This window comes from Chrysemys picta, chromosome 7 (genome assembly GCF_011386835.1).
Source record: "Chrysemys picta bellii isolate R12L10 chromosome 7, ASM1138683v2, whole genome shotgun sequence".
Lineage (NCBI taxonomy): Eukaryota > Metazoa > Chordata > Testudines > Emydidae > Chrysemys > Chrysemys picta.
The window spans coordinates 101,793,528-102,050,898 of record NC_088797.1 but is presented as its reverse complement, the minus strand read 5'-3'; the positions used below and the strand labels follow the sequence as shown (position 1 = coordinate 102,050,898).

Genomic DNA, 257,371 nt, shown 5'->3' with positions numbered 1-257,371 from the left:
GAAAACTTCCATTGGGAGTGGTGGGAGCGAGATTTCTATTGTCTGTTTTCTAGGGAGGTTGTTATACTGCACCCAGCACCATGGTATCTTAAGTACTTAAGGAGACAGAATTATAGTATGATTTCAAGTGGGAAGTATAAACAGGAGAAATATTGTTAGCATTAGATATGTGTAGCACTGGACGGATTATTTATCAGTAAAAGCTGATAAATGTTGATTTCATTGTGTACACCCAAACTGATTTTTAAAATATTTCAATGATAGACATTTACAGATGGGTAAAGTTAGAAAAATGCTCCTTGAGAACTTTAGAGGGTTTTTTAAGGCTATTTACTTAGTGTGTGTTAACAATTTTAACTTAACTTTTTGAATTTCAGTATGTGCTGTCAGAAATAGTTTGAGACACACACCCCCAGTTGCGAAAATTTAAATTGATAAATTGAAAAAATACTTACAAATACATCAATAAAATCGGTCGATTTTTTTTAATTGAATTCTTCAAGCCTAGATATGTTGTCTACAAATATTGCAAGAGAAATTAAGTCCCAAGCTCTCATCTTGGAAGGTAAAAATGTTCAGTTTAGGAAATAAGGATCCTTATTTCATGCAAACATTTCTGAGGAGGAGGATAAATCTTTAGGAGGGAGTAATTTTCAATTATGTGAGGAAATGAGAAGTGTAACTCCTGAATCTTTGTATCAGAATTTACAGATATGTCAAAATTTCCCTTTTTGATCTATCCTTTGATACTTTTCTTTCCGATATAATGTATTGATGTTTAAGTGCACCAAGCATATCCAAGAGGATCCTCCCTTTAGAACATTTTAAGATTAGTATGCTGTAATCAGTTGTATAAAATTCCATTTGATAAGGGAAGGCAATGTTGTCTAGTGGCTAGAGCACTGGATTCAGGAGATATAGGTTCTATTCCTGACTCAGCTTGCTGGGTGACCTTAACAAGTTATTTCACCCTCTGTGCCTCAGTCTTCCCATCTGTAAAACAGGAATAAAGTGCTTTTGAGAGCTATAGATGAAATGGAAAATTTCTTACTACTGATTTTCTTTCAGATTGCAGTGTCTTCTACAGTTCTGGACATCTGGGGTTACTCTGCTCTGTCTGCAGCTCACAGAGGCACATCAATATGGTGCCATACAGTCTGGCTACACCTTCTCAATTCATCTGGCAGCAAGCAGGAGCAATTTCCAAGCTGTAAAGCTTGTATAACATAATTTATCAGAAAATTTCTGCTCTGCAACCCAGAGTTTTTACAATTCTGTATGTGGGAAGTTATTAAATGAAAATTCAATAGGAAAGAAGTACTATCTACTGTGCCCCTCCACCCCCACCACTTTGTGAGCTCACTTAGAAGTCAGTATTATTTCTGGGCCACTGCCTGCATTACCTTCCTGCCAAAGGAGGGCTTTGCAGAAGATAGAACGCCCACGCTATAGTGCTTAATGAAGCTGGAGACCAAGTGGCCACTGCAAATTTCCAGGTGGATGCATTTGTTCATTCCGCCCATGAGGTTGCTAAAGATTTCATGGAGTGCACCACGATCCCTTCTGGGTCAGGAACCTCTGATTTTATAGGCTTGCATGCTACATAATGTAATTCACCTAGAAATGGGGGACTTGAAAGCTCTGAGTCCCTGGCATTTCAGGTGGAAGGACACAAATATGGAGTCCAATCTTCACATAGATTCTGTATGCATGAGAGATTTTCAGCACTCTTATGACGTGTGCCACACCTTTTCAGTTGGATGTTGTGGTTTTGGAAGGAGAAACAACCTCTTGGGAAGCATGGAAGGTCAGTCTACCTTAGGAAGAAAGGATTCTTGTGCCAAAAGCACCACCTTGTCCTCATGGAACACACGGTAAGGCTCCTGCTTAGATAAGGCTGCCAGCTCCAATGCCCATCTGGCAGATGTGACAGTTACTTAGAATCAAGTCATAATGGCTAAATAAAAGGCTGACTTTGAAGTCAGAGGTTTGAAGGAGAAGGCTTGTCAGAGCGCTCAAAACTAGCAGCAGGTCCCATTTTGAGAAGAGCTGCCTGACCCCTGGTCTGGCTAATCAGACTGAAGGAATCTGGCTCCCTGTGGATTGTCAGGGAGCCAGAGAATCCTGTGAATAGCACACAACTAAGAGCAGACACAATGGTTCTGGGCTGGAAGCCTCTGTCTGCCTTCTTGGAGAAAATCCCAGAATGTTTGGGATTTCTGGAATTCACGTTCTCTTGGCAACAGTTGCTGAATCTGGCCCAGATAGGAGTGTGTTTTTAGTCTGGATACTCTCCTAGAAAAAAGTGATGTCTTAACACTGGAGGACAGACTGAGACTGTCTAGTGCTTCTTCCTCACTAGCCAGGCTGTTAGTTGCTGCCACTTTAGATCTGAATAAAAGGAGGACCTTGAGAGAAGAATGTCTGGTCTCCAAGGATGCTAGAGTGGGGGGCTCCAGTTTCAGCTCTATCAGGTCTGAGAACCAGGGTTGCCTCGGCCATTGAGGAATAACCAGTATTACCATCACCTATTCTCATTTTATTTTCTGAACCACCTTCCCCAGTATTTGAAAGGGTGGAAAAGTATAAAGTATGCCCTGTGGCCAACTGTGATAAGGCATTTGTACCCATGGATCTCGAGGTGATGATCAGGGTCCAGACCCCGCGATGGGAGATCAGGGGTCTGAACCCCAAAAAATAAGCAATTAAATCAGCAGGTTGTACACAATGTTACTATGTATAAAAATGTAAAGAAAGGTCTTTCATGAAAACTTTTAATGTTCTGAACTGGATGGTCATTAATGTTCATACATCAATAACCATAACATGTACACTTGTGTGTATACATATGTAGAAAATTGTGATTGTAAACTGGTGCAACTTCATCACCTTAGAACAGTGAAGTAGTTAGGCAGGAAGGGGAGCACCTAGTGTTGTACAACCCACAAAAAGCCCTTAGAGTTAATGGGAAAACACTGAGACATCCCAGCTAGAATTCCCCACTGTAACCATGAGTGTCCATGCCAGGAGGGGGGAGAGAGGTTTTTTAAAAAAAACCCACACCTTTTAAAGGAGACTTAAAATAGAAGTCTTCATCCAGAAAGTGAAGGGCAGCCTCTCTCTGCTATGAAACTGTTCAGGGGGAATAGGTAACTTTTATATTAGAAAAGTGAATGTCAGATATAGAAGTGTAAAGTCTGAAATAGCATCTTTGTTTTTTTGTGTAACTTGTATGTGTTTGCTATACCTTATTATTTCATCTTTGAATCTGTGATTTTTCTGTTTGCTCTTTTTATTTTTACCCAAAACAGGTCTCTTGCATGCAAACCATGGAGTGTGTGCGCCAGTGGGAGCTGTTTTCACACGTTCAGGGGTGATGAACCAGAGGGAAAAGTCTTGAGAGGCTGGTAGCTAAGAACTCTGGATAGACAGAGTTGGGGAGACCTGTGACTGAAAGGGCTGTTGGGATCACCTTGCAAGAAGTAACTAGGCTGGTGGAAGCCAAGGTGAAATCTTTGCTTGTGGGCTGGCTACTGGTGTCAGGATTCTGAGCCATGGCAGTACAGCATTAAGGCACCCAGAGTTACAGTGACAGAACCCCTCATTGGTCTGAGTGATCCCCAAAACCTCACAGTTTGGCCTCTGCATTTTTATGATTTGCAAACAGTTTGGTGGGAGGGAGGCCAAACATCTGAACGATGAGATCAAAAACCTCCTGATTCAGGCTCCACTTGGTGTTTTTGCCCCTCCACCTGCTGAGCCACTCTGCCTTTTGATTCAGGTCCTCTTTGATGTGGATAGCTCTGAGGGAAAGGAGGAACTGCTCTGCCCACCTCATTATTTCTATTGCTTCCGTGTGTAGTGCTGGACTCCTTGTTCTCCCTTGGTGATTTAAGTCATATTGTCTTATTGAAATAGGATGTAGTTTCTCCTTAGGATGGGTGGGAATCTTTACTGTGCTAGCTTGACTACTCTCAGCTATACAGGGTTTATGCTGTGGCTCCACAGACCTTGGGCTGTTAAGGTCCCCAAGTGAGCTCCCCAGCCCTCTAGGCTGGCATTGATTGCAGGGACTAAAGGATCTGGCCTTGTGGTCATTGTCATGGGTGGACCACCACTGTAAGGAGCTGAACACCTGCATTCAAACCTGTACTTAAATGTCATGTGTTCCGTGCAGTGATCCCACACCTTTAATGTGACTTGAAGACTTCTGATATGTGATTGTGCCCATGGAGTGATGCATGACACCAGGTGTCCTGACAGTTGGAGGCATACTGTAGTGCTATGGTAGGCCTTGCGTGGCTCTGAAGCAAGAAAATAACTTCCTGTATTGAACAGGAGAGCTTTTCTTGGCTTTGATGAAGCTGTGCACCTGGAGAAGATTCCAATGTCCAAGACATGGCCCTTTGCGCTGCTGATTGTGATGGAGCTCTGATCACGATGTCATTCCGAAAGGGGTACATAGGAGTTCCCTGCAACCGGAGTCTGGCCGTTATCACCACCACCATGTTTCTAAAATCTTCCAGAGCCAAGGATAGGCTGAATTGGATTGTTCGGTACTGGATATTTGCTGCCAGGGTGAACTTCAGAAGTCTGTGGGAGGGAACCAGGAGAAGACTTTCTTCTGTGGGAACACTCTGATTCCTATATCTAGAAGATGACTTATTTTGTTCTGAATCAAGTTCAATGGGGTCATCGGAGCTGTGTGACTGGATGAAGAACAGGTGAGGTGGAGCCCCCAGCTCAAGGGAGTATCCCTGGCTCACTGTCTCACTGACCTTCTTGTCTGTGGTGGATGAAAACCATTCCTTTAGGAAATGGGAAATCCTGCCTCCTAGTTTCAGTTCTGGGTGGAGGCCTCTGCGGTCTTTGTCATGAAATGAATTTGGGGGGGGAGTGGGGAGGGACTGAGGTCCTTCTGGAGACTTCCCCTCGACCCTGGCCCTTGATTCTTCTGTTTTCCTTTGGGGAATCTGCTGATACCTCTGTGCTGATGAGTGAAAGAAGCACTTCTCTTTGAAGGCCAATCTATATTCTCTCCACGGGGCTTTTAGTGGGGAAGGCAAGGCTGTTAGGATTTTTCTATATTTTTTGCCACCACCTTATCCTGCTTTTCTCCAAAAACAAAGGAGCCAAGCACAGGACTTGCTTAGAGTGAATATCCACCTTCCAGGGTTGAAGCCATAGGTGACGCCTGGCCACTAAGTTGGAAGCCATGGCTTGGGCTGAGGACCTCATTGCATCCATTGAGGTGTCAGCTACAAACTCTGTTGCTATGGAGACTTTCTTCTTCGAGTGCTTGCTCATATCCATTCCATTAGGTGTGTGCGCGCCGCGTGCACGATCGTCGGAAGATTTTTACCCTAGCAACACCGGCGGGTCGGCTGTGGAGCCCCCTAGAGTGGCGCCTTCATGGCGCTGAATATATACCCCAGCCGACCCGGCGCCCCCTCAGTTCCTTCTTACCGCCCCTGACGGTCGTTGGAACTGTGGAGCGCGGCATAGCTGTCCTCCACTCTCCCTAGCTTATTTTGTTGTATCATAGTTATAGTTATAGTTATAGTTATAGTGTTTGTAGTAAATTAGTTAAATAGTTTTAAAGTTGTTCTAAGTAGTCCAGGGGATTAAGGGGGTCGTCTCCCCCCTTTCTCCCCCGGCCGCGGGGCCGGGCTCATGCCCAACGCTCCCGGCTTCAAGCTGTGCGCCTCCTGCGCTAAGCCTATGCCCACGAGCGACCCGCACGACTCCTGTCTGAAGTGCCTGGGAGAGTCCCACCAAACAGATAAGTGCAAGATCTGTAAGGCCTTCCGACCAAGGACCAAGAAGGAGCGGGACTTTCGGCTCAGGCAACTCCTGATGGAGGCGGCACTTAGCCCGGACACTCCTTCTACGGGCCAGGCCCCGGCGCCTAGCACCTCGGTGCGCAGTGCCCCGGCGGCACCGGCTATGACGACCACGCGAGTGGCGTCAGACAAGCCTCCCCGGCACCGGACCTCGTCGGCACCGCAAGCACAACAAGTGCCTCGGCGCCGGTCATTATCCCCGGGGCATAAAAAAGCCCATAAGACGGGGACATCCGTGCCGAAGACGCCGGCTCCCCCAGTGCCGGGGGTAGAGCCGCGTCCGCCGGTGGAGCAACGAAAACAGGTGCCTCCAGCACCGTCGACTCCGGCGCCGAGGCCGTTGAGTCCGGTGCAAATAGCGTCTCCACCGAGGCCGGCGGTGATACAGTGTCTCCCGTCGACTCCAGAGACCTTTGCGGTGGCGAGAGACTTAATAGCTCTCATGGAGCCGGCACCGCCTCAACCACCGGCACCGACTGCACCGTTGACTCGCCCGGTCCAGTCGAGGGGGAAACCTGCCTTGATGCGCCCGCCATCACAAGGGCTGGAACCTCGGCACCGATCCAGGTCCCGAAGCAGGTCCCCACGCCGCTCGCAGTCCCGGCACCGAATATCGTCTCGGCACCGGTCGTACTCGCGGCCAAGATCTTCTTCGCGGCACCGCTCTTCGTCTCGACACCGATATGATCGTCGGCACCGATCAACGTCGAGACGTAGCTCTCGGCACCGCTACGGTCGACGCTCGACGTCGAGGGGCCGCTCCCGGCACCGGGCATACTCCAGGTCCTCGTCGAGGTCCAGATCCGACTCCCGGCACCGACGAGGTCATCGGCACCGGTCGCGGTCCCGGCACCGATCGCCGGCACCGCGCAGAGATAGATCATCTCCGGACCGGCACCGTGCGGCACCGCAGCCCACGGGGATCGTTTCATCTCTCTCGGCACCGCCATGGCCGTCAAGATCGGTGTCTCGCTCCTCGGAGGACCTGTCGAGATCGGCATACCCCCCTCAAGGGCAAGCCGAGGAACGAAACTTCGGCCATTGGCAGGAGATGGCAGAGGACCACTCTCATGGACCATCTCACTGGTCGTTTTGGACCCCGTGGGCGTACCACCAGGAGCAAGGGGCTCCAATACCATCGACCTCTCGCTCGGGTCACTCGGTCAGAAGGGCCCCAGAATCCACCATCTCTCGGCCTCCGCCAGGAGGCATGGAGGCTTCCGTGTCCACGCCACCCGACACCATGGACCCAAGTGCAGGTGATGCTCCGGCCCAAGAGCAGGGGGATCAGGACCCCCCATTGGATCCAGTACCACCGGAGGCATCCTCTTCCTCCTCTCCGGATGAGGCAGTGGCGGGCACTTCATGTACGGGTCCCCCTCCGATAGATCTTCGGGCTCACCAGGATCTCCTGCGTAGGATGGCCCGTAATATGGACCTGCAGGCGGAGGAGATAGTGGAGGTGCACGACCCGATCGTGAATATCCTTGGAGCGGATGCCCCATCGAGGGTGGCGTTACCCCTGATCCGCACGATCCAAACGAATGCGGATACGATATGGCAAACTCCTGCCTCTATTCCACCCACAGCGAGAGGGGTGGAAAGGAAATACTTTGTCCCGTCTAAGGACTATGGGTACTTGTATACCCACCCCCAACCGTGTTCACTGGTGGTGGAATCAGTGAATGCACGAGAGCGCCACGGCCAGCAGGCTGCGGCGCCTAAATCAAAAGAGGCTAAGCGGCTCGATCTCTTTGGCCGTAAGGTTTACTCAGCCGGAGGGCTACAACTTAGAGCGGCGAACCAACAGGCGCTACTGAGCCGCTACAATTTCAACTCCTGGAACTCTATGGGGAAGTTTAAGGAGTTGATTCCCCAAGAGTCCAGGGAAGAGTTTGGAGCCATGGTAGAGGAGGGCAAGAAGGTGGCTCGGACCTCCTTGCAGGCCTCCTTGGACATTGCAGACTCAGCTGCGAGGACCCTGGCTTCGGGTATCGCTATGCGCAGGATCTCCTGGCTTCAGGTTTCGGGTTTGCCTCCGGAGCTGCAGCAAACCCTACAAGATCTGCCCTTTGAGGGTCATGGATTGTTCTCAGATAAGACGGACTCTCGCCTGCAGAGCCTCAAGGACTCGAGAACAATCATGCGCTCCCTGGGGATGCATGTTGTGGGCCCTCAGCGCAGGCCATTTAGGCCGCAGCCTCAGCGCTTCTACCCCCCCCCCCCGCCTCGTCAGAGACAGGACTCGGCCCGGAGGCGAGGGCGAGGTGGTAGAAGAAGGTGGACCGGCCCTCAACCCGGCCAGAACCAGGGGCCACCTAGACCACCTTCAGGCCCCAGGCAGAACTTTTGAAGGTGCGGTCGAGGACGGCGCCCCAGTCATCCCCCAGGATCCAGCCCCCTCCTTTCGGGATCGCCTCTCCCACTTCCACCGTGCTTGGTCCCTTATAACTTCGGACCGTTGGGTCCTCCGCACGGTGGAGAGGGGATACGCTATCCAGTTTTCTTCAATTCCCCCCTCCTCCCCCCCTTCCCCGTCCCTCTTCAGGGACCCTTCTCACGAGCAACTTCTTATACAGGAAGTTTCTACGCTCCTCGCTATGGGGGCCATAGAGGAGGTTCCAGTGGAATTAAGGGGTAGGGGATTCTATTCCCGCTACTTCCTCATTCCCAAGTCCAAAGGAGGTCTGCGACCCATCTTGGACTTGCGCGGACTCAACAAATTCGTAGTAAAGTTGAAGTTCCGCATGGTCTCTCTGGGGGCCATTATCCCTTCCCTCGATCCTGGAGACTGGTTCGCCGCCCTCGACATGAAAGACGCATACTTTCACATTGCTATTTACCCGCCTCACAGACGCTTCCTGCGATTCGTGGTAAACAGGGTGCACTACCAATTTGCAGTCCTTCCCTTCGGCCTATCCTCGGCCCCACGGGTGTTCACGAAATGTATGGCTGTCGTGGCAGCGTACCTTCGTCGGCAAGGGATACAGGTGTTCCCGTACCTAGACGACTGGCTGGTACGCGGTCGCACCAAAGAACAAGTTCGCGATCACGTCCACATAATAGTGCACACATTCAACAAGTTGGGTATCCTACTCAACAAGGACAAATCCACTCTAGAACCTACCCAGAGAATAGAATTCATCGGTGCGGTTCTAGACTCCAGACGCGCACAAGCCATCCTGCCAGACAATCGCTTTTGCACCATCACGAGCCTCATTCAAGGTCTCAAGGCCTTCCCAACTACCACGGTGAGGTCGTGCCTTACCCTGCTGGGTCACATGGCTTCCTGCACGTACGTAACCAGGCATGCCAGACTTCGGCTTCGCCCACTCCAGACCTGGGTGTCATCAATATACCGCCCACATCGGGACAGCCTGAATATGGTGGTCACAATCCCGAACTCGGTCCTGACCTCCCTCACATGGTGGCTAGATCACAATGTGGTTTGCGAAGGGATGCCGTTTCACGCCCCACAACCCTCTCTGCACCTGGTCACAGACGCTTCTTCTCTGGGTTGGGGCGCCCATCTCAACGAGCACCATACCCAGGGCCTGTGGACTGCATCCCAGCTAGCCCTGCACATCAATGTTCGGGAACTGATGGCGGTGCGCCTGGCGTGCCAGGCATTTCTCAACCTCCTACGTGGTCGCTGTGTGTTAGTTCTCATCGACAACACCACGGCCATGTTTTACATCAACAAGCAGGGAGGAGCACGTTCGTCAATTCTATGCCAGGAGGCCATTCGCCTGTGGGACTTCTGCATCGCCCACTCAATCCTTCTCACGGCATCGTTCCTCCCTGGAGTCCAGAACACTCTGGCGGACCGACTCAGCAGGTCCTTTCAAACACACGAGTGGTCTATCCGTCCGGACATCATACATTCCGTTTTCCAGAAGTGGGGGTTTCCCCAGATAGACCTGTTTGCATCTCGAGACAACAGGAAGTGCCACGTGTTCTGCTCCCTGCAAGGTCGAGCCCCGGGCTCCCTCTCGGATGCGTTTCTCCCTCCCTGGAAGGACCACCTGTTTTATGCCTTCCCTCCGTTTCCTCTGGTCCACAAGGTACTGCTCAAATTGCGCAGAGACCAGGCACAGGTGATTCTGATCGCCCCAGCGTGGCCGAGACAACATTGGTACACCACGCTGTTGGAACTCTCGGTTCGGACACCGATCCCGCTTCCATTATGCCCGGATCTCATCTCTCAGGACCACGGTCGCCTGCGTCACCCCGACCTGCAATCACTCCACCTCACGGCGTGGCTGCTCCATGGTTCACCCAGGCAGAGCAACAGTGCTCACACTCTGTCCAACAGATTCTGCTGAGCAGTAGGAAGCCCTCAACACGGACCACATACTTGGCCAAGTGGAAGCGATTCTCCTGTTGGTGCGAACAACGAGCCACGTCCCCGTTGCACGCACCTATTCCTCTCATTTTGGAATATCTCCTCTCCCTAAAACAGCAAGGGTTGGCGATATCTTCAATTAGAGTTCACCTGGCCGCTATATCGGCCTTTCATCCAGGGGAACTCGCGTCCTCGGTATTCTCTAACCCGATGGTCGTTAGATTCCTCAAGGGCTTAGACCGGATGTACCCACAACAACGTCAGCCCGTTCCGACGTGGGACCTCAACCTGGTTCTTTCCAAGCTCACAGGTCATCCATTCGAGCCACTGGCCACCTGTTCACTTCTGTACCTATCCTGGAAGACAGCCTTCCTCGTAGCCATCACCTCAGCAAGGCGTGTTTCTGAACTCAGGGCGCTTACATCCGAGCCCCCTTACACAGTTTTTCATAAGGATAAAGTGCAGCTCCGCCCACATCCTGCCTTTCTCCCTAAGGTGGTTTCTCCATTTCATATCAACCAGGATATATTTCTCCCGGTCTTTCACCCTAAACCACATGCTACTCGCCAGGATCAACGTTTGCATTCTCTGGACGTACGCAGGGCCCTGGCCTTCTATATTGACCGCACAAGGCACTTTAGAAAGACGACGCAACTCTTCGTTGCAGTGGCCGACCGAATGAAAGGCTCACCGGTCTCCTCACAACGCCTATCCTCCTGGATTACGTCTTGCATCCGGACTTGCTACGACCTGGCAGGTGTCTCAGCACCACACCTCACCGCTCACTCCACGAGGGCCCAAGCTTCCTCGACGGCTTTCCTGGCGCAAGTTCCGATCCAGGACATTTGTAGAGCTGCGGTTTGGTCGTCAGTCCACACGTTTACAGAACACTATGCACTAGTGCAGCAGTCCAGGGACGATGCTGCCTTCGGATCAGCGGTTTTGCACACAGCAATGTCTCACTCCGACCCCACCACCTAAGTTGGGCTTGGGAGTCACCTAATGGAATGGATATGAGCAAGCACTCGAAGAAGAAAAGACGGTTACTCACCGTTGTAACTGTTGTTCTTCGAGATGTGTTGCTCATATCCATTCCAAACCCGCCCCCCGTCCCCACTGTCGGAGTAGCCGGCAAGAAGGAACTGAGGGGGCGCCGGGTCGGCTGGGGTATATATTCAGCGCCATGAAGGCGCCACTCTAGGGGGCTCCACAGCCGACCCGCCGGTGTTGCTAGGGTAAAAATCTTCCGACGATCGTGCACGCGGCGCGCACACACCTAATGGAATGGATATGAGCAACACATCTCGAAGAACAACAGTTACAACGGTGAGTAACCGTCTTTTCTTTAAAGTGGAGCTAAAGTCAGGGTGATCTCTGTCTTTAAGAGCTTTGAGATCTTCCAGTCAGGAAGGAGATGCTCCTGCAATGCAGGTAGCTACAAGGGACGCCGAGAGGGTGGTGGAGGAGGCTTTAAATCCCTTCTTGAGTGGTTTCCATCTTTCTATCCATGGGTTCTTTAGGGGGAAGAACTCCTCCTTCGTTATCAGCAATAGAGTCCTTAGTTCTTGGATGTAGTAGAGCCTGAGATTGCTCTTGTTAATATACTTCCCATTATCAGTCTTGTTCCATTTATCCCTAATCACTTCCTCGAAGGAGGAGTGAAGGGGGTATGGCAGCCTCGGGAGGATTTTGAGAAGAGAAGTTTACTCTGAGGTTTACTCGCAGGAGCCTGCTTAAGTTTGAGAACCAGACAGCTCACCTTCCTCACAGAAGGAGTCATCGTCAGAGAACTCATATCTCCTGGACTTTTATGCTTTTTCTTTCCCTTTTTGACCCTTTTAGATTTTTTTTTAACCTTTATTGCTTTAGGAACATAGAATTTCTGCTGCAATTTTGGTGAGTTCTGTTGCAGCTTGCCTTCCTTACAGCCTGCAGCCCTCTCGAGACAGCTGCCTCAGAATCTTCCCACTGGGTCCCATTCCCTCTGGGAGGGGAGAAACTCATTTTCAGAGCCCTCCTGGTTGGCTGATTTGAAGCCCTGCTTCTCCAGGGTGCTATGGACCTACTTTGACATGAGCGGGGGGGACTTGTAGCCCCATAAGCCTCCCCTCTTTGTTATTCAGCTGTCCCCTGGAAGTTGCCCCCTGAGTTCATTGGTCAGGGTTCTCCTCGCTTTTGGAGCTTCTCTCTACTCTGCACTGGTGTTTCTGGTCTATTCTTCCCCTCTTGGAGTCATGGCTGCCTCAGTGGATAGGGGACTCCATATGCCTGTCCAACTCGCAGACCCAGAATCTACCGCAGTTTGGGACAGAAGGCTTGGGTGGAGCTGGGAAAAACTCACCATTTGAAAAGCCCACAAAAAGGGGGAAAAGGTAAAATAGGAGGAAGGGTGGCAGCAAAAAAAACTGTCACTGTCTGCTGCTGCAGTGGTAGAGAAACTGGCAGCAAGTAGGAGCAGAGGGGTCATGGCTGGACTGTGTAGCGCCAAAATGCTGACCTGACTCCTTGACTTACAAGAGGGGAGAGCAGTTCCAAACATTCAGAATTGTGGGAGATGCTGGACCGCAGAAAGCACTGTATGAACAGATATTTATTGTGTGGCTCAAGAATGTGTATGCAGTGCTTAAATTTTCAAGTGATTTTTGTATGCTTAAATTGAGGGCCTGATTTTCAGAAGGCTGCTGTTCAGCACTGAATGAAAAGCAGCCCCCTTGAAGTGGTCTCAAGTTGGTCACCTAAAAACTGAAACAACTAAAATCTTTAGACCCTTTAAAAAAAAAATAGACCATAGTCTTCAGTTTGGGAGTGTGGTTGGAAGAATAAAAAGGACAGAGAGAAGGAGTTGGGTTTAGTCACAACCCTTTTTAATCACTACATGGAGAGAATCCAGCTACAAGCCGAAGAGTTGGTAGATAAGTTAATGGTGGAAAAAAAATCAATGGAAAACCTATGGAGCTGAGCACGAGAGTAAGCTTGAGAATTAAAATCAATGAATTTGCTTTTGTATCTTTCTCCCGTAAGTCTAAGTAATGTATATAACAGGGAATGCTTCACTTGGTTGAAGATGCAGAGAGTATGAGTCCTTGAAACATAAAGGTCATGCTCATGCAGTGTGCATTTTAAACTTCTAAAAATAGATACATTTTCAGATAGGTGATATTGAGTAAAGAGTCAGATCTTAGACTGATTGGTAGTATTGGTACTTTCTATTGCTAGGGCAGACACAGAGAGACTAATATCACATTTTTATATAACTTGCAAAATGTGAAATTACAGTGTGCTGAAGTCATCTAGGAATCCTTAAAGCTAGATTGATAAAATATAGTATGAAGAGAGGATGAAGACGCTCGTGCTAAAAAGTATATTCATGGTATTGACTGTGGAATTCTGAAATATTTAATTTCATGGCTTAATTTAAATAACTTATTTAAATACAAATTATACATGATGCAATTATGCAGCTTTTCTGTGCTTCTCCATGAAGATATCCATAATTCAAACTGTATGAGATGTGCCTAACTTTTTCTCTACTAGACCATGTGATTTCTTAACTTCCTCTTAGCATTTCTATAAAAGTGTGAAAAGTGAAAATATAAATTTTCTGTTGCCTAGCTTCTCTCCTCATCCATCACTAATAAGGAATTTGGATGTGGTCCAGCATTGCTGGAGGTTCTAGGACTCAGCTCAAGTCACCAGATTTTCTGGGTCCAGCAGTGGAAGAAGTTAGGAGTTCAGTTTTTCCAGACTGTTTGTTTTTATTTTATAACTTAATTTTTTATTCATTTTCGTGGAATATTAATTTATCTCAGCTGATAACTCCTCTCTCTCTCTCTCTCCTGAGGTTAGGAATTACCAGAATATTGATGCTCTAACCATCTGGCTTCTCTGGTACTGCACCTATTGAGTGGGCTCCCTTTGCCTTCCACCACTGCAGAAAGGAAGCTTTAGAAGCCTTGAGCTAAGTCCAAGAGGTGCCGTAGGCAGCTTTTCAGGAGCATCAGAAGCCGAGCTGTGTCCTGTTCACAAGCCATCCACCCTCACTTTGCCAGGGAATGGGGATTTGAGCTGGACAGGTGCATAGGCCTCAACTCCACCTGAAGCTGACTCCCATAGGAGTTAACCAAGAACAGAGGATTCCCATGGAGAGGGGAATCCTCCACAGCTGGCTCCTGGGTAAGTCTTGCAAACTCAAGCAAGCACCCCCTTGCAAAGGTCCATAGCTCATATTGTTAATGAGCATTGTTAAATCGGTTTAAACCCCTTCTTCTCCCTTGAGAGTCTCTTTGCTGGGGCTTTTCTCTTCAAAGAGGCTATCACAGTGTTCAGGGACAGGCTCACTACCTTTCCTTCACCTGCAGCATATCTGGGCCTGCAGAGAAGCCTGTCATTCCTGTGAAGCTCTGTCATAGACTGCAGTGTAATGGGATATACTGGTCTGGTTTTCAGTCTGTGGCCCCTCTCTTTGCCAGGGAAAGGGGCTCTGAGTCTGACCGGTGGGAAGGGGGAGTCTCTCTTTGCCCTTCCCCCTCTCCACAGGATGGCTCCACACTTAAGCATTGTTAGCACTTCAGGCAGTCTGTGACCAGAACAGAGACAGGTGAGGACTCCATTCCTCACACGGCTGCAGCATCACTTAAGGGAGGTAAGTGAAAAATCCCTTCCTCCTTTCATGAATCCTGTTTTTAATGGGTAAAGCCCAGAGAGGTGTCCCCTACAGTACTTACGGGTGTTCTAGGATCCTGGGGGAGCAGACAGGCATCCTTCCAGGCTCCTGGGGCCATCACGTAGGTATGGCCTCACAGTCAAGGTATTTGTACCATACCCTTTCTTGGCTGAATGGGTCCCCAGACCAGGATGAGCAGTGTGCTATCTCCCTCCTGTAAACAGCAACCCAATGTGGGTAAAGCAGCTACCCACCAGTGAAAGACACAAGTCACAACTTCAGCAGAGGACTTCCTTCCAAAAGACCCTATAGAAAATAAGATCAAGGATACACTACACAGAAATTTTAATACTCAACTGTAGCCATTCAAACCAAAAATTTGTCCTGTACTTGATAAGGAAAACCAATTGGGTGAAAAGCAAGTGGGTTTATCAACTAGAGCTATAATCTTTGCCTGGATGAGAAGTCTCTGGGTTCTGTTCGGGTCAGATCCTGGCTATGACTTGTGATGATTTATTGCTCCTAACTTAGTGCACTATACGTTACTGTAAGGTAAGTAACCATTTGCTTTTTGTTTATTTTTTAATTCCCAGGATGTAATGAGTTCTATACCCATAGTATATACACTAGCTGTCCACTAGTTATACTTGTATATTTGTAGTATATTCTGAACTCTCTAGGCTTGTATAAATGATCTGGTAGTTGAAGTAGGAAATCCATGTAGGAACTGCATATATGAAAAGCAATTAATAATTTGACCACAAGATAGAGCTAGTCTAGTACTTTATACAGTAACATACAGTATATACCATATAATATTGTTAAATGCTCGGTATAGTAATAATAGTGCTAGATTAATACTGCTGTGATAATATGGTTACAATTATCCATCAATTTTGCCTTTTTTTCAACCGTGTGAAAAGGTCAGAGGGTTAACTCTTTTTTTTTTTTTTTTTTCTGTGTAGTCTAGTGACTCTTTACTTGGTCAACTTGATCTTCATTTTTCATTAATACAACATATTTCAGGTGCAGTATGAATGACCTCACTACAATCTCTGATCTTCTGCCAGCTAAGGATTTTATCTAGCAGAATGGCTGTGGTGCAGACTTCAGAAGGCTATGGGGTGCTCTTTGTGCAGCTGGCAAACTTAACGCTCTGATACGACTACAAATTGAGAGTCTGGGGTGAGCCTGAAATCCTGGTCCTACAATCACTTGTCTATAACACTAGAAGTTGCCTGTAAGATGTCTTTTAAAATGACCTCCAAGGTCACTTTTTGTAAAATGAGTAAAGTGTTTTTTCTTCAGAATACTTTTCATGATTTGTATAGCATGTCAGAACAGTGAATACAAGTTTACTGAGTGAGGATCCTGGAACTGGGGGAAAACAGAAGTAGTAGCATCTCTCATTTGATACTTAAAAGTAATAAGTAATATAAGGATCTCCAATTATTTTGAATACTTTATTATCATGGTTTTTGCTCCTTGCCAAAGATGGTTGAATTGGTGGCCTAGTCTCCTGGATTAGCTACAAATAAAAATATATTTAAGTTTAATTATGCAGTTTATTTTTTTTTCTGTTGGCTTATTAGCTAGATATATTTGGACCTCTTCTCTGTGGTGACACTTGATTTTATTTTAATGAACCCACTAGTCTTGGCACATAGAATCATAGATTATAGGACTGGAAGGGACCTTGAGAGGTCATCGAGTCCAGTCCCCTGCCCGCATGGCAGGACCAAATACTGTCTAGACCATCCCTGATAGACATTTATCTAACCTACTCTTAAATATCTCCAGAGACGGAGATTCCACAACCTCCCTAGGCAATTTGTTCCAGTGTTTAACCACCCTGACAGTTAGGAACTTTTTCCTAATGTCCAACCTAGACCTCCCTTGCTGCAGTTTAAACCCATTGTTTCTGGTTCTATCCTTAGAGGCTAAGGTGAACAAGTTCTCTCCCTCCTCCTTATGACACCCTTTTAGATACCTGAAAACTGCTATCATGTCCCCTCTCAGTCTTCTCTTCTCCAAACTAAACAAACCCAGTTCTTTCAGCCTTCCTTCATAGGTCATGTTCTCAAGACCTTTAATCATTCTTGTTGCTCTTCTTTGGACCCTTTCCAATTTCTCACATCTTTTTTAAAATGCGGCGCCCAAAACTGGACACAATACTCCAGCTGAGGCCTAACCAGAGCAGAGTAGAGCGGAAGAATGACTTCTCGTGTCTTGCTCACAACACCTGTTAATGCATCCCAGAATCATGTTTGCTTTTTTTGCAACAGCATCACACTGTTGACTCATATTTAGCTTGTGGTCCACTATAACCCCTAGATCCCTTTCTGCCGTACTCCTTTCTAGACAGTCTTTTCCCATTCTGTATGTGTGAAATTGATTTTTCCTTCCTAAGTGGAGCACTTTGCATTTGTCTTTGTTAAACTTCATCCTGTTTAACTCAGACCATTTCTCCAATTTGTCCAGATCATTTTGAATTATGACCCTGTCCTCCAAAGTAGTTGCAATCCCTCCCAGTTTGGTATCATCCGCAAACTTAATAAGCGTACTTTCTATGCCAATATCTAAGTCGTTGAAGATATTGAACAGAGCCGGTCCCAAAACAGACCCCTGCGGAACCCCACTCGTTACGCCTTTCCAGCAGGATTGGGAACCATTAATAACAACTCTCTGAGTACGGTTATCCAGCCAGTTATGCACCCACCTTATAGTAGCCCCATCTAATTTGTATTTGCCTAGTTTATCGATAAGAATATCATGCGAGACCGTATCAAATGCCTTACTAAAGTCTAGGTATACCACATCCACCGCTTCACCCTTATCCACAAGGCTCGTTATTCTATCAAAGAAAGCTATCAGATTGGTTTGACATGATTTGTTCTTCACAAATCCATGCTGGCTGTTCCCTATCACCTTACCACCTTCCAAGTGTTTGCAGATGATTTCCTTAATTACTTGCTCCATTATCTTCCCTGGCACAGAAGTTAAACTAACTGGTCTGTAGTTACCTGGGTTGTTTTTATTTCCCTTTTTATAGATGGGCACTATATTTGCCCTTTTCCAGTCTTCTGGAATCTCTCCCGTCTCCCATGACTTTCCAAAGATAATAGCTAGAGGCTCAGATACCTCCTCTATTAGCTCCTTGAGTATTCTAGGATGCATTTCATCAGGCCCGGGTGACTTGCAGGCATCTAACTTTTCTAAGTGATTTTTAACTTGTTCTTTTTTTATTTTATCCGCTAAACCTACCCCCTTCCCATTAGCATTCACTATGTTAGGCATTGCTTCAGACTTCTCGGTGAAGACTGAAACAAAGAAGTCATTAAGCATCTCTGCCATTTCCAAGTTTCCTGTTACTGTTTCTCCCTCTTCACTAAGCAGTGGGCCTACCCTGTCTTTGGTCTTCCTCTTGCTTCTAATGTATTGATAAAAAGTCTTCTTGTTTCCTTTTATTCCCGTAGCTAGTTTGAGCTCATTTTGTGCCTTTGCCTTTCTAATCTTGCCCCTGCATTCCTGTGTTGTTTGCCTATATTCATCCTTTGTAATCTGTCCTAGTTTCCGTTTTTTATATGACTCCTTTTTATTTTTTAGATCGTGCAAGATCTCGTGGTTAAGCCAAGGTGGTCTTTTGCCACATTTTCTATCTTTCCTAACCAGCGGAATAGCTTGCTTTTGGGCCCTTAATAGTGTCCCTTTGAAAAACTGCCAACTCTCCTCAGTTGTTTTTCCCCTTGTACATATAGAGTACAACTTTCTATTAATATTAGAGATGGAAATTATTTATACCCTACTCCTCTGCTGGCACAGGATTTGTTCCAGAGTGTATTCTCATGCTTTGCTCAATGTAGTTTGAAAAGCTGCAATCAATGGCGTTTCCATGACTTTTTTCTTCGAGAAAAATATTCTACATTGTACTAGATCTCAGCCAAGGTAGGCCCCAACTCTGCAAAATGCTCCATGTGGATGGATTCACATTGAGGTAAATCGGGCTCTGAGCTGGTGCAGAAAGAAGGCAGGTGTTGAGTACCTGCAACTCCCATGAGAATCAGTCACCTTTATTTTTGTGCTAGAACAGGAGCCATGCTGGAGTTTGAATTTTCCCAGTGAGTTATATTACCCATGCACAGCACTGTCAGGATGTGTCAAGTATCAGAGGGGTAGCCGTGTTAGTCTGAATCTGTAAAAAGCAACAGAGGGTCCTGTGGCACCTTTGAGACTAACAGAAGTACTGGGAGCATAAGCTTTCGTGGGTAAGAACCTCACTTCTTCAGATGCAATGATGTGTCAAGTTTATCTGAGAAATGGAACCTGAAAGCTAAATGCTGCCTTTGAATCACTTGTTCTTTCTGAAAGTATCAGAATGGATTGACTGACTACTATTCTGTACTGCTCTTCAGGGATTGAACCCTACCTTTCAAGATGACTTGAAGAGGGAGAAGATGAGTTTATACGCTTTGTATTTCTTTTTGAAATTGAAAAGTTCTGCTTTATTTTTGACTTAGGGCTTGTCTGCACACAAGCTAGAACCAAAATGACAATTGGTTTTAATTCATGCCTTTAGTTCTTTCTGTTCAGTTTGCATGTAGAGAGAGCCTTCCAATCATAGAGCCTTCCAATCGTAGAGACCGTCGAATTGTGGAAGTCAACGAATGGCTACGCAGGTGGTGTCGGAGAGAAGGCTTTGGATTCTTTGACCATGGGATGGTGTTCCAAGAAGGAGGAGTGCTAGGCAGAGACGGGCTCCACCTAACTAAGAGAGGGAAGAGCATCTTCGCCAGCAGGCTGGCTAACCTAGTGAGGAGGGCTTTAAACTAGGTTCACCGGGGGAAGGAGACCAAAGCCCTGAGGTAAGTGGGGAAATGGGATCCTGGGAGGAAGCACAAGCAGGAGAGTGGAAGAGGGGAGGACTCCTGTCTCATGCTGAGAAAGAGGGACGATCGATGAGTTATCTTAAGTGCCTATACACAAATGCAAGAAGCCTGGGAAACAAGCAGGGAGAACTGGAAGTCCTGGCACAGTCAGGGAACTATGATGTGACTGGAATAACAGAGACTTGGTGGGATAACTCACATGACTGGAGTACTGTCATGGATGGATATAAACTGTTCAGGAAGGACAGGCAGGGCAGAAAAGGTGGGGGAGTTGCGTTGTATGTAAGAGAGGAGTATGACTGCTCAGAGCTCCGGTATGAAACTGCAGAAAAACCTGAGAGTCTCTGGATAAAGTTGAGAAGTGTGAGCAACAAGGGTGATGTCGTGGTTGGAGTCTGCTATAGACCACCAGACCAGGGGGATGAGGTGGACGAGGCTTTCTTCTGGCAACTAGCAGAAGTTGCTAGATCACAGGCCCTGGTTCTCATGGGAGACTTTAATCACCCTGATATCTGCTGGGAGAGCAATACAGCGGTGCACAGGCAATCCAGGAAATTTTTGGATAGTGTAGGGGACAATTTCCTGGTGCAAGTGCTGGAGGAACCAACTAGGGGCAAAGCTTTTCTTGACCTGCTACTCACAAACAGAGAAGAACTAGTAGGGGAAGCAAAAGTGGATGGGAACCTGGGAGGCAGTGACCATGAGATGGTCGAGTTCAGGATCCTGACACAAGGAAGAAAGGAGAGCAGCAGAATACGGACCCTGGACTTCAGAAAAGCAGACTTTGACTCCCTCAGGGAACAGATGGGCAGGATCCCCTGGGAGAATAACATGAAGGGCAAAGGGGTCCAGGAGAGCTGGCTGTATTTTAAAGAATCCTTATTGAGGTTGCAGGAACAAACCATCCCGATGTGTAGAAAGAATAGTAAATATGGCAGGCGACCAGCTTGGCTAAACAGTGAAATCCTTGCTGATCTTAAACGCAAAAAAGAAGCTTACAAGAAGTGGAAGATTGGACAAATGACCAGGGAGGAGTATAAAAATATTGCTCAGGCGTGCAGGAGTGAAATCAGGAAGGCCAAATCACACTTGGAGTTGCAGTTAGCAAGAGATGTTAAGAGTAACAAGAAGGGTTTCTTCAGGTATGTTAGCAACAAGAAGAAAATCAAGGAAAGTGTGGGCCCCTTACTGAATGAGGGAGGCAACCTAGTGACCGAGGATGTGGAAAAAGCTAATGTACTCAATGATTTTTTTGCCTCTGTCTTCACGAACAAGGTCAGCTCCCAGACTGCTGCACTGGGCAGTACAGCATGGGGAGAAGGTGACCAACCCTCTGTGGAGAAAGAAGTGGTTCGGGACTATTTAGAAAAACTGGACGTGCACAAGTCCATGGGGCTGGATGCGCTGCATCCGAGGGTGCTAAAGGAGTTGGCGGGTGAGATTGCAGAGCCATTAGCCATTATTTTTGAAAACTCATGGCGATCGGGGGAGGTCCCAGATGACTGGAAAAAGGCTAATGTAGTGCCCATCTTTAAAAAAGGGAAGAAGGAGGATCCGGGGAACTACAGGCCAGTCAGCCTCACCTCAGTCCCTGGAAAAATCATGGAGCAGGTCCTCAAGGAATCAATTATGAAACATTTAGAGGAGAGGAAAGTGATCAGGAACAGTCAGCATGGATTCACGAAGGGGAAGTCGTGCCTGACTAACCTAATTGCCTTCTATGATGAGATAACTGGCTCTGTGGATGAGGGGAAAGCAGTGGATGTGTTATTCCTTGACTTTAGCAAAGCTTTTGATACGGTCTCCCACAGTATTCTTGCCGCCAAGTTAAAGAAGTATGGGCTGGATGAATGGATTGTAAGGTGGATAGAAAGCTGGCTAGATCGTCGGGCTCAACGGGTAGTGATCAATGGCTCCATGTCTAGTTGGCAGCCGGTTTCAAGCGGAGTGCCCCAAGGGTCGGTCCTGGGGCCAGTTTTGTTTAATATCTTTATTAATGATCTGGAGGATGGTGTGGACTGCACTCTCAGCAAGTTTGCAGATGACACTAAACTAGGAGGCGTGGTAGATACACTAGAGGGTAGGGATCGGATACAGAGGGACCTAGACAAATTAGAAGATTGGGCCGAAAAAAACCTGATGAGGTTCAACAAGGACAAGTGCAGAGTCCTGCACTTAGGACGGAAGAATCCCATGCACTGCTACAGACTAGGGACCGAATGGCTAGGTAGCAGTTCTGCAGAAAAGGACCTAGGGGTCACAGTGGACGAGAAGCTGGATATGAGTCAACAGTGTGCTCTTGTTGCCAAGAAGGCTAACGGCATTTTGGGCTGTATAAGTAGGGGCATTGCCAGCAGATCGAGGGACGTGATCGTTCCCCTTTATTCAACATTGGTGAGGCCTCATCTGGAATACTGTGTCCAGTTTTGGGCCCCACACTACAAGAAGGATGTGGAAAAATTGGAAAGAGTCCAGCGGAGGGCAACAAAAATGATTAGGGGTCTGGAGCACATGACTTATGAGGAGAGGCTGAGGGAACTGGGATTGTTTAGTCTCCAGAAGAGAAGAATGAGGGGGGATTTGATAGCAGCCTTCAACTACCTGAAGGGGGGTTCCAAAGAGGATGGAGCTCGGCTGTTCTCAGTGGTGGCAGACGACAGAACAAGGAGCAATGGTCTCAAGTTGCAGTGGGGGAGGTCCAGGTTGGATATCAGGAAAAACTATTTCACTAGGAGGGTGGTGAAACACTGGAATGCGTTACCTAGGGAGGTGGTGGAGTCTCCTTCCTTGGAGGTTTTTAAGGCCCGGCTTGACAAAGCCCTGGCTGGGATGATTTAGCTGGGAATTGGTCCTGCTTTGAGCAGGGGGTTGGACTAGATGACCTCTTGAGGTCCCTTCCAACTCTGATATTCTATGATTCTATGATAAGGAATGTCAAGTCTCTCCTCCTCTGTTTTGCTGGACCTTTTGGGGGAGGATGGTGGCACTGATCTAGATTGAGAGCATGCTTCATCTTTCATTGAAGGGGGAGAAGTGTTGAACCATTGACAAACGTGCTTTCCTTGCAACTGTCTGTTAGCCGTCGCACTGTACATTTATTTAACTCAAATGCCTAAGTTCAGTGATGTTGGGAATAGCTGATATTAGGTATATAAAATCAAAACGCTCCTAATGTTGATTTGAAACCATCAAGTTTTGCAGATAGCTGGCCAATGTAATTAGGTGATCTGTTACCTCTTGCTTGCAGTGTTTAGGAATGCACATTTGTAGCATCATGCTTCAGTTTAGGCCCCAGTCCTATAAGCAGCTCTGTAAAGATTGGACCCTTGCATCTGCTGGGAGCCCCCACTGCAATCAGTGAAACTCTGATGCACCCAGCAGGAGCTCCACTCTACATCAGGGCCCAATACTGTAAGCCTTTATAGAGCCTAGCACAATAGGGTCCTGATCATAATATGGAGGATACTGGGGCTAGTGCAAAACAATAATATATGATACACACAAATATATCTGGCACCTTTCACAACCACTGAGAAAGCATATGTAATTTACATTGCAGGTACTTAGTGATACTTGCTTGAAAAGTGATTTTTATTTAGACTGATGAAAAAGCTATTGTTTGTTAACTTATTATTTGTCACCTATGTATAAGGATTCAGTTAGGAGCAAAGATATTAATCCAGTCATAAGGGATGATCTAAATGAGAGGTATTTGCAACTCAAATTGTTTTGAGAAAAATTATACTGGAAATGGAACAATAGAAAAGAAAATGGTAGTGCAGTCAATGAAGCTGAATAGGTTTTAGAGACTTGTGATATGCAAACAGCATTGTGGCACAGATTCTTATGCAGCCTTGAAGCTCTATAGCTTGGACTCAACAGGGTGACACACTTGGGCTAAAAAGGTTTTAAACCACACTTAATCAGCTCTAAGTCGGTGTCCACAGAGCTACATTCCCCAGCATCCTTCCCACAAGCAGGAAACCACACTGGTAACTCTCTTTCCCTGTGTTAGGTTTCTTTACTTCTGTTGTTAATATAAGAAAATGAAGCAAAACATATTTCCTTCCTTTATTAATGGTTAGTATTTTTCTTACAAGTGATATGTCACAATCTACTATGGTAATGTTAACTAAGTATTACTTCAATAGTACCAGGAAGTCTCTCTAAAATGCATTTCACAGCTTCTGTTAAGTTTCTTAAAAATATTGCTCTAATTATATCAGAATATATTTAAAAACAAGGAACTTCCAATGCACTACGTTTTTAACAAGAAATATCAATCTAACACAATTGAAAAAGGGCAGTTCTACAAGCTTGTTACATAAAAATGTAATACATACGTGCACACACTGATTATAGGGGAAAAAAGCCACTCCTGCAATTTAAAGAATATAAACTTATTTGATATTTACTACTAAAAATTAAAACAAACCCTATTGGTGCTCACTTCTGTTTTTAAAAATTACAAAAAATAATTGGTGTTAAGTCTTTACACTAAAATGTATATTTTCTGTTATACTTGATCTGACAGCCACTCAAACATCGAAATAATGGTCTATAATATTTGCCTGGGAGAAAGATGTTGAATAAAAAACATCAGTTATAACTCCTCATGACTCTGGCTCCCAATCATGGAATGAACTCTGCATGGGTGCAGTCGTCAGACGACACAAAGCTCATCTGGGGCTATATAGAATAAAATTGTGTTTTTTAGGCTTCAAACAGAATCTATTTTCAAATGCTTACAGTTTGATGGGAAAGATTATTCAGAAAATAAAGAAATCCTAGAAATCCACAGTTGAAAAATTTAAAAAACAAATAAATACAGTACAAAACAGGTCTTGATCCTGCACATACTTAACTTCATACACATGTAGAATCTCACTGATCCCCAAAGGACTACTCATGTGTAAAGATAAACATGTGTAACTATCTGCAAGATCAGGGGCTAGGTGATGAGTACCACTTCCTGCCTTTGCAGCAGCAAACTATCCCCACAACTGTGATGACATTGTTGGTGATGGGGCATAAACATAGCGAGGTTTCACAGGGGCCCACTGTGTATAGTCATGGAGCTGCTGTAAACAGCCATGTTAATTTCAGTTCCATTCCAAGAACAAAAGATAAAAGTCTGTTTGCCAAATGATAAGGAGAAAATCAATGCTCAAAGCAAATTTATTTTTAAACAATGATGTTATCACAAAGCAAAAGTCAAATGTGTGTGTGTGAAATGAAAGACCGTGCCTTTCAATTGTTTCTACTTGAGAATTTCTTTTAATCAGTTAATAGTTCAGAGTTACTCATATCTAAGGATGAATCATGAAATCATTTTAAGTAAACCTTTCTTTGCTATTTGTGATAAGACAGATGAATTAGGTATGAAAACCAGTGAAATGTTCCAAAAGAGAGCACTTACCTTTTAAACAGCTTTCAGAAATTGGTTTTAAACATTTTTTTAAAAAGCGGAAACAACTGTGAATCCACAAGTTTTATTAAAAAATACGGAAGACCTCCTATGAATTTGGAAAAAAACAAAAACAAACAAAAAAAAAAACCTTTTTCCTTATTACAGTAAGATGAAAATTCCTGAATCAAAATGAGTTCCATTAGTATACATAAATAAGCAAGTTATGCTGTTCCTTCAGATTTATAAGGGAAATAAGTAGGCCAATTTAGGATGGAAATGTACTTTTTTTTAATCATCAATTCAAAAAATACTTAGTTTTAAAGCTATATTTTGCAAGAATATAAAAGAAGAGGAAGTTTAATTAACCGACAAACAAAGAGCACGGCAAAAGGAAATAATTTGTTAGGCACTGAAGTCCAAATTTGAATTGAGGCTCTTGTAGACCAAATTCTGAGCTGCTGTAAGTCAGCACAGTTCCACTGTGAGCATCAAGAAAGGGTGTGAGCATCTAGAAAGGGTATGAGCTGAGCATCTAGAAAGGGTCTTAAGATTTCGTGTCACCCCCATGCAAAATTGCTAATCAAAATCTTAAAATGTTGAGTCACCTCAAATCAAGTCACAGGTTTCTCTAATAGCATTTATAAGGCCACACTTCAATCAATAATGACAATATTCACTTTTTCAGAAATATAAAGAAATAATGGTTTAGATTAATTCCTAGCTGCATCACAACCAGTACATGAAAGCAAAGAGTTTATTTTTTAACACTGAGGGTTTTTTAATGCTACCAAGCATTACAGCAGATATTAATCAATCTGAAACATGCTTTATAAATTGATCTAAAAAATTATTCATGATAGCTTGGCTTTAGTATTTCTTGTCCCCCATCTACTACTAAAGTAGGAACACATTTACAGAATAAACAGCAAGGACATGTAGCTATCACAAGCTCAGAAGTTCCTGCCATTCACCATTTGTATTCCCAGATGGATATTCTCATTGCTTTGAGCCTGACCGAATTTTATTCTCCCTTTAAAAGGTGCTGGTTGTAGTTGTGGTTGTCAGACGTCTTCCGATATAAATCCTTGGGGAAGAGAATACATGTGAATAAGCATTTCGTTTTAAAAAGATTGCAAAAGAGTTTGTTATAAACACCTGCTTTCAGTTGTTCGCGATTTTGTGTGTACTCTTGCCCCATAATTCACACCAGATTAAGAAGCAAAATAATGTGCTCAGTGTTAGCTGAGCTGTTACACACCCACTCAGTTACTTGACTTAGTGTTTATCCATCACTTTTATTTGTTTGTTCCTTATTTTTCACCTCAGTATGATTTCACTATTGTTCTATGTTTTCCTGTATTTGTTTGCTTTTCTCAGATGAAAGAAATGACCACTATGAAAATTAACCATTGTGACCACATTTAAAGGTAGCACTTCCTGAAGGTGTTACAAGTTGTGATCTTGTGCTACTGTATCCATAAGTCAGCTAGAATGTTGCAAGGTCAGAGAAATTCTGGAGAGTCATTAATGAAGTACATATAATGTTACAGTATTCTTGTTTGTACTTCAAAGGAAAACTTCAGTGTATTTCTATAAAATCTTGAACAGTTTTTTTGTTTTATTTCTATTTATATAATCAACTTTGTAGACTTATTGTAAGTGAGTTTAAACATCTATTTAAGATTTTTGGGGGAAAGTAAAGATTGATTTGTTTAAAATCACTTATTTTATTAGGTGGTTGGGGTCTGGGATTTGTATATGCAGATAGCTAATCTGTGCCCTCACACACCTAGGAGTGTGTGCCTTTCAGATAGTTCTCCCTTATCTGCAGTCTGACCCAAACCAATTGGATTGGGTGTGTGAACAGAGAGGAAATAAGGGACTCTCCATCAGGGAAGGAACACTGAAAACAAGCCTATGACATAATTGTAAAAAGCACTGGCAAGTTATTAAGCCTGATTCTTATCTCCTGTTCAATAGTTTTACAATGGTCGAACCCCTTGGATCTACTGCTGATTTATGCCGGTATGAGACCACAACAAGTCATGCTGCCCTGTGGAATGAGCAAGCTTCACCTTGTTTGTTTATAATACAGTGGCTCTGCAACATATGGCAAACCTTCCCCTGCCCCCCTGGAACTTCCAGAGGCCTCTTCAGAGGTCCAGGATCTACACAGGTGAGAGGGCAGAGGACTGGGCAGATCAGGGAGAAAGGAAGAGTGGGGGTGGTGGGGGAAGCAGATCATCCCCCTTTAATCTCAGAGATTCCTAGGAAAAAATATGACAATCCAGAATTCTTTATCCTTTCCACAAAGCTCACTCCTCTAGGGTTGTGGGAAGTCCCTAGTAAACCTCAATGGGGCCTTGATGTGGATGGGCCTGGCCTCCCACAGATTCCCTAACATCTGTGGGGATACCTAGGGATCTTCTGGGTTTAGGGATGGGCTCTGAAGCACCCTCTACACGTAGGGAAACCCCAGCCTCTGAATGGATAGAGTTGAGGGATTGATCTCTTCCCCACGTCCCTTTCCTACAGGTGCGATTGAAGGTCAGTTTGATCTGGCCCAATGCTAATTTGAAAAATACCCCTCCCATTGTTTTTATAGATGCTCATGTTTCAGAAATATGCAGAATAAAACCCACTGACTTTTTCTCCTTTAAAGTTAAAATCCACTCATCACAACAGAACTGAATAGTATGTCTGTATGTATAATTCCTAACTTCAGCTCTTGATAGATTTTCTAGGTAAATCCTCAAGTAGTGAGAAAAACACTGAGGAAAATTGACCCATGCAGCAATGCCACAAGCAACAGGTAGGATACTTGCGAAACAAGATTACTAGTCAGGTCTGGCCATGTTTTGCTTTGCTTCTGTGGTAAAATAGCTTCAAAGTAGTGGATACTAGTTAGTGAATAACTGGTCAGTGTGGCAAAATAGTTGTACCATTTAAATTGTAGGCATAGGAATAACTACAGGTTGGAATGACACTATTCAGATAATAGATGGGAGAAAGCTACAGTAGAAAGACTTTTTTTTTTTTAAATAAAGAACTTACCCTAGCCCTATGGCAAGCAAATGAGAGAGAAGCAGAGATGGAAGAAAAACCTTTAAAAATTCTGCTGAGAATATGCCCCCTTTCTTCATCATGCTTGTGTTTCTCATGCTGAGAGAGGCAGTACGCTTAGGGTGTTTAAAGAGAAATTCCCTAGTTTAGGAGAGGAAAACAAACATGTTAGCAAATACACATTTACCACCCATAAAAATAAAAGCGCCAGCAGGAGGACTGAAGCATGCTGAGGACACTCACTTTGGTGGGATGTTCTCAGGCCTACTGGACCAATCCCATATCCAGTCTGAATTTTTCTGCAAGAGCCTTTCTATTTCTTTTCTTCTTTCAAGAAAATCTTCTTCAGACTAAAACAAAGAGTCTTCATCAAACAGTGCACTGGACAGTTATCACTACACAAACAACCACCACCACCATTCTTATAGAAACTGGACTGACTTACAGAACTTGACACTCTCTCTGACTTTGCCCAACGTAAGGCCCTTTTGGGTTGTACTGCCACAATGCAGCCCTCTCATCTGTCCCCCATGCTAATTCTCAAGTTCACTTGCAGTATCCACATGTTCCCGCAACCCAGTATTCAATGCCTTCCCTCTATGCAGGGTGTTTACCTCAGGCTGCTTTTTTTTATTTTATTATTTTATTATTTTTTTAAATTTCAGCCAAAATGGTTCAATCACTTCCAAGAACAGCGCTAGGGAATAAATGTGTTGTTTTGCCCATGACAAACAATGTGAAAAGCTCTCCTGTCTCCATGCTTTCTGTATCAGGGATGTGGCTTTTGCCATCCCTGTGAAAATGGGCATTGAGAAACCTGAGGAACAGAGACTGGAACTGAGATGTGGAGCCAGGGATGGGGAAGAGACAGGACTATGACAGAGACAGACTGGCTGGAGGTAGATGGTTTAGAAGGTGTCAGACTTGGGGGGAACAGCAGAAGTGTCCATGAGCACCAGAGTACACTCCGCTCCAGAGGGAACCCAAGATTCTCAGTCTCACCATTCCACAGCTGTCAGCAAATAACTGAAACCCCGGGCAAAATCTCTCATCCTCCTCTAGTGATACTCCATATAGAGGATGACAACCTGCTATCAGTTACTCCCTTAGCTCAATTGGCAGAAGGCTGCGAGCTGGATCTAAAGGTTCCAAGCCTGTTGATGACCCATGTGGGTTTCAATATGATGCCACATAATGGAAGGCTTGTGTTTTCAGTGCGCTTTTTTAAAAACGTAAGAAGCCACACACAAACACCCACACCACTATGTTAAAAAACACCACCACATTATTAAGGTTACAAAATCAAGCACTCAAAAGTTAGGAAATACCTGTTTACTTCCTAACTTTTGAGTGCTCAGAAACTTAAAACTTAAAAAGAAGAACAGGAGTACTTGTGGCACCTTAGAGACTAACAAATTTATTAGAGCATAAGCTTTCGTGGACTACAGCCCACTTCTTCGGATGCATATATAGCATTCTATATGCATCCGAAGAAGTGGGCTGTAGTCCACGAAAGCTTATGCTCTAATAAATTTGTTGGAGTACTTGTGGCACCTTAGAGACTAACAAATTTATTAGAGCATAAGCTTTCGTGGACTACAGCCCACTTCTTCGGATGCATATAGAATGCTATATATGCATCCGAAGAAGTGGGCTGTAGTCCACGAAAGCTTATGCTCTAATAAATTTGTTAGTCTCTAAGGTGCCACAAGTACTCCTGTTCTTCTTTTTGCGGATACATACTAACACGGCTGCTACTCTGAAACCTGTCTTAAAACTTAAAGGTTGCCTCTGAAATCTTAATTTGGTCCCCTTGTGCACATGCATTATGATACAGCCTTTTAATTACATGTCCCATACAAATTTTTCCATAGGATCCCCACTTCATTCAGTGCATAGGGTGGACTTGCTTTGAAGATTAATCAGGGCTGAATAGAGAAGGTGGCTATTGTCTGTAGGATCCCTGCCTCATATGTTGCAGAAGTTGGAAGGTATGTAGTAAATGAGGCAGGGGACTGCACGAAAAAGGAAGGATGGTTTCATGGTTAAGGTAGTTGAATGGTGACCTGGGGAACTGGATTCTATTTCTGCATCTGCTTCAGAATGCCTATGTAATACTGGGCAAATCACCTTAAACCAAACTTTTCACACATGGTCACTAATTGTTTGAAATAGTTTTAAGATTCAGTTTAAATTTCTGAGCATGATTATACAATACAGGGTTGCCTGTGATGGCAGGTAACTGGACTTGATGACCCAGGAGGTCCCTGCCAGTCCTATATCCCTATATTCCTTGTTTTCTCAGTGCCTAACTTGAGACCCTTGCATCTGATTTGCAGAAGTGAGCATTCACAGCTGCAACTGAAGTCAATGGGAGCTGTGCTTTGAACATAAAATGAACTATGTAATGCTAAATTCTTGAAAAAAATAAGGTCCTAGGCATCTCAAACTGGACACCAAAATTTGTGGATACTTTTGACCTTACTCTCTCTCTGCCTCAATTTCCCATCTGTGAAATGGGGATAATACTACACCCTCACCTCAAAAGGGTGTTGTGAAAATAAGTTCATTAATGTTTGTGAAGAGTTCAGGTACTACAGTGATGAGCACTATAGAAAAGCCCATGGGGAAATTAATAGTTTTGTCTTCAGAGCAGCATTTGAATAATATACAGTAAATAAGGCCTGGGGCCACACGTTGAACAATGAGGAGAAAACAAAATATTGAATAGCTGCTCATTAAGTGTGCACTAAATGAGGCAGGGGTCCTGGGGGGGAAAAAAGAGTATGTGATCATACAAGTTAAGACTATGATAATGTGTACACACAGGGAAGCAAGTTAAGGTCATACAGAACTTTAATTCTGGCATATCATAACTTCTGAGTGCTTGAGTTTGCAATCTCATACTTTTCTTTTTAATAAAGGTTTGTTTTTGTGTGTAATATATATCAACAGTTCACTCATATATACACCTCTACCCCAATATAACGCGACCTGATATAACATGAATTCAAATATAACGCGGTAAAGCAGTGCTCCGGGGTGGGGGGGGGGGGGGACTGCGCACTCCAGCGGATCAAAGCAAGTTCGATATAATGTGGTTTCACCTATAATGCGGTAAGATTTTTTGGCTCCCAAGGTCAGCGTTATATGGGGGTAGAGGGGTGTGTGTGTGTGTATATGTATGTATGTGTGAGAGAGAGAATATGAATGAATATTACCTACATTGATAATTTAGTCCGGTAGTTTCTTGTAAGTGCTGTAGAGAAAGTGGGTCTTTGGAAAAGACTTAAATGAGGAGAGGGTAGTGGCTTTAGAGACCACCTCAGAAGATAGAGATCAATGCATTCGATCCTTGATTTACTGAGGTGGAGTAAAAGGAGAGAAAGGATAGAGGAAATGCACATTACTTTTCTATTTATTAAAGGCAATTATAGTGGCATTCTTTTTCAGATTTAGAGGAAATATAGCATGTGAGGGCATGAGGAATTGTTATGCTGGTATTCTCAAATAATTTAGCATATGTTGTTGTTTATCCTTTGTACTATGGTAGTTATTAGAGGTCTCAATTGAAATCATAGCCCCGCTGTGCTAAGTGTTGTATGAACAGCTCCACCCCTAAAGACATTACAATCTGACGGAGGAAAAGAGAAATGGAATAGTAGTATCTTTGGCCTTGTCTACACTAAAGGGAAAAGTCCATCTAAGCTATGCAATTTGAGTTACATGAATAGCGTAACTCAAATTGATGTAGCTTAGATTTACTTACCGCGAGGTCCACACTACGCGATGTCGACGGGAGAGCGTCTCCCGTCGACTCCCCTTACTCTTCTCGATCAGGTGGAGTACAGGAGTCGATGGGAGAGTGATCGGCGGTCGATTTAGCAGGACCCACTAAATCGACTGCTGATGCATTGATTGCCGCAGAATCCGATCCTCCGGTAAGTATAGACAAAGCCCTCACTTTACAGATGGAAATCTGAGGCACAGGAAGAGTGAATTGCCCAAGGTCACACAGGAAATCTGGCAGAAATGGAAAATGACCCCAGATCTCCTGAGTCCTTTATCACAAGGCCAACCTTCTTCTCAGTGATATGTGTATATTTACACTGTCATGGTGAAAGCTGTTATGTCATGCAGGTTACGAGTCATGCATATGTAAATACTCAGGATGATGCTCTCGCTGCATCCAGACACGTGATTATTTGGGTTAAAGCATGCTCTGGATAGGCAGCTCATCCTTTTCTGAGGTTCTTCTGTATGTTAAAATGTGATAAGTAATTCAGTTAATCTACAAAAGAGTTTTTAGATGGAAAAAATGAAAGCTTAATAGCAAGTATCTAATAAGAGGGTTGTGTGGACCTGTGCTTCTAGCCTTGTTTCAGCAATGTGAAAATACACAGTAGATAAAATGTGACTCTGCTTCCAGTAAATATCCTTTTTTTTAAAACCTGATTAACCAGCTGTATTGGTTGCCAGCAGTCTTCACAAGTATTTAAAAAGTAATGTATAAAAATGTTTTAATATATTTAACATACAGATAATTTACCCTTAATATTTTAAGTAACATGTAGAAATATACCTGCTCAATCCCAGTTATTAAGGTGAATAGGGATCATATGGCTAAATGCCAGATCATTGCTTTTAAAATTTACCTTTGAAGCTATAAATTCTAACAGACAAAAGGAAGGTTTTGTTAGGCCTGAAGTTACTACTTTTAAATTCATGATGTGCTCAATGCAGCACATTATTATTTAAAAATAAAACCAACAACACAACATACGAACAGAAGAATGGCTGTACTGGGTCAGACCAAAGGTCCATCTAGCCCAGTATCCTGGCTTCCGACAGTGGCCAATGTCAGGTACCCCGAGGGAATGAAGAGAACCGGTTATCATCAAGTGATCCATCCCCTGTCACCCATTCACAGCTTCTGGAAAACAGAGGCTAGGGATACTCTCTCTGTCCATCCTGGCTAAAAGCCATTGATGGACCTATCCTTCATGGATTTATCTAGTTATTTTTTTGGCCTTCACAACATCTTCTGGCAAGAAGTTCCACAGGCTGACTGGGCGCTGTGTGAAGAAATACTTCCCTTTGCTTGTTTTAAACCTGCTGCCTATTATTTTCATTTGATGACCCCTAGCTCTTATGTTATGAGAAGGAGTAAATAACACTTCCTTATTTACTTTCTCCTCCTTATCCCTCCTTAGTTGTCTCTTTTCCAAGCTGAAAAGTCCCAGTCTTATTAATCTCTGCTCATATGGAAGCTGTTCCATACCCCTAACCATTTTTGAACCTTTTCCAATTCCAATGTATCTTTTTTGAGATGGGGCGATCACATCTGCACGCAGTATTCAAGATGTAGGCGTACCATGGATTTATATAGGGGCAATATATTTTTTGTCTTCTCTATCCCTTTCTTAATGATTCCCAACAAACACCTGCTGGTGTAAGCCTGAGCAATGCAAAGGGGTGACAGTCATGTCAGGAGGAGGAAATTTCGGCCTTGCAGATCTTTGACATTAGGGAATATCAATAATATTTGTATATCTACAGACCCTATTATTGTAATATCTGAGTACCTCACAATCTTTAATGGCTTTTATTCTCCTAAAACTCCTGTGAGGTAGGACAGTATTACCCATTTTACAGATGGCAATAGAGACCACGAGTAAATTGTATGACCTTGGGCAAGGTCACAAATGATGTAGGTGGCTGTGCTGGGAATCAAACCCAGGTCTCCTGAGTCCCAAGTAGCCTATTTACTGAACCATCCTTCCTAATCACTACTGTAAATTCAGATGATGAACATTTTGACCTATAGGTATGGGATTTTCAAAGAGGCCTAAGGGAGTCAGGCACTAAACTGCCATTAAAATATAATCGAGCACCTGACTCCCTTAGGGCCCTTTTAAAGTCTCAGCTCATATGTTTTCAAAAAAAGTGACTCTGCAACTCAGTGGCTTAGAACTGTCCATACAATGGGGCCTGATCCTGCAAAGACTTAGGGTAATACTTAGGGTAATACACTGCAATAAAACACCTGCAGCTGGCTCAGAATGCAGAGCTATAAAATTGCTGCGAGTTAGCCGATACTGGCCATCTGTGGGTGTTTTATGCGTAGGCATACCCTTAAACAAGCAGCTTGACTCCAGAGAGAAATCTCTTTTACTCTCAGGATTAAAGTTACTCAGTTGTTTAATCTTTGCAGGATCAGTCTCATCTTTTCTAATGTATGTTTTCTTAGGCTGGTCTTGGAACTGTGATAGTCACAAACACGTTCTCAAAGGAGGGGTGATGTAGCTTTTACCTGCGAGCTATTCTTTTCTCCACTGCTTTGAGTCTCCACTTCAGAAGCTCTGTTAATGTCCTGAGGTGTCTGGGAACGAGGAGGGCTTTGTAAACAGAAGCAAAAGGAGGGAAAAGTCTCATTAAATTCTTTATGCTGATATTCTCTATACAGGGAACTAAAAGTTTGTTTGCAAACTTTGTTGGAGCATGGGCAGCAAGAGCACAGGCTCCTCCACTGCATCCCCGACCTAATGGAATTACCTCTAGGGTTGCAGCATAACCCATCCTCCATGCTCATTTGACTACATCTGCCAAGAAGGAAGCCAGTTTAATGCATGGTATAACCTTTTGCAGATGTGGACATCTGTCTACAGGGTTACTGGACTTGTCCCCACAACTTAGTTCATAAATATCACTGAAGAACAGCGGATAGATGATAATGGCTTTTGGCCTGTATTCAAACCAGCCACCTAGAAATGGGAGCTCCCACATCCCCTTGCCCATTCCATAAGCCTTCCAGTTCCTTTAATCAAATTAAACTTTATAGTTCAGATCCTCCACTGGTGTAAATTGTCACAGCCCCAATGAAATCAGTCAATTTACAAGAGCTGCCCCTTATGGAAATTGTTTTTAATGCTGCTATTAGAAAGCTCTATTGTCCGTAAATTGGATATAAGCTAAAATATCATTTTAGCAATTACCTAAGGTCACAAGCACACATTTTGTTTTTATCATCCCTTTTTTATTACTTTTCCATAAAGCTAATAAAGTAACACCTTACACCCTAAGAATGGCATTGGCATTGTTTCCGCACAGACTGATCGTACAGTCTTAGGATGGCAGCCACCATGTGCAAGCCCAGGTTGTGAAAACATCAGATTTTCTTTTATTAGAGCAGGAATGTTGCCAGTGATTTAGCAGTGTATCTGTGCAAAGTGCAGCTGATGCTGATACACTTCCCCTGCAAAGTCACAGCATGTCCAAAACTTTGAGAAGACCCATTTACAATGTGTGATTAAAATTTTCCATGGCTTTTTCCCTTATAATTTCTTTATGGTTTCAGGATGGGGTGTTTCAGAAACAGTGTTCCTATTTTTAGCTATGTATTAAAAAAAAATGTTGTAAATTTATATACAGATATAAATATGTGTTTATATAAATAATCACACACACATTGATTGTGTGTGTGTGTATATATATATATTTTATATATAAATATATATATATACACACACACCAGGAAAATTGCACTATTGTAAGCACTTCTGTGTTTGTAATAATGTATTTATAGCTACCTATCACAGCGTGAGCTCTCTCTTGAACTGCTTCTTCCGGATTCATGCTGGGCATCTAGTAGTATTTTCTCCATGTCACCATTGTGAATAGAAATAGAGTTTGGTACTTGCTCTTGGCTTGTTGGCTGGACGGGGTTACCATTGCCATTGCTGCTGAAGTGCAGTTCCACCCAGGAACCTGCTTGGCATAATTTTAAAAACAAAACAGGAAAAAGCCACAAAGACAAATATTGAAAGTTGAAAAACAGACTAACACCCACCTAACATTTTCAAGTTGGGTCTGATAACCTCACTCCTGCTTTCTACAACATAACTACACCTGGTACGCACGGGTTATTGCTGGTAAAACACTATTCTAACAAACCTTTCAAAGGGGTAAAGTTGTAACCCTTTCAATTACTTCCAAAATAGTTGTCTGAAGACTTTCTTCCCCCAGGGTAAATATACTGATACTGTTCATATTGTTTGTTCTTTTTATGCCACTTTCTTGTCTGTTAAGGGCCCGATCTAAACCCCATTAAAGTCAATAGGAGTCTCTGAATTGAGTTTAATGGGGTTTAGATCAGCCCTCCCCCCACCCCCAACATTTGTGTAATATAGTTTGTTTTATAGCAACTGCACACTTGTGGACAAGCAGCTCTGTGTAAAAGGAGCTGCAAGAGCTAGAATGTCAGACCTCCACCACGGGTGACTTTTCAGTGTGATGTAAAATGTACCAGAAAGTACTGGCTCGATACCTATTGCAGCTAATGAACTGGGGAAGAATGGCTATCAAAATGCTTAGATGCTTTTCTTAGAAAGCTAATATGTCATGCAGTTCTGATTCACAGGAAAAACATGAAAGTACAAAGTGTCTGTATCCATACTCAGTTACAGAAGCTTTCATTTTAATTCAGTGGGATAGGCCACTGTATACATCTTCATGGCTCAATGCAGTTGAAAAATATGGATTCGAATCTCAAGGATTGACTTCCTCTGCCAGCGTTCTCACTGTTAATTTATTCAATGTTGTAGGATCATCACTCCATAAAAACAGTGCTTGTTGTTTAACTTCTTCGTTAAGCACATTTTAAAGCATCACTGTTGGGCAATATAGGATGTTTGGCAATTGCTAGATCAGCTAGTGCTACCTAAAATATATGTAAGATCAGCTGACAGTGACATGTTTATTTGTCTTAGCAAAATGTATTCAGTAACAACTAACTTCTATGTTAAAAGCACGACCGGTATTTCAAAGGACCTAGAGTTGGTTCTTCATTTATAAAATCAGCTAAGTGGATAACACTTAAATAATTACATATATACACACATCAATGGAGCTTATTTATATAAAATGATGTACACAAAGCTTTACAGTAGTAAATATTGACATAATACTGTCCCTACCCTGAACAGTTTATAATCTAAAGCAGAGGTTCTCAAACTGGTCCCTGCAAACTCCATTCAGATGGTTTGTGGATAGTTCCCTCTAAGGTGCTCACCTGGGTGGCCGCACACAAGAGAATAAAGGGCCACCCCCCCTAATTAGTGGAGCTGCGCAGGCATGACTCCACTAATTAGGTGCCTGGACACTGGAGAAAACACACATACAAGGTTAGGTGGTGGCCTTGGGGGGAATAGAGGATAGGTGGGAGGAGGTAGTGGGGTGAGAAGAGGGGGTTGGGGAAAGTTGGGATGTGCAGCTGCCAGAGAAAGAGGCAACTTTCCCCAGCTCCAGGGCTGCGGCAAGACGGCCATCCTTCCCTGTCCCAGCTCTCGGGGGCTGCTGCAGCGGGAGAGAGAGGGCACCTTCATTGCATTAGAAAGGTAAGACTACTGATATTAAAATATGAATTGTGTGCTTTTATTTGTAAAACAAAAAAAAGTTAAGGTTTTTTTTATATAGCACTTTTATCTAAAGCGCTTTACAATAGTTGGCTAACGGTACAAACAACATTTGGAAAGATTATTAAGTGGTCCGCCGAGACCCTCGGCAATTTTCAAGTGGTCCGCGGAAAAAAAAACTTGAGAACCACTGACCTAAAGGCATTCTAGGCACAGTACAATTAGGTAAAAGATGACCGTATTTGCATTTTGGTGAAGATAATAGGTGCGACTTTTAATGAGAGAATGTGGAAAGGGGAGGGTACTGGCATGTATTAACTGGAGGGACTATTCTTACAAGCGATTTAAAAGAAGCCAATAAATCAGGACTAGGAAAAGGAACAGGAGAGAGGCTTGAGAAGAGTGTACAGAGCATGGCATACCACAAAGAAATGAAATACAAATAAATAAAGCAGCAGCTTTAATAGAATGCAGAAAGAATGGAGTCAATACAGAGATTTGTGAAGTGTGAAACATCATCAGAGCAGCAGGACAGAGAGGATTCTTGCTGGCTATGCTCTGAGTGGACAGAATGTTCAAGAGATAAGAACAGGAATCCAATCAAGCCAATCTGTGTTGACTAAATGGACAATTTAATAACATTCCTCTAAGATTTGAACTTCATATAATCCTTTGCATGAAAATAACTTGGGATAACAAAGTTGGGGAAAAACACTTTACTTCACCAACCACCTGTTGCCTTCCTACCTTTTCATCTGTCTGATTGTCTATATAAAACTTTTCTTCGTCCTTCTGTTGTGGAGGAAATCCTGAACAGGCTCAGAAGAGTCATCAGTGTGGATGTTTAAGTAGATGTGGCCTGACTGTGGCCCTGGCTTTTGCACCTTCAGCAGTTTTGAGCCTACCATCTGGCTCCCATCCTGCCCTGCCTTGCTCCAAATGCCTCTTTCCAGCCCTCGCTCGCCTTTTGCTCCTCCATTTACTAGGTGTAGGATATGAAAGAAATGAAATTGAAACTATGCCTATCTGTTGTATACACCTTTACAGGAAAAAAATTAGCTTGTCACTGGATGGTGCGCTGGTGATATCACATAACTCAGCCAACTGTCATACAGTACAGACTACTTGCATACTGCAATCCTGTTGGTGAAAGTACCATAAGTTGACTTTTAAATAATTATAAGCCAAATATTTGATTTTTGCTAGCATGCCAGAAACATATGAATCAAAAAACCCTTGTCTAAACCACACTAGAAATATAGAGGTAGCTTTTGTACATACATGCAGTGTACTGATTACTACGGTACCTTACATGCTGTCAGCTTTGTACCAAAATAATTTAACATGCTTTACTATTGTGAATCTGGACATGATCTTTTTATAGAATTATTATTTTTGATTATTTAAATAATGTTTAAAGTGCTCTGAATTTGAAAAATGTTATCTCAATGCTAGGTTAATGTCTGAACAGGTAACCTTTTTAATCACAGTAATTACTCAGCATTTTATCTCTGATTGCAAATGGCTACTCATTCTCTGAGTTCTAGCAATGTCAAAATACTTATTCAAATTAAAGACAAGATAAACAGTGATAATTAAGTGCTCTCACGACTGATTTTAGATTTTAAAATATTCTGTATTCCTGCAATTATTAGAATTCACAATAATATCTGATTAGAGTAAATGGTTATATTAGGCCATCTTAAACAAGTGGAAATTACAAGTAATACTCTGTTTGCTCTATTAGCATGCTATGTTGCACCTAAGAGCTGTTTTATTTCTGCAGCCTTTAAGGGCCCATCTACACTACAGATGCAAGTGTCAGGAGCCCCCAATTGCAACTGAGTTAAAATCACAGTTCCATCTTTTACTCTTCGAAAAGGCTCAAACTATGTCTCATATGATGCAAGAGATCTGGACCTGATTTGTATGTGCTGTACAGAGAGAACCTCTGATAATGGCTAGTGCTGGTAATAGTGTTAAAATTGTCAAAATCCCAGTTCTCAAACCCATTATTAATGATCATTTCCTATTTAAACAGTTCCACAGACATTCAAAACTGCTTCACACAGCAAACTAAAGACAGTCTCTGACTTAACACATAATGCAGACATAACGCAGCAGTGTATGAGAGAATATAGAGAAGACAAGATTGACTTTAAAAGATCATGAGCTAAACACATGTTACATATACATTGTGGGGTTTTTTTTATATTGTATATTCTGGTGAGTGGGGGTATAGCTAGATTACTATAAATCAGCTGTTGAAATAGTGATTAGATACTGAAGGCTTATGTTTTTTATAGAGAACAGGAACAAACAGATAAGAGGGTGGGGGGCTGGAAGGCAACCTGAATGGAATGAGTCATGGGGAGGGATCTGAAGGAAAAAAATAAGGTTAACTGGTGCACTGGAACCAGGCAGGATTATGCAAAAATAGGGACCAGCATGAGAAAAGGCATGGATGGAGTAACTGGTGGGATATTATTGGATTTGTGAATATCTTTAGTACAATACAGTACTTTCAAAATTAGTCAGTGCCACAGAACATTTGCACAAAATTCTGATGTCCGAAATGACAAATTGCTCAGAGAGCAGGCAAAATTCAATTTATACAGAGTAGAAGTCTCTCTGTATATCACAAATATATCAGTGAAAACCCCATTTGAAACAACTGTCTTTCACATGCCTTAATGCTCAATCACAGTCTTACTCCCCACCAAATTCCTTTGCACTTCCAACATAACATATATACAAGGAAGATGTGTAATAACACTAGAGCACATTTGAATGCACAATCTCTTAACTCTGATTCAGTACTTTTTGGTTTGCAAATAACACATTCTATACTTTACCAGGGAGCACATGTCTCTTGAGAATCTATCCTTGGCGGTGAGGCTGTGTGATTGAGATTTCAGTGCTTTCTGAATGTGTTTCATTCTTTCATGCTATTCAGAATTTCTTTCATCTTTATTGTCACATAGACATTGAGCCAACCTTGACTTTCCTGGTGGAGAAACAGCTCTCTCTCTTCATGAGCTTTCTGAGAATCTCCTGCCAGAACTGCTATAAAATTACAACTCACGATACATAAAATGGCAACTTATTTCCCAAGAAAACCTGTTATTTATATCCCAGATGTAAGCATGAGTTTATCAGGTTTATCTTAGTGTCCCATTCCAGATTTGGCACCCATATAAATGTTTGCATATAGTGTTTAACATCATTACCTTTCCAACCACAGAAAGGATAAGAGAGATACCAGGCAAAGTCCTTTTATGCAATGTGTGTTCTATCTGCATGTATCAGTGATAGAGAAATAAGACCACCGGAGTCTCTTTAAAAAACCCCACAACAACAACAACAAAACTTTCCAAGGCCCTGAGAGTTATGAAAACACTCTCTTGTGGTTTTGCTACATGCGACGCTCCTAAACTGGCATGTGCACCTTGGCAATCAAGAAAACCAAATTGTTCTGTCACATTGGCACAAAGGGAAATCCAAGAGAAGAGTGGGAATGTAAGCTAGATTTCTTTTATCTTTATTTCCAAAACTCCCATATATACAGGAAATTCCCACTTTCTCCAATTTGAGGTGAATAAGGGAGGATTTATTTCATATTTTCTGCAAACTGATTTCCATATTTTTTAAGTATGGCAAATACATGCCCTGATTTCACTTCCTTTTTCACGCTCAGTAAAACATGCATATCTATTATAATCCTAACTCACTTTGTTCCATTTCCATGCTGCCATGTACTTTGAAACAAATGTATATTCAGTCAAAGTATTATAGTTTGCTGCAAGGGGTGGAGATGTCAAAATTAGAATAGGTAAATTTGAATTTAAAAAACGTTAAATGATAGATCATTATTATTTATTTCCAGTAGAAAATCAGTGTGTTAGGTACTTCCAAATAGACTCAAAGCCACCTTACCTGCCCCATGGATTCTCAATCTAAGGAACGTGAATTGTATCAGGGAGCTGGCAAGAAGGTGTTTTTCTTTCTTAAACACACAGCTAGCCATACATGCAGTCATAACTGTACCTGCCATGTTACCATAACTGGATTGCTGCTAATGGCAGCCTCACTGCTGGGGATGTCGGGGGGAAGGCGGTGCGTGTAACGAGATCCCCCACAGACTGTGTGATTTTTAAATTGTTCACATTAACCCTGTATCTAGGCAAGATACAATAAGCCCGCACACAATCACGCACGCATTTGTGGAGTTAAGGACAGCCCTGTATATTCCCTGCGCATGCAGTACTGATCACAACCTATTTGCAAGTGCTGACATTTCCCCCTTGCTTGTCAAGTTTCATGTTTACTGCAGGATTATTATTGAGCGTAACAGCAGACCTTGGCTTGGGAAGACGTCACATGCGAAACAAAGGGAACCCGAGTCTAAACCAGCCCTGGTTCTGGGCAGCAAGTCCTTAGGTGCGAGCAGGCTGATGGGGCTTTCCCTATCAAGGCCTGCAAACTAGGGGGCCCAGGCACTGCTAGTAAAGGGGGGAAGGGCTGGCTCTTACCATGCAAATTCTCCTCTTGTAGGCTGAGTCCCTCGCCCTGCGACATTGTCTCTGGTTTCTTCTAGGCAGGAGCGTTTCTATTTTCAGCCTGCCCTCGCTGCCTGCTCTCTCCCGACGCTGCTGGCGGGAGCAGCTGCTGCTGACTGCGGCCACGTACGCACAGCCGACTGACCAGCAGCTGACACAGTCTGTTATTGTTATTGCCGCTGCTGCAGGTTCTGGGGTTTGTTTGTGATTATGACGTCTCGAGGGAACGGGCCACCCTGATTGGTTGGCATTACATTTCTCCCCCTTTGCTCCGGTAACGCTGGCTGGTGCACTGGCAGCCCGGCGGGCTCGGGAGCTGCTGGGAACAAACACAAAACCTGGATGCCACGAGCAAGCAACAGCAGCTGCAAGTATTGCTTGATTCGAGCAGTTACTGTCCTCTGGGTCCTAGGGGCGCCCGATCTTTCATTGCAATCCGGGGCAACGCTGTTACGAAGCAGTTATGTAGCACGATCCTTTGGCACATTACAGAGTTTAAACCCCGCCCCCCCTTGCCTCCGCTCCTGATTGGCTAAAAAGATGGCAAACAATGACTAGTTTGACTTTGCATTGGACACTTTAGTGTAGCTGGCCTCATTTCAGATTGGATGGGAAATGGGGACGGTCAAAATGCTCGGTTCCTAGCACACTAATGTGCATTGATTTCTATGCATACATGCATGACCTCATGTTCTAGCACTAATGTCTGGATCACTTATTCATTCCTCCACTTGCTATGTGTAAGCGGGAGAATGGTCCCGCTACTGTAGGGAACTTTCCTGGCTTATACACTACCCCGGTGAAGTGGGCTAGCGAAAGGATCTGAGTCCTCGCTCCCACTCCCTTTACCCAGAAGCCTTCCTGACCTTGAGGGCTCCCCTGCCACTCTCCTGTCTGGCAGAGTCCTCGTAACCTCAACAAGGCTGGGCCCAGGATTCCTGGGAGCTTGACCCCCACCCTTGTCGTGGTCACTTAGGACAGGGGCTAGGGTGTCCCCACTTCGGGGTGCTCTCTCCGCACTGGACACTTCCCTGATCCACTGATCATTACATAGGGTTACCATACATCCAGTTTTTCCCTGACATGTCCGGCTTTTTGATACTCAAATCCCCATCCGGGAGGAATTGCCAAAAAGCCGAACATGTCCAGGAAAATACTCTCTCCCCCCTCCCCCCCTCCCAGTCCCCTGGTTACCTTTGGCAGGCTGTGAGCTGCAGGAAGAATCCCCTGCGGCGGCAGCGGCTGCTGCTGCTCCCCCCAGACACCTCAGCTTTGTGCAGCTGAAGAATCGAGCTGCCCCAGCACTACCAGCTTCACAGTTTGCCAGGCAGCCCCCAGATCTCCAGACCCTGCACCCCCGGGTGGGCGCTTCCCCAGCGCAGCCAGAGCCCGGGAGGGGAAGCGCCCGGCTGGGGGCGTAGGGTCTGGAGGTGTTATATCCACCAAGCAAAGTATTAACAACTTCAACAGAACTTTATTTACAGTGGAAGTCTCTTTTCCAAGCTGTAGCTGCACACTCTGTAACTCTCCCAGCCTCCTCAACTCCTCCCCCCTCCTTCCTGTTTCCTGTCCTTTCAGACTCCCAACAGCCAGTGCTCCCAGTTCTAATAATCACATGCAGCATCTAAACACCACATTCCCTCCTCTCTTAAGAAACTTTCCAAATTAAAATAAACATTGTTGCTCTAACCACAGGAACAAATATGAAACAAGACACTATACTGTTGGCAGGAATATTACACTGAAAACACTGTAGATACTACATAACATAGTCTTTAGTCCAGGCAGGTGGTCATCTGAGTCTGACAGGCCGTCTCTCAAGCCCCGGTTCCAGTGCAATGTCTTGTTGTCTTGGTTCTACAGTGAAGTCATTCAATGCAGACTGGGTGTTGGCATAATCTCCTCTTGGTGCACAGGCAGGTGCAAGGATAAGAAGCATTCCATACCTGCCCATCAGAAAGTCGATAGGTGTAAGGTCCCTTCTTCTCTGATTTTAAGAGGAGCTGTGAATTTATGGTCCCCTTTGCGTAAGAGTCCAGGTTTTCGTATTCTAACAAAGGAATCACACTCAAACTTTGGTTCCTTAGCACCCCGCCATTTGTCTGTGAAAGCCTTAGACTTTGCTTGGTTCTGTTCAACTGTCTTTCTCACATCATCCTTGTGTGGGGCATCAGGTCGTGCCTTTAACAATCCAGCAATGTTCAGTTTAGTAGTTATCTGTTTCCCATGAAGTAACTCTGCGGGTGATCTTTGCATTGTGGCATGTCGTGTAGCCTGGTATGCTTGCAAGAAATCAGTAGTGAAGGGTATCCACAATCGCCCTTCCAGTTTAGCTGTTTGCAAACCCTCTTTCAAACTTCTGTTAAACCGTTCGATTTCCCCATTGGCTTGAGGGTAATATAGGGATGACCTCCTGTGTAAAATGTTCCTCTCTGCTAGAAAAGTTTCAAACTCCAGGGAAGTAAATTGACTACCATTATCTGAAACCAGTTCTTTGGGGTTACCTTCCCGGCTAAAAACTGAAGAGAGGAACTTAATTACTGTAGTGGAAGAAATTTGTGATGTAAACGCCACCTTAGGCCATTTGCTGAAATTGCCATCACTTTAATAGACTTAATGACAGTCAAGTGGAGCAGTATCAAAGGGTCCAACAATGTCAATCGCCACTTTTTCCCATGCAGATTCAGGAAGAGGAACAGGCTGTAATGGGGTACATGTCACTGCTGTCTTATCATGCATTTGGCAAGTGACACAGGGTTTTATGAGTGCTTCAGTTTGAGAGTCCATCCCTGGCCACCAATACAGATCCCGTAGTCGTTGTTTGGTTCTGACAATTCCTTGATGAGTATCGTGTGCCAGGTGTATGAGTTTTGACTGTAATTCTTCTGGCACAAGTAGCCGGTGTGTACCTCATAGCACACAGCCATCGAGCAAAGAAAGTTCATCCCGAACTCTAAAATAAGGCAGCAAAACTGGGTCAAGGTTTTTAGGGTTACTAGGCCATCTCTTTGTCAGAAATTCCCGTAATTTTTGTTGAATTGGACACGCTGAACAAGCAGCTTGAAATTGTTCACTTGTAACTGCAGTAAGAGTGCTTGTAATAAGCACAACTACTACATCCTCATCCTCCGGTGGACCATCTGGTGATGGCAAAGGCAGGCGAGAAAGGCAATCAGCTACCACATTTTTGTTTCCAGGCTTATATTCCAGTTCATAATGAAAGAGAGTAGTCTTGCAGACCATCTAGCAATATGAGATCCTGCTCTTCCCAGTCCTTTCGTGGTGAGCAACGTTGTCAAAGGGCTGTGGTCTGTGCGCAACTTGAATGTGCGGCCCCACAGGTAAGTTCTCCATTTTTCAGTAGCCCAGACACAAGCAAGTGCTTCTTTTTCAACTGTAGAATATTTTCTCTCAGCATTACTTAGTGTCCTTGAAGCAAATGCAACATTCCTCTCTGTGTTGTCCTCATGAAGTTGTGTGAGGACAGCTCCAAGTCCATAATCAGAAGCATCAGTAGTTACAATTGTGGGCAATGCGGGACTGAATAATGCAAATACTGGACTATGTACAATCAAGTCTTTCACCCTTTCGAAACTAACTTGTGCATCTGTTGTCCACACTAAGGTGGAACTTCTCCGTAGTAATTCTTGTAACGGTTCAATGACAGAAGCATAATTGGGAATAAATTTTGCATACCAGGAGGTAAGACCCAAGAAGGAACGTAAGGTTTGCAAATCTGTTGGAGGAGGAGCATTTGAAATTGCCAGGATATGATTTGGATCAGGTTTTAGTCCAGCCTGTGAAACTGTATGCCCCAGAAAGGAGAGCTCAGTTTGTCTAAATTTGCATTTGGACCTATTGAGCTTGAGGCCTGCTTTGCTGATGCAGTTTAGTACAGACTGCAGGTTATTGTCATACTCCTCAGTAGTATTTCCAAACACAATAATATCATCCAAATAGCACTGAACTCCATGTTGATTCTTCAGAATCAATGATATCATTTTTTGAAAGGCACTTGGGGCTGATACGAGACCGTGTGGAACACGTTTAAAACGAAATAGTCCTTCATGTGTAATAAATGCTGTGAGGTCTCTGCTATCTTCATGCAACATAACCTGGTGGTATGCGCTCTGCAAATCAAGAGTAGAAAACAGCTTTGCTCCATGGAGTTCTGTAAATACTTCCTCTGTGAGGAAGAGGATGGCTGTCAATCACAATAGCTTTATTTGGCTCCCTTAAGTCCACACAAAGGCGAATGTCTCCACCCTTCTTCTGCGTCACTACTACAGGTGAAACCCATTCCGAGGAGTTAATCTCTTCAATAATGCCCTTTTGAACAAGTTTTCTAAGTTCCTCTGAAACAGCTTCCCTGACTGAAAATGGTAAACGCCGTAATTTCTGTCGTACAGGTAACACATTATTCCGCATTTTAACTTTATGCAGAAACCCATAAGCACAGCCGAGTTTCTCCTCAACCTGGAGTTGGGTCCCAGCTGAAACTGGTGTGTGTACCACAAGAGTGCTTTGCTGAGGAAGATCAATTCGTCCATTAACTACCCTGAGATTTAAAGCAGCTAATAAATCTCTGCCAAGGATAGCAGTGCCTTTGTGGACAATGTAGAACTCCGCAGTTACACAGCAATCACCAAAAGTAACTATTGCTGGCAGGCAGCCATGTACTGGAATATGGTTTTTCAAATAGCATACCAAGTGAAGTTTGGGTTCAGTAAGAGGCACATCTTTAAAGTAACGCAAATAGATGGAATCAGGTAGTATAGATACTGCTGAGCCAGTGTCCAACATTAGCTGAATAGAGTGTGATTTGCCTGAGGGTATGGCAGAAACATTTACAGTGCACTTTATCTGTTCTGGAATATGTGCAGTAGTGATTTTGTCTACACTCAGCACAGTAACATCTGGTATTGTAACTGCATGCACCTGTTGATTGAACTGGCTACTGCGACATACTTTAGCAAAATGCCCAATCTTTTTGCAATGATTGCACTGAGCTACTTTTGCTGGACATCCTGTGTAGCTCGCAAGATGTTGTGGGGATCCACAGCGAAAGCATGCTTTTACTGTACTTTGCATTTGCTGATTCAGTGGCTTTTCATTGGTTTTCCTTTTGCAATTGTTTGTCTGCAGTGACAGTGAACATTTCTGCAAAGGAGTCACAGCCTGGACTGGGCCTCCTGTACCCTGGCTCATTATTTTGGCTTCAGCTGTAGCTGACTCAATCTGAGTAGCAATGGTTACTGCTTTTTCTAGTGTAAGTTGTGGTTCTAGAAGTAAGCGTTCTCTTACATGAAGCATTGTTTTTTTTCTCAATGAGCTGGTCTCTAATCATCTCATCTGCCATATTCCCAAAGTCACAAGTTACAATCAGACTCCTCAGGGAAGCTATATACTGCATTATAGTCTCCCCTGGTTTCTGCTCACGCTGGCGAAATCTGTAGCCATTAGCTACTACATTCACTTTTGACACAAAAAAGTTCTTTAATGCAGTGAGTGCAGTCTCATATTTATCATCTGCAAGGGAAAAGTGTAAAATATACACTGCCCTTCTGCTCCAAGGCAGTGGATTAGCAGAGCATGCTTTCTTACTTCAGAAATCTCTGTAGCATTGATTGCAAGCAGATAAGTCTCAAACATACAGATCCAGGCAGTAAAAGCAATTGGAGACTCACCTGGGCTTTGCAGAAAGGGTGCAGGTGGGTTCAGAGGCAGAAGATCCATCCTTGTCGCCAAAATGTTATATTCACCAAGCAAAGTATTAACAACTTTAACAGAACTTTATTTACAGTGGAAGTCTCTTTTCCAAGCTGTTGCTGCACACTCTGTAACTCTCCCAGCCTCTTCAACTCCTCCCCCCTCCTTCCTGTTTCCTGTCCTTTCAGACTCCCAACAGCCAGTGCTCCCAGTTCTAATAATCACATGCAGCATCTAAACACCACAGGAGGTCTGGGGGCTGCCCGGCAAACCGTGAAGCCAGTAGCGCTCGGGCAGCTCGGCTCTTTAGCTGCACAGAGCTGAGGTGTCTGGGGGGAGCAGCAGCAGCCGTCGCTGCCGGGGGAATCCACCTGCATCTCCCCCCAGACACCTCAGCTCTGTGCAGCTGAAGAGTGGAGCTGCCCGAGCGCTACTGGCTTCACGGTTTGCCGGGCAGCCCCCAGATCTCCAGACTCTGCACCCCCAGCCGGGCCCTTCCCCTCCCGGGCTCCGGTTGCATAGGGTTACCATATTTTGTGCCTCCAAAAGGAGGACACTCCACGGGGCCCCGGCCCCGCCCCCAGCCCTGCCCACGCCCCCACACCCCAACTCCGCCCCTTCCCCAAAGTCTCCGCCCCCTCCCCTGCTTGATTCGCGTGATTCGTGAACATTTGATTTGCGGGAAGCCTGAAGCAGGTAAGGGTGGTGTGGGGGGAGGAGGCACGGCCCAGTCTGGCCCCCCCGGCGTCTCCAGCCTGGGTCGGCTCGGGACCTGGGGTGCCGGCCCCGGGCCCAGCCGAGCACCCCTGGCCCCCGGCACCGCCCCGCCGGTCCCCGGCACCGCCCCGCCAGCTCGGCACCGCACCGCTGTCCCGTCCCCTGAGCCCCCGGCCCGGCCCCGGAGCCCCCGGCACCGCTCCGCCGGCCCGGCCCCCGACCCGGCCCAGCCCGAGCCCCCGGCCCAGCCCGGCACCGCTCCGCCGGCCCGGCACCGCACCGCCGGCCCGGCCCCCGAGCACCCGCACCGCCGGCCCTGCATGTCCCGATTTTCCCAGACATGTCCGGCTTTTTGGGATTTCCCCCCAGACGGGGATTTGGAGCCCAAAAAGCCGGACATGTCCGGGAAAATCCGGACGTATGGTAACCCTACTGGGGAAGCACCCGGCCGGGGGCATAGGGTCTGGAAATCTGGGGACTGCCCGGCAAACCGTGAAGCTGGTAGTGCTCAGGCAGCTTCGCGTGGCTGGGAGGGAGGAGGGGGAATGCGGGGCGCTCAGGGGAGGGGGTGGAGTTGGGGCGGGGACTTTGAGGAAGGGGCGGAGTTGGGGCCGGGGGCAGGGCCAGGGCCTCGTGGAGTGTCCTCCTTTTTTAAGGTTTAAATATGGTAACCCTATCATTACATACAGTTAAAATCAAACACAATTTATTAAACAGCTATCAATTAAAAAAAATAAGGAAAACATGGGAAAAGTTAAAGGAAAACGCATAACCCTGCTCTGTGGCACGGGGACATCACAACCAGCGTCTCTGGAATGTAAGGGAAGTTCAGTGTGTTCCTCACAAGTTCTAGGCCTCCTTTCTCAGGCCCTGGCTGTGTTGCAGGGATGCTGCGGGTCGGACACTTGCTCTGGCGGTGGCCACACGCTCTCAGGCTCTAGGTGACAGGACCCTTTTTCCCAGCGTCGCCCCCGCCCTGTCAGGGTTACAATCCCCCTCCAAGTCTGGCCTGCAAGGCCTCTTGGCTGGGGGCGTCTCCCTGCACTGGGCCTGCTGCCCAGGGTCCCCCTCACTCTCCCCAGCTGCTTACCACACCTGGCTCCAGACGGCTTCAGTTCCACTCCCCTCTGCCTCAACACTGCTGCTGCTGCTGCTCTGCCTCCAGCTCTCTGGCCTGCTTTTCTGGCTCCTCTGTCTCTGTGGCTGCAGCTCTCCTCCCAGCACAGGTCTACTCCCTGGGCTGCTGCTGTGGCTCTGCTCCCAGCACTGACCTGCTCCCTGGGCTGCTTCTCTGGTGTTTGTTGCTGTGACTTTGTTCCCCAGCTCAGCTTGGGCTCCTGCTCTCTCCTTAGCTTGGCCCCACTCTGTCTCAGGCAATTCCAGCTCACTTGGAGGACGGGAACCGCTCCCCTGACTCCCTGATTAGCCTGCCTGCCCTATCAATCAGGCTGACCTGGATCATTGGCCTCTCCCCGTTGTTCCTGGAGACTGTCAGTCTCAGCATCCTGATTTCCCATCAACTCTTCCCCTTTCTTTTGGTACTGGGAGCTAGCCAACCAAACCCCCTCCAGCCCCCCCACTGAGTTTTAGTCCCTTTACATATGCAACTTGTTACTGACCTTTGTGCCTAGAAGTATTACCTTTCCCCAGGGCCGGCTCCAGGCACCCGCTTACCAAGCAGGTGCTGGGGCGGCCACTTCAGAGAGGGGCGGCAAGTCCAGCTGTTCCGCGGCAATTCAGCGCACGGTCCCTCACTCCTGCTCGGAGCGAAGGACCTCCCGCCGAATTGCCGCCGCAGATCGCGATCGCGGCTCTTTTTTTGTTTGTTTGGCTGCTTGGGGCAGCCAAACCTCTGGAGCCGGCCCTGCCTTTCCCTACTTTAGTAATTGTAGTGGCCCTTAGCCACTGTGGGGCCTGGTTTACACCTAAAACTTGGGTCAACCTAGCTATCTCACTCAGTGTTGTGAAAAATTTCACACCTTGTGTGATATAGTTAGGTCAACCTAACACACATTATACACACTGCTAGGTCAAAAGAAAAATTATTCTGTCAACCTAGCTATTTCCTCTCAAGGAGGTGGATTTACTACAGTGATGGGGGAAAAAAACCCTTCTGTTGCTACAAGAAATCTCTACACTACTACAGTGCTACAGACATTTCTGATCAGAAGGGCCACAGTCAAATTTCAGTTTGTTGTTGTAAATTGCTTTTGAACCATCTTTGGTAAATAAAATTCTATATTGATTTTTTTAAACTTTTTCTTTCAACACATTCTTGTTTTATTGGTGGCAAAAAGGGTTCATAATTATATGCAGTTACAACACCCTGTGAGCACACATTTAATAAATACAATGTAATAAGAACTAGACCACTGCATATCTGTGAAAACGCTGGTGTGTTGCATAGAAAATTAGAAACATAGGTACACCTCTGACTTCAAGGCTTCTCCATGCACTTTTCTGGTACCAACATCTGAAACTCTTTTCAGAAATTCCAGGACCAGTTGAAAATAAAAATGATTTTAAAATTAAGGGTCTGACCTGAAACTACTGCTCTTAACAAGCTCTTCTATTTTAACATAGATTTTAGCTATAAAATTGATAAAATAAAAAGGTTAACCCTTTGCAAAAGTTCTATTGAGTCGAATAGGGATTAAACCAATAGTGTTCTGTAGAAATTATTCCAAAATCTTATAAAGTGTAATAGGTTTTTTTCTTACCATCCTATCAAATTCTTTAGCAAGGATATATTTCATTATTAAAGAAATGGGCATTCAAAAACCTATAGAAAGATTATCATTTTCTCTTAAATTCCATATAATCTTTCCCAGAGAAAACAGGAACTGTCTTGACTCATGTTTTATCACTTTTATTTAGGGCCTTTTGAGCTGATGCAATATAAATTGAGTGGTTACAATGCATTCCCTAATGACATAAGGAGCAATTCATGATGTTCACTTGCTCACTTTTAAAAGAGACAACACCCTATTTTTTGGGACACTTTAATTAGTAAATCATAGGATTACATCCCCTGCTATTCTATGAATGACATTAACAATAATGGCTTTATACAATTTCTGAATCAGGTAATTAGACTCCACCTTTTTCAATCTAGTTTAAACGTGTCAAACAGTGAAGCTTCTCCCACTTTATTTAGCATACTTTTCTGCAGGCTAATAGATCTTAGTGCCAGGAAATTTCCCCTCAACCTTAACTTTACTTTCAACCCATTATTCTTACGTATATATCCATTTACTATGCCAAGTAAATTCTCTCTGTCACCCAAAGACCTCTTGATGTCAATTGGCAAATGGCAAATTTCTTGTGAGTTAAATTTAGGCTCTAGAAAGCATATTATGATGTTTTTATATTTTCCCAATATTCTGACTTACCATCATTTGAATCTCTATTCTTTGATGATAAAGTTATTCTTGTTTTCACTGTACATATACTTAAGTTCTCTGTGTTAAATGGAGTGGTGATCCTGAGTAAAAACTAGTTCATTGGTGCATACTATCCCTTTGGGAGTAGCAAATCTGAGAATTGTGTGAGTTTTCAGTGGAACAGTGGCTAAGCAGGGATGCTCAGAGGACTTGGGTTGGTGTGTGCCTCTTGCTAACCTGCAGAGAGAAGATGAGAGCTGCGGACGCCTAGAAGAGAGTGCTTGTGGTGCCACAGGCTGGTGGAGTCAGAGAGCTAATCCACAACAGGCATAGACAATGCTTCCTCACATTAAGGGCAGGTGGTAGCGAGGTGCCTCACAACCCTGGGTACCCTGGCATGTGTCATGCTCTCCTTCCTTGCAAATGTTGCAGTGTGTTTATGTTCCCCTGCATATAGACAAATTATTTCCATGAAATCCCGACTCCATTGACATCAATGGCAAAAGACCCATTGACTTCAATAGGGCCAGGATTTCACCCTTACGTATTTAACTCATATATAGTGCTGGTTGGGAATTTTTCGACAAAATGTTTGATCAGAAAATGCCAATTTGTCAAAAACAAAACTTTTTGTGATAACATATCATTTCTGGTCGAAGTGTGGGTGTGTGTCCTGGGCTATCCCTGTGGTTAGGACACTCACCTGCCTGGTGAGTGACCCAGCTTCAAGTCACTCACCTGCATGTGAGAGACACAAGGACTTGAACCTGGGCCCAGGGCCGGCTTTAGGGCGATTCAGTCGATTCCCCGGAATTGGACCAAGCGCCCCTAAGAGGGCCCCGCAACGTCTCGAAGGAGCTGCCGCCGAAGTCCTGCCACTGTCTTCTCAATAGCTCAATAGTCCTGCCAGCTCTCAATAGCTGCCGCAGAGGAAGGTCACTCCGCTGAAGTGCCGCCGAAGGCACCGGCAGCTGATTGAGCTGCTGCCGAAGTCCCGGCACTGTCGTCATCATCAGCTCAATTGTTGCCCAACCTTTTTCGTCTGGCGGGCGCCAGATGACGAGCCTTGCAGGACCGCGGCGGTGGACGAGCATCCGCCGAAATGCTGCCGACAAGCGGCGGCATTTCGGCGGCGACGTCTCTGGATAACGCTGCTTCTCGGCGGCATTTCGGCGGATGCTCGGCCGCTGGCCAGTACGCGGGCACACTTAGAGGCCCCGGCGGGCACCATGGCACCATGTGCCATGAGATGTGCAGAGAACAACGCCTCAGTCAAAACAAACACTGTTTTCTCCATAGTGGATAAATCTCCATCCAATTTAGACATGACTGTGGGTATCTCACAGGAAACTTTATAAAACAAAAGAATCTGAAAAATAACCCAGACTCTTGTCCGATCACTATCTATTAATCTGTGTTAGTCAATTGACATGTATTCCCAAACTGCATGCCACTATCCCACAGGTACAGCTGTTTATTGATGCAATCAACTCCAATATTGATGCTTTCAGATGAGCCATTTGCACAGGAGACATGACTCAGGGTGTGTGTTGAGGCCTTGAAGGCTTTCGTAAGAGGCTTTTTAACTGGTTACTCAAACAACTAAAAAAGGGGAAGGGGAAGGAAAACCCTTGACAGATTTAGATCTAGAAGCCGAACTGTTTCACTATTATTCCTTGGAAACAGAAGAAGCAACCTGCATGACTACAAGAGAATTGGACGGACTTTGTTAATGTTAAGAGCTAAATCAGACCGCTTATATCTCAATGGGATAATAGACATGGGGACAAAGCAAGCTTCCAATTAATATGAATCATAAATAAACTCCCTATTAGCTTGGCTCATATTAGCAAGCCTCATTAGATTGTAAACTGTCTGAGGCAAGGATTAGGTCTTTCTTTGTGTTTCTACGTGTCCTAGCACAATGAGACACCAATCCTAATTTGGGACCTGTGAGCATTAGTGCAACATAAATTATTATTAATAACAATAGACTGCTCCTCCATGAAATTAATAGACTGGATCCCAAGCCCATGGAATTTTTCCATCAACTTTAGGCTTTGGATCAGGCCCTAATACCTCATGCTAGTGACACACAGGGACAATGCTTTTTCATAGATTGAAAGATTAACAAAATATTTGTCACTATAACTCAGGTGCATACACTTTTGAATAAATATAGAATTAGGAAGCCATAAGTAAAACTTGCTTATTGTGCTACACTGTTTGGTCAGTAAGCAATTAGAGTAATTCACAGTGCAACAATCTGTGATCTAACTGGCGTGTTTGCTTTGGAAACAAGGCACTAGGATCTGATACATTTCCCATGGTTCCCCCTTGTATTTAAAAAAATTGCAACCAAATGATCCCCTTTACTGTTGGCAATGTACAGGGAATGTTTTGATAGGAACAAACCACCAAACTTCATGAACAAGGCTATGATCTCAGTAATAGTAAAGCCAAATCAAGATCCACTACAGTTTTCATTTTATTGACCAGTATCATTCCTAAATGATAAATTTAAGATAATTTCTAAATCATTAGCCAAAAGGAAAGAGTACCCTTATTTGGGTTAAGATACAGAGATTAATCAGGTTTAGTGAAGTCACCTTCAGTGCATTTGAATCTGAGAAGTTGGTGACCTATAGATAGTGGCCTCACTTAAAATGGAAAGCATCTTTGACTACATTGACTGTGGGCTTCCTAAACAGGATCAGATGAGTTTTAGTAACAGTTTTAGAGAATGTATTTCCACATTATATAGTGAAACTTCAGCCTGATTAATACAATTTGGTGATGGCTGGTTGAGACCTTCTTGTTTTCTAAGGGGGTTGAAGAGGACACAACATTACTATCCTTTTTTCTGAAAAATTTTGTACTTTGACTGGGTGGTAGCAATAATGGGAACACTGGTGTAGAGAAGGCACCAAGACCTGCTGACATTTTTACTAGCATATTGTGTAAGCCTGCATTGGCCACACTAGTGTTAGCAAAACTGGAAAATCTTTCAGAAAAAAGGCTAGGGTAGACAGTCTAAGAGCCACAAGTGTGTTATCTACTATAATTAAAGTTGAACTGGAAGACCCCACCAATGATGCAATTCACTTAGCTTTTATAATCTGATGCAAGTTCTTTAAATTCTGCAAGGTAACCCAGGGCAAAGCCTCATTCCAGTCACTGGTTTATAACTCCATAGAGTGTTGCAAGTTTGCTGGGTATCTGTGAAGGGGAAGCTCATATGTTTTCTGAGAAGCCCACAGGGAGTTAGCATATCCCTAAATCACAGCTGTGCAGAGATATATTCTGCAATTTAAGCACTACATAAGGCATTAACCAACCCCAGACCAGATTCATGTAAAGCAGAATAGTCCTATTGAAATCAGTGGAACTATGCCACTTTGCACCAGCTCAGGATCTGGCCTGTATTTAATCTGCAGGACTACCAGCTGTTGGTTGTGTGTCCTTCAAATGTTGCTTATCAATTTTGCCAGATGAACACTAGGGAAGCCCAAGTAAGAAGGAGCTATAGGAATTAAATATTCCAATGATGAATTAGTAAATGTGCTGTGTGTGTGATTAGATCAGAAATAAGTCTATAAACTCCTGGCACAGATTGGTGTATCTACCTCTGTTAAACATAACTAATCTACATCAGCTGAGGATTTGGCCCGGAGCATACCTAAATCCTCGATAGAGGCATAAAATAAATTATATCATTGATATTGATGACAAATGTATATAGGCGTAAGATGTTGGCAATCTGGCATATCATTTGACATTGTTGGGCTGAGGAAATGATGAAGATTCTAGGTGTCCAAGAATTCTATCAGCTATAAGCATACCTCACAAGTGTCCTGCACTCAGGGCCGGCTCCAGGCACCAGCTTAACAAGCAGGTGCTTGGGGCTGCCAAGGGAGAGGGACGGCACCTGCGGCAATTCGGGGGCAGCAGGTCCCTCACTCCCTCTAGGAGCGAAGGACCTGCCGCCAAACTGCCACTGCCGATCGTGGCTTTTTTTCCCCCCCAATTGCCACTGCCGGTTGCGATTGTGATCGCGGCTTTTTTTTTTTTTTTTTGCTTGGGGCGGCAGAAATGCTGGAGCCGGCCCTGCCTGCACTGTGCAGGACATCCTGCATCTGACTCCAGTTTCTAAAGTTGTCCCTCCATCCTACATTGCCATAGCAAATTTCTGATTCGGCTGCCCCAGTGCAGGTCATCATGGCTGCAGAGTGAGCTCTGACCCGCATGAATAGAGCCCTACCAAATTCACAGCCATGAAAAATGTGTCACGGACTGTGAAATCTGGTCTTTTGTGGGCTTTTACCCTATACTATACAGATTTCATGGGGGAGACCAGCATTTCTCAAATTAGGGGTCCTGACCCAAAAGGGAGTTGGGGGGGGGGGGGTCGCAAGATTATTTTATGGGGGGCTACGGTATTGGCACCCTTACTTCTGCGCTGCCTTCAGAGCTGGGTGGCTGGAGAGCGGTGGCTGTTGGCTGGGCACCCAGTTCTGAAGGTGGTGCCCCTCCAGCAGCAGCGCAGAAGTAAGGGTGGCAATACCATACCATGCCACCCTTACTTCTTCGCTGCTGCCTTCAGAGCTGGGCGGCCAGAGAGTGGCGGCTGCTGACTGAGGGCCCAGCTCTGCAGGCAGCAGCGCAGAAATAAGGATAGCAGTACTGCAACCCCCCTAAAATAACCTTGCAACCCCCCCCCCCGCATAACTCCTTTTGGGGTCAGGACCCCTAAAATTGCAACACTGTGTAATTTCAGATTTAAATAGCTGAAATCATGACATTTAAATTTTTAAAAATCCTAGTACTGTGAAATTCACCAAAATGGACTGTGAATTTGGTAGGGTCCCATGCATGAAGCAGTACCTGTTCTGAAGTGTGTTCCAGCACTGCACCTCAGGAAGTCTGCCAGAAAGGCCAGGAGCACCAATGCCTATGGTAAGGTGAGCTGCTGCTGCAGAAGGAAGAGGGGCAGACTCCAGCTCCTCTAAACCTGCTCCCAAAGTTGGTCTGGATGCCCCCTGTGGACACCTCTCAAGCTACCCTTCCTGCCAGCCCAACCTCCCTGCCCCGCACCTGCCAGGCTCAGAGGAACCGCATCACATTCCTGCCATCTTCAGGGATCCTTCTGCCAATCCCAAGGACCCTTGTTGCATCCTTGCCAGATATATTCAGTAAAACAATTAATGTCCCTCATTTGGAGGGTCACTGCCCTCATTTCAGAGTCTGGGGTTGACAGGTATGGCTGCAAGTCTGAGTTCTTAATGGTTTCCCTCAAGCTGAATAGAAGAAATATAACAACAGGTTATGGTGTTTGAATGTTTCTTGGTTTGTTTTTTCAATCACAGCTAAGAACTGTTTCATGCAGCACTAGAGATGTGAAATGGACTAATGGGATCAATAGATCCCTGCCACTTGTAAGGTTAGTTATAGGCCAGCATGTGAATTGGCCTAATTCAAAACTGGGGAGAGCCTGTTCTAACTCTGCAGAATGGAAAGAGCCACTTGTGGATGGGATTCCTTGCTTTCAGACAAAACATACCTCCCGTTACTCCTGCCACAGCCCACATTTGCTTGCTTGGTGTTATTTGCTGCTCTGTACTTCAAACTCTCGTTTGATCATATTGCTCATGTAAAGGTCTTAATGTTTTATGGAAGCCAATAACAATCCTCTAAAAAAAAAAAACGATTATGCACAGCTAGTAGGAAGGTTGTGCTTTAATTTCAAAAGATATTGCACATCTGAATGCAAAAACACAAGCTCTGGCCTTGAGACCAATCCACAGCAACCCTGAGATGAACTGCCATGGAAAGCCTTAACATTGTCAGACAATGTTATCTCTTTCAAATATTGACGGAGGGTTTAATGCCATCAGTCTAGAAAATGAGTGGTCTCCAAAGATAGATCACTAATTAAAAAGGAGTGTTGCCATCTGACAGCAGGTAACAGGTTACTGCAGTAAATTCATCCAGCTAAGAAGAACAAATGAAGTATCTTCTGTGGGAGCGGGAGAAGGGCGATTATATTTTGCTTCTTTTAAACAATCTGAGGATGCCGACTCTAATTCACTCTAGGTGAAAATCTTCATTTCAGATCTACAGCACAGCCAAATTTTCACTGAAATGCTCTGCTGGGAGTGGAAGACCAATCTGTGGCCTTCCTTTCTGCTTAAAGCCCTTAAGCCCTGATCCTGCCCAGACAAAGCCCTGCACTGATGCAGAGCCCCAGTGAATTGTGCTCCTGGAGGGTACAAGATTAGGACTTTATTAGTTATATTGTATTCAGAGTACACCACAAAGATTACAACACAAGTATTTATCTCAAGTATCAGATGTTGGTTATTGCCAGAAACAGGCTATTGAACTCACAGTTGTGCTGAGTTAGTGCTGAGTTTACCCTCTGAGCCATCTTTCCACTTTCCCAATCCTGGGCCTGTGGCACGGACTAACATGGGGTGTTATAGTAGAAGGTGGTTGCATCTTTAACTATGAAGAGGCTATTGTCTCTCCATAATATGTTACGTCTGATGTGAATACCCAACAGGTGAGCTTAAAATTCAATTTAAATGAACATTCATGTGAGAAAAACTCATTCATTTTAATATTTAAAAATAAGGAAAGGGAACACATAAGGGATACAATCTTTTTTTTTTTTTTTCAAGCAAATACCACAAAAACGTTGTTGTGTTATTTGCCCAGATCCTCACAGACTGAAGACATTTCATGTTCCTTCATGCTGATAGACTCTGGTACAGCTACAGTGCTAAAGAGAAATACCAAAATAAATAGTAATGTACCATAAAGCAAAGATGCTTGGGATCTATATATATATAAGTGTTAATCATTAGCACTCATTATGTAATGATCAAATTACTCTTAAATTATGCTGGTTTGTAATAAAAGTAGGTTAATTCATCGTCTTGATTTATGCCTTCGTTTAAATGAAGAATCAGTATGCATATCTTTACAATGTTGCAGATACGTCAGGTTACAAAACACTGATTATTCAGCTCTTTTTTAACAGATGTCTGGCAGATGTTGCTATAAAAGTGGCACATTTGATGCAACACTTTCCCCTATGCTGGAATCACCACCTCCACTCTGAAAATTATCTTCTCTGGCTCCAACCCTGGATGCTGTTCCCCACAGGTGTATCCCGGGGCCCCTGTGGAGCCCCATTGATGTCAAGTGGTGAGAAAATCAGGTGTCTTGAGCTGGGTACCCAAACACTGAGGCCCAAACACTGGGTACCCAAACACCTTAAATCACTTTGAAAAGCTTTCCATAGAAACTAAATTGTCCTCTCATTGTCTCCAGATCACAGATGTGGCACAGAGGTGGTTAGTGATGTGTGGAGAAACTTGTATTGGGGCTGACAATCTTCTGCATGTCAGTGGGTAAACAGAAGATGTTAGTCTCCAGGACGTATTAATCTAGCTCCAGCACTAATTCATTAAAAAATAGAGGGGAAAAGTATTAAGTTAGTTTTCCAGTGGGGAAAATGGAATCAAAGATATGGACCTGCAAATACCATGGTGACAAGAGAAGCAAAAACTCCTAGATAGAACAAATGGAAGCTTTTATAATTTAACTTTTTAAGAAACACTCTTATCATTATTATATATCCGTGTGCTAGTCACAATAGTGATTGAGATATTTTCTTCCTAAGAACTGAATATGCACGTAGCCCTGAACATGATAGTATTCTAAGGGTTAATGTACTGTACTCTGTGATTTACTGTATTGAGCCTATAGCTCTCCATTGCCCTCTACTGTCCATTAAGTCTGATACTAGCATCTATATGGGAAAATATCCTCAGGAAATCTAAGATAAAGCGCACAGCACTGATATGAAAAATATGTTTAAAAACATTCAAAATAGCAGAAATGTGTTAGTCCTGCCTAGCTGCATATTATGTATTGACATGACTCTGAATGAATGTGCCAATGTTTCAAGAACCAAAGGTTAAATATGATAGCATGGAGGACGTGCTCTGACTGATTCATTTGACTGGGGGGAAAAGAAGGACCATTAATTCTTTGTTTCACCTTTTCAATCCCCATGCCTACCAATGACTCTATGGGGGAGAGGACATTAGCTCTCATCTGTTTATTCACATCAACAGCCAATAACTGCACTGTGCTCACCCTGCAATCTTAATTCTGGGAACAAGCAATAATGTACTTCATGCTGTAGATGAACATGGAAAAATCAAACAGAAATGGGCACTTAAGCTTTTTAAAATCTGTCTTCTAATAAGAAAATCTGATAAATGTTTTTCACTTCAGAGCTAGTGAAACACCAAGCATATTCTGTATAAAACACAGTGCAGTCAGAATGTATTTCCTGTCTCACTAGCACATATATTACATTGCTTTAGAGCTGACTTTTTATGTTATCAGTGTTTAATCCCCTATGGAAGAAGAGCTAGAACAAGGAAATCTATGTGAGATTTTCTTGTGGAACTCCTTTGTTATTCCAGTGGAGGGGAAAGGAAGCAGGGTGTTGCCCTTACCTGGCAGAATAGGACATGGAGCATGCTTCATAATTTGGCAGCAGCTCTCAAGGGATCTAAGCAGAAGCCTTGCGCTCTGGTGCCAGTGAGGCTCTTCTTCCCCAGCCCCCTGGCAGCATGGTATCATTGGATACTTCTGTTGTCCTAGGATGCTGGGTGTGGAAAGGTTTCTCAGCACAAAAGATAATACAGACCTATGTTCTATTATCTTTTCCAGAGCATCTCCACGGAGCTAGGAGGATAATCTGTGTCCTGCCTAGTGCTTCCCCTAACTCACTCTGTTCCCTCCCTTAACCCAGACCTGTAGAAGCCCTTCAAAGGAGAGGAGTGGGGGAATGGTGCTACAGGGTATGTCTACACTACGGGATTAATCCAAATTTATATAATTCAAATTTTGGAAACAGATTGTATAAAGTTGAATGTATGCGGCCACACTAAGCACGTTAATTTGGCGGTGTGCGTCCATGTTCCGGGGCTAGCGTCGATTTCCGGAGCGTTGCACTGTGGGTAGCTATCCCATAGTTCCCGCAGTCTCCTCCGCCCATTGGAATTCTGGGTTGAGATCCCAATGCCTGATGGGACCAAAAACATTGTCGCGTGTGGTTCTGGGTATATCCTCCCCACTCTCCAGGGAAGCAATGGCAGACAACCGTTTCGCGCCTTTTTTCTGGGTGAACAGTGCAGATGCCATACCACGGCAAGCATGGAGCCCGCTCAGCTCAAGACAGCAGTCATAAACATTGTAAACACCTCGCGCGTTATCGTGCGGTTTATGCTGAACCAGAACCTGCAAAACCAGGCAGTGAGGAGTAGGCTACGGCAGCGCGGCGGCGAGAGTGATGAGGACATGGACATGGAATTCTATCAAACCGCGGGTCCCGGTGCTTTGGAGATCATGCAGTTAATGGGGCAGGTTATAGCCGTGGAACACCAATTCTGGGCCCGGGAAACAAGCACAGACTGGTGGGACCGCATAGTGTTGCAGGTGTGGGACGATTCCCAGTGGCTGCAAAACTTTCTCATGCGTAAGGGCACTTTCATGGAACTTTGTGACTTGCTTTCCCCTGCCCGGAAGTGCCAGAATACCAAGATGAGAGCAGCCCTCACAGTTGAGAAGCGAGTGGCGATAGCCCAGTGGAAGCTTGCAACGCCAGACAGCTACCGGTCAGTCGGGAATCAATTTGGAGTGGGCAAATCTACTGTGGGGGCTGCTGTGATGTAAGTAGCCAAAGCAATCATTGAGCTGCTGCTATGAAAGGTAGTGACTCTGGGAAATGTGCAGGTCATAGTGGATGGCTTTGCTGCAATGGGATTCCCTAACTGTGATGGGGCGATAGATGGAACCCATATCCCTATCTTGGCACCGGAGCACCAGGGTACCCAGTACATAAATCGCAAGGGGTACTTTTCAATGGTGCTGCAAGCACTTGTGGATCACAAGGGACGTTTCACCAACATCAACGTGGCCTGGCTGGGAAGGGTTCATGACGCTCGCGTCTTCAGGAACACTACTCTGTTTAAACGGCTGCAGCAAGGGACTTACTTCCCGGACCAGAAAATAACCGTTGGGGATGTTGAAATGCCTATAGTTATCCTTGGGGACCCAGCCTACCCCTTAATGCCATGGCTCATAAAGCCATACACAGGCAGCCTGGACAGGACTCAGGAGCTGTTCAACTACAGGCTGAGCAAGTGCAGAATGGTGGTAAAATGTGCATTTGGCCATTTAAAAGGTCGCTGGTGCTCATTACTGACTCGGTCAGACCTCAGCCAAACCAATATCCCCATTGTTATTGCTGCTTGCTGTGTGCTCCACAATCTCTGTGAGAGTAAGGGGGGAACCTTTATGGCGTGGTGGGAGGCTGAGGCAAATCGCCTGGCTGCTGATTATGCGCAGCCAGACACCAGGGTGATTAGAAGATCACCCCAGGAAGCGCTGCGCATCAGAGAAGCTTTGAAAACCAGTTTCATGATTGGCCAGGCTACGGTGTGAAAGTTCTGTTTGTTGAAAACCCGCCCCCTTTATTGACTCATTCCCTGTAAGCAAACCACCCTCCCCCCATAAATCACAGCTTGCTTTTAAAGGAAATAAAGTCACTATCTTTTAAAAATCATGTATTCTTTATTAATTGATTATAAACTTAGGGAGAGAACCGACAAGGTAACCCGGGTGAGGTTTGGGAGGAGGATAGGAGGGAAGTAAAAGGCCACTGAAAAAATTCAATATAATGACAGCCTTTTGGTTGGGCTGTCCACTGGGGTGGAGTGGGAGGGTGCATAGAGCCTCCCCCCCGAATTCTTACACGTCTGGGTGAGGAGGCTATGGAACATGGTGAGGGGGGAGGGAGGTTATACAGTGGCTGCAGTGGCACTCTGTTATCCTGCTGCCGTTCCTGAAGCTCCACCAGACATCGGAGCATGTCCGTTTGATCACGCAGCAGCCCCAGCATTGCAGCCTGCCACCTCTCATCTTGAGCGTCCCTCATGACCTCATGTTCACTGGCATCTTTCCTGTACTTAGATACCGTGTCCTTCCACTCATTCAAATGAGCTCTTTCATTGCTGGTGCATTCCATTATTTCCGAGAACATCTCGTCTCGCGTCCTCTTTCTCCGCCGCCTTATCTGAGATAGACTTCGGGACGGAGGAGGGAGGCTTGAAAAATTTGCAGCTGCTGGAGGGATGGAAAAAAGGAAAGAAGTTTTTAAAAAGATACATTTTACAGAACAATGCTTATACTCTTTCACGGTGAACAACACTATTCACATTACATAGCACATGTGATTTCAGTACAAGGTCGCATTTTCCATCTTAATATTGAGTGCCTGTGGCTTTGGTGTTAGAGATCATAGATGCAGGTCCGGGCAACAGAATTCGGCTTGCATGCGGCCATGGTAAGCCATTGTCTTTCGGCTTCTGCGCCCTCCTTTCCCACATACCAAGCAAAGCCCGTTGACTGCTGCGGTTTTCCTGTTAACCTTCAGCAGCAGAAAACAAACTAAACCCCACCCACCATCCAATTCTCTGGGATGATCGCTTTATCCCTCCCCCCACCATATGGCTGGTATCAGGGAAGATCCCTGCAGAAACCAAACTAACCCCCTGCCCCCTCCCCCGCCATGAATTATCTGGGATGATCGCTGTACCCCTCCCCCCACCGCGTGGCTGGTATCAGGGAAGATCCCTGCTAGCCAAAGGTGAAAATCTCAGCGCCAATTCACACCCCCACCTCCCGTGCTTGGCCAACTGCAGGGAAGGATTTCTTTTCAGCCACAGGCAAACAGCCCAGTAGGAACGGCCACCTCTGTCCCCTTAATTAAATTCCCCTATTTCAACCAGGTTACCATGAGCGATATCACTCTCCTGAGGATTACACAGCAAGATAAAGAACGGATGTTGCTTGAATGCCAGCAAACACCTGGACCATTCGCTGCCAGGCTTTGTCATGCAATGATACCAGATTACTTGCTATTAGCATGACGAGGTCAAGTGTCCTACCATGGAGGACGGAATAAGGCTGCACTGCCCAGAAACCTTCTGCAAAGGCTTTTGGAGTACCTCCAGGAGAGCTTAATGGAGATGTCCCTGGAGGATTTCCGCTCCATCCCCAGACACATTAACAGACTTTTCCAGTAGCTGTACTGGCCGCGAATGCATCCCAAGTCCTCAGGGCAAATTAATCATTAAAAAATGCTTGCTTTTAAACCATATTTTATATTTTAAAAGGTAAACTCACCTGAGGTCCCTTCCATGGGGTCATGGTCTTGGGTAGAGGCTTGGGAGGGTACTTCAGTCAGGCTGAGAAAAAGATCCTGGCTGTTGGGGGGAATGGAGTGCTGTGTGCTCTCCGCAAGCTCGTCCTCCTCCTCCTCCTCCTCTTCCCCGTCCGCAGAATCCTCAGGTGTAGCTGATGAGATTATCCCCGCCTCGGAATCCACGGTCAGAGGTGGGGTAGTGGTGGCGGCCCCCCCTAGAATTGCATGCAGCTCAGCGTAGAAGCGGCATGTCTGCGGCTCTGACCCGGAGCGACCGTTTGCCTCCTTTGTTTTTTGATAGGCTTGTCTGAGCTCCTTGACTTTCACGTGGCACTGATCTGAGTCCCTATTGTGGCCTCTCTCTATCATGTCCTTGGAGATTTTTTCAAAAGTTTTGTTATTTTGTCTTTTCGAACCAAGTTCTGCTAGCACTGAATCCTCTCCCCATATAGCGATCAGATCCAGTACTTCCCATATGGTCCATGCTGGTGCTCTTTTTCGATTATCGGCCCGCATGGTTATCTGGGCTGATGAGCTCTCTGTGCTCACCTATGCTCTCCTGTGCTGGGCAAACAGGAAATTAAATTCAAATGTTCGCGGGGCTTTTCCTGTCTACCTGGCCAATGCATCCGAGTTCAGATTGCTGTCCAGAGCGGTCACAATGGTGCACTGTGGGATAGCTCCCGGAGGCCAATACCATCGAATTGCGGCCACACTAACCCTAATTCGAAATGACAATATCGATTTTGGCACTACTCCGCTCATCAGGGAGGAGTACAGAAATCGATTTTAAGAGCCCTTTATTTCGAAATAAATGGCTTCGTTGTGTGGACGGGTGCAGGGTTAATTTGATTTAACGCTGCTAAATTCGAATTAAACTCATAGTGTAGACCAGGCCACAGAAATGTCTGAATATCTGTTCCATTCACCTGTGAGCAAATCTGAATTGGATGCTCCAGGCCAATACAATTACAGAGAATTGTCCAAACATGCCCAGCCACTGTCACTCTCACACACTGCCTCTTGCCCGCTCCCTCTTTTCTACATAGGCTCTTCCATCCATTTTATTCTACAGCAAAACTTTTTACTATGCAGCTTTTATATTTCTTGTCCACACTTTTAGATAAGATCAAGTTGAGTATCAGATTAATATCTGATATGACTTTGGTGGTGGTGATGGGGGGGGATATTTTCCATCTTTAAATTCTATTATCACTCTGTCCATTTGGTGCAAACAAAACATTTAATGTTGATCCGAAATTCATGTAGCTCACATGGTATGCTTAACTTTAAAATACAGTATAAAGAACTAAAATGTTAGACAAGGAAAGCAAAGGGAAATTACTCTGAAAAATCAAATTCTGAAAAAGGAAACTTAGTCCTTTCAGCTGAAAACAGGGACTGGCTGGTGTGGCCATAATTCTAATTTTACATAAATTCCAGTTGAGACCAAACTCCGTGGCAGCTATGGCTGTGTTATAAACTGTGACCTATGATGCAGAGGGGTTTTATTTATACAGGTTTATATACATTTTGAAATGAGACTGCATAGTCCACTGTCTTCTAATGTAGGGATTTAATGTATCCATTCTTTCTAGTTGCAGTATGAACAAAGTTAAATATTTACACATATACTTGAGAATTTGTCATAGTCTGTCTTCTTATTACATAGCTGCATAAGAGAACAGGGATACGTGTACATGTTTAGTGGCTTAATATGCCTTCCTACAGGAAATGATTTTGCAACCTTACACTGTGACTGAAAATACTATTTGATCATTAATTTGAATTCAAACATGATTCAATCATATGGAGAAAAAAATCACAAATTGCCACAAATGGGATTTTATGTGTAATAAACTTTTAAAGGTTAAAACTAAATGCCTCTTCCTCATTAGTGTAAATTGCCAAAGTGAGCCAAGACATCCAGGAAAGGTTATAATTTAGCTGTCAAAATTTCCCTCAGTTTGAAAGGTAATTTGTTTTGCAACCCATTGGCCAAATTCTGCTCTGACTTGTGCCCTATGTAACTTACTGATTTTAAAATGATGGGGCAAATTCACTACTGTAGTAACAGCAGGCATAATTACTTTCGTAGGTGCAGTGGTGCCTAAAATGTGGCATGAATACTCAAGAGATATAGCAGAGACATTCAGTGATAGCACAAGGTGAGTTTCACCATTTCTAGGCTATGGAGGTGGAAGAAAGCATGTCAGGCAGTGAAGACAGACATGTATCCACCAGTAGGGCAAGTAATCACAAGTGTGATTAAGGTGGGTATAAACTGATGCAGCTTGCTTGCCTCCTCCCATCTTCCACATGGTGTACAACTGACCTAAAATCCAGCAAGCAGCTGACAGCAGCAGGACAACTCTCACCCACCAACCTCTCTCTCCTTCCACTTGTGAAAAGTGTTGTTACACCCCACTGCTCAGACTGCTCACCATCAGTAGGATAGAGTGGAGTGTGATGGGCTGCAGGCACTGGGGTTCAGAAACCACTCCCGGTGGGTGTCAGTGGTGGTGGGTATTGGTAAAGGAACTTAGTTAATGACTGGATGGTGAACCTGTGTGAATGCAATCCATCAGCCTGTCCTTGGAAGGGAAGATATTAAAAAGGCAAGTTGCAAAATCCCTAGAACAGTGGTTCTCACCCAGAAGTATGTGTGCCCCTCTGGGTACTCAGTGTTGCATCAACTCATCTAGATATTTGCCCAGTTTTACAACAGGCTACATTAAAAGAATTAGTGGAGTCAGTACAAACTAAAATTTCATAGACAATGACTTGTTTATACTGCTCTGTATACTACACACTGAAATGTAAGTACAATATTTATATTCCAATTGATTTATTTTATAATTATGTGGTAAAAATGAGAACATAAACAATTTTTCAGTAATAGTGTGCTGTGACACTGTTGTATTTTTATGTCTGATTTTGTAAGTTTTAAGTGAGGTGAAACTTGGGTTACGCAAGACAAATCAAACTCTTGAAAGGGATACAGTTGTCTGAAAAGGTTGAGAGCCACTGCCCTAGAAAATAAGCAGCAATGGGTCCATTATGTCACTATGGGTCCACTATGCCAAGCGACAGTTGTGCTTGCCATTGCTCTGCAGTTACGCAGTGGCAAGTAGTAGCTCTGTGTAACACCCAAATAGATATGTGCCACTGTGCCAGGCAGAGGGCCAGATATTTAGTTGGTGTAAAGAGATATCTTCATTATCTTCAGCCTACTGTGCTGGTTTACACCAGCTGAAGATCTGACTCATAAAATTGCTGCTTTTTCATTTGTGAAATCCACTTTCCTTTTCCATCCTGTTCATCTCCTACTTGGGATGTGAAGATGTAATTTACACATTTCTTTGTAACATGGCCTAACAACTGAGTTCCAGAGTTGCATGGGAGGAGAGAAGAGAATCTAAGTCAGGGTATAGTCCTGAATGGCAGAAGTCTTTGAAATGGGCAGAATAGAAGTTCTTTTGATGGCCAAACATTAATTCAGGAAATAGATTATAAAATGGCCTTTCTCAGTTGGTCTTAAGACTGATTTAAATAAAAACATGTCAAATTAATTTTCACATGCACTAGGAAATGTCACAGTATTGATATGTGAGAGGTTGCTTGTCTCTGGAGCCTTTTGTTAGCAATTGGTAGTCTGTATTTATTTTCATGTAAATCTTCATGGTTAATGCCCACAAGATAATGACACAGAAGCACCTTGCTGTTATCTCTCCCAATTGTACATTATATTGGACTAAATCATTTATAAGCCTATTTATCTGTTAACCTGTGATCCTGCCTCATGCTGTAATCCATTAAAAATTCTTTACTTGCATGTCAACACAAAAACCATGTGTTGGTTATTTCCATTTAAATCTGAGACACTGACCCACCTCCTCCAGTTAGACCAACTAGATAAAAGGTGCAACATTTCAAATATTTTAAAGCCACAATTTTTGTTTCAGAGTCACTTTATATGGTATTTAGTTTAAAGCACATTTTTATTTTTGTTTTATTACAGGAGCACCTATGGGGCTCTGATCAGAGATCCTTCATGCTGTGCACTGTACAAAGACTGTTTATAGTCTAAGATTTAGATACAATGGAATGAGTGAATAAATAAACCAGTGGGAGAGGGAGGGAGGACAATGTTATAGCATAAACATGACCAAATACTCAACACAGTGGTCTTAGGAGTCACAACATGGGGGGGGGGAGGGAAGGGGGAAACAGGACGGGGAGGAAGCCTGGTCACGTCGACTGGTCTCCTTTGGAATTGTGCAGCTCAGACACTGCCCACTTGGTTAAAAGATGGTCCCTGAATGGGTCTGAAATCTTCCATTCTCCCTCTGTTTCGTATACCACGTAAGTTGGCTCCATTATTAAGCTTTTTGTTCTTGTCAAACACTTACCTTGCCTCGCTAAATCAAATCAGTATAATTACTGGGTACTTCCATGACTGCAGTTCACAGAACAGTGTTCACACATTAACTGTCAAAATTGACATTGATTGTGGTTCCTTTGAGTTATTCATTGCTGAAAAGATCATGCATGTCTCTTACACATCTTATCTAGACAGTTGGGTTGTTCATAAGACATGTAATAGACATGCACAATCTATTGTTGTTTGTCTCCTTTATATCTGCAAATTAAAAACCAAAACAGCACTGCCACAGTAGGGTTAATGGTCTGATTTTACACCTACTCTGCAGAAATAAGGAAATGAAGGGGTCTGGTCTATACACAAAAATTGTACTTGTGAAACTAAATTTGTTTCTAAATTGATTTAGTTATATTGGTGCAGCCTCCTTGGTTTAATAGTGATTAATATTGATTTAGCTTATTTGGTTTGCTACTGCTTTAAGTCATTATCAGTAATTTACACCCACCTTGAGGTCCCATTACACTGCCAGAACAGTGTACCAGGGTCTTGGCGTAAATGACAATCAGACCCTTAGAATTCAAATCATATTAATAAAAAAATAAATAACACCTCTTCGCACCAACCAGATGTGTGCCAAACACAAGGAAACCAATTCGCATATAGTTCTGTTTCGGTGATTTTGGTTTAGTCTCTTGTACTCCTGGAAGCCCCATGTTAAAATTTTGCTACCACATTGAATGGGGATTCAGGATGATCTCCATAACTCAGAGAGTCAGCTCCTCTCTGGATATTAAATCATCCTGACAGAGATGATTTATCTCTGGGCCTCATAAATGTACTTCAGAAGGGCTATGTATTTATTTATTTACATTTGTGCTCACTAGAATGCACGAAGTCTCACGTATTTACCAGGAATGTACCTGGGGAGGATCCACTTGCACAGTTTTCACAAACACTTAATTGAGCAATGTGCATAAACATACATTCATAGGGAATAGTCCTGAATATACTTGTTTGCCCAGTATACTATTGGCTGTGATCATGTTTTTAATTAAATGGAAAAACAAACGAACAGATTTGTCAGGCCTTGACTCTTCCTCTTTGCATAGCACTCTGTGCACTTGGTGTTTAATACAGACAGAGAAAGTAGGGGGTTTTGTGGGAACTCCCCAGACAATAATGTAGCACAAGCTTCCCCACTCTCCTTTGCCTATATTAGAGCTGGTCAGAAAATGTCCACATTATCCCCACCAACCCCGATGGAAAATATTGACAAAAATAGGGAAATATTTTTGTTGAAAATTTTCCACTGAAATGTTCAGTTTTTTTCCAAGAAAAGAACAGGAGTACTTGTGGCACCTTAGGCCTGGTCCACACTAACCCCCCACTTCGGACTAAGGTACGCAAATTCAGCTACGTTAATAACGTAGCTGAATTCGAAGTACCTTAGTCAGAACTTACCGTGGGTCCAGACGCGGCAGGGAGGCTCCCCTGTCGATGCCGCGTACTCCTCTCGCCGAGCTGGAGTACCGGCGTCGACGGCGAGCACTTCCCGGATCAATCCCAGAACATCGATTGCCTGCCGCCGGACCTGGAGGTAAGTGTTGACGTACCCTTAGAGACTAACAAATTTATTAGAGCATAAGCTTTCGTGGGCTACAACCCACTTCTTCGGATGCATATAGAGTGAAACATATATTGAGGAGATATATATACACACATACAGAGAGCATGAACAGGTGGGAGTTGTCTTACCAACTCTGAGAGGCCAAACGGTCTGTACTGAGCTATCTTGATTATCACTTCAAAAGTTTTTTTTCTCCTACTTAATTGGCCTCTCAGAGTTGGTAAGAGGAATGGAATGGAAAACCTGTCGTATGAAAAGAGACTAGAGGAGCTCGGGTTGTTTAGCCTGACCAAACGAAGGCTGAGGGGGGATATGATTGCTCTCTTTAAATATATCAGAGGGATAAATACCAGGGAGGGAGAGGAATTATTCCAGCTCAGTACTAATGTGGACACGAGAACGAATGGATATAAACTGGCCGTGGGGAAGTTTAGGCTTGAAATCAGACGAAGGTTTCTGACCGTCAGAGGGGTGAAATATTGGAACAGCCTTCCGAGGGAAACGGTGGGGGTGAAGGACCTGTCTGGTTTTAAGATTAAGCTAGATAAGTTTATGGAGGGAATGGTTTAATGGGATAACATGATTTTAGTCAAAGGAACACGGTGCCTTGGCAGGTAAATAGTATAATGGCTAATGAGGGTCAGGCTGGAGAATCTTGCCTACATGCTCGGGGTTTCACTGATCGCCATATTTGGGGTTGGGAAGGAATTTTCCTCCAGGATAGATTGGCAGAGGTCCTGGAGGTTTTTCGCCTTCCTCCGCAGCATGGGGCAGGGATCGCTAGCAGGAGGATTCTCTGCTAATTGAAGTCTCTAAGCCACAGGATTTGGGGACTTCAACAGCAAAGTCAAGGGAAAGGGTAGGGACGGCTTTGTGGCCTGCATCATGCGGGAGGTCAGACCAGATGATCATAATGGTCCCTTCTGACCTTAAAGTCTATGAGTCTATGAGTCTATGAGATGTGGTAGAGTTAGCAACACAAACAGGGTGGGCAAGGGCAGTTCAATAGTCAAAACAGACCAAAAGGCATGATATACCGTCTTTGTTTTTTAACTCATTTGGGGGGAGGGCAGTTCTGAGTCATAAGTTTTGTACTTTTGGGGTTGGCAAAACTGGAAACCTAAATCCCCAAAACTTTCAGCTGAAAACTGTAGGTTTCCAAAAGGAAAATTGAAATGAAATACTTGGTTTTGTATCTGGTTGACCTGAATTGGACCCTTGGTTTCTCAAACCCCATTGAAATGTTTTGGTTTTGGGTCACTTGGACATTAAAATGATGCCTGCATACACTTCTGTGGTGCCTCAAGGGAGTTGTAGTTTGGATGCCTCATGCCCCCTGTTCTCTCTATTGGCTGGGCTCCCTGGCTGGATTACATATCCCATGGTGCACCATGCTCTCCCCTTTTACAGACCTGCTGTGGTATAAAATGGGAGTCATGTGGCTATGGTGTATCATGGGAGATATAGTCCAAGTTCACCCTACGGGCTCAGAAACTGGAAGGCTAATAATATAAATAACCCCGAATAGTCTCATGATTTTTAAGCCAAAATGATTTTGGGGGGCCTGACTTTGAATGTTTGGGGTTGCCAATACTGCAGACTGAAGAGTAGGCATATGTGAGGCAAAAGGGAGGGAAAACACAGGGGACATGAGAATTTAGGGGTAGATTGGAGATGTGACTGAGCAGCTATCCTGTCTAATTAGGGAGAAGGATACAGAGAAGGAGAATGGCAGCTCTCCACACCCCAAGGGATAGTAGAGAGCAAGGAACATCTCCTTTGATCAGTGAACTGGGAAGCTTGCATTTGTGCATATGTATTTAAGGTTGAATTTTGAGATAATCTCACATCAGTTGGAGGGGGCTTCTGTTTAAAAGTGAAATAAAATCAAAAGGCGGATAGAAAAACAACATGGTTTATTATATTTAAGCCAATCTCATATGTTTTTAGATTCTATCTCATGATTCTTGAATGTTTGTGGTTATCAGTACTGTAATATCAACACTGAGTGTGGGTGTTTGCCTTTATGGGGGTGTTATTTTTTGATTGCATCAATTTTTGGAGGTCTTGTGATGACAATCTGGTGACTATCATCATTTATTCCTAAACCACCATAGGTGTGCATTGCACCCTACAGAAGAGCAAGGCAACATGGCTCATCAACTCTAATTAAGAATAAATTGTTTTAAAGATAAGATAATCTATTTTAAAGGATACAATATCTCAAGAGCTCCAAAGCAATGACAGCCAGAAATCTCTACTCATCTCCTTACTGGCAAGAAAGTATATATATTTCAAAATGCAGAAGAGAGCGTATCTGAAATACAAATAAAGGAAAACTCCTTTAGGACTACATCCTATTAACTTCTTATAGCCTCCAGGTGTTGTGATAGTGTTCCCTGGAAAGATGTGCAACAGAGTCTATCTCTGGCAGAAAAAACCTGTAAAAATAATAGCCATTAACTGTTCCCACTTTTTTTTTGTTCTCCTCAACAGAGGACTTTTATCACTGTTCCGAAAAGTTATATTGAGGCTTATACCACTCTACTACAAAGTGTCATATCACAGCAATATTCTCTTGGCCAAGGGGTCTAGATTTAACTCACCTTGGGGAGAGAAAAAGCTGCTCCTCGCTTGGCCACAGTAGTTCTGGCACAGTAATATGGGGTGCTCCTTCCTATGGATTGTTTGTGCTACCTTTACAAGGATCCGAGCCCTTACTGGACAAGAGACCAGGAAAAGTGTTTATATCCAGGGACAGCAGAATGCTAGCCACACAGCCACCAGCATGGCTTTCTGGTCTTCATCAAGGCTATATACTAAATTGTGAAATAGTATAGAGAGAAGGGGTTAAAGATCATAACTTTTAAAAAAATAACAACAATTTTTTGTCCAATATTTGAAAAATTTTGACCAGTTCTAGGGTTTATCAAAAACATGGAAAAATACTATGGAAGTTTCATCAGCTTCCCTTTTCCCCAATATATTTTAAAATTTTCATTCAGCTCTAATAGTAAGATTTCTGGTATGCTCGCTAAAGCTTATGCAGAGTTGAAGTATAGATTGTGAGCCTTGTCGCCAACTAGAAAAGCATGGCTGGAGTTCACTAAGTAACATGAATTGCCCAAATAAAGTTTTTCAGTGCAGTTAGCCAGTTGACAGGCCTAGAGTGATGCTTTCTGAGTGATGTAAACTTATGATGGCTTCTTCCTTTACACCAGTTTAAACAACTTCCCTCGTGTACATCTCTGCATTTATCCCACTTTTCCCTATAGATTTTTCTGCGGGTCATCAGGTGAGGAGTTTTTCTCAATATATTCCTCTTCTGATAGATAAAATGTAAAAGTGTTTGGATTGCATCTGAAAAGTTGGCAATATACCTCTAACTTCATGGAGGGGCTTGTCTCATGTCACCAAATCCTGTAGTCGCATCTCAGATTTCTGTATAAGTAATTTCCATTATGTTTTGCTCGCTCACTTGTGATGTTCTGAGGTAGTTAAGGGTATTATCAAGACATATGTCAGAGGTGGAAAAACACCACCTGCATTTATGGTTACTGTAATCACGTCATTAACTGGCTCTCCAAACCCCCTCCAGGAATCTACCTCATGTTCCTGAGTGCTGGATTGTGTTGAACATGGTTAACATACTGGAGACCAAAATCAAGCTTCTGAGGAGGCTTAAGCATATATTGTTTCTTCCAAAGTCAATCTTACTTATGCTCATTAAAATGAGTCCCAATCTTCTTAAGAAACTAGCCCCCCTTTGTGCAACTACAGAGTCAGACAATATGCGAACAGGAAGAACTGCACTTTTTGGAGAATAGCAGAATATCCATGGATTGTAAATTGAGCAAAGGGGTTGCTGTCAATCCTTCTAACGTGCACAATATTTAGCCTTTACTAACTACATGACAGATCATATTGGCACTAATGGATCAGATATTACAGCCTGAATTTCACAAAGTCCTCAAAGATTTATTTACATAAGCTTATTTAAAGTGATTTCAGTGCTAGGGAAATATGCTGGTTTGCCATCCCTCCATACTAAAGGTCACCTTACTGCTATACCAGTGTTCCCCAGATCTTTTCTGAAGGATTCTAGTTTAGGAATTCTCAGTGTGGGAGTCATGACAGTTGTCAGAAGTCACAACCAACCTATCCTTCACATACTGACAGATCGGAGGAGGGTCCATGTCTAGACCGGATAGGTGTAGGAGAGTGTGTGGGCAGGGGTGGCTCCAGGCACCAGCACACCAAGCGCGTGCCTGGGGCGGTAAGCCGCGGGGAGCAGCAGTCAGGGAGCCTTCGGCAGCATGCCTGCGGGAGGTCCGCCGGTCCCGCAGCTTTGGCGGCAATTCGGCGGCGGGTATGCTGAAGCCACGTGACCGGCGGCCCTCCCGCAGGCATGCCACTGAATCCGCATTACCAGCCGGACCTCCCACAGGCGCGCCACCAAAAGCCGCCTGACTGCCGTGCTTGGGGCGGCAAAATACATAGAGCCGCCCCTGTGTGTGGGGCAGGGCAGTATGGGAAAAGTTGAGCTGTACTGTTGAGGAAGGATGAGCCACATTAAGATATATTTGCATGATGAAGTGTAGGAAGAGCTGGGCAAAGAATCTAGATTTTTTGTATATAAAATCCTTTTTTTTGCCAAATCTAAAAAACTGTAGAATTTTCTGAAGTTTGCAATACTTTTTTTCTGCTCTCAATATTATATGTAGCAGCTTTAGTGTGTGAGTTTAAGGCACTGTTCCTACAATATGCTTCTTTTTGTATCCCACATGAGACCCATTGACTTCAATGTGATTCTGAACAGAGAGTCAATTTGCATAGAACTCCTTGCTGGATTGGGGCTTATGACAAAACACTGCTTTCTTTGTGGTAGAACAGTGAGTGAGCAAGAGGTTAGGTCCTCCAGTTAGTTGGATGGTCCTCACTTAACTACTGTATGCAGTGCACAAAGGAATGGGGGGAATAGCTTCCAAAGGGTATCATAGCTTCAGTCAGGCTTTTTCATTAGCAAAGAGTGAAGCCTAAGTGCAGCGTAAGTTGAACAAATGGAACTTTATTAAACCCTGTGGCCTGCTCTGTCCAGGTGGCTGAGTTGCTTCCAACCTAAGTCCACCCATCCCCTGTTCCTCTGGTTTCCCCTTAATAAGAGACCCTCCAGTTCCACTGATCATAATACAAGGTTCAAGATCTTAGCCATCTTCTGTATATTTTCTGGAAGCTTTAATTTGGTCTTTCATTTGGTCTCAGCTGGCTCTCGTCTGATCTTTCATTTATTCATGGCTGTCCTCTTTTTTTCATTAAAGTTGGCTTTAATTTGTTTTGTTTTGTGATATAAATCTAATCCTTACTGGATTTAATTCTGGCTACTTTTTGCTTCCAATCTAAGAAGAGGCTTGACAAAACTGAGAAAGAGGTAGAGTCATGAGAGAAAAATAATTAAAGTAATACCTTCTTCTGGGAACAGGTTGTCTGGCCATTAATCATGCAAACCTTGTCCCCAAAAACCTGGTAGATGTGGATGGAGAATGGGTAGGGCACAAAGCCATATGAGCTGGTAGTTCATCATTAGACTTGCATGTAGTTTGGCTATAGTGAGATTGGTTTATGGTATGCTCTGATTTTATGTGTAGTTTGGTTGTGGTGTGGCTGCCTTATCCATTTTGGTGTAGTTGACTTGATACCCGTGTGGTTGGTCTGTTTTTATAGTGTTTCTCTTGGGCAGGCAACAGGAATCTTTAAAGCTTTGGGGGCTGTGATGCTTTGGGATTCAATCAGGCCACTAACGGCTTTAGTCAACATCTGCCTTGCAACTCTGGCTCACAGCCTTGACACCAGCAGTAAGCACAAAAGCAAGAAGGTTTCACCTTGGCTTCCGCTGCTCAGTTACTCTTTGCAGGAGGACTTTAGCAACTCTTCCAGCCCCAAGTTTTCCCCAAGAATGTTTTTCTTGACTGAAACTCTCACAAAACCTTATCAAATTTGTTGCTCCTTTTAAAGAGACAGTACACAGCAGCCAGTTCCCTTAACTGGGGTTAACACACTCGCTACTTCAATATACAGCACTGAGCTGGTTTATTGTAAGAGTAAAACAAGTTTATTAAAAATAGAACACAGATTTAAGTGATACCAAGTGGAAGAAATAGGAGTAGAAATGGCTACAAACAAAAGTAAAAATATATTTTTTAGTATTCTAATAAAAAAATCTAACTTAAACTAGCCTTTTATTCAGAGAAGTTTTCTCATCACAGTTATTTTTCCAGCATGTCTGGACAGCCTTTGGCCAGGATTCATCACAGAGCTCAAATCACTTGGCTTCTCTATCTCCTCAGGTGAAGGAGACCAAAATGGCTTTCTGTTTCTGCTTATATCTCCCCAAGTTCATTGACCATGTTGCAAGAGTCAGGAAGGCTTCCTGCTGTTCTTCTCTTCTTGTTGACTTCCCATCCCCTTGCTGATTTTTATGTGTATAAGGCTTCCATTGTTTTGTTTCCATAATGTTAATTTACATTGGAGACAGGTAGATAGCTGCCTTTGCTCCTGAGAGAAAACTTGTTTCTCCCTTTATTTGGTCACAGACTTTAAAGTCTAATACACTGGTCTACAATTTTTGAGAAGTCGTCAGCTTCAGAGATAAAATGTGCTATTTATTATGTATTTTGATGTGCTGAATTCAAATATGACAATTAAAACAACTGATTGGCTACTGTTTCTAAGATATTTAAGTTTTTACATTTTATGTCTATGTATATTGTGTAGACAGTAGAGTTTTAATCATAAATTGTAAACTTAGGTCTTTTCATGTGTTTATGGTTGCTTTACATGATAATATTGCACCTGTCCTGTTTATGTAACACTTTAAAAATCAGCAAAAGGGTTATGTAAATAAAATTTATTATGAAACAAAAGGCAAAAAACTATTATGTTAGGGTTACCATATGTCCGGTTTTTCCCGGACATGTCCGGCTTTTCGGCAATCAAACCCCCGTCCGGGGGGAATTTCCAAAAAGCCGAACATGCCCGGGAAAATGCCGGCCGGGCACTTCCCCTCCCGCGGCTGCTTTTCTCCTCCCCTGACTCTTCGGCTCTGTTTAAGAGCCGAGCTGCCCGAGCGCTATGGGCTTCAGGCAGCCCCCTTGCCTCCGGACCCCAGCAGCCGGCCAGGCACTTCCCCTCCCGGGCTCCGGCGGCGCAGGGTCCAGAGGCATGGGGGCTGCCCGAAGCCGGTAGCACTCGGACAGCTCGGCTCTTAAACAGAGCCGAAGAGTCAGGGGAGGAGCAGAGCCTCCAGCCGCGGAGGCTCTGCTCCTCCCCGACTCTTCGGCTCTGTTTAAGAGCCGAGTGCTACGGGCTTTGGGCAGCCCCCAGACCTCCGGACCCTGCGCCGCCGGAGCCCGGGAGGGGAAGTGCCCGGCCGGGGGCGCAGGGTCTGGAGGCATGGGGGCTGCCCGAAGCCCGAGCGCTACCGGCTTCACGGTTTGCCGGGCAGCCTCCAGACCCTGCGCCCCCGGCTGGGCGCTTCCCCTTCCGGGCTCCAGCTGCACTGGGGAAGCGCCGGCCGGGGGCGCAGGGTCTGGGGGCTGCCCGGCAAACCGTGAAGCCGGTAGTGCTCGGGCAGCCCTTTTCGCGTGGCTGGGAGTGGGAGGGAGGAGGGGGCGGAGTTAGGGCGGGGTTGGGGCGGGAAAGGGGCAGAGTTGGGGCGGGGCTGGGGCTGGGAAATGGGCGGGGCCAGGGCCCTGTGGAGGGTCCTCTTTTTTTATTTGTTAAATATGGTAACCCTAATTATGTACATAGTTTAGTCCTATTCAGTGTCTACTCGGCGCTTCTTGGCTTGTCTCTTGTATTCATTAAATGGAGCATCTCTTGTCACTGTCCAGCAATAGTCTGCAAGCATTGATGGGCTCCATTTGCCCTGATAGCGTTTCTCCATTGTTGCAATGTCCTGGTGAAATCGCTTGCCATGCTCGTCGCTCACTGCTCCGCAGTTCTGTGGAAAAAAATCTAGACGAGAGTGCAAAAAATGTATCTTTAGTGACATGTTGCAACCAAGGCTTTTGTATGCCTTGAGGAGGTTTTCCACCAACAACCTGTAGTTGTCTGCCTTGTTGTTTCTGAGAAAATTTATTGCCACTAACTGGAAGGCTTTCCATGCCGTCTTTTCCTTGTCACGCAGTACATGGTCAAATGCATCATCTCGAAGAAGTTCACGAATCTGAAGACCAACAAAGACACCTTCCTTTATCTTAGCTTCACTTAACCTTGGAAATTTTCCACGGAGGTACTTGAAAGCTGCTTGTGTTTTGTCAATGGCCTTGACAAAGTTCTTCATCAGACCCAGCTTGATTTGCAAGGGTGGTAACAAAATCTTCCTTATTCAACAAGTGGTGGATTGCATCATCCATGACTTCTAGGAATAACATGATGCAATTCATATCATGTATGACGCAATACCAGTTTCAGATTGCATCATTCACTGTTTTGCCTAAAAAGCAAGTACTGTCCAAACCCAGTCATAGATTTATTCATAGATCCAGTCAAGGATGTATTTTAGTCATTTCTGGTTTAAATTGAGATCCCTTCCCTTTATAACTCACTTATCCTCCGCCATTCCCAAGTCAAGGGTCGTATATACTGACCCAATAGCATATCTTGAAAACTAGAGCCAATCAACAATTTTAAGCATCATTTTTGTTCTCAGTGACCCAGAATTAGTAAAGTTTGACTACATTTATTTCAGAAGCATTTTGGCTGTAGAGCAGTGATATCAGTGAGTATTCATAATTTAACATATAGTGTTAATATCTACATTTCACAATGGTATTAATCACCAGTGGGTCACTGGCTTTCATAAGAGACCTCACTCAATACACTTTTATAGTACAGTAATATTGTATATAATTGGTCAATCCAATTGTTTATTCTTTTGAGATTTAGGCATCATGTTCTTCCTCGGGGTGTTTGGGCCCTGATTGTCAGAGGGACACTATGGGATTCTGGTGGGAAACAGGACGGCTTACCTTCTGCCATACCAAATGAATAATACAATTGTATCTTCCACCTTTAATCTGCTTCATTTGCCTTGGCTCCTCCCCAAATTTTGGATTAAATCCAGAGTCTTCCTCAACTGGCTCCTCTCATGATTTCCTGTTGCACCCGCAAGGACTGGAGGAAAGAGGGAAAGAGGAACTCACAGTGACAGGGCTACAGGGGGATTCTGTTGATGGTGATGAAGCAGAAATGGTGCCCTCATTGTCTGACTCCATTCTCATGGTCACACCAGCCTCCTGCATCGCCACCTGTTTGCACAGTGGCGGAATGACCAGGGGTGAACAGTTGGCCTCTAAATTAATAGTATTTTGCAGTTATGTAGCATTTTTCATCTTCAGAGCAGTTTACAAGCTAACCAATCCTAACAATGTTTCTTTGCAGAATGTAATATTATACACCATTTTCAGACAGGGAAATGGAGATCAAGAGTTTATGTGATTTGGCCAACGTTGCAAATGGTCAGTGTCAGAGCAGGCATTAAACCATGGGATTTCCTGGCTCCCAGTCCTGTATTCAGTCCACTAAGCCCTGCCTCTATATGATATGGAATCTTTGCTTAAGTAAGGGTTTTTACTTGGAATGTTCAATCTAAAAAACCCTGTAACATTTTTAATCAATTTATGACCAGGGATTGAATAATTGTCAGAAAGAAAAAGTGTATCTTAAATCTTTCAAAGTTCTGGTGCGGATCAAAATGTCTTGTGACCAAATCCACCTTTCCTAAGAGAGATTGAAACCTAAAAGGCACCCAAAGTACAATTCATGCCACTCATTTGCCCACTTGTCTTTGTTTGTTTGTTAGAATAGAAATAATGGGGGGAATGTTAGCATTGTGAGTGTGATTGCTGAAAATGCTCAGATAGCAAGAGGCAGTAAATAAGGGGTTAATGACAGGTTTTTACTGTCTGCAGTGCTTTAATTCTCAAATAATACCTTACAGGAGCTCAAGAAATCACCTGCCTTTTTCCAGTAAATTTCCATTTTCACATAATTGCAGAATGAAGAAATACTCAGTAATGACATTCTTATCGAAGATAAGTTGCTAATACCTGGCCCTGCACGGGGGTGTGTGAGGATTTCTGTTTAACATTATGCACTTGAAATGTCCCCTTTGCTATGATCAAGTGCAAAGGCTACCAGTTATAGTTAAATGTGACTATCCTTTAAATCATATGTATCCTGTTCAAAAACACAACCCTTGCAAGAGGAAGAGTTAAATCCAGATTCACACTGTACAGAATGCAAACTGTAGGCTTAATAAAAACAACAACAAAACAGGCGAGCCTTTATGATTGCCTTCTCTTTTCTAGGGACTTTTGATTGTGCTAGTTGTGAGGTGCTCTAATATTACATCCCCGTTTGTGTGTTTGACTTAGATTTCTAAAAGGGAGGGTTTTCGGTTTTATAAGTGAGCTCCTGTGATGACGTTCCTGCACTCAGCTGCTAGCTGCAGTGACACTGCAATGGCTGAAGGGCGGCTGTTGGATGTTCGCAATGAGCTCATTCTCCCAGGAGGGAGCAGGGCTTACAGTGCTTCACCCGGCAACTGCAGCCTTCCTGTGAAATTCATCTTTAGCTTCTCCTCAGTTAGGCTGGTCTGATTCTTCACTTTGGGGGTGTGAACATGGTGAGCAGATTTTACTGTATGGTTGATTCCTTTCCCCCACCCTTCTTCTAAATGCTTCCCTGGACTGATTGATGAATCATTCCTCATCTGGTCCCACTATTCAGAGGATAGAAATGGAAAATGTAATCTCATGCAGCAGGGATGGATTTTTTAAAAAAAGTCTTTTGCAATATGAATCGTGAAAAAATTCTTTAAAATCTGTCTGCTAGGAACAGCCCACAGTTTTTAGAATGAAGTGCACTGCATACAAGGAATGGTACTATCCTCAGGTAAAGCAGACAAGCAGTGTGCATCATGATGGAGCGTGCCTGTAAGGTTAGTTTCTCTACATGTTTGTCAATATATATGTATGTAATAAATATACGGCTTCATATGTACAGTTACATAAGAATGATCTATTTATATATTTTGTCTAATCCATTTTCAGACATCCTTTTTGCATGCTGTTTTTGGCATAATTTTTCTAAATATCTAACATCTTTGGTATGATTAATAAATGCAGCTATGATTCCCAGCAGCTTTCACTTAGGAAGCATGTAGGCCTTCCTAATGTAATGCCATTATATTTTATTAGATAAGTAGCTGCACCTTCTTGCTGTAGCTACTAATTCATAGAGTCTTCATAGAGTCTGAATCAAATGTGGTTGAACAGAAATACCAGAAACTATGTTTGTAAATACAGATCCCTTCTGCATTTGTGCATGTAGATGTTGCATTATTTTCAGGGCCTTGCAAGTTATGGATTATTGTAGCAGGGTACTTCTTATGTTCACTAAATTAATGATTTTGACATTTCCTATTTTCTAAACTCTGATAGGTGCACATACTGCATGTAATGAGAACCATTTCCCATTCTGTGATGTTTAACCTGTTAGATTAAAAGGGAAGCTGCCTTTTTCCAAATGTCTCTTCCTTTTTGGCTATAAATGTTGTTTATTCCCATTAAGCTTCTTTTCCTTTCAATAAACGTGTCTACCTCTGCCTGGACACTGTTTAAAATGCAGACAGAATCTATACAGCAAAAACAATAGATCTGAGTCCGATTGGTTTATTCTCTTGTTTCTCACATCAGGATACTTTCAGAGAATCCATATACTATACAACAAAGTCTACATTTATGGCATTATTCCTGTGCACCAGTCATTCACTTGAAAGATATAGCTGCATACTGCTACCAGCAGTTTGGACTCAGTTCTCTTGGTTTACCTACAGTGGGTAATACGTTGTCATAAATGCTGGGCTTTGTTTTTCAGTGTAGGACTGTGAGTGTATTACAGGTGTTTGAAGTACACAGTACAGGAGAATTTGGGATGGGAGTTGTCTTAGTACTTTATTCTCAGAGTTTAAATTCTGCTTATTTCATATTAGTTCTATTAGCCTTCTGGATTGGAAACTGATGACTATTCTCTGGAGTAAAATATCAATTGCAAGATGATACAAGAATTAATGCTGAACAGGTCTTGAATTAAAAAAATATGTTAACAATTCTACCAAGATAGGGACAGGCACATTCTTGGAACAGGAGAAACCTGCATTTCTAACTAAGACCCTGATTCAGGAAAGCATCCCTATTCAGGACAGCTCTTTAGCATGAGCTTAATTTTAAGCACATGCTTAAGTCCCACTAACTGTTCTGAATAGGAAACAGACTTAAACATGTTTCCTGAATCCAGATCTATCCCTGTTTCTTATTAAATATTTAGAAAATGATAGTTGCTAACATCTCGTGCACTGTAAAACTTTCTAAAAAGTTTCTACATGTATTATCCATTTACATGAGCAAGAGCACAATTTGGCTTTGCTCTTCTCAACATATAATTTTTAAACATTGCCTTGTACTGCAGTGGGTCCAGATTCAAAACTAATTGGCAAATTAGTACTTACAGATGAATGCTTGTCTCAATAACAGAATGCTTTTGAATAATGATTCCTTCATTTTAACACCTTCCTTCAAAACATCAGTGTTTAGCCTTTTGAAGGAAGGTGGCAAACATCTCAAAAGTTTGTTGGTGTGAATCTTATTTTACTATATAAGTAATTAACCACCCTGGTTCAAGATTTCCTTTCATGGATGGCGAAAAAAAGAAACGCTCAGAAAGTCTTGCACAAGCTAATTGACTTGAATCTGGGATTTGAACACATCTTGATTCAATAAAGTAGCCAAAATCAGTCTGTCAAATAGTCATAACATAGTTGGATTTTAACAGGACTGGATAACTTTATGACAAATAGTAACATTTGTAGTCATGGATCTTGTGATAAGAGTAAGCCAGATATAAGCTAATCGCTGTAAAGGACATGAGAGAAACAGTTTTGCCTTTGACCCTCATCTCCATCTCTGTAGAACTGGCTAGGAACATAATACGTGGTGAGTGTTGAAAGGAAAGGGGAGTTCACCTTCTTCTGAAGCATCAAGTGTTGGCCATCACTGGAGGCAGGATACTGAACCTGATAAATCAATGGTCTATCCTGGAATGGCAAATCTTATTTTCCTATGTTGTCTCCTATGGTAAAGTCCCATAGGAGTGGATAGAGACAAACCAAAAGTCAAAAGAAATTAGATAAGGTTCTATAGAAATTACTCTTTAATAGGAATGGCATCCTTCCTTTTGAACCATTCTATCCAATTCTAGAGCAGGGTCATAATTTTCTATTATGTTCTATAGATGGTCAAAAAATCACATTATCTTTCACTCTTAATTTGTCCAGGACCATTTCATAAGGGGTTCCTTATTAACTGATGACACTGAAGAAAGGCAACAGGTTCAGTAGAGTCCAGCAATTATCCAGCAATTCAATTATTCCAGCAATACTCTTTAGTCTCCAAATGCAACTCTCACTTTTGTACTCTGTACAAAAAGTATTAATAATTGAAGTGAAAAGGGTTAATTAAAACATGAGAAATAGTTTGGGGGCAAATCATATTTCTTAAAATAAGTGCTCATGCTTTTTTTTGGGGGGGAAGTATGTTGGCGTACTTTAAAACAACACAGATGGATGTTCTTTTATATTGTAATTGCCACATTGTCCCACCAACCCCAAGATCAAGGGACCTTGACCAAGGGAATATGCAAAAAAGGGGAATTATCTTTCATAGGAACTGACTCAAGATAATAGGTCAGCTTAAATTGGGAAATGTATGGATATTATTAACTTGTTTTTTTCTGAATTCCCATTTTCTCCTTTTCTAGGTCCCACCCAAAATACTCATATTGTAATACCAACTATAAAGGCTGAATTGCTTTACTGATGAGACTGCTGGTTATTTGACAGCCTGTAAACTTGGGGTAACTTGGAGGTGCTCCAGAACAATGCCCTCTGTGATTCTCCTAGGCTTTCCCAGGCTAAGTTGCGAGTGTCCTGAGATTTAATTCAAATATGGGTCACCCATGTAAAGCTAGTAACCAAGTTACATCTGTTGTTTCATGAGGATTATTTTATCATAAGTCATGGCTAGAATGTGTTTCATGTATTGCTGAGGTTGCTATGGAAGTAATCTAAAATTAATTGAACAGCAGACTATTAGCTACGCAAACCTGATATGCTATTCAGTGATATTCTGACCTGCCATCTGTCCATGATAGCCCTGACTTCTATTTCAACCCTTTGTGCAAATCTGTATAAATGTAATTAGCTGATGGAACTGGTACTTTGGATGCACAAAAACTTCTCTTATTTTTGCTGATGCTGCTCTCTTTTGCCTCGCCTGTCCCTTGGTTTCATAATGGATGTGTCCCTTGGCACATGCCAGAAATAAAGAGGAGCACTAATGAACTCAAAATGGTATTACTGTACATTACTAGGATGTAAATCTGAATGAGATTCCACATTAATGGTACTTAATTTTCTTTTAATAATTAAGCTTGAATGGCCTGATCTACCTACTCCCATTTGAGCCAATGGCAAAACTTCTATTAACTTCAAAGGGAACACGATTGAACCCTAAAGGTGAGATTTTTTCCCCCCCTCCAAAATGCCTAAGGCATTTATGAGCACAAGACTCACTGACTTTAAATGGGACTTGTGATCCTAAATCCCTCTGTCACTTTTAGAAATCTCCCTCTAATTTAACATTAAACTTATTTTATCCCCATGGTCTTATTAGTTCCTGATGAATAATACTAAATAGTTTGAAAAGATATTATTTTTTTTCCTTTCACTTGGATAGTGTCTTAAAAAGAAACTTTTACATTTAGAAAATAATGTTTCATATTTATTATTATTACCTATATTAGTGTTTGTTTGGAAGGGTAATTAAGATGGTAAAAGATGCAAAGATAAAGATATTCCCTCTCCCAAAGAGTGTACGATGCAAGCCCTGATACTGCAAGGTGTGCAAGACAGACAGATCCCTGCGCCCATGCAGAGCCCTGTTGATTCCATCCACATAGCGTTAGGGCTAGGGAAGTGCTTTTTCTTAGGTCCATGAAATTTCATTTCATTTTTGCTGAGATGTAAGTTATTAAAATTTGCTATTTTCTTTCTCTTGCTTGTGTTCCTCAGGAAAATTTTGCTTATGCCATTTCCAAAGCACCACCACCAGCAGACACAGTACTGAGAACTCCAGTGAGCTGCCAGACCATTTGTAGTAGAAGAGGGCAGGGGGAGGACAGCTGCACTCACCCGGGCCCCAGGATCATTGCACAAGGGGGCAGAATCAAGGTTGCATGGGGAACTGTAAATCTGGTATTTCCCAACTTTCACGTGCTTGATTTTGCAACCTAAATGGTATTTTTAATGTCCTTTTTTGGTATGTATTCTACAGATGTAGCTAGCATTTCAACTGTACAAAGGCAATCTGTAAGAGGACTTAGGCACCTAAGTCAAACATTTAGGGGCCTCTGAGATCCTCAAAACCCCTACTCAGCTGCCACCTAACTCTTGAGGTGCCAAAGTTTCTGCCACTGGGCATGTGCACAGCCACTTTAGTCCCGACTCTCACGCTAGTCTCATGCTGAAACCCCTGCAGAATTCTCACACTAGGAGTACTCACCGCACACCGAACTCCTCACAAAATGGGAACTGGAGGCAACCACCCTTATAATCTTTAGCCAAGTGGTTATAGTACCCACCAGGGATATGGGAAACCCAGGTTCAATCTCCCACCTTCTGCCTGACATGGATGGGACTTGACCTGGGGTTCCCCCTCCCCCGGGACTTGACCCCGCAGATGAATGCCCTAACCACTGGGCTATGGATATCCTGGTGTGGGTCTTTCTCAGTCTCTGCTGTTGAAGCTGTTCCACTGAGAATAAATAATTAAATATGTGTTGGGCCAGAGAGAGAATGAAAATGACTCTATAGTCTGGTGGTTAGGTATAGAGTACTTAACCACTGGGTAAAGATTACGGGAGTCCGCTGTTTTGTGGGGAGTTAGGTGTGCTCTACTGCCTTTCTTGCAAGAAATGGCTTCTGCACCTGACTTCATGAGAGGGGTCTGGATGTGAATCCCAAGGGGAGATAGGGCCCTCCCTTCAGCCCAAATTAACTAGGAGAAACATTATCTGCTCCCGCAATGGGTGTATTTATGCTTTGCATCAGGATGAAAGTCCCTCTTTTCTTTTTATGATTACTATAGCATTTAGAGGCCCTAACTGTGTTTAGGACCTCATTGTGCAAGGCACTGTGCAAAAACTGAGAGAGCGTCCCTGTCCTGAAGATCTGCCGTCTAATTAGACAACAGATAGGGTGGAAGGGAAAGCAGATGCATGGCAGGGCCAACTCTAACTTTTTTGCTGCCCCAAGCAAAAAACAAAAAAAAGCGCCCCGTCGTAACAACCCTCCCCCCAGTGCCACCCTGCCGAACCAAAAACAACAACAAAAAAAACCCTGAGTGCCGCCCCGCCAAACCAAAAAAAAAAAAAAAAATACCCCCGAGCACCACCCTGCCGAAACTAAACAAACAAACAAACAAAAACCTGAGCGCCGCCCCGCCACCCCAAGATTGGCCGCCCCTTACAAGGTGTCGCCCCAAGCACGTGCTTGCTCGGCTGGTGCCTGGAGCCAGCCCTGATGCACGGAGAGAAGAAGTGACTTGCCCAACTGAGAATAGGATCTAAATCTGCTGGCTCCCTGTCCACACTCCATCCCCAGACCATGCTGCCCCTCCACTTTCTAAAGCTATTTAGTTGTATATCTGTGGAAAAAAACATTGAAAAATATCTTGAGGCTATATTCTTCTATAGTAAGTGGACACATTCCTTAAAGAACAAAACAACAAATGGATGTGAGATTTAAAAGGGAGAAAACGATATAGGGATGAATGATATAACCGTACTTAAAGCATGGGGACTGTGGCTTAAAGGTTGTAACTTGTCACTCTGTATAGATCACATTTTAAATAATTAACTCATAAATTACTGGCCAGGATGGGATATTATTTTCTATGCAATATTAACAGGAGTAAAGATATTTTTAAATTACATTTTCCAGTATGTCACAGCAATAGATTAAAGCAATCCTCTTGTCAAATACTGCCATAAAAATAAAGTATCAATATTAAAAGCTAATTTCAGTTGTTGGGTTCAGTGTGCGGTGCTGGCTGGTATTGGTGACCTGTTGGTGAGGTCAGACTAGATGATCTGGTGATTCCTTCTTGCCTTAAACTCTATAATTGAATGAAAAGCCTAATATTTTTTATATAGAAACCTACATAAGTTGGTTCACTTAAGGATGAGCATTTTACTAGCCCATTTGTTTATTTTTCATTGCTTATTAAATGTTTTCTCTTTCATAGAACTAGACAAAATAGCTCAAATTAAATAGAACATTTGGATGTTTTCTCACATTTTCTAATTTAGCAGAGAACATTTCTGAGAATTTTGAAAGCATATTTCAGGGGTCTAATCTCACTGGACAAAGCTGTAATGAAAGCGGTATTAGGGCTCAAGCAATTTTATTACTTTCATAACTGACGTGGCAAGCCCAGAGATGCCAGGGCTATGAACTGCCAACCCTAGCGGTGTCAGGGCTCAGCCCTGGCAAGCCCTGGCACAAATTAAGCACTGTCTTAGAGGCTAGGTTTCAAGTATCACTTGAGTTGGAAATGAGATTGTTTGTTTTAGTTTAAACGGGTCCTCATAAGCAGTTGATCAATCCACATACTGTGCGCTTCAACATACAGTCATTTTTTGTAAACTAGTAGCCTCTGACAACTGTGTGAAGAATTGGGATGATTGATTGACAATAACTTGGATATACTGACTCTAGATATGAATTTGGTCCTAAATTCACTCTTGCCACCACCAAGTAAGAAGGGCCAACCTGAGAATAAGTGATCTAGTCCTAGGACAAGGGAAGCTATTACTAAGCACTGTAGGAAATGTCCTTTAGCTCAAGGGGTAGAGGCATGTGCTTTCTGGAGTTGAAGGACTAGGGCTCTATCCTTGGCTCCACAGTGGTGGAGGTGATTTATTATTTATGTTGTTTGAAGACAGATTAATTACAGTAGGGTTTAATTATTATTGTCTTTTGCATCCTCAGTATTTTACATGAGGCGCTAGAAAATAGAAATATTGTTCCACCCTTTTCCATTCTCTGGCATTATCCTGCTCATCTACATACAGGAAGCACATATTTTGGGGGTTTGGTACCTTGTTCAGTGGGTTAGTCCACCTCTCTCCTGTTTATTTATTTGCTTTTTTCTTACCATCCAGTATACTTTAAGTGCGTTTATTCCTTGATATTGGTTGCCAGCTGAAATAAGTGTATTCTGAATATAGAGAAAGATGAGCTGACTTAAAACTTCCAGATAATCAGTAAGGAACATTCTCATTCCCACTTGTGAGATTGCAGAGTTAGAAGATTCTAGCTGTGTAGTTCCAATTCTACAGAAGATTCTGAAATAGCTCTACTTAGCTCTGTATTTTGCGAGTGTAGTAAATGTGCATGAGTGGAACCTGCATTTGCAGATGCATACTGAGCAATTAGTTATCTGATTATATGAACTATGCATGCAGATGCCTATTTGTATGTGTAAATAAATACAAGCACCGTGTTCATGTGTTCTCAAGACAGAGGCCTGCTGAAGATCTATCCCCAAAAGTTTGTTTGACAGGGTATCTGCCAGCCCATTAGGGATCAGGGGGAGACCCAGCTGCCTCAAAATGTCATTGCATGGAAATCTCATTATCCTTAACCACTCCTGTGATACATTCAGGTTCAGCAGGGGATAGTTGGGTTTGCTGCCAGGTGTTCCTCATTATGCTGTCAATTAACCCAGCAGGCTGAAACCTGCTGACCTCTTCTTAGGCAGGGGTCTCACATAATCACACCAGAGAACCTGCAGAAAGGATTCTTCCAAAAATGGGTTGCTTGGTCTGTCTTGTAGATTTTTCACAAAAAGATCTGAATGCGCTTAAGATCTGGCCAATGGTTTTAGCCCCAGGATGTTTACAATCCTGATTGAGAGAGAAAAATATAGCAGATGGGAAAGCAATCTAGAAAAATAGCAAATGAAATCATCATTGGAAGACTTCATTAAATAAGTAGATTTTAAAGAGGAATTAAAAGGAGGAAAGTGCTTGAAAACACAAGAGATTTTTCTCAGAAGAAGGGTGGTAGGAAAAGGGGGTTTGAAGCTGAGAGTAAAGGGAGACAACTAGAGCAGAAAGGAGCGGGGGCCAAATGAGAGTGCAGATGTAGGTGTGGACAAGATTATTATATATTCAGATTCAGGCTGCTTGCCCTCTTTATTAGACAAAATACATAGTTATAAGGATAAATACATTAAAGCTTCTGAAGGTCTTTGAGATCTACTGATGACAAGCACTTTATAGGTATTATCATTATCATTATTTCATTATCATCTTGCATCTGATGAAGTGGGCATTCACCCATGAAAGCTTATGCTCCAATACTTCTGTTAGTCTTAAAGGTGCCACAGGACCCTCTGTTGCTTTTTACATTATTTTATTAACATCATCAAGAGGCCAAGGAGCCGGAACCCAGATGAATACATGTGCTCCTCTCTCCTCCTCTGTTTTTGAGATTATTTGTGAAAAGGAGAAAATATGTAAACAGAAAAGAAACTTTGCTAATGTGTGTGAAACTACTTTCTTCAGAGCTGTCTTGCAATCAGTAAGATCATTTCAGATGGGTGAGATGGAATTTGGGATTGGGACAGAGAACGCATCCAAAGCAACAAAAGAGAGTAAATAAAAGAAAGAGAGGGTATTTTTCAGACCTAAAATCTTCAAAATATATATGTTGACTTGATTTCTCTTGCTTTACACTGAAACATTTGAATGGAAGATTTACAACACTTTGTGGGCAGAGTACTTGTATCAGATTATTTTTTCCTACTTTCTATGAAAAAAAATCATCAAAATAACATAAAAAATCAAGTTATAGCTGAAAAAATGGGAATATATCTTATTTTAGAGAATGTTGGCTTGAAACTGGACTCTTGCACTGTAATAAATGTAGGGCACAAGAATATATATGTATTTTTACTTTTGTATGCACGTGCATTTATTAAAAAAATCTACATAGATCTGATTCAGATCTCCAGAGCTGGAGACTTTTCCAAGATGAGGCTTTAAGACTAACTGTAGCATGGGCTGGGAATCTTCCAGTTCCTGTTTCAGAAAACCAACCACAGCAGTAGACATCAACTGGCAGCCTCTCATCATGGTCAATGGATATGAGAGCAAATTATCATATTTTTTCATAAATGGGGGCCCACTGCATCTGTCCACACTATAATCTCTTTTGTAAAAAAGCAGTGATGCCAACTGGATATTTTTCAGATGCACTAAACTCACTCGGAAGAGAGAGAGAGAGATTATCACATCTCATTTACTAACAGTTCCAATAATAATTTCTTCCATTTGCCATTAAATATGTGATTTTCAAAAGCGCTGAGCAGACTACAACAGGAACAGATTTAGACCAAAGCTGAGCGTTTTTGAAAACCCTCCCTAACGAGAGGAAAAAGATGCCCACTAACTTAGGACATTGAAAAACATGCAACAAAAGCAAATTAAGTATCATTAGTAAACAAACTAGACCAACACTGGTATCCCTTAAAAACAGGCCACTGAAAGGCTGCATTTGACATTTCGAAACAAAAATGTCAGAAATGTGCTTCTTTCTTTCCAAATCATGAGTGAAAGATGGAAGTAACAAACAAAAGGATTTGCTAAAACAGGCATCTTTAAAACAGAATTCAGAGGAAAATCTCTCCATGTTAATGCATTAACACATATCAGCACTATACAGAAATCCAATCACTCAACCACTAATGGAAACTGGCCTGGAAATTCTGAAATGTACTGCTATTGCTCCCAGCCAAACCCAGTTGTTCAAAGCCTCATCTTTTCATTGCATTTTAGCATTCGTTGTTGTTGTTTTTTATCACTGTCTCTGGGAATGTGACCCATAAGCGTAGCCTGTGATTTGTCAACATTTAAGGATGTCTTCAGGTCTCTCCAATTCAGTTTCTAGTCATTTAAAGCCCCCTTTGAGTGTCACCACCTCAGGTCCACCTAGGTCTATGCCTCCTAGTATGGACAAATTCACTATGATCAATTAACTGACATTTCTCATTATAATCAATGGACATGGCAGTCCTAAAGCCATATAGGTGTTCTTTAACAGCACTCCTTTTGATAGCTGTCCTTGGCATACAAGAGATGCAGGTTTGAATCTCTGCTCTGGAGCAGGGATTGGAACTCAGGTTTTTCCCCTCTAAGGAGAATGCTTTAATCACTGGGCTATGGGGTGGGTCTCTCTCAATCTCTCCTGTTGAAGCTGTTCCATCCTGTGTGAATAATTAAATAATCATTAGGCTAGAGACAGAGATTGAGAATGACTCTATAGCCTAAGGGTTTGGGCACTCAGGGACCTGCATTCCAGTCTCTGCTCCAATAACTGTCTAATTAGTTATACAAAGTAGAACAGCTTCAACAGGGAAGACTGAGAGAGATGACCCCCTCTACCCAGAATAGCCTATAGTTGGTAGTGAGGTACGCTCATGGGAGAGTGGAGACCTGAGTTCCAGTCTCTGCTCCAAAGAGAGGGATTCAGACGTCTCTGGTGAGTGCCCTAATCACTGGGCTAAAGTTATAAGCAGGGCTCCACCTCGTCCTCCAATGTGTAAAATCAGAATGAGACATTTGTTAATGTGGACATGGTTTGTTTCAACATTTCCGGGTTTTTTTTGTTTTGTTTTAACTGAAAATATTCACCAAAATCAACACAAATTCAGAAATGTTTCAGTTGACCTAAATCTGCATTTTTCAGCAGCAAAAAGTTTCAGTGGAAAAATTTAATTCAGCCCAACTGCTTAGAGTTTAGAAGAAGGGTTAAAGTAAAGGGACTAGAGGAAACCACAGCTTTCCTTCTACTGCTAATAGCATAGGAAGACCTCCCATCTACTCTCCATGAACATAAAAGCAGCTCTCCTCCTCTTCCTTGACTGGCACTGTGAGAGCTGTCACTCCTGTTTCAATGTACCATATCTGCTGAGTTAGAACATATGATTGGTTGTTACTCCTGGCCATGCCACTAACTTCCCATGTGCCTTAGGCCAGTTACTTAACACTTTGAACGTTGGGTTATTAAAGTGTATAACAGAAATAACTCCTACTGTTGCTACTTGAAGGGGTTGTTGTGGTTTCATTAATTGCCTGTAAAGTGATTCGTGATCATCGGATGAAAGTTACTATCTAAACGCAAAGTGTGGTTGTTAATGATTTTTACTTAGCATTCTCTCCCTGTCTCTGATATTCTCTAGGACATCAGTGCTGTGCATGTCTACACTTAAAATCTTACAGCGGCACAACTGGACTACTTCAGTGTAATCACTCACTATGGCAGTGAGAGGGGTTTTCCCATTACTTCGTTAATCCACCTCTCCTACAGGTAGTAGCTAGGTCAACAGAAGAATTATTCCATTAGCCTAATGCTGTCTACCATAGGCCGACTTCTGCTCGCACCGGTGGGTGCTCGACCCCCACCCCTGCCCCCAGCCCCACCCCAACTCCGCCCCTGCCCCAATCCCATTCCAACCCCTTCCCCAAAGTCCCCCCAACTCTACCCCCTTCTTGCCCCTATTCCGACTCCTTCTCCAAATCACCGCCCCGGCCCTGCCTCCTCCCCTGAGCGCGCCGTGTTCCTGCTCCTCTCCCCACCCTCCTGGAGCTTGCTACACTGCCAAACAGCTGTTTGGTGGTGGGCAAGCTTTGGGAGGTAGGCGGAGGAGTGGGGATGCGGCACACTCAGGGGAAGAGGCAGAGGAGGAGGTGAGGTGAGGGGGGGAGAGGAACTTGCCTGCTGGTGGGTGCAGAGCACCCACTAATTTGCTGTCTACACCAGGGTTTAGGTCAGCATAGCTGCATCTCTCAGGGGTGTGGATTTTTCACACATCTGAGAGATGTACTATGCCAGTGTAAATTCCCAGGGTAGACTAGCCTTCAGATACTGATCTTCCTCAATTCCTATTGCATCTAGTGAGAGTTGAGAGCCCTCAGCACCTCATGGAATCACGTTGCATAGTTGCCTACAGCCCCTTGGGATCATTTTTTCACACAGGGAAGCCTATACCATGACTGAGTTTCTGAACTGCTTGCCACCATGGAAGGATTCCCCATTCATGCTTAATCAGTGAATTATACACAGCAATGTTTATGTGCTTTGGATGCCTTCCTCTAACTCTCCCCACAGTCCTCTGAGGTTCTAGTGTATGTGGAACTTATCCTTCTAACAAAAAATTACGTATTCATCTAACAAAAAATTTAATATTTAACAATACAGTACAAAAAATCAGACTAATATACAGTCATGGCTTGCTATAAAACATATACCAAGATTTTCTAAAATAAAGCACAACACATCACAGCAAAGGACACTTCTGTATATGTGGTCCATGTTACCTAGCAACTGCAGCCATTTAGATGAAGAAAGCTTTAAATATTCAGCAATTTTATTTTTTAAGCCACTGCAAGTTCTCTGTAGATTTGTTTAAAAATCTTTGGTTCCAAGCCCTTTTGGGTGAACTTCTTTTTAAAAAGTAAATGGGCTGCAAATACACTAATCATACTGAAGAATGTGTTGTCATCTTTAAATCCAGGCAGCAACAAGTACCAGGTCAGTCCAAACAGTCTGAATACAGCTAATTCATCCCTTGCAAATAGTATTGTCTGGGTCTTGTCTTTAAATAAATGAATTAGCAAAGAACACAATACTGCTTTGTTTTATTGTAGTTGAGAAGAATGTGGGGCTGTTGACATTTTTAGCTCTGAAGTGTGAAGTGGAGAGGGATGGAATAGGCATTCTAAACCAGGGCTAATCCACGAACACTGGTGTTTTCAGCAGCCTGTGATTAAGTCAATTACTGGGACAACCTGAGTGCTTGATTCATATCACTTCAAATATTTTTAAATCCCTTCTCCCCACAATATGTATACAGGCAGAGAACAACTGGGTATAATTTTAAAAACGGGAGCAATCACTGATATGAAGTCTAAAGGATCAGAGGGGTAGCCGTGTTAGTCTGGATCTGTAAAAAGCGACAAAGAGTCCTGTGGCACCTTATAGACTAACAGACATATTGGCGCACAAGCTTTCGTGGGTGAATACACACTTCGTCAGATGCATGTCACCCACGAAAGCTTATGCTCCAATATGTCTGTTAGTATAAGGTGCCACAGGACTCTTTGTCGCTTTTTACAAGTCTAAAGGAAGCATCCTACTGGTACTCCCTATATAAATTTAAGTACTTTAGTATTCTGCAGTAGTAGTCCAAAGGATTGCTACGGACAGTAGTGATATTTTCGGGTTTCAAACTATTGCTGTATTTCTTGATTAAAGGTTTCTAAATGCATTTCATAAGGCATGAAATAGTCTGATATTCTATTGCAGTGTTTTCTTATAAAATAATTCATGTTCAAATTGTTCTTAAACCATACTGGTCCTGTTCTTTTTCTTTCATTAGCACCAATTACTCCACAAATTTCAACAGATTTATCTCTGATTTACACCAGTATAAGGGAGAAGGGAATCAGGGATTTGCATAAAGCCCTCAAACTATATGTAATTGTAAAATTCTGCAGTAGAATCAGTGATTTACATTTGAAATAGGCAGGTGTTGGAACACTCTAGATATCAGCTGTCAGCAGGTGTTCTCTCTTCCCGTCCAAACCTGGCCTACACATATATACACTGGGCCACATGAGATGCAATGTTATGTTACCTCTAACAGACAGACATTAGTATATGTAATAAGGCTGTTATGGGCACGTCTTCTCTTTTCCTTATTGTCAGTTGATCACTAAACCAGTGGTCCCCAAAGTTTGTATCTTGTCTCCCCTTAACCCTGTAACCTCCCCCGCTACATGGAGCCAGGAGCGGAACAGCAGCTCCGGGAGGCGGGGACACAGACAGGGGTAAGGGGGCTGAGGCTGGGGCCATGGCTGAGGGTGGGAATGGACCCTCAGCTGCAGGCCGAGATCTATAGCCATGGCTGGGTGCGTAGCCCAGGGGTGGGGTGGGCAGCCGGGGCTGAGGCCAGGAGCGGAGTTGGGCAATGCTTTCTCCCCGCCTCCTGTAGTGGCAGGTCTAGGCCTCAGCTGCACCCCTCCAAATGTTACTCTGTGCCCCCCTGGGTACACCCCACAGAATGAAGACCTCTGCACTAGACTAATAAACATTTGAGCTTGGCGGTGTGTAGTGTATGTCAGTTAACCTAGAATTTGAATATGTCTGCTTCTGGCAATATGAAAGGAGTGTTCCATTACTCTGTTGCCATGTTAATCTACTGGCTGACAAGCTGCTCCTCCTATCTGACAGTGAGAGTCTTTGTCAGGTGCTGTGAAAAGCATCCAGTATTCTCTCTCCTGATCCTTCTTCCTCTTGTTCATTTTAGCTGACCAGATCAAACCTTTTTGACGTCTCTTCCCAAAGGGAGGGTTAAATGGCCTTTGTTTGATAGACCTCTGGCCACCTTGTTGCATTACACTTAATCTATTTTTTCAGAGGCCGCCTATCACTGCCCTGGTCTGTCTGCAATGCCTGGTGACACTGAGTTGTCATCTCCACAAGTAATAGCTGATGTGGGTGATTGAGAGGAAGTGCTGACTTTGAAAATGCTAAGTCCCTGTAGTGGGAGATGGGCAGCAGGAGGAGGCTTTTGAAATCCATGGAGTTCTGTGGGGTTGTGTCCACTCTCCACCATGTGCTTTCTGCTGTGCATTCAGGGGACAAGGTCCTTTCTAAGAACCATTATTGAAGTTCACACTGGCAGACATCTTCTTGCCAGGTCACTGTTGATGATCTTAAATACTGTAATGATTATTTTTAAAATATGTAATATGTGGTTATAGGAGTCACATAGGCATCTATTATAGTGGTGTTATAATGACTCTGTGATGGGTTTGGTCACAGAGACCCCTGTGGGACTATTACCTGATGTGCTGAGACTACCTCTGAGCCCATTTTCTCTGCCAGTTTGGGCCTCCAGAACCCTGCCTTGTTGAGCCAGACACTCCAATCTGCTCCAACCCAGACTCAGGATCTGAACCACGTGCCTCAAAGCTGCAGCCTTAATTGAAAATGGCCTAGCAAGTGCTCTTGTCTCTAGCACCCAGACACCCAGCTCCCAATGGGATCCAAATCCCAAATAAATCTGTTTTACTCTGTATAAAGCTTATACAGGGTAAACTCATAAATTGTCCACCCTCTATAACACTGATAGAGAGAGAGATATGCATAGCTGTTTGCTCCCCAGGTATTAATTTCTTACTCTGGGTTAATTAATAAGCAAATGTGATTTTATTAAGTATAAAAAGTAGGATTTAAGTGGTTCCAAGTAATAACAGACAGAACAAAGTAAGTTACCAAGCAAAATAAAACAAAACACGCAAGTCTAAGCCTAATACATTTAAGAAACTGAATACATGTAAATCTCACCCTCAGAGATGTTCCAATAAGCTTCTTTCACAGACTAGACTCCTTTCTAGTCTGGGTCCAACAATCACTCATACCCCCATAGTTACTGTGCTTTGTTCCAGTTTCTTTCAGGCATCTCTTTGGGGTGGAGAGGCCATCTCTTAAGCCAGCTGAAGATAAAATGGAGTGGCATCCAGGGCCTTTTATATTCTCTCTCTTGTGGGTGGAAACCCCTCTGTTCTTCTGTACAAAGTCACAGCAACAAGATGGAGTTTGTAACATGTCCATGAATGATTCAGTGTTTTGCAAGCTGATGCCATTTTTTATATGTTAGTTTGAACGTTCCTGGGAAAGCTCAGATGTGGATTGGCATCTCCCAAAGTCCATTGTCAGTTAAATGTTTCTTGATTGGGCGCTTACTGAGAATAGTCCTTTCTCAAGAAGCTGACCAAATGCTTCACTGAGGCTATTTAGAATCAAACACATTGAGATACAAGTACATAGCCAATATTTATAACTTCAAATACAAAAATGATACACACATACAGACAGCATAATCATAACCAGCAAATTACAACCTTTCCATAAACACCCCACTTGTCCTCCTCTGTACAACACCTGGTGCAACCATAGTACCCTGGTTGCAACAATGATCTATACGGTCACAGTTCATGTCAGTAACACCACAGACTCATCATTGCATCTGTAGGATTCAGGCATCCTTGATTTCCTTGCATCTTAAAACATGCAGGCTTTAGCTTTAGCAATACAAATAAATAGATGAGACAAGACTAGACTTGTAACCTGTGGGACTATATTAAAACCGCCGTGGCTTCCAATGTGCAAAAAATAAGGCAGTTATAACAATGATGCACCTCAGCAAAAGTTAGAGAGGGAACATGTATTGATGCAACTAGCCAGGAGAACAGGCACAACAAGGTCTTTACATCATAGGGACAGGTTTCAGAGTAACAGCCGTGTTAGTCTGTATCCGCAAAAAGAACGGGAGTACTTGTGGCACCTTAGAGACTAACAATTTTATTTGAGCATAAGCTTTTGTGGGCTACAGCCTACTTCATCAGATGCATGTAGTGGAAAATACAGTAGGAAGATGTATATATACACAGAGAACATGAAACAATGAGTGTATTTTCCTACTGTATTTTCCACTACATGCATCTGATGAAGTAGGCTGTAGCCCACGAAAGTTTATGCTCAAATAAAATTGTTAGTCTCTAAGGTGCCACAAGTATTCCCGTTCTTTTATCATAGGGACAGTATTTTTTAAGTTAATCCTAAAACTGAGGAGGGAAATTATTTAAAAGAATATATAATACCCCAACATGGCCAGCATGTTTGCTATCGTGCCACCAGCAGAGTTCTGGCACATTCTGGATCTGGGCCTTTCAGCCACCTTCCCCATAGTCTGAGTTTATGGACAGTAATAGTGATTTGTTATATTTTCATCAGTCTTCATGATGGCATGTTTCCTCATTCACTGGTTTACATGTGAACTGGAAATCTATAACTGACCTTGCAAGGTGCAGAGCAATTCCTAAGTGCAGACCTCCATAGGCTCTCATTGACTTCTACTCCAATGGAGGATTGGGACCTTTGCAAAATCATGTTAGTGGTTACTGTAATATTAAACAGCATAAAAGAGTGAACATAGTTTATTTCAGGGTTCCATTTGGACAGCTAAGATTTCTTCATTTCTAATCATTCATTGTAGATGAGGTCTGATTTGAAATCCTGATTTCAAATGTTTTATTTATTTATTTATTTTGAGACACAGATTTACATTGCTGGCTTGATTTTATGTTGGTTTTAATAAGCTAGTCAAATATTAGCCTAGACTTCCTTCTGTCCTTCAAGGCACCTACGTGATATTGAAAGTTAAAGGGGACAAAACTGCTTCATTTCAGAATCAAGCGTAAGTATGATATTTAATCTCACTTTATTAATAAGTTAAAAAATGACAGTGAGCAAAGGGCTACAAAGTAGTAAGGAGGTTGTGGGGATGGCACGGGAAAGCTAGATTAGAGACTGCTCTTCTGGCAACAGGGAAGAGTGTTCTTTATGTAGCTGCTCTTTGTATTTTATGGTACTGTGAATTTCAGCATAATGTTTACATCAAATCAAGTTCTCACTTCACTAGGAAAATAAACAAAGAAAGGAAAGGTTATATTTCATGGGTCATCAAGTCCATGTAGCTTATCTGTGGTTATTGGAGCTCAGACTTTCGCTTTGTTATTCAGTTGGTTGACACAGATACAAACTTGCAAATTATCCTAATTTAAACTGAAGGCAACTGCAGCTAGGAAAATACCAAGTTTGATTAATAATTAAGCCTCTTTCATGTTTTTAAAATACTAAGGGGCAAATCCTAGGTTGGTGGAAATTGACACAGCTCCAATTTAAACCAGCTGAGGATCTGGCTGTACATTCTGAAATGTCTGAGTAAACTATTGGCAGAGTAAAAAGAACAATAGGACTCAATATAGTAGGGTTGGATTTTGAGAGCTCCTGAGCACCCATTGTTTCCACTGACTTGAAGTTGTGGAGTCTTGACACCTCTGAAAATCAGGCCTCTAGTATCTAAATACAGTATTGCCAGCCCCGGGGGTTCATGATTCAGTACCCAAAATATCATGACATTGCCTTAAATAGTAAGAGATTTTTTTAAAAACCAATACGTTTTAGGTTCTCTTTCTTTGCCTTCAGGTTTCTGAGCCTTTAAGTCACATTTTCAAACTCTTCTCCACAATCACAAGGGCTAAAAACTTATTTGTTTTAAGTGAACGCTGAGATTCATATGCAATCTCTGGGGCATTAAGAAAAACACCAAATACCACAAGACTCTCAATAAATTTCAAGTGTTTTTCTTCACATGGATTCAGATGAATATAAAAATAATAATGTGACATCAAGGTGTGCAGCAGTTTAATTCAAGAAACAACAAACAAAAGAATGTGTATTGAAGTTTTCCTCCCTTCATTAACTTTCATATTATTTTTCCTTCTTAAATAAAAATGTTTGGTGCCATCAAAAGGATCCTCATTAGAAATATTGATCTGACATTTGTTTAGCAGTAACAAGCTAATTTTGCTGATGATAAAATTATGTAAAATATAGACATGTTTATAACACACCGTGAGGGTCGGATGAGGAGGAGGAGTTAAGATTTTACAAAATAATGAAAAGTTCCAGGGCCAGATTCTTTTCCTGATTGTCCTCTTTGCGTTGCCCTGGCAGGACAAAGGGGCCGGAAATCAGCTAGATTTGTGGCTAAGAATCCCCTTGGCATGGGGAAGTTCTCAGCTGGAGTACCCAGCCCCTGTGCCACTCCACTTCCAGCCTTGTTGGTGGGGGTGGGGGTGGTCGGAGTGTGGTGTGATTTGGCAATCACCAGCTGGAATAGATCCCCTTAGGGAAATTTTTCAGCAGGAGCAGATAAGGCCAGTGCCAGGAGCAGAGCCAGCTAACTGGGTCTCTAACTACATCATGCCTCTTCCCCATGCTTTGAGAGTATCTTGGTGCAAGAGAGAATTTAGGCCACTATTTTTATTTGGCTTTAACTGTATCACAAACACTCACAAATCCAGAGCTGTCTGAATTTGCAGCATAACTCCTCTTAGACTCCCTTGGAGTTATAAGACTCTACCTTTTCTTTAGATGCAGTGCAGATACATGTTAGAAAAATATTATTTCTCAGACAATACTCTTTCCAAACAGGCTTACATTTTATTTTTCTGAAATAAACTCTTCCCAGTTGTCATAATGTAACTGGATTGGGAGGGTTTAGTGAAGATGTCTCAGAGGACAGCAGAGAAATGGATCGTGGAAAGAGATCCTCCCCTTGATATAGTGACAGTTTGGTAAGTTCCATCTGAAAAATAAAAGCTGATCTCTTTGCTGAGTCATAGACCCTTCGGAGCTGAAGTGCAATAGCTGGAGTTTAGACAAGAAAGGAAATACTAATGTTCTTAAATTAAAGCAAAGGTGAGGAAAGCTTTATTCTGTAATTTTTTTATAGGTTAGCTTACTTTTGTCTTAATAAGATTTTCTTTAAAACCTTATTGTCAAACTGGTTGTCAAATAATATTATAAGGCTAATTCAGTCTGTATAGCTTCACATTGATTTTCATGTATAACAGAGCTTTGGAATGCATAGCTCTTCTAGGGCAAATATAGAAGGAATATTTGAATCATGATAGCTGGCTTCTAGGGTATGTCTATACTGCAATTAAAAACCTGTTGCTAGCCTGTGCCAGCTGACTTGGGCTTGCGGGGCTCGGGCTATGGTGCTGTTTAATTGCAGTGGAGATGACCAGGCTCTGGCTCGAGCCTGGGCTGTAGGCCTTGCAAGATGGCAGGATCCCAGAGCTTGGGCTGCAGCTGCTGGAACATCTACACCACAATTAAACAGCCCCGCAGCCTGAGCCCCACGAGCCCAAGTCATAGAATCATAGAATATCAGGGTTGGAAGGGACCTCAGGAGGTCATCTAGCCAACTCCTGCTCAAAGCAGGACCAACCCCAACTAAATCATCCCAGCCAGGGCTTTGTCAAGCCAGGCATTAAAAACCTCTAAGGATGAAGATTCCACCACTTCCCTAATTAACCCATTCCAGTCAGCTGGCATGGGCCAGCTGTGATGTCTAAATGCAGTATAAACATATCTATGGACTTCATCCCTCTGCTAAGGCGGAATATAGTGCTTCAACTGGAAATATCAAAAATTAAATTGCTACTAAACCTGATCCTGGGTACATTGAACACTGTTTTATTTGTGCTTATTTTATACTGTACCGTTCTAGCCATTGAGTGATATATAAGTTAGAGACTTGGTACAGAATAATATGGTTCCTAAAGATGGAAAAGCTATCTAAGAGGCAGCTGCAGATGGAAAATGGGTACTTTGCCAACTGGGCAGACTGGATAATTAGAGGAACTGATCAGAACATTTCCTTCAAAACAAAAATTTTGACAGAAGACATAGTTAATGGAAAAATGTTTTTTTGTTTTCTTACCAGATCTAGTAACCAGACTGAAGGGTCAGGTGGATAGTTTCCCCAGTGGTGGAATTTGCTAGTACCAGAGGAACTGTCTATTCTATGCCTGTGTTTTGCTTTTGATTTACAATCGACTTCCTCAGTGTTCTGTGATCTCTCCATGCCTTCCTTAACTCTACAAGTGTCTGTTTCAATCTAGTTGTCCTAGGGGTTTCTCCAGCCTTTGGAGCAGGTTTTCAGGATCTGCAGGTACAGTAGCTATATTTGTGCTTGAAGTTATGCTGTAGCAGTTCAGATAAGCATTTGACCTGTCTTATCTGAAGCTTGTCCATCTCCTTAAGCTTACAGAATGGGGTTTGAAATCCAAAGAACAGGCTTGTTAACAGTATTTTTGGATCCATTTGAGTAATAAATTCAGGAACCAAACATTCAACCAGCGGAGTATAAAGATGGAAGGAGGGAGTTAAATTACTCGGTAGAGGACATGTTTAAGCTACTTACTGTAAGGAAATTGTACACATTCAGAGTATGTCTACACAAGGATAAAAGCCCTGTGGCACTGCTGTAGCTGGCCCAGGTCAGCTGACTCAGGCTTGTGAGGCTTGGGCTGTGGAGCTAAAAATCGCTGTGTAGACATCTGAGCATGGGTGGAGCCTAAGCTCTGGGACCCTTCACCCTTGCAAGGTCCCAGAGCGCAGACTCCAGCCTGAGTTCAAACATCTACACAATGATTTTTCAGCCTCGGAGCCTGAGCTCCATGAACCTAAGTCAGCTGACCAGAGCCAGACGCGGGTTTTTTATTCCCATCTAAACATATCCATAATTTACAAGCACCTCTTGATCACAATTAAAATGTGACAGTTACCATTTGAAATTTAACTAGCATTTTTGTCGATCTGTAGCTCTACCCTATGCTATATATAGAGAAAAAACATTTGTCATGGTGAATACTTTCAAAAGAAAAATGCCAACCTTTTAAATGGTGATCACTTGTCTTTTGCAACCTTAATAATGTTCAAACTTTGTTAAAAGAACATTATTAAGGTTGCAAAAGACAAATATGCAAAAGTTAGGAAATGCCAGAATTAAGATTGCACAGTAGGTTTCTCTGGGGGTTTTTTGGTGTGTAATTTCTTGAAGTTTTGAAAAAGCAAACCGCATTAACAGACAATTCCCTCAGGTGTTGTCATGCTGACATTCAGATGGGTCATCAGCAGGGTTGGAACCTTTAGATCCTCTACATATACCTCTGTTACTTGAGATAACAGAACCACTGTTAGTAATAGATTGTCATCCTCAGTGTGGACCTGCACTGGAGGGAAATGAGGGACTTATTTTGAGATTGAGTTTCATAGCTATTTGCTGACAGCAGAGGAGTATGTCTCAGGACTCTTGGGTGCCTTTCCATGCTCTGGAGGGGAGTGTGATCTAGTGGACATAGACTCTTCTGACCATTTCCCCCAAGCTTGAGCCATTCTGCCTTGGCCTCTCCAGCCTGTCTCCATAGCATGTCTCTTTCCCACTCCTAGCTCCTTATCCCGGTTCCCTTCTTGTCTACTCGGTCCCGGTCTCCATTCCTGAGGCTCTCATCCCAGTCCCAATCTCCTTGCCCAGCTAGTCCTAGTCTACCCCTCTGGCTCACTGTCTAGTCCCAATCTTCCCCTTCCCACTGCCAGTCTCTCCTCTCCCCACACCCAGTCCTAGTCTCCTTGCCAGTACTCCCAGTTCCCTCCTCTCAGCTCCTCATGTGACCTATCTCTCTTCCTTCCCAGTCCTACTCTCCCTCCCCAGTCTCAGTCTCCCACACCCCTCCAAAGCTCTTTATCCCAGTATCTTTGCCCAGGCAGTCCCAGTTCTCCCTCCATACAAAGCTCCTTGTCAAACCTCTCTCTCTCCTCCTTGTCCCTGTTTCCCCCATATTGTTCCTAATCCCAGTCTCCTCCCTTGTGTGATCTCATATCTGGCCAACTGGATCCCTCCCCTGCTCCACCCACTGGCAACCTGATCCCCTTCTGCCCAGTGCCAGTTTCCCTTCCCCCCAACTGTTCTGATTTCCTTGCCCAGCCAGTCCCAGTTTCTCTCTCGCCCTCCAGTTCTAGTATCATTAGACTTCTTGTCCCAATTTACTGCTTTCGCTCTCCTTTGGTCTGGCTTTTGTCTCCTCTTCATTCAAATCAGATGGCTTTCTCCTCTTTACCGCCAGCAAAGGGCGGGCGGAGGGGTGTCATTGAGAGCACAGGAGAGGCAGGATCCCTGTTTTCAGTTCTAGTGCCTGGCCCCACTCTGGCCTGGAGCAGCCATTACAGTGAAGGTCTGGCTTGGCCCCTATAGCCTGGGGCTGGAGCATATTCAGTTACTCTGTGGAAATCATGTATGCACAATCCAGTCAGCTTGAAAGCTGTGAGGGGATGAAGCATGCTCAGTAAGGAATTGAATCTTCAGAGATTTTAGTTGCTAAAATCAAAGAAGTCTCTCCTGAGCATGTGTGAACTGTAATTGTTTTCAAATTGGCCAAATCTGGGTGGATTTTCACAGGAATAACAGAAGGCACATTCCTGTTACAAAGGCTAACTCTGCCAAATTTGAAGTCCTGCTCCAAATCATGAGGATGCTAGAATTGTTCAAATAAAAGTTTATCAGAATTTTTAACATGGGCAAAGCAACATATTTTTCTCTACCCTTGTTCTTAGAAATGGCTGAACTGTTTAGACTGGAATTTTTAAAAAGATTCAATTCGTGGCAGACTCCCAGCGTGGAAGGAATTCAGCCCAAACTGTTAACATTTGGCAAAGTTATAAGCAACTGAAAACAGATCTTATGATGGGAAGTATCGGGCAACCTTAATAATAGGCAGCACTGCCAGCCCCGCCTATACTGTGTTGGATGTGCATTAATTAAGTCTTAGGGGGATAAGATGAACTCAGAAAGTCATTAAGGTTGCAATGGTAATGTTAATTCAGTGTAGTTTATTCAATATGTGTTGCATATTCTATGCATTTTATGATATACACTTAAGTCAATAGGAGTTTTGTCATTGACTCAAATAGAAGCAGAATCAAGCCCTTAATGAAAACCATAGTAATATGTGAACTGACAGTTTCTAAAGAAAACAGGAATAGGAAATACTGCATACCTGCAAAGTGGCTAAGTTAACATTGTCATTCAAACCTCTTGCATATCCTGGCTTTTGTGATTTATATCACTGTGTAACATTAATGTTGCATGAACACAGGGATTTTTTACATTTAATTTCTTAGATATTTAAAGAATAAAAAGGAGAAGCCATGAACAACAGAACAGAGAAATAACCATTTAAAATAAAAGGGAGGGGGGTGAAACTGCACTAACTTTGCTTTAAACAAAGGTGACTTCATTGACTAGTGATGCTATGAAAAACAAGTCATGCTGCCTGTAATGCCAAAGAGAGGAAGGGACTGGACTTGGACCCAAGATATCTAGGTCAATTCCTGGCTCTGCCACAGAATTTCTCTGTCACTCTGTGCTTCAAAGCCCCATTTTACAAATGGGGATAATATTTCCTTTCTCTCACCCTGGACTCGGATTCAGGGAAACACTTAAGTACATGCTTGGGCCACTACAAGTGTTTTACATCAGTCTGTTTATGTAAAAGGGCTTTAATGTTAGTGGAAATTACATTTGAATTCATGTGTAAGCATGATCTGAATGAATGCTTCCCTGACAGCTAGCTGGGAGCGGGAGAGACTTGGGGTGTGTTTATGTAAATACAGTTTGCTCCTGCCCTGCTTAGATAGTTAGCAGATAGAATGGTGTCGAAGTAATCAACTTTGACTGGTGTTGGGTTACAAATCACTTAAGTACTGAATGCAAGGGTAGTGAAATACAGTTACCAATGCTGTAATTAATACAGGAAAGCAGGACTGCGTGTAACCTGTCCCAAATAAGGGGGTCACCCTCAGTTGAAAGAACCTCTTTAAGCTGGGCAAATGCCAAAGCCCTGTGAAAGTAAGAGAGGTGGGGCCAGATGTCCTATCCAGGAGGCTGTAATCCTTCCTCAAGGGTCCTCCCTGGACTGGTTAAACCTGTTCCTCCCCACTGATCAAAGAAAGAGCTAAATAAGCTTCCTTAGGAGCCTCTTTGTTATTTTAAATGCTCAATCCAAGCTGAAACTATGTTGTAGTAGGACTGTGTTTCTGCCCTGCCTGCTAAGAGCTAAAAATCACTGAAATCACTTGAGATGGGGCTGTGTTTCTGCACAGCTTGCAAAGAACTGAAAATTACCAAGAGACTGATGTGCAGAGGTTACAGCAGAGAGGCAGGTAGCAGCAGAAGGTGACTGACAGTTGGCTCGTGAGGCAGAGAGGCGCACCATGCGGCCAGCAGGGCGGCTGGCGGAGAGGGGCGGAGAGGGGCGGTGAACGAGTGCTCAAGAAGCAGAGCAAGTAAGGTGCCTCTTTACTGTCCCCTCCACCCAGGGTGGGAGGTGAACTCTGCAGATGCACCTCTGAACTCTGGGTCTGCACTGACCAAGGACAGCAACTGTGAGCGGGGTGCAGATAAGGATCAGGCACGGGAAAGGGACGTTTGGGTTGCTGGACTTAAGAACCTCAGGGGAAAAGGACACTGCCCAACTTACTTCGGGATGGGTCTTTTGCTCATGGTTTATGTTTATGAACCCTGTTTGCGGTGTTTTACCAAATTAATGTCCAGTTACTTCCCTCCTTTTATTAAAAGTTTCTTTCCTACACTCAGAGTCTGTGCTTGCGAGTGGGGAAGTATTGCCTCTCAGAGGCGCCCAAGGGTAATGTGTAATTTTCCCAGGTTACTGGGTGGGGGCTTGAGATGGTTTTGTGTTGTATCGATGGAAAGGAACCTCTAGATATTGAACCCGGCCCTGGTTGCTGCTGGGTCCACCTGGCAGAAGGGTTACACATGTTAATGCCACTTTGCACTGCCAAAGTGATGGAAAACACTTATTGTGTAAATGAGAATCAGGCCCACTTAAGACCATCCCTTTTCAACACAACACTTAAAAACTCAATTATATCAAGGGACCTTAAGTCTAAATTTAAAGATAAGCACATGCTTAAATGCTGTCCTGAATAGGGATTCTGTCCTGAATTTGAGCCTTAGATTGTAAACTCTTCAATGTAGGGATTGTTCTTACTATGTGTTTAAAAAGTGTGTAGCACAATGAGGCCTCAATCTCAGTTGGGATTTAAGGGGCTACTGTGATACAGTTTAATAATAATATGTAGGCAGACACTCCAATGAATCTTAAAAATATATGATTTTGCTATTGGATAATCTATAGTGGCATGTTAGCTCTAGACCCTACTGTTTAAATGATACAAGTCTGGGGTGGATGTGAGACATCAGTAGAGGTAAGGACCGTCACAGAAATTCCTTTTCATTTTAGTGTGGGTGGACTCCAGAATACTATTATAGAACATATTATAGTTGAATATTACCTAGCAGCAGGCCCACAGACTAATATTAACTTGAGATGGAAAGGGCCAATTATCTGTACCCATGCATGCTGGGAAGTCTGTGGTTAATGTTCAGTGAAGAGTGGAAGTAGGAGTAAAAAAAAGCAAACAATGATAGTCCTGATAGAGAAGGAAAGTGAATACCTAGCTATGTCGCCTGGGTGAACCTAACATTCTGATTTATTTCCTTGTAGGAGAGTGCTATGTTTTAAGAAAAATCTGTGACTAATGATAGTGGAGAAATCAGGGTTCAACCTGACAGTTGAGATGGGGCCTTCCAAATTATTATTGTGAAAAAAATGATCTTGCAAGTTCTGCAACTATTTTCTTGGTAAATGTCACTGAGGAAATTATGAACTACAAAGACACAGATTCTGTGACAGAAACCATGGCTGGTGGGTATCATAGGCACAGGAAGGCTTTGCCTTCTCAAACAGCCTGCCACCCCCCCTGCCCATGCTCCACCCCTAGGCCCCATCCTGTCTGCTGTTTCCTTTGTGCCAGAGGCTGGGGCAGGCAGGCTGGGGGCCGCGGTGCATTCCCAGGGCCACACCACGCCAGCTGTCCTCTTGGCCCTGGGGCTGCTCCGGCCACGTTGCCTGCCCAGCGCTGGGGCTTCTCTGGCCAGAGAGCGCCTTCAGGGGCAGGGCAGATGGGGGTCAGGACAGGCAGCGTAGCCCAGGGAGGCTGGGGCCGTGCTGCCCGTCTCTCTGGCGCTCCAGGGCCGGGGGCGGGAGGGTGCTGGGGCCACGCTGCCTGGCTCTCCGGGGCCGCAGAGGGCGCTAGCCTGGGGCAGGAGTTAACGGTCACAGTGGTGGGGGAGCTGGGGGCACTGGGCAGGGGCCAGAGGCACAGTGGGGGCTGGGTTCCAGTGGGTGTGGAAGGAGATAGGACCTCGGGTGGAAGGGGCAGGGCTGGGGGACTAGCCTCCCAAAGCCAGGGATTCACCCATGACAGAAACACAAACAACAAACCTTTCTGCAGGTTCGGCCAATTGTGGCTTCCACTGGCCGCGGTTCGCCGCTCCAAGCCAATGGGGGCTTCACAGGAAGCAGTGCGGACCAAGGGATGTGCTGGCTGCTGCTTCCTGCAGCCCCCATTGGCCAGGAACGGCGAGCCGTGATCGGCCTAACCTGCGGATGCAGCAGTTAAACAAACTAGCCTGGCCCGCCAGAGGGCTTACCCTGGCAGGCTGCGGGCCAAAGGTTGCTGATCCCTGCTGTAGAGGTTTCTTAAAATGCTGAATGAAGACTAATAGTTGTAGGAAATATATTTTTAAAAAGCTGATTTAAAAGTTAAACAAACCAGAAGTCAAAATGTAAGTGGTGGCCACAGATTTGTAGAATGTTTTCCCCACAGCCTGGTGTAGCCAGTTGGCTTGTCAATTTCAGTGTTTTGTTAAAACAAAATTAGGAACATTAAACAGGTGATTCAGACTCATGGCACTGATCTCTAGAGCTTCATAGCTGTGATTTCAGTGCACAGAACTGCACATCAGGAAGGGTTTTGCTGGAGTTGTTAGGGTTCTAATCTATTCTTGGAGTAAATATGTTGAGCCAAATTCTTCCCCCATGTCATAGCAGCAGGAGGAGGATGATAGGAAAAACTATAAAGAATGAAGTGGATGCGTGAAGAGGAAATAAACATCAGCAAAGGGGAAAATGAGCAACAATTATATGTATTGGAAGAGGAAGTAGATCTGGAAAGGCACAATCACATGCACATGATCCTTCTTTCCCTCTTTTCCTGTTCACTTCTCTCTTGGTTGATTGGAAGTGGCATGTATTTTATCAGCAAAAAGAATATCACCTGCTGCTAGGGTGACCAGACAGCAAAGGTGAAAAATCGGGACAGGGGGTGGGGAGTAATAGGAGCCGATATAAGAAAAAGACCCAAATATCAGGACTGTCCCTATAAAATCAGGACATCTGGTCACCCTACCTGCTGCACAAACTGCCATACGAAATCAGACCATCTACAATGGTCTAACTAATCTAGCATATATTCTCTCAAAGCAGCAAATGCTGCATAGGGAGGAGGAAAACATCAGTAATGCATCTTGTTGTGAAATACTCTCCCAGATTATTTATTTTGTGGGAAGAGAGAGAGAGCGGGAAAGGGTGAAGAAAGGATTTAATTCTAGCCAGCTGTTAGTGATTAGCTTATACCCTAAAGCACAAGGATTGATATCTCTAGGTTAATTATGCATTTCATTTTAAATTTTCTTTTCTCTTTTTAAAATGTGTTGTCTTTTAGAGTCATTAGATTGCGTCTTGGTCTTGTAAATGGGAACGTTCTGTTGACCTGTAATCACTTATTAATTTATATACCTCTGTCATCCATCTTTTTTTATCTTCTTTATTACATCCCCTAATTTTTTTCCACCCCATTGTTCTATTTATAATATAGTTCTTTCAGAAGCATGCAATATTAATATTGAGTATATAACATTTATTTTACTGTCGTATTATAATGTTTTTCTTCTCATTTCCTATCCCCTGCTCAATACAGCTTAACATCTTATTCACCTGTTAGGCTGCATATCCAACAGATGTTCACAATGATGACTTGCTCTTTTCTCTACAAGTTTACAGATACCTACACATAAAGGTTTTGGACTATGTCAAATTGTGTCTTCTAATGCATATTATCTTGTACTAGTCAATACAGAATTACATATTGCCTAATTACTTTCTTTTGCTAGTGTTTGTTTGACACTCCTACCTAGTCCTGACTGGCCTACATAATTTTATGTTCCCAGCAAATTTTGACACCTTACTATTCATTCTCTCTTCCAGGTGACCAATAAATAGTTCATACACCGCCACTCTTACTGCTGAGCCTTGAAGTTCTCTGTTATTAATTTCTTTGCACACAAATTGGCCATTTATTCCTACTGTTTGCTTCCTACTCTTCCTTTAATAACCAATGAGTTATAACTTGAGTGTCACTGCTAAATGCAAGTTTGAACAGATGGTTTAGAATGAGTATTTAATAACCAATTAAGTACATATGCACCCAACCTGTGAAATTCAGACCTGAATGAGAATTTCACAGCATCATGGTTTAGGATTATTTGGGTCTGCGAGTTGGTTTAAGATTATCTCTGTTAGTGATGAACTCCACCCAAGGACCACAATGTGACCTCCTTACACCCATTAGTGAGCAGGTATTCGTATAAGCTAGTCCTAGTGACATCACTGGATTAACTTGTGAATGTAGATGTCACCAGTGGGAGAGGAGATTCACAGTACTTTACCTGTTTTAGAAATGTATTGTGAATGGTTTTCTGAACTATTGCATCTTTTACTGGTAAAAAAAATAAAAAAGAGGCTTAGCCGTGGTATAATTCTTAAAACCATTTAAAAGGTGGACACAGCGTTCATTATTCTCCACTACAGATGCTGGTTTTCATTATTAAAAACATATTTGTTAAGGTGCTTAAATATTAACTGGCAAAGCAGCTTTAAAATTGGCCTTTGCAGATTGGAGCCATTCCAGTACAAAGCAACCAGAAAAGTAATATATAAATGAACTATCCTCCAAGATATTCATGTGTATTTAATGTTTACTGATAGAGTAATCAGTCAAGGAAATAAGAAGATGGGATGGAGATTTCCTTATGAGCCATACAATAGACGGATCACTTCTCCAATCTGTAATGAATGCAACTAATTTGCAATTACACATAGATAAGAAGATTTTCTATTGTAAAAACTCTATAGAAACCTACAATTGGGCAGTCAAGACTGCTTGGAATTTTTGGCCAGGCATTTTTAATGATACAGTTCCACATCCCTTTTTCACGTAAGTAGTAATAAATCTAGGGATGGGTCTTACTGTGTTTATGTCTGTGGCTTTAAAATAATGGAGTATGCCCTGTGCCTAAGGCTAATATACTATTCTTGATCTACCCATGAACCTATTATTAATGTAACTGCAAATTCCATGCATAGTTGTAGGATAGTAGGGGGCCCTAAATGTGTTGGTATGTTAGCAAGACTGAAATATAGGCAGGGCTGCCCAGAGGGGGGGGCAAGTGGGGCAAATTGCCCTGGGCCCCGCAGGGGCCCCCACAAGAATGTTGGAGGCTCCCTCCCGCCTCCGCCTTCCCCCCTCCCCTGGCGCCTCAGCGTGACGCATCCAGGAGCGGCCCTGGGCAGCGCTGCAGCAGTGTGGCTTGGGCGGGGCCTGAGCTCCTCCTGCTCAGAGCCGCGTGGTAAGGGGGCGGGGCTACGAGCTGCAGCTGAGCGGCGGGAGCTCAGGCCCCGCTGGAGCCACGTAGCTGTAGCACTGTCCAGGGCCGCTCCTAGACGTGGCGCGCTGAGGCTCCGGAAGAGGGGGGAGGCGGGGGACAGTGGCATGGTAAGGGGGCTGGGGCCGGGGGGGTTGGATAAGGGGCAGGGAGTCCTGGGGACAGTCAGGGCACAGGGAGGGGGCAGAGGTTCTGGGGGGGGCGGTCAGGGGACAGTGAACAGGGGGTTGGATCGTGGGCATTCCGGGGGTCTGTCAGGACTCGTCGTGGAGTGCATAGGGGTCAGGGCAGTCAGGGGACAGGGAACAAGGGGGTTCGTGGGGGGTGGGGTCCCGGGTTGGTGGTTGGGGAGGTCTCGGGGGGGGGCTGTCAGGCGACAAGGAGCAGGATGGGTCGGGGATTCTGAGGGGGGCAGTCAGGGGGCAGGAAGTGGGTGGGGGTCAGATAGGGGGCAGGGCCAGGCTGTTTGGGGGGGCACAGCCTTCCCTACCCTAAAGCTCATTCAGCAGTTTGAGGCTTGCACACAGCTATTTAACACAAAGAGCCAAGCTGTTATCTTTTCTCTTAGGGTTACCATCCCTTTCACTTCTCAAATGCCAAATTATAGTCTACATTTAATTTCAGTGCCATAGGGAGATTCATGTCAGGAGAGGGTAGCTTCGTTTAAAATTAGCCACTTTAGATTAACAGTGATAGAGCCAAGAGAGCCATGGGGGAGGGATCACATGAGAACAGCAATATCCTACGCCACCTACCTCCTTCCCAACCCTACCAAGGGAGACCCTCCCCTCCCCTGCATTCCCCGAGGCTCCAGAGGGGTTAATTCAGTGGTTCTCAAACTTTTGTACTGGTGACCCCTTTCACACAGCAAACCTCTGAGTGCGACCCCCCCTTATAAATTAAAACACTTTTTTATATATTTAACACTATTATAAATGCTGGAGGCAAAGCGGGGTTTGAGGTGGAGGCTGACAGTAATAACCTCGTGACCCCCTGAGGGGTCCCGACCCCCAGTTTGAGACCCCCTGGGTTAATTTAATTTTAGCACCCTGTGTCCATTCACATGCATGTGCTATGGGCTCATCCCAGATTCTGGAACAAGCTCAAATGCTCAGTTCATGGAGTATGTACATAAGCTATACTAAAGACAAACCCACAGTAACCGTCTCCAGTTTGTGAGGGACCCTATGGAGCCAGTCTCTAGGAAACAGCTAAATTCATGGAGGTTAAGTCCATTAATGGCTATTAGCCAGGATAGGTAAGGAATGGTGTCCCTAGCCTCTGTTTGTCAGAGGGTGGAGATGGATGGCAGGAGAGAGATCACTTGATCATTACCTGTTAGGTTCACTCCCTCTGGAGCACTTGGCATTGGCCACTGTCGGTAGACAGGATACTGGGCTGGATGGACCTTTGGTCTGACCCAGTATGGCCATTCTTATGTTCTAATCTAAATGAACCCAAAGTTATGGAGACAGATATGAGTCAAGGAAGCCAGCAGAGTATCAGAAACCTGGAAAAATCTCTGACTGGATGGTCTCAGGCGTTTGGTCACAAGCTGAGGTGGTTCAAAAATTTTGGATTTTTTTTAAGCAGAAATTTTTTATTGTTTCTTTAAACAATCAAACACAGCAAACAGCAAATATTTGGCCACGCACTTCTGAAACCCCAAACCATGTTCAGGTTTTGGCAGACTAATTTCAACTTTTCAATTTAAAAAACCACAACAAATTTTGAAGGAAAGCAGACATTGTCTGTGATTTTTTCCCTGCTTTTTAGAAACCCCCTAGTTTTCGATCCAAAAAAAGTTTTGACGGAAAACATTTGTCCAACCCTTTTAATGAGCTTTAGTGCCTTTTAGCACTAGCTGATGCTGAGAACCAGTGATATCTTGTAAAGGTGACTTGAAAAGAAGTTTTATCAAAACTGGGTTTGTGCCGAGATGCAGAAGGTTTTTAAATGTTTATTTTTCCCAGGGCCGCCCGGGGCAGGGAGTGGGGGGAAGTGGGGCAATTTGTCCCGGGGCCCAGGGGCCCCCACAAGAATATAGTATTCCATAGTATTGCAACTTTTTTTTATGGAAGGGGCCCCTGAAATTGCTTTGCCCCAGGTCCCCTGAATCCTCTGGGCGGCCCTGAATATAGGTTGGAAACGTTTCAATTGGTTATCTTATTCAGAAGAGATAATGGGTCAAATACAACATGTGTAAGTGGGTGAAGCTCTTTTGAAGCTAATAGAGTTGCAGCTCCTAACATGGGGGCAGGATTTGGCTCAATATATTCACTCCAAGAATCAATTAGAACACTAACAACTTCAGCAAATTCTTCTGGATATGCAGTAATGCTTTTGTGCACCGAAATCAAGCCAGACTTTGCTTTCAGAATTTAGTGTCCACTCCTTCAAGATGGACTACTGCCTGCTGTTCAGAGGAACGAATGAATGATTGCGGGTGAAAATAATGAACCAATCTGATATGTGCTCTCAGTTAAAGAGAAGACTGGCACACAATGATGCACATGAAAGACAGGGTAGTCTAGAGCAGGGGTGGCCAACCTGTGGTTAATATGCGGCTCCTTGTATAGGCACCGACTCCGGGGCTGGAGATACAGATGCCAACTTTCCAATGTGCCGGGGGGTGCTCACTGCTCAACCCCTGGCTCTGCCCCTACTTCACCCCTTCCCTGAGCCTGCCATGCCCTCGCTCCTCCCCTACCCCCAGAGCCTCCTGCACGTCACAAAACAGCTGATTGAGAGGGAGGGGGAGACGCTGATTGGCAGTTCTGCCGGTGGGTGGAAGGTGCTGGGAGCAGTGCAGGGGCGGGGGAGCTGATGAGGGGCTGCTGACGTATTACTGTGGTTCTTTGGCAATGTACATTGGCAAATTCTGGCTCCTTCTCAGGCTCAAGTTGGCCACCCCTGGTCTAGAGGAATTGGTATCAGATTAAGGACCAAGAAATAGATGTTCTAATCCCAAACTTGCCAATTACTTGTTGTGAGACTTTGGGCAAGGAACAGCAGCTCCTTTGTGACTGTTTCCAGTCTGTAAAATGGAGATAATACTTACCTGGCTCACAGATGCTTATGAGAATTAGTTAATGTGTGTACAGTGATTTGTGAAGTGCAACATGCCATCTAAAGGGGATCTACTGTTACAAGAGTTATGCACCTACCTCATAATAGCTCCATGTAGGTTGTATTTCCCTAGTTTTATTATGAGAAGGTCATGCGCAACAGTATCAAAAGCCTTACTAAAGTCAAGATATACCACATCTACTACTTCCCCCCTATCCGCAAGGTTTGTTACCCTGTCAAAAGAAGCTATTAGTTTGGTTTGATATGATTTGTTTGTGACAAATCCATGCTGATTGTTTCTTATCACCTTATTATTTTCCAGGTGTTTGCATATTGATTGCTTAATTATTTGCTCCATTATCTTTCTGGGTACTGAAGTTAAGGTGACTGGTTTGCAATTCCCTGGGTTGAGCTTATTTCCCTTTTTATAGATGGGCACTATATTTTCCCTTTTCCAGTCCTCTGGAATCTCTCCTGTCTTCCATTATAATTGCTAATGGCTCAGATGTCTCCTCAGTCAGATCCTTGAGTATTCTAGGATGTATTTCATCAGATCCTGGTGACTTAGACATCTCACTAGTTTTAGTAATTTTTAACTTGTTCTTTCCCTATTTTAGTCTCTGATCCTACCTCATTTTCACTGGCATTCACTATGTTAGACGTACAATCGTGACTAACCTTTTTGGTGAAAACTGAAACAAAAAAGTCATTTAACACTTCTGCCATTTCCACATTTTTTGTTATTGTTTTTGCCCCCCTCATTGAGTAATGAGCCTACCCTGTCCTTGATCTTCCTCTTGCTTCTGATGTTCTTGATCAATATCTTCATCAATGATTTCTTGTTACCCTTTATGTCTCTAGCTAGCTTAATGTTTTGTGCCTCGGCCTTTTTAATTTTGTCCCTACAGACTTGTGTTATTTGTTTATATTCATCCTTTGTAATTTGACCTAATATCCACTTTTTGTAGGACTCATTTCTGATTTTCAGATCATTGAAGATCTCCTGGGTAAGCCAGGGTGGTCTCTTTCCATACTTCCTGTCTTTCCTATGCTGTGGGATAGTTGCTCTTGTGCCTTTAATAATGTCTCTGAAAAACTGCCAACTCTCTTGAACTGTTTTTCCCCTTAGACTTGCTTCCCATGGGATCTTACCTACCAACTCCATGAGTTTTCTAAAGTCTGCCTTCTTAATCCATTATCTTTATTGTGTTGTATTCCCTCCTACCATTCCTTAGAATCATGAGCTCTACCATTTCATGATCACTTTCACCTCAGCTGTCTTCCACTTTCAAATTCTCAACCAGTTCCTCCCTATTTGTCAAAATCAAATCTAGAACAGCCTCCCCCCAAGTAGTTTTCTTCACCTTCTGAACTAAAAAATGGTCTCCAATACATTCCAAGAACTTGTTGGGTAATCTGTGCCCTGCTGTGTTATTTTCCCAACAGATGTCTGGGCAGTTGAAGTCTCCCCCCCCCGTGCTTTGGGTGATTTTGTTAGTTGTTTTTAAAAAAGCCTCATCCACTTCTTCTTCCTAGTTAATCTTCTGTGTGATAGTTCTGGACAGCAATCTGTAGTGGTCTAGTTTGTTGTTTTTTATTTGTTCTTCCCCTTGACTCTTATATTGTTGCTTAAGGTGAAAATCTAGCAACTCTGGGTTTGGTTTGTTTGCTCCACTTCCCAGATGGTTAGAGCTGTTGAGCCTGGGGAGTGGTGAGCCTGTTTTCATTTGGAAACTCAACCTTCAACACCCAATCCTGTCTCTTGCTAGTCCTTGGCTTAGTGAAAGCATTAAACAGAGCTCACGCCTCACACAGATCATTGCATTAGGAAATTTGTGAGACCACAATGTTAAAGATGAGTTACAATTGCCCTGAGACAGTCTTTTTGTTCCTTTTGAAAACCTAGAATGTTTTAACCACAGATTTTTAGACTGGTTTCTGTGTTATGGACAGGAAGTGTTAAACCTGCTTATTGCTCTGCTGCATGAAATTGCACAGAAGTTGGTAACTGAATATCAGCAAATTGACTAGAAAGGATGAAGCAGCCTCCAAAATCAGATCAGCTTTTAAAAAAATCAGATTATAGCTTTGAAATGTTCAGCTCTCTAGGTCTGGATATTGCACAGCCACCTACACAGAATAAAAATTACCCTGACAAGGTCAGCAGTGACAAAACAATGCATCTGCATATCCCCAGCCTAACAATAACTTCAGTTATATGCTTCAGACATAGGAAGGCTCTATTTCATACCTCACTGAGCATTTCTTGTTCTTCCTTTTTACTTGCTTTGAGCATTTTTCTCATTTTTTGTTGAAGCTTTCCACTACTGGCAATATCAGCTCCATCACAGCAAGAGACATCAGTCTCTCCGCTTTGTGTCTCGGAGGAGGTTTATCATCTACCTTTAAAAAAAAAATCTTTTCTTTATGGGTAAAAACACACATTAAGAAACCTAACCAAATGAAAGGGGCAGGGCATTCATATTTTATGCAAATATTGAGATTTTGGCGTGAAATAAGGGAGCAGTAAATATGGGCAATTACTTATTCAATTTATATAATACGATATCATAGGAAGGATGGGCTCAAAATCCCAGTGGAATCAATAAGAGTTTTTCTGTTGGCTACATTGGGCTTTGGATCAGTCCCTTTGTTTGCAGGACTATGCATTCCTTCTTTTAAACAATTCCTCAGTTATGCTCTGTGACTGAATATTATTAATCCAAACAAATGTTTTAAATGAGCAGCTACTTATTGTCATATGGCCGAGTATTGGCCAAACATGGATTAGTGTGTATATTTAAACTACTATCACAATACACAACCTGCAACCCTGTAAGAAAACTTCAGATCTTCTGGAAAAAGCACATCTTAAATGATCTTCTTTAGCATAATAAATACTTAGCCCTTTCATAGTGCTTTATATTTTTCAAAGCACAGTAACCATTTATATACAATGTCTGGCTCTCTAAATAAGAAACAGAGATAAATTTTAGCCTTCACAGCCCTTGTGCAGAAGGCTAATGCATGTTTGGTGATAATGGAAAGTGTTTTTGTGTACTCTGGAAATCCTAAGGAAAATATTTACCGTTGAAATGCAATCAACGTTAGTAGACGCATAACTGATTTGCTGCATAAGCGATTTGTGTAAACTGTCGCAGGCAGTGGATTAGCCCAGTTTGATCACACTGTTTTTTCAGAACAAGTTCATACTTCAATGTTCACATCCATGCTACCAAGCTCTGTCCCAAATTCCTCTCTTTTTTGTTTTGTTCATTTTATTTCTAGAATTTTAGAATAAATTTTACATATGAATGACATATAATAAAGAATCAAGATGAGTGAGGTAGTATCTTTTATTGGACCAACTTCTGTTGGTGAGAGAGACAAACTTTCAAGCTTACGCATAGATCTTCTTTAGGTCTGGGAAACTTGAGTGTCACTGCTAAATACAAGTTTGAACAGATGGTTTAGAATGAGTATTTAACACATTTCAAGGAACCACTTAAGGTGAAGTGGCCCTTTAACACCCCTCCACTCATAGGGAGGAATGGAAGTGAGGGGGGAGGAAAAGCAGCTGGGGGGGCATTGTTAGTGAGTTACAGCCATAAATCCCTGAGTGAGAACAAGGTGGGTGGCAGGCACCAGTATGTACTACTAGCAGCACTGAACTCCAACAGGGGCACATCTGGGAAGGTTGTAGTCACAGCTGTGTTCCCACCTCTACTCCTGCATACTAGCAAAATCCTTGGGAGCCATTCTTCTGCTCTATGCAGGCATAATACCTCCAGCCACTGGCACTCAGGCAGTGAACCTCCTTTTCCTTTCCCTTCCCCCAGTGCAGCTCTGGTTGCAAGGGCAGGTCTACACTACAGCAGGGATGACGCTCTGAGACTGATTCACTGGCGGTCGATTTAGCGGATGTAGTAAAGACCCGCCAGATCGACTGCAGATCGCTCTCCAGTCGACCCCTGTTACTCTACCCCCGACAAGAAGAGTAAGCTAAGTCCCGTTGACCCCCCGCGGTACATCGACTCCAGCTACGTGAATAACGTAGCTGGAGTTGTGTAGCACAGGTTGACTTACTGAGGTAGTGTAGACATAGCCTGAGAGCCTTAATGGAGCCCAATATATCCCAGTACACAAAAGCACTGGTATTAGCTTATACTTTTACAGCTCTAAATACATTCTGTTTTTGAAGAAGCAAACTTTGGCTATTCAGCTAAGGCTCCTGAGGAATTTTCCTTTTGGCTTACTAATAGACATATTAATGGCCTGATCCAGATCCTATTATACTCAAAAGTCTGCCATTGACTTGGATGGAAGTTGACTCAGGCCTTAAGGCATAAGTGGCTAATTCAAAGCCCCTGAAGTTAGGGGAAAGATGAGGACCTCAATGAGCTTTGAATCAGACTGCAAAGGAACACTGCGGTTCAAAGTCACATCACTGCCTCCAACTAATTCACCCCCCTAATTCTTGCACAAATGGACCATTCTCTGAACATATGCATTAGTGGTGGTTAAATTAGGTGTTGTATGGTTAAACTATGTGTTGCAACAAAGCTTGCTCATTTCCCCCCCATTCCCAGATTGTTTGCAGATTCTGGTTTCTATAGAGTATTCACTATTTAAAGGTTTCAGAGTAGCAGCCGTGTTAGTCTGTATCCACAAAAAGAAGAACAGAGTACTTGTGGCACCTTAGAGACTAACAAATGTATTAGAGCATAAGCTTTCGTGGACTACAGCCCACTTCTTTGGATACATAGAATGGAACATATATTGAGGAGATATATATACACACATACAAAGGGTTTTACTAAATAGTTTATGCAGACAAATTTCAGCCTGGTTGTGAGCTGTTTGCTCTGCTTGTGTCTACTTCTGTTCAATTTTTATTATTCATGATGTGTGATTGGTTACCTAAGAATATCACCTCCATGAATAACAGTGGAGCAAATTCAGCAGCTTTTCCCACACGCACACACCCACAGAAAGAAAGAAAATCAGGACAACTCTAATATGTATTATTAAATAAACATTCAGTACGCCACAGTTGTAGTGTATAACGTTGCATTTGATTCCTATATTAGCCATCCTGAATGGAGTCCAGGAAGTTGTAAAAAGTATTTTCTGTTGTATGATACTAAAAAGAATGCCTTCAAGTTTCTATTAAATCTTTGTCATAATGTGAAATATGATATTATATATTTACCCAGGTGTAGGTGTTCTATGTATCTGTAACCTTTCCAGTGAAAATGTAGTAGCAAATTGTAATAGAAAACTTCATCAATAGTTAGTTTATATCCTTAGTATGGTTTATAAGTATTCAAAAAATAACAGTTTATCTGGGATATCATTGCTTGTGATATGCAGTTTAGTCTCAGCTGTAAATATTGGCAATGATTCTTTTTTCTATGGCTGCTCTTTTCTGTTAGAGACGAGAACATATAATACTATAATGCTCCCCTTTCTGTGTCTAGTTTGGGATTTGTACACAACACCTTGATGAAATGCAGAGGCATTACTCTCAGGAAGAAGTATTGTCTTGTGAGTACAGAACTGGGAGCCAGACAATCTGGGTTATATTTCTGGCTCTGTCACAGGCTACCTGTGTGACCTTGGGTGAGGTACTTAGCCACTCGGTGCCTCAGTTCATTGTCAATGGGACTTAGGCTCCTAAGTCATTTAAGTGCTATTAAAAAATTTATCTAATGTGTTTAGCCACAGCGAGCCAAAGGTTTTAATGAGGTTTGTTCGGTCAGACCCTTGTATGCTATCATGAAAACATATATGTAAGTGTTCAGAAAATCCGTGTCATTCATTGTTTAATTATTAGCCCAGTTATAAAACAGAAGTAACTACCTGTAGGTATAATTCATAAATGGAATATGTGAAACCTTGATGGAGAGTTAATCAATTAATGTAGTGAGCCAATCTTGAACTCTGAGAGACCAAGACAGAAATCAAGCTCAGCAATCTATGTGCCAATGACTTGAAAGCCACGGCTTATTTCCGACCTATTCTCATTTTGGTGTGTTAATCTCTAGGCCAGGAACTGGTCTGATATCAGTAGCTAGTCACCTCAATTAGCAATTAAACATAGTGACATATCAGAATCTCTGCATACCTGAACCTATAATGTAGAGATCTTTCAGTATCTCTGCAAAAACTATGGGATTTATACCAGTCGCATCTCATGTGGCTTTGCTCCTGATCTGTCTATCCACTTGAAAAGCATCTTAATCCTTCATCTTCATTTCCTAGGGTAATAATAACTTAACTTTTTACTCACATGTAATTTCTATAATAGTGCCTTATGATAACTAACCTTGTTCATATAAAATGTAATAAATATAAGTTTTACTGTTGATTTCTGCTCAGTACCATTGACGATGCTGGTAGATCCTAAGGCACATGGTGCTCAGGAGAAGTTGTTGATATAACTTTGAATTGCTTAATTTTAGTGTACATAAACCTGAAATGGCCATCGTAGCTTATTCTTGGCTTCTGAAACTGTTGACAATAATAACATGCTTATTTTTGTCTATTGTGGTGACTATATGTTGTATACTATCATTCATCTTTCCTTGCGCAGGTATTTTCTCTCCAGGCTTTATTTCCTTTGAAATGACAAAACCTTTTAAGTTGTTCATTGTGCCCCTGTCATCACCTTCCCAGTTTGTTTTGGAAGAATAGTATGAGTAGCTCATGGATCCGACCTAGTGATAGTAAGAATTGCTGTTACTGAACTGTGTGCATCTCTGTTATTCCTTTTGACATTTCATCCCCAGCTTCCTGGTAAGGTTTTATGGACAAGTTATTAACCCCACAAACATGTATATGAAAACTGCAGGTTGTTTACTTCTGCCTGTTGTAAAGCTGCTGTTTGACTGAAAGTCTGAATATAGTACTCTGTAACAGTATGTATAAATGAGCCTCTTGATATAGTCTATTGTGCTTCTGCTATCTAACATCTAGTTTTCTGTCAAATGTTCCAGATTCTGTTGGTTTATGATCTATTTTTCCAGGCTTTTTAAAGTCGTGATATGTTTTTTTAAAAAAATATTTAGAGTGTCTGAGATCTTTGAATGACAGAGGAAAGATTCATAGATTTTAAGGCCAGATGGGATCATTAGGATCATCAAGTCTGATCTCCTGCATAGCACAGGCCACAGAAGTTCACCTAGTGATTCCTGCTTCATTTCCATGTTCATTAACCTCACTGATGATGGACTGGGCTCATTATTAACTTCCTATACCAAAAATCAGTTGTATTTTGTTAACTGTAGGTCAACTATTGATATACTGGCTCTAAGCAAATATTATTTATGAGGTAGAGTTGATTAGAGGGCAGATGAAATCATCTGAAGTTAGTTTGGGTCTTGATATGTCCATCTGCCTAACCACCTTTTTCTCATCCAGTTTAAAATTCATCCCAAACTCTACTCCCTCAGTTTTATCACATTATAAAGTGGAATTACATGCACAACGGAGACACATCAGCAAAGCGCTTTGCTGGAGTACAGTTAAATGCAGATATTTAATCTTGATTTATGAGCTCCCAGTTGCTATATTGTGTGAGCTGGTGCCATTCCCTGATCGCAATACATTTTCTGATTGTTATAAATGGGGCTCAAGGTAGAATTGCAGTGCTTATAAAGTGTGCTTAGTTGGAAGGGTGATGTCAAGCACAACTATGCTGGAATAATTGAAGACCATTAAATTATTTTTTACAGGGAAATACAGTATAGTTCTACTGGTTTTGTTTTGTTTCTGCCTCTCACTTTAAAATAAAAAAACAAAGTAATTGCAAACTCTTAACAAAGGTACTAATATTTTCATAACACTTCCATTTACATGTTCATGAGAAATTGCAGAAGTTTGAATGTTGACCATTGAAAGAAATCATGAGCTTGGTAAATGAACAACTATAGTATGAGTCTTGACTCTGAACTAAGCACTAAAGATAAAAAAGAACCTGGTGTTGGTATTGTGGAGGGATGTAAAGTTGATTTTGTACATTACGCAATAATACAAGGCTTGAAAAAAATTTAAGATGGTATTTATCAAACTTTTCACACTCACTCAAAGTAGCAGATTAATAGCGCTGGAATTTGTAATCCTTTAAATCCAAAGCAGGTGTATTTTGTTGCACAGGCTGGAGCAATGTAGGCATCCTCATATTGTCCCATCAATGTGCTTCATTCCTGAATTGGAAAGGTAATTGGAACAGAGGAGAAGGGTCCTCTTGTTTTCCCAGCCTTTTAGCAGTTGCTGGAACCCTGCTAGGAGCAGCAGGAAGATTACTGCTGTCTGACTGGGACAGATGTGGTTCATTAGACTCCACATTGATAGAGAGGACATGAGAATAACCATGTAGAGAAAAGAGCTAGGGTTTTGGATAGTCAGAGCTAGAGAGAAGAAGGCCATAGATGATGATTTAGGTAGGGGACTATTTAGATGCATGGCCTGTTACTTTGGAATAAGATTTTCATTACTAAACCAAGCCCCAAAGGGAAGAGTTTTTGCCTGAGTGTGTAGTTTTTCATTCACAGGTGGGTGAAGACTTTAGCAATTTATATCTACTTTGGGGATTGGGAGGTTAGTTCACTCTCTATGTCCATTCAAATTCTTGGCCTTTCTTCTGAGACTTTCAAGAGTGAAAACAGTGATGCTAGTTTATAAATGTGGGTATTTGTCTACTAAGAAGTGGACTGAGCATACCCCAAAATCTGTCAAACAGCAATGGCTTTCACTCACTCCCAATTTCAGCAAAAAATTTATTGCCAGTAACACTCCCCTGAGCCACCCAGTTCTTCAATGTCCAGTTTTCAGGATGAGTCATTTGGGAAAGTATTATTATTATTGAATAGATCTAAAAGCAAATGCTTTTTAGCCACACTAAGGAGATCATTATTTATAAGCTCTTTCATAAATTGAATAAATCCAAAGTACTGAAATTCTGTAGACAATGTTCAGCTAAATCCTGTCTTCAGTGTTCTGAAATCCAGCTGTGTTGTGTGTTCAGCTGAAAGGGGCTGGGGAGGTAAATTTAAATAGTTATTTAGGCCTGTTAATAACATGCTTAAGAACAATTTCATAAAGAGCTTTTGGATCATCTAATGCCATCTGTGTTAAAGTTGATTATAGTTAATTATACAGGCATGAATTCCACAGTAAAATGGATGTCGTTGCTAGAACAGTTTGTTTGTGTTCAAGACAACAGGCTGACATAAAGTGAAACAGATGGAATTAGAGTCGGAGACACAGTCTGCTCTGAATTAATCTAATGTAAATGAAAGAATCAATTGCATTTCCTTCCTTTTTACTGTTCCGAGGGAGGGGCATATTGAAACTGCTGAAAAGTTTAAGTAATGTTATATTTTCAATCTCAGAATCTCAGATTTTCTGTACATTATTCAAATGTGGCAATAACCACCACATCTTCCACTTGCATTTAAATTATTTGTATAGTATATGCAAAATTCTATTAATATTTCCATTTTCTTGATTCTGTATTGATTAGAATGAGTAACTATGTAAGCCACATGTGTCAAACTCAAGGCCCGCGGGCCACATCCGGCCCGCCATACAATTATATCCGGCCCGCGAAATTGTTTTATATATCTGTTTTTAATGGCCCTGTGATATGATGCCCCAATAACACACACTACAAATCCCATGATGCAGTGCAATTGCCGCCAACGGCAAGCCGCGGTTCAAGTTCGCGGTCTGTTGATGTATACAACGCTAATATCAAATCAAAGCTAGACCCCAACAATGGCCAAGAGAAAAATTGATTCTGAAAACCGAGGCTTTCAAAGCCGGTGGGAGAATGAGTATATGTTTACTGAAATTGCAGGTAAACCAGTGTGTCTCCTTTGCGGGAGTAATATCGCTGTAATGAAGGAGTATAACCTAAGACGGCACTACGAGACGAAACATGAGAACAAATTCAAAAACCTGAGCGCAGGACAGAAGCTACAAAAGGTAGAGGAGTTGAAGAAGAATTTGACATCCCAGCAGACGTTTTTCACCAAAGCAAAATCACAAAGTGAAGCTGCTGTGAAAGCAAGTTTCATTGTGGCCGAAGAGATCGCCAAATCAGGACGGCCGTTTACCGAGGGGGAATTCGTAAAGAATTGTATGATGAAAGTGTGCGACGTCCTTTGTCCAGATAAAACGCGAGCGTTTGCAAATGTAAGCCTCAGCAGAAACACTGTTGCTAATCGGGTTTGTGAGATGGCGACTGATTTGAAAACACAGTTGACTGAAAGAGCAAAAGATTTTGTTGCATACTCCCTTGCCGTGGATGAAACTACTGACGCGACTGACACTGCACAGCTGGCGATATTTATCCGTGGTGTGGATTCCAATTTGTGCGTAACAGAGGAAATACTGGACATTAAATCTATGCACGGGACAACGAAAGGAGAAGACATCTTTGGAAATGTATTTCAAAGTGTAACCGACATGAAACTGCCGTGGGAAAAAAATCGTTGGACTTACAACAGATGGCGCACCTGCTATGTGTGGTGAAAAAAATGGACTGGTGGGAAGGATGCGCTCAAAGATGCGGGAGGAGAACTGTGCCGGTGAGTTGACAGTGTATCACTGCATCATACACCAGGAATCGCTGAGTGCTAAAGTCCTAAAAATGGATCATGTGATGAACACTGTAACACAAACCGTCAACTTTATCAGAGCCCACGGTTTAAATCACCGCCAATTCCAGTCTTTTCTGCGGGAAATAGATAGCGAGTTTGGCGATATGCCATATCATACGGAGGTCCGGTGGCTAAGTCGGGGAAAAGTTCTCAAAAGACACTTTGAGCTGCGAGAGGAAATCTGCCAGTTCATGGACAGTAAGGGGAAAGACTGCACAGTTCTGCGGGATGAAAAGTGGAAATGTGAGTTGGCGTTCCTGGCTGACATAACGTCGCATCTTAGCGCTTTAAACCTTCAACTCCAGGGACGGGAGCACATAATAACCGATATGCATGATGCAGTGAAGGCATTTCAAGTGAAGTTGCGCTTATGGGAGACACAAATGCACCAATGCAACTTGTCTCACTTTCCCTGTTGCCAAGTAATACGGAACCAAGAAAGTGCCACAGTTTTCCCAAATGCCACCTTTGCTGAAAAACTCAGCGCGCTGCGCACTGAGTTCGCACGGCGCTTCAGTGACTTTGAGGCACAGAAAAGTAACTTCGAGCTGCTTCGCAACCCATTTGCAGTCGATGTGGAAACCGCACCTGTAGAAATGCAGATGGAGCTGATAGAACTGCAATGTAACGGGACACTGAAGGCAAAGTACGACACTGCGGGGCCAGCACAGTTCACTTGCTTCATTCCTGAAGCGATGCCGCAGCTCCGCCAACATGCGGCTCGAATCCTGTCCATGTTTGGCAGCACATATCTGTGCGAGCAGCTGTTCTCTGTGATGAAAATTAACAAAACGTCACACAGGAGTCGCCTCACTGATGAACACCTGCAATCGATCCTGAGAATCTTCACAACAGAGAACCTAACCCCAAACATAAACGAACTTGTTGCAAAGAAAAGACTCCAAGTATCAGGCTCTGACTAAATAGGACAAGAAAATGGAATGTTATGATTTGTTATGATTATACTTTTGCTTTAAATTCAATTTTTTATTTATATTTTCAGATTTTTTAATATTCCAGCATGTACAGATTTTGAATGTATTGTATTGACAGGATATTTTTTTATGAAGAGCAAAATATTTTAAGTTGAAATGTATTTATTTTGGAATGATATCCTGTATTTTGGTTCATATTAATGGTTAAAAAACATAAATATTTAGTCTGTTAAATAAATGGTTATACTGTTCGGCCCGCGAGTTTTGAGTTTTGGCCCCCTGTGCAATTGAGTTTGACACCCCTGATGTAAGCTATACCTCCATTTGAGTTACATAAAAAGCAACATTTGTTCTATGTTGGAAACTCATGCTCTTGTATAAAATGCAGAATAAATATATAAAGAATTTTTTTATAAGAATTAAAATTATGCTCATGATTTAATGAACAGTCTGACCAGGAAGGGTTAATCTGAACTATCTCTGGAGGATTAATCTTTTGAGTAAAATCCAGGTCATCCAGGATTGAGCGTGTCTCTGTTCAAGCTGTTGCTGAAATTGTACTAATCCTACACAAAAACTTTGGCTAGACTTTCATCAGAGGAAAATTATTACCATGTATCATTATGTTAACAATGCTGATGCAGATCTACCCAGGAAATGGGCATGGCAAATGTATTTCCTTTCTCTTCCATCCCCAGTTAAAACTTTCGGGGGGTTGGGGGGGCGTTACATACTTAATGTTGCCCTGATTAGGCCATTTCCATCTGATCTTCATCTACTAATATCTCTTAGGTATTTCCAAAAAACCTAGAGCTAATATCATTTCCCTAATACAACTCCACTGTGCGCATCTCTCCATGGTCCAGGTATTTTTTTAAGGCACAGGGGGTTCTCGTGACATATGAAATCACATTTATTCATGAACAGAAGGTGCTTATTAAAGAAAACAACTATAAACTACAGACACTCAAATGGACTTCCATACTTCTTGCCTCCTGGAGGAATACTGATGTGACAAGTGCCGAATATTTTTGTTCAGCAATGTTTTGAGTAATCGGTGAAGGGAGAAGAAGTTAGACATCATTTGAGCTATGAAATAAAGTCTTTTTTTGTTTTTACTCTTCCATAACTCAGAGAGGGTCAAAGGATTTTCCTCAAATATGGAAAGCTTCAGCCTAAAGGAGAATTTTTGAGAAATTTCAGAGCATTTTAAAATGGAAGACTATAACAGCATGGATAGCTCAACCTAAAAGCAATAATAAGGTGTATATCTAGTGTATCTCTCCAGGTAAAAATAGCCAACCAAACTTTCACTTATCAATGAATTAATCTGATCCTAACATAGCTCAACAAAATGCAGTCAAACATTAGGATAAAGTTTCATGAATCTCTTTGTCACACACACACACACACACACACACACACACACACACACACACACACTTACTCACATTCACTCCTGGAAAAAAATAAACTTCTTTTTTCTTCCAAGCATACTGGACTTGGAGCCATCTCCACCCCAAAATAGCTTTCATTGCGGCACTATTCTCAGCAGACCATCTCAATGATAGCACTGGTCATGTCTGCTAAGAAGGTCATTGTGCCGTTCTAGTGTTTTGCACAAGCTCATACAGAATTTGTTCTCAACCTGAATGTTGTCTCCTGTAACTTAGCTGTCCTCTTATGCTTTAAATGGGTTGGATTAATAACACTGGTCTACAATTTTTGAGAAGTCGTCTGCTTCAGAGATAAAATATGCTATTTATTATGTATTTTGATGTGCTGAATTCAAATATGACAATTAAAACAACTGATTGGCTACTGTTTCTAAGATATTTAAGTTTTTACATTTTATGTCTATGTATATTGTGTAGATAGTAGAGTTTTAATCATAAATTGTAAACCTAGGTCTTTTCATGTGTTTATGGTTGCTTTACATGATAATATTTCACCTGTCCTATTTATGTAACACTTTAAAAATCAGCAAAAGGGTTATATAAATAAAATTTATTATGAAACAAAAGGCAAAAAACTATTATGTACATAGTTTAGTCCTATTCAGTGTCTACTGGGTGCTTCTTGGCTTGTCTCTTGTATTCATTAAATGGAGCATCTCTTGTCACTGTCCAGCAATAGTCGGCAAGCATTGATGGGCTCCATTTGCCCTGATAGCGTTTCTCCATTGTTGCAATGTCCTGGTGAAATCGCTCGCCGTGCTCGTCGCTCACTGCTCCGCAGTTCGGCGGAAAAAAATCTAGATGAGAGTGCAAAAAATGTATCTTTAGTGACATGTTGCAACCAAGGCTTTTGTATGCCTTGAGGAGGTTTTCCACCAACAACCTGTAGTTGTCTGCCTTGTTGTTTCCGAGAAAATTTATTGCCACTAACTGGAAGGCTTTCTATGCCATCTTTTCCTTGCCACGCAGTGCATGGTCAAATGCATCATCTCGAAGAAGTTCACGAATCTGAGGACCAACAAAGACACCTTCCTTTATCTTAGCTTCACTTAACCTTGGAAATTTTTCACTGAGGTACTTGAAAGCTGCTTGTGTTTTGTCAATGGCCTTGACAAAGTTCTTCATCAGACCCAGCTTGATGTAACAAAATCTTCCTTGATTCAACAAGTGGTGGATGCTGAACACTTTTCCTCCCAAGCTCCAATGACTGTAGGAGTGGCCAGTCTTTCTTGATGTAGTGGGAATCTCTTGCACGACTATCCCATTTGCAGAGAAAACAGCAGTACTTAGTGTATCCAGTCTGCAGACCAAGCAAGAGAGCAACAACCTTCAAATCGCCACAAAGCTGCCATTGATGTTGGTCATAGTTTATGCACTTCAAAAGTTGTTTCATGTTGTCATAGATTTCCTTCATATGGACTGCATGACCAACTGGAATTGATGGCAAAACATTGCCATTATGCAGTAAAACAGCTTTAAGACTCGTCTTCGATGAATCAGTGAACAGTCTCCACTCATCTGGATCGTGAACGATGTTGAGGGCTGCCATCACACCATCGATGTTGTTGCAGGCTACAAGATCACCTTCCATGAAGAAGAATGGGACAAGATCCTTTTGACGGTTACGGAACATGGAAACCCTAACATCACCTGCCAGGAGATTCCACTGCTGTAGTCTGGAGCCCAACAGCTCTGCCTTACTCTTGAGTAGTTCCAAATCCCTGACAAGGTCATTCAGTTCACCTTGTGTTATGAGGTGTGGTTCAGAGGAGGAGGATGGGAGAAAATGTGGGTCCTGTGACATTGATGGTTCAGGACCAGAAGTTTCATCCTCTTCCTCTTCCTCGTCTGACTCAAGTGAGAATGATTCTGGTGCATCAGGAACCAGCAGTCCTTCTCCGTGAGGTACTGGGCATATAGCTGATGGAATGTTTGGATAATGCACAGTCCACTTTTTCTTCTTTGACACACCTTTCCCAACTGGAGGCACCATGCAGAAGTAACAGTTGCTGGTATGATCTGTTGGCTCTCTCCAAATCATTGGCACTGCAAAAGGCATAGATTTCCTTTTCCTGTTCAACCGCTGGCGAAGATTTGTTGCGCAAGTGTTGCAGCATATGTGTGGGGCCCACCTCTTGTCCTGATCTCCAATTTTGCAGCCAAAATAAAGGTGATAGGCTTTCTTAACCATAGTGGTTATACTGCACTTTTGTGATGCAAAAGTCACTTCACCACAAACATAGCAGAAGTTATCTGCACTGTTCACACAAGTACGAGGCATCTCTGCTCACTTTGGCTAAACAGAAATGTGTCCCTTTGCAAAATCAAACACTGACAAATAAGAGAGCATGACACTGGATGATTTCTAGAGCTGATATAGGGCAATTTGTTCAGCAGAATGATGTTACCTTCCTTATGATTGCATCATCCATGACGTCTAGGAATAACATGATGTAATTCATATCATGTATCACGCAATACCAGCTTCAGATTGCATCATTCATTGTTTTGCCTAAAAAGCAAGTACTGTCCAAACCCAGTCATAGATTTATTCATAGATCCAGTCAAAGATGTATTTTAGTCATTTCTGGTTTAAATTGAGATCCCTTCCCTTTATAACTCACTTATCCTCTGCCATTCCCAAGTCAAGGGTCGTATATACTGACCCAATAGCATATCTTGAAAACTAGAGCCAATCAACAATTTTAAGCATCATTTTCATTCTCAGTGACCCAGAATTAGTAAAATATGACTACATTTATTTCAGAAGCATTTTGGCTGTAGAGCAGTGTAACAGGTGTAGAAAGGTTTGGACACTTTTGTTTGCCAGAGTTCACGTCCCAAGTGAGCAGCTCATTTGAACTACAGTTATGCCAGCTTTCTCATGTCAGAGTCCATTAACCAAATTTGTATTGATTTTAGTTCAGTTGGAGCCAGATAAACTAATTTACAATTCAAATTCTAAGAGTTGCACAGTAAGGTATTTTCTCTGAGAAATATATGCACAAAAATAGCACACGATATGATTACATTAGCAGAACCTTTGGTCTAATGTAAAACATACCCCCATAAGAAAACTCATTTTCTTGTGCTGGGATGTGCAGACTCTACAGCAATCTTAAATGAAGAATTGAGATTACTCAAGAAGAAATTGCCCATGTGTAGCATCCTGGAAGTGAGGACTCAGCCATCGGCAATGCTGCCAGTCAGTTTTTCATGCAAAAGACAAAAATTTATGAGTAAACCTAAAATTATAAACAGATTCTTCAGTAAAGAGAATGGAGGAAAAAATATCTCACAATCCTTTGTCATGGTATTTGAAATTGCTAAACATTAATGGCGTGGGGTTTCTGAGACATATTTGTACTGTAGACACTTTTTTTTTTTTAAGTAATGTTGGAGTATTGATTTCAGACACTTCAATCTCAAAAACACATTTTCCAATGAAGCTTGATCTTGAATAACAAGTCAGGAGGCAAAATGAGTGATGAGTCTGACTAAAGATTGCCTTTGGTGCATTATTAATGCCATCTTTAACATAATACATGCCAAGCATCGTATGCATAATATATTCTCCCAGTATCAGAAATATGAAGCGTTTACTATTCTATTTAGATGAGGTAAGCTGACTTGCCCCATTCAACTTGCATAATTCATTCTTATTGCAATAAAATAGGAAATATAATGGCAGAAAAAAGCCATTTAAAATAAAGGCTATTAATGGACTGCCTCAGATAATGTCCCCCAGACTGCCCATGTCTATGTACATGCGCTGTTCTGCTATGTTTTATTGTCATTCCGCAAAGAATTTCTTCTGAAAGGCTATTTCCAAGACTGGCAAGTGAGCACCAGCTACTATAACCAGAATATTGGGGCAAATTATGAATTACTTTGACTTCTTGCACGCAAGTGCGTCTTGTGGCTGAGTTCTGTACTGACCAGAGTTCTGCCTGTTAGGGACTTTTCAGAAAGTGATACAGACTTCCATAAAGACTGTTCTTGCCACAGAGTACTCTACAAAGTGTACATTACAGTGGAGGATACATTATTCCCTTTACAGTACTCACACATACAACCAAATTCTTTCTACTCTGATCTTTATTAATGGTTTCTTTGTCTAGGAAGTTGCCTAAATGATAATGTTTTACCTGAAATGATAACTGCAGTGTTGCACATCTATATTATTCTATTTTGTTGGCAAACAGAAAAGTCTGGCCTGTGAGTCCTTTTTGCTGGGAGCAGTCAGTCCTCTCTGAGTAGCTGACACACTCTTCTTAGTTTGTTTAATCGTTTCTGTAGCCATTATGGCATAAGTATGAGATATCTGCAGATAAAATAATGCATTCTCAAGATTTCTACAGTGCTGTACCTCAGAGGACACTGAGTAGGTCCCATTGAATCAGATAAGAGATTTATAGCCTCTCATCTCATTAAGCATTACTGCTGTTGTTGTGTTCATTAACTAAGGCCTTGGCTACACTTACCCGCTAGTTCGACGGCTGGAAATCGAACTTCTGGGTTCGACTTATCGCGTCTAGTCTGGACGCGATAAGTCGAACCCGGAAGTGCTCGCCGTCGACTGCGGTACTCCAGCTCGGCGAGAGGAGTACCGCGGAGTCGACGGGGGAGCCTGCCTGCCGAGTGTGGACCAAGGTAAGTTCGAACTAATTCGAACTAAGGTACTTCGAACTTCAGCTACGTTATTCACGTAGCTGAAGTTGCGTACCTTAGTTCGAATTAGGGGGGTAGTGTAGACCAAGCCTAAGAGAAAATCCTAACTTTAAAGCATCTGAAATATCTAAATGAACCTTTCCCAGCATAAGGGGAACAATTCCCCCCCAAACCATTCCCTCCATGGTAAACCACAAAATATTTGTACAAGGGCATATCTAATAAGTAAAGGTTTAAAATAACACTTAATTTGACTCAAAATATTGCAGGTATGTGATACAGCCATGTTTTCCTGGCTTTAATCTCCCAGCTAAGACTGATTGGAACTCACAGATGCTCCTGTATAAAACCACTCAGCAGCTCCCCTTCAGCTTTGACTGGTTCATCTCCTGTGCTGAGACGGTGCAAGACTTGCAAAACTGCCTGACACTTCCTCTTCTAGATTTTTGTGGTCACTTGTAGCTGTGCTGTCTACTCTGCTTTGTACATGTACAAAGAGAAAAACCACGCAAATTATTCAAGGGCTGGAAAAAATCCTTTACAGTAAGAGACTTAATGAGCTCAATTTGATTAACTTATCAAAAAGACCAATAGGTGATGTGTTTGTGGTATACCTTCACAGGAGAAAATACCAAGTAAGAAAGGGCTCTTAAACCTAGAAGAGAAATTCATAACAATTGCTGGAAGTTAAAGTCAGACAAATTCAAATTAGAATAAGGGAAATGTTTTAGCAATGAAGGTGATTAACCATTGGTACAAACTAGCAAGGGCAGCAGCGAATTCCAAATCTCTTGATGGCTTCAGATCAAAACTAGATGCCTTTCTGAAAGATGTGCTGTAGTGAAACACAAGTTATTGATCTTAATACAGGGATAACTTATGAAATTCCATGGCCTGTGTTATACAGGAGGTTAGATTAGGTGACCTATTGGTCCCTTCTGGCTTTAAGATTTGTGAACAAATCCATTGCTCTCCCTTTGTCAGGCCATAGCGGAAGACAGACAGAAGGCAATTAGGCCACAACTTTATTCACTCAAATATCTGGCGACAAATTGTACAGTGTCGGTCATTATCCCTTCCTTAATCTTTTCCACATAATCCCCAGCCAGGAGGGGCCTGCTCTGCTGCTGAAAGCCCATCACCCTTCCTTCCTGTGAGGTGAAAGGGGGGCTATAAAAGGAGAGGGTCAGCTCCCTGCTGTTCCAAACTTAGGACCCTCAAACCCTCGTCCTCAGCTCCCTTAATGGATTCATTCCTTTAAATCCTGTTCCAATCCATGTCATCTGATAACTGTATCCCTTACATATTGAGTACTTGCACTAGCCATCAACCACAAGGAGGCACCAGCAAAATGCCTGGCTGCCTCCTCTCTTCCCCATTCCACCAGTTCCCAGATATTCACTGATTCTTCCCTTTTTATTTTAATTGAAGTGAACCATATTTGCATCTAGTGTCCACTCCCAAGCTGCCAGAGAGTGTAAGAGGGGCATCAGCTAGTTCTTCCATGCCAATTCAGGATCTAGGCAGAGATGTGAGCTGCCCAATGACCTGGAAACCCCACCTGTGTGCCTAGCATATAATCCTGAGCCTGCAAGTCCATACCACTGCTCGCTTGGCCCATTTGCATGATCCTAAAAGTGGAAATACAAGAAAATTAGTTCTGATTCTCTACCTGATGACTGATGTATATCCTGTGTGTACTTGAATGCTATCATCCAATTGCCTGAATCACTGTGGCCCTAGCCCTATCTGTGTGACAGCTGTTGTAATCCCGTATGGAAAGAATTGGAATCACATTCTTGCACCAGTAGCTCCAACTTTTTAAGCCCTTTTTTGAAAATAGTAACAAAATGGTATGTTGAGGGGTTTTCTATCACCGTAAATAAAGAGGGGCCCCTCTCCAATGGGTGTCATTGCTGTATAAGTCCTCAATGCCCTTTCTAGGCAAATCCTAGCGTCCCCCTCCCTCCCGTAGCATTATGGATTCACCTCTCCATCCCACTTCCCACCCTCCAGATTGATTTTTGAGATCCTGAATTACAATGACCAATAGCTCTTTCCATTGTAAATCTCTCCACTCCAAAGTCCTTCTCAAAGCCCACCAACCCAGGCACTAGTTTGCTGACTCCAAATAACACTAACAGCCTTCAACAAGGCCACCTCCTGTCAGCTTCTGCATATTTGACTAAGAATTTGCACCAAATCTCTAAGCATTTAAACAGTAATGGGATTAAATGGATCCTCTCTAGGGCCCATTTCCTGAGACCACTCAATGAAAAACCTCTGGACTAAGAACTCACTACTGGCAAACACTACTGGCAAACATAAGGCCTGATAGGTGACTGGAGATCAGAGATGATGCCAGCCCATGGGTTGCCAGAGAAACCCTGTATTGTAATATCCCATTTTCCAGAAAGGGCAATATCATCGACAGGCCCTCCCTCCTCTGAAATGGCCCAAAATTATTAAAACTCCTGTCATAGGCCCTAAATGTTCATGCACTTCCAATCTCTGTACTACCTCAAGAGCTATCATACATCAAGGTTCCAGAGTGCTAGCGGCATCCATTTGGGTTCCTTGTTGGCTTCCCAGTGCCAGGTCCTGACATTTGTCCATCTTGAAATCAAAAGAATGCATCAGCTATGCCATTATCAATCCCAGGCATATGCTTGGCAGAAAAACATATATTAGCGTTTAAACATTATAGTATAAATGCCCTCACCAAACTCATAGTGCTGGGTGATCTGAAGGACTGGTAACTGATTATATTTATTACTGCCATGTTGTCACTCCCCAAAGGCATGCTTTTGTTTGCAAAATCTGTTCCCTAAATAGTTTCTGCTACCAAAATGGAAAGAATTCCAGGAATGTTATTTTCTTTATACCTTTTATATTCAATCTGGATATTTCTGGGCACTCCATCTAACTTGGTAAAATACTTGAAAAACCTATTTCTCCTGATGTATCTGAATGAAACTGCCTTTATCATCCATTCCTCCCTCCAAAACCACTCTCTTAAATTGATTCAGAAATTGTTCTCAAATCCTCCTCCATCTCTTTATTATCCTTTATAAAATGGCTGGGCTTTCCTATTCCTGTGGTGGCAGCTGACAGTCTGGTGCAAAAAGCCTGCCCCAAGGCCATCACTCAGCATACAAAGTTAAGATGCCCTATAATAAGTGCTCCCATTGCGTAATCTTCTTTGAAAGAGGGCATCTCTGGGGCTGCATTGGATATAAAGACCCCCTGACTCTCCAGTCAGCATGAACTGGCAGTGCAGTGATCTTCTCCTGACCTATCCCCGACTGTTTCCTGTCCTTCCTGTTCATCCATGTAAACTTTTTTCCTCCTCCCACACATTGTAAGGGAGCCCTTAAGTGGCAATGCCCGTTTTATCCAGCTTGTCAGACAAAGACCCCCTTGTCTGGAAGGTTGCTGTGAGCGAAATCTATGGCCCTTACAAAAAAATCGCATTAAAAAGGAGGTGGGATTTGCTACATCATATGAAGTGCATTATTTGTAGGAGTGACACAGAGAAACTTGCTGCTACTTACCTCAGTCAGCAAAGTATGAGACATGGAGCATAAGTAGCAACATATTTGCTCCATCTTTGGGTCACTGACTTCTCCTAGGCTAGAAGGTCCCACATTTTGGACAGATACCCAGCCCTCCTGGCATGGAAGCATTTGCTTTGATCCTGATTATAGCCTTTTTTGGAGGAGGTGGTTCCTGTGTTATTTTGTAGTAAGAGTACCTGTGTTCCAGCTGCCATCCATAGGGGCATGAGCCTGTTATCTGCTGTCACATTTTATACATGTAGCAATATTGATTAGGATAGACATTATAGTGCAGAGGTGGACAAAGTGTGGCTAGTGAGTCAAATGCAGCTCTTTTACCATTAAAGTGTGGCTCGTGGAGTCGTCCCCCCCACTCCCTCCATTCTCCACCAACCAGACTGGGGTGGGGGAGCTCGGGACCTCTGCCTTGCAGTGGGGTGGTGGGGTAGGGGAGGGGACTCTTGGAGCTTCAGCCCCACAGAGAACACTGGCTGGGGCTCGGGGCTTCAGCAGGAGCGGGGCAGAAGCCCTGAGCCCTCTCAGGTACCTCACACGGGGCTGAAACTCCAAGCCCTAAAGATTGCTGTATGTGGCTCGGAGATCAGTTAGTTTGGCCATCCCTGTTATAGTGGAAAGGGAGTTTATTTGGGAGTTTTATAAAGAAATATCAATACACAATGTTCTAATAAAATGCTACCAAGTTACTGAAGCTACAAAATTGACAATAATGCTAAATGTAGCAATGAAAATAAAACAAAAGCATTGAAACAAAAATAGTTTTTATAAATTGCTGAAATATATAAGGAGCAAGCATGTTCATTACATTTGTTAGATAACAGATATGTCTTTGGGTTTTATTAACTTTTTGGTCACCTTCTTGTTGCTTTTGTGGCAACGATTTTTTGATCTCAGCAAAGTTTTACCAGGTGTATAGTAACCCTCACTAGGGGAAGTGTGAGTCTTTGGCCCCCTCTAGTGTCTGGTTCACATAAAATAAGAGAGTACTACAGCTACCAGCTAGTGGAATTTTTCCTTTTGCTCAAGTAGATATCTCATACGTTTCAGTGCTGAAGATCCCGGGTTCAAACCCTGACGACAGCAAAAGAGGGCTTGTTATAAACAGGTTTAAATATGGCCGGCTCCATGGGAAGTGGTAGTTTGAAAATGGAGGCCCAGATTCTGAGCGGCACGGTATGACTTTGCATCTCACCATTGGTGCGAACGCTTCACAATAGCTGGTCCTGGAAATATCTCCCTCAAAGTAAGGGGCTCTTCTGATGATGTAGAGAGCTCCTATAGCATCACCGTGTGGATAGTGTATAGAGGCTGTGGCAGGGGCAAGGGGGAATGCCTGGGGCATCACTATGTCCTGCTGATTCCCAGCTGCCAGATGTCTTTGGGGGCATTGGCAGCTGGCGCATTCTAGAGCATTAAAACAGAACCTGCCTGGTGCACAACCAATTCAGGATTGAGGGAGCAAAAAGGTGGTTTAAAGCTGAGGTGCACTGTGCACTCCTGAGCTGCAGTTCAGCAGCAGGATCTGAATTCCCACTAGTTAAATCAGTATGTTGCATTGAAAACCTTTCCATACACTTACATCAAAGCTGATTAATAGCCAGACTTCTAGTGACGTTTGAGGATCATAAAGGGAACAGCTATGTTTGTTTAGTGAATGATGTGAGGAGGGATAAGAAGAAAGGGACTGGAGGGGGTAAGATTGGCCTGGCAAGAGTAAAAAAGAGTGAAAGGATGGGAATGGAGCAGAGGGGCTGGGAATGAAATAGAATGCAAGAGAGCAAAGAGTAAGAAAGACTTGGGAAAGGGATGGCTCCCCAAGACTATGTCTCAAATGTGAATTTTAGTGGATTTTTTTCCCACAGAGGATAATTCAGTAAAGACCATGCTGCAGAATATAAGAATTATGTCTTTAAAACAATAAAAATAAATAAAAGTGTATGTCTGTCAGCCTGGGGCACTCTAGGAGCTTTAAAAGGGAGAATAGGATTTAAGGACTGTAGATTAAGGAACGCATCACAAATGATCAATGATATAAATTCTAGGATTGCATTCTTGTTCTTTGCTAAAACGACATCATTATCAAAGCAAATTATAGTTGTATTGCTCCAGCCTGCCATTGATGGCTTCATTCAAATGAGGAGCTGGCAAACGAGCTGCTCTCCATGCAAACTCTGTGATACTTGTATCAGAATTTTGTTCTATGGAGCTGAGCAATATGTTTCTGGAGTTTGATCATGGCAGGTCCTACCCTCTGGTGTTTGGAAGCAATATTCTTTTAAGACTGGTATTTATCTACCAATCCCCAGATGGTTTTAATTAATCATCTGTGTGCACAGACATGCACCAATAGACAACACTCTCTTTCTTCGTGTATTACAAAGCTATGACTTTTTAATACAAAACCCAACAATTCTTTCATGATTTCCAACAGCAATGCTTTTCCTAGTACATACAAAGAATGTCACGGACATCACTAGAAAGCTGCCTTAATCTAGCCAGTATAACTTCCCGTTATTATCCCTAGAAATAACAGTCTAGTGCACACCAGATGGACCCGTTTCTGAGCAGTCTGGTGATGCATTTTGGTGCATCCTCTCTGTATCAGCATCTCCCAATACCTAAAACTACTTAATATGGATCTCCTCCTTGTTCGTTGTATTATATGCTGTATACTGATCTAGCCAGCTAGACAGTTTTGGTTAGGGTCCTGAACTCTGGAATTCACTTCCTCATATAATCCACCAGAACCCAAGTTTAGCCATTTTTAGTCAGCAATGCAAGACACGTTGTCTACTTTGACTTATTTTTGTCATTTAGACCTGCAGCCAAAGGCTATTACACCTCTACCTCGATATAACACTGTCCTAGGGAGCCGAAAAATCTTACCGCGTTATAGGTGAAACTGCATTATATTAAACTTGCTTTGATCCACCGGAATGCGCAGCCCCGCCCCCCCTGGAGCGCTGCTTTACCGTGTTATATCCGAATTCGTGTTATATCGGGTTGTGTTATATCGAGGTAGCCGTGTATTTCCATTTGGTTTGTGGAGGAATAGAGCTGGGATTGTATTGGGCCGTGTCTCCATTTTGAGCTAGTAGTTGTCAATATTTTACCTTTTATTCTTGGTAACATACCCAGATGCCCCAGAGAGAGAGGTGCCATGAAAGGGCTAGCTTGTCACAGCCCTCACTTGGTCGGACAATGGTAGAAGGGGAAGTAAGGCTCCACTTATTCTCCTACTTGGTCCTGCTCAGATTGTGACTCTGGCTGCAGAGTTGGCAATGTGGCTGCCTGCTATGAACACGTGGAAGGGGAGGGGCAAAGTAGGAGGATAATTGGTTCAGTCCCTCCCCATTTGTTGATCAGAGTAGCGGAATGGGGCATGAGGGAAGGAGTAAGCTGCTCTATGAAAAGAGGTGAAATGATTTACTCCCCCCACTTGAGCAAGGGAGGAATTTAGACTCTGAATTACAGTTCATTCTCTGATTTGCTCCTGAGACAGAGGAGCTATGTACTGTCCCTTACTCTAGGCAGATTGTAAAGTTAAAATCTATCCCTAATTAAATAAATAATTGTATTACGTAAAGATGTTTTTCTTTCATGTATTTATTATTTCTGCAGCTTCTTAACTCAGTATCCCTAAATGTTTTACAAACATCTGTAAGATGCAATATCAAATGCTTATTGCTGCTTCTTTATTGTTTCTGATATAAACTCACTGATGGTTTTCAGCTAAACCCTGTTGGAGTCACTTGAAACAATGTCTTCTGATGCTTCTATTTAGCTCCCAAAATATATTCTTGCAGATGAACATCAACTGATTATATTTCTTGAATCGTCAGGAAAAAATAAACGTATTCCATAGAAGTGCACATTTTACAAAAGCCACTGTTAAGCTTTTCAGCTTTCAAAATTCTCAGCTAGATCCTCCGTTAGTGTAAATTGGTGGAGCATCATTGAAGTCAATGGAGCTACATCAGTTTATATCAGCTAAGGATCTGGCCCTCTCCCTTGAATCTTCACATCACCCAGTCAATTTACAAAGAATAAGGTAAACTCAGAGCCAGGATTTAGTAATTGTGCAACTTTGAGTCCTCAAACCCAGGTGCTTTTTTCCATAACAGTGCATAACTAACTGCTTTGAAAGAAGGCTGATATGGCAAGGAAATTGCAATTAGTGCTCTTTGAAAATCCCAGTTCCCAAAGTTTTGATTCATATGATAGAATTATAAAACCACTGCAACCTATAGTTCAACCTGTGACTCCAGTATAGCATACTGACTCACTAATTATCCTTTGTAGTTCTTCAGAATTTGCTCCATTATAATGGAGCCTGTTTATTCCCACAGGAGTTTCAACATGGTAAACCTGTTTTTAAAGGTTTATACATCAGCTGTAAAAAAATCACTCATTATTATTATATTAGAGGGGAAGAAAAGTTTGAGATTAAAATAGTCCTATATGGTCAAAGGCTAATTGAACCATATGTGATATATTTTTGCTATGCAGGAGTCCACCGTTTTTGCTGATTTCATAAAATGTTTACCAGCGCTATCCGAATGCCATAAAAATAAACAAATTACTGTGCAAAGTACTACACTTAGAAGGAAAAATCAAATACTCAAATACAAAATGGGGAATAACTAGCTATGCAGTAGTACTGCAGAGAAGGATCTAGGGGTTATAGTGGATCTCTAACTGAATGTGAGCCAACAATGTGATGCAGTTGTGAAAAAGGCTAATATTATTCTGGGGTTTATTAACAGGGGTGTCATATGTAAGACACAGGAAGTAATTGTTCTGTTCTAATTGGTACTGGTGAGGCCTCAGCTGGAGTTTTGTGTGCCACACTTTAAGAAAGTTGTGAACAAATTGGAGAGAGACCACAGGATAGCAACAAAAGTGATAGAAGTTTTAGAAGGCATGACCTATGAGGAAAGGTTAAAACAACTGAGCGTGTTTATTCTGGACACATGAAGATTTAGGGGTGATATGTTTTCAAATATGTTAAGATCTGTTATAAAGAGGACCGTGATCAATTGTTCTCCATGTCCACGGGAGATAGGACAAGAAGTCATCAGCTTAATATGCAGCAAGGGAGATTTAGATTAGATATTTGGGAAAACTTTCTATTATTAGGATAGTTAAGCTCAGGAATAGGTCACGAAGGGAGGTTGTGGAATCCGCATCACTGGAAGTTCTTAAGAACGAATTAGATAAACAGGAATGGTGTAGGTATACTTGGTCCTGCCTTGGTACAGGGGGGATGGACTGTATGAATTCTCAAGGTCCCTTCCACCTCAACAGTTCTATGAAATTAATCAAATCCCAACTAACTCAGTATGGAATGTCTTCTACTCAGCAGGATGCTGGCCATGCTCACTGATGTGAACCCCTCCCCACCAGACATGCAAACCTTCCTCTTCACTTTCTCCACCCACTTTCCTGATAATTTGAGAACCTGAAATTGTAATTCTAGAGCCAGTTTCACTCCCTCTGTTGCAGGGAGGTACAGCTTGCATCAACACGTGCCCCTGGAGGGAGCCACACCCATGGGAGGGCAAGCATTGTTTCCATACCTGCCCTTCTGCTCCCAAGCTTTCTATCTCATGTGAGACATATTAGTTTTAAATGCTGCTAAGGTTACTATAGACTCCCTCATCAGCAGAGGCTTCTATGGGTATGTGCTTAGATTCAGTGCATCTCATGGCTGACCTAGCCATGGGCCAATACTCCCCACTTTTTGGTCAGTGCTAGTTTCTTGCAGATGTGTTTCTTGCAGATGTGTTGAAGCACTGCCACAGCCTCCTCCCCAATACATTTTTCCCCATTGGAGGACCAGCTCCAGATTCTATGCCAGTGGACGTGCAAGTTGATGTGGCCTATTCCCCAAAGGCCCTATATGCTGTCTCAGTATTATCTGGACAATCTTCACCTGAGGCTCTAGGTTCACAACACACTTGCTTGAGTGCCAAAAGGTGGGGTAAGTTGGTTTTCTGTTACTTTACAGGTTTGCCTGGCACTAAAAAAAATTAGAGTAGATTTGTGACCCTTACAGACTCTGTTTAAATTCCTGTTCATTTTGATCATCTTAATCCTCAAATATCATTAGTGACTACATTCAAGTGTTCTCATTATGTCTCTTTCACTTCTAATTAAATGGCTCTAAGATAATCTTTATGTAACTCTTTTTGTACCAAGTCTGTTATTTGAGGGGTGTCAGGAGGAGACAGTTGCCCTTTGGGAAAATTTCATTACTCTGTTAACATGCTGCTCAGCCTGACATTGCGCTTCTCCTGATAGTACATGTGTGTATGAACCAGTAGGAGCTGAAAACTTATTTTAACTTCCCCTCCATTTTAAACAGTCTCAAATGTATAAGCTCAAAGTGATACCCTGGTTATTCTCTGACAATAATATTGTCATCTGCAGCTCTAAACATATTTTTATATTCTCAATACAATACAAAATTATAAGACTTCTTTTGTACTCTCTCTTTTTCTCTCTCTCTAGGGGATGTGCCCATCCTGTGCACTGAGTGAGGTAGTAGGTCCAGCTGGCGAAAAAATAGTAATCAAAAGTGATCATGTGTATTTAAAGAGTGCATCAGTGTATCAGACTGTATCATATGCACACAGGGGCAGAATTAAGGCCTCCGAATTAAGGCTTGCAGGGAGGTGTGTATTGGCGGGGGGGAGGGGAATGCAGGAGTCTGCCCATGTGGAGCAATTGCAGGATCAGGATTTAAGGTTGCACAGGCTGCTTTAATTCTGCCATTTCCTAAATTTCAAGGACTTGACTCGACGTCTCTATTAGCATTCTTTTATCGTGTGTGTGTGTGTGTGTGTATATATATATAGAGAGAGAGAGAGAGAGAGAGAGAGAGAGAGAGAGAGAGAGAGAGAAAAAACCACAGAAAAAACCTGTTAAAAGAACAGCTCTTGAACTTGTCTCCTCTACATTTGAATCAGGCAGCTTTCTCCTCCATGCTGCCATGGCCCAGCAGGGACATCATTGCCTTCGCAGAGAGATAGGCTCCCTGCTCTCAGTTCTGATGCTGGGTCCTGGCCGCAGCAGAACAGAGCTGCAATTTCAGGGAAAGTCTTGTTTGGCCACAGGCTGGAGCATGCCCAGTACAGACAAAATCTTTGGGGGATAGCTGTGAAATTCAGCAAGGCTCTACGGTGCATGTTGGAACTGCAATTTTTTACAAAGGCTTAGAACTGGACAGATTTGTCATGATGATGGCAAAAGGCACATCTCTGACACGAAAGACCACCCCCTGACAAATTTCTAGTCCCTGCTCCAAACAATGGGGGCACTAGAGCTATCCAAAGAAAATGTCACCAGAATTTAACATGGGCAAAACAACATGTTTTCCCTTAGCCTCATTCCCCGAAACAGCTGAACTATTTTGGCTGCTATTTAAATAAACAAATCAGCCTGAGACAGACATGTACTATGGAAATTTTCAGCCCAAATGGGTTAACTTTTGGCGAAATTATAAGCAACCGAAAAAAGGTCTTATAATGAGACGTATCAGACAGTCTTAACAATAGGGGGTGCTACCATATATTCGGTTACAAAAAAACGATGTTTATTTAAGAATCATTAGCTCTCTTTTGCACAGGAGATAGTCTGGAATTTGAAAGCCTGTACAGGGATGTACTCCCCTGTGTGACATGAAGCCCAACTTCACAGGGGCTCCCTTTCAACACTTAGCAGCAGCTCTTGGGGTTCAAAACTGACAGGGGTTTGTGAGATGGGGCTGGTAGCTGTGCTGCTACTTAGATTAACTATTCATTCCGATGTACTGATTGTAGAATGGGTTTGGCTACATAGCCCCCATCATCACCTACAGTATCCCACAGCTGTTAGGTTAGGCCGTAGTGCTCCTAGTAACATACAGTTTACAGTACTTTTATGTTTAGCTCATTGTATCAATTATTTGATTTTGTATCCAGTTCCCAATTTAAAAAAATTGAGTCTTTCACAGTCTGTCAGAAAAATAAACCCAGCTGAATAAAACTCATCTCGTAAATACCAGTTTTCTTCAGATTGTTACGTATCTGATATTCAAATTTAAACTGCTATAAGGTTGTTTTATATGCCTCTAATCTGCTCAGGATCTAAAACAACCCTTGACCACACCTACTGTGTCCATCTTTGCAACATATGGCTTAAGAAAATAACAGTAATATGCATGAATATTTTGTTATTACAGTAGAATTCAGTGCCTGTGGCTATAGACTGTTCCAGTTTTGGTCTATATGAACTGAAGTTTTTCATAGTGAAAATCCTCTGACGTATGACAATCACTACAGTAATAGATCTCATTAATGAAAGAAGCAAAAATTTTGAATACTAAAGAAGGCTAAGTTTATCGAATTGTAGAATTTGCTTATAATATCAGCAGCTTTTGTTTGCTTTTTCTGTAAATTGTATTCAACAAAAAAATATATTAAAAGAACTTTAAGGTTGCAGAGTCAAGTACTCAAAAGTTAGGAAATGCCATAATTAAGGTTGCTCGTACAATCTTAATTCAGCTCTCTAGTGCATATGCAGTCTTTAATTACATGATCACATGCTATTTTTTCCCACAGTCTTCCACATCTCCCTCCAAGTTCCAGTCTCTCTCTCCAGTCAGTCCCAGTCTGTATACACACCATTCTTTGTCCAAGCTATTTTCCACTGCTTCCAGTAGCTCCCAGTTCTGCCCCCAAGCCTTTTCTGCTCTCACAATCTCCTAAACCCAGTCTCCTTGCCAGTCCTATTAACCCATGTGCCATGAGTTGAAAGATCCTGCAAACAATTACATGTGATTAACTTTAAGCAGATGAGTTGTTCCATTCAAGTCAGTTGGACTACTCACGTGTTTAAAGTTAAGTACATATAATTATTTGCAGGAGTGGGGCCCTAAAGCTGAACTACAAACAAAACAAAAGCAGTCTTTGTTTCTGCCCTTTATTGTGACTTTATGATGTATAAAGAACTCCCCAGAAAGCTTTTCAAAAAATCTGTTTGTGTTTTCCCCATAGAAATATTGGAAATAATGGAACATTGTAACTGAAAAGTCCTTGCCTTCCAAAAGAGTTGAGAGAGAATGTTGAATCTTTCTTCTACATCCCAGGTAGAAGTCTGGACCAGCTGCAGCTCAGGTTTCAGCCTGGAAACAAGATGTCATTATTCAGATTTCTAAGATTTTTTGAAGTCCTTCAGGGGAAAATAAGGAAATCGGGAAATAAAATTACTGATATTTCTATTATAAAGAAGAAAAACAATTTAAAGAAATCTTTGTCATCTTTATGTATAAAGGAGCAGTAAAGGTAGATGACGGTTGTTGCTTTGTGTATGTGTTGTGGTTCACCTTTAAAGAAAGAAGGAAATGGGCTTCCTCACCTATAGTCCAAAGAGAGTGCAGGAAGGAGCATCCATTTCTTCTCTTTAACACGCTATCTTGATCTCTTTGTCATTAACATTCCCCCATAGAGATCAAGTTGAACCACTAACACTCAGTAATAAATTGCTTGCTGCCAGGTTGTTGACATTCTGCTGCAAACCTATCTGTAGGGCCCTACCAAATTCATGGTCTATTTTGGTCAATTTCACAGGCATAGGATTTTTAAAATCATAAATTTCATGATTTCCGCTATTTAAATCTGAAATTTCACAGTGTTGTAATTGTAGGCATCCTCAACCAAAAAGGAAATGTGGGAGGTGGGATCGCAAGGAAATGTTGGGGGGGGGGGGTTTGCAGTACTGCTACCTGTATTTCTGTGCCGCTGCTGGTGGTGGCGCTGCCTTCAGAGATGGGCAGCTGAAGAGCTACTGCTGCTGGCCAGGAGCCCAGCTCTCAAGGCAGAGCTGCTGCTAGCAGCAGCACAGAAGTAAGGATGGCATGGTATGGTATTACCCCTCTTATTTCTGCGCTGCTGCCTGCAGAGCTGGGCCTTCAGTCAGCAACCGCCACATTCCAGCCACCCAGCTCTGAAGCAGGGCCGGTGCAACCATTTATGTGATGTAGGCAGTCGCCTAGGGCGCTAGGATTTGGGGGGTGTCATTTTCTGTGGCAGCGCCCGTGGCGGCCGGATCTTCCCGGTCGCTGCGGCATTTAGGCGGAGGGAGCTGGGGCAGTGGAGCGCAGGGAGGGCCGCCTGCAGCAAGTGGGGGGGCGGCACGCGGGGGAACTCCCTGCCCCAGCTCACCCCTGCCCCACCTCCTCCCCGAGCACGCCGTGGCTACTTCACTTCTCCTGCCTCCCAAGCTTGCGGCGCCTAAACATCCTTCCACCGGCCCTGCTCTGAAGGCAGCACAGAAATAAGGGTGACAATACCGCAACCCCCCTAAAATAACTTGGTGACCCCCCTGGAACTCCCTTTTGGGTCAGGATCCCTGTGAAATCTGTATAGTATATAGTAAAAGCACACAAAAGACCAGATTTCATGGGGGGGGGACCAGATTTCACAGTCTGTGATGCATTTTTCATGGCCAAGAATTTGGTAGGGCCCAACCTATCAGCTATTACAGTGGGCCTCACGTTCTTCAGGGCAGGACTTTCTAACCCAGCCCCACCCATTCTGGGGTGTGGGGTCCTCTGACCTTGTCCTAATGAGACTGAAAGTTACAGCCATATAATATCTGTTGTTGTTGCTGACCAGGCTGCTAGAGAAAACAACTTTTCATTGTGAAATTTTAATTAATTTATACCAAAAAAGGGTTACATTTTGAAAGGTCAGAATCCAAATACAGTGTTTTGAATTTATCAAACATTTTGCCTGACCTGCTCCAAAATGTTTATTCTCTTCTGATTTTCATTTTGTGGGAATATTTGAGATTTTTTACTTTTTGTTCTGTTTCAAGATGAAAAAACATTTTTGAATCTCAAAAACTCTCCTGGGATGAAAACAAATGATTCCTGCCCAGCTTTATTAAAGTGGCGAGAGACATGAAGTCCAATGGGGATTTGGCAATATTCAGACATGATTCTCACATCTAAGCGGCAGAGTGAAAGAGGAATAAAAGGAAACCTTGGCAGCAGTCAGGATAATTAGGAATCTTTAGTTCGCACATAAATGTGGAATCACTATAGTGTTTTAACAAGATACTTTTGTTATAAAAACAGCAGCTTCGGAAAATTTTACCTTGAGTGAAAGAAGAAATAGACAAACAGGGGCATTGACTTATAAGATCACACAATGTGTCCACATCCTCCTGACCTAGTAAAAGACCATGAGTGGATTGAGTTTAACATTCTGAATAGTCTTTCCTGACAACTTTTTGTTGTTATGAAATGACATATGCTCAATCTACTGAAAAATAGTACTGTAATTGTAGATCATGGGGAAGAAATGAGGCACTTTGAGTGACTTGTTGATAACTTGTGTAGCACAGAGTTTTGTTCCCATGGCCAGGGCCGGCTCCAGGCACCAGCCTGGCAAGCAGATGCTTGGGGCGCCCGCTCCGGAGAGGGGCGGCAGGTCCAGCTATTCAGCGGCAATTCGGCGGACGGTCCCTCAATCCCGCTCAGAGCGAAGGACCTCCTGCCGAATTGCCGCCGCAGATTGCAATCACGATCGCGGCTTTTTTTGTTTGTTTGTTTTTGATTTTTTTTTGGCTGCTTGGGGCGGCCAAAACCCTGGAGCCGGCCCTACCCATGGCTAGACAAATAATTTTCATGGACTGTCTGTAAACTAAGAGTTGTGTGAAATTGGATCACATACAGACAAATCCTAATAACTGCTCTCCTTGGGTAAAATTTGCCTTCGTACAGAAAGCACAAGGCTTATTCATCATGTAAGCTTGACGTCAGCCCCCAAACGAGGGTATTGTAGATAGGCTTTATGCTGTACCTTTCTGCACAGGGTGAATTTCATCCAGTTTGACAAATATGTTTATTTTAGCTTTATTTTTCTTTGCCAGGAACATAGAAAAGAAATAATCCTACCAAACCTCTGATACGCAGAATGCGTTCAACATCCAAAAATAAAAAAAAAGAAGTGGGTGGTAACTGTTATTCTCAATAACTCTACTGACCTTACCTCAAGAGTATTGACTTATAAGATCTTTTATTTTCATTGATAATTTGGCATCCTAATTTCTGCACATACTCTATTGTACATTCTGTGTATACTTAATTATGCTTTCCCCAATTTAGAAGTTTTATTATGGAACAATCTTGTGCCACACTACTGCCAGTGGGTGACATTAAAGTAGTGGAGAGACAAGGTGGGTGAGGTAATATCTTTTAGTGGACAAACTTCTGTTGATGAGAGAGAGACAAGCTTTCGAGCTTACAGAGAGCTTGTCTTCAGGTCTCTTCTTCTATAGTTTAACATACAGTCCATATTACCTTTAAGGGGACTCTCCAAGGCACTGCCTGTCTTTATAATATCATTGTTGTAGTCTGTTATTTGAAACTTAATTCATCCTTATAAATATATGAAAATTAAAAATTTTGTTGGCAGTTGTTTATCATAATCTTACTGAGCTGTGTAAGTTGATGCACTAGGGGAAAACTGCAGGCCATTAGTCACTGTGACAGATTTTATTACTCTGAATTAACTTCTCGTGAACTGCTTTGAAATCTTGTCTGAAGTCACTACAATGAATCTTGCATTAGTCTTATTTGCTAATTGTGGAGCCCGCTAAACTCTGGCACTTTCACGGCAGTTGTGATTTCCCTCTTTCTAGGTGAATAAGAAAATGTAGTGGACAGAAGCAAGGAAGAGAAACCTCAAGTGGTGGAACGGAGGGTTCTCTCTGCTTGGGATTTCACCCTCCCTGTCACGCTGCCTCACAATGTCAAAGAAGAGTGCTAGCAGCCGAGCTAAGGGAGAAAAACCTGATGCCTTAGCTGCCTTACAAGCTGCCAATGAAGAGCTCAGGACAAAACTCACGGACATTCAAATAGAGCTCCAACAAGAAAAGAGTAAGGTGTGCATCTTTTTTTCCATTAATTAAAGAAAAGAATATCTTTTATTTTCTAAACGCCCCTCCTTCCCAGCCCTACACAATGGCGGGTGAAGTACAGTGCTATTTGATAGCCACTGTATCGCATTTTTTCATACACAGGGTCAGAACTAGCCATGTACTGCTGTGTTTAGTTGGTGTGTATTGTGTGTGTTCATAATCTCGGAAAAGTTCATAATCTGAGTAAATTAGATTCAAGTTTTGCAATAAATCTCAATAAAATAATGTTGAGCATTTTTGTTAGAAGGTTGCTCATGAAATAGTACAGTAAATTTTACATGGGGTTCCTTTAATTTTTACTTTTGGTATGAAACCTGCAAGTTATGTTTGCACTATATTTTTGCACAAATCAATGTCTTGATGAATTATTTAGTAGCCTCTCTAATTGGCCCCTCTGGTGGCGGAAGAAGCTATTATCAGCAGGTACTATACATCAGAAAAAGAAGGGAGGATACCATCATTAATTTGTTAAAGATACACATCAAACAAGCAGGCATGGTAATTTATGCTCAGGACAATTTGTTCTTTAATTCTGAGCTATGGTAGCAAATTAGACTAAATGGTTGTGTATTCAGAAGCATGAAGCTTGGATTTGCTTTTAGAATAGTTTACTGAAAACTATTAGTGACCTTTTTTAGGAGTGGTAAATATATTTTGTGCCTTATATGGCAAAAATCTGAAAGAGATTCTGCATGTAGCAAATTGTTAGAATATATGTAATTTACCAATTTTACTAACATTCCGTGCAAGGCAAACAGAGAAGATCATGATTTTAAAAACTGCATCAGTTGTATTTCAAGGTGTGATATGAGCTAAAAGACTTTATTCCCTACACATGTTACAATCCATCAGTTCATCATATTCATCTAGTACTTTCAGGGTTACAGCCTTTTGGTGGAAAAGCAAAGGAGTATAAATATCAAATTCCTTAGCAACCAGTGTCTCAGATGCATACTGAATGCTTGATAGAGAAGGAAATGAAATTGCAAAACAGTATAGCTAAATGCCAGCAAAAAGTACAGGAAAATAAGCATCTATCCCAAACCAGACAGATGGCATGTTCGTAGCAGTAGGCTCAATGCTGTCCAAATCTTTTGTCTCTCTCATGAATACTTTTCCACTAAATGTTTACCTTTTTTATTTTCCTTGCAGACAATTTGCATGATACAGGGATTATTCTCATCCTTTACTTTTTCACAATATAGCAATTGTGTTTGGGTTTTCTGCTAACAACCCATCAAGCTGGATGCACGTTACTATTCTAGATCAAGCTCCAAGATTTCCAATCCCCAGTCCCAAAACCAAGCCACAGATTTGATTTACCCCTTTATAGCCCAACAAGCCGTGAAGTCTGGATCTGAACTTCAAGATATAAGGGTGTTTTGGAGCCAGGATTTGGCCAATCTGTTAACTATGGTTTGATGAATTTGCTACAACTAAGTTGCACCATCTCAATTATTGAGTGTTAGTATTTACAAAGAATTTAATTTTTCATAAGAGCTAAGATACAATGTAAAGTACACCTACTTCAGCAGGAACAGATACACACTGTGCATTATACCATAATTTGGATCATTACTTGGCACTGTCGAATACAAACCTTATTCTCAAGGTGGTTTTCAAGATTATACATTGATTTAAAAAACACACCTATTCATCATTCTGTTGTGGACAGGAAAGCTCAGATCATTCAAACTGAGTACGGCTTTGTCTGCTTTCACTGTTTAATACATCGCTTTCAGCTAGGAGATCTGGTGAGTTCATACTGCATTTTTGAACTGAAATTTGGCTCTGTTTAGGCTCTTGCGTGCTCACGGTATTCAAAAGCATTTTCCAATAATGAATTACATATTACAGTGACTGACTGTGTAGGATAGCATGACAGTTATGTGTTCAACAGTTGTACACGTACACACACACACACACACACACACTCCCCTGTATTACTGAGAGAATAAACGCACTGTTGGACAGAAGATCTGGATTATCCCCTGTGATTTTTGAAATGTGCCATGACATCTTTGATTTCAGCTGGACATCCACAAAAGATGGGCAGAAAGGGCTTTAGTTTAACCACCAATAAACTGGCTAATTCCTAAATGTTTAACACCTTGAACACTAGTTAATTTCTAAGGATTAAGAGGTAGTCACTATGAGCTCTGAGGAGAGAGGGAGTGTTTCTTGTGTTGAGGCCAGTTTTGGAATCTTATCTTCATTAAGTCCTGACTAGTCCTGGCCCCATCTGCTAGAAACATCTTCTTCCAGTCCTGGCCTACTGTCCTGTGTGCCTCACTTCCCTTCCCCTGCAGCCAGTTTGTGTCCCTTCAATTTGAGAATAAGCAGGAAGAGTTGGAATCATTTCAGAGTCAAATCAGGCATCTGGAGAGCACAAGTTCTTTTCATTTAGACACACCTCCATTTTCCAGTGTCATGACTTATTTTCATCTACTGTACTAGGACTCAGAGTAGCAGCCGTGTTAGTCTGTATCCGCAAAAAGAAGAACAGGAGGACTTGTGGCACCTTAGAGACTAACAAATTTATTAGAGCATAAGCTTTCGTGGACTATAGCCCACTTCTTGGCTATAGTCCACGAAAGCTTATGCTCTAATAAATTTGTTAGTCTCTAAGGTGCCACAAGTCCTCCTGTTCTTCTTTGTACTAGGACTGTGTGTATCCTTTGTTCTATTCCTATTGCCCTCTGCTGTGTACATGGCCAACAATCTTGTCGAGCATGGCCAACAGTCTTTTCTTTGTAGCACATGCCTCAAAATGGATGGGACAACTGAGGCCAAAATTTTCTGAAACACTTTAGAAATTATGTTTTCACTGGCACTTAAGTTTGAGGCAACAGAATAGTAGTTTGAAGGTTGGGATGGGAACAGAGAGAGGAAAATGGTTTGAGAATGACAGTAGATATGACTTGGAAGAGAGATGGAGAGGGAGAGAATACGCTGAGAGAGTGTTTGTAGGGGCCAGACCTCTGAGCTCTTGAGCTTTCTTCCTGTAACCCATGGTGTAATGGAGCCAGAGTTTGTTGACTTTCAAGCATGGTGAAAAGCCTATTTGTTTATCCAATAATTTTTCAGAGAGAAAGGGTTGATTAGGAGATTTTCAGGTTAGAAAGAAAGATCTTATATTTTAGAATAAGAACAATGTTGTTGTTGCAATGGGTAAACTATATAGATGTACTGTGTGAGTATAATGTAAATCGTTGACACTCAGAGCATTGGATAAGTATATTTTATGAAATAATCTGGTGGAAGTGTGTCCTTGGGAAGTCACTTAACCTCAATGTTCTTCAGTGTACCTGTCTATTCAATGTGGATGATAATACTTACCTATATACTTACATTGTATTAATTAATGTTTATAAGGCACTTAGAGATCTGTGGATGAAAGGTTCCTAGAATTGCAAATAATTATTATTTGTTTGATTGATTGTGCTAAAATCAAGACAAAATCAGGATGTTGTCTTTCAGGTTTTTATCTTCATTACTGATCATTTACAAAGGGCTGTTAATTTTGTTTCTGTTTTTCCAAGCCTAATTATGTTTCCTGTTGTGTTGACCTTTAGAGATGTTTGGTCTTTTCCTTTGGCTTATTGGTGTCCTTTCTCTTATTTTCATAAATTACCTTCTCCGCTGAGGAATTATCCTATTTATAATACCACATGGCTATTTCTCGAGAGAGATTTACACGTTATCCTATCTGTAATACTACCTGGCTGTTTCTCAAGAGAGATTTATACATCTGTCTTATGCAAATCTGCTATCTTCAGAGTTCCCCCCTTTATGAACTAGTTTTATGATCAACACAGTTACAACAACACTGTGAAGTATAGCAATGTTTTCTCTATTGCTTTGGGGAGAATCTAGATCCTAAGAATCTAGTCTAGATTACTTTGGAGAAGGGTAGATTCGGAGTGCAGACAAAGGCTAATATATATGCTTTGGGTAATGTGGACATATGTCACAAATGCTGTTGGATGGTCTTGTTTCATAGCCTTCAGGCTATTGGTGGGAACTTTCTAATAGGAACAGTGTAGTTTTTGAGTTTGAGTTTAAACATTCAGTACAATTATATTTATGGGCGCTGCTGAAGGAAATTTGTTTTTTTGTAAAAATGAAAGATGCGAGTTTCCTTAGCACCAAACAGCTCCTGGAGTCTGATCCAGCTCCCATTGAAACAAATAGGAGTCTATTGATTTCAATAAGAGTTGGATCAGGCCCTCGTTGAGAAATTGTAAAGATTGTTCTGAACGATTAAATGGCTTACTCATATCACAAGGACACTTGCAGAAGCATGTCAGTTGGATTTAAACACCTACATAAGTGTTATCCTAGATAGGAATCCTTTTTTGAACCAGAGCTATGGAGAGGTGGTTGGAGTAATTGAACTCCCCTAATTTCATGTATATTTTAGTCTCCTGTTTCTTCATTCAGGCTCTTCTGTTAAAAAATAAAAAGCTCTTCCATCACTGTGCTGATGCCTCTGGCATTCTACAGTTATTGTGGAGATGTGTGCCTCAGCTATGTATGATAACTGCAGTACCTATGCCTTAGAGGTACTGCAGTTGTCACAAATTACTGTAGCTGTGAAGTTGTGTAAAATTAATTTCAAAATGAATGTCAAAACCAATTTAAATCAAATTTGATTTTTTTTAGATGTGTGCCCAGGTTAACTGTGTGTGGGAAACTGCAGCTCAGGGTAATTTTTCATGCTATGTTATAATACTGAAAGTCATGATTTACAGCAGTGGTTCTCAACCTTTTTGGGCTCAGGACCCATTTGTAAATGTTTATGGCCTGTCGTGATCAGTAAATAGTCTGGGGGTGGAAGCCCTGGGGTGGTTTCAGTCAGACCCTCCACCCCCCCCCCCCCGGCACTCACCCCACAGTGGCAGTCCCTGCAGCTCCTGTGCTGTGGGGCTGGCTGGGCTTGGCTCTCCGCTCTGGCCGTTGCAACCTCTGGGGCTGCAGCGCCTCTCAGGTTGGCCCCGGCTCTTCTGACTGGACCAAATTTGTGTGAGTGGAGTTGTAACCTGGCTCTTGGGGTTGCAGTGCCACTCACTCTAATTTGGCCTACCCAGAGTCCCATCATCATGATGGCTGGGCTAAACCTGAGTGGTGCTGGGACCCCAGAGACTGCAATGCCTGGAGCAGGGAGGTGAGCTCCGCCAGCCTTATGGGACTGGAGTGCACCCCACCATTGGCATATCCCCGCATAGCTGGGCGTTGTGTTGCAGGTTCTTTCTCCATCTGGCATCCTGTGGCAGTCTCTTTTCCTGTAAGAGAGACAATGTGGGTGAGGTAATATCTTTTATGGACCAACTTCTGTTGGTGAGAGAAACAAGCTTTTGAGCCGCACAAAGCTCTTCTTCAGGTCTGGGAAAAGTACTCCAACCTGAAGAAGAACTCTGGGTGGCTTGAAAGATTGTCTCTCTCAACAACAGAAGTTGGTCCAATAAAAGATATTACCTCACCTTCCTTGTCTCTCTAATATTCTGTGACCAACATGGCTACAACTACACTCTTTCCTGTAACTGAGCCCTCTAGCCTGGTCATATTTAAATCCATCCCATTGTCCTTACAAAAATGTCTTTGGCCCTACCCCTAAGCCCTATGCTCCTCATGCCCTTCTCTCAGGGTTCTCCGTCATCCTTGTTCTCTTCTCCTGCCTCATGGCACTTTACCAGTGGCTGGGAGAAGAACCCTGATCCTCCCAATATACCGAGTTCAAGCCCAGGGACCCTATAACCAGCAGTAAGGGTCTGATCTGCATAACTCCTTGCTGCTATCTCCCTGGACTGCTTTCAGTCTAGTCTTTCTCAGGTCTCCTCCCCCACAATGTTTCTAGCTTCACCCTTCTTTTAGGGGTGGGACTCTCACAGGACCCTCCCATGGAATCACCCAGCAAACTCCAAAACATAAACATAAACTCACTTCTGCCCTCCTTGGGCTTGTCTTTACATCCATCTTTGCTTTCCCCTGCTCTGTTCCCCAGCTGAGTGCATCCCAGATATGACATGACCTGATGGTAATGTAGTCTACACAGGGTTATTAGAGATGCATTATGGTTTCTCATTGACTTGCAGGAAGATTTCTTCTCAATATGTAATAAATCAATAAAGAATAATGAACCAGGATTTTTCAGTTATTACTCATGCTAATCTTTAGAAAGCTTTTAAGATGTGGAAAAATAGGGAACCCCATCCACAGTTTAGTTTTGAAAAATGTAGTAATATTAATCTAAAATTAATAATGAAATAATATCAAAACCCCAGCATAAATATGCAAAAGAGAAGAAATTCATAGTTACCTTTCTAATCTTCAGTGGAAGGTGCATACACAGCAGAAAACTGAGGGGTAGCTGTGGGAACAACTGGCAGCAGTTGGTCACCCTAATTCTGCATGTTCTGGAAATTTGTATTGACACCATTACATAGGTCTTCCATGACTGACAAAACAGACAGCTGATAGAAGTATGTTGGGGATGGTCATGAGCATGGTCTAATGTATATGTGCACACGTGCAACTGTTTGGACTAAGGCAGGAGCCTATTAACACTGCTTCACTGCCTCTATGGCATTCCAGTTCATGGAAAGTGGTGTAGGCCATCTTCCTCACATTAGCCAGAACTTCATAATATCTAGTTGCAGTCCTAGAAGAGAAAGAGACTCCTGTTAGGTGGCATTGTAGTGCTATTAGGATATCATTGGTTTTGAAGGCATAGATTTACTTTTGTACACACTTCACATGAAATCACTGCTCTAAGCATAAGTAAATGAGCTAAGTGCAGGGAATTCCATGGAAGTTTAGGGAAATAGAATTCACCCTTCTCCACCTGGGAGCAGGCTACATGCCATTCTGTGCACTAGAATAGTGGCCACTGCTTCTCCACTCTTGTTACAGCATCTTGTTGGGCTGCTGGATTTGAAGAATCCATGGATTGACTTCCCCCTCCATAGCTCATGGAGCATATGGAGGCCTCTCTGCTCTATATATCCCTGGGGCTTAGGTAGCATGGAAGTAATTGCACAGGCCCTGCACACTAATCATGTTTCCCCTCTATGAATATAATGTAAGCACTGAACCAGTGCAGTAAGGGTAATATGGTGAAGCTGCAGCATTAACACCTCTTTTGCCTAGATCAACAAAGAAAACTCTTGTTTACAGAATTCCTTCTTATTAAGAGTGGCCAGAGTGATTTGATTGCCCCTGAGAGGAGAATTGCTTATTCGCCTTAAATATGGCTAATTCATTTTGCTCAAGAACTGCCTTGAAGTTACTAAAATAGACTTCATTTCAATCTGTGTTTGCGGAATAAACTTCAGAAATAAGAAGCAGTTTTTAATTGAGAGAGAATTTTCAAGTACTTTATTTTTGCTCTGTAAACATTTCTCATTTTGATGTGTTTCTTAATGCTACTTATGTGTGCTGCAGTGATAGTCCATTGGCATTTAAAAAACTCTTGGTATCTCAAAATCTAAAACACTGTGAGCTAAAGGTTTTTTTTTTTTCTTTAAATGGAAAAAAGAACAACTTCTGAAGTGAGATGTTAAACCTGAGCTATTTTAAAAGGTTAGGATCTGTTCCTCAGCTGACGTCAATCAGAGTAGCTCCTTTGAGGTCAATGGAGCTATGCTGATTTACACCAGCTCAGGATTTAACCCACGGATCGGCAACCTTTGGCACGCAGCCCATCAGGGAAATCCACTGGCAGGCCAGCACATCCCTCGGCCCACGCCGCTTCCCACAGCCCCTATTGGCCTGGAACGGCGAACCGCGGCCAGTGGGAGCTGCGATCAGCCAAACCTGCGGATGCTGCAGGTAAACAAACCGTCCTGGCTTGCCAGCGGATTTCCCTGACGGGCCACCTGCCAAAGGTTGCCAATCCCTGATCTAGCCTAACAAGCTAATGCTTCAGTCATTGGAGAAGGTATGTGATCACATATCTGGAGCAATGAACTAACAGAGCTCTTTAAATAGTTAGGAAATTGGTAACTGTGTGCTAAACTAGTGTACTAGACTATATATCCTCCCTGTAGTTTTTAAGTGTAAGTTTATTTTCTAAATCATAACTGATCTGACAACCCAGCAGTACAAAGCATATTTATATTTATCCTCTTCCTCTTTGCAGCCTTTACAAGCCCTCATAGCAATGTGTTTCCAGTCCTCCCTAATGAATATCCATTGTGTCATTGCAGGTGGTATTTATTGGACATTTCTTCTTCCTTCCATGATAACACCAGTCGTGACAAGATAAACAATGCATCTTTTCTTAACGGTTGAAATATACACATATGCAAGGCAACAAATCCAGTAATCACTAATTAAAAAATAAGAAAGATTTTTGGCAGATGTAAGTGATATAAATAAAAGATGTCTGCTATGGATGAGCAATTATATTCCAGAGTTTTGAATAGACAGCATATTTGTAATTCATTGCCATTTAAAATACATGTAGCCTATATTTAATGCTTGCTCCAATATTCTCTAGCAAATTAGGTGTTCAACCAGTTCAACATTATTGCAGCATTGAATTATTTATGTAACACAACAGCATTCCTGGAATGACATTATTAAAACCAAACTATTTGTGTGTTGTGTTAGGAAGTGTTTAAGTGCTAGGTACTGTAGAACAGTGCTTCTACCTTCAATAATTTCATACCGGATGAATCCCCAAAACAGACAGCCAGATAGTCAGTAAAATGGCCTACATTTATTTTAATTTAACTGTTATTTTATTATTGTAATTTTAACTATTTTTTTAGCCTAGAGAATCTTTATTTTCTTGCAGCTAGTTTGTTAGTGTATGTGAATTGATGTCCTCAATGACCTGGTTCTTTGTTAGAAGTGTTGTGGTGTATTTCATAGCATCATAGAAGATTAGAGTTGGAAGAGACCTCAGGAGGTCATCTAGTCCAACCCCCTGCTCAAAGCAGGACCAACCTCAACTAAATCAAAACTTTTTAAAAGTGTGTTAAAATTTTAGGCTGTCATTTTAAATTTCAGTTTTTTGTTTTTTTTTCTAAACCTGTTTGCAGGCGAGAGGGCTCTGTAGGGAAGTGTGTGATCTGGACCTAGCAACAGTCAGTTAAGTTTGCAGCCAGCCAGCCTGCCTAGAGTAAGGTTAGGGTTACCATCTGTCCGGGTTTCCCCGGACATGTCCGGATTTCCCCGGACATGTCCGGATTTTTAAGCTTTAAATGGCCGTCCGGGGGGGATTTCTAATAAAATAGAAATGTCCGGGATTTCCCCCTTCCCCTCATGCAGAGTGCGGCACGGCTGATTGGACGGCTGGGCCTGATTGAAAGCTGCTTGCAGCCACTGGGGCCTCTAGCAGCCAGAGTCCCTTCCCCTCCCCCGCAGAGCAGCGCCAGTGTTTGGCTGCACGTGGAGCCCGCAGCTCTCCCTCGGCCTGGTGGGGGGGCAGGCAAGGAACAGGGAACGGGGGGTTAGATTGGTCGGGGGTTTTTGGGGGGGCTGTCAGGAGAAGGGGGTGTAGAGAGCGGTTGGGGCAGGCAAGGGACAGGGAACGAGGGGTTAGATTGGTCGGGGGTTCTGGGGGGGCTGTCAGGAGAAGGGGGTGTAGAGAGTGGTTGGGGCAGGCAAGGGACAGGGAGCAGGGAGCCTTAGATAGGGGGTGGTGTCCTGGGGGCAGTTAGGGTGGGGGGTGTCTCAGGAGAGGGCAGTCAGGGAACAGGTAGGGGGTAGGGGAATTCTGAGGGGGGCGGGAAGTGGGAGGGGGCGGGGCGAGGACGGCACCCTGTGTCCTCTTTTTTGATTGTTGAAATATGGTAACCCTAAGTAAGGTGGAATGAGTTGTTCCTCACTGCTTTAGGGAGAAGCCTATTTTGTCTCCCTCTGTTTTGGGTAGGGTTGCCAGGCGTCCAGTTTTTGACCGGAATGCCCAGTCGAAAAGGGATCCTGGCGGCTCTGGTCAGCACTGCAGACTGGGCTATTAAAAGTCCGGTTGGTGTAGCAGCGGGGCTAAGGCAGGCTCCCTGCCTGCCCTGGCTCTGCGCATCTCCTGGAAGTGGCTGGCATGTCTCTGCAGGCCCTAGATGGGGGGCAATCAGGGAAGCTCCACGCGCAGCCCCTGCCCTCAGCGCTGGCTCCACAGCTCCCATTGGCCGAGAACCGCGGCCAATGGGAGCCGTGGAGACAGCGCTTGCAGGCCCAGGCAGCATGTAGAGCCCCCTGGCCCCTCCACCTACGGGCCACAGGGACATGGCAGCTGCTTCCGAGCCTGTCGTAGCCCTGCTGCACTGCCGACCGGGAGCTGCCTGAGGTAAGCACCAGCCAGCTGGAGTCCACGCCCTGATCCCCCCTCCTGCACCCCAACCCCTGCCCCAGGTCAGAACCCCCTCCCGCACTCCAAACCCCAGCCCAGAACCCCTCCTCACACCTCAACCTCCTGCCCCAGCCCTGCACCCCAACTCCCTCTCAGAGCCTGCACCCCTGCCCCAGCCCTGAGCCCCCTCCTTCACCCCAAACCCATCATCTCTGGCCCCACCCCAGAGCCCTCACCCCCTCCTGCATCCCAACCAACTGCCTCAGACCAGAGCCTCCTTCTGCATGCTGAACTCCTCATTTCTGACGCCATCCTGGAGCCTGCACCCCCAGCCAGAGCCCTCACCCTCTCCCACACCCCAACCACCTGCCCCAGCCCAGTGAAAGTGAGTGAGGGTGGGGGAGAGTGAGCAATGGTGGGAGGGGGGATGGAATGGGGGGGTGGGACACGGTGTTCAGTTTTGTGTGACTGGAAAGTTGGCAACCCTAGTTTTGGGGCTCATGTGTGTTATCACTGTGAATTCTAAGAAATAAAAGTACTGTTATGCTGCAACCTTCCAGCAAGAGTATTTTACGTTTTTATTTAATTTCTCTATTTGTATGCTATGCGGTGAAACTTAACAGGTGCAGTAAATATCCAATACAGATACAATATCATTATTATTTGTATTACAGTAGTGGTTGGTAGCCCCACTCATATATCAGGGCTCTTTTATGATAGGCAGTGTATCAACAAATAACAAAGAAGTCCCTGCCCCAGAGCTCCCTCAATCTGCATGTCAGATAGGACCAGGTGGAGGATGAAGGGAACAGAGTCAGAGTGGATTAGGAGGGTAAAATAACCACTTATCTAACTAATGCCAGACAGGTTAGATTGGTAGGTATTGCAGCGTTTTGAGGAGAGATTTAAAGAGGCTAAGGTGGTAGCTTGATATATGTTGTTATTGCAATACATATTATTTTATGTATAGGCATTTGGCAAAATGGGGCTTACATTCAACTTCCTGAAAGTACACATAGACAAGAGGAAAACATTCTACACATGAAACACATGCACAATATATGAACTGCTCTAGATGAGAACTTTTGGTCATTTTATAACATGTATTAATATACTTCCATTTAACATGTGTTAATTAACATGATTATTATACATGCTAATGTAGACACTTCAGAAACATTTGTTCCTGGAAACTTACATTTTTTCCTAGTTATGGTTTATCCCTGTAATACTCAGCCTGTCTACTAGAAGGGAGCACAGTCAGGATACCTCTATGCTACACCAACCTTAAGCTTTGTTTTTTGGCTCCCGGTGGTCATTACCAGGGCCGGCTCCAGGCACCAGCGCAGCAAGCAGGTGCTTGGGGCGGCCAACGGAAAGGGGCGGCACATCCAGCTCTTCAGCAGCAATTTGGCAGCTGGTCCCTCGGTCCCTCTCAGAGGGAAGGACCTGCCGCCAAATTGCTGCCAAAGAATGAAGTGGTGGCGGTAGAGCTGCTGCTGAAGTGCCGCCGATCGCGGCTTTTTTTTTTTTCCCCGCCGCTTGGGGCAGCAAAAACCCTGGAGCTGGCCCTGGCCATTATCCACCAACAGAATTTATAGTAGCCCTCAGACTGTTCTAACACAACATCTAGTGCAGGGGTAGGCAACCTAAGGCATTCATGCCGAAGGCGGCACACGAGCTGATTTTCAGTGGCACTCACACTGCCCGGGCCCTGGCCACCGGTCCGGGGGGCTCTGCATTTTAATTTAATTTTAAATGATGCTTCTTAAACATTTTAAAAACCTTATTTACTTTACATACAACAATAGTTTAGTTATATATTATAGACTTATAGAAAGAGACCTTCTAAAGACATTAAAATGTATGACTGGCACGCGAAAGCTTAAATCAGAGTGAATAAATGTAGAGCACACCACTTCTGAAAGGTTGCCGACCCCGATCTAGTGGAAGAAATGCAGAAAGCAGCACTAGGATCAGTATAGTGCTTTATGCCACCTCCACACCCCACCCTGAGCTGTATGTGTTTCCGGAGCTCTAGAGAATCTGGCCTATTATTTAATGGAGGGCTTGTCTCCATGGTTCTGCAATGTAGACTCCAGGGGTGTGAGTTGCAGCGTGCAACTGCCCTATTTGGATTCTGCTAGCACAAGCTAAAAGGTTCCTAGTTAGTTTTAACATTGTTCCATTTCTGTTAACGGTAACTACAGGGCCGGCGCAACCCATTAGGTGACCTAGGCGGTCGCCTAGGGCACTAACATTTGGGGGGTGGTGACCTCAGCGGCCGGATCTTCGGCTGCCCCGGTCGTTGTTGGTATTTCGGGGGGCGGGACCTTCCGCCGCTTCTGTCAGGGGTGGCATTTCGGGGGCGGGACCTTCCGCCATCTAGGGCGGCAAAAAAGCTGGTGGCGCTCCTGGGTAACTAGATACATTTTAGTTTGCATTTGCAGATTCTACACAGGGCAGTTGCAGTGCAATGGTTTAGTCCACGCTGCAACTCATACCCCCATAGTCTGCACTGCAGTGCCATGTAGGCAACATTAGATATTAATACATTTTATCTAAGATACATCCTGCTACATTAGACGTGTGGCTATCCCCTGGATTTATGGGCATTTTGCCTTTAATTACCCAAGAAATGTATTCAGGTATCCAGTATTGTAGCTACACTATTTAATAAGTAGACTGCTTATAATATAAATGAACACATCAACAGTACTACACAGGGCCTTGAGAGGATTTAGACACTTTTCTTTCTCCTTGAGTTCCCCTGCCAGAAGACACAATTGATTATAGGCTGGATTAATGACATACTACTAATAACTTGCACTGTTTTCAAGTTGCAGTAAGCCAAAATCCCCGATTTTAAATGGCACAATTAGTACCTATACAGGAGTTGAGAAAATCTCTTTACTTTTTAGATCATTAATTGTAACTTATAGCTGAATAAACGCAACCACCATACATTGGGCTCAGTTATTATTTACAATGAATTGTACCTTGTTTATATATATTTTACCAAAAATATTTTATAATTAGTTTGGTGGGGGAGAGAGGGGGCATAGTGAAGCAACAAGCTGAATATTCTAGGTATCTTAATTTATTCCAGCAATTTTCTTAAGTGCTGCTGGTGGACCAAATACTGTGATTCATGCTGTAGTTAACAAATATGTCAAATATGTCAAAGTCAGATTAATTACAAAGTAAGATTAAAAGGCTGACACAAAATAAAAAAAATGCATGGTAGGAAATTCAGACATATAGCTTGTCCTCTGCTGAGGTCCCTTTGTGCTGCTGGAATGGAGTTAAAGCAGCCCTATGCGACTGTTGAGAATCCCCTTAGCATAGCTGGCTTAACACTGCATTGGCTCAGTAGTTAGTATTCAACAGTTTTGAATCCAAACTTTTTAATCCAACCAGCTTCGTTGCTTGCTAACTCTGACAGTGTTTTCTAATGCTGTGGAGCAATAGCAGTTTCCCTTTCTAGGTCCAAGCATGGATTTAAGTGCTTTATTGAGTGAGATCCCTAGGTTGCAGATGTAGTGCTTCTTCAGTGATCCAGACTCAATATGCTTGACCTTGTTCTGTTACTGTTTCACCCAAGCTAATGACAGTTCTGAGGAAAGTAGGTATGTACGTGTAGGGAAAACAAATTAAAGCCTGATTCAAAGCCCACTGAAGTCAACAAGAATCTTCCCATTAGCCTTAGTGGGTTTTGGATCCAACCCATACTAATCAGCAGTGTAAAATGCCTTTGCAACCAAATCCTGGTAGCTTCCAGTGGAAATACTTATGCGAGAGAGGCCAGTGGGATTTGGTCTTTGATCTTATATATAGCAAAGGGTTTGCCTAAAGCACTGGTAATTCTCAACATGGAAGTATTTATCTACTGATTTATCTATAGATATCTGACCCAGATGACTTTTTAATACTTTCTTCACAGAGTGAAAAATACTTTTCAAATGTGTTTCTTTATCATTTGATAACATATAATGTTTAATTAGCCTCCATGCTAAATCTAAACTTTTTAATTGCCTTACTTAGACTTTAGTGTTTCTTTGACAAGCATCTTCATTTATTTTTTAACCACCACCCACTTTCTAAAATGTCACAAGGCTGGTTTCTGATGCAATTCCTCCTAGTAGGATGTTGAACTTAATTAGATTGTGATCACTACTACCTGCACTCTTGTTAATTTTGAAACTAACTCCGGTGTGTTACCTAGCCCTAAGGGTTTGTCTCTATAGAGATCTTGCATTGTTTTAACTAAAGGTGTGATATTAAACCAATTTAGTTAAATCCAAGCAATTTCTGTATGTAGGCCAAGCCTAAACTGAGAATAGCCTCTGCTCTTTTTTGCTCTACAACTAGATGTGCCAAGAAGCACTCATTTAAGGTAAGAAATTGCTTCTCTACAATTTGTTGTACTTGTCAATTTATATGCAGGTAGCTTGCTCTGTATGTTTGAGAACAAGCTAACTGAACATTCTTGTAGGATAATTTGATCAAAGTAAGACACTAAGGTTAGGTAAACAATGTTGAATCCAGTTTGTTTGCAGGTGAGTACTGAGGCAGTATTTAAAAGCAGTAATTGTAATTTCAGAATGTTGTTTATGGGGATCTGTTAAGGGTAGCCTGCTGTCAATTCAAATTACTACAAACTGATTTCACAAGCTTTTTATTACAGCCTGCACTATGCCTACCAATGGGAGCACTGCAGAAAAAATACAAGCCACAAACAGTTTTATTTTTACTATTTTTTAAATGGATTGCTAACATTTAAAAAATCCTAGCTTTTAGTTAATTAATATTTTACCCACAGTGTGCTGTTTGGTCACCAGCCTTATATTTTTTTGTCCAGATAATGAGCCATAACGTACATGCTCACGTAATAATAATGTATTAATAAAAATAATCAATACTTCATTTTAATGCCTTGTCATTAAACTTTTGCATTCAGTGGAGTGTGAATCATGTAACGGTTTAATGGATCATAACAAATTTATGTCATTTATGTATAGTCTACTTCTCTAAAATTGTATTGTAATGTACCATTTATTAATATATGGAAATCAAGGGCAATAGCTGACAATTAATAGATAATTATTACCAGTACAGTTCTAATTCTGTTGGTACTTCCTTGTATTAACTTAATCATTAGTATTAATCATTAAATTACCCACAAAGGCAGGTTAATAGAGTAACCTTTTATTTTTATTATTGTGATTTGTTTTAGTCATTTTCTGCTGGGATTCTTTCCTCTATTTCTACCTATGGAAAAAAATGACACAGAGACTTGAGTTAATAATTGCTGTAAAATATTCTGATCCCTGTTCCTCAAAGCTATATTAGTAAATATTATTTATTATTATTATTATTATTTATTTCTTTATGTTTGAATGTAGAGACCCAACACTTTGCTTGTGTGTTGTCTGTCTATCACTGTTTGTCTTGCCCATTTAGGGCCTGATTCAAACCCCATGTAAGGTAATGGAAGTCTTTCAATAGATTTCAATGGTGTTTGGTATTGAGACTGTAAGGTTTTCAGTCAGAAACCATCTAATAGTCTGTGTTTTCACCCTGGGCTACAATCCATTGAGATCTCTTAAACTAAGCCTAATTACTATGTGATAGGAATCCTTCTAGGAACCTCCTTTCTTCCTTAGCAACTCTTTGCTAGGAGAAGACTCTCGTTTGTTTGCTAGGAAACTGCTAGTATTAAAGATTCTGGGATGCTCCCAGGCCCCTTAGTTACTAAGTTGATAACAGCAAGTCTGTTTCCTGACCTTATGTAATTTTAGACAGGGCATAAACAGGCCTATATGAAAAATATTTTCAACTTCTAAGCTGGGAAATTTTAAAATGATGATAAACTCTGGAGTGATGCCTCGCTTTTGTGGGTATTATCTATTACTTATTACCCACAACCATTATTTTTTAACCCTGAAGCATGTCTGGTTACTGGTTTTAACAAAAATGACTACATGAACTGTAGTCCCTCTTCCAATCACTCTCTTGTGACCTCCAGTAAAATAGGATTGAACTCAGCAGGTCTAAAAAGGTGAAAGGTTTGGTTCAGATAAACACTTATCAGTTTGGGCTGTTATCTGAATTTTATCTCTTTGGGCTACGAAACTGGGCTGGAAATCTGGTTAGAATATGCTTTCTTGTGCAATCTCCAGCGCTTCCGCCTAGAAACCAGAAATGCAGTGATATGCAATCTTGAAAACAGCAGGGAAAAAGAGAACAACCTTTTTGGTTAACCTCAAAATTGGTTGGGTCATGTTCTGGGTGGAAAGACTGTGCTTGAAATGGAGAAGTGAGGTTGCAGAAGTTTATGCCATGTCTGCATTTCTCACTGCTGATAGTTGGGAAAGTTGTTGATTCAGATCACCATGCTTGCAGGTACGTGGGGGTAATGCCATAACTCTTTGTTCAGTTTGATCACTGGCACCTGGGAAGCAAGCGGATTTGTTATTTCGTGTGATGCAGTTTGTCCATTTCTACTCATAACAGAGTTTGTCGGTATCCCTGCAAACTTTTTAATAACAGGGCATTACAATTTTAACAATAGGTAGGAAAAATTGCACTCTTAGAGTAAATATAGTTTTCCCTTTTATCAGCAGTTTATCACTTACAATCTGCATCAGTTTATCATATTTTAGTAGGCTGAGGGGAGTGGAATACAAAGAGAGACTGAGAGCTTTTACAGTTTCCTTTCATACTTCTAAGGATGAAATATTGCTCTTTAAAATTTTTGAATTAGCATGAAGACCCCAGCAAATCTTTAACATCATAATGTGCATCGGATATAATTTCTGTTCCGTTGCAGCAAATTGGAATGCATTTTCTAAGGAATTAAGATATGATTATGACATTTCCTCTTTTTTTTTTTTTATGTATTTTTGGGTACACTTATAGCCACTGACATCCCAGCTGAAAAACAAACAAAAAAAACCCATTAGAATAGTTGTGGAGAAATTCACAGTACAAGAAGCTAGTGTTGGTTTTGTTGGGCTCTTTCTCCTTGTAAAAGTGTCACAATATAGAGGATGATAATAATACTTTGCTCTTCTACAAATCCTATTATTTAAAGAGTTTAACAAATACTAACATGTCTGTGTCACAGTTCAGGGCAACTTCCCCTGTGTTTGCTCTAAGTGGTCCAGCAAGGGCACGCACTCTCAGGCTTTCAGCTGCCCAGCTATTGCCTTTCTTGAGAAGAGACCTAGGCCTCGCTCCCTTCTGCCCGGGCTATTTCCAGACCGTACAGTTCCTTGCCTTCAGTGTGTTATTCCCAGCAGAGAGTGGCTGCCCAGCACACCTGCTTGTTTCCTCTTCAGAGATGGGAGGCTTGTCTATGGGAGCTTACAGCAGCACAGCTGTACCAATGCATCTGCGTTGCTGTAAGATCTCTCTTGTAGCCACTCTATGCCAACGGGAGAAAGCTCACTCATTGACATAATAAAACCACCTCCACGAGTGGCGGTAGCTATGTAGGCGGAAGAAGCTCTCCCGCCAACATAGCGCTGTCTACACTGGCCCTTCTGTCGGTGTAACTTATGTCGCTTGGGGGTATGTGTTTTTTCACACCCCTGAGTGACATAAGTTATACCGACAAAAGTGGTAGTGTAGACAAGCCCTAACAGAGTGATTGTCAACAGGTATAAGTTATTCAAACAGCACAGCATAGAACCTACATACGTGCTATGAAACTTACCAGACAGCATCCCAACTCTAAGGTGGGCTCTGGCAGGAGCAGTCCTTCAGCACCCACCCATGGGCTTTCCTTTGTGGTCACAAGTTCATCACAGGTTCGGCTTAGAACAAGCACACTCATAACACATTTAGTCCATTCTTTATACAGTTCAGGGGTCTTTGATCTGGAGTTTCTAGGAGCAGGTAATTAGTAGACAATGGATTTTTTCTCTCCAGGGCATAGCTTCAAAAGGGTGGATTCAAAGGGGTCATTTGCATTTCCCTCATTCCCAAGGTATTTCCTTTATATGCATTGTCCCTAAAAAGTCAATTGAAGTTCCTAACATTTACATTGGTCAAGTCCCTAGAAAAGTTACATACAATCCTACAATAACACACACACAATTACATGTTCAGTGCAATGGATCCCAGAGGCACCAAACCCAATTCAACATGGTTTAACTTTATAGAATTAAATGTATCTTAATTCCATAAGGTTTGTTCAGGATATAGCAGGATACCGTCAGTCTGTCACAGTCAGCAACTAGTGAAAGGGAGCTATATCTCAAATGGAATACTGAGCTGTTCAATAGTCCATTACAAGACTACACAACATGTTAGGACTGGAGGTGAAAAATACTGTATCCAAACTATGAAGGAAACGTAGATAGTATTTTAATTATATTAAGTTTGAATTTCGCTCCAACACCAAGTTTAGCATCCCCCACCCCACACACATTAATGATATTTGAAAATGTCCATGAAAATTGTTTGACAGAATATTGGGTTTTTGATCAAATGAATTTTTCTGGCTAAAAGTGTTTTGTTTCTGAGAAAATTTAGACATTTTGATGAAAAACCAAACACCCAAAACCCAAAAAGTTTTCAGTTTTTGGCTGCAAATTTTTGGCCAGAACCACAAACTTTTCAGTTCAGGAATGTTGACATGTTTTGACATTTCTGAATTAAGGTTTTGCTTTAAGTCTGTTCAACAGTAAACTATTCTCCTAAGCTTCTGGGAGAGCGTCATGGGATTTGTAGTTCAGATGTCTCATGTCTCTATTCTCCTCTATAGGCCTGGCTCCCCACTCATACTACATCTCACATGATGCACTACAGCCATGTGACTCCCACAATGCACTGTGACAGGTCAGCAAGAGAGAGGCTGTGGTGTGTCATAGGGGATGTTGACAAGCCAAGAAGCACAGCCCATAGGGGAGAATTGGGAGTCAAAGATCCTGGAGAGCACCCCCTCCTGGTCACCCACTAGGACTGCTGTGAGTGGGATCCATGCCTCTGAGCTAAGGATCCCCTGGGGTATGTTAAGCTTCTAGGGCTTCAGCCCTGCTGCTTTCCCTTGGCCTCTCTAGCACATTTCCTGGGCATTGAATCCCAGTTTGCTACTTCTTCTATAAAATGGGGCTCCTCAGCCCACCTGGCCTAGGCCCAGGACCTATACTGACTTCTGAGATACCTCAATTACTTAAACACACCGCTTTCCCAGAAATTTACCACAAAGGTGTGAAACTTCTGGTTTAGTTTTAACTCTATCAAGGGCACGCGGCACTTGTGAAGCAGTTAACATACAGAGAAACACTTTGCTCAGAGTCTAACCCCTTTATGCTCTTCATTACTTTATCGTGTAAAGCACAGGAGAGTACAGATCATACAAAATAATAAACATTTGAAATCCCAATGTCTTTTATTTTCTATCTCACCCTTTTCTTGGGAGCCCTTGGGGAACTATCTGGGTCTGGGAAGGCAGGCAGGTGAGATGTCCCCTCCTCACTCAGACTGTTGCATGATAGCTGGTCTCTCTCCCTCCTGGAGCCCCTTCCCAGCTTCTGTGACTTTGTGTTCTCCTGACCCAGGCTTCCTTTTTCTGTTTGTTCCCCTATACCAGTGTGTTTCTTTATTTTAAACCCATCCTGGTTACCTGGCCTCTTTTGTTCTCCCGGTAACTTTCCACTGCTTCCACCTTCCCCACTCCCTCAGGGGAATCAGCTAAAGTATTTTTTCTAAGGATGCAAGTCATCCATTGTCCCAAATGTTTGAACCTGAATATGTTCAACAAGTCCCAAGCACCTTCTGTTGAATCTGTCGGGGCATACACGCTACAGAACTTGTCAGCAGTAGTGGACTACATACATATAGACACTCATGACACAGCAGTTTTTCATAATACAACTTCATAATATCAATCAGAATGCATAAGTTTTACAGACATAGCCCCAGTTTCATCACAAGGGGCACAAACTAAAATTCCCGTGAGGCACCTCAGCAGTGTAGGTGAACACAGTTTAATGTCAAACTGACCCAAATTGAAATGTTTTGATTCAGTTTCATATACTGAAATATTTTGACTTGGGTCAGCCTGACCTGAAATAACATGTTTCATTTAGATTTTCCTGATGGAAACTTTCCGTTTTCATCCAAACTCATCAGTTTTCAGGTTTTTTACAAAAAGTAAAAATTTTCCGCTGGGGGGAAAAAAGAAGTGTTTTCCAATCAGCTTAAGTCACACCTGTCAAAAATTTTAAATGAGCAAAAGTAGTCAGCAGCTTGGAGTTTTCGTATGATTGAAAATAGTGGGTGCCCTTTCAAAGATTTGTGGTTAATTTTAACTGTGGAGCTTCCATTGACTTTCACCAAGGGTAAGATTAGGGATGGTTGAGTTCATGAATCAGAACCATTCCAAATATTCACCCAAAACTTGAACAGAAACCAAATTTAACTTAGTTTTTAAAGAAATGGGCTATTTTTTAGACATATATTTGTTTTTCTGTTCTTAGTTCCAGCTGGAACCAGTAGTGAAAATGCCAAGATCATACAAGAAAGATTGTTTGCATGTTTCCAGCCCAATTTTGGAGACTAAAGATGTTTGGATAATTTAAATGAGAATCAGATTTTTAGATTCCTTATCTAAATTGAACCTCTAAACCATGAGGTTCACCCATCGGTAGTGTTTGTGCATACAGGAACGTGTGCACACACTCACACAACTCAATAGCACATTTGCATAAACTTAAGAGAAGGGGGGAAGAATGAAAGGAAGGAGGTTTTTAGCCAGTGCTTACTTTCAGTGTAACGACCAACCTCATTAGAAAGTACTGGTCATGCTTTTAGGGGCCATATTCCTTATCACAACTGATTGCGGTGATGATTTTAGCTGAATATATAGGAATTACAAAGCAGACATGACACTTGTCTGGGCTTCTGGATCATCTGCATGAGACAATGGGTCTATGTGGTACTAAGACTAGAAGTGTTCACAAAGAAGTGTTTATGTTGCAAATAGAATTGACTATTATTAGCTGAGAGTCCCACCGACTAAGTCATCTATCTGAATTTCAAAACTAGGACTGGTTGTAATAAGCTCTTAAAACTCCTTAAAAGGATCAGCTATATTTTTAACCAAAGATTATGACACCAAAATAAAACATTTTCCTAAAATTCTGAAAAAGCCTTTTCCTCCCCAGGAAAATATTGTAGTGTAGATTTTGTTTAGCTTTATGAACAATTAGCTTGTGTCTAACGATTCTAAATATATTGTATTCCCTCATTTTAAGGCTATTTCTTGCATAAAGGTGTTTGGTGCAGTGAAGTCTATAGTAAACCAGTGGATATTTCTTCTGGACATCAAAGGAGTTAAGTACCTGAGTTCAGTAATCTGATTTTCATCTGAAACCATTGGAGAAAGGAACATTCACCACATAATAGAGCGATGGATCATAAAATATGAAACAAATACCAAATAAAGTCTAATTCTATGTATGATATAGCACACTGCAGTAGGTTTGTGTTTTGAGCTAATAAACAATTATATAACTCTAAATTACAAAATTATGAAATGACAACTCCCATTATATGTTCCCCACATTAGAATACAGAGACTCCCACTAAAAGAATTATTTTGTTTGCAAAAACCTGTATCTTTTTTTTAATTCTCTTTTTAGATCAGCAAGTTGGAAAGAGAGAAAAACCAAGAAGTTAAACAGATCAAAGAGCACGAACAGCATAAAAACACAGTCTTGGTAACGGAACTTAAGGCCAAACTTCATGAAGAGAAAATGAAGGAACTCCAAGCTGTTCGAGAAGCACTTTTGAGACAGCATGAATCTGAGCTTCTTAGAGTCATAAAGATTAAAGATAATGAAAACCAGAGATTACAGGGCCTTCTTAATGCTGTACGAGATGGGGCTCCTGATAAGGTTAAAACAGTGCTTTTCACAGAAGCAAAAGAGGAGGCCAAGAAAGGGTTTGAATCTGAGAAAATAAAAATGCAGCAAGAAATTTCAGAACTTAAGGGGGCTAAGAGACAAGTGGAGGAAGCCTTAACTTTGGTCATTCAAGCTGACAAAATTAAAGCAGCAGAGATAAGGAGTGTGTATCACTTACACCAAGAGGAAATCAGCAGGATCAAGAGAGAGTGTGAAAGAGAAATTCGCAGACTGGTATGTGTTGATGTAAATATATATGCTTTTTGGTTTTGTTTGTTTTTGGTTTTTTGGCCGTTAAAAAAGAGCTCTGGGCTGGAGTAATGGTTCAGATGCACATGATTGGGCATCCAAACTTTTGGGTACTTATTCAAGCAGGATCTGACTTTTTTGAGGTTCACCCATCACAATGACAATGTCTAAAATGAGGTTTTCTAAATACATAGGCTAAATTTTTAACATGTTTTTACAGCATTCTTTCTGCCACTAAGGTGAGTGCTGCACAAAGTTTGTCAAATGCTTGGAACAAACATTCTGTTAATACAGATAAGGAAAATCCTGCAAGATGATTGTTTCTCAGCTCTCAGAAATTTAGTTCAAGGCTTTTCCTTGTTGTGCTGCAGCATCATGTGTTTAAATTATAATTTCTGTTCCAGAAGGATAGCTGCTACATATCACGGGTGAGCAATATGGTGGCTTTGAAACCAGTAAGTTTCACAAAGCTGTGAACAGAAATGGGCTGAAATCCTAATACCATCTGTCTAAATTCACCCTTGTTATCTTTCAGTTTGGTGTAGATTTAACTACTCCGTGCCTGCAGAATGGATAATGGGTACATAAAAGAAAAGGGAAAAGTGTTATGCAAATTTCCCTGCACCAATCCACATTGCAAATCTTATCCACAATGTGGTTCTCTTATCTACTGAGTAAATTTCTGTTCTATTGAATAGTCTGCACTTCTTCCTCTTATGAAAGTCCCACTTACGTGAATGGGAGTTCTGTGCATGGAACAGAGGTTGTTATTTATTATTATTATTTATTATTATGAGTATTAGCACTTAGCCTCTAGAGCCTCCAGTATAGATGGAGGCCCCATTTTGCTAAACACTGTGTAGACATATGCAGTATCCACTGTGCAGGTTAAAGATGCGATTGTTTTCAGAAGCAAACACATTTGCATTAATTATTTTGTACTCTGTGATTCTTTTAACCACTTTTCCTCAGAAAAGCTCTTTTTGAGTCCCTTTATTATGTGATTGGCACTGGGTGGAATAAAGTAATTGCAGTTGATCAACTCATGGTATAGAAGCTCAGAATATTTCAGTGGGTAAAAATATTAATCCCAGGTAGCAAAGTATGTATCTTTCTTCTCAAACTGTTGGAAGCACGTCTCTAAAATACCTGTTTAGTACAGCTGCAAAATGTGTTACTTTCCCCTGAAGAAAATCAGAGTTGAAGCCAAGTTGACCTCCAAAGGAGTTGGTGGAAAGAGAATGCTAACAACTAAGGAAAAGTATAGGACCATTGCAATTATAGACAGATAACTATGAATTTATAAATTGCTAATAGCCAATGAGTGATATGGTAGAAAAATAAGAATTTCCTACTCCTTTTGAAGTACTGGTAGTTATCCCACTAAACTTCAAATTGGGTTGAAAAATAAAGCACAGTCAGAGTAGTTTCAATAGAGGGCCGCCCAGAGGATTCAGGGGGCCTGGGGCAAAGCAATTTCAGGGGCCCCTTCCATTTAAAAAAAAAGTTGCAATACTATAGAATACTATATTCTCATGGGGGGCTCCTGCGGGGCCCAGGGCCTGGGGCAAATTACCCCACTTGCCCCTCCCCCTCTGGGCGGCCCTCTTTCAATACAAGGGTTTTAGTGTCAATCCTTCTGAGGATCTCTTCATGTCAGTAGAGACACAGCATGGTAATAGCAGACCATTTCTCCATCTTGTGTAACATAGAGTTTAAGTAGCTTGTTATGCATTATCAAATTTGTGCCAAGTTTCTTACATTGTCTGTGTCATTGTAGAGTACCTAAACACTATACCCATATGTTAAGTTAGTACTGTATTAACCAGGATCCTTTGAAACACCTACTTATGTGCCAGGTAACTCAGATTTGCCATCTGAGCCCATCTCAATGAATTGTGACACATCTAAAACTCATTTTTAATAATGAGTGTTGTATTGATAGACTGTTCAATTATTGATCATGAAAGCATGAGACTAAGGATATTAAAATGCTTTTCCACTTTTAAAATGTGGTGGATAGGCCAGATCTGACTTAGATGGGCAATTCATTGGATTTTTTCAGTCTTTTAAAATTAGAAATTTTGAAATGAAGGTCAAATATAATGAAAATCAAATATTTTCATGTAATTAATGAATTTCACCTAACTTGTTAGTGTGCCCTCAGAGTTAGTGTGCATTCAGACTCAATCTTGTATTTTTATTTATTTGCTATAATGTTGATAATGAACCCGAGTCAGCAAAGCAATTAACAGTGGGGTTAGATTGAGCATCTGGTTTAGTCCCATTGAAGTCAATTCTTAAATTGAAACATAAAACTAGTGTTTTGCTGCATTGGAACCAATATTCTTAGCATTGTATAAGGCACAAAAAAGGCATAGTCTTTGCCCTGACAAGCTCATAGTAAGATGTTAATGGGACTTTGAATGGAATTGTCATTCCTTAAGTACCTGCTCAATACTGGAACAGAGATTTTTCCATGAAGTCTACTTTCTCTGCTGTTCCTTGTGTCATGTGTCTAGATTACCCCATTGTTAGAAGGACACCTTTCATGTGCTCCAAATACGGATTCCACAACAACAAAACCTCAAAACTCTCTAAAGGAAACAAAATCCCAATTCATCTTGTGCCATTCATCTCTATGTCTGATTGTATGTTTGTACTATTGCCAGGGCCGGCTCTAACTTTTTTGCCGCCCCAAGCAGCAAAAAAAGCGCCGCCCTGCAGTAACACCCCCCCCCTCGGAGTGCCACGCCACCAAAACCCCCTCCCCCTCGGAGTGCCGCGCCGCCAAAACCCCCTCCCCCTCGGAGTGCCGCGCCTCCGTCGAACCCCTCCCCGCGGAGCGCTGCGCCACCGAACACCCTCCGCCGAGCTGCCGGAACCCCCCTTCCCACCGAGCGCCGCGCTGCACTGCCCCCCGCCACCCCAAGATTGGCCTCCCTTTACCAGGTGCTGCCCCAAGCACGTGCTTGGTTGCCTAGTGCCTGGAGCCGGCCCTGACTATTGCTGATCAGCAGTGTATGTCACATGCCAGCTTCCTCGTTTGTGGTCAACTGGAAAGGAGGGAGGGTGGGGGGTTGAGGGAAAGTAAACAAATTTAGAAACATTTTGTCAGACAAAGTAGAAAATATTTGCAGTAAAAATGATGGAGAGAGGTAAATAACGGGGTCCCCCAAGGATCTGTACTTGATATATATATTTACATTTAGCCAGATTAAAATGCAAGTGCTCTGTGTCAATGACCTATCCTCGGGGTGAAAGTAACTTAAATGACTTACCTGTACGCAGGGCGGCTGGGGTCCTGGGCAAGGTGCAGAGGGTGGCTCTGGGTCCCCGGAAGGCGCGGGGCCTTGGGCGGAACGGGCGGGGCTGGGGCCAAAGTCCCCCAGCCAGCCCTTCAGCGCTGCCTGGCCCATGTCACCTGGGGCTTTGGCAGCGATTTAAAGGTCCTGGGGCTCCTGCCGCAGGCACGGTGGCAGCCAGGAACCCCGGGCCTTTTAAATCACTGGGCCCCGGGGCAGCTGCACCTTTTGCCTCCCCCTTACCCCCCACATCAGCGACCCTGCCGGTACGGTCGACTGTGTACTGGTGGCCACTTTCTTACCAGTACGCTGGACCAGACCAGACCGACTTACTTTCACCTCTGCCTATCCTCTTAATCATTTACCTTCTCCCAATTTTTTTCTCGTTTCTCTAAGTTTATCAATGATGATTTTATGTTTTCTTCCAAGTCATTGGTAAAAATGTTAAATAGTGTAGGACAAAGAACGAATCCTTGTGGGACCCCACTAGAAAAACCATACCCATTTGATAATGATTCCCTGGTACAATTACATTTTGAGACCTATTGGTTAGCTAGCTTTTAATCCATTTAACGTATGCCATTTTAATTCTGTATCTTTCTATCTTTTTTTAAATCAGACTGTTGTGTGGTCAAGTCAAATGCTTTACCAAAGTCTAATGATATCACATCAGCAGTATTACCATTATAAATCAAAATTGTAATCTCATCAAAAAAGTTATCGAGCCAGTTTAACAGGATCTATTTTCTATACACCCATGTTGACTGGCATTAATTACATTACCCTCCTTTTAATTTTTTATTAATATACTCCCTTATCAGCTGCTCCATTATCTTGTCCAGGATCAACATCTGACTGACAGGCCTGCAGTTACTCAGGTCATTCCATTTACATATTTTAAATATTGGCAAAACATTAACTTTCTTTCTGTCTTCTGGAAGTTCCCTAGTATTTCAAGACTTATTGAAAATCAACATTAATGGTCCAGAGAGCTCCTCGACCAGCTCTTTTAAAACTCTTGGATACAAGTTATCCAGATCTGCTTATTTAAAACTGTCTAACTTTAGTAGCTGCTGTTTAACATCTTCCTGAAATACTAGTAGACTGTTCTCATATGATATGAATATATCTGTTTTTCCCCAAATGAAGAACAGAAATATTTATTAAACACTTCTGCCTTTTCTGTATTATCATTGATAATTCTACCATATCTAATAGCATTTTTAGGACTCTGTTTGTTCCTAATATACTTAACCACTCCTTCTTATTGTCCTTAACTCTGCTGGCCATAGATTCTGCCCTTTTGCTTCCCTTATCAATTTTCCACAATTTCTATCTTCTGATTAATATTCATTACCATCAACTTATCCTATCTTCTATTTGGTGTTTGTGTGTATATATATACTTTTTATAGCTCCCTTCACTTTTCCTCTAACATAGGTTGTTTTTTAAATCAAGTCAGCCTTCTTCCTTGACTGTGGCTTTTGGGGCATCTAATAAAGAGTTTTTAAACAAGTTTCTGATTAAATTTGACCTCCCAGCTGACATGGCTCACAATTATTTTCAGCTTTGTAAAACTGTCCCCTTTAAAGCGCCAAGTGTATGTACCACTGGTCTGGACTTCATTCTGTTTTTACATTATTAATATGGTCAAGTCATGATCACTTGTACCTAAGTTACCATTAATTTGTAGTTCTCCAATCAGTTCCTCTTTATCTGTCAAGACAAGGTCAGATATAGAATTCCCCTATGTTGGATGCTACACTTTTTGAGTTAGGAAATTGTCATCTATAGTATTTAGAAATTCCAAGATAGGATCTCTGCCTTTGCAATTACTGTATATAAATGTTTTCATTTATTAAACCAGTTGCAAAGAAAAAAAAAAGTATAATGCAAGTCCTAGAAGTGATTGTGCATACCAAAAATCATGAAACAATATGTTTTTCACTTCATAAATTAAATATTGTTAATAGTAACATAGACATTGTATAGTATATTATGAGCTGGATCTTTCGCTGCTGTAAGTCAACACAGGTCTAGAGATTTCTGTGGAGCTATGCCATTTTACACCTGCTGAGGATCTGGGCCTATAAGTTTCGAGATTTAAAAACTAATATGCATTTGTTCTGAAGGGTCTCCTATGGTGCAGGAAGCTATTGGTAGTTTGCTGTGATAGCATATATTGCTTTACTGAAATAAGCCATGGATCATATTTAGGTACGGTTTCAATTAACCAAAGTATACATTTGTTTTCTAACGCAATTCCTAGGTGATATTTTTCAGTTGTTTTTAAGGGCTTGGTCCTGTTTAGTACTGACCAACCACAACACTCCCTGAAGTCAGTGTGCCATATTAAATTCTCAGCCTCTAAATTGTGATTTTAAAATAGATCAGTGTGTCAAAACAAGACTCCAGGGAAAGTATAACTTGAGAAGCACTCAGAAGTGAAAGAATAGCATTCCCGTAAGTCATGAAGGGTGATGCTAAATGAGCATGCCATATTCTCTCAGCATTTCTTCCTCCAAGGATTATATCCTGATTTTTTTTTTCAGAGGCACCACATACTAATCATTCCTGTCAATGTGAGATGAAGGCAATTGGACTTCAGAAAATTATGTAATTAGTGTATTAACAATATAAGTGGCTAAGAAAATGAGAGTGTGAAGGCAGAATGTAGGTAGTTGTGGGGGTTAGAGGTACCAGGCAAATATTATTTATGATTTTGAAGCACTTGGAGGGGAGGAAGGTGACCTGGAACAGTCAACATGGATTCACCAAGGGCAAGTCATGCCTGACTAACCTGATTGCCTTCTGTGATGAGAAAACTGGCTCTGTGGATATGGGGAAAGCAGTGGACGTGGTATATCTTGATTTTAGGAAAGCTTTTGATACAGTCTCCCACAGTATTCTTGCCAGCAAGCTAAAAAAGTATGGCTTGGATGAATGGACTATAAGGTGGATAGATTGTCAGGCTCAATGGGTAGCGATCAACAACTCAATGTCTGGTTGGCAGCCCGTATCAAACTGAGTGCCCCAGAGGTTGGTCCTGGGGCTGGTTTTGTTCAACATCTTCATTAATGATCTGGATGATGGGATGGATTGCACCCTCAGCAAGTTTGTGGATAACACTAAACTGGGGGGAGAGGTAGATAAGATGGAGGGTAGGGTTAGGGTCCAGAGTGACTTAGACAAATTGGAGGATTGGGCCAAAAGAAATCTGATGATGTTCAACAAGGGCAAGTGCAGAGTCCTGCACTTAGGACGGAAGAATCCCATGCACTGCTACAGGCTGGGGACCAACTGGCTAAGCAGCAGTTCTGCAGAAAAGGACCTGGGGATTACAGTGGACGAGAAGCTGGATATGAGTCAACCGTGTGCCCTTGTTACCAAGAAGGCTAATGGCATATTGGGCTGCATTAGTAGGAGCATTGCCAGCAGATAGAGGGAAGTGATTATTCCCCTCTATTCAGCACTGGTGAGGCCACATCTGGAGTATTGCATCCAGTTTTGGGCTCCCCACTACAGAAAGCATGTGGACAAATTGGAGACAGTCCAGCGGAGGGCAGTGAAAATGACTGGGGGGCTGGGGCACACGACTTATGAGGAGAGGCTGAGGGAATTGGGCTTATTTAGTCTGCAGAAAAGAAGAGTGAGGGGGGATTTGATAGCAGCCTTCAACTATCTGGAGGGGTGTTCCAAAGAGAATAGAGCTTGGCTGTTCTCAGTGGTGGCAGAGTGGATTATTCCTTTTTTCACATATTGGATTATCTAGTTACACTTGCTCCAAATGTCTGTTTGATTTAGCACTGAGTATATTCAGAAAATTTAGAACTAGCAGATAACAGTCCCACAGTCCAGAGCAGCCCCTAGCTGTTGGAAGGAGCAGACAGGATCATAGGATGCTCCATTGACACATATAATGTGTGCTTTTGTGTATGTGTGTATGAGTATGTCTACACTACAATACAACACCTGCAGCTGGCCCAAGTCACCTGACCCTGGCTCATAGGGGCTTAGGCTGCAGGGCTGTGAAGTTGCTGTGTAGGCATTCGGTCTCAGTCTTGTTTTTAATATGTTTTTTTCTGTAATGCTTTTTTACCTTCAGAATAAAGTAGGCTTGCATATGAAGAGCTGTGTGGTAATTTATAACTGTAGCAGTTATAACTGTTAGCCGTCTCTGAAGAGAAAACAAACAAATGTCCTTGGGCACCCGTCTGTGCTGGGAAATACAGTGAGGGCAGGGAACTGTGTATCCTGGCAATACCCTGATCAGAAGGGAGAGAAACACATGTTCTACCCAAGAGAGGCAACAGCTAGGGAGCTGGAAGACTCAGAGTGGGTTCCCTTGCTGGACCACTGAGGGGAGATATAGGTGCTGCAGTTGCCCTGAACTGTGACAACTGTGTAAATGTGTGTATTGTAAAAGGCATGACCCTGTTGGAAGGGAGATGTACTCATACTGGCAGAGAGGAGACTAACGAGCTCCTCTGGGCCCGTTCAATACTAACGAGGTGCTCTGCCAGGTTTTTTTTCTGACTGGAATTTCAAAGAGAGAACCGGCCGCAGCAAATGGTGGTGAGCAGGAAGAGGGTTGCCCCGCCTCAGACAGCAGAGACAGACCTGCCGAGAGGGAGACAGCATCAGGCCTCGCCGCTTCCAAAGCTGCATGACCTAGCCTCAAGCAGTATCCCCCAGAGGAGGGGCTGGAGGTAGACCCCCCCCCCTTTTTAAACGAAGCCCAAAGGACTAATCCAGGAAGACTATCTGATATCCAGGTCACCCTTCCCTCTCTTCCCTCATGAGAGAGGAGAGTCTGTAGGAAAACGAAGAAAGAGGCATGAGAACTTTTGTTTGTTTTGAAGAACCTCCCTCCCTCCTTGGGTATCCACTGACGGGGGTTGTGGAGGAAGAGGGAGGGAGGAAGACATTATAAAGGAATAGAAGTGGGGTCTGGAGAGGACTTGAGGGAGCCCTTGCCCCCCACCCAGTTTGCATTTACTATGCACCCTTCTCTAACTGTACCCCTCCCACACCTCCAGCAACAAGTTGGGTTCAAAAGACACTTAAGTTGTACCCTCTTGTCCCGTGTACCTCCACAGTGAATTAGTTTCCAATGTATAAGTATTTGTCATATAGCAAAAGGGGTGTATTTACTGGAGCTCATTTAGAAGTTATGAGAAAGTTTAGAAGGCTATTCAAAAATCCATTGTACCTGTGACTGTTCCTGGTGTTACAAATTAGCTATTCTAAATGATGCTGAGTTGGGGAAGTCCTCCAGCTGTCTGACTTGTGTGAAACTAGCACTGATTTTGTAAGCTAACATATTTTGCTTCGGGCAAGTCATAGCTAAGTCTCAGGCTGGATATCTGCACAATGTTCCTGCTGATCTTCTTCCCAAATAGAATATAAGTGGTTTCTCTGACCTCCATTGATTTATACCAGCTGGGGATCTGGCCCATAATTCATAAACATTGCTTTGCTCTTCACTGCAGTGCAAATGCCCTGTTGCACATTTAGGGACTACATGTTTTTGTAAAGGGCATGGCAGACATCCAGTTCTACATTGTTAATGGAATCATGACAGGACATTAAAAGCTCCTCGGTTTATATGCAATTCATTATTTAGTAATTTTAACAAAGGCGGTGTGATAAGCCACACCAACAAACAACTATTTCACCCTTTGAAAAAATACTGTTTTTTGTAAGTGTGGACGAGAATAGGTTCTATCCACAGATCAGTCAATAATTTTGCAATGAGATTAAGCCTTTTTAAATAAAAACCCTTTGAAGCTATTTATTGCTGAGATGTACACTTTTTAATTTCTAAGTCAAATTATTCATCTTTACAATTACTCACAGAAGACATCCTGTGTCTTGGCAGGCTTAGCTGCAGAATGGAAAATAGATCCATACATAATCAGCTACAATTTGCTTTAAAAAGGTAATTTTGTATTGTTCCTATATTCTCTTTTCAAATTAAGATTGATGTTGTTTTCCTTTTTCATTATATGTAGATCTGATATAGAAGATGATCACATCTCACGTTAGACCTGCAGAAAAATATAAAATAACCTTTTAAGCAATAAATATTATATTGCAACCTCAAATTGAATAAATAATATATGACTAATTCAGTAGTTTTAAACTGTGAGCTGCAGGGTAAGCACTAGTTAATCAACCAAAGAGCAGCATTATGTGAAAGGGGAATCTCTAGAGGTTCAACTTAACCCTGAGGGGATGGGAATTAATTCTGGTCATGATCCAGTAAAGCATTTCGCTGTGTGCTTAACTTTAAGCCCCAGGAATACACCACTCTTGTGTAATTTCATACCATAGGTGCTTAAATATTACATAGTCCTGCAAATGATAGAAGCGAATGGAACAAAGAGTCTCTGATCTCATAAATTTCACAGTTAATATTTACCACATGGGAGTTCCAACCTATTACAGAGTGCAGCAGGTTACTTACCAAGTGACGGGGGGACATTTATATGTTAATACCAGTGATCCATGAAATCATAAGCTTTGGAGTCATTTGGATTCATCTGCCTTCATCTATGAACATTGCGGGAAAGAAAATTTTGGATTGAAAATGGGTATAGTTGTCTTCTAACAGTGTATGTAAAAACATTCCACTTAATAGACTTCTCAGGCATTTTATATGAAAGAGTCAGGAAGTTATGACTTTTATCTCTGGTATTTGAGCACTTCTAATTAGATCAGATGTTAATAACTCAGTGCTGATTACCTGCAGGCAAATTGTGCCCATCAGACAATATTGCTAGAATATAATGTATACGTTACTTTGCACACAGAGTCAAAATGTTTCTTAAACATTTAATTTCAGATTTTTATACTAGTAACATGTAATGTCATAATTTTATTTTTCAGAAGCCAGTAGCAACTAGAGATGGATCAGACCTAGCAGCCATCTTTTCTATCCCCATGTGATGGATTTTCAAATAGGCATTTTCTGATCTACTATTAAATGTCCTAAGTGAGCAGTCTTTTACTGCCTCTTTTGGGAGATTATTACAATTTCTACAACATAACCATACTGTTAGAAATTTTTCCTTTACTCAACAACATCCCATTACTCTTACTTATACTTTCTTGAACCATGCTAAAAATGATCTTCTCTTCTGTTTACTTCTTTGATATTTGTATATGCCCATGGTTATCACATCACGTTTAATCATTGCTTTGCCAAGCGACACCTGATTCATAGATTAATATCCTTTATGGCCAGAAAGGACCATCATGATTAAGGCTGCGAGTTTGTCATGGAGGTCACGAAAGTCACAGATTCCATAACGTTCTGGGACTTCTGCAGCGGCCAATGAGGCTGGCCCAGGGGCCACCTGAGCAGCTGGTGAGGCATGGGAGGGAGTAGGGCTCTGGGTGGTGCTTACCTTGGTGGGGGGCTCCCCAGACATGGCAACATCGCCCTCCTTCAGCTCCTAGCAGCTGGTTCTGCGCACCACCTCCACCCACAGGCACCACCCCGCAGCTCCCATTGGCCATGGTTCCCAGCCAATGGGAGCTGCAGAGCTGGCACTCGGGGCAGAGGCAGCACACACAGCCAGGTATGGAGCCCGCCAACCCCTCCCTCCAGCACCTGCAGGGTTCCTGGGCCACGCGCCGTCCCTCTCCCCCAACACCCGTGGGGTTCCTGGGCCGCATGCCGCCCCCCCATCACTAGCGGGCCACTGCCTACCACCCCCACAAGGACCCCTGGCACCCCTGGTCTGCTCCCGCCACAAGCACCCCCCCCCTGCACCCGCGGCACCCTGGGCCACTCCTCCCCTCCAAGATTTCGTCAGGTGTATATAGTAAAGTCATGGACAGGTCATGGGCAGAAAACAAAAATTCATGGCCCATGACCTGTCCATGAATTTTACTAAAAATACCCGTGACTAAAACGTAGCCTTAATCATGATCATCTACTCTAACCTCTTGCCTTGGGTCTTAGAACATCACTTTGTAATTCGAGCATCAAGCTGACCTTCCTTTGCAATCTAACCCTGATTCACCTGGTGTGCTACTTTCTACTCCTACAAAGAGTACAATTAGGCCCATATGGTTAGGAACAATTAAATGTGTCTAGTATATAGCCTAAAATTGCACTGGCTATTTTCGCCCCTTATCACTATATAAGTAATGGATTTTTCATGGAGGACCGAAACCACGGATTTACCAGCTTTTTTTAGCTTGTAAGACTAAATGAGATCACAGCCTTGATGGTATGGCTGCAGACGTACATAAATCCAATATAAATTCCATGGTCACATAAAAGAGATTCCATTTACAGCTGAAATAAGATTGAGCTCACAAGTGCATTTCAACATCAAAGGGCAAACACTGACTGGAAAATAAAATTTTATTTGTAAGTGTTGAACTTAAATTGAGTATTTTAGAAGAAAAGCATTTGCTGGAGGCGGAAGTCTTCAGAGAGCAGATGATGACATTGACTCCATTTCTTGTGTCAAGGAAGTTCTAATGCACAGGGCTTATTATTTTTAAAATGTGACATCTGTTTTGAAAATAATACAAAATGTGATTTTGTAAAACTGGGATTTTACATATGGTTTTACAAATCATCACTCAGTAACTTCTCTTTCCCGCTGGATACAACAGAATTTAAAGCAGCTTTTATCACCCCAACTTAGCATCTGGTATGTGATCTCTGATCACACTTCTAGTTTCTGTGATTTTTCATGTCTGTCATAATGCATTTCATCAAAGTCCTCTTCCACTGCTATTGTCTGTCCTTATGAAAAATGTTAAAAGAATGTGTCCCACATTTAAAGAAATGGGAAGAGGTTTTGGTCACATAGAACATTATTTTATCTGTTTAATCGAGTGAAAATTGTAGCTCCTAAACCCATGATATTTTTTTTTCTTTTTGAACATATGGCATGAGCTATTTATGTCTGGAAGGTTTGTATGTGATGATCTCCAGAGAAGCACAACTTTAGCACAGTCAAGCTGTCCCGGGTTCACTAGCTTAAGTACAGTTATGAAAGTTGAAAATCACATGTCATATTGTAACAAGTAGGCATATGAACAATGTCCTCTTAAAGAACTTGTAATTATTTAATAAACTTGATTTTTATTTTTTAATTTGTGGCTCTCTAAATATCATAAAATACTACCAAGGTGGCTTCAATTACATTCTTAGGGTCTAGTCTCCCTCCAGTACATGCACATTTTCTGTTAACATTAATGGGAGTTATACATGCATGATGCATATCAAGGAAAAATGGGCCCATTAGTTATGTTAACATTATCAGATTAGTTGGATTGCAGTTTATGCACAGTAGGGACTAAAATCCAAGATAATGTAATGTCAGTGTAGGTTTCATATGAGATGTATGTTGGTCAGAAAAGATAAGTGATAAATAACAGGATAGACTGTTTAAAGGGGACTATACTATGGACCAGATTTTTAAAAATTACTGTTGTTGACAGTTTTTTTTTCTCTTACTTAATTGGCCTCTCAGAGTTGGTAAGACAACTCCCTCCTGTTCATGCTCTCTGTATGTGTGTATATATATCTCCTCAATATATGTTCCATTCTATATGCATCCGAAGAAGTGGGCTGTAGTCCACGAAAGCTTATGCTCTAATAAATTTGTTAGTCTCTTTTTGCGGATACAGACTAATACGGCTGCTACTCTGAAACCTGTTGTTGACAGTGACCATTTAAAAGATGAATAGCCCACCAGTGTAGGATCATGCAGTGTTCCAAATATCCCTGCTTCTTATAGAGATGCTCTAGCAACATAGGCAAAAAAGGCAAAAATCTTGTTGCTTACCAAGCACTACATGTTTACAGACACATGCGTCTGACACTTCTCACTTTCCCTAGGAAGCGATAACATATTGAAGAAATGTGGGCGTTAAAGCAAAGTGTCAGGTGAGTAGAGTAGGAAGCAAAAATCCTTCAATTGCCCATTTTACTGTTGATTGACTCAGTCCCTTATTTGTAAGTAAGAAAAGAATGGAAGACATGCTGGTTTAAAAATTCCCATGTGCAGTAGTAAAGGTGATTTCTCGGTTTAATGACATCTCCATCAGGCTTCTTATAGTCAGAGCTGGTCAAATTATTAATTATGAATAATATTAATTGAAAATATAGCTCATTTTTCCTGTTTGCAGTTTGATCCATATTTCTATTAATGTATTTGTTATTCACATCTATCCATTTGATAGATCAGATGAACAATTATCAGCTTAGGGTTTGTTCTCAAACTAAGTTTTGGCCATTCATTATTTCAGTGTGATGGTCACTTAAATCAAATGGTAAATAATAATAGGATAACTTCAACATTGTAAAATTCAAATGATGAGTAGTGAATAACAAATAGTGATACCAGTCCATATATATATGTGTGTGTGTGTGTGTGTGTGTGTGTGTATAAATGTGAACATTGTTGTTTGCTTGTAGATTTTTTCCCATCATTCAAACAGATAAACCCCTTTCATGTGGGTGTTCCCAAATAGTGAATTACAAAGGAACAAAACATGATCCAATTGAATAGGAGTTTCAACAAGTGGTCACAAACACTGTTTTGTAATATTTACCTAGCTCTGATAGTTAAGAATCTGTTGGCATCAATACTGGGCCAGATCCTGGCCCCTGCTACATTCCCTTTCCATCATTTTGGCAACAGAAAGGGAATGGAAAGCTGCCCTGTCATAAGTTTTGCATAAGGGAATCTCTGGATGGCATAGAAAACTACCTGCTTCTGCTCACACCTTGTGTAGTGATTGCGAAAGGAATGCTTTATGAAAGATACACACACACACACACACACACACACAAATAATTAATACATAAGATGACCGTATGTAGCACTCAGAAATCTACAACAGTGTTCCTAGGTTTTGTAGGCTAATAAAGCCTCTGCTGGTTGTGCATGGCAAATGGCTTCTTGTGTGCAGCTCTTTACATGAAACTCTTAACAGTGGTCATTTCAGAGGTATAGGAAAGCGCAGAAGTGGGAACTTCTGGAGTATGCTATGTGACGGACTGACAATTTCCTGCAATATCCTGAATGAACTTTACTGAATTAAGTTAAATTTTAGTAAATTAAGTTAATAGTTTGGGGGCAAATTGTAGTAAAATGCAATTGTGTATATCGTATTGTAGAATTGTATGTATTTCTATGCAAAAGGTAAATAGAAGAACAGTAAGGGGTGATTGGCAATGCTGCAACTTGAATGAATTTGCCTAAAGAAGCCACCCCCGTGGAAAGATATGCATAACTAGTTCAAACTGGATTCCCCAGAGATCAACAGACAAAGAGAAGACTTTTGGATAAAAAGCCCGAGTTTAGACAGACTCAGGGCCTTCTTCCTGATCCAGCAAATGGAGGGCCCCAATCCTTAGGGTAGGGTTGGAAGGACTGGGCCTGCCAGAATCCATGTTTGGGAAGCTTATTAGCATGTGTGTAGGTTTTTTCTATTTTTAATATGTTTTTGCTGTATTGCTTTTACCTTCAGAATAAAGTAGGGCTTGCTTAGAAAGAAAGTACCTTATATCTGTAGCAATCACTAGTTTCTGAAGAGAAATCAGACAGGTCTGTTTAGACAAACTCTGTTTTCTGGGAAATACACGGAGAAGGCAGGGTACTGTGCAGCCTGGACATATCCTGACCAGGGAGAGAGAAGCAGATCTCCACCCATGAGCGGGAACAGCTAGAAACCTGTGAGTGGGTGCCCTTGCTGGACCATTGAGGGGAAATACAGGTGCATTTGCCCTGATTTGTAACATACTGTGCTCCAGCTCTTCTGGGCCAGTGGATTCTTCTAATAGGAAGACTGCGTTCCAGCCAATTCTAGTTAGAACCGACCAAAGGCTGCCCCTAACTTGTCCCTGAGAGTGAACCATCATTTACTGTGATATGCCACAAATATTGTAGAAAAACTGTTTTTACAAATGTTTCAGACAGTTTTAAGAACAATGTTATTAAAGTTTTATTTTTCATATCCCTCCTCCTGTAAAGCCAGCCTTAGCTACAATGAGTCAACTGCACAGGGTTCCTAAATCCCATAAAACTTCTAAAACTGGTCTAATGTTCCTTTTCTGCATATAAAAATATCACTGTGTTACAGTCTATTACCTTTAGACCATATAGGGCTAGCGCTGGCTCCCATTGGAAGATGAGTATCTCTTCGTGGCAATGATGAAAACTCCCATTTCTAGAGCTGCAGGCTGTGTGATAATTGCAAGTTGTGACATGTATATGCACAGAAAAGCTGTTACTGGTGTAGGACTCCATTCTGCCGGGTACAGGTGGAAAAAATTACATTTAGGAAGCAAAGGTTGATGAAAAAATACTGGCTGCTGGTTGAAGCTGCTCTGGGGTTCAGAATGTTAGAACAAGCCATGGAGGTGGATTAGTGAGCAGACTATTGGTGAAGTGGTCAAAGGCACATGATAAATTCACTTATCACAGTGCTCTGGAGTTTATCACCTAGCAAGCACCTTCACATATGTGATATACAACATCAGAGATCGGCAACCTTTGGCACGCGGCTCGCCAGGGTAAGCCCCCTGGCGGGCAGGGCCAGTTTGTTTACCTGCCGCATCCGCAGGTTCAGCGGATTGCAGCTCCCAGTGGCCGCGGTTCGCCGCTCCAGGCCAATGGGGGCTGCGGGAAGTGGTGGCCAGTATATCCCACAGCCCACGCTGCTTCCCGCAGCCCCCATTGGCCTGGAGCGGCGAACTGCAGCCAGTGGGAGCTGTGATTGGCCGAACCTGCGGACACGGCAGGTAAACAAACCGGCGGGCCACATGCCAAAGGTTGCCGATCTCTGTACTACATGTATAAAAATATTCCCCAAGGACCCAAATACATAAGGCAATCTTTTTTTTTTCCCTTCTCTTTCTGAATAAGAGTTAAATTCTGCTTTACAAAATTATTTTTCTGTAAATACATTGTTATATTTTAAAAAGTAAAATCTTACAGTTGATTTTATTACAAATTCAAACTAAACTTTAGCATTTAGGGCCACATGTTCAAAGTGGGCTTTATCTTGCCCTCTTCATCAGTGCCTGTAATTCTGCACACAGAAGGCCATATCCTCAAATGGTGTAAATTGGACTCATCTTCATTAGATTCATCGAAGCTATGTCAATTCAGTTTTGAGAATCTGGCCCACAGATTTTTGTGCATACAAAAGAAAAACTATCCCTTGTATTTATGTATGCAAATGGGCTTTCCACATGTGCATGGACAAATGTAGGGTTTTAGGCATGAAAGATTCTCCACCCCCAAGCTTGCCTTTATTGCAGTTGAAGTATGCCACATTTAACAGGTTGTGGGAGAGCCGGCTGTCATTGCTCTCCCCAGGGTCATGGAGAGCCTGGCTTCAGGCAGACAGGTGGCCTTTCATTTTTCTGCTATCTGTGCTGACTGCAGCATGGAGCCTTCAGGGAGCAAGAGGAGGTGGCGATGGCTGGTAGGGAAATGAGGGGGAGACTGAGGGACAGGCTTGGAGTAGGGGCAGAGAGGAATAGAATGGGGGAGCAGGGATTGGAAAGGGACAAAATTTCAGAGGCCAATAGGCATAGGGGCAGAATAAGAGGCTGCCCATGGCTCTCCCAACAATCATAGTATGCTTCTGTTTCTGTGATGGTAACACCAAGAGGCCCCTGCTGTGATCAGAGACCCATTGTGCTATGTACTATATAAACATTGGAAGAACAGTTCCAGCCCTGAAGAGCTTACAATCAAAATCGATGAGAGAGAATGGAGGGATTATTATCCCCATTTTACAGGGAACTGAGACACCAAGAAAGTTGGCCCAGTGCTCACAGAACTAGCAGAACTGGGAACCCAGATCACCCAAGTCCCAGTCCAGTGCCTTAATCATTACTACCTTGGTCATCCCTGGTTTCCCCAGCATACGTGTCTGCCCCTTGTTCTCTCCACCTCCCCCTGGCTTCTGAAGTCTGCAGGCAATATGCTCCTGCCTGCCCCAAGCCTGCTGCTATTGATAGGGGCACCTGGGAGGGAAATCTGACATTTTTCACTGTTGAGAAATGTCACATACGAAGATGTACAAAACTTAGCAGCTGTGAATTGCAGGCACAAATGTAGCCTGTTTTATAAAGTGTAACCTATGATGTTTGAGTGCTTTTGCTCACATTCCCCAGATGTGCACTTCGGGGATAGTAGGCAGAGTGTTTCTGGTAAACTTTCACTAGAAGTTTACTCACCTTGAGAGTGAACTTTGTCCATTTGGCATTTGCTTGCCCATGGACCAGTTCTGAGTTACATATGATTGGTTAGGCAGTCGAGGAAGGGGTGCTGTTCATCCAGCACCAGTTTGATTTAATTCAATTTTGCATTAACATATGGATTGTGTGCAGATGCTACATGGATGGATGCCAGGCAAAATAAATACATATGAAAAATGAAATCAGTAAACAGACACTATAGTTTTTGTTGTTGTTGTTGTATTGGATCTGGAGTGTGAATTTTTCAAGCTATTTAGGAAGATGGAAGGATATTTCATCATCAACAACATAATCACCCTTTCACTGCTTGTCTCCCACTGCATCTGCTGTGTTGCGATCATCTATTCATAAGTGAATGGACTGAATGACTGAAATCAATGTTGGGTTGATACAGCACATATGCTCGGCTTAGATGTGCTTCGAATATTTAGCAGGAGTTAATTAACATTTTGGACTTCGACTAGTTGACAGTGTCCCTTCACTGGGAGACTGTCACACCCAATCAATTTATAAAATATAAAACATAGTATACAAGTGTGTAATACTGGTACAATGTTCTGATTTATTCCCTCCAGTGCAATTAGTTTGACAAGGACATAAAGTGGTTAGCTACTCCTCTGTAGTGACAAACATTAGAAAAGATCCAAAGAGGCAAATATATTAATGTATTTCAAAACACTGAGAAAATCTTCATGTTGAAAGAAGGAATATGAAGGAAAATTGAATGACGGTAAGTGCTATTGCATAGAGAGATGTTCCCTGGGTCTCTCCTTCTGTCAGAGTGCAAGTGTGCATCCCCAAAAGGTCAGAGAGACTGACTTGAGAAGAGATCCCCTTTCTTTTAGTTACTGTTCCACTAATAAATGATTGACAGCTCATTCACCAGAACTTCGGAAACTGATCGCTAATGCAGATTATTTTAAACATTCTAATTGCTTGCTCTGACATGCTGCCTATGGGGAAATGTTTGTCATGTAACAGCCTCTTCTTTGGCAAGGATTTTCTCATTTGCATTTAAAACCTTTTTCTGGGAATAGCTTTGGCTTTTTGAGCATAGACATACGAAGCTTCAAAAGCAGACTTCTGCTGTTTACAGTCATGTTAATGATGCTTATGGAGACTGCAGAGCTATAAATGCCCTGTGAACATTACAAGAGGAAATTTCGACAGCATTGAAGCTTACATATTGATTTTTATATTGCCCTAGAGATCAGGTCATAGGGTTTGAAATCAGTTTGATGAAAAATAATATTAGAAATTTTATTTGCTAGCACAAGGGATGGTGGGACCCAACTTTTCATGCCTTTACATTTGCATAATTGGCAGTAGCTATGCGCACTGGCTGTTTATTAATTAGCACTTCGGCATAAAAATTCATTCTAGGTGGAGACAGCCTGCTAAAAATAAAGTGGGAATATCCACACTGGTAAGCAAGACATTCTCCTTTAGACGATTGGATACTGTGCTCATATATATTCATTGACATTGTTTCACAAGTAGTCCTCTTATCTAAAGCAACCAGATACAAATATAAGGAAGGTAGCCACATTAATCGAAGGCACTTCATTGTTTCTATGTAGAGTAATGAAACAACTGTGTGCAATAGCTTTGTTTTGGACACACACCTGGAAATTCACAAAGATCTTTCAGTGAGTGGCAAATAATTTTCTTTTTTAACAGCACCTTAATGTTATTAATGCTGTGAAGAAAAAAACCCTGTAAAATAATCTTTTAAAAATGCTTTCTTCATTTATTCAATACATTTTGCTGCTATAAAATTATATGAATATATTTATGTTTAACAATGAACTGTAAATATAAGAACATTGTATTTAATCCATAACTATGAACTTAAACAGATAGGAGAGATGTGAATATTAATGTTCTCTTATTTCTTCACTAAGCTAAGATTTAGTCCTTTTTTTTTTTTTTGCAAAAATCAAAAGCTTACTAGAATATAATTATTTTGTTGAATCTTTTGTAATTTCATGTTTTTCTTAATTGAAAATGTCTGTGTTACAGAATTTCTTTGTGTTCACATAGGTGAGAGTTTGGCTATATAGATATTTTTCATTTAAAGTCTCTTAGTTTACTGTTTGATAGTGCATGCCATGGGAAGAGTTCATCAGACATCTCTTTGTTATGAGGCAAACTTTAGTAGATTGCTGCATTCCTAGGAATTCACTATTTTAAAGCATCTTTAATAAAGTAGTACACAAAATGTATTTTATTTCCTCAGTTTTCAAAGGAGACTAACTTTTGCATAGAAAAATATCATACATGCACGTATTTAATTTTTACATGTCCTTTTCACAAAGGTAGTTTACAAACAATACTTGTTTTTCTTCAATTAGACTCTGTATTTACTTCCTATAATAGTGTAGATCCCACTTATGGGTTTATTGTTTTTATTTTAGGATGTGCAAAGCCGGTGAGGAATTGTGAATACTTTAGATAGAGCACATATCCCTCCATTGTTACTGCAGGTGCTGCTAGTACTTTCAGATAATGAAAATTGAGTGTTGTGTACTTTGCTGCTCTTATCCCAGAGTCTGCACAATAGGAGACTGTATTTTGAAAATAATCAGTGGACAAGATGATTGCCATTGCAAGACTAATAGATATATATTCCTCTCCTTCTCATCATAGATACCTTAACTGGGGCTTCTGAGGAAGGAGAGCAGCTAGGGGATGGATTGTGCTCAGCTTCCCAACTGAATTTTCAAATACTGGACTGAGGTTCTGAAACACATAGGGTGAAATCCTGACTCCACTGAAGTCATTGGCAAAACTTCAGTGGGGCCATAATTTCACATGTAGCATCTTTAGCCCCAGGCTCAATGCAAGTAGATTTGCAGTTTTGTGTACATATTACACACAGCTCTGCTAAACAATAACCAGACAGTAGATATTCCCTACACAGTATGAAAAGTCTGGAAGTAGGAGTTAGGTGCATAAATACCTTTAAAAATCTAGCCTTTAGGTCATAGTGTGATCTTAGGTACTAGGGATGGTGTGCCATATGTGGTGTTATGTATTGCATCAGCTACAGTATTTAGGCACAACAGGATTGCTATGGAGGGAATGCCAGCCTTGACTCTGAATTTCCTTATTTGCATCAATCTGCTTCACAATCTTAAATGTCTGATATTATCTTTGTGTGGATACTGGTGCTAAGGATTGTAAAACTGAGTCCAGTACTAATCATTCTTATGAACAAGAATCACTTTGAAACAGATATAACTTAAGAAAAACTGTTTTTTGTTTTTTTTGTCTTAGTCCTGTGTTTGACCATGATATTAATCATTTAAAGCAAATTAATTCAATGAAATATTCGGCTAATTAATTCCTCCATTTTTATCTGTGTTTGGGAACAATCCTATAAAAAACAAAACAAAAACAGTAGACTGCCCAGTTCTTACTGTCTGTCCCATTAAGGGGAAGGCATTCTGTCTATGAACAGCTCACTGTTAAAAAAGCTGCTTGTTTCATTTAAATGTGTAGCGTTTCAGGAGTATTTAAAGTACTACAAAGATTATACACACACACACACATATATAATATGGTGTCTGAACTTAGGAACAATATGGTTGCTTTAGGAAGTTGACGTGATTAATTTTTTTCCACACTGATTCATTATCTACAAGTATATTTGACAACCATGTAACTTGTGAATGTAGTATCTTGTATTTCCACATGTACTGGATGTTGGTGCAATCTAACTGGTGAAGATGCTGTAGTTCTATTACAGTAGTGTATATTATCACAATCACAAAAAGACTATTTAGGCTGCTCTTGGAGAATTATTATTTATTAAGCAATGCATGGTTGGTCTTCTGCACAAAGGTAAAATTCAGATCCTTAAAGTAAATAAGACTGTAACTGTCAAAATTCCAAATTTTGGGGTTTTAATCTTTTGGCCTTCCTCCAATCCCAAAATTTGGTTGTTTCATGTCCAGGGTCAGCCCAGCATTCAGGTAGGGTCCAGCTCTTGAATTAGCAACCAGATATAAATTCCAAACCATTTGCTCTGCAAAGTTTGGGTGGGTTTTTGAGCATTGATTTGGACCATCTCTAATTCAAAGCACCTGGGACCTGATACTAATAATTCAATAACAATAAATAGATACAGTAGCTGAGAAACTCTTGGTGCAAAATGATCATTTCTGCTGGATGGCTCCCAAAGTAGTTAAAAGTATAGAAATAATTACTGAAGCTATTAAGCAATTCTGTTCATATGGCCATTGTCGAACACTCATTGCTATTTTATTTTCCAAAGGGTGTTGTTTTTTGTGTTAAGGAATGTCAAATCTGTGAAACTGACTGTGATATGGTTGCCATTGGGTACAGTCCAAGATGCTGTGCTAGTGTGATGCTGCCAGTTTCCATGGTAACCAGAGACCTGTAACATGCATGCTTGTGTGATTGTATTTTGTTCTCCTTGTAGATGGAGGAGATAAAATTTAAAGACAGAGCAGTCTACGTGCTGGAAAGAGAGTTAGGGGTTCAAGCCGGGCATGCTCAGAGACTTCAGCTCCAAAAGGAGGCTTTAGATGAACAACTTTCCCAGATCAAAGAGTCTGATCGGCATCTGAGCAGCCCCAAACGGGAACTTCCTTATGCAAGTGGTGCAGGAGACGCTTCAGATCATTCAGGAAGCCCCGTAAGCACTTTCACGTGGTTTCACCTAAACAAGCAAACAAAAAATGACAAAATCTTGATGAGTGCACATTTTAAGCAACAGCTTTCCCATAGCAGTACAGAGCAAACCAAGGAGATTTCCTTTAATGCGGCAATTCAATAGCGGGATCTTTAAAACTAGAATCAAATCTGATCATGGGAAAGCTTTTGCTTTTTCGGTTTAGTTTGGTTTTTGTTAGCAAGGTGAAATATTCAATTTTTTAAAATGTATCATACTTCAAACACCTGCTTTAATTTGACAGTGTGGCATAGTATCTGCTGACAAATTATGCAAATGCTTTTCTAGTAATGTGTGTGTGTGTGTGTGTGTGTGTGTGTGTGTGCTAGTTTTCCAGTCTACTAACACTATGTGTTGTAAGCAAATGTAAAAGAACAATTTACAAAGGGAAATCAGTAAAGGTAGTGTGTGTAACCAACAGCATGCAAGCTTACAGGGTACTGCAGTCGGACTAGAACATCTCTATTATTAATATTTACATGCTGCTAAGTGCTTTTGCTTTCAACCAGTGGTCTAGGAAGTGAACTAAATACCTACTAACCTATTCTCCACTGTTTCTTTCATATTATGCAATATCCTATGGCATTAAATTTTAGTCACCTTTTTATATTGGCTTTCTATGTAACTATGCCACCTTCCTGCTTCTGCATTAATTTGCTAATAGTAAAAACGTTCAGTTAACTGACTTCATATGTCTGCGACATATGTTAACTTTTTTCATTGTTGATTCTCATCAAGATTTATTTTGCAATGGTTCTTAATTTTCTCAGTAAAAGTATAGATAATAGAAAACACAAACAAAAAAATCTTTTTTATTCTTTATTCTGAGCCTCTCCTGCACCTGTTGAATGAGGAATCCTAGAACTTCTGAAAGTTCCATTAGGATCATGGACTTTAATTTGCTTGCTCTGATTAAAGTTCTGTACTTAAGTTTTATCAAACATTAGAATAATGCTAGTGAAAGAAAAAAAATCCTATAACTTTTGTAAATATAATGTAACTGCTTTCTGATTTAGAAAAATAAAAACATGTCTTCTTATATTTGTATTCATTTACAATTTGATTTAAACATTTTCACTTTTTGGTCGATTAAACCATAAACCTTTATAACTGACCCATTAGAAGCTAAAGTAGGGCCACAACTTCATAGAAGAGAAACCTATGCAATGGTATCATTGCATGGATTTCCTACATTTATTTTTCAGTATTTATAAATATAAATTTGCCTTTAACAGACTACTTATAGTGAGTCACATGTCTGAAATACTCAGTTCAACAGTGGCATATATTGGAAACATTGCCTTAGTTTTCAATTTTTGTCTTTCATGTTTCCAAGTTTAACATTTGTGATTCTGTATTTGCATATACATACTTTTGCATTTGCATACTTTCTTACATTTCTGCTCCTTCAATTTTCTGTTGGTCTCATCTTGCAGTTTTCAGTTCTAAGGCAGTGGTTCTCAACCAGGGGCCTGGGGCACCTGGCAGGCCACGAGCAGGTTTCAGGGGGGCCGCCAAGCACGGCCAGTGTTAGACTTGCTGGGGCCCAGGGGAGAAATGGGAAAGCTGAATCCCCGCTGTGTGGGGCAGAAGCCCGGGGCTCCCAGCCCTGCCACCGGGGGCTGAAGCCAAAGCCTGAGCAACTTAGCTTTGCAGAGACCCCTGTGGCGTGGAGTCCAGGGAATTGTCCTCCTTGCTATCCCTTAATGCTGGTCCTGGCTTTTATATGCAGAAAAGCAGTTGTTGTAGCACTGGTGGGCTGTAGAGTTTTTATAGCATGTTGAGGGGCCTCAGGAAGAAAACAGTTGAGAATCCCCGTACTAAGGCACAGATTACATTCTCCTGTGTAATAGGTTAGAAATAGTTGGATTCAGACAAGAACAAAAGTTGGTGTCTTTGTAAAAGTTTGATCTTATGAACAGTTATTTGCAGTTGGTCTTTGTTTTAGGAACAGCAGCTGGATGAAAAAGATGCCCGGCGTTTCCAACTTAAAATTGCTGAGCTAAGTGCAATCATCCGGAAACTAGAAGATCGGAATGCATTGCTGTCAGAAGAAAGAAATGAGCTTGTAAGTAAGAACTATCATTACATTTTAGGAAATGAATGCATATCAGAATTTGCACTGGCAGGTGGACACTCACTAGAGACAACATTAAACTCCTTTATCGTGGTTCATATGGTAACTGTTGCAGAACATATTCACAGAGTAAGAGAAGAACATCTGCTTTGGAAGATTCATTATGTAGTATCAGCTCTCAGTTGATCCCCAGAGAGTGAATGGGGACATTATCCAGGCAGCATGGAAGACCTGAAGAGCAGAATGGAGGCTCTTGAATTTGTGAAAGTGGGAGCAAAAATGCACAGCTTCTTGGAGGTGCTTCCCACCTGGCAGAAAACACCATGAGAAACATTTATCACCATAAAATTCACTATTGGAGGGTCACAGAATCAAGTACTCTAGCTTGATATAAAGGGGTAATTTTAAAACCAACCATTCAGCTGTAGCCATGCCTGTCTCATGTAAAGAGCTAATCAAATCTCAAATCCTGGTCAGCTCGCCCCACCCCACACTGTCCTCTCCCTTTGTATGACATGGCAAAATTGGTCAGGTGTATTATGGATTCCCCCCCTTCTTCTGAAGCATCAGGCATTTGCCACTGTCATAGTTTGGATTTCAGAGATGATGAACCAATGCCCCGATCCTGTAGAGTAGATGCCATGTTCCTGTTTTGGCACTTCCACTGCTCTTTCCAGGCAATTAAGTGACATACAAAATTGATGGGCGGAGGGCAGATATGAAAGCCTAAAAAAGAACAACTTTGGATTCAGGATTAGGTTTGGTTCAGGTTTTGGGAGAAGATTGATATAGGCCCTTATTACCCAAAACTATTTGCTCTGTCTTATTGGTTGCCCATACTTGTAGAATCTAATCTCTATTGAGTTAAAAATACACAGTGCACAACATGGAACATATTAGGTTTACTGAAACTGAGAACACCGTGTATAGAACATCGTGTGTCATCTCTGGTATGACTTCATAGGCTGCAATGGAATTACAGTAGGGCTGAATTTGGTCCGCTGTGTGTTTGAAATGCAAGAATGCTGTTTAAAGATTTGCTAGTTAATGGTATGTATGCTGTCAAACACAGAATGTATTTTACAGTACTGGTGCCATGCAGGAAAACTCCATATAGACTGAATTATGGAGAATATTAGACCAGCAATTCAAAAGTGTAATCTGGGGTTACATATAGCGTCCATATTAGATTAGAAAATTGCTAACCCTGCTTCTCTCTTTCCTTTATGCCTGGTAGTATTCCATACAATAACATAACATTGTCCACAATATGATTAGTTCATAAAACAATTTTATTTTTAAGTAAATATTAGTTGGCATTTTTTTTCAGTGGAACCTTTAATTAGGTAGGGGTATATTTTTCTCTGCGGTGTGCTCACACTATGCCCTTTAAAGAGACTCAGGCTTACACTGGGCTTTTACTCATGAAGGATTGACAGTTTTAGAGTTAGAAAAAGTCTCAGGTTGCTACAGGTTTTGTTGTTGTTTTTTTAACTTCTAACGAACTTATTAAAACTCTTGGAAGAGGCATTGTCAAAGAGTCACCTTGTTATAATTTAGTTATAACTTAGTGCCCAACAGGGGCTTCTGGGCTGAGCCTGAACTGATATGTGCTCAGCTTGTTCTGTATGGTCCAGTACTAGAAGTGGCACAGCAAGCAGAGTGCAGATCTTGCCTCCTGTTCACTCTCCCAAGCATCCAATGCCCAGAGTTGCCAGGCTGAGCCACTCCCTGCCCACTGAGGGGAGGGAGTGCAATCCTGTGATGACATCCTCTCCAATGACCTCTGATATGAGGAGGGGAAAGAAGAATTTCTGAACCCTTCCTGCCCCTGCCCTTCCCACTCCACCCTGGTGGGCGAAAGTTGACATCTCTAACCCAGGTTTCTCTCCTCTGGCCTGTTGGGGGACAGAGAGAAGAACTGTCCCACAATAACAACACAAAGGAACAAACAAAATATACCCAAAGTCCAGAAGAAGGAGAGGGAAATGAAAATGGTTTATGCCTGTATTCATAATGTTGAGTGACAGGTGCCATGTAAGAACCTAGATAGGTAAATCAAATTGACAGATACAGTTGAATCCCTGCACCTTCATGTGATCAGCAGAAGACAGTTTGATGGAGTGCCTTGAGGACATGATCTAAAGTTCACTGATATCAATGGTAGTTTTTCCATTGATTTCAGTAGGCTTTGGATCAGGCCCCAAGTTAGCAGAAATTGGAGGGGACCTGATTTTAAAAACTGCTGCTGTCATATCGCCCCTGGCCCTGTTGCATGTTTTTTCCTGTACCCCCAGTACTTGATTGGATATGTGAATGAAGGGTTTGTGTGTGTAGGCAGGGAGGGGGGTGGGTATATGGGTGAAGGGTCAAAGAGGTCAAGCGTCTTGCCCAAGTTCTCACGGTGAGTCACTGGCAGAGATAGGAACATAACCTAGGAATCCAAGATGACACTGCTTTGCATTTTTCAAAATTGGAAGTGAATTATATGACTGTGGTAGTAAAATGACTTTAGTTGTAATAAATTCTATCAATATGTCTTAAAGTGATAAATGGAAATAGCTATACTGCGTAATGCATTTTTTTAATATTTTAGTTAAAACGTCTAAGAGAAGCAGAAAGTCAGTATAAACCTCTCCTGGACAAAAATAAGCGTCTCAGTAGGAAGAATGAAGATTTATCCCATGCCTTACGTCGAATGGAAAATAAATTAAAATTTGTAACTCAAGAGAACATAGAAATGGTAGGTTTCCCCTTGTCACTGTCATCTGTAAGAAGAGCAAATAACTTAATATATACAGGTTTGAGGAAATCAGATATTTAACAAAAATATCATCACAAGCTTGCAGATTATTAAACAAGTGTTTTCATTTTTCTAAGTGTTTTTTCTGGTATTATGTTATATAAAATAAGTGACTTATGGCTTTTGTTTATTAACAGATGACGTTCCAGTTATACAGTGAGAAAGTGATCAAGAAAGAGTTTGCTTTTCAGGCATTGATATCCTAGTTCAGCAAATGTTTTACTTTTGCTTTTTATTTATTTATTTTTTTCCAAATTCTGAGCTATAGTAAAATGCCTATATTTTGATCCAGCTGACTGCTCAGTAGTGCTCAGGAGAATATGGATGCAAATTATCTCGCTTAAATTGTGATTTTCGTATCACAATTGCTTTGCGGTGATTTGGAAATTTGCACCAGTCACTCAATATTTTTAGTTGTTTATGTTTAAAGTTGAACATTAATGGTAATTGAGTAAGTGAGAGATGACATGCATTCAGCAGGACCAAAACACTTTTTTATTAAAGTTCAGTTGCTCTCACACTCTCTAGATCCAGTCTTGCTGAAGATAAGAATTAACCTCCATTTAGGATTCCTTTTGCCACATCTTTAAATTCCTCCTTCAGCAATATAAAGCTGAACAGACTGTCTTTTCCAAGACTGATGTTAATCAAAGTCCTCAGTGGGCTACCAGATGGTGCACGAGACTGACTTTCCTCTCTGGTGACTATGAGCATGATGCCTTCCTGATGTCCTAGCTTCTAGCTTTTTCTAGCCTGAGGAGCTAGAATCCCAACCTAGATATATTGTTTGATGGGGGGCAGGCAGAGCGGGAGAGATAGAGAGAGAATCACCATCAGTTTAGCAAATAGCCTAGATGAATTACTGATTGTAAAAGGTTTCAGAGTAGCAGCCGTGTTAGTCTGTATCCGCAAAAAGAAGAACAGGAGGACTTGTGGCACCTTAGAGACTAACAAATTTATTAGAGCATAAGCTTTCGTGGACTACAGCCCACTTCTTCGGATGCATACATATATATGCATCCGAAGAAGTGGGCTGTAGTCCACGAAAGCTTATGCTCTAATAAATTTGTTAGTCTCTAAGGTGCCACAAGTCCTCCTGTTCTTCTTTTTGATTGTAAAAGGGAAGGATTATATGCTGTGCTTTGGCAAAGACTTTTAAAAGACATTTGCAATTTTGTTCTGTGGGTTTTTTTTTTCAGAGACAAAGGGCTGGGATAATAAGGAGACCAAGCTCTTTAAATGACCTTGACCAGAGTCAAGAAGAAAGAGAAGTTGAATTTCTGAGGCTACAAATTATTGAACAGCAAAATATCATAGATGAACTCTCTAAGGTAATCAAATAGCACCGCCTTCCTAGTGCTCTTGGTCATAGCAAAAGAAAAGAAAACACCAAGCAAACAGGAACAGCTTGTGTTGTCAACAAACATACGGTGATGATTTCCATGGGCTTCCCTTTATAACGGAACTGAACTTAAAGTAAAATGTGGAACATTATTTGAAAGATCCCCTTCACTCAGCTCAGCATTTGTATAAAGGAGCTTCTTTCAGATTTTCTGAGCTTTCTTGGAAACACACTAATGGCCAGATCCTATTCCCATTAAAGTCAATGGGAAAATTCTCTCTGATTTTAATGGGAACAAGATCAGGCCTAAAAACAGGAGACTCATGAAAGGGAATATTTTCCAATGTTTCGGGCTTATTTTAAGATGCTTAAATCTTTTATAATTTGTTTTCCTTTTAATAATTTCCTTTTAATAATGCTTCTTGTGATCAGTAAAGTTGAGGCTGCAGACCACAGGTGTTTGGTGTAGAAAATGAAATCATGAATGGATCCTTAAGCAAGCTTCATAGTAATTTTTTTTAAAAAAACACTATGCAGATTTTTCTTAAACATCCCAAAGCCAGTTCTATAACAACTGTGGACCATAGGTCATCTACATGAGCTAATGCTGCTTTGGGGATTGTAAATTCAGTGAGTTTTTACTCAGTTTTTCACTTTGGGCAGGGATATTAGGGAATTTCAAGTCAATATAAATTTCACATGAGGAATCCCACTGGGTTGAGGAGTGTTTATTCCATAGACAACGAGTGTTTTCCTGGCTCAGCCCCTCCTCCTCAGGGAAAGAGCAATATAATGTAAAGGCAGCACTCCTCCACACTTCCACATCCCTCCTCCTGGATCCACCAGGTTTTATCCCCTCTACAGGCAGTGTTGAAGGGGATGATTTGGCTTTAAAAGATCCCAGTCCTTAGTCCTTACTATGGAAAAATTCCAGTTACAGCGAATGAGCGTTAAACCTAGGTATGGACTGCAGAATCCAGTTAAATAACATTCTATTGCAATACTGATTACAGCTTTAAAGTGGCACGACCACAGGATGTTAGCCACACAGAATGGAATGTTCTAACTTGCCAGCATTGTCACATCCATTGTGGGGGAGTTTCCTGAATAAATGAAAGATTTCTTGTGTCTTGTATTATAACTAAAATAATTCAGACTTTTTTTTTTTTTAAAAAGGGTGGAAACAGGCTGTGCAATTAAGTAGAAAGCAAACAAAATGTATATACCCTTGCACTTAATTACATTCTCTACTTATTTTTATTAGACTCTTGAAACTGCTGGCTATGTGAAGAGCGTAATAGTAAGTAAGGCATATATTTAATTTCACTATGTTCCTTTCTGTGTATTTTAGGCAGTGGTTCTTTGAGATCATGCAGGCCAGCTGCAACATCTTGTATTCTCTTGTATTAATGAAGTGTTTCAAAGTTTGTTATGAATTTACTTTATATTCAGAGGCTAGATTTAACCTCTATCAATGAGGACCCTAGCAGCAGAAATTCCTTGGGGTGGGAACAGGATTGTGATACTGGAAAACAGTTTCAACTTCCCTTTCACCAGTGGGATATATGGAAAGACAGCACAGCCTAAAAAGTCATCATGGGCAGTTGCCCAGACAGTGCACCAATTAGTGCATCCACTTGGCAGCCTCAATACTGGGGTTCTGTTGCCCCTTAAAATACAGAGCTGCTTCCTGAGATGAAAACCCAGAGGGACAGTTTCCACCAAGCTGCAGTCATGCTTTCTACAATGGGCCTGAAAATCATTTTGTCCTATCCATACTGGTGTATTGAGAACCTGTGCAGTGGGACCCATTGCTATCAGATAAGGATCCCTTTTGCTATTGTAGATGAGCATTTATTGCGTGCAAGTCACATCTGCTAACTTTTATTGACAAAAGTCTGTTTTCACTGCTGTCAGCACAACAAAGCCAATGAAGCTAAGGAAAGGTGATTTATATTCTATTCTGCCATTCATAAAACTATTAGCACTAGTTTTCTGATTGGACAATCTCCATTAGTGGTGATGATGTCAGCAGCAATAAGAATATGTGATCAATCTATCCCATAATATGTTTTGACTCCTGTTAGGAAATGAACGAGCTGGAGGATAATGTTTTATCAATATTGGGGCTTTTCTTTGTTAACCACCCAGAACAAAACGTTTTTCATATTGTGTTAAAATTCAGTACCACTAGTATTAGATCTTTGATAATAGCCACTGACTAAAAATACTTCCTGATAACAGAAAAAGCTAAACCCTGATCTTCAGAGGTGCTGAGCACCCATAGTTCCTGTTAAGGTCAACTGAAGTTACGTAAGCTCAGCCCTTTTGAAAATCAGGCCTGAATTTTCTACAGTTGGGGCAGATGACAAGTGCCCCACGGTTTCTTTTGAAAATAATAGAAGCCATGCACACATCCACGAACAGTATTTACCCCTGCATATCAATACTGCCAGGATATTCCATCTATCAGAAGAGCACTATAACACAGAATTCAATGAGTGTTCTGCCCATGGAGCCCCTATTACAGTGTGTAGGATGGAGCAATCAGTTCTCCTTAGTTGTCAGGATTTTCATCTATATACTCATACAACTGATATGTTCTTACTGCAAACTTGCAGTATTTTGGAGAGCAGTTAGCACTTGATTGATGAAAAATTGCCTATTTCTCATTGCATTACTATGCAATGGCTGATACTGAAACTACTTTTTCAAATTTTTCTCAATTTGAAGGATAATGCAAACATTTACACAGAGCAATTAGAAGATAAAACACTGACATTAGCTAACAAATGTATCTAATTCATTTTTCCAGGAACGGGATAAGCTTTTAAGGTATAGGAAACAAAGGAAGAAAATGACAAAACTCCCTAAGGTAAAAAAAAAAAGTTTAAATCTATATTTATTTGTATAGAGCTGATGAGCACAACGTCTTGCTTAGTGATATCAATGGTCCATACAAATGGTCATCAACTCTCAAAGTCTGGCAGCAAGGGTACATGCTGGCTCTACTGAGGGCAATGGGAAAAGTCCCATTGACTTCAATGGAGAGAGGATTTCACCTTAAGGATCTAGGGTTCAGCAAGCAAACATTGACTCTCCCAATTAGAAGTGACTTTTGAGGCTTAGATTTAGATCAAGCAGTTTAAGAGCAATCCTAAATAGATTTTTGTGGTCATCTAAAACAGGGCCGCCCAGAGTGGGGGGCAAGTGGGGCAATTTGCCCCAGGCCCTGGGCCCCGCAAGGGCCCCCACAAGAGTTTTTCGGGGCCCTGGAGTGGGGTCCTTCACTCGCTCCGGGGCCCCGGAAAACTCTCGCGGGGCCCAGACCCCCAGAGCTTCTTCCGCTCCAGGTCTTCAGCGTCAATTCGGCAGTGGGGGGTCCCTCCGCTCCGGGACCTGCCATCGCAGTGTCCCGAAGACCTGCGGCAGGCGGTCCTTCCGCCTTGGGACCCACCGCCGAAGACCCCAGGCCCCCGGAATCCTCTGGGCGGCCCTGATCTAAAACAAGAATGTGTGAATTGATTTTGTGGGTGGAGGATGGAAGAACAACATCACCTTTCTCACCCCCAATTTCACCCTTGATGTTGGTAATATTCATTAGTGATATATAATGCATGTGCTATAGGAAGTGAACTGTTTAAACTACACATTGTTTGCTTTTGAATATGTGTGCTTTAATATGTAAACTGTACTGTGTATCATGTGAGCATCCCTCAGGAACTCAATAACAAGTGACAATTTGTGTAAAGAGTAGACAGCTCCTGTGAATTAGAAAATCCTTAAGTTAACTCATTTTTTTACAACAGTGCCTAAAAATGGGTATGTAAGATGTAAATAATTCATTATAAAATTTAGCAAAATGCACAAAAATTATTGGTCAGAAGCAATAGCAGCATTACAATTAGTGCTCAGTGAACTGGAAGAAGGAAATGTTAATTACAGAGTCTGTCTGAGGGATAATTAATGTACTTGTGCAGTGGTTGGAGAGGGTGAAATGTCAAGGAGCTGAATTAGTAGTAAACTATACCCTACGTGAAGGGTCAAAGCTTCAGTGGGGTTACAGAAGGTGTAAGTCAGAGCAGTGGCCCTTGTGTTTTATCCCTAACTACTGTGGGCCAAACAAATCCCAGACTAATTGTATGAGGCTACGGATGTGCTGGTGTGTATCCATACAGATGGATGGGGGAATGGATGATGTGGCTAAAGAACTGCCTCCTGCCTAAAATTTGAAGCAAACTAAATAAAATAAATATGACAAAATACTTGTAAGAGAGAACTCCATGCTTCCAAATAACAAATAAAATAATCCACTCAGCAAATTAAAGCAACATACAGTTTTACTAGAACATTATGGATGGTCTGAAAAAAGTTCAACATAAATTTATAATGAAGCAACTTCTGTATTTAGAAATAAGTAACACATTGGAAACTCTCCTGATATTTTAGTATGAGAACAATTCATTTTCCCCTGAGAGAGTTCATTAAAACCACACTTTGAAAAGCATATCACTGTATGCTGAAGCAGAGTACAAAGTTTAGAATACAAATTTTCTGTTTAAGCCAAACTCTGCTTCAGAATTACTGGAGATACCCATCAGAGGGTTTTTCAGACATTTCAAGGGGCTCAGCTGGCTATGCCATATTGTAAGGTTTATTTGCATTGTTCATCTGCACTTACACATTGTCATTTGGTCAGAAGCCGGTTGTGGAGACATTTTTTGGCTATGATGAAGAAGCTTCTCTGGAGTCTGATGGTTCTTCTATCTCGTATCAAACTGACAGAACAGATCAAACTCCTTGCACTCCTGATGATGACTTGGAAGAGGTATTTTCCATTAATCTAGAATATGTGATGACACTTAAATTTATCCTGTGTATTCTTATGTCTAGCTCATAATTGTTGATCATATTATTAAGACAATTATCCTGCCCTTGTTTATGGAGAACTCCACATTGATATACCCTTTGATTGGAAAACTAAAATCTGGTGTAGTCAAATGATCATGAGCTTAATCCTATGCATGGAGGCTGATCATTTTGGGGCAAGTCACCCCACTATTATTGGCAAAAACCTGAAACTTTATGTAATTCCTATCCCTAAAAGTGTGGGATTTAGCAGATTTTTAGGGGTGGGAATACTGAAAAGGCTGTGCAGACCTTATGGCTGGGAAGATTCATATTGGGATTGAATGCATATTTAGCTTCACATATAGACTGAGCTCAACATTCATCTTATCCAGTGACTTCACATTTTGACCTAAGTGTTTGTCTACACGACAACCAAAACAGTGCCACAGCTGCAGCTTTGCAGCTACACCGCTGTAACACTGTAACATTCACATGATCATGACAGAAGGTGTTGTTGTTTTTTTTTGTAATTGTAGTAAATTCACGCCCTCGAGAGAAAGTAGCTAGGTTGATTAAAGAATTTTTCTATCCACTCAGCCGCGACTACAGTGCAGATTAGGTCAACCTAATTGTGTTGCATAGGGTGTGAAATTTTTCACTGCCTTGAGCAATAGAACTAGGCCAACCTAAGTTTTAGGTGTATTCCAGGCCTAAGTACAGAGCACAGCCCGAATCCATATTGAATTGAATTGTCCAAATCCATGGTGTGAGCCAAGGCTGAAGAAAGACTCTGTAAGTACTTCTATCTTTTCATCAGCTCCTCAACAGAGGTCGCCATTCTGCAGCTTCTGATGTTAGAATAAGAAGAGGCAGCTGTTAAGAAATACTGCAGGCAGGCACCGGTGGCCAAATACCACCTGTATTTTGAAGACTATTCCCAAAAGTACATTCAGATAAAGTCAGTGAGTGTTTTCAGAATCTCATGTCAGATCTATGTACCATTACCTGTCTCTAGGCTCCAGCAAGAAACTTGCTATAGAAAAAAATAAGCCCCATGATAGTGAACTATGTTTTTACAGCATCTGATTCTTTAATAGCTGCATCATTTCAGTCAGCCCTTCACCATCTGTTTCACAGTTTAATTGCAGATTTCTAAAGAAGGGAGTGTAATAATTCATATCTGTGTCATAGCTGGCTACATAATTTAAGAGTGTGTGTATGTGTGTGAGAGAGAGAGAAACATGAATCTCTTGATTCATTTTTAATACACACATTGAGCAAATACTTCTCCTTGTTCCTATAGCATGAAATTCACTCATGTGCAGACAGTTGGCTCAAGTTCTGTGCACCATTGAAGTTGGATATAAGCCTTCAAAATAGCCCTGGCTGTTGCATAGAGTGAATTTCATTCATATCGAATTCATTATATTAATGAACCATACTAATGTATTACAGCATTAAAGCAGGATAGGTAAAGAAGATCAACGAGAGGCACTGAAGAGCCACATCTCTCATTTGGTACATCTACACTGAAATAAAAGACCAGCAGCATAGCCAAGGTTGCCCCGGATCAGCTGACTTAGTCTTGCAGGGTTCAGACTGGGGGGCTAAAAATTGCAGTGTAGGTGTTCGACTCGTGCTGGAGCTTGGGCTCTGTAACTCCATGATGGGGGTGGGTCTCAGAGCCCGGGCTCCAGCCCAACTCCAAACATCTGCACTGTATTTTTTTAACCTCACAGCCCAAGTCCCGTGGGCATAAGTCAATTGACTCCGGCTCTGAGACTCAGTTCCATGGGCTTTTTTTTATTGCAATGTAGACGTAGCCATTGACTTCAGTGGTAGTTGTGGATGCTCGGTGTCTCTGAAAATCAGGTCATCCATTCACTATTCACTCCTTGGTCTTTGTCTCATTTGAAGAACATAGTATCAATGCAAATGTCATATATTAATTCAGAAATGCCATTGGCACATCACCAGTGGTGACTGTGTGTGGTGCAGTGATTGAGGGTCAGTTCAACAGTCATAGTGCTTCATGGATGTCATACTCTGCATCTTTCTGCAAAAAGGAGGAACTTTTCTTCATAATGGTTGTGATCAGAAGTGCTGGCAAGTAGTGCCAACTCTGAAAGAAAGACACATCTTTCATTTCAGTGAATGTGTCTACGTGATATTTTCCTGGAAAGACTGAAACAACTAGAGAGCACTTAAACAAGACTTTATGAACAGCACTTGCTAACTTGTATTTTAAAAGTACTATAAATTATTGGCTCTAATGCCACCAACTTCCTTCTTTAGAGAAAATAATATAGGTTTCTGTGAGGCTTTCTTTACTTTCAGTTTTGGAAGAATCCTTTTTTTTTTTTTTTTTTTTTTTTTTCCCATTTCAGGGCATGGCCAAAGAAGAAACAGAACTGAGATTTCGGCAGTTGACAATGGAATATCAGGCTTTGCAACGAGCATATGCTTTGTTGCAAGAACAGGTCGGAGGAACATTGGATGCAGAACGAGAAGTTAAGGTCTAAATGGCTTATATTACATGAAAATAAAGGATTGCAATGATGTACATTTTTCTAATTTTACTTGCTCAGGTTGTTTTGATAACTAATAGGCCAGATCTTTGGCTGATGTAAATCGGGGTAGTGCCATTGAAGGTCAAGAAGCTATGTCAATTTGCACCAGCTGAGGATCTGGTCTGTAGTAGTTTAATATGTATGTATATATGATATAATCATAGGTTTATAAAGCACCTTTCATGATGATAGGTTCCAAAGTGCTTTTGGACAAAGTAATGCACAGGCTAAACTTAGAGATTATGCCACCAACCATTTCTGGGCCAAAACACAGCAACAGTATACAGAAGTTTAGGAGAGGAAGTGAAGATTACCTTCCAAATAAAATTGCAGATATACTGTAGACTGAATGAAAGTAATTGCTCAGATTGGAATTTGACCAGGATGTCAGGGTGTACTGCACAGACAATTGTATGTTAGCAGTAGTTGAAAAAGAGTTAAACTGGATTTCAACATTTTTCAGGAGGCTTCTCTTCCCCCCCCTCTTTATTTTCCTTTAATCCTCCTTTAATACCTGTTTGATATTCCTCATGGTAGGGTCTGTCCATAATATTGTCTGCTGTGAATAACTAATACGTCTACACTGCTATCTCAAATGCAGTGTTGTAATTTATGGTCTCTAAAAGCAGTCAGATTTCCATTCTCTTACACTGAAGTGCTGGTTGCTGAAGAAACCATGGCTAATGCATTTATATTTTTATACCACTGATCAGCTTACAAGAGTGTCAAGGAGAATATTTTATGGAAAATTAAGCTCCCCGTCGGTAAAAATCTATTACCAATATTCGTAAATAGTTAATGCTCAAAATTCAAACCTGGATTTACTGAGCTTACTTGATTCTGAATAACGTTTTTAAAAGGCTTATAGTTCAAAACGAGATTCATGTTCTTAATTGAATTGCACTATTCCATTGTGCCTTCCTATCTTCCTCCAATGTCTCCTTAGAAAGGCAGTTGCAGCTATCTAATTATCTTGCTTTAATTTACATTATAAATACATATATGTACTGTAATATGAATAAATTATACATTATAAAGTGCTGGAAGGACAATTAATACAGTCACATTTAATTTTACTATTTGAAAATTGATGGAAAGGATTAGAATATATCCGTTTTGGACAAAGAACAAAATATGTACATATTAATTCTGCCCTGACCTCCACTCTATGCAATTTCATTGATGGAGGTGTGCCTACAAGCTCTCAATTTGGCCCTAAATCTATTATGTAAGCGATGGATCAGTCACTTTCACTTTTCATAAGCACATTGTTCCAGGAGAATCCAACACAGTCTTAGGGTAAAATGGCCACATTAGCAACAACTTTATTAAAATTATAAAAAGTTTCAAATATTAGTACAACCATGAATATTTCCTACAGCAGTGTGGTAGTCTGATTGCATTCCCAACCCATGCAGGCAATCCCTTGAGACAAATTAAACATGAAACACGTTCCCCTGCTTGAGTTCTAAGATTGAGTCAATATTTTGGCTTTCCAGACCTGGTCATCTAGCTAATGTTTCATTTCCACTGAATAACTTAAAGTAATGGGTAGGTAACTCCACAGCAGCCTACACTGCTGGGTTTCTCTAATGTTCTTGCAAGTAAACTAATCCCTTGTCTCTCAGGTAGCCAGATTGAGAGAGAGGTATTGTCTCACTCTATTTGATCTGTGAAACAGTTTTAGAAATTACTCTTCTTTAAGGCTTGCCTGCTATCTGCTCTGACATGATAGAAGTTGCAAACATTAAGAAAGTGATGGTGAAACAAGAAGCAATTACAAACATGAAATAATTCAATGTTTCCCAGTTCAAAACAAACAAGAAGGAAAGTTCACTCAGATAATGCAAATAATTAAATAAGACAATTTATACTGACAACAAATATAATTATAAGATTTTGGTGTTAACTGGCTAACTACCTACCCAGGTGGATTTATAGGTGGGAAAAGCTTCCTGGGGTGTCAGGTGCAAAAGGAGCAGAACTGGTCTTTTTCTCATGCTGCTACTGCGGTCTGCAACCTGCCCAGACACATTTATAGGCCACCAACCTACCCTTGTTCTCATCAGAGCAATCACCTGATCCAAAAGGTGCCTTGTCTGAAGTAGAGGTTGAGGGTACAATGACAACCCTCAATGGCTTTACAATTGAGTTCCTCTTAATGGTAAACTTTTTTTAACACAGATTCTGTTCCAGTTAAACATATATTCTCAGTTTATACTTGGGTAATTTTGCTGTTGCCTTGGGAAGAAGCAGTACACTATCCATGGAGATAAGTGCTTTCCAGAATTCTGTTCCAAGTAAAATGGGCAACTTTTCTTTAAAACATAAACTGAACAACGTTTTGCCAACCAATATTTCAGTTCTGGGTTCTCTGTTGTGCCTGCAAGGCCTGATGGCAATGCTAGTATTTAGTGTAAGCAGCAACAGTCCTTGCTTTATTTTTTAACTGTTAGTGGGGACATCAGCTAAGTGGGAAGAAGTGAACCCTGAACTCCGGTCTTGGCATGAAAGCAGAGGAGGAGTTGAATTTGGATCGTTTTGTTTTCAGATGTGTTTGTTTATGGTTTTTAAATCTATATATGCTCTAAAAATCACTTACTCTGAAAATATATATTCTCAACCAAACTGAGTGCAGGAATAAACAAGAGAGTTGCCTTCATGTATGTTGAGAAGCTAGCCAAAAGCTAACTACAAGCTCATCTAATTAAAACTAATGTTCTAGACTTGGCACAATCTGGATTCAGGCCAGGACACAGAACTGAAACCATTTTAGTGGCACTGATGGATGATTTCCTCTTGTCAATGAGGACAGATATGCATTGTCATCCTGCTGGACCTCTCTGCAGCATTCTACACTGTTGACCATGAGAGTCTGCTGTTTCACCTAAGAGAGGTGACAGAGATCCAAGGTAATGTACTAAAATGGGTTGTGTCCTTCCTGGAAGGACTGTGCTAACAAATAGGGATGGGAAACTGCAGCTCCACTGCTAGATCCCGCACTTGTGGAGTTTCACAATGATCAATTCTCTCTCCAGTCTTTCTCAACATCTGCATGCAACCATTAGGTGAACCGGTCAGATGGCACAAAGACTCAAGTGTTGGGAATATGCAGAGGATACACAATTCTGTCTATCCTTCACCACATATGACCACTACCACCAAGATGGCCCAGTGCGTGGATGAGATCAGCATTTGGATAAAGTACAGCTGCTTGAAGCTGAACCCAAGCAAGAGAGAGGAGATGCTGATAGGCAAAGTGAAGTATTCTGAAGAGCTTGCAACCGCAGAGCAGTCTCCTTTGGTTGAAGATACACACCCACAATTGGTCAATTCAGTCCATAGTCTAGGAATATTCTTGGATTCCTCACTGACACCGAGCTCTCATATATCAGCATTTGCAAGTAATGCTTTCTACCATCTCTGGTTGACTAGGAAACTCTGTCCCCTCCTGGTGGACGAAGACCTGGTCTCAGTTATACATGAATTTGTCACCTCTCAGCTGGATTTCAGCAATACAATATAAACTGGGCATGAAGCCTTCAGTATTTAGGAAACTCCAAATAGTTCAGAATGTTGTAGTGCATCTTTTGAGCAATACAGGCTACCAAGAACATATCAAATCTGTGTTCTGCTCCCTACCTTGGCTTCCCATAGACTAGGGTTTCAGTCCTTATCTTCAAAGCACTCATTGGTATGGGCCTAGAGTATCTAAAAGATCATCTAAAGCTCCAAGACAAAGAATGTGGTCAACAGCTTCACTCCTCAGACACAATGGAATTTTCAACAATAAGAGTAAAGCTCACCCTCACCTCTGCAGGAGACTGAACTTTTTCTGGGGGCAGTCCAAGATTGTGTAATGAACTCCCCTCAAAACTAAGGACTGTCACAATCCTCGCCACTTTCCATTTCAAGTACAAAAAGCATTTCTTTAGTCTTGCCTTCTCTAATATAAACACAGCAATGGATCTATTAAAAAAGACACACCTACCAAAAGAAGACACTCAACTAGGTATGCTTTTTCTCCTGGAAAGAGGATGAGAGAACAAATAATGTGACAGATATGTAGTCATGTTGCTTAAGGCACTACTGCAAGCGCTCAGATACTATGGTGATGAGCACAGTATAAAAATCTATATAGAATAGAGTGCCATTGAGGTAGAATACACCCCTGTATTCATACCATATACACTATTGTAATTGTACAAAATATGCCTTGTAAGATATCATTTGAAAACTCATAATTTGCTGGTCAAGATTGTTCTGGTAAAATATGTGTGGCAACATTGTATGTGAAGTTATAAGATTCCCCGGTATGATGTTATTAATTAATACATGTTCCAAATGCCACAACCCTGGCCAGGCAGAAGTCAGGTCTGTCCTAAACAAAGGAAGGAATGTGTGCTTGCCTTAATTTGCATTTCAGCAGTAAACAGAGTCATCGAGCAGGAAGGGAAATCAAAGGAAGTTCTAAGAGGTGAAAAAAACAATCAGGGAATATTCTTCCACGTAGACTCTTTGTCTCCTGGGTCTCAGTTGGAAATGTTTTTCAAGAGGCGGACTGAAACTATAAAAAAGAAGAGACAATCACACAAGATATCCCTCTCTCTCTCCCTGCCCATCACATTCACTGCACTTGAAGAGACAAAGGAAGCAGCTGTTGGATTTTGGGGAGGGGATCTGACCTAAAGAGTTTGGTCAGTAAGACTGCTGACAGCGTGCGGCGAGAGAATTTTTGCTTTGAATCTAATGTAGTTTGTTAAGTTAGGCTTCAGTAAGTGTTTTATCTTTATTTTTCTTGTAATCATTTTTTACTTTGATGCCTCATTTCTTACTTAAAATCTATCTCTTTGTAGTTAATAAATTTGTTTTATCTAATCCAGTATGTTCAAGTTGGTATCTGTGTAACTCCAGTTGTGGTAACAAGTTGTGTGTGTATTTTTCCCTTAAAGGAATAATGGACTAAATATATTATTACTGTCCAGGAGAGGGCTGGGTGGTACAGGAAATACGTTTCTGGGGCAAAATCCAGGACCGGGGTGTGTGTTGGGGTCACTCTGTAGCATAACCAAGGCAGGTAAGAGCCAAGGGTGTGCCTGGCTGGTTGCAACACACACACACAGAGACATAGCAGGACATGATTTACATTTTGAAAGGGATCACGCAGCTACTCATTAGCCTGGATTGTACCCTGGTATGTCACACCCATACATACATATTTTATGTATAAAGTTGGTTAAGAATTAGAATTAGCTTTATTCTCCATAAAATATATACATCACATTTACAGAAAGGTGTTGGACTGTGAACTAGCTTTCCATTAGCCTTTGTGCTTGAAATCTACGCATAGTATAGTTTAACATTTGTGTACTCAAAATTATGGTCATAAATGTAGAGGCTGCTTTTGACAATTTGTGCCATCATATTTGTTGGTCTCTTTTAAATCAGTTTAAAACAACAAAAATACAGGTAGAAATCAAGATGCCCCTCAGACTATTAATGTATCTTTCCTCCCATTCTTATGGGAAGACAAATCTCTGTTACTCCATTTGCTTTTTTAAACATCCTGTTTTGATAGAACTGGATAAGGGCAAAACTCTTCTGATCTATGAACAAAGAGTGTAACAAATATTCTAATGTAAGAAACAATTAATCTTTTGCTGTTTAAGAGGCTAGTTAACTGGATGATCATTTTAGTCTTAAATTATATCTTAAAATTGCTATCCCATCATATAAGTTTTCCTTTTAAAATTTTTAATGATTGGCCCTGTCATAAGTACTTCACAACAAATTAGTTCCCCCAAATGTCTTTAATAAGTATTTGATATATTTTAAGTGTTTGATGTATCTACATTAGCATTTTGGCTTTTAGAGAAAGTTTGATGTATCTTTTCTCACATCCTACAGACGCGTGAGCAGCTCCAAGCAGAAATACACAGATCACAAGCTCAAATAGAGGACCTAGAAAAGGCACTTGCTGAGCAGGGACAGGTAATGTACTCTGAGAAAAATATTCATTACTGCAGTCTCTAACGATAACTAGCTGTTCTGTAAATTTTCTGCAAAAGAAAAATATACTCACATTATAAAGTTTGTCATATATGATAAAAGACAGTAGTGTAGTTCAGTTTTATATATATATATAAAATATTATCACTTTGATAATACTTCCTAAAATATTTGGCACATTATTAATTACAAACACATCTATCAAGCAGCAGTTATGTGTCGTCATTGACACTCTTAAATCCATTTAACTGCCCTTGCATAATTATGGGATTTCCCTTCAAACTGTGTACCATTGGATTAGGAAAGATTAATATCACATTATTCAACAAATGAGTTGAATAATTCATTAGAACTGACCATTAAATCCATGCTATCTAGTGCTGAGTGAATACTGAAAGAAAAATGTGTGAATGTACATTCATTTGCATAAAGAGAACTTTAAATTTGTGAATGTGAAAATTATACACTAAAAACCTGAATCAAAGAGTTATGCTCATCCACGCATGGAATGCACTGTGTTACCTGGGGGCTAGACTCTCAGTTGGTGTAAATCTGCATATCTCTATTGAAGTCAATGAAACTACACAGATTTACTTACCTATATGAGTATCTGGTCCATAAGTGCCTAATCAAACCTACTGAGCTTGCATTTTGATACTGAATATTCACAATAAATGAGCAATCCCTAGATAGAACAAGAATAATTCACAAAGATATTTGGCAAAGAACTTTGAATAATTAATACATTTTGAGAAAATTGCCATGTATTACTGGACAGTTCATGAAGAGAAAAAGAAGCAAAGTTCATTGAAGAAATTATATTTTAAGGATTATTTGCCAAGCTTTACTACTGTCAAACCTCATTTTTATAACCACGAAGAACAACTTCTTTGCTCGGAATTTTAAAAATATTTTAGTCTCATACACAAGACAAACCCTACAATATTCAGATATACATCATTCAGAGATAAGAAGCAGAAAGATGGTCCAGTAGCTAGAACATTAGTCTAGAGACCCTGGGTCAGTTCCTACTTTGCCACAGACTTCCTATGTGACTTTGAGCAAGTTGGTTAGGGCCAGGTATTTCAGTACCTAAAGATTCAGACAGGCATCTAGTGGCACCTACTTGCCTTTGAAAATCCTATTAGGTACCTATCTCTGTTTTTAGTTACCTAAGTATCTTTAAAAATCTGGCCCTTCATTCTTCAGGTCCCCATCAGTAACATGGGGATAATAGCACTTCTCTACCTCACAGAGCTGTTGTGAGGTGCTCAATACTACAGTAATGGGGGCTATATAAGTGCCCAAAATAGATAGGCAAAATTTCAGAAGAGATACATAGCATATATGGAACATTCTAGCATTTAACCATGGAACTGCGTGGGCAGTAGAACTAGCATGTGCATTCAATGTCACTGGTGGTGCTTAAAAGCAAGGAAACTGTTGCACACCTAACTGAGGGCTCCATTCTGAAGTCCTCAGGCAGCATAATCAGTCATATAATTATGGGTCCAAATTTATTTTTATAACTGTTTATTTTTATTTTAAAAGGTATTTATGGGAAAGTGCACAGGTAAACTTACAACTAAGCACACAGGGTAAAATTCACCCCTGAGCAGCAGACCAGCACAGGGGCTGAATACCACTTAAGTCCCACCAAGAACTATTAAATATGATTTATTTTAAAGCACTCTCTACTGCTTTTATCCTTTATCTCTCACAAAGCAAACTACTGAGGGATAGATTTGGTTCTGATAGCTATTTGAAAATGTGTTTGTCATATGTACTGAAAAAGTCCTGTAGCAAAGAGGAAAGATGATTATATCTTGGCAATAAGGCATACAGGAAAATAGTCCATGTTTTAAACTCATCATTTCAAAAAATAAGTATTTTAGAGATTTTACATCTACCAGATTACCAGCATGCACAATGACTGTGAAAAGAAATTCAAAAGACATTTGAAGGAAAAATGTTCACTTCAATGCAAAGTAATGTTCTAACTTAACATGAGTAAAAATACGCTTTTGCCTCTAATGGTTTTCTCTGCAGAGATTGTTGTTTTGTTAAATGAAGGAGAAAAGTGGATATTACATTAGAAAAGCAGTTCCTAGGCTGTTTAACAGGAGCAGTGAGCACACATGTTGGTACAGACTACGTGCATTATCAAGCAAAGAGTTGACCATTAGTGTGCAAAAGCTTTTCCTCTTTTTTTTTTCTCAAAATCTTACATGAATTTGTTCATGCAGTGGAGCTGGTTTAGAATGCCTATTGTGCAACTATGTATAGTTAATTGCACAAAATGTCTGTGTTTTCAATTCAAATAATCAGTTAAGTAGCTTTTACAAAAAGAGTAAATTAACATACAATTTTATTTTATATACACAAAGTTCCCTCTTGAAAATTTACCCCCAAATGGTTTGCATATAATTCTTCAAGGATTTCATCAAGCTCTCATTGAAATCAGTCTTAATATTGCCATTGACTTTAATGGGACTTTAATGTAGAGTCAAAACATGTTTTAAAATGTGTTATTTCTCTCTTTGATTTGCCAGTGGGTACACTTAAACAATTTTCACTTCTTGAATCGCTGCTGAATGTCTGGCCTTGCATGATTGACTTATTTAAAGGGAGGTTCTGTTCCTATTATCTTTAGTCTAGCCTGATGATTCCATCCTGCCACACCCTCCACGATGCTTGGGCTTGGGTCTAATATTATTTCCATTGATTGTTGATATTCTCGTGCCTGGACTATTCTGCATTATTAAATGAGCAGATCCAGATAGAGTTTAAAAAGAGCTGGCTGAGTAGCTCCCTGGACTGTTAATGCTGATTTTCAATAAGTCTTGGTGCACTGTGGAAGTTCCGGAAAACTGGAAGACAGCTAAGGGGTAAGGAGTAAACAGGATGACTTGGGTAATTATAGGTCTGTCAGCTTGACTGATTCCTGGCAAGGTAAAGGAGCAGCTAATATGGGACTTGATTAAGAAAGAATTAAAGGAGGGTAATGTAATTAACACAAATCAACTTGGGTTTATGGGCTAGATCCTGTCAAACTAACTTGATATCTTTTTTTGATGAGATTACAAGTTCAGTTGATACAGTGTTGACATAATAGACTTAGACTTTACTAAGGCATTTGACCTAGTACTACATGAATTTTGTTTAACAAATAAGAACGGTATAAAATTAACAGGACATACTGTTATGGGGTGATTTGTTTCGTCAGCAGGCCTATTGGTCTGGGCCTCTAACTCCAGTCCTTCTGTCAGTGTTTAGCGGGGATGTTTGGGTGGTCAGCAGGCCCCTCAATAGAAGCTTCTTCTTCTGTTACTGTAGAGTGGTGCTCTTCCAGGAAATGGCTTCTTTCTTCCCACCCTTCTCACCCCCCGCCTGGGGCTCCTGAAGCTCCTTTGTCCTGGTCTTCTCCCAGGAGCATGCTGGCCAGTGCCTGAGGGTGGGGACTACATGGCCCACTACTGCTCCAGCCCTTACCTTGTCTCTGCCTTAGTGTGGAGTTTATAAATCCCATCATACACAGGTTAAATGAGTTAAAAACTGGGTAAGTGATAGGTCTCAAAATGTAATTGTAAATGGGGAATTTTCATTGAGCAGGTGTTTCTCCAGGGAGTCCTGCAGGGATAGGTTCTTGGCCCTATGCTATTTAACATTTTTATCAATGACTCAGAAGAAAATATTAAATCATCACTGATCAAGTTTGCAGATGACACAAAAATAAAGGAAGTGGTAAATAATGAAGAGGACATGACAGGTCACTGATACAGAGTGCTTGCATTTTAATATGGCTAAATGTAAATGTATACATCTAGAAACAAAGCATGTAGGCCATACTTATAGAATGGGGGCTCTATCCTGGGAAACAGTGACTCTGAAAAAGATTTGGGGGTCATGATGGATAATCAGCTGAACATGAGTTCCCAGTGTGACTCTGTGGCCAAAAGAGCTGATGCGATCCTAGGATGTATAACACAATCCAATGGCTGGAAGCTGAAGCTAGAAAAATTCAGACTGGAAATAAAGCATACATTTTTAAGAGTAAGGATAATTAATCACTGAAGCAATTTAGCCAGGGTTATGTTAGGGCTCTGTGTATGTCATGGAGGGTTGCGGAAGTCTCAGATTCCATGACTTTCCGCAACCTCCATGACCTCTGCAGCGGCCAGTGTGGCTGACCCCAGGGCCGCCCAAGCAGCTGGCTCCAGGACCAGCTGCTCAGGTGGCTCTGGCGACAGCCACACCAGCCGCTGCTGGAGCAGCCCTGGGGCTAGCAGCGGCTGGTGTGGCTGGCCCTGGGGACTGCCCGAGCAGCGGTCCTTGGGGCAGCTGGAGCAGTTGTTGTTGGCGGCCCCTGACAGTGGTCCCTGGGCGGCCAGAGCCTCGAAAGCTCCCAGCAGCTGTTGCCACTAGCCCCGTTCCCCCCTCCCAGCAGCAGCCCCTCAGGGACTCCTCCCCAGCAGCGGATCCTCCAGCTCCTCCTTAGCAGTGGCCCCCAGAGCACCCCCCAGCAGCGCCCTTCCCCCCCCCCCCCCCAAGACTTAGTCAGGGGTATTTATAATATAAATCATGGACAGGTCACAAGCCATGAATTTTTGGCTATTGCCCTTGACCTGTCCATGACTTTTACTAAAAATACCCGTGACTAAATCATAGCCTTAGTCATGGTGGATTCTCCATCACTGACCTATTTTTAAATCAACGTTGGATGTTTTTCTAAAATCTCTGCTCTAGGAATTATTGTGAGAAAGTTCTCTGGCCTGTGTTATACAGCAGGTCAGACTAGATAATCATAATGGTCTCTTCAGGCCTTGGATCTATTAATTATGTCCCTGCCTCTGCATGCCGTTCTGATCCCTTCTGACGGCAGTGTTGATGTCTGAAGGCTTGGCGTCTGTAAATGTTTACATAACTAATATTAGAAAATAACTTCAAAGGTAACATCCCTAAAATAGAAATGGTACATGCTATCATGAGCTTTCTAATTCATTTCTTACAGAGTGTGAGTGGCTTTATATTTTTGCAGCTAGCCTTGTTGGATACCAAGTTAAATGAATAGTTTATGACGACCCCAACAATGAACCAAAGAACTCAATAGATATTTTAACAATGGATTCTATCTGAACATTATAACAATAAATTCCTTTTAAGGCTTTTACTGAACTAGCTTGAATCCCAAGGCTGGTACAGAACCTACATGCTTAGGGTTGCCATTTTCTGTTGAGCTGTGAAAAAGAGAACCCAAAGGCAGCTAAAATTGGAGATGTGCTGGATTCAAAATACATTCCACTCACTTGTATCCATAGGCAGTGAAAAATATACCTACATTTATAGAATACGAATATCTTCATATCTAGAATTCTTGCAGATAACAAACGCTCATACTTCCTTTGGACGGATTGCTAGATCCATTGAAAATATAAAAAATGCTGCCTTTATAGCACATTAGTTATTTACATTTCCAATCCAGAAGATGATACAAACAATTATTTTTCACAACTTTCTTTTTAAAACGTCAAAAAGGGGAGAAAAATCTAGTGGACTGTTAATGGAAGTAGAAGCCAGGAGCATCTGAGTCAGAATATGGCAAATCATTTGATTTCAATGTGAGCTGAGGCTGTTCTACTTTTACTTGAAGCTGCCCAGCAATTTTTAGGCTCAAACCCATACCTGTTTACCCATTGGTAAAACGAGGCTGCTAATATTTACATAAATCACAGGCAGGGGCGGCTCTATGTATTTTGCCTCCCTAAGCCTGGTAGTCAGGCAGCCTTCAGCAGTATGCCTGCGGGAGGTCCACTGGTCCCGCGCCTTCGGTGTACCCACCGCTGAATTGCCGCCGAAACCGCGGGACCGGCGGACCTCCCGCAGGCATGCCACCAAAGGTAGCCTGACTGCCACCCTCATGGCGACCGGCAGGCCGCCCCCCGGGGCTTGCCACCCCAGGCACGCGCTTGCTGCGCTGGTGCCTGGAGCCGCCCCTGATCACAAGCATTGCAAGGGTTCATTAGAGAATGGGCTTGATTAATCTAGTGTTACAGTAGCATGGGGATAGGCTCCACAACCTCAATTCTACCAGGGTGCCCACAGGTCAGTGATGGCTGAAGAGGAGGATGGGTAAGGCAGATGGGTGATGTCTTCACTTAAATTTCCACTGGGGCCTTGACATGGTCATCTAGTTGTCTCTCCTGGTGGAAACCCTAAAGGCATGTAGGTGGGGGTGTGCTGGCTGCCTTCTTCTCTGCACCAGCTGTGACCTGGTCCAATGTTTGTGTGGCACTTTGAAAATGAAAAGTGCAACATACTTTGAGCACTAAATATTATTATAATTCTGTGTAAAATTCTATTTTTGGTCCCAGTTGAAATGTACATCTACAGAATGTGGGGGTAAATGTGACCCGAAAGGTGAAATATGTCTATTTGTTCTTAGCTGAATTTTCTTTTATCGGCAAATGGCTAAATAAGTGAGAGTCCTAAAAGTCACATTAAAAATCAATATAAATTTTTTTCAGAAGTTCTTTTATCAGCTCAGGTTTGGCTTTTGCAGCCTTTATTCCCTTCTTACATCCCTGGAGCTTTCATAGGTTTTAAACCCCTCTCCATATGAAATAACCTGGAGAAACCTTCAATAAACTGGAAATTCCACCCCCTAAAGCTCCCTCATCAATATCCTGGCACACCTTTAGTGTGTGATTCTCCTCCATGTGCACTACCCAATGAGAATAGGTTCTCCATGTTCTGGCTCTTTAAAAGGTGCCTATGGAAAAAAGATAAATTACCCACTCCCCATTTTCTCCCCCTGCTGTTCAGCTTTTGGAATTGTATCTGCCTGCATTTCTCCCTGTAAATGTTTCTGCTGGATCTTCCAAAATGGGAGGACTCAGCAAACTACTGCCATGCCTTCCGACAGGGAAGGGAAAAGAGAACTGGCTACACCAGCCTAGGAGTAGAATTTCCATAGTAGCTCTCTAGTCAATAACCCCCACCCCTTCAGGTAGGGCCGGAGGAGGGTCCCCCTAGATCTTAAAAGTGATGGAATATAGTGGGTCCTCCATCATTAACATTCAGTTACAAACTTCTTCAAAAGATGGAATGAATCATTACAAAGAACTGAATTTTGTAGGAAAAAGAAATTTTGATTTCTGTTTTCAGCAGAGTAAAAAATTAATTGTTCAAAACATGCTCTATATATGGTGTCTTCAGAGAATAATTATGAAAATATTTATTATAATTATTAATCACTCACATAGCACTTTTCAAAGGGATTTACAAACTTTAAGTGATCACTTGCTTGCCAGCTCAGCCCAAAGCGTCAGTGATCTCAGTGAGCAACTAATGTTCCAATTGTTTTCCCCCCATTTCAATCTAATAAAATAATTCATCCATCTAAAAATAAGATTTATCTTTGTTAATCTTGGGAAGCATGGAAATCAAAATACAATAATTGCTATTATCTGTTTATTAAATTGTTGTAATGGAGGTGCCTAACATCTCACTTTTATTGCAATCATCATTCATTTAATTGATTGACAGGATTTTTCATGTTTATTTTTGTTAAATTGGAGTATTTATATTCCAATTACATTTAAAAAAACCAAAATACTATGTTAAAAGAACTTTAAGATGCAAAGTCAAGCACGCAAAAAAGTAAGGAAATGTCAGAATTAAGGTTGCCTGTTAAATTTTAATTCAGCCCACTTCTGTGTATGCATTATGATACAGTCTTTAATTACATGATCATATACTATGGCAACACTCTCAGTTTCTCCTATAATATTAATCATTTATATTTTAAGGACATGAAGTGGATTGAGGAGAAGCAAGCATTATATAGAAGAAATCAAGAACTTGTAGAAAAGGTATTTATTCTCAGCATTTCTATTCCTACATTTAATATATTTTTAGTTATATAAATAAAAAGAGATTAAGGAAGGGTGAGTTTGGGCTGCCATGTACTGTGACTGGGAAGGAGATTAAAGATAATCTAGATGTGGTTCAAAAACTATAAATGAATGCTTTGCCTCGGTTTTCAGTAAAGATGCTAATATGGTACATGTGCATTAAGGCAGTATGGCTGATGGAAATGAGTGTCTAGGAATCAAAATGATCACATCTGAGATGGAAGAAAAGAGCATAATGTGCTCAGATCAAGAGGAACAGATCATTTCCATCCCAGAATACTGAAAGAACTGACTCAAGAGATTGCTGGTCTGTAGCAACAATCTTTAACAAATCTGTTTGTCTCCTATATGATTGGAGAACAGCTAAATTAATGCCTATATTTAAGAAAGGGAAAAATGTGATCTGGGCAGTTACAGACCTGTTAGTCTGCGGTGTGCAAGCTTTTAGAACAAATTGTGAAGGAAAGAATAATTAAATCATAGAGGTAATTGGTAAAAGGGATGCAATGCAACATGGGTTTGCCAAAGATAGATAATGCCAGGCTAACCTGATTTCCTTCTTTGAGAAAACACTGATTTTTTTAGATAAGGAAATTGCAATAGATCAATATACTTGAACTTCATTAAAGCATTTGACATGGTACCATATGGGAAATTATTTGCTCAGTTAGGGAAGAGGGGAATCAATACGTAATTGTAAGGTGTATAAGGAATTGGCTAAAGGAGAGAAGGCAATGGGTTGTGCTAAAAGGTGAATTATCAGACTGGAAAGAGGTTACTAGTGGAGTTCCTTGAAGATTGGTCTTGCAACCATCCTTAGTCAATATTTCTACACAAAAGGTAGGATGAGCTAATGAAATTTGGTGGTGATACAAAGTTGGGAGGCATTGTCAATACAGAGGAGATCGGAATATTGTACAGGAAGATCTGGATGATTAAATTCATTAGTACAAAGTGAAAGGTCATGCACTAAGGGCCTAATAATAAGAATTTCTGTTGCAAGCTGGGGGCTCATCAGTTGAAAGCGACAGAGGAGGAGAGAGACCTGGATGTGTGGGTCAATCACAGGATGACTGAGCCACCATTGTGATGTGGCTATGAAAAAAAGCAAATGCAATCCTAAAATGTAGTAGGTGAGGCAATTCTAGTACAGATAGAGACGCATTAATGCCATTGTACAAGGCACCGATAAGACCACATTTGGAATACTGGGTACAATTCTGGTCCCCCATGTTCAAGAAAGAGTAAATTAAATAGGAACAGGGGACCTATCTTATGAGAGGATACTGGAAGAGCTTGGCTTGTTTAGCCTAGCAAAAAGAAAGCTTAGACGGGATATGACTGCTTTCTATAAATACATTAAGGAAGTAAATACCAAGAAGGCTAAAGAGTTATTTAAGCTAAAAGAAAAATGTGGGCACAAGAACAAATGGATACAAACTAGCCACAAACAAATTCAGGCTGGAAATTAGGAAAAAGGTTTCTAACCAGCAGAAGGGTGAGGCGCTGGAACACCCTCCCAATAGGAGCTGAGTTCAGGAACGGGGGCAAACAACTAAATTAGTTTTAAGAGAGAGCTGGACAAATGTAGGAATGCAATTGTATGATGGGATTGTTTGTGATGGTAAAAGACAGGGCTCCAAAGCCCTGTGCGCACTTCTGCTTTATGTCTTATGTTCCTAAAGCTCATGCTTCAGGGTTTCAGACAGCCACTGGTGGGGTCAGGAAGGGATCTCCCCAGTGTATTCTGGGAGGGCTTTTTTATCTCCTTCCTCTGAGCATCAGGGGTGGCCACAGCTGAAGATAAGGCATTGGACAGGGTGGGCCAGGGCTCTGAAGTGACATCAGTCATTCTCTCTCTCAGGTGCTTGGCTGGCTGGTTCTTGCTCACATGTTCAGAATCTAATTGATCACCATATGTGGGGTCAAGAAGGAATTTTACCCTGGTCAGATTGGCAATGACCTTGGGGAGTTTTTGCCTTCCTCTGCAGCATGTGGGTATGGGTTGTTGCCAGGATTATCTGGATTATCTCTGCCTGTGACAAATAATAGTCTAGTTTCCTGTGGGTTGTAATACTTTGGCCTTATTTCAGTTGTTGGATTTAGTGTGTGGGTGTTGGTAGTCTGTGATATACAGGAGGTCAGACCAGATGATCTAGTGGTCCCTTCTGGCCTTAAACTCTATATTTGTAGAAGCTTAAGGAATGCATGTGGTTTGTTAGTATTATTTAAATACCACTATAAAACGTTTAAAAAGTATTCCACACAGCTCTAATCGGAACAATTCTCATACAGTAATAATATCTTCATCATGCCGCAATTCAGAAGGGTGGATAAGGTCATTTTATGGAGCTCTTCACCTACCTTAGAACTCCTTGATAAGGGGAACTAAGGAGATGGTCACTCTGTGGCTTCTGAATTTCCCACACCCCTGGTCTATTTACTCAGCAATCCCTTCATTTCATTCAGTGTATCAGGCTGTGCAGAGAATATTCCTACTGTGGACTTGTAATACACATATAGGTCTTGAGTCTGCATCCGTACCCACTTTGGCCTGGTCTACACTGAGAGGGGGGATCGATCTAAGATATGCAACTTCAGCTACAAGAATAGCGTAGCTGAAGTCGACATATCTTAGACCGACTTAAAATCATGTACTTTGCATCCTTGCGGCGCGGGATCGACGGTCACTGCTCCCCCGTCAACTCCGCTTCCGCCTCTCGCCGTGGTGGAGTTCCAGGGTCGACGGCAGAGCAATCGGGGATCGATTTATCACGTCTACACTAGACGCGATAAATCAAACCCCACCCCGTTAGATCGATCACTACCAGATCCGGTGGGTAGTGTAGACGTCGCCTTTGAGTAGTACTTTACTCAGCAAGTCATCTAATTAAAAACAGTGTAAGGGTTGGAGAATTAAGCCCTTACTGATCAATCCTGTTCCACTGTGTCTAGGATCTAAGCAGAATGCTATCAGAGCTGTGGAATACAGAATCACACCTTGGGCCCGGAAGATTTGTAGAGTGACCTTGAAGCGTCACTGAATCCAGAATGTTTGCTTTTAAGCCATGAGCATTGCCCAGAGAAGCTGAATTCTTAACAGATTTAGGTTTTATACAAAAGTGAAATGAGCCATCAATTTTTTTTTAATATTTTATTTTATTTTTCAGATAAAACAAATGGAAACAGAAGAAGCTCGGTTAAAACGTGATGTTCAGGATGCTAAAGATCAAAATGAACTCCTGGAGTTCAGAATATTAGAGCTTGAAGTAAGCAACAGTTATCTATACAACTGTTGTCACTTTTTCTGCATTTTGTTGTCTAAGGCTAGAAGGCAGCCAAACTCGAGGAACCCCTTTGCTTTTACATTGAAGATGAGCTCTTCATTAAAAGTGACATCAATGACTGGTACACAGTGATGCTAAAAGAGGATTAAAAATACCCCAAAAGTACAGCATATCAAAATTGACTAATACTGATTTCTACCTGTCTTCCTACATACGTTTTTTAAAGATCTTAACCTTTAATCTCCAGTTAGAGCCCAATTTATGTCACAGATGACTTTTTACTCTGCTATTCTTCCACTATATCTGTTTTAAAATTTAACAAGTGAAGTAAAATAAAAAATTAACACACAGAACAATAATTATTAAGGAGTTTTTAGTTGTGATTGCTAAAAACTATTCAGCAATATACTGTTATTGTTCAACATGCAGATCAAGGACAACCCTTCACATTGTACTCATTCTGGTGAGCTTTTTTTTTTGGTCACACAGACTTTTTGCAGAATTTATGGAGAGCATGGACCTTCAACCCTTGAACAATACTGCTGGTTTGCAGCATTTGTCAGACAGCACAGACAGTAATATCCCAAACAGATGTCACTTATATTCCTTTGGATTTAAACACATCCAGGCTACCCAAATGTAGCCCACTTACATAGCCAAAATAATGACTCAACAATCATGGTTGGTGAAAATTGATGAAGCAGTGTGAAGAAAGCTTGTATTATTACTGTGTAAGCTTGATTTATTCTCTCTGTGGATAAATAGAGATCTTCACTGCCTGTCAGTCTAGTGAAATCTTCCACAAGAATTACAACTTATCAGATAAAGAGCACTTTTCCCTCTGCATCTTAGCATAAATAGCCATAAAAGGCAGAATGAAAGATTTCCCACCTTTTTGTACAGTAAATAAAGATTCTTATAGATAGTGCTACTCTGTAATTTACATATTTATGATGTATTACTTTTTCAGAGTACGATTTATGGAATGCCCATATTTATAACATATTCTTAATGAAGCTGAAACTTGCAGTACAATATGATGGTTAATTTAAAAATTAAATCTCCTTAAATATAATTATTTTTATTTTAGGAGAGAGAAAGAAGATCACCTGCTATCAACTTTCATCACATTCCTTTTACTGAGGGGAAAAGTCCTCTACAAGTTTACTGTGAGGCAGAAGGTGTAACGGTAAGTAATCTCCTTTCTTAGGATTGCTTCCTCTACATACCAGGTTATGCTATATTCTGACTCCTTCTTTTCTGTACGCTTTTCTCTTGTTGTTAGGATATACTAGTAGCGGAGCTAATGAAAAAGTTGGACATTTTAGGGGATAACGCCGTAAGTGTATGTTCCTTTAATAAATTGTGCATGTTTCTGTTAATTATTTGTGCTTTTATTAATGTAGCATTAAGACAATCTAGAGCATGGGCTTTTTTTGGTTTGTTATTGAGGCACTGGGCTACAGGCAGAATGCTCGCTGCAACTTAACATAATGTGTTAATGGGCCTTTCAGATGTGGCACAAAGCATCTTAATGTTATAACATGGCTCTTTGATTTTCAGTTTCAAAGGTTGATAAAATTATTTTTAAAAACATGTTTTTTCATGGAAGATACCATATCTTTCCATTGTTCATGTGTTCTTTGCATATTTGCTTACTTGTATTTATTTGGTTTTGCATTTTAATAACTGCATTTTAACTTTGTAAGGCACCTCGAGCCTTAGATATAGGCACTTCTAAACTGAAATACATACATACATACATACATACATTAAATAGAAATAGTTTAAATAGCAGAAAGAAGAGAGGAGGTGGTACTTAATAGTTGGGGGGGAAAGCCTTTGCCCACCACTTTAAAATCCTTTTCATTTATTTTTTTAAATATTGTTGTCAAACTCCTTTTTTGAGATGTTTTTGGATTTTTACATAAAGCCTGAGGTACAGCCTTTATATGGGTTCAGAGTAAGGAGAATGGGAAGGTGAAATTCACCCCCTTAACCCAAGGGCCAAGCTACAGGGCAGTTGCACAGTCCCCCTGCCCATTTCTCCACCTGTTATTCCAGTTGGGCTGAAGTAGCAGCCACACCCTCTCTGTTTGGTTGTACTGGAAACTGGAGTCACTGGATCTACATAAACATGGATGCATGGTTTCTCACCTGGCCAGTCCCCAATTCTCTCTTCTACTAACATTCTACACCAGCCCTGCAGAGACAAGGTCCACGGTGCAAAGAGAGGGGTTTTCAACTGATCAACATCTAGTACAGCCTCTATGTGATGTTTAAATGGTGTGTTTAAAGCTAACACATGTATGCCTGCCTATATTACAATCACACCTTCATTTGCAGTGTAGCCATATCTTTAGTGCTTGCAGCCAGCAGGATTGCAGTCCTTTCTTTTGCTGAAGCTAAGATAGGTTTGTTAAAGAAACCTCTATTTAGCTTTTGCAGTAGAAAGTGAGAGTTGAATGTTGCCAGCCAGCCACAAAGCTCCAGCCAGCATATGTGGAGGCACTTTAAAATAGCCTCTCTTTTCCTGTGAGGTTCTAATTAGGCCATGTGGGTCATAATTTCTCCATGCGCTGTTGGAACATTCTCAGGCTACATATACATCATGAGCTACGGACGTGATTCCCAGTTCACATACTCTCACTTTAAAGACTAACAGATTTATTTGGGCATAAGCTTTCGTGGGTAAAAATCCTACTTCTTCAGATGCATGGATCATGAAAGCTTATGCCCAAATAAATCTGTTAGTCTTTAAAGTGCCACCAGACTCCTCATTGTTTTTGTGGATACAGACTAACATGGCTACCCTGATACTTGATACTTGCACTAGCCCTTATCTGAGCTAGCATGCTAAAAATAGTAGGGTAGCCACAGTAGCACGGGTAGCAGTGGCATGGGATAACCGCCCCAAGTACATATTCACTAGGTTCAGGCTGGTTTGTGCTGCCCAGATCCAGGATCACAGAACCAAACAGACAGCTGAGACGAGTCAGAAGAGGAATAAGAATGAGCATTATTAATAATAGAGTATCCAAGAGTATTTAAACAACTTTACAGACATACAAAAGTTGGAGTTAACTACGTAAGTGCTGATCCTACAACCATGCATGTGAGTAATACTTCCATTGTCTTCAGTTGAACTACTCACATAAAGTTACTCACATACATAAATGTTTCCAAGATAGGACCCTAGGTAGACATACACAGACAAGGGAGGAGACAGAAGGGAAAATACAAGTGAGCTTTTTTTACCATTTTTTATTCTTACTTTTTCCTATTTTTCTTTATTTATTGTTAAACCCTGACTTATTTGCCCACCTTTATTATTGTTTTTTAAGAGTACCTACTGATTCCTAGGCTGTTTTTATTTTGTTTCTATTTCTTGTTGATTTTTTTTTAAATTGGTTTTACTGTTACTGGTTTTCTTTTAATGCATAGAAGGGACTGCCAGATGTGAGCAGTCCCATTTAACTCAGTGAACTGCTTATGGGCATTGGAGTTTGCAGGACTGGAGCCTTTCCTGTTTTTTTTCTTTCCTCCAGACATTTCACTTATATTATGAATATGTTGATATTCAGTGTGCAAATGAGTCCAGGCCCAAGATTAGATTGGTGACATCATTCTTGTGCAATGCATGGCCTAATACATCAATGTGACATCACCAGAATGCTTAGCAAAGAACTGAGATGCTGCTTTCAGCACTGGGTGCCCTGTAGCCTTTCTATAATGCTAACGCCATAATGTTGCTCGGCTAACACTGACAAAGAATGTGGTCTGTTAAGGCTTGTGCAACAGAGGCAAAAGCATAAAAATAACATGCCAGCTGGATAATATGCAAAATTCTAACCATTTCAAATCTATGAATATTTTAGTTTTCATTTGCAGTTCATAAGTGTAGTTTTAATAATTTAAAGATTGCCAGCAATAAACATACACATGCATATTGACGGTGTGTTCACTTTTAATCAAAATCTGAAGTAAAAAGAAGGTTTTAATTAGACATTTTCAACAACCAACAGTTTTGGGACTTTCACATTTGCTTCTTTTCTTTTCTTTACTATGTGTTGTCTTGTGTAATTGTGCGGTTATCCCCAGTTGGGAAAAGAAAGGAAACAGTGCCACTTAATAAAAATCAGCTGGTTTTTGATGTGCCAACAGTTTGTTGGTAAGTGTGAAGCTTTTAAGGAGAATTAGGTGTACTTACATTATTGTGTATGAGAATTTCTAGGAAATACAGTTTTTTACTGTAACAACTCAGCATTAACTTTAAAAATTACAACCATATTCTATATTAAAATATGAATTTTTATTTCATACTATTTAAGTTTGGATATATTTAATGCAAGCGCTGCCCAAAACCAATATCAAGGCATTGAGGTTTATTGTAATTATATTCTCCTTTTGGTGCAGAATCTGACCAACGAGGAGCAAGTAGTTGTCATACAAGCAAGGACAGTTCTGACACTGGCTGAAAAGGTAAAAACATATACATATACATCCCTAGTAAGTGAAATCATGTTATACAAAGTTTTGCCCATCTCCGAATGGGTTTACTTGAGCACATTGGTAATGTAAATAAGTGTTTCTTCACAAAATGATAGAATTTTTTAAGCACAATTATCCTTTTGTAAAACTTAGTAATTTATGAGGGGAAAATATATAAAGATAATGTTCAGACAGTACCATAATTTATATTAATGCCATTTGAGTTATAAAAGATATATTGCAAGGCTTTGGGAAAGTGTCCATCCCCCAGTCATCAATGTATATAATAATTATCTAATGTGCTTGATACCTGCCCCCCTCCGTGGCTTTAAATGAAATGTATCTCATATGGTCTGCTAGAGTTATAATAAAAGTTTAGTAGAAGAACATGCTCTTTGGCAGAAGCTGTGTGCTGCCATTTTGACTCTGGAAACTGATCTATCAAGATTTAGGACTTAATCTCTTGTTATCTTTTTATATACAGTGGCTACAGCAGATCGAAGTGACAGAATCTGCACTACAGCAAAAGATGCTAGATCTTGAGAATGAAAAGGTACTGTAGGGGGTGTTTTGACAATAAAAGAACAGTCATTCAAGTTGTTGCTAAAGTAATTGAGATAACCTAGTCTTCTTTACATCCTTAGGCGCTATTTAGTAAACAAAAGGGCTACTTGGATGATGAACTTGACTACAGGAAACAGTCTTTGGATCAAGCACACAAGGTAAGAAAAGTCAGTCTTGGTAGACCTATGCTACCTTTAATAAATGATCTTATATAATCCTACTGTCCTTCTGCATACAGAACTCCATTGAGTTCCAGTTGCTGCAAGAGTAGGTAAATTGAATTATAAGCAAATTATTTAGACATTGATCCAGCAATGAGCTACCTATGGGCAAACCTCATGCTTGCATGGTGCTCTTTGGAAAATCAGGGCCTTAGATATTCATGTGTTGTTATTATTTATTAATTTGTATTGTACAAACAGTTTAACATAGCTGAGATTCTAGATTGCAACTTATGGAACAATATTTTGTGAGTATTCTCTTTTCCCTCCAAAAATAAATCTTCTATCTCAGGATTTGTCCCAGGAACCTAGGCTACAAATCACTTAGCTAAAGTAGGTGTATCCTGCATCTACATTAGGACAAATGTTGAGTTTACGTCAGGTTTACCTAGCATATATTAGCTAACCCTGACCCCTAAATTTGATCACTTTACTTACTCAGTAAACAGTTCCCTACAATTGTGATCGTATTTACAGCTGTACCTATAGATTCGCACCACCAGAAAAACTAGCTAAACATACTTATGACTTATTTATACCAATATTTTGCATGGTTATAGCTTTTTCCTGCGCTTTGGGAATTATTTGTATCTTGGACATGGTCATGTCTTCTAAGGGCTGAGAAGAATACTTCAGTTCTCCTTTTGAATGGCTAATACATGCTATGGTTTGAGAACATTTGATTTGGGAGAGCTTTTATTCAATACCCTTTTTAGTCCTCTGGGTTTTTTTAAGAGCTTGATCTTGCCAAGTACTCAGTTTTTCCTGGGACTAACTTCCATGCACAGCATCCCTGGTCAAGAACTGCATATAATAAGCAGTTATAAAACAGCTCCCTATTTCTGAAATACTCTGAGAGTGGGCATAGCAGTAAAGGGGAAGATTGATTGGCATTGTCATAACTCCTTTCCCTTCACATATTCCTCAAACTTCCCACAGCATAAAACGAACTAAAGAAAGACTTTTGTTATGTTATCACAATGACACCACCCGCATCAGCTGCAATAGGAAGAAAGTTAGTGGGTTGGTGCTATTTCTGAGCACAGTTGAGCATACTGTGAGTCAGCTATTGCATTCTCCCAATGCAATCTGTCATAATATTAGGGAAGGAATATCTCAGTGATGGAAGGTCTACAGAGGTCATGGAAGGCACTATAATATTGCAAGCCTGAGAAGTCTCTGTAGTCATCTCTGGAGAAAATACATGTAGTTCAGCAACTAATTTATCTGGTGTCCATTATCCAGCTGGTCAGAGCTCCTCTTTGCTCACTCTTGTGCCATATGCAGAACGCTATGTATCTGGGATTATATAAATGATGCATGAAATGAAAAATCCCTGCAGACTGAACCTAATGTACACAGAATGCAGTGCAGAATTTTCATAGACAAAACAATGTTGCTTCACCTGTTTTATCTTCAGAGACTGATTTAAATATGGAAATCTTCCCAGATCAAGCATTTACCCATTTAACTTAGAGAATGAAGCTTTACCAGGGAATCATAGAATACTTTTATTCCTGGTGAGTGCACCATTCCCTCTCCATTATCTGTGTATAATCCCACCAAAAAGTCTAGCAGTTGGTAGGCTGGCTACAGCAAAGTATTGTGTAGCTATTCAGTACTTCCAGCTTCCTAATACTGTGTGTTCAGCAGTTTACGTCCCATTGCTATTCATAAAAATATTGACAAATTAGTAGAAATTTAGGGAAGAGAAATAAGAATAATTGGTGGGCTGGAGAGATTGATTTATACTGAAAGCTTGCATGTTTATAGAGAGATAGATATCTATTTATCTATTAATCTATCTATTGATTAAATCTAATCTATTAATCTATCTATCCTATGATATAACTGAGGGAGGACATAGATCTACAAGAATTTGGAGAGTATATATACTAAGGAGAGAGAGGCATTATTTATAATAGTAAAATGGAGTATAATATATAGCAATGGGATGAATCTGAGAAAAGGAAAAAGAAAAAATTTCCTGACAGTGAGATCTATTGGATTATATGATATTCTCCCAAACAAAGTGATGGAACACCATCCCCACACCTGCATATGGGAGATTTAAAAGTAGGTGGGACAAAGCACTAGTAAATGTACAATAGGGAATAATTTTGCTTTGGCAGAGAGATGGACTAGATACCCTAATAGATCTTTCCCATAGCCAGGGGTGCTGGAACAATTTGTATAGTGGGGGTGCTGAGAGCCATTGAACCAAACTGTAAACCCTGGATATGATGGAATCCACTCTGCGGCAGCACCCCTAGTTCTAGCACTTATGCTCATAGCTAGATTCTCCAAACCTAGCTACACAATATATCCCATGCCAGCTACTTGGGGAAAGGATGAGCTGAGAAGATGAATCATTAGGGAGAAAAGGTTTATAATACAATTCAGAAATGAGACACTTTTCTCCTCATGTTTCTGGTCGCTTCCCTGATCTTTTCTGTGGCAGTAGTGTTATGGGGAGAGTTTCAAAGGCACAAATTGGAGTGTAGTGGCCAACTCCCAGAGAAAGTCAACAGGATTCAAGCATCTAACTCTCTTTTTCTCTTTACAAATCCCCCACTGAAATACTAATGAGGCTACATTTGGACTAACCTCTCACAAATTCTTGGTTTTGGGATATATCTTTTAGTTTGGAACGAGGCTCCTGAACGGCGGTTGTGGAGGTCAAGAGGGGTCAATTCAGCTTTCTGCCTTGGTGGGATAGCCATTGTAGGCTCCCCACCCTTAGTCTATTGCAGGATCTGTAGTGATGCTGGGGTCAAGGGTGATTGCCAGTCTGAAAGAGATGTTTCCCATATGGCATGATTGGAAAACTACTGCGTGGGTTTTTTCACCTTTCACCCAACATCCAGCAGGTCTGGTTTGGGGATTTAAGTTACAGTTGTCTCAAATTTGTCAGTTGATAGGCCAGAAAGGGTCCGATGTCCGGTCCCATAACCCAGTGGGCTGCCTGGGCCTTGAATCTGCGCATAGCATTGCATGGTGACAGGATAAACCGCTATATCTTGTGCAACCCCTCATCTTAATTCTCCTGCCTCCAGTGATGAGGAGGGGAGCAGGTCAGGACACTGGTTTCCAGGAAGGGTCCAATGGCAGGCCTGAGGGCATAAAGGGGCATGACCTTCACAGTTACCCAGAGATTTATAGTTCACCAGGTCAGCTGGTGCCAGTTGAGAACTGCACTGGAACAACCCTGCTGGGTAGTTCCGGGTGCTTACCCTGGTTAGGTAATCATTTTTTAAATAAAGTTGTACCCTCTGAAATTCATCATATTATGGTGTCTATGTCTCATTGTTTCTGTGTCCACACCAAATGTCTATGAACATGTTTTTCTGCTGGGATTTAAATAACTCCCTGCAACCAAAACATGGTGCAGTTGTACTAGTGCAGGCATGAGAAAGTGAAAGTGACAAGAAATAGAGGAGAGAAAAAAATAAAACCGACCAGTCTATTTTCAGTCTTCAAGCTGAATGAAATATAAAATGAAAGCAAACAGTGGGTGAAAAGTGAATACGCCATCTCACGTGTTTATTAATTACACAAGTCAGGCCACTTGTTCTTTTTATATATTGCTCCTTTAAGAGAAACATTTCCTGCTAGAATCAGTAAAGGAAATATTTTCCTCACAATGTTGATAACCAAATCTGTATATGAACAACAAAAATTACATTTTAAAAATACATCGTCAAGGTAGCAGAATAGTTTTTAGTGTTTAACACAGGGTCATTTCCCAACCTTGTTTGTAATATTAACAACCCCTTAGAACCTCAAAACTGAAATGGAGATTCCATACGTTTGTTGTTTTTGTGATGTTACACTATGTTGTTAATATGGCTGTGAGGATGCAGACTTTTGTTTTGTTTGACAAAGTGTTGAAGCAATTATTTAAAAATCAAATATACTCATGAAAAGAATTAGATGAAAATTATATGAAGGAAAGTCAAAGTTTAGGTCTGTCTATGTGTCCTATAAAGGAAGATGTTACCATTGTTTATTACAATTCTGATCCAATCCTGCAGTACTTAAACAGTTCCTATTGACTTCAAGCATTGACATTAAGTGGAAGTTAGTTTTCATTATACATACAGTAATTTCCTTGTACTGGACTGTAACCTTGTGCCTTTCCTACTATGTATTAGGGTTAAATTCTCCATTAACTCTTTGTACCAAACTCTCATTGACATCAATGGGACATCTGTACATTGGAAGAGGATAGAATATACTCATTTAATATCTGGAAACCTTACAGTGTTAAGTAATTGAATGTTAATTCTTATTTCAGGAATATGCTGTGGGGCTGATTGTGCCCAAGTCCTGGCTCCTGTACACCACTCCAGCAGAGTATAGAGACATAGAGGAGAGAGAGAGTCAGGGACAATTCTGCTGGCTCAACACTGTAAGGGGTATAGCACTGGGTGCCCCAGTGTAAGGGGTAGTGCATGCCTGTAGTGCTCAGTACTACCATGATTCTGGAATGCACAAAGGCAGGTGAGCAGAGGCTGCTGCAAATGAGAGCAGTCCCTGGGGCTGCTCTAACTTACACGGAGGACCTCTTTGGCTGTCACTGCAGCCCAGAGTCCAGGCAACAAGAAGGTGGCTTAAAGGAATCTTTGCTCCGTTCCTGATGGGCTATGCTTCTCAGGTGGTTCAGCACCAAGTCTGCCAAGATCACTTCCAGTTGCGTCGCTACTTGGGACAAGCCATGCTCTCAATAACATTGACAAAATCCTCGACCCTCCTGTAAGAGAAAAGGATAAGCTAACCGTCTTATTTTGGTTTTGTCTAGCAAATTCTGGAATTAGAAGCCATGCTATATGATGCCCTGCAGCAGGAAGCTGGAGCCAAAATGTCTGAAATTCTTTCAGAAGAGGAGAAAAGCAAACTGAGGAATGCTGTAGAGCAATGGAAACGCCAAGTTATGAGTGAACTCCGAGAGAGAGATGCCCAGATTCTGCGTGAAAGAATGGAGCTCATTCAACATGCACAGCAGGTACACATTGATACAAAGAGGTTTGTCTCCCTCATTTTTAAGCATAATGAACAGGTGAGCTCTGTCCCTTTCTTCTTGGCTATGCTGCTTCTTTTACTTCTATATAAGCGGTCAGTATTATTATTTTATTATACTGAATGAGGATCAGTGTATGTTTCAGCTTTGTGAATCAAATGTTTCCTTTAGTTCTTGTCCAGTTCCTTTGCCAGCAAGCCAATGTATCTGGGTGAAGTTAAAAGTAAGGGCTGAGATTTTCAACGTCACCTGGGGGATTTAGACACAAAGTTTCCCATTCATTTTAATCAGCATAGGACATCCAAATCACTTAGGAAGTTTTGAAAACCTCATTCATAACCTTCAGCTTTTGGGCCAGATTCTTATTCGCCTGGGCTATATCCCCAATATGAGCCTGGTGTTTGTTTTTTCAATGTCTTTTTCATACAGTCATTGTATTGGATCAGGACACATCTACAAATGAAAACACAAATCAGTTTGCAACCACAGTATATCAGTTACAGTTTCCTTTTTTTTAAAAAAGACTCTCTTCCCAGTTCAGAAAACGTTGTTACTAACACATTGTTTTATGGTTTACATCTTACAGAGAATTAAGGAGCTAGAAGAAAGAATTGAAGGTCAAAAAAGACAGATAAAAGAATTAGAAGAAAAGGTATGGTAATATGAATGAAACATCAATGATAAGATATACATATATGTGGATATATATTCATATATCTTAAGAAAATAACCTTATCAAGAAAGTAAAGTTGCAAATAAATGTTCTTGTAATGTTGATTCACTCTTGCGCTGTTGGTGTAGATTGTATTATTGCAAAATCTTGTGTAAGAGATGGACAAACCTCTAAAGACTGAGGTTTGCTTCAGGTAAACATCTGAAATGGTGATGCATTTCTGAAGTTTATCCAAACTTAGCCATGGCTATTTGGTCTGGAAAGCCTATTCTCACCAGTTCTCTGTATTCTGATTGGATGGGAAGCACAATGACAGAGGCCTTTCCCCAGGTATTTCAATACTTGGGCTTCCAGTCTTGGCTGAAAACAGGAAGTGCGAAAACATATGAGGATAGAAACAAACAAGTTTACCAGACCTTTTCAGATACACCTCTACCTCGATATAATGCAACCCGACATAACACGAATTTGGATATAACGCAGTAAAGCAGTGCTCCGGGGGGGCTGCGCACTCCGGTGGATCAAAGCAAGTTCAATATAACGCGGTTTCACCTTTAACGCGGTAAGTTTTTTTTGGCTCCCGAGGACAGTGTTATATCGAGCTAGAGGTGTATTGGGATGGTTTGAGTTTAGGGCAAAGTTTCAAATCAGTTGTCATTTTATTGGAACTTGTGCCAATGTGAGAAAGGTTTTAGATCATAAACTCTTTGTGGAAGACACTGTCTTTCTCTCTGTTTGGGAAGCACCTAGCACATGCACATTTTGAGTACTCGAATAGTGCAAATAAATAATAAAAATTAATAATAATTTCAAATAAACTTGAGCTTAAAAAGCAAGAAGATATCTGAGGAGATGCATTAGCACAGTGTCTGGCATGTATCACATCCAGGCTGACTTAATGCTGGAGCATGGAAGGGAGCATCTTGCATTTCAAAATAAACCCTTCTGGGAAAGAATGCTCCAAGGTTGCAGTTTGATTTTTCCTCTCTCCACCTCTTTTCACACAGATGTCTAGTACATGGGCTTGGTGTTGCAGAACTATGCAGATTTGGGCAAAGGAACCTATGTAACTTGGAAGCAGGTCAGGGGATTGCAGAGCATCACCTTTACAGCCACTTCTCAAGCCTTTGGTGTTGCTGTCCATATCTCCTATGTGAAGGTCCCAAACACACTGCTCTCAGCCTGTCATTAGCACTTCCTCATCCTGACACATTTGGAGTTGGCATGAGGCTCATTTCCCAGCATATAAGGAGATTCAGAGGCTCCCCTGCTGACCACTTCACCTGTCACCCTTCCACTCCACTCAACACGGGAATATCAGGGGTTCCATGACATAGAGGGCCTTGCACCAACTGGTGAATTTTACCCTAAAAGTATAATAAATCACAGTAAAAGCATTTATTTCTAGGAATGGGTGAATCTGTTCATATATAATAGCAATTCATCTGAACTTTCACCCAAAACTAGAACCAAACCTAAAGAGAACCTTTTTTTGAAGGTTCAAAAGAGCTAATTGCTTTCCTCCCACCCCTCATTTATTCCTGCCCTTCTTGCTTCCAGCCTGGACAGGATGCATATGTGCAGGAAATCTCATGAGATTCTGCTCAGTTTTGCAGACTCAAGAGGTTCAGTTGAGCAGTCAGAGACTCTGAACTTTTGGAAGTTCACCCATCACTACTTATTTCTCTTCCTTTCAAATGACAGTTTTGTCTTCCTCTTGTCTGTAATCGTGGCTTATTTCTCACTAGACACACTGTAAATTCTTTTTCTCTTTCTTTCTTTCCTTCCTTCCTTTTCTCCTTCCTCCCCTATTTCCTTTTCAGTTTTTATTTTTGTTTTTATTTTTCTCTTTAGCTTTCATTCTTTGGTCATAGTTCATCAGCCTACGTACAGATGGTAAGTATTTTGTTTGCTGATTATCTCCTGTTTCTGGTCCAATTCTTGTCAACCTTCAGTGCTCTGCTATCACTATGCAGGCTGCATCTGTAGTGTGGTCAGGTCAGCAGGGAGTCACTTGATAATGGAAATATCTAAAGAATTTGAAATGTATGGAAAAGAATAAGGCATCCTTAAATGATTTCTGTATATAGGCTGAACAAACTCTAATTTAAGATTTCTCCATGCAAAGGGAAGGACAAGGAAGGCACTAACTACTATAGAAGTAAAAACAATCCCACTAAGCTGCTAGAAAATTGAAAAATAATGTCAGTTTATCAGTATTCCCATGATGGCAGATTATATTCTGGCATGAAGAAGTTGCTATAGCTAGCTATTATTCAGTAATCTTATTCAATATGAATCCATTATGTATTTTCAGTATCCAGTTAGGTTTGCATGATGCAGAGTTTGGTTTAGGCTGAGTCACTTCTGTAATCTTGTCATATTTTCAGATCTAATTGCCAGAAATTGTTTCCTTTAAAAGTATTATGTCTCAGGGCCCTTACATTGTTTGAATGTAAATTTCCCATTCTGTTGAGTGTGACCGTGTCTTTAAGGAAATAATGGGAAATATTTGTTGGATACCATCATCTAATTGATGGCATTGTATGGGACAATTCCTGCTGTATATAACATTTCAATAAAATGTAATGCAAATCCTCTATTATATGAATACTCTAGTTTAAGTTATCATAGATTGTGAATGTGAACCTTATAGATATTTTATGCATGTTATTTTTTTTCCTGGATATACTTTCCTTTGATCCATGTCTTTGAAAATTTTCTTGTTTCAGACTACTGAGGAAGCTAGAAATGCTTATATTCTTATTGAGCAAGACAGCCTTGGTTACCAAGGTGAAATAAAAAAGAAGACATTACTATTTCTAGAAGCCCAAATATATATTTTGTCACTGAAGACTGAGGATATAATCTTTTTGACCCTTTTAGACAATGAATTAAGATGTATGGGAATTTCTTAAAGTGGAGTCTGCTCTTCTGGTGTCTATGACTGTACATTTTTATAAGCTAGAATTAGAACTGTCTAAGAAGAAAGCCAAAAAAAATTAAAAAAAAATTAACAATTACAGGTTTCTCTAAAGGAAGCCCCGTCTCTGCTGCTTGAAACAACTTTCAGCTTTACATAAAAAGCAGTATACTAATTCAGATAAAGTGAATATATTTTGGTTCCCTGCTAAGCAGGTAGTAAACTGCTTCTGTAAAGAAGTGATCATGTCCTGTTTTATACGTCACTCATGTATATGTGTTACTCATAGTTATTTAAATACATGTCTTAAAGGAAGATTTTAAAAAGAGTTCCAGACTAGTCTATGATGAAAACATAAATGTGAATGAAATGAAGCATTGTATTCCAAGATGTTTTTCCTTCAGTTGAAATGGGAAGTAGAACTAATTCATCTGATAATTTCAGAAGAATGTATTTCTTTTCCATAGCACAGGGTATGTATAATGATTTGTTGAATATCCCAAGCACTTAATGATGGTGGGGAGGTGTGTCTACAAAGTTCTGAACCTTCAGAATGTGAAGGTTTCATTTTGTTCTGAAGTTTCAGCAAACTATGCTCTGTAACACTAAGAGAAAAATGGCACAATAATGTATAATGCACTTAAGTTCCTCAATGAAGATGAAGCATTCAACAGTGTCTCGTGGAAACTTTGAACCTGTAAAGGGAATAGAAGTGAAAATGTGTGGTCACTGATCTGAATGTCCAGAATGCTGGAAGGTGGGAATGTGTGTAAAAAAGAAGATTTAATTAATTTGAGAAAAGAAAGCACAAGCAAGGAAGGTGGGAATCCCTGATTGTATCTCTTGGATTTAAATGTCAGAAAAATGAAAAAAAAAAAAGTCTTCTGTAGAAAGTTACACAAAGGAAAGACTCTGAAAGAAAGCACACAAATGTACTTCACCAAAAAATAACAAGAGAAATTGAAACAAAGTGCCAAAATCTGGATTTACCAATGAATATATAAAAAACATCTCATCTGGCCTTTTCCACAACTGCTGTGTATCTAAAATAGGGAGCAGAGAGATGATGAAGAAATTGTACCTATTCTTTGGGAAGCATAACTGAGAAAGCAAAACTAAAGAAGTTACTGAAAGGTAAGAAGAAATGTCTAACAGATCATTGATTTGCTTACACTTTTGTAAGTACAAGAATAGGGTTTGATTCTGCAGTCCAAACTCAAGCCAACATTGTTTTAAGTACAGTATAGAGGAAACTCTGACCTAATCAGTATTTGTTGTAAATGTTATGTATCCACTTTTCATTTTAGGCAGTGGCCTCATGTATAATATTTCAGTATAATAAATAACAAATGATCATTTTATTCTCTAGATCCATGTTTCCTCTTAATCAAAAATACTTTTAAACTTATCAAAGACTATCAAATTTGTACAAACCCACAGACAATCATATACATGTAACAGATGTGAATAGTTGTTTCCTTTTGGGATATAAAAGACTGAAAACTTTCCTAAATAATGCATATCTGTTTAACACTTTCACACAGCTTTTCTTTAGTGGAGTAATTTATGCTGGTCCTTAGTTATCTGTATGCTTATCAAGAAGAGAACTGTGCCTGTTGTTTAAATTCAACCACAAAATTATTTGAAATTGGTTTTGTTTCAAGTCTGTGCTGCATGATTCAGAGGGACTTGAGGGGGTGTCCCACATCTCAGGTGAGTGCCTTAACCAGTGGGCTCTAGAAGTCAGTCTTTCTCTCTCTCTCTCTCTCTCTCACTTTGTCCCTGGCCCAATGAATATTTAATTATTTATACACAGCATAGATTGAGAGAGACAGAGACTGATTCTAGAGCCCTGAAAAAATTTACTGTTTTTTTTTGGCCAGCTCTACAGTTCATTGGTGTGACCAAGTAGTAGTAAGCAGAGTAATTACAATAAAGCCTACATACTTCTTTTGCAGTTCCTACTTTAGTGGGAACTGACTCATTATTGTTTTATATCTAGCTCACATCATTGTATTCCAGTTCTACAAGGTGAAATTTGTTTTCGTGAGTTCAGAGTTCAGTCATTGCATTAGAGCTAGTCCCCAGATTTTGGTTCTGCTACACCATTTGGAACGCATCTGAGTGAATATGCGCCACTCAGAACAAAACCTTGCTTTTGGGTTCATAATGGGGAAAGTCGTGCTAATTCACACCCAATCTATTTAGAACTTTGGATCCTGTGAACCGTGCAAACCAGGTTTTATGCAAGACGTTGTGAACCCATTTTGCACTGAGCTTGTCAGTTTGCACAGCTCTTATCAGATGGTCAGGAATTTTCTGATGAAACTTATTTAATCAGAAAAAATGCTGATTCATTAAACCAAAATTGTCTGAGAAAGGGTCAGTTTCAGTCACTCTCCTGATTCAAAACATTTCTAAAAAAAAAGTTTTGAAATTGTGAAAACATCCTGTTTGACACTTTCATATATCAATTTTGTTTTAAAAATTAGGTTGATTTATGCTAAAAAGGGTTTTGGTTAAAAAAAAATAGTCAAAATCTGAATGAAATGTTCCACAATTATCAAACAAAATATTTTGATTGACCCAAACCAGAAATGTTTTCAAGATTATCAGTTTGCAAGCATTTTTGAGATTTTTGACTTTTTGTCCAGCTTTGGGATGGGAAATTTTTTTGCCATCTCAAAAAGTCTTTCAAATGGGAAAAATATTTGCCACCCAGCTCCAAACAGAAACATTAGAAGAAACTATTGCCTAATTATCATTGTTTCCAATGAGATTATCCTGATAACTCGATTACTGTGCAATCCATCATATCACCATTAGCAGAAGAGGACTAAAAATATAAGCATTTTCTCTTTCCATTTCACCCATGAATCCCTCCTCTTGTAATTTTTTTCAATTACTTTTAGTTTTTTAATAAGAGTTGGAATCCAGGCAGAAAGATCAGATCTTGATTTGAATTTCCCCAAAGTTTAAAGGTGTTTGGATGCAGGGTATTGGTTTGTCCCATTTATTTAACATTTTTAAAAATGTAAACAGATAAGGGAGTGTAAAGACAGTTTGCATGGGATATATAGGAAGTGTTATAAATGATCATTCTGAATTGGTACTGTCAGATTTAGTAACGCATATTGTTCTCATATAGTTACAGGTACATAAATTGCGGTCATGTTCATTCTTATGAATGTACCCTTCTTTGTATCATTTTCTTTGAACCCACAAGCCAGTCCAGTTGTCCCAAAGGAGCTGATATGTCTCAAATTTAGCAGTCTAACATCTTAAAGACAGGCAGAGCACAACTGCTAAATTATGCTCAACCAGCCAATGAGAGCAATGTGATTTATATGCTTGGCAGCACATGACGAGAAGCTCAATGAAATAAGATAAGGAAAAAAATTCAGATCTAGTGTAATCAGATTAGAACTACAGCTAACCAGGAAACTTGGGGTGACTGAGGTAAAAGGTGACAATGGAAAAAAACAACCACCATAAAGACTCCTAAAGACAGCAAAGATAAACTGGTTCCAGTCAACCCAAAACTTTGCATATCCCTCAAACTTTTCTGACGTTTGTGCACTGTTATGCTTCCTAGTTATTGCTGGCATGGGAAATGGATTACAGTGGAGAGAACTTGAAGCTAATGGAGGGTAAGAGCATTTATAACCCACTATATATTTAACAAGCACTACTGTGTAAGGATGTTAACATGAGTGGCTCTGGTTCTAAAGGAAAAAATGAAGGCTTTAGCCATAAAGTAACCTCAGCAAAAAAGTATCTCTACCAATCTAGATTAACAACAGTGAATATTCTCAAATCATACATCTCCTCATTTATCCATTTATATGCATTCCCATTTACATACTTATGGTTGGTGATAAATATACAGTAAAAGCTGTGTTGTCCGGCACTTTATCAACCAGAAAGCTCTATTAAACCGGCATTTCTGGTATCTCCCAATACAAATCTTCAATCTAGTAACTGGGACTAGTATCCTGCCCAGGAAGTTATGCAATTGCACATTCTGCACTCTACTTTTATGCAAAAGAGGCAGAAGACAACTAAGCAAGCTGATATCAGGGATTTATTCAAAAAAGCAGCTTCCAGGGTGTGTCATAGGGTCATTACAGATTCAGTCCAATCTCCTATTCCTTCTAAATCTACAGTGATAATTAATGTTGATATTGATGACCCCGAGGCACTGCAAGATCCTGAAGTACTTTCTGAATCATCAAAGAAAGATTAAATTATGCTCAGTATAGTTTGTGGTAAGTGTATTTTTAGTGATCTGGGTGTATGCCACGCGCTGCCCATAGTGATATGTAGTGTCATAAGATAGCCTATTGTATAGAAAACTTTACCTGTATATACCTAAGTGCTTCAAGAAACCAACCACTCTACAGTGCAGTACTACTATTGGGTTGGTGAGTATCTGTATACTATTTTATACTTTATTCGTTTTATTGTATTCTAATTCTTGGGAAATTGGTATTCCATTGGTAAGTATAACTCTTAATTAACTGGAATTTTTGACTAACCGGCAACCCCCATTCCTCCGGCATGCTGGATAACAAAGTTTTTACTGTACATTGTATATCTATAACCATAAAATGTGTACTATTCTATCATCTCATTAGATTTGCATCTGTTGCAAATATAAAAGGTAATTAGGGCTTCTTGAAAATTTTTGTTTGAAACTATTTTTCAACAAAAAGTTGGGTTTTCAAAACTCAATTATTTTTTCTCTGAAAAGTGTTTGTTCTTCATCAAAAACCCAAGTATCGCAAACTAAAATGTTCTCAGATTTCTGCTGAAAACTGAAAAATTACTATCTGAAATGCTGTCACTCTACTTCGTTATCTAGATTGATTTCCTAATACGTGTTTGCTACCACATTTTCACTTTGGTAGAGAGCTTTGGTGAATAGGGCTTTTATGAGCTGAAATGAGCCTTTAACCACACATCATTTCTAAATTTCAGGGCACCGCTCAAATGCAGCCCTTTTGGTTATTGAATTTAAATGAGGCCAGACAATTCTCCACAAACAGTGAGACATGTTTGGTAGCTGGAAAGGGTGAGTGTCATTGGAGTAGTTTCCGAGACATAGAACTGATCATCAGAATCAGCCACAGGAGGGAGCTACAACCAAAAAATAAATAAGCTGTACAATATTTTTTGCTTTTGTGTTTTGTCAGGCTGCTTGCATTGTTACATAGTTTGGAGTTTTAGGATGATTGTTGTGTCTTAATTATTTTGTATAATGTGTATTTTAAATTATACTTGAGATCTTAGAACTGTAAGAATAGGTATTGTTTGCACAAGTCAAAATACCTTCAAGTAATACTACTCAAAAATCTAGCCATTGTAGTTCAGCCATAGAAAAGCAATAATTCATTTCCCTACATTTCAATCTTATAAACCAGTGTATCTGTTGAAGTACAGTTGGCTGACAAAAATGAATTACTTAGGGATACCTTTTCACTGTGATGTGCAAGTAGTTACAGTCCATTCTTGTTAATAGTCAAAGGAAGTATACAGCTCAGTGGAAACTTGGCCTTAAACGCACTGAGCTGTGTGTGTATCTGCATACATGCGCCTGTGTATTTATGTGCAGAGCTCTGTGTAGCTTGAAATCTTGTCTCTTTCACCAATAGAAGTTGGTCCAATCAAATTTACTACTTTACCCACCTTGTCCTTCTATTATATATAACACACACAAAGACACAGATGCCCACGCACACATGCTTTATGAAATAAGACTTTCAGAGCTAAACCTCAGCAGTTGCCAGTAAGGTGAAATCACACACACACACAACACAAGTTTACATGACCAAAATAGTACCTTCACATACAATCATCTACCTGCAGGCATATGTTTTGTGAGTGCAGTTACATATTTATGCATATCCACACATTCAGCAAAATCCTAAGAGGTGCTGAGCCCATTGATGTCAATGGGGATTGCAGATACTCACAACTTCTCAGAATTAGGCCCATATTTTGTACAGCGTAGCCCAGGGGTGGGCATACTACGGCCCACAGGCCACATCCGGCCCTTGAGCTCCTGCCGGGGAGTGGGGTCTGGGGCTTGCGTAGTTCCCGGAAGCAACAGCATGTCCCCTCTCTGGCTCCTACACATAGGGGCAGCCAGGGGGCTCTGCGCGCTGCCCCTGCACCAAGCGCCACCCCCCAGCTCCTATTGACTGGGAACCGCAGCCAATGGGAGCTGCAGGGGCGGCGCCTGCAAATGGGGCAGCGCGCAGAGCCGCCTGATTGCACCTCTGCATAGGAGCCAGAGTGAGGACATGCCGCTGCTTCCAGGAATTGCTTGAGGTAAGTGCCGCCTGGAGCCTGCATCCCTGACCCTCTTCTGCACCCCAGCCTCCTGCCCTAGCCCTGATCCCCTTCCTGCCATCTGAGTCCCTCGGTCCCAGCCCAGAGCACCCTCCTGCACCCCCAACCACTCACCCCAGCTCCACCCCAGAGCCCACACCCCCAGCTGGAGCCCTCACCCCCTCCCGCACCCCAACCCTCTGCCCGAGTCCAGAGCTCCCTCCCACATCCTGAACTCTTCATTTCTGGCCCCACCCCAGAGCCCTCACTCCCCCTCCCGCACCCCAACCCCCAATTTTGTGAGCATTCATGGCCAACCATACAATTTCAATACCCAGATGTGACCCTCGGGCCAAAAGGTTTGCCCACCCCTGGGGTAACCAATAAGCTTTAACAATGTAAAGTGAAATTTGTGAGACTCTATACACTACTGAATACCCATTTAAACCTTAACATGAAGTTTAAGAGGGGCGTAATTGATGCATAGGACCACATTATAGTCTGTTTGTATTGAGGGATGTGGATGGAGAAGCAGACCCAGAGGTGGGCCTCAGGGCCTCAAATTGGACCTGCTTGGGAATGGATGTTGCAGAGGACTGGTGAGAGGTGATCTCTACAACTAGTCCTGTTTAGAGGGCAGGCTGCCATGTGCTGGACAAGCTGGAATTTCTGCTTAACCATGATGAATAGTCTTGGTAGAGAGAGTTATAGCAGTCCAGTCTTTAGGTAACAAATATGGGGGTAGTAATTGCTTAGCTCTCACAGCCAATGAGATCTCTGTGTAATGATGTTGATCACATCTGCTCAGCACAGGCCAGTGTATTTCAACATAGTGATGACAATGAAGTCCTTGGTATAGAATGATTTCTCTTGAGGTCTTAGTATATATATATATATAGAACAGGAAGTGGGGGAAGATTGACCCCCGTGGGAGTCTATATACACGTGCTCTTGAGAAAGAACAGCTGCTCATCACTACTCTCCAAGATCTGCTGGAGATAAATTACTGAAGACAGTTTAGAGCTCTGTGTCATCCACCTGCCAGGCCAAAGATGGTTGTTCTACTTTCTGGTAGCCTATGTCAAAGATTGACTTAAGAGAAGTTGTAAGGGCATAGAGATATGTCCTCGTTCCACAGCTGAATTATGATTATGGAGGCTTCATGACATTGGTGGGGTTAGTTCCAGCTGGAGCAAAGCTATGAACACTTTTTCAATGATTTTTGCCTAGAAATGGGAGGTTGGAAACATCACAGAAATTTTCAAGGTCATTGGCATTCCTTGTTGGTTTCTTGAGAAGTGACTGCACTATTGCATGCTTCAGGAATGTGGTTATCTGACTTTCCCAAAAAGAATCATTAATAATTTTGATCAGTAGAGGTCCTAATTGGGTCCTGTCATGGGCAGGGATCCTACATGGCAGACTGCATGTTCCTCAGAGCTTCTAGTCCTTGTATTTGTTAGATGGGTCTACATTCTATTAGGGATGTTGGTATGGACTCAGCTTTTTCATTTAAGAAAGGATTTGACAAGAATCTATTTCATACAATGTCTCTAAATGGATCTTGGGCATAATACATTTTGCGATTTAAATTATGATCATTATAGTGAATATTGTACACTATTATTAAATGAGGTGTATTACACTAAAGGTGATCTGAAAGCCAATGGATTGCACTCAGTCCTAGTGAACACAGATGTGGCTACCATTGTAGGGGATCCTGGCCATTTACACTGGGGCTTAGTTTGTCCCTATGACCCTATTTCTTTTTGTAGATAATTAGCTTTCTTTAGATTGGTTTGTTTAGTAGACAATCAAATTGTTCCTTTTTATTGTTGTGCCTTAATTTCCAGCAGTGATTATTTTGTTGTTGTTTTTAGGAAGCCAGGAAGAAAAATGTTCCATAGCAGCTCCATGGGGACACAGGCACTGCTTTTTGTTTTTGCTGATGGGTGCTCCTGTCTGCCCCCTCCCCTCTTTGTGAGTGGCAGGTGGGGCCTTGGGGGGAAGACACCAAGCGGGGGCAGAGCCTCAGGGCTGAGTTCAGGCAGAGCAGGAGGTGGGGCCATTGTCTGGGTGCTAGGGCCCACAAAAGAATAATCCAACCCATACGCACCCTATTTTTTTCAGTGGGTGCTTGAGTCCCGGAGCACCACAGAGTCAGTGCCTATGCATTGGGAATTTCTGAACTACAAGTGCTTGAGTTTCACTTTATTATCTTATCAGTTGCATTCCTTATATAAATTTCCATACATTTTGTTTTTAAAAATAGCTGTAACTAGCTTATTTTACAGGGGCAAATTCTGCTCACCTTTGCACTGGTGTAAATCTTGAGTAACTTTTTTTACCTCAACAGAGAGCAGAATTTGGCTCTAAGTATGTGAACTGTATTACTCTGAAAGCATTTTCCTACAGATAAAAAAAAAAACTGCCGATGTGTATAAAAGCAGAGGATGTCTGGCTGCACAATACTTCTGCTTCAGTGTTTCAGCCGTTTTAAACAAACGGAAATGCATTGAGATGACAATGCCGACCTAAATTTACAACATCTAGAGATGAGATTAGATAAAGGTCCTGAGGTGGGAATAATGACATCATTATTGCTTGAGGACAGTGCAGAATTGAAGCACAGCTGGGGAAGCTATTTGGTCATGGAGAGGTTTCAGTTCATAAAATAAGAGGCTGCGATTTACTATTTTAGTGATTCCTACTGGCAGACAATTTGAAAAAGATCCTGCTGCATTTCTCCTTGTAATTTAAGCATTTGTTTTATTACTGTCATCATTTAAGATGCTATCTCAGTACCAAACAAACCCTCATGACAGGACAGTTTGTTAAATTGAACTTGACATATGTAAAAACAAAATAGAACATTTAAATGGCTACTACGTGATTCGAAAGTTGAAAAATATGCAATTTCATACTTTAATTGACTATGAACTATAGTACTTAAAATGTTAAGAAGCCAAGACCAAAAATATTTTATTGAGGGCCTCTCTCAAAAACAATACAATCCTATGCTATTCTTTAGAATTGTTGGTGTCTATATACCAGATCATTAGTGTATCTTACACTGATTATATGTAACTGTCTGGGAATTAAAGCTTTGAAGTCTGTGCTTGGGTAGTACATTATGTGGCTAATGGATAATATTTCTACTAGCTGTTGTCATGTAGCTGTACTTCCAACTGATTTTTTTTAAAAATAATCAAATTGCATAGAATGCTAAATGCAACCAGACAAAAGTCACCAGGTGAAATAAACCCGAGGTGCGGGGAGGGAGGCTTGTTTCAGACCAGTACAGAGGAGATGAGCATACGTCTAAATAAATTACAGAACATGTGCATGTATTTCTCAGCACCCCGCTTGGAAAGCACGGCCCTGGGAGTTCTAATAACACTCATTCAATTAGAAACAAAGATGAAAATGGCAGCACATACTTTGCCTCAACGCTCAGTATGTGCTGTGTCCAGTAGTATGCACATTCTGCAGTGGATACTACTAAATGAAGCTACTGGAAACTCAGTGATGTCACTACAGAAAAGCCAGTTCAGACATTTTCTTTGTGTTTTATCTGTTCAGTTTCTCATTCCATGGTGAGTTTTGCTTTGAACTCTAGAGTTAAATGAGCTCAAAACATAAATGTAAAACTCAGTCTAAATGGTGCTGAGTTTTACCTGTTTTCCTATGAAAGGCACGCGACACCATGAACTTCACACAGTTACAACACAAAACCATTATTCAATCCAGGGTTTTGCAAAACATGGTCTGAATTCACTCAGAAAGAATCGCAAATATTTTCATAATCTTAGTCTGAGTTTTGAATTGGTAACCAAACTTGAAACCAGGGAAAAATTCATGTCCGTGTCCAGTCACACTGTAAAGGTTTTGGGAAGTTCTTTTACTAGACTATTTTCAGCATTATTTCCTGAGTGTGAAAGTAAGATTGTGGCAAGATCATTCTTGCCTCATCTCTTTGGAAACTAAACTGTCTAGACTAGAATAAAATATCTGGAAAACTATTGTTACTTTATCTTACCTGAGATACAGTACTTTGAGATCCACATCGGAAAAGAGCACAACAAGAGAGGTATTATTATTGCTAGAATTAAAGATGGACCTGGACTGCAAAGCTCAGATGCACACCTGGACTCTCCTGAAGTTCATTGGTGCTCACATCTGATATTTGGTTCAGGCCTATTTCTTCTTGTTACAGTGCTTGGGCAGATTAAGAACTACTAGACAATCCCCGGTACAATGTTATATTTGTTTAAACATCTCAGTAGTCACGTAGACATCCATTCTAATTTGTTGCTAAGACTGTTTTGTATAAGACCAGTTTATAAATGTCCTTTCACTTATGATGGCATTAAATTCACCAATAAAAGCTTCCCTCCATATTTAAAGTTCTGTAAAACGTTGTGCATATTAATGGCACAGATTCTTTGCAGTGCCTATTTACCCTGTCACAGCACAATGAGCTCCTATTGCTATCCCTCCTCTCGAAAGACTCAATTTCAGGTGTGTCAGGCCTTCATAAAATACAGGGTTAAAACCTCAATTACCATTTAAAAGGGTCCTTACATCTGTTAAGCTTCTTCACAGCTGTTGCATTTGAGGCAGTTACAGTATTTATTGGTAAAGAATTGATTGTTCCCATCTGCCAGTGATTCTCTGTGATGTCCTTGGTATGAGGCACATAACAGACTCTTGTTTATTCTGTTTAGTCATATTTGTGTTTGTAGTCCAGAAAGCTTTAAATGTCTTCAGGATAGAGATTGTCATTTGAAGAAGAAAACTTAGCTGGTAGAGACATTTTAGCATACCAAGAGACTAGATAACCTCTACATGACATGACTGATTCTTGACATGCTTTGTTGGTTAAACAAATGCTGCAGCAGTGGGAAAAAGTTTCCAAATAATAATAGAAGGGTTAAGGAGAATGGGTTTCCAGAGTTGTCTCGGAGAACAATAAAAGAGGAAAGTGTTCTGATCAGCCTGATAGTGACTCAGTTTTCAATGAGTCACTTTTTTAAAAAGCTACAGTGTAATTAGATATGTCTCACATCTGTCTCAGCATGTGGGGGGAACTTGATGGGGCCAACTGTGATGGGGGACACTCACTAAGGGACACTAGGTAGCACCTCTCCCTTGGAGTCTCTGGCACGCATTGGCCAGCTAGGGGGGAGGGGTGCTGATTAGTCAGTATTCCCCAGCTCCCAGGACTTAACCTTGCATGGGGGCCAGTTAGAGCCTCTTTCGGCTCCATTCCAACAGTCCCGCCTTTCCCACCCGAGCTAGGAATGGGAACCCGGACAGACAGATCCTGCAGGATTAGCCAATTGCCCGTTTCGGGGTCAGGAAGGAATTTTTCTCTCATGGGCCAATTGGCATAGGACAGGGGAGTTTTTTTGCCTTCCTTGCAGCACCTTCAAGCCACAGTGGATTAAGTAGGAATGTGCTTAGTACCTAACTGAGGTACTGGGCTGATTTTGTTTATTCATCACAACTTGTGGCCAGTGTGGTTAAGAGAGCAAAATGAACAGTTTCCAGAGGTAAAAGACCTGGGATTTTGGTGATGGGTTAAGGTGAGACCTTGCAGCCTTTGCATGCTGAGGTCAGACCTTGTGGCCCTTGCAGGCCAAGGTCCCCACCCTTCTGCAGCCTCTCTCCCCCTAGTCGAGAGGAGTGGTGCTTGGACTCAGAGAGAGCAGAGTCCTGAGGGATAGGCTAAAGAGAACCTACCCGGCATTATTTATATGGTGAAGTGACCTGTAATGCTAATTAAATGCCTGGTATAGGAGAGTGTGGGTGATGGGCGGGTAGTGCCCCTCCTCTGTGTTAAAGCTGAATAAAAGTTGTGGTCTGCCACTTAATTCCATGTATGTGTCTGTCCTTGTTTTGCTACTGCGTCTGCCTCAAACAGCTTTCCTTCATGTGGGTGTTATTTTAGGGGAAGAGGTATATGGTATTCTTTTCTGTAGGATAAAATCAATGGGTTATCATTTCGTAAATGGAATCCAAACTCATTCTTAGCACATCTCAGTTCAGTATTTAGCTTCTCATGAATCTAGGCCAGTGAGTATATTTTAGAATAAGCACAGGCTTTTTACTGAATTCTTTTAAAAAATAACCATTGGCCCACAAGTCTTTAATATTTCAAGCTTTAAAAAAATTCTGCTTCTTAGCACTGGCAGTTCCCAGTGACATAACAAGTAAAACCAGCATATTTTATGATTTAACTACTATCATTATGCAGATGAAGGCCATACAGAACACAGCAAACTCAGTATTAGCCTGAAGTAAAGGTTTAATTAGTTATTAAAGCTGTTGTGTTTAACATCATACTATGACTTAATTTTAAAAGCATTACATTTGTGAATCACTAATGATATATTACTTATTATTTCTCAGTAATTCCAATTTTTATTCTTTTTGCTGAATATTATATTTCTTTCCAAGCCTTGTAACAATCAAAGAAAGGTTATTAAATTGACATCTTATAACAATGAATAGTAAAAAAACATGCATAGATTATTGAGGGTTTTTTATCTGGTTCCTGACAGTGGCCTTGGTCATCTAAGTAGCATTTTGCATTGCACCCTCTAATCAGAACCAGCATTTCTACATTCCATTACAGTCCAATTGGAGTGATCTTCAGCTTTCACTGATCTCTTCATCACACTGATATCCCTCTTCACAGCGCAACAATCACATGTTACATTTGCACTACAAACAACTCTTGCAAGGAAGCGTATTTCACGTCAAGTTCTGAAAGGCAATGCATATTTTAAAGCTTTAACTCCCAGTGCTCCCTGGGACATTAGAAGTGTCAAACACACAATACTTTCCACTTCTAGCAACCTCAAGAGAAGATCCTCAAAGTGAGGATCCTGCACTTTCTACAACAAAACGAACTATAAGTATCTCTATATTGCCCCCAATGCTAACAGAATTCTACATTTTGTAGAAATTAGAAACACTTCTACAGGGACAGACATCTTATCTACTACATGGACACTTAATCCACCCCTTTTCTAAGAAGATATAATCATGTTTGATTCTCCTGTCCTGTTTTTTGGGTATTAAAACTTTTAGGGAACCTGTTTGTATGGCTATTGTTTAAAAAATCATTGTAGTCCATATGAAACAGAAAAAGCCAGGGGCCAAATCATCAGCAAATATTTGAAATAGATGGAAATTAACTTACATTGTACTTAAACTTTTTTTTAAAATAGGAAATAATATTCATCTCTATAAATAAGAAGGAAGTGTGGTCAATGGTTAGATCACATAACTTTTATGCATCTTATTTTCCTTATCTGTAAATTGGAATATTAATGCACATTGGTACTCACTTTTTAAAGCACTTTGAGATTGATTATTGATTTTACATTATTACCTGCTACTCACTGAATGCCGGATTCAAACAAATATTTATATGGCTTCTAACCCTAAAGTATTATGGCTGTGTTGGTATTATGTGGGTAAGAGGAATTCAAGGGTACACCTCAAGCTAATCTCTTTGGATTTATACCAGTATAACTGACATCAGAATCTGACCCTAATGAAAATACAGGCCCAAATTCCAATTTCAGTTACAGGTATAAATCCAAACCATGCACTTCATAATTATATTCATTTATAATCATCTTGTAACCGCATTTTCTTTTTCTTTTCTTTTTCCCAACACATTAGGCACCTCATGCTGAGTGCTTGAGAGAATGTGTCTATATTTACAAATAAATATACCCTTTAACTCTTCATTCACCTAGTGCCTGATCCAAAGCCAGCTGAAGTGAATAGGAGTCTTCCATTGACTGTAGTGGATATTGGATCAGGCCCTGAGTTCACAAATTAAAATATTAAAAGACATTGTTTTAAACTACATATTTCCACATAAAAATAGGTAAAAATACCTATTTCCAGAGGATCAGATCTGATATATTGGTGGGTTGGGAAACCTGGCCACATTGAAGTCAATGCCAAATCTCCTATTGATTTCAGTGAAACCAGGATTTCACCCCTTTACTCACATCAAATAATGTCTTACTCCATGAATAGTTCCATTGACTTAACTGGGACTACTTGTAGAGTAAGGTACAATTCAGTGTGAGTAAGGATATCACTAACTGGCCTTGAGTTTAGGTGCTTTTTCTAATCTAGGCAAGCCTCCAGTACTTTAGAATCTGTAATTGTCATGTCTTTAATATTTGCTTGTGACAGGTTTGTAGTGTCCTGTCTTTAGGGTGACCAGACAGCAAGTGTGAAAAATCGGGACAGGGAGTGGGGGGTAATAGGAACCTATATGTGAAAAATCGGGACAGGGAGTGGGGGGTAATAGGAACCTATATAAGAAAAAGACCCAAAAATCGGGACTGTCCCTATAAAATCGGGACATCTGGTCACCCTACCTGTCTTCCTCCTCTTGTTAGCTCTCCTGCAATTGATTCTTACTCCTTTCAGATCTTAGCAGAAATCCTTTAAAAAGCTTATACAGTGGTCAGTCAATACAAACTATTCACATAGTCCCCACCCCCCTTTATTTGCATTTAGTGGTTATGTCAAGGTTGTTGTTTTTTTTTTTTAATGAATTACTGAACTTTTAATTTCCCCTGAATCATTTTAAGGGTCAAAGATGAAAGAGATTTGAAATCTCATTTATAATCTAATCAGTTTTGTCTCACTTTTGTGCTGGGAATGGAAAAATATAATTTGTCAGTTTGCTGAGCCCTTTAATTCTATTTATTGTTATTGCATATGTCATAACTATGCATAACTAATGAGTTTATTTTAAAATCATATTTGTTTTTTCGGTAGACTCATCTGTTTAAAGAGTGTCATTTCTTTTTCAGTGCAAGACATATTTAAAATAAATTCCATAATGGGGCAGACATTCTGAGTTAACAAATATAAATAAGAATCTCCTTAAACAATTTAGTATATCTGATAAACCTTAGGGGCATTTTTTTTAAGAAAAAGCATAAATTATACATGCAGTGAAATGAGAAAATTGCTTTAGAGGAAGTTCAAACACTGGTCTATCTTAATGGGCGTCCATAGGACTTCAGAGCTTGGGAGATTTGTGTATGATTCTCTAAAGTATTAGCTCTGCCTGTTCATTCAAATCCAGATTATAATGAACAAATCCAATTTACTTTAACACAAACCATGAAGAAATAAATAATTAAACTGATACCTACATTTCAATCACTTTGGGGGTTGTTTGTTTGTTTTGGAATGTTAACCATGTTTGCTGAGCAATCTCTGATCTCTCTCTTTTTTTTGTTTGCTTTGATTCTTTTGTTGGGAAGTACAATTAGTTTGTTCATATTAACATACATAGTTGAACTCTGAAGTGCAATTACAGTCAATGTTCTGATACTTTCTAATATAAATGTGATTTGGACACATTACCTCAGGGCCTGACCCTATAAACCTAACTCATGCGACTAGTCCCATTTAGCTCAACAGGACTAATTGTATGACTAATTAGTATTCATCATGAGTAAGGGTTGCAGATTCAGGGCTTTATACATTAACAGTTTCAGAGTAGCAGCCGTGTTAGTCTGTATCCGCAAAAAGAAGAACAGGAGGACTTGTGGCACCTTAGAGACTAACAAATTTATTAGAGCATAAGCGGCTGTAGTCCACGAAAGCTTATGCTCTAATAAATTTGTTAGTCTCTAAGGTGCCACAAGTCCTCCTGTTCTTCTTTATACATTAACAGGTTACTTATGGTGGATATAATGCTTTTGGACATATTAAAGATAATTCTGGCAATGCTATTCATTAGACCTGTCATATGATACATTTACCAACTGCTGCTAATATACTGAAGGAGCTTATGTAAGGCTGCCCCAACGCGGTTCACCATGGAGCAGTAGGGGTTAGGAAACTCCTTCCCTAACACCTTCCAGAGGATAAGCTAGACTAAACATTTCAGAGACACTGAGTCTGTGAAAGGAGTTCCCCAGTTATATACATAGGAAGAGATGTGTTGCATGCATGAATTATTGTTTGCACACCAGGTGTTTTAAAATACACTATATGTTAAACCAGATTCCCAAATATTGGGTTAACTCATTGATTCCTAATGTATTTCCTTTTAGAAATTGGAAGAACAAAACTCAGCTTGTCACAGCCTCCCTTTCTGAGCACCTGAGTGTAAATGGCATCATGGCTGATCCTTTAAATCCCATGTGTGTAGGCTCTGCCAATCAGAAACTTAGAAAATCTAGCCTGTGACTTGCCACATGATTTGTTGCAATGAAACTGGATGAAATCTGAAATAAACCAGTGTAATCGATCTAAACATTCTTGTCTCAGCAAAAAGAGAAGAATATGTTCCTGCCAATTTTGATGAAAGGATTGAGAGCTTAACAATAACCTTAAATGAAACCTTACTGGTTTGAATTTTGAATGTAAATCCAAAACCAAACAGATTCACCTGGTTTAGGGTTTTGCAGTGAATAGTTCACATAGCTCTATTCAAATCTTTTTTGTGAATTCAACCCTGTTTTTTTAAACATACCCAATAAACAACAAAATGGGAAAGAATATGGTATCTGTAATAATATAGTAAGATGATATTTTTACTGTATTTTAGCATCTTTTATCACAGTCACAACACACTGCATGTTTTCTAATACTATTTTAAAATATATCCATAATGGGAATGCTTTTTTCAGAAATATCGAAAGTTACTGTTAATTCTCAAGATTTTAGATCCTGCTAATTTTTGTTTGAATCCTGATTTGACAGATGTCATTGTAAGAAGGATTTGGCCTACCATCTGCTATTACTGTTTGTTGCAATTTTAGGTGATCAGATTCTTAAACTTTTAGAAGGCTATTTTTCTTTTAGAGGCAGTGTTCAAACTTAATTTAATTCTAGGACAACATTTAACCTTACAATGACTATAAATCCCATGATTAAAGGCATAGGCTTTGTAACATTTAAATTGGACTTTACAAATATAACAGAGGGGCACAAACTAGCATTTAAGCAGGCCAGAGAGTACGTGTGTGAGGTGAAGACAGCATGTTCACTCCAACAACACCTACAAGCCAGCAGAAGACCATCCATATGAGCTCTGCATAGTCAGGGTTCTGCAGATTTCTGGGGATTAACACAGAACAGAAGTTGTCTGCACTGAGTATCTGTTTTCTGTGGCTCACTTCTATTGGACTCAGCAGATTTCTCAATGGAAATCTGTGCAACAGTCAAGTCTTCTAGAATCAGCTTTCAGACTCCTCTCTGGCTGTTAACTACCCAGAGTGAGTGCAAAGGGAAAGACTATTCCAAATATGGCCCAATATTCTTTGGGGAAAGCAGAGTACTTTCCCCTAGAACCCTGGTCTTCACACAGTTTTCAGACTATAAGTGAAATGCTGGCCCCACTGAAGCCAATGGGAGTTTTGCCATTGACTTCAATGGGACCAGTTTTTCATCCTGTGTCTACTTCTCCCTCCCCAAATCCCTCCACTGTGAAGGAAGCATGCAGCTCCACCAGAGATTTTGAAGAAGTTTTGCTTCTTCGTGGGTTTTTCCAAAGTTTATAGTTAATTTTACTCTTAAATTGTTGTAAGTACAAAAATGCATTTGAGATTTAGAGAATGGATAAAGAGAGAGTTAGAATGAACAGCATGAACTACAGGATACTAGCATGTACTAATAAAACTACTCTGGTCACTGAGTTAGGAGCATTGTAAAATGGATGAAATTCATCAGGCCAGAGTAAATATCATGTTTCCCAGAATTAATTTCTGGAAATCTAATAATAAAGTTTTTAAAGGATGTAATAATTATAAGTATATACTCTAAAAAGCTACCATTAAAAGGTCAACTACAAAAGAGAACTACATATAAGTAAGATTAAGCACTTGTCTAGAGGAGGAAGGGAATTCCATGTTATGGCTGAAAATCAAGGCTGACACTTAGCCAAATGGCAAGAATAAGGGCAATTTTTCCCCAAAAGAAGAGTGAATTATGGACAGAGTGTCAGTCTGGATTTTCTGCATTTACTCTACATTTCTGGCTCGAGTAAGCTCTTTGCTGATTTACAGTGTAAGTATGGTTGTTTTAAATGCCATACTTTAAGGCAGCAAATGTTCCTGTAGTAGTGACCTGGAGATCTGTAATAAAAAGTAATACGTGTCAGCAGCAAGATTCTTGAAAAGGATTGCCTTGCTTCTATTGTTTCATGCCTCACTGTACTTGCAGGTCAGTTTAGACTGTGTATTTTTATTTTCATTCAGGATCAACACAATATACAAGAATCTGGTTTATTTTTATGTCATTGAGCCAGAATCCCACTATAGTAGGTACTTTTTTCAAAGCAGTGCTGGGTATTTAGCCACACATCCTCCATTAAAATTTAATGGAAGTGGTGACATCTGCTGCACTGTTTAGAAATTTCAACTTGTATGTCCACTACGAAAATGCCCAGAGAATGAGTGATGAGTGTATTCAGTTCCAGTTTTTAAAAGCTGATGCCTAAAATACACATACAGATCCCTCATTTACACATGCAAATGCACACTTAGATGTGAAATTACTCATTGTTGTCACCAAAGGGCTCATTGTGCTCTACAGAAAGTTAATTTTGAAAGTTGGGCCCTTCATGA

At 41.5% G+C, this 257,371-nt stretch overlaps 2 protein-coding genes across 36 annotated transcripts; one reads left to right on the top strand and one right to left on the bottom strand.

Annotated features, from left to right (window-relative positions):
* Positions 1-23,794: 23,794 nt before the first annotated feature.
* On the bottom strand, positions 23,795-43,735 carry BNIP3 (BCL2 interacting protein 3). Of its 3 annotated transcripts, none has more exons than XM_065552184.1 (7): positions 43,377-43,735; positions 42,156-42,498; positions 35,800-35,977; positions 34,524-34,608; positions 28,454-28,560; positions 28,202-28,351; positions 23,795-26,231 (listed from the first exon to the last, which is right to left on the bottom strand). In XM_065552184.1, the coding sequence occupies exons 2-7, from the start codon at positions 42,199-42,201 to the stop codon at positions 26,180-26,182; spliced, it is 618 nt and encodes a 205-aa protein (XP_065408256.1). In that variant the 5' UTR covers positions 42,202-42,498; positions 43,377-43,735; the 3' UTR covers positions 23,795-26,179. The 3 variants fall into 3 exon arrangements, with proteins under 3 accessions (XP_065408256.1, XP_065408257.1, XP_005305358.1); XM_065552185.1 differs by having other exon boundaries at positions 42,156-42,501; positions 43,377-43,725; XM_005305301.5 differs by lacking the exon at positions 43,377-43,735 and having other exon boundaries at positions 42,156-42,694.
* A 37,076-nt stretch (positions 43,736-80,811) lies between these two features.
* On the top strand, positions 80,812-239,317 carry JAKMIP3 (Janus kinase and microtubule interacting protein 3). 33 transcript variants are annotated; one of them, XM_065552149.1, is made up of 23 exons: positions 80,812-80,978; positions 148,668-148,910; positions 170,898-171,395; positions 193,414-193,629; positions 195,614-195,733; positions 198,339-198,485; positions 199,745-199,876; positions 201,152-201,187; positions 202,703-202,762; positions 204,587-204,715; positions 207,126-207,254; positions 213,216-213,299; positions 221,126-221,188; positions 224,401-224,499; positions 225,608-225,706; positions 225,803-225,862; positions 228,934-228,999; positions 229,493-229,561; positions 229,653-229,730; positions 234,595-234,798; positions 235,400-235,465; positions 237,341-237,382; positions 238,219-239,317. In XM_065552149.1, the coding sequence occupies exons 2-23, from the start codon at positions 148,776-148,778 to the stop codon at positions 238,402-238,404; spliced, it is 2,718 nt and encodes a 905-aa protein (XP_065408221.1). In that variant the 5' UTR covers positions 80,812-80,978; positions 148,668-148,775; the 3' UTR covers positions 238,405-239,317. The 33 variants fall into 33 exon arrangements, with proteins under 33 accessions (XP_065408221.1, XP_065408239.1, XP_065408238.1 ...); XM_065552154.1 differs by lacking the exon at positions 80,812-80,978 and adding an exon at positions 80,993-81,293 and having other exon boundaries at positions 195,620-195,733; XM_065552151.1 differs by lacking the exon at positions 80,812-80,978 and adding an exon at positions 80,993-81,293 and having other exon boundaries at positions 204,590-204,715.
* The last annotated feature ends 18,054 nt before the right edge of the window (positions 239,318-257,371 follow it).

What these genes read in the sequence shown, in the direction of transcription:
- BNIP3 (XM_065552184.1), bottom strand. Translation starts at nt 42,201, where the DNA reads ATGTCGCAGGGCGAGGGACTCAGCCTACAAGAGGAGAATTTGCATG. An exon ending in CCTGAGAACATCCCACCAAA is followed by an intron (nt 28,352 to 28,453) that starts GTGAGTGTCCTC and finishes CTCCTAAACTAG; the next exon opens with GGAATTTCTCTTTAAACACC. An exon ending in TTGCTTGCCATAGGGCTAGG is followed by an intron (nt 26,232 to 28,201) that starts GTAAGTTCTTTA and finishes CTCTTCCCCAAG; the next exon opens with GATTTATATCGGAAGACGTC.
- JAKMIP3 (XM_065552149.1), top strand. Translation starts at nt 148,776, where the DNA reads ATGTCAAAGAAGAGTGCTAGCAGCCGAGCTAAGGGAGAAAAACCTGAT. An exon ending in GCTATGTGAAGAGCGTAATA is followed by an intron (nt 201,188 to 202,702) that starts GTAAGTAAGGCA and finishes TCATTTTTCCAG; the next exon opens with GAACGGGATAAGCTTTTAAG. An exon ending in ATCAAGAACTTGTAGAAAAG is followed by an intron (nt 221,189 to 224,400) that starts GTATTTATTCTC and finishes TTTATTTTTCAG; the next exon opens with ATAAAACAAATGGAAACAGA.